General features: G+C 42.9%; 1 protein-coding gene across 1 annotated transcript; it reads left to right on the top strand.

Moving 5' to 3' along the window:
* Positions 1-79,466: 79,466 nt before the first annotated feature.
* Positions 79,467-272,056, top strand: SAMD12 (sterile alpha motif domain containing 12). The gene is given in 7 exon segments (XM_075705077.1): positions 79,467-79,479; positions 97,780-97,958; positions 125,976-126,105; positions 167,534-167,674; positions 178,832-178,903; positions 228,142-228,147; positions 271,929-272,056. Coding segments are annotated over 7 exon segments (669 nt in total).
* Positions 272,057-288,358: the final 16,302 nt, after the last annotated feature.

The raw sequence follows: 288,358 nt of genomic DNA, 5'->3' as shown, positions 1-288,358 counted from the left end.
AAAAGCCCCATTTTTTAAATTTGTTTCAGCAGACTTTTTTTTAATTGCTATTAGCTCCTCCAAAGCAGGGACAAAACCTCCAGTCAAGGGTTTTGTTCAAATTTGAATAGACCGAGGAAAAGCAATGTACCCCAAAAGGTGCTGGAGAGGACCCTAGCAGACCAGAAGTGGTTAGTGTGCCACAAGGCAGATATCCATGCTGGGACTAGGATTTGCTGCAGGCAGAGGTAAGCAAATAAGAGGAGATTTAGCACGCCTATGGTATTTTCCATCAGGCCAGATCAGTATCCTCACTTCACACATCAGCCACTTGAGGCACAGAAAGAGTCAGGCTGATAAAAAAAGGCTGCTGAACAGACAAAAATAAAGCTAAGTTAACTTGCCTTCTGCGTTTTTCTTAAAAGTACCGATCCTTTGGGTTCTGATGGAATTAGTGTATATACAATGTAGTTAGTTATATATGTGTAGTGCAGTTAGTTATACGCAGGCATATATAGTATAGTCAGTTATTCTCCAAAATTAGCCAATTTAAGCTCAAATGCTGTAGGACCATCGCAGCCATGTGATCATGTGATCACAGATCTCGCCAGAGATCAGGTGCCATCTCTTCAAACAAATGGAAGGAAACCCAGAGCAGAAAAGACTTTTTCAGTGAACCTTTTCAGGGAAGTGAAGGGAGACAACGTAACTTCAAGAATAGCGTGGCTTTTCCAATCAAGTTCCTTATTCTGAGGTAAGAGGAAGTCACTTCCAGCATCTCTGTGCCCTTTCTTGGCAATTCAGGCTGATGGTGTTGGTCATTATCCATTCCACTTGGAAGGTCAAAAGAGATGGTCTCCTCCCTTGCCTTGGAAACGCGCTGCCTCCCACATATGCCAGAACACATTTGCAGGCAAGGCTTCTGACTTTCTCATTTCCTTTCCTGTTTTGTTGTGCAGGGATTTTAAGCTCTTGGCTTCCAAGCTCTCTTTTTGCCTCTGTTTGTTGTCATTTAGTTTTTAGTTGTTTTTGTTAAGTTACCCACTATCCTTCAGGCGTGGATGCCCATAAATAAAAATGCATTATTATTATAATAAAGTTGTGTCACTGCTGAAAGCCAGACTGGCCAACATAGACCTCTAAATAGAAGGCTAAGTGAGAAGTTGGATGGCACTGACCTCTACAACAAGCAACACAGCAGAAAGTATCTAATCTGGGAGGTGGAAAATACAGAGACATGTACAAAGGGGCGTTCATATAAGCTTCTGGTGGCCTGAAAAGTTCATCTTTGAAAACTGGGATGACCATGAAAATCCTTAAAACTTTCATAGGGAACTGAGATGAATTATATGCTTATAAGACTGTGGTTGTTCTAAACTATTGGGATTAAATGCTAAAACAGGCAGCGTGCTTTGACTCCCATCTCAAATGAGCCAACCAGCTTGAGAGAGCAGTGACTGTGCACTACCACAATTACAGGGAGAGTTTGCTTATTGCAGCAGCCACCTATGAAATGAAGAGTTCAATGATCAAATAAAACCGGATGCTCTTTTTTTTCAAGGTTTTCTTTGAATATTCAAATGAAAAGTTTTCACTTCAGGGCTTTGACTACAGAAAAAAATACCCCAGGTGTTACTGCTTGTCATTTCTCTGCTGTGACCAACCCAACTCACAGACAAACATTCAAAGACTTAGCAGTTCTCTTTGTAAGTGTGAAAACACTAGGTAGGATCCATCCTGCACAACCAGGAAACCTTGAAATTGTGCTACAATTTTAGCACCTAAAAAAGCTATTCCTTAAGTACCTAAGCTGTCCATGAATTAAAGGAGATGCCTCGGAAGGTTTTCAGAAGAAAATTCTTCTGTCTAATGTAGATATATAATGTTAAGCAAGGAAGATCTCCATCCAAGGGGCCTCCAAAAACTTGCTTCTCTGCATTTACTGTACAGGGAATGTTGTCACCAAAAAGGTATTAGATTCCAAAATTTAGCCACAGGTTAGTTGCCTAAGTTAGGTGAGCTGGATCCAATTCATGAATGTTTCTCTTTCTATGTACAATTTTACTCTCAAGTGCCCCCCCATATGAAGACGGTAAAGCTGGTTTTATATATAAAGATGCACCACACTCCTGTGAAGAAAGAAAGTGTTATTTCCATTTCCCCATAAGAAAATCAACCCACAGAAAAGGGGCGAAATGACTTAGGTTAGGTATGAAATGCATACTTACAAACTCAATTTGTACCTTGTCTTTCATTTCCAGGACTGCAAAGGAATAAAATCCACACCCGTGGTCAAATGCCATCTGCAAAAGGCTGAAAACACAACTGCTAAAATACATTCTCCAAGCTCACATCAAACTCTATTTTAGTGAAAAAAATACCTCCTAGAACCTAAGTTCTACTGCCCACAATCTCTCATTTTAATGTGTCTTTTTAATTTATAGTTTATTAGTCTTATTCATGTTCCTCTACTTTATGTAAAAATTCATGAACTACCAGTAATTTCTGCCTCCTGGTTGCCTTTATGTCTGAAATGTTTTCTTACTATTTCTTTGCTGGTTTGATTTCTTAGCCTTTTCCAGTTGAAAAATTATGGGTCCTGGTTTTTGTTTGGTTTTGTTTTGTTTGTAAAATGTCTGATGATCTAAGAAACAGAAAACCTTACAAGAAAAATCTTCCCTTGGAAAGAAGTTCTAAAAGTCATGTCTGATTTGTCATAGGTTTTCCCCTGGATATGAATAACATTTATTTCAGCCAGTAGGAATTAATACAGCAGATATTAGAGGGCTGATCTAAAACTATATGATAATGACTTTCAAAGTCCTGCTGTCACTACTTTAATGAAAAGTCCTACTTTCAGTGTTGCTAACCAGGAAACAGGGAGAACTAGACCTTTCTTTAAAAGCCATAGCTGCAAAATTTCTACATGAGGAAGTCCTCCTTCTATTTTTATTTGTGAAAAGGTACACTGTCCTTTACACATACCTGGACGCCTTGCATTGCCATGAGAAAGGATGACAGTAAACATCTGCTTTTGCTGAGATGGAAAAAGTTGGAGCACCAGCACTCCGTCACTTCAGATTTTAAATATAAAAGCAACTGTGTGGTATTATTAAAACAGCTACTGAAACTGACTGAAAAATAGCAGTAGCTTCTTCAACAGAAATGAGAATCGTGGCTGATTTTACTCTTGCACATTCTGTTATGTGCAGCTCTCAGGAGTTTGCCTTTAGGTTTCTGTCAGAATCTGGCCATAGGTCAAAATCAAAAGGTCTGTCCTTCTGGTTTCTATTACCTTTGATGCAAGTCTGGTCAGCTTGCTATCTCCCTCCCTCCCTCATTGCAAAGGGGTCTAAAATGTGCAGCAGATTTTGCAGTTTACTAACTCCTCCCCTCTGGACCACTGCTTCTGGGTGGGTCCTACTGAAGTGTAGCTAGAAGCTGGAAAAATCGGAGGTCTATGGTCCTGGCTCTGATCTGGTTAAACTCACATAAAGTTCATCAGGGTTAAACTTTTTATAAATATTTTTGGGTAAGATAATTTGAGCCACATTAACTGAATCAGCTGCCATGATATTTTTCCCTTCTACTGAAGTACAATTCACTTATTCATGTGTGTTAATTAATAATCCTTCAAGAGCCAAAGCATTAGTACATCATTTATTCCTTGCTGCCAGGAAAATTATACAAGGGACTTTGTATTCATTGCTCTGATGCCAGAAGAACTATACTCAAGAAACAGAAAATCAGGGAAAGACAGACTGCCCATTCTGTAAAAGCATTGAAGGCTTACATCAGACTTTGCTTATCGTCTCCTTGAACAAAAACACACAGCTTTGATGGTCAAATGGGAGACTTCAACAAACAAATCTCATAGAATCTGCCAACTCATTTGGAAAAAAAGAAGTCCTTCCCAGGGCACTTTTCTTCCTTATCAGAGCTTTGTAACTGCTCTGTTCCTTTAACCACAAGAGTCCTTAATGAGGGCTAGTCAGCTATGGCTACATCACAGCCTTGAGATAATGTCCCCAGCTGTGATTTAACGGGGTAAAATACATCCCTCCTGCAAAGATAAACAACACGAAACTTTCCCAGCAGTATCTCTTCCAGTCTGGTGGAGAGGACACAGGTCAGTGTCGATGACACCACTTTTCTGCTGCAACCACCTCTCGGATGCAGCAGCTGAGCTGAGCACGCAGTGTCCAGGGTGGTCAGAAAGCTTGCCTTCATACACAGACCATACAGCTAACACTTAGGTCAGTTCATTTAATTGTTCTCATCTAACCATTCTTGAATAGGCGTTGGCTGTATTCTTATATTACTCTAAATGGCCTGTTTGTTTTATGCACACCTCTTCCATTTGTCACTGCAAAATTAATCAAATGGAAAACTTGCCTAAACATTTATTAAAATGTTCATTCTTATTCAGCAAAGCTATCTATTTATCAAAGTAATCTATTTTCTCATACAGAATGATCTTATCCGTCCACATGAGGAGCCCTAAGAGATAGTGAAACATAATTAATGTAGGGGTTTATGAATTCTTTATATAAAATTCTTGCCTGTCAATGGAGAAGAATAGCTCATCCCCATCCCAGGACGTGTATTTTTGTCTCCCTTGTCTTCAGATAAGGCACAAAGATAGTATCTGGTTTGAGAAGGTTTCACTTCTATGTCCAAGTGACGACTTGAATATATAAATATACGGGTCGTTCCTCAAGAAAACAGTTTCTCCTACAAGATTGTGTAGTATTTGGAAAGCACCCAAGTAAGATCTTCATAAAACTGTCTGGTTTTCTGGTGGTTTTGTCCTCAAACAAAACAGATGTGCTCAGGTTTTGCTGCCCTCTGCCAGTGCAGGCACAAGTACTGTGGTAAAGAAAAAAAAATCTGGTAACCAAGCCTTTGATATAGGAAAACCACACAGAGTTGAGTCATAAACTGTGGACACGAGACAACTAATTATGGGTTATGTTAGGCATGGGGAACAGGTTAACTGCTACATAATTACAATTGAGATGGCTGTAGACACAGTCAAGGAAACCCAGTTAATAGAAAGAAGTAAATGAAAATGTATTGGTATCTATGAAGGAAAACAAGTTCTGTCTGTTTTCTTTAGCTTCTTCAGTGATTTCAGATGTTCTCGATGCTTTACCACTGCTTAAGCATTATACTTATGAAGCCTAAACAGGGGTTTATATTTCATGTTCTGCTATTTTTCGTGAGAACAGTAGGAAAGGAGTTAGTAAAGGTTTCTTTAGTAAGTGCCCTGCACGGGCTCCACTGCCAGTTGAGTGAAACTCCAGATAGAAGCAACACAATACAAACTGGAAATCTGTGAAATGGCCAGTCCTGTGAAATGGGTCATTGAGCAGTGGGAAGGAGATGGCTGTCGTACCAAAAGGGTTGGCAGTCAAAGGGCTATGGGGACAGGAGGGGCACTGGAAGCGGGGCTCGTTGGAGGACGCTGTGGGCAGCAGAGCCCTGTGGCTGCCCTGGGCTCCCTGCTGGCAGAGGTGGCCCTGCCAGGGCTCAAGCAGAGCTCTCTGCTCCAGGGCCACCTCTTGTGGAGAAGAATCTTCTTCTGAGAGCAACAAAGGAGTGAGAAAAGTGAGGTGAGCGTCCAGATGGGCCGCATCCCCAAGGCTTCCCTGAAGGCCTGACTCAGACCAGTTTGCAGGCTTCCCCATTTCCTCCTAGCTTGGTGGAAACTTTTATCCTGGCTCCTTGAGCTTGCCCTTCAAAAGTACACACCATTTCTGAGTACACACCTATATATAGCCTCCTTCTGCAACGCCACCTCACTGTCAGAGGCTGTTTCCCGTTGACACCAGCTAAATGTGGTATTGAAGTCTGAGGTTGAGGTGATGGGTCTCTACCTAAGTGAGTGGGCAGGCAGCCAAATGGATGTCCAGTTCGCTTGACCCTACTGTGGCGTCACAACTTGCACAGTGAAGTTGCAGGCAAACACTGTGGCTCTTTGGGTTTCTCCGTTTGCCACGATGATTCCACTTTTGGTGCCATTGCGGGGATGCCGTGGGTAAGCCCGGGCGGTGCGGTGCATGCTGGCAGCCACGGGTGCAGGGTATCCCTCTGCCCCACCAGGCATTTCCTTCCAGCTCTGCAGCTGGGGACGTACTCTTCTGCAAGAGACCCAGGTGTGCTCTTGGTATTTCAGGCACACAGGCATATTCATCTTGGTTTTTGATCTGTAGCTGTAAAGGCACAGGTCTGCTCTTCAGATCATCAAGGAGGATGTCACAAAGTCCTTGAGCTTTTCCATAAAAATTTCTAGCAGTTTTTGGGTCCTCTATGTACTGCAGAAGGTGTTTCTGTTTAAAGCGCATTGACATCAATATATTTACACAAGTTAATCATGTGGCAAAAGTCCAGTGTGTATAAATCCTTCTAGCATCTCACAAGCCTCCATAGTTTTTATTACTGAAAACAACTTAGTCATCAGCAGACTTTAATTAGCTGGCTGCCTGCTTCCTCCTGCAGATCCTCAGTGCCTGAGATACCCCTGGTCCCAGAAACGATCCCTGGCTTTACACTGCGATTCATTTCTTTTCTGTGCTAAGGAACAGACTTCCCCCTTAGAAGTATAACCACTTCTAAACCTTTGCCAAGACTTTGCTTCTTGCCCTATGGTTACTTATGCCCCAACCATTTGTACTGTGGATATCTGGAGTGTCTATTAAAAAATTATGAAGAGCTTTTTTGAACACTAATGCAAATTGCATTTTCCAGATCACCTTTTCTGCAACTCACCTTCAGGCTGTACTATTCCAGTCACTGACAAATTGCTGCTCCCCGCTCACCAAACCTATGATTTAGAAAGACAGAAGCACTTGTGATTCCCCTCCACACAAAGAAACATCCTGTCTCAAGACTTCAACCCTGAGTTATGAGCATGTAGAGTTTTGCAGCCACTGCATATTAGAAATAACAACTAATTACAAAACTGCAGAAAGTGAAACATAATTACTAAGGAAGAGTATTTAAATGTCACCATAGTTTATTTTGAAAAATGAACCTGTCTTGAAAATAAAGGATTTCCCACAGGAGAAATAAAGATTCTCAAGTTGCTTTTTGATCTAAAGGCAATTTCTATACTTTTCTTTTTATCACGTCCTTTGAAGGGAATCATGACTCAGAGAGGTACAGGGTTAAGGGTGGAATGAACATTAAAGGCTCCTGCCACTGCAGTGAGAATCTGAAAAAGATTTTCAGAGACTCCAAACCTATGATTTTTTTTTTTGCTGTTTCTTCTGGCAGTGGTGTGATAGGATTTAAAGCAAATTTGGGCCCTGATGGATGACAATTGCTGTTCCGAGGGAAAAAACAGAAGAGGTGATTTCAGAAAGCCTTATATATCACCAAACAAGGACCATATACATCAAGGTTCAGGGATCCATTTCCAAGTAATCTGACTAGGAAAAAAAAAAAAAAAAGAAAGCAAGAAAGCCAGCACTGTGGGGCACCTGGGAGATGTTAGATTATCCAGGCTACGTACTGTACAAGAAGAGGAAAGCACCAGTGTAGATTTGGTGATTGCTATAGTCATTTCTATAGCTAAAGTACCTGCTTTTGTATGTATCTGTCTGATATTGGCTGGGTAAGTTATTCAGGTTTTTGTGATAGGCAGGTGGTTGCTCCCAGCTGTGTGCTGTGCCCCTAACTTCACTGCTCTTCTCTTAGAAAAAGATCTTGAAATTACACTCAGCTGTAAACTTCTGATTCCATTGATTTGGGGACCTGAGGCAGTTTATAGACCATTCCATTTCTTGGTTGAACTAGTACATGTTAACGCACTGGAGTCAACTGACTTAGACATCCATCCTTAAACATCCACCAAAATTGAACTATGTGTCACTCCTAGATTTATGCCACTGACCAGCTCTTCCCTGACAGTTCACAGAAGTTAAATTAGAAGTTTCATATCCACTTCAGAAATCCTCTTACATTTGCTGCTCAAGTTTAGTGAGAATACCTCTGGCACTGTCTAATCCACAAGCATTGTCCTTTTTTTTTCCTTTTTTTTTAACTTCCAAGTTTCTCTCCTTTTACAGTCTTATTTTGGTTGCAGGCACCCATTTCCTTCATGTCCAATTTAGGTATGGGCCACTTTCCCAGAACTAAAATGAAGGCGTGAGTAAGGAAAATGGTATGCTGAGTATGAGCACTGGTGAGGAATAGATGCCCTCCATTACCACCAGTGAAGCCTTATTATCAACATGATGAACCAGTTTGGAGCTGCCATTAAGGCAGCTTTATTTTGGCACAGGAGGAAATAATCACTTTTTAAACTGAGTTTCAACTTTATAGACTCACACCAAGGAGTAAAAAATTACCTCTTTATTTATTTGGTCCAGACACATGGAAGGACCATTCATCTGTGTAACACAGATCTCTCACAAAGCATCGTTTAACCACAAGGCTTCCTCCAAAACCTCTGGAAATCAGCAGGATTGACTTCAGTGGGGTTTTTGGCCTCAGCGTAAGTGTGCCCATGTGACTGGCAATGCCACAGCAATAGTTCTAACGCGTTTTACTTGCATGGAGCAACATCACATTATATTAATCTGTGCTGGTTTTGGCTGGGATAGAGTTAATTTACTTCATAGTAGCTAGTATGGGGCTGTGTTTTGGATTTGTGCTGAAAACAGTGTTGGTAATACAGAGATGTTTTTGTTACTGCTGAGCAGTGCTTGCACAGAGTCAAGGCCTTTTCTGCTTCTCACCCCACCCCACCAGCGAGTAGGCTGGGGGTGCACAAGAAGCTGGGAGGGGACTCAGCTGGGACAGCTGACCCCAACTGACCAAAGGGATATTCCATACCATATATCGTCATGCTCAGCATATAAATCTGTGAGAAGAAGAAAGAAGGAGGGGACATTTGGAGTGATGGCATTTGTCTTCCCAAGTAACTGTTACATGTGATGGAGCCCTGCTTTCCTGGAGATGGCTGAACACCTGCCTGCCGATGGGAAGTAGTGAATGAATTCCTTGTTTTGCTTTGCTTGTGTGCATGGCTTTTGCTTTACCTATTAAACTGTCTTTATCTCAACCCACGAGTTTTCTCACTTTTACTCTTCCGATTCTCCCTCCCATCCCACTGTGGGGGAGTGAGTGAGCAGCTGTGTGGGGCTTAGCTGCCAGCTGGGGTTAAACCACGACATCATCCCTGTTACCCAGATGAGCAAGTTTATCACCTGCACCCCAAAGCCACAGTGGCACAGAAGCAGCCACCCATATTTCACACCCCTGGATGGAGAATAGAGAACCTGGCATGTATAAAAAGTACTGCCGGTTCTGCATCCTGCTAACATCTTCGTGTGGTGTTTTGTTCTCTCTGTGGAATATTCATCAGGTCTCACATATGCCTGATGGCCATTTCTATAACATAAAATAGTGGCAAATGTTGAAATTATATCAGTGAAACTAAACTATGCAATTTCTAAGGAAGCTGAAACCTGGGTGCGTACAAGTGCTTATGGGCTGAACTGCTTTTTCTTCCCATCTTGCAGTAATATGTATCATGTTAAAATTTGAAAGCAAGGAGTGAGCATGCATTAAAAAAAAAGTCCTAATTCTTTTTCCAAACGTATTTTCTTATTTACTAAAACAAATGGGTAAAACTATCATCAGGAAAACATTGTTACATGACCATCGCCCGAAGTGTATTCTTACCACTGGATCATAATTCCCTTTCTTTCCATTCCTTAAAAGTTCATTCAGTTCTAACTTCTACAGTAATGTTTATCTAGAGTACCTAATTATATAGTGCAACCTGCATCTGGAGTGCTGGTTCAAGGTTATTATAGTTCTCCACAGACATAACAAAAATATTGTTTTAAACTTATCCATTGAGGAAAAATGGCTGCATTTCACCACTGGTAGAAGCATATGGACGTAAAATAAAATTATTAGAATTTTAGAAACATAAGAGTGTTGTCTATTCAGATGAATATCCTCCATGAAACTTGCTGTCACAGAAGTATCTCCTTTTTGTTTCTGGTGCAGACATAAAATCTGACAAATTTAAACTATATATATTAGATGTTTAAAATGACAGATTGTAGGATAGGCAAATAGAAAGGTGAATTTTATGAATGCTTGTCAGTACATGTTCCTTGTTGGGAAGATTTGATAAGATTAATGAAATATGAATAATGGAGTAGGAACAATAATTTAATAGTTTTTCAGTACTCAGTATCTGAAAAAGAAGCTTCTACTTAATCTATATCACAGTGATTATATGCAGAGCACCATTACTTTTACTACAAAGAAGAAAACTTTTTCTTTGGCAGCAGTAAAAGGAAAGTGGGTAGATAAAACAAACTCTTTAATTCATATGTCCTTACTCATAGGTTTCCCGTCAAGCATGGTTTCTTCTTTATTTAGAATCAATGCTAAGTAAGGAAAGGATAAATATATAAATCGCAAAACTCTTTCTGTGGGTGTATTGGTAGCCAAAGTAAATTGTCTGAGGTTTGGAGAGACCATGCGCTTGTTCTGTATTTGCTCTAAAATTCAGAAGTGATGAAGAAATATTTTGTTTCAATCCCTAGAATGAGGGCTGTGAGCCCTGCCGGGAGCGCTGGCCGTGTTTACGACATGCAGCATTCCTGATAGATCCCTCGCTGCTCACTTCCGCAGCGTTCCCGGTCTCTGTGGAGAGGGTGAGGTCTCATGCACAGCCAAAAATGGGAAGCCAGGAGCCTTTGGCCGGGGCCCATCTATTGTTTCTGCCGTGCCAAGCAAGTGCAAGGCAAGAATGGTATAGGACCCTCTCCTAAGGGATTTATACTGTGGAAGCCTGACCCAGGCAGCTGCTCAAGTGCAAAGTTAAAAGTAGTCCCTTTAAAGTCAGCAATGACTTTAAGATAAAGAATGTGATTAATTATTTTACCAACAGTGGAATAAATTAACTGTACTTTTACCGCCCCCCCCCCCCAAACAAATTTCACTGTTACTGGGCAAGTCACTTCCACTTTCTCTGTGTCAGTGCCCTTTTGTGAAACGGATGCAGTAAAATGCCTGGGTAATGATATGATTGATAGTGTTGTGGATGTTCACATTTGTGGCACATCCTAAGGTGAGTCAGAAGTGCAGAAACTTTGATTTTTTTTAATAATGCTTCTGGTTAGTTGCTCAGGTAAGGCAGTCCTCAGATAATGAAGTCAGCTGGGAGAAATCACAAGTTTATTATTAAAGGTATGATTTAAAATTACTTGAAAGCTCTGAGGTTTTAAATGTGTGCCAATATATTTTATTCTTCTTAATGATCAGAAAGAGCCTTCACTTTTATCTGGGTAAAAAATAGTATCAATATTAAAATAAGTTTGGGAACATGGGAATTGCTCCTCCTAGGTATTTGAAGTAAAGTAAGTTTAAAAAATAGGAAGGTATGAAATACATGTGTATAATGTAGGTACTTCTACACAGCTGGCTTCATCAAAGCTGTGAGGTTCTTAAATCCACGACCACTTAAGCCCTACCTTTAAAATCAGGCATGTTCACTCTCAACACCACCTAGGCAATAAGATAAGCCTGGTCAAGTCACTGTATAAAATTCCTTCGCCCTTCATAAAAGTTTTCAACCTTCAACATCACCTCAAAACATCTGAATGAAGCCAGCTAGCAGGGTCTGATTCTTGCTTAGTAAAAATTGCCAGAAGTGGATCACAATATCCTTGAAGAATTATTGCATGCATTATGTTACTGTACAGTTAGATCAAACCCCCTTCCCTCCTTCCTTCCTTCCTTCCTTCCTTCCTTCCTTCCTTCCTTCCTTCCTTCCTTCCTTCCTTTCCTTCCTTCCTTCCTTCCTTCCTTCCTTCCTTCCTTCCGTCTATTCTAGAAATGGCAAGAAAATGATCTGAGCACTCAAGATGAGTATGAAAAACAGAGGGAAAGGCTTTATTGGCTCAGCTCCAAAGGAAATGAAATTACTTTGAGGGATTTTCAAATTTTGCATAAAATTAGCTGGATGCCAACCCACATGTTTAGATGTGGAAGGTCAAATGATGAGACAACCCACTCCTTGTGCTTATGTCCAAAAATGACAAAAATCTGGAAGGAAGTGCTAACATAAAGGAGGCTATCTGGGATTACAGGCTGACAGCACTAGTGGAGTGGTTTTGTTCCCTGTTCATTCAGAATTAAGACATAGCAAAAGAATGTTGTAAGATTGATCCTTATGCATGCACAAAAGGTTCAAATAAATGTAGTTCTGGAGTCACTAGGTTTTAGGGGGACTAACACCGAGTTTGCAGGAGAACCATTTCTTTAGGAGAAAGACTGTTGGTATAGGAATGGAGATGACATGAAAGCAGTGTTGGGGCAGCTGGGACAGTGGTGTGGGTGGCACAGCTCTTAGGTGACACCTCAGACTGTGAGGTGTTGGAAGAAGGCTGCAGAAAATCTCTGCCCAGATTTCTTATGGAATAAACACAAGAAACCATTCATCATTCCAGAGTGGAAAGTCTGGGAGAGGATGACAACCTTTCCAACCTTGTTTTCATTCTTTACTTCAACCTTTAGAAATACTAGGAAAGGTATTTGCTCTCCACACTACAGCTCACAGTACCCAGAACAGGGCAAATAAAGGGTATGATGATGGTTTAGGTGTAACACAATACTAATGATGGTTTCTTGTTTGACATCTAAGACCCCAGCTGAATAGTACACGACTTAAAAGCCCCACAGGTCATAAGGGCAAAAAGGAAAGAGGAAAGCAGGAAGAGCTCCAGCAGCAAGATTGGCAGCCAAAAGGAAGTTGGGGCCATTGGTCTTTTCAAGCCTGGGAGACAGTAAGTGGATTTTTTGGACCTGGGGACGAGCCTGGTTAGAAATGCCAGGAAAGAAAGAAAATTTTACAGCCTGGACATGGACTATGGCTTGCGGACACAGGCCAGGCTGGAGCAGGCAGGATGCAGGAGCTAGGGATGAATTTGTCAGTGCACGAAAGAAAACATTTCAGACTGACTGTTAGTCCAAAGAAGGTGGGAGAATTTCACCCCCGCCAAATAAATCATAGGAGACCTTGGGGTGAGATCATTATTTACCTAGAGGGTGGGGTAGGACCTTGACCAAGCACGGTGCTCTCAGCCTGGGGCTCCATCCACAGAAAGATCACCACAAACCCAAGTGGGGAAAGCAAACAGCAGCAGAACGGAGGCCAGACAGGTCCAAATCTGATACAAGTACTTAAATCCAGAGATAACCTCACATTTTTCCAGACTTCCATCAATGCTATTATGGAAAGGATTGTGAGAACTGGTAAATTGCTGCTACAAGATGATGGTCCTGCCAAGCCCAAGTTAAAAGAAAACTGCAATTAAAAATTTTGGAAGATCCTTTGTTCCACTCACAGTACAGAATTAAGGGAAAGCTGAAGCAATTGATCCAATGCAGTACAATATCGAGAGCTCCTCTTAGTCTGAGTGAAACCTCTACAATTCATACACTGAATTAGGTATATATATTAGGTATATATATATATATGCTTTTCATCATAAGAGAAATGATTTTTTGAATGAGATTTTCGTATGAGATCATAGGATCATCGAGTAATTTAGGTTGGAAAAGACATTTAAGATCATCGAGTCCAACCATTAACCTAACATTGCCAAGTCCACCACTAAACGGTGACCCTAAGCACCACATCTACACGTCTTTTAAATACCTCCAGGGATGGGGACTAAACCACTTCCCTGGGCAGCCTGTTCCAATGCTTGACAGCCCTTTCAGTGAAGAAATTTTTCCTAATATTGAATCTAAACCTCCCCTGGTGCAACTTGAGGCCATCTCCTCTTGTCCTATTGCTTGTTTCCTTGGAGAAGAGACCAACACCCACCTCACTACAGCCTCCTTTCAGGTAGTTGTAGAGAGCGATAAGCTCTCCCCTCAGCCTCCTCTTCTCTAGGCTAAACAACCCCAGTTCCCTCAGCCGCTCCTCATAAGGCCTGTGCTCCAGACCCTTCACCAGCTTTGTTGCCCTTCTCTGAAAACGCTCCAGCACCTCAATGTCTTTCTTGTATTGAGGGGCCCAAAACTGGACACAGTATTCAAGGTGTGGCCTCACCAGCGCCGAGTACAGGGGAACAATCACCTCCCTGCTCCTGCTGGCCACACCATTCCTGATACAAGCCGGGATGCTGCTGGCCTTCTTGGCCACCTGGGCACACTGCTGGCTCATGTTCAGCCGGCTGTCTACCAACACCCCCAGGTCCTTTTCCACCGCGGAGCTTTCCAGGCATCTTCCTCAAGCCTGTAGCGTGGCATGGGGTTGTTGTGACCCAGGTGCAGGACCCAGCACTTGGCCTTGTTGAACCTCATACAGTTGGCCTTGGCCCATCGGTCCAGCCTGTCCAGGTCCCTCTGTAGAGCCTTCCTACCCTCAAGCAGATCGACATTCCCGCCCAGCTTGGTGTCATCTGCAAACTTACTGAGCATGCACTCGATCCCCTCGTCCAGATCATTGATAAAGATATTAAACAGAACTGGCCCCAGTACTGAGCCCTGGGGAACACCCCTTGTGACTGGCTGCCAACTGGATTTAACTCCATTCGCCACAACTCTTTGGGCTTGGCCACCTAGCCAGTTTTTTACCCAGCAAAGAGTACCCCCCTCCAAGCCACAAGCAGACTGTTTCTCCAGGAGAATGCTGTGGGAAATGGTGTCAAAGGCTTTACTGAAGTCTAGGTAGACAACATCCACAGCCTTTCCCTCATCCACTAAGCGGGTCACCTTGTTATAGAAGGAGATCAGGTTAGTCAAGCAGGACTGGCTTTTCATAAACCCATGCTGACTGAGCCTGATCACCTGGTTGTCCTGTATGTGCCACGTGGTGGCACTCAAGATGATCTGCTCCATGACTTGCACTGGCACCAAGGTCAGGCTGACAGGCCTGTAGTTCCCCGGGTCCTCCTTCCGGCCCTTCTTGTAGATGGGCATCACATGTGCTAACCTCCAGTCAACTGGGACCTCCCCTGTTAACCAGGATTGCTGATAAATGATGGGAAGTGGCTTGGTGAGAACTTCTGCCAGCTCCCTCAGTACCCTTGGGTGGATCCTGTCCAGACTTGTGTGTGTCTAAGTGGTGTAGCAGATCGCTAACCATTTCCCCTTGGATTATGGGGGCTTCATTCTGCTCCCTGTCCCTGTCTTCCAGCTCAGGGGGCTGGGTACCCACAGAATAACTGGTCTTGATATTAAAGACTGACACAAAGAAGGCATTAAGTACCTTGGCCTTTTCCTCATCGTTTGTCGTTATGTTTCCCCCCACATTCAATAAAGGCTGGAGATTCTCCTTAGCCCTCCTTTTGTTGCTAATGTATTTACAGAAACTTTTTTTATTGTCCTTTACGGCAGTAGCCAGGTTAAGTTCTATTTAGGCTTTGGCCCTTCTAATTTTCTCCCTGCATAACCTCACGACATCTTGTAGTCCTCCTGAGTTGCCTGCCCCTTCTTCCAAAGGTCACAAACTCTCTTCTTTTTCCTGAGTTCCAGCCAAAGCTCTCTGTTCAGCCAGGCTGGTCTTCTTCCCCGCTGGCTTGTCTTTCAGCACATGGGGATGGTCTGCTCCTGCGCCTTTAAGATTTCCTTCTTGTAGAATATCCAGCCTTCCTGGACTCCTTTGCCCTTCAGGACTGCCTCTCAAGGCACTCTCTCAACCAGTCTCCTAAAAAAGCCAAAGTCTGCCCTGCAGAACTCCAAGGCAGCAGTTCTGCTGACCCCTCTCCTTACTTCTCCAAGAATTGAAAACTTTATCATTTCATGATCGTTATGCCCAAGATGGCCTCCAACCATCACATCACCCACAAATAGTGAGATGAATGCTCACACGACAGCAAAACACTCCCAAGTACACTGGGAAGGATAAACAGAATAGCTTACAGTCTCACACCCCGGAGCTCTTCCAGGCCTCCCTGCCAAGCCAGCAGAGTGCAATGGATGTGATGCTCCTTTGGGAGTTGCACTTCTGTTGTGTATCAGGCTGGTTTTAGTGTGCATTCTCTACTGTCCTCTTCACACCTGTGCTCAAAAGCTCCTGAGAACCGTTGCTGAATTCCTCTGAGCACAAGGCTGAAAAAAAAAAAGGAAAGGGATGAAACACCTGCCTTTTGTTTTTCCATGTTTTTCTATTTCTAGTATTATCAAAGTATGTGAGAACCGGTGGTCCCAAAGAAGCAGCAAGGTACATGATAAATTTTGTTCTACTTCAAGCTAGGAGACAATAGGCTTACTGTGGAAAATTTACCCCAGTCCTTTGTTTTTTCTTGGGTTGCACTACCAAAAAAGAAAAAATAAAAATTGGAATTTGTTTTTTCAATTTCAAATGCTTGAAAAGTTTTCACTCGGAAAGCACAACACAAACCGTAAAGCATGTGGGTGCATTGGCAACCCATTTGGGTTTTAATGAGCATCATGTATGTTTTTACTGGGGAGAAGGAAGTTCCTGTGTTATTTTTCCAATATACTATTGCGTTAGTGGGAGTCAAAAGTGAAGTGAAACCATTGTGTTAACCAAGAGGATACCAAGATGATAGTGTTCTTAGGTTGTTCCCAGCACTAATACCCACTTGAAAGCAGGAAGGAGACCTTATTTCCTTTTGGGGGGTTTATTTTAGCATTTGAAATATGGCAGATAGCATAATTGGATTTTAAATATCTGATCCAAATTTATTTCAGGGGATTGAGTCAAAACAAATACAAATTCAAGTTTGCCTAGTGCATTTAAAAACTGGCAGCACACGCGTTTCAGGACCTCATCAATTACAGCACTTCACTTATTTCTGAAACAGTTGGCTGCATATTATTTCTATCTAAAACCGTGTCCCACACTTTCAGGCTTAGTTGCGGGTTCTTAAGTGTTTATTCTATTATTCAATCATATTATAAAATGAACCACATTTTCCAATAGCTACTTCATGTTCCCTATTTCATTTTTAATTGCGGCGTTTCTTCAAACATCAGTTGTCCCACAGGATTTCATTTTTGGACCACTTTTGCAAGCCACTAAAAATGATGAATTCTTGAAGCTTGCAATCTGAGCTCCGTTTAAGCCCACATACCAAAATCTTATCCAAAACCATGTCAAAGAAGCCAAAAGCAACCCCATACCACTTCCTAGGTCTAAGTTGCATAACGAATAGGTCTGTACCCTCCCATAGAAAAATAAAAGCCCCTGGCCTGCTGTATTTTTCATGGACAGAGTTACCTCAATATTCATGAGGCATCAATATTGTCTTGCACCATGTAAACATGAGTGTTGTGTCATTTGTTTCTGCTTTTAACTCTTGCATTTTAAATCCTCTGGTTTCCTGTGGTCTGATGACATTGTTTGTCACTCACAGGGAAAAAAGTTTGCGATTACTGACAGGCTAGTTTTCATCAGCTAAACCACCTTTTAATCTTTATTTTAATTTTTGAATGTCTAAATCAGTCAAGACACTGCTCGTTCTTGTTGTCCCACACCCATTTGTCCCCTTAAGGACCCTTCTCTGTCCTGTGTTGCAACCACTAGGACATCCCACGCTCTCTCAGGTAAGTATATGGGTTTTTCAATGTGGCCCTAAAGAATTTACAGAAAAATCTCAGGCCAGTAATCCAGCTTTCCAAGGAAAAAGACAGATCATTATTACAAAGTCCACATGTGAAGAAAACAATCAATCACCGTCTTTTGGTGGACTGACAAAAAAATGCTGGTGAAGATGAGGTTGCTGCCATATGACTTAACGGTGGCTGTGAGCCAAACAGTCATCACATCTCAAGCAGGTCAAAAATGACAGGCACCTTCAGCTACATCTCCTGTCACTGTTCTTGTCATAACTTCTTGTTACACCACCAAAATTATAAAATTTTAATTTTTCATTTATTATATGTTTCAAAGCACTTTGAGTGGAATTACTTCTTTTACCTAAACTCTCCTGAAAGGTTTTTGCTCTGGGACCACAGAAATGAGTTTGTCGCTGGGGTGCATTCGAAAATAGACTATAAGCTAAGATGCACAGGCAGTCTCATTTGCTGCTGGAAATGCAGCAGCCAGGGACATGAGGTAAGGAGCTGCAGCCTCTTCCAGGTTTCACCAACTACTGCTGATCTCTGGTCCTGTAAGCTGTCGAGCAGCATGTGGGGGCATGTAGGGAGCAGTGAGGTGGTGGCAGTGCTGCCCAGCAGCTACCAGCTATGCCACCTCCAGTGTCTTTGTGCCCACTAGGCAGCACATTTCTGGCTGTAGGTTGCTGCCGTTATCCCTCCTGTGACATGGAGTCCATGTATTGGATCCCCTGCATCCACGTTGTGGAGCTCTTGTTAACACTGGACGAAGAGAAACTGGGGAGGTTTGCTGAAGCTCTGGTAGCCATCTAACCTAGTCCCCATATGGCAAAGCAAAAGCAGGCCCAGTCTTTGCTGAGCAAGCTGAGTTTGCAGTTCATGTTTCCATACAGCAATGGAAACCTTTAGCCCATGTCTCCACCACTTTTCCACATCAATGTTATAGGCTTCTTAAATTTCCTTTCTATTGCACAGTTGCTCACAAAGCTTATCTCCCTACTACACAGATCATTCCTGCTTCTTTTAGGACAAGAATCCTCAGATCTTTCAGGAAGGCAAATCAGAGCAAGATGAGGCTGTGTGTGTTGCTTCCACATCTGGTGAGAAACCAGAAATATTTCCTCTTACACTGTAATGAAGAACATGATATTATTGCTAGAAGCAAGACCTGGGCTAGATCTTCTTTTCTCCCATTCTGAAATGCCTTTTTTGGGAACTGTAGTACATAAACAGCAGGTGAATAAGGGTGTCTGTAAGGCATGAAAGAAATATTTCAGAATATAAAAAAAGGTCTATGTCCATGAATCTAAGAAGCAAGCACATCCACGTGCATGTCCTGGTCCCTCACCAAGGAATCTCTAGAGTCCCTCAGCTTAGAAGAGTCATGGGAAAAGTCTGTAAATGGAAGATGTAGAAAGAAAAAGCAAGAAAAATGCGGAGTATAGAGAAACACAGTTAAGGCTGGACCTACACTCCAGTTCAGCACTTAGTTCATAAGCCTTTAATATATAGCTCCTTTCAACAGGCCTCAGCATTCTTCATAACCTTCAGCTTATTTATGATTCCACATCAGACGAGTGTTACAGCAACCTCATTTTGGGTGGCCAAAATGTTGATGATTGTGACAGGTTTGCATCTGGCAGAAAAGCTGATAGTTGCCTTGACACGAGCATAAAAATTGCTCTTGGCCTGGGCTGCTCCTGGAGAGTCCAGGTAGACAACTGGAAAGTGCTGAATGCTGTGTTACCCCATCCTACAAGTGTCAGTCATGCTTTCTCAAGGATGAGTGCTGGTATAAACTCTGCCAGCTCTTTTGGCTTCCTTCCCTACCCAATTCACCCTGCCTGGCATGAGTGGTGAGATCTCAGCCAGGGCTTAAGCTCCTCAAAGTGGTCCATCACTGATCATCCATATCAGAAATGACAGCGGTGTAGAAGCTGAAAGTCATCAGTGAATTGGATGCACCAAAGTCAATGTTCCTCCCTAATCTTTCCAGTGTCTTCATGCAAAAGCTAAGCCAGAATCAAGGGGATATAAATTAATAGAGGAATACAAATTGATTCTAGACTATAGATCCCTGATAATCTCCTCTCCCAAAAGAAACACTGGAACTGCAAACTGTTGTCACAGGTACTTTCCTAAGATTTCCTCACTTACAGATAGACACAGTACTTCTATATGAACTTCTAAATACAGGTACAACGCCACACACTACTGTGTTCTACAATGGACAGTACAAACTAGTGCTCAGTAAAACTATTCTACCATGCTTATTCACTTTTTATAGTCCAAAGTTCCTTATGAGCTGTATGTATACATCTGTACCTGGTTGAGTGTTGGAAATGAAAGTAAGAAAGTGAATTCCAAATAGAGCCATTCTGCATGCAGCTACGCAGAAGGACATTAAATTAAGATTAGAGACAGTATCTGTAATTTTGATGCTTCTTAATGTCTGAGAGCCTGTCTTGCAGCTAGCTTCCTTTATAGGAACGGGGTTTTGTTTGCAATTTTTAAGATTCTTTGAAAAGCCAACAAAATCCTTCCAGCAATTCCTCTATGTGGAATCATATTGACAACATGGAGGGGTCATTGACAGGGCTGGAATTTCTACCCAGAGAAAGTAGGACCAGACTATCACCTTCTGGGTGGACCAGCTTTCTCAGGGAGTATGAGGCACAGTCTGAAAGTAAAATTCACAGATATGTTTTTAGATGCAGACAAACAGCAAGTCTCAGCAACTGGATATAATTTAAAGTCTCGATGGTCACAGATCATGTGTGCTGATTCCCAAGTCCTTCTTTTCTTATTTTTCTTTTCTGCCTTGACACATTTATGACCTTTTTTGCTTTATTCCCTCTAGTCCTTTCTTATCTCAAAGCTTCTCTTTCCTGTCTGTCTGCATAGGAAGTCCCATACTCAAATGTTATTCAACATAACACTAAACTTTCTGTTCCTGTCCCCAGTCTCCCCTGTTTCTGCTTTTTGTCCCCAATTTCCTTGTTCTTCTTTTCTTCCATGTACGCAATCCTGGCTCCACGCCCCCACACCCAGCCTCTCCAAATCGGTTCTGTATCTAGTGAGCCTGCTTCCCATCATCTTTACCACTTGGGGTCTTCGTTTCAATCTTTCCCTTCTTCAAATCAGTTCTCACTAACTCCCATTCCTAACTCTGTCCTTAGGCTGCTCAGTCTTCTCTCCCTCCTCAGTCTCTCTTCAGCCAGACTGGCTTCTCATCCCATCTGCTCTCTTTTGTGACTACCCCCTCATCCCAACAGTGTCTAAAGGTGACCTATGTCCTTGCACTCATCCTTCCTTGTGGTTTTTCATCTAGCCAGCATGAGTTTCTTCATCCTTGCCTTTGTTCTGTTCTGATCTTGCCAGTCTTACAGTTTTTCATATTGCTCCTGTTCTTCCTTACTGATTTTAGATCGTGGTCTCCTTGTCCAACCAGTTTCTCCTTTTATTTTGTTTTTGACAAAACCCAACAGCTCCCATGCTTTTCCAGCTCAGCCTCTTGGTCGTCTCTAGCCACATATCTGAGATCTTGGTCTTTTCTTGCCTGGACTTAAGTTAGATGGTTTCTTGCTCTCTGTGGATCTGGCAGTGTGTGGGCATAGGAGGCACAAGTCATGTGCCAGCTTGCTGCTACTTTTAAAAGCAAGGAAATCCTGGGTTGGTAAGGATGCAGAAGGCTCAAGTCATTCTGTGGAGATAATGCAGTTGGCATGCAAAAGAGGTAGCACATGCTCAGGACAGACAGGAATCAATCTGCCAAATTCTACCATATTACTAATGAATAGGGTTTAAAACCCAGCCAAATATGGGCAAATGCTTGTGTCTGGCACCAGGATGCCTCCAGCCTGCCAACCTTCAAGTCAAAGCATGGAGAAGCTAGCATTTCCAAAAAAGAATTCTTACAACCAATTCATTAACATTGGCAAAACAATGTCTTTTTTCCTAATCTTTTTTCTGGGAAATAGCATAACCATTTTTTCTGAAACTTTCCAAAAAAAATCTAAGCAGAGGCAGACACCCAGCATAAAAATCCACAAAGTTATAAATAACCAGAATAGGGACTTATAATTAGAAGGATCAGGCAAATTTATGGTATTGGGTAGCATAGTATCGATAACAATCATTTTTATCACTGTAGCCCCAAAAATGCCACTCGGGGACCACAACTCCAGTGTGTTAAATGTGTACAAACACAGAACAGGGATACGTCTACAATACTGTTGTCCCAAAGAGCTTATAATTCAAATTTTAGACAACAGAAAATAGATGGATCAAGACACATGGGGAGTGCAAGGAAACAGTAAGAAAATACTAGTCAGTGTGTCTAGCAAATCATCTCCAGGTACCATCAGTCTATGTATTGTCAAGCTTTTCATAGGTTTTTGGAAATTAGAATTGATCAGAGAATGATGAGGTCGTTTTGCAGATGCTTACACAGGCATGGGGTCAGGATGGAGGAATTTAAGTGAAACGACTCTGCCATGCTGCAGACCTCTGGGCAGATGACATGCAGTGAGAAAGGGCTGATAAGTAGAGAGAGACTGGGCTGGAAAGCAAGCCAGAATCAAGGAGGGCGCCCAAGGTGTTACCCTAATTATTGGGATTGCCACATGTGTCCTTCTCTGGGCAAAGAGGGGACTGTGCAACTTCAGGATGGTTATTCCCCTTTTCTTTCACCTTCTTGCCCCCACAGAGAGGAAACACAGATCACCTGCTTCACTGTTGTGCGCGTGGGAAGGATGATTATTTTCTGAAGATCCTATTTCTTTGTCCCTCAAGAGAGATTGGTTAGAGGTAAAATAAAACTCAGAGACAGCTGTAATTAAAGGGGGGGGGGGGGGGGGGGTAGGTGTGGGATAGAAGTGACCTTATCAGCTTGATTTCAAAGCCTGAAACTCTCCGTCATCCTTAATGATGCCCTTCAGCCTCCTCCCCTGCACCACAGGAGGCGGCTGCAGCCCTGGGGCTGTTCTGTGCACAGGGGTGGGTGTTCAAGGCCGTGAAGCTTTGTTCCCCTTTCCCAGAAAGAGGGTTGCGAAACAGCAGGGAGAAATTTATGGTTTCACCCCGGATGGAGGGGACCTCCCTTGAGGCAACCGACCTCAAGCCTGCCCAGCCACGTCGGCCATACCTGCGGCCCAGGAGCTCCGGCCGGGAGCGCAGCTGCAGCGTAGCTGTGGGAGAGCTGCGGGGCCCTGCGAGCAGAGGCCGGCGCTTCGGCAGCCGGGGCGAGAGCCGGGGCGCTGAAGGCGGACGCCTCGCGGCGCAGCCCATCACCTGTGTACAGCCGCAAGCAGCCCTGGCTCTCAGGGGGAAGCTCCGTGGGCAGGGCCCGGGCGGGGCGGCGGGGCCGTGCGCGCCGCGAGCGCGCGCTCGGAGCGCCATCTGCTGGGCCCGGCCGCCGCGCGGAGCAGCCCCGCGCCGCCATCGCCCGCCATCGCCCGCCATCGCCCGCCATCGCCCGCCATCGCCCGCCATCGCCCGCCATCGCCCGCGACGTGTGCCCGCAATCGCCTGTGACGTGTGCCCGCCATCGCCCGCCATCGCCCGCCATCGCCCGCGACGTGTGCCCGCAATCGCCTGTGACGTGTGCCCGCCATCGCCCGCGACGTGTGCCCGTCATCGCCCGCGACGTGTGCCTGCCATCGCCTGTGACGTGTGCCCGCCATCGCCCGCGACGTGTGCCTGCCATCGCCTGTGACATGTGCCCGCCATCGCCCGCGACGTGTGCCCGCCATCGCCCAACCGCCATCGCCCGCCATCGCCCGCGACGTGTGCCCGCCATCGCCCGCGACGTGTGCCCGCCATCGCCTGTGACGTGTGCCTGCCATCACCCGACCGCCATCGCCCGCCATCGCCCGTGACGTGTGCCCACCATCGCCCGTGACGTGTGCCCGCCATCGCCTGTGACGTGTGCCCGCCATCGCCCGACCGCCATCGCCCGCCATCGCCCGCGATGTGTGCCCGCCATCGCCTGCCATCACCCACAATGTGTGCCCACCATCACCCGCCCGCCATCACCCACCATCACCCGCAACGTGTGCCCGCCATCGCCTGTGACGTGTGCCCGCCATCGCCCGACCGCCATCACCCACCATCACCCGTGACGTGTGCCCACCATCACCCATGATGTGTGCCCGCCATTGCCCGACTGCCATCGCCCGCCATCGCCCGTGACATGTGCCCGCCATCACCCGACTGCCATCGCCCGACCGCCATCGCCCGCCATCGCCCGCGACGTGTGCCCGCCATCACCTGACCGCCATCGCCCACCATCACCTGTGACGTGTGCCCACCATCGCCCACGATGTGTGCCCGCCATCACCCGCCCGCCATCACCCATCATCACCCGCGATGTGTGCCCGCCATCACCCGTGACGTGTGCCCACCATCGCCCACCTGCCATCGCCCACCATCACCCACCATCACCCGTGACGTGTGCCCGCCATCACCCGCCCGCCATCGCCCACCATCACCCGTGACGTGTGCCCGCCATCGCCCGCCATTGCCCATAATGTGTGCCTACCATCGCCCGCCCGCCATTGCCCACCATCACCCGCAACATGTGCCCGCCATCGCCTGCCATCGCCCACGATGTGTGCCCGCCATCGCCCGCCATCACCTGCCATGGCCCACCATGGCCCATGAAGTGTGCCCGCCATCGCCCGCCATCATCCCGCGCATCCCATGGCGTGGGTGGGTGGCGGATCTCCCCTCACTCGCCGGCAAGGCTGGCTGCCTGCAACTGGCACGGGCTACGGAGAACAGGGTGGCAGGCCCCTCCCTGTGCGCAAAGCACAGGGACAGCACGTTATCCAGAGGGGCAGCGGAGATGTTGCCCCCAGCATGATGCCAGTGCAGCCATCTCCGCCATCCCAGCTCCAGTCCCTGCGAGGTGCTGTGACAAGGGGTGCTGAGCCTTCCTTGCCGTGAGTCCTCTATCGTGTGAGCCACGCTGATCCCGCTGCCAGTGCCCTCAGGCTGAGCTTAGAGCCCTCTTCCCACCCAGCGGCATGCCCATGGCTTATGCTGCTCAGCTCTTGTTAGCTCTTGCAGGTGGCTTCAAGGTGATTTCAGAGCTTTGCCTGCAAACCTGCAGCGTCTTAAGCACCAGTAATTTAGATCTGAGCGAGACATCCGTAGTGGACACCGCAGTTTGCCTCTCCCTGCAGAAAGCATCCTTTGCTCTCTGTTGAGCTTATCATCTTTGGCAGGAAGATGAGTTTTTCCAGAGTTTTTTAAGCTTCGTCTCCAGAGGCAGTGAGGGGGCTCATCTTCTCAAACAGTCATTCATCAGTACCTGGACCTTGGTTGAGAGCATGCAGTCTCCCGCTAGCCTCACAAAGCTGTCTCTGTGGCGCATAAATATTCCCTCCTACAGCAACCAGCATCTGGGACCCAGGTGGCTGGCCGAGGTGAGAGTGGATCTTTGGAGGGGATGGAGCAGCATGAGATAATCTCAGCTGTTTGTTCGTGTTGGAAAACTGCTGGAGAAATGATACCACCATTCCAGTGCCAGTGGACTGGTGTGACCTGCTTTGCTGCAAATGCTTGTATTTGGCTCACACTTTCAGTTTCTTTCCATCACACATTCATAAAGTTTCAGTGAAAAAAAGATTCAGATTATTTTCTGATGGATTTCACCATTATCTTCATACTGAGTTCACTGAGAAAAGGAAGCCCTTCAAGAAGGATCAAGAGGTGAAGAATCCATAACTTCCCTTGGCAATTTATTCCAAGGACTAATTACCCTCTCAGTTAAATTTTTATTACTGATTTCTAATTTGCATTTGTCTGGCTTTATCTACAGTTCTGTCTTTTTTTCCTCTTTTTTACTAGTTGGTAGAAACTCAATCACATATTTCCTCAGTTTTCTTTCTGATTAGCTAAACTGGCTGAGCCTATTACAGTTGTCACTGTAAGGAATATCTCTAGGGCTTTGCCAATTCTTATACCTTCCAATATATTCTCCAATTATTCAACATCCATTCTGAAATCTGTACAAGTATATTCCAGTTTCAGTCTGATCTGGAAGGCTATGAACAGAGGAAAACCCCGAGACCCATGGCTCCTGTATTGACATATTTAGACATATCTGTGACCATATTGGCCTTTTTCTTGAAGATTCACACCAAAAGCTTACACTTCTCTCTTTTCCTGCTTTCCAACACTCTTGCTGTTTTTTCTGCAACCATTGCCTACATTTCTTCTTCTTGACATACTACTTTCACTTGATTTTAATAGAAGCAATAGATTTGAAAAGGCAGAGCTTAAGAAATTATCTTTTTTTGCCCTATAAACACAACTTTTTACCACAAGAAACACCCCATTTGATGGTAAATCCCCAGTACAGCTACTTTATGAGATTTGTGGTGGTAATATGTGAAGTCATTATGTGTACGTTTCAGGTAGACGTGAGCATATTTTCTATCCTCTTTGCCAGAGGCTGAGGGCTGAGGTGCAGCAGTGGTCTAACAATTTACAGCATGATGAGCTTTGATGACTAGCTGTGTGCATGTCCTTAGCCCATAGCAAACATGAGATAAAGCATTTCAACTTAAACGTCAGTAGAAGACATGCACATAATTTTCCATGTGTACTTTTAAACCACTGGGAATTCATTCAATAGTTCCTTAACCCATGAGAAGTCACTTGTTTGAGTCCTGAGTTAGGGATGTGGTCTCAGAAGCTCTTCCCTTAGCACATCTCCAGGACTCTATTTTCTCTGGAACCACCAATGTGAAATAACCAAATAGCACAAGAGTTATTGAAAACAGAGAGAAAATGTATTTGGAAAGAGGTAAAAAAGAAGATTTGAGTAACATTCACATTTCAAGAGAAGTGAATTGTTTACATCTGTCTCTTTGGCCATTTTTTTTGCCAGGTCTGCCAGCAACTCCTGTTATCGAGGCAGAGACAATCCCTGTGTTGTGGACAGAGATCCTCCTTTCAAATCTGTGCTATCCACAGGCGCTGCTTCTGCTTTTCAAGCCAGTTTTTCTCTAGTTATTTACACACTAAATATCTGTGACAAAGTTTAACTGTTTCCAAGAGGGGTACATAAAACTGCCCTATGCCAGCAGAGGTGATTCACTTTATTGGAATAATGGTGCACACTCCTGGGAATTGCATTCCTTTAACTAGGTTGATTTCAGATTAAATTAATTAAAGCTGCACAAAAAAAATATGTAGATGAGTGCTAAAATATCCCACTGAGATTTTAAAGGCTCTTAACAATGATTAACTGGTATCTTAAAACCACTTAACTACTCACTTCTGAGACCTTACCCTACAGATCCTTCTCTGTACGGAAGACAAGTACCCAAACCTCCACTTTCAATCCCCTCTTCTTATTAATGTTCCCTCCAAGCACCTTTTGGAAAATATATGAATGGTGGTTTCAGACCATCTGTAATGATCTTGCTCTTCATCAGCATCCCTGTATGCATCCTTCCACCATACTTCAAGATAAAAGTGTGTTGCAAATCACTTGTAAATAAAATAAGGCAGCAGAGGTGAAACTGAGAGCTTGGGGCAAAAGATACACTCTGGTGCTCAGCTTGGTAGGACATTCCTTCCCAGTAATGGAAATTAAAGCTGGCATGTAAAAGCTTTCTCCTTGGAGAGAACTAGATCAATTATTTCGTGTTATGAATAGAGTTTCTTGTTACATTAGTCCAGCTGCTTGGCAGTTTTGTCAAATTTGCTACAGTCAGCCCAAGGCTATGGGCATAGGTGAGGGTAGGGGCAGCAATACGTTGCTTGCTTCTGTTGAGTGCACCCTGACTTCATTGCTAGGTACAAGAAGACTCTCTACAGCTACCTGTAAGACCCGTTTTGAGGAGAAAACACAACTCTACTTAGGAAAGTAACAAAACTGCCACTGACCTCTGGCAAACTGAGTCTTCTTGTTTCTCAACAACGGTGCCATCAACTAATTCAAATTCTTCATTACTGAGGACCTTTTAATATTGTCCTATGGGGAGAAGGATATTTTTGCTTTACATCCCACTTGCACTTTTCCTCAAGAAATCATTTCTCTGTCTCTTCCCTTTCTTGCCTTTTGTGTATGTGTTGGGGTAGTCTACCAAGTTTATTGTGCATGGCTATAAATAGTAGTGTTTGAACCTTTCTAATTGTCTTAATCCTGATTCCCAGGAGTCCTGGTATGCACATAGCATATACATTGACCCAAAGAGTTTAATCTAAATTGGATGTATTGCATCTTTCAATACATTTTGGTAAAGCTGACCACAAGCTGTTGTGGACCATGCCTGGAGCTGCCAAAGGTGGGGCAGCTTTGGGTGGTAACTCCTACCAGGACGAGGGGGTGATCCGGGACAAAGGAGCCATCCTGATGCTGAACGCTCTGCATTTTTGACTACTTGGAAGCATTAAGCAACCTGGCAGCTTGTCCATAATTAAAAGGTTTACTAAGATAGCTCTGTGATAGAGTGACTGCAATGCTGAGACGCAGCAGCACTTTTTTTTTGCTGCTATCATTTATATTAACTCCCAGAGGAAAATCAGTTGAGCTAATTAGGACTTGTGAGTCTAAATGTCAATATGTAACTGCAGAGCATAGAGGAAAAAGCTCTTCAGGAATAATGTCTTCGCTGTACAGAAGAACACACAGCAAAACATTTATGCAAAAGGTTATTCTGAAGCCAGTGGAAGGGCAGGAACCAACCATTTTAGAAATACCTTTGTTAACATTTGGCTGTTGTAGAATGAATTTTGGACATTGTCTTCTCTTGAACAAACACTCATTATTTGTTCTTAATTTCAAAATGTCCTGCAGTAAATCTGAGTCTGTGTTCTTATCAATAGAGAAGAGAAAATGAAAAAGAGGTAAAAGTCATCTTAACTAATTCAAATCTTAAAGGTTAGACATTCAAGAACACGGATATTTGCCTTTTCTTCTCCCTGAACTCTTTACCTTTCCATGCAATTGAGATATAAAATAAATTACTTAAGAATAATAAGATAAAAATAACTTCTGGTAAACTACACTTTCATGAAGTGGTTGGTTAGAATAATATTGATGTTTAAACAACTGTAGAAAGAAAATCAATAATGAATGGAGCAGTTTGGAGGAAATTCTTTAAAAATAGAATTCCTTTTAATGTCCATAGTGAAGGAAAAAAAAACTGGTGACATTATTACCTATCCAAAATAGCCAACCTCTAGCTAATTTCTTCTGTTTGATTAAATATGATCTTGAACAAGTTATTTGTCCTTTATTTGATATGACGCAGCTTTAAATCAATATGTATGGAGTATGACACATCAGCCAAGCATGGGGGGCACTGATAAAAACCAGCAGCAACTAAGGCCCAGGAAACATGGTGAACTACAATGTGCACAGAGCCCCCCCAAAGCTGTGCAGCACTATATTCACCAACAGACCTGAAAAATTACTGTGACCTGCAGATTATTTGCAACATTTTACTGGAAAGACTCATGCAACTAGATCAAAAGCTCCTTTAGTGTTATGAGATTTGGGAAATAGATTTCTTGAAACATGCCTTACATCCATGAGTCTGCTCCTCATGCACACCCTTCACTACTCACTGAATCTGGGCTCTCACCTGTGCTGGCCTCAGCCATTAATTTTCTCCAGTCAAGCATACAAAACCTGCTACCCCACTTTGGATATGCTTTAATTCAAGATGGATTTATCACAATGAAGACCCTGGTAATATAGTAATAGAGACTCTCAGCTCACTGGGAAAATCCTAGTGTGTCTCAACAGATAACGCACCTAGACACTCAAGGAATGCAAAGCCAGCCAGGTTATAGTAATATATGTTGTACTTTGTTGTCCATCCTAATCTAGGTTAACCTAGATATTCAAAACTAGGTATCTGTCATACAAGCGAGAGCTGAGTTATGACTCACTCTTATCTTCCACCTGAAAATTGTCAAGCACTGTAGGAAAGGACTGTGTTAGAGGATTTGATTCTCAAGAAAAATACTGAGTTGAAATCTGTATTTATTTGTAACTGTGACCTAACAAATCTATAACCTGGCAGATAGAAGTTTGTTATAACAACCTGGACCGAAGCAGGGTGGGAACTTCCAGTTGGAATGATCTAGTAATAAATATTTTCTTGGCAAAATAGAAGCATTTAATGGCAAAAATACCAACTTCCTTAAAAAATAGAATTGTTTTTCTGCTGAGCAAAACTGAAAATGAAATATTGGGTTTCAGGTTGGCTTGGACAAAATTGTTTTGTTAACCAACAGCGTGTTCCAGCATCCATGCCCAGCACCCACAGCTGCCGACGTGCAGGCAGCAGTTCTGGCCGCGGATGCCAGCACTCTGTCCCCGGGGCAAAAGGGAGGTGTTTAGTTCCACAGAGGAAGTGTGGTGTCGGACATGGTGTTCTCGCTGTTGTTCCTGTTGGCTAGCTTGTGGTCTCTCCACCTCCTTCCTCCTCTGTCCAATGCTGTCAATCCTATTCTGGGCTCCTGGGCTCTTCCCAGCCCAAGTGTCCAGTGCCCAAGCAACTCCTTTGGCTTTCTGAATTCCTCCCTCTGAATGGGGCTTTCCTTGCCAATCTGCATCCAAATCTCCCGATCTTTCCACCCTGTTTACTTACGCCAGGTTTTAACCTATAATTTTTGCTCTTGCTCAATTTCCTGCTTGTACTTCTGCTCTTCCCTTGGCTGGTAGTCTCCTCAGTGCCTTCTGGGCATAGTTATTTCCTTATTTGTATTGACAGTCCTGCAGCCATCTTTGTACTGTCAGAAAGCTTTATTCCCTGTATGCACATGCCTTCTTCCAGGTCATCAGTACGCAACGGAGATGGTCTAGCTAGCAAAACTAATCCCTGGATAACCAAAGCTGGGATTCAGCCTGTCAGAACTTAAAGGACAGAAGACTTTGCAGGAGAGAGCTGACAACAGCAGAAAGGGAAAAACTGGAGAACTGAAACATCTCTTGAAAATACAGGGGAGAAAAAAATGCAGAAACAAGAGTGAGAGAATCAGTGGTTTCAAACTGACTTTGATACCATGGCATGAAAATCTAAAATAAAAAAATAATACAGGCTTAACCTTCCAGATTCCCTGATGCAGAGGATCAAAATGGTGAGACATTTCCTACTGTGGTGACACTTCATCTTTTGGATATACGCCTCTTTAATCAGCTTGAGACTCCCCAGCTTAGGAAGACATTGGAGGTTTCTGAAGATCTTTCTGGGCTCAGACAAAGTCACTGTTGCCAAAATAATATCTCATAACCACAACTAATGTCAGCACACGGACTATCAGCCTGCAGCAAATGTGTAAAAATTAAGCTGGTTTCACCCTCTGCATTGAGGCTAACCTAATTCCAATTGTTTTGCACTTGTGATGGGTTAAAATGCACACGCAGCTGCTGTGATGAGGATGACATGGAGTGCGTTACCCATGGTATACCATTTCCAGGGGTGCACTTGCTGTCTTTCTGTGGGTCTACAGGCACCTGGTCCAGGCTTTCTAGACCTGGTGGGAATTTTTTCCTTGATGTGAATGGTCTTTGGGATCAGTCTCGTAATGACAAAAGAGGCCACCTTCTGGCTAATTATCCCCTTGCCAAAATACTTATTATCTTCCTACTCCAAATACAAAACCACTCGGATGGGAAACTGCTTCAGATGCTAACATGATTAATAATATCACTAAATGACTTCTGCACACTTCTGCTCTGCAAGCACTGTGCTGCTGATACTGGTCAATAACAGACTATCACAAAATAAATAAATGATATTTGCATGTGGTAAGCTCCCGGTCCAGTCTAAGTAGAACAAGTAATTACAGAGGAAAACAATTTCTCCTTCAGATCGTTTTTAGGAGCCTGAGGGATAAGCCAACTCTGACAGGGCTGATTTAGCAGGAATCCAGTGGACCTCAGTAGAGGAGGAATATTATCCCTCCCGCCTTTGGGCTGGTGGTAGAATTTTAACAAGGGGTTCCTAAGAGACCCCTCAAAGCACATCACTGCATGTAATTCATTAGCTCAGCTGCACCTGAGGTCTTGGATTTTCTGGACAGGGTGTGCTTCTGCAAAGTGACTATAAAAAATAGAGACCATGCTCAAGCTCAAATCTCCAGAGGAAGTCCAGATGGCTATTCTAAAAATGCAATCAAAAAAAGGCCTCTGGCCTTGATGGTTTGTAGACTGATTTTAATAAGAATTACCAGAGCATTTTCTCTCCCAAATTGGGAGAGGATTTTTCAGTACTGAAATAACAATCTGTCACTCAATTAAAATTTGTTTATGCCACAAACCACGTGGAACTCAGATGGTAAAAGACAGCAAGTGCCACTGACAACCCAATTTGTCAATGTTCCTGTTGGGTTTTGGTTTAACCTCATATCTTTGTTCTAACCCCTTTTTAAAAATCCAAATTAATGTTACAATAGTTGTGGGAAGGTTAGAGGAAGAATAATTTTAACTAAATTTGCAGAAGTCAGGGTCTGAGAAATTAACACTTCAGTCAAGGCTGTCTGAAGACATAATTTCAAAAATCTTAACAGATGCAGAGCAGTGGTACATGGGGAGGTGGTGCGTTGTCTCTGCTGCAACACAACAGTGTCTGAACACTTTCTAATGAACACAGGTGAAATTTGGAGGATAGCAAGTAACAGGTGTTGGCATAAATTTTGAGAAGTGGTTGCTCAGGAGATTATTTTCTAATGTTCATGCACACTCAGGCCAGGAACACCCTTAACCAAAAGAAAGAGTAAAAATGAATGTCTTGTCTTTCACAATGTATAATTAAGCTGTGAAATTAATTTTTACAAAATATTGAGGTCAAGAGTTTAGCGGCATTAAAAGAAAAATTACATATTATAGGGATAAAAAAAGGATTCTCGCCCAAGAGTTGGCGGGACTCATTGAGAGGGCTTTAAACTAGGTTTGAAGGGGGAAGGGGATATAAACAGGCCCGCTAGTAAGGAGCCCAGGGGCGGCATGGCAACATTGGGGGCAAAATCGACAGCCCAGCTTAAGTGCATGTACAGCAATGCACGTAGCATGGGCAACAAACAGGAGGAGCTGGAGGCCCTTGTGCAGCAGGATGGCTATGACATAGTCGCCATCACGGAAACGTGGTGGGACGACTCTCATGACTGGAGTGCTGCACTGGAGGGCTATAAGCTCTTCAGAAGGGATAGGCAGGGTAGGAAAGGCGGTGGGGTGGCTCTGTATGTTAGGGAGTGTTTCGACTGCATAGAGCTTGACAGTGGTGATGACAAGGTGGAATGCTTATGGGTAAGGATGAGGGGGAAGGCTGGAAAGGCGGATGTCCTGTTGGGAGTCTGCTATAGACCACCCAACCAGGAGGTAGAGGTAGATGAGGCATTCTATAAGAGGCTGGCAGAAGTGTCGCAATCGCTAGCCCTTGTTCTCGTGGGGGACTTCAACTTGCCAGACATCTGCTGGAAATACCACACAGCAGAGAGGCAGCAGTCTTGGAAGTTCCTAGAGCATGTGGGGGATAACTTTCTAATGCAGCTGGTAAGCGAGCCTACCAGGGGAGGTGCCCCGCTTGACCTGCTGTTTACCAACAGAGAAGGGCTTGTGGGAAATGTCGAGGTCGGAGGCCGTCTCGGGCTTAGCGACCACGACATGATAAAGTTCTCAATTTTGGGTGATGCTAAGTGGAGGGGCACCAAAACTATTACCATGGACTTCCGGAGGGCAGACTTTGCCCTCTTCAGGACCCTGGTTGGGAAAGTCCCTTGGGAGGCGGTCCTGAAGGGCAAAGGGGTCCAGGAAGGCTGGGCCCTCTTCAAGAAGGAAGTCTTAAGGGCGCAGGAGCGGGCTGTCCCCGTGTGTCGTAAGACCAACCGGAGGGGAAATCGACCGGCCTGGCTGAATAGGGAGCTTTTGCGGGGACTCAGGGAAAAAAGGAGAGTCTACCGCCTTTGGCAGAAGGGGCGGGCAGCTCAGGAGGAGTACAGGGATCTTGTTAGGTCCTGCAGGGAGGAAATTAGAAAGGCAAAAGCCCAGCTAGAACTCAATCTGGCCAGTGCTGTAAAAGACAATAAAAAATGCTTTTATAAGTACATCAGCAATAAAAGGAGAGCCAAGGAGGATCTCCATTCTTTGCTGGATGTGGGGGGGAACATTGTCACCGAGGACAAGGAAAAGGCTGAAGTACTTAACGCCTTCTTTGCCTCTGTGTTCAACAGCCAGACCGGTCATCCCCAGGGTACTCAGGCCCTTGAGCAAGAGGATAGGGATAGGGACCAGAATGGAGCCCTCATAGTCCAGGAGGAAGCAGTTAATGACCTGCTATGCCACCTGGACGCTCACAAGTCTATGGGGCCGGATGGGATCCACCCGAGAGTACTGAGGGAGCTGGCAGAGGAGCTTGCCAAGCCACTTTCCATCATCTATCAACAGTCTTGGTTAACAGGGGAGGTCCCTGATGACTGGAGGCTTGCCAATGTGACGCCCATCTATAAGAAGGGCCGGAAGGAGGACCCGGGGAACTACAGGCCTGTCAGCCTGACCTCGGTGCCGGGGAAGATTATGGAGAGGTTCATCTTGAGCGAACTCCACAGGCAAGTACAGGTCAACCAGGGGATCAGGCCCAGCCAGCATGGGTTCACAAAAGGCAGGTCCTGCTTGACCAACCTGATCTCCTTCTATGACCTGGTGACCCGCCTGGTAGATGATGGAAAGGCTGTGGATGTCATCTACCTGGACTTTAGCAAAGCTTTTGACACCGTCTCGCATAATATCCTCCTCGGGAAGCTGGCAGCTCACGGCTTAGACAGGCATACTCTTCGCTGGGTAAAGAACTGGTTGGGTGGCCGAGCCCAGAGAGTAGTGATAAATGGTGTTAAGTCCAGTTGGCGGCCGGTCACGAGCGGTGTTCCCCAGGGCTCTGTTTTAGGGCCAGTCTTGTTCAATATCTTTATCAATGATCTGGATGAGGGGATCGAGTGCACCCTCAGTAAGTTTGCAGACGACACCAAATTGGGTGGGAGTGTCGATCTGCTCGAGGGTAGGATGGCCCTGCAGAGGGACCTGGACAGACTGGATCGATGGGCCGTGGCCAACTGTATGAGGTTCAACAAGGCCAAGTGCCGGGTCCTGCACTTCGGTCACAACAACCCCATGCAACGCTACAGGCTTGGGGAGGAGTGGCTGGAAAGCTGCCTGGCCGAAAAGGATCTGGGGGTGTTAGTAGATAGCCGGCTGAACTTGAGCCAGCAGTGTGCCCAGGTGGCCAAGAAGGCCAACAGCATCCTGGCTTGTATCAGGAATGCTGTGGCCAGCAGGAGCAGGGAGGTGATTGTCCCCCTGTACTCGGCGCTGGTGAGGCCGCACCTGGAATACTGTGTCCAGTTTTGGGCCCCTCACTACAAGAAAGACATTGAGGTGCTGGAGCGTGTTCAGAGGCGGGCAACGAAGCTGGTGAAGGGTCTGGAGAACAAGTCTTATGAGGAGCGGCTGAGGGAACTGGGGTTGTTTAGCCTGGAAAAGAGGAGGCTGAGGGGAGACCTTATCGCTCTCTACAACTACCTGAAAGGAGGTTGTAGTGAGGTGGGTGTTGGTCTCTTCTCCCAAGTAGCTAGCGATAGGACAAGAGGAAATGGGCTTAAGCTGCGCCAGGGGAGGTTTAGACTGGAAATTAGGAAAAATTTCTTTACGGAAAGGGTGGTCAGGCATTGGAACAGGCTGCCCAGAGAGGTGGTGGAGTCACCATCCCTGGAGGCGTTTAAAAAACGGGTAGATGTGGCACTTCGGGATATGGTTTAGTCTGGTCTACCCTTGATTAGTCTAGAGTGGGCTTGGTAGTGTAGGTTAATGGTTGGACTGGATGATCTTAAAGGTCTTTTCCAACCTAGATGATTCTATGATTCTATGATTCTATGATAATACTAAATCAAACGGGATGGAAAAAAATTGCAGGTAATACACAACCTCCCTGCTGCACGCATAGACAATTCCTAATTAATAATAAGATGATTTTTCCCCTTGGCAGGTGTCGTGGTTTAACCCCAGCCAGCAGCTAAGCACCATGCAGCCACTCCCTCCCTCCCTCTGCCCCAGTGGGGTGGGGGAGAGAATCGGAGGAGTAAGAGTGAGAAACACTCCTGGGTTGAGATAAGAACAGTTTAATAATTGAAATAAAGTAAAATAGTAATGATAATATTAACAATATAATAATAATAGTACTAATAATATACAAAGCAAGTGATGCACAATGCAATTGCTCACCACCCAACGACCGATACCCAGACAGTTCCCGAGCAGCGATCGCTGCCCCCCAGCCAACCCCCCCCAGTTTCTATACTGAGCATGATGTCATATGGTATGGAATAGCCCTTTGGGCAGTTTGGATCAACTATTCTGGCTGTGCCCCCTCCCAGCTTCTTGTGCACCTGGCAGAGCATGGGAAGCTGAAAAGTCCTTGACTAGCATAAGTACTACTTATCAACAACTAAAACATCAGTGTGTTATCAGCATTATTCTCATCCTAAATCCAAACCACAGCACTATGCCAGCTACTAGGAAGAAAAGTAACTCTATCCCAGCCAAAACCAGGACAGCAGGTTATGCTGTAAGTGTTCACCACTGTATTTCCTGATGCTCCCTCCCTCTGCCAGGAACAAACTCCCCGAGGTGACAACCTCACCAGCAAGCCACCAGCATGCTCCCAGTTTGCCGCGTACTTCTTGAAAGGATATCACCCAAAGAAATGCCCGTCAAAATTACAGTGACTTTAAGTGTAAAAGACTGTCTCGAGCATGACCTGGAAATTACCTCCCATTCTTGTATGGCCTGCTTTGTCTGAAAGATTGACTTTTTTTTCCTGAAAAGGACCAAGCTAGGCAGGTGACCACTGGTATGGGATGGAACAAACAGTGTGGGGGATCTTGCCTCTATAAGGTGACTAGCACAGATAGAGAGGGTGTTCAGGTCTCTGAAGCGGTAACTGACACACACGGGGAGAAAACTTTTTCTTTAGCTTCTTCCACTATCGCCTGTAAGAAATTCGAGGTCATCAGAAAAGACAATTTTATGCATCCAGATTGTCATAAAATATGATTCCTTTCTATGGGAATAACAATTAAAACAATTATCTGAGGAAATTTACATACAGAAGGAACAGTGCGGAGGTGGACTCTAACAAAAAGTGGCATAGGGAGGAGATGAAAACAGTCTAAATAAATAAAATCTTGTTTTTGTTAAAAGCATCTTCTTCTGAAAAACAAAATAATTGACTAAAGCGTAGTATCATCAGGCATGAGAAATTAAACCAATTTTAAAATGGAAAATTCCAGTGAATTATTTCCATTAGCTCTCTGTACAATTATGCTCCCACATAGAGGGGGTAGTAATGAAGATTGCAAACAGAAGAACATGCTGAATGGGAGGCACTGCGTCAGTCTGTGAGACCTGGTCTCGTTTGTAACTGTTGATCTGTTGACTTCACACATGGACACAGCTCCTCGCCAATGCCCAGGATCCTATCATGCTTCTAATTAACTTGGACTGTGGTTTCATATTTCCCCTATGATCACAGAATTATAATAAATCCCAGGGATTACGTTTTTAGCACGAGGCTCACCGTGGAGCTGCCTGGAAGATGAAATTGTGATAAGTAGCGCAGGAAGCTTGAGTGAAAGATGAGACACTCTACCTGAGAATAAAAGCAAGGCCAGCAGTTACGGCTCCAAGGAGGAAATTCAATGGGCCACAAAACATTATACTTGAGGGTGTTAAATTGATTGCTAAGTGGGTTAAGAGAGAAATTCCCCTCTCCCATTCAGCAGAGCGGAGGTGGAAGATTGAAGCGGCTGCCTAACAAAGGCTGTGCTTTTCTCTGAAGCCTCTGGCACTGCCTGTGATAAAGGCAGGGGAGGCTCGCTGCAGTGCCCAGTGCCATTTCTGATCCACCAGCCCCATGCAGATGTCTCAGATGCTCCACCGAACACCCCTGGATCCTGATGTTCCAGCACCCGGACTGAGCCCCAGAGCTCCATTTGCCAAAATGGGAGCTCAGACACCTAAATTTAGATGCAGATGTCATTGTGTAGAGCTGAACCTGGACCCTGTAATGTGTTATCAGTGGCTGAGTGTTAACTGCTCTGTAATTAAAGGATATATGCTGGTAACATAGTAAGCCCTTGCAAACCAGAGTGCAGGATCTCAAATGTCCTCAAATTTTTATGAAGAGGAACAGTAAATATTTGGTCTGTAAATGAGGTTCTGGAAAAAGAAATGACAGTGTGGCTAAATATATCCCTTGAATCTTATCCTGTGAATCTCAGAAGACCTGAGTCGGCAGTCTTTTCTCAGAATTCCCATTCCTGTACATGCGATGGTGGACTGGGGCTGTAAGTACTGTTGTGGGCAGAGTGGGAAGGAGGAGAGGTGAGCTCTTCCCATAGGCATGGAGCAAACCCAGCAAGCAAAACACTCCATCTATGCAATGAGCTGGGCCTCCATGCTCCCTTCGGTCAAGGGGAATCTGCTCTTGCCTCCCTGTGCTGCAGACCTGGCTCTTTTCTGCCTCCTCTTCGCCATTTACTGGAGCACAAGGAATTGGATTACGTTAACCTCTGTGCTCATGCAAGGGAGGAGGAAAGACTCATTTCTCTTCTTCCCTGCTGCACAGGTCCAATGACATCCTCAGCCCGGGGTGCTGGCCTGGATTCATTAAATTCTGAATAAGCACAGCCAGATTTGACTCCAAGCTTTTACTAGTGAAAACAATTTTCTGGAAAGGGTTAAAAAGCAGTTTGAAAATCCTGTATCGAAGACATATGGCTATACGCCTGGAATAATGCAGAATGTTTTATTTTCAGATGGGTTTGCTCCATTCTATTTAAATTCTGTGATCTTCAGGGAATCAAGTTAGTTCTAGTTTTAGTTTATAGATTTTGTGTTTGGTATTCAAGGTTAACTTCTTGCTTGATTAGACACAGGCAAATGCTAGCAGCTGCAGTACCACAGTGGAGATGAAATCCTGTGCTGTATTTGGTCAGAAATGTCAAGAACCTGGTAGTTAACTACAAAGAACTCATTTTGTCTTCCATTAGTAGCATTAAGGTAAGTTAGATGCTCTTTTGTTTTCATGTTGCAAAACATAAAAATGTCATAATATGGGACATATGCGATGATTTGGAGATGACTGTCCTTATTTACAAAGGGTATGCTACTCTGTTGTTAATCACTATCATCACAGAAACAGCAGATGAAAGTTCAAGCAATTTGGAAAAATATTTGCCTGCTAAAGGAGCTATGCACACTGTTGTGGTAACACTGTAAACGCATGCTAAAAATTCAACAGGATTGGACAAAGTAAAATTCATATTATGTGGCACACAAGGACAAAAGAAAGTAAAGCAAATATACAGAACCAAGACTTGTGCTTGTGCCAGTCTCTGCACCCTCTCATTTTCATACCCCTGAGTCTTTCCAGCTTGTAGGGACATGATGCATATCCTTTGACCACCTAATAGCCACCATGGATTGTGAGACACCTTTTGTAGATGGTGGGTCAGAAACACGGAACAAGTCTGCACCTCCTAAGAAACTGAGGTGCTCTAGCTAGGACCTGCTGGACCTGAAGCTGGCTGCTCTCAGGGGCTGCCAAAGCTGATGGCATTCTCAGATCCAGCTTAAAAAATACTACATTCAAGACTGATTTCAGGATGCTTCAGATCTCATTTGCCGTGGCAACAGGCTGTGTTGGGCCTCTCTTCTAGGAAGGGGCCATTGATGGGTCTGCTCATGGACATGAAGTCAGGCCAGAAGAGAGAGGTGAAGGCGTCAGGCCAGGCACTGAGTGCCACCCATGGGCAGACAGGGCAGCCCTTGAAGAGGCTCTAGTATTGCCCTGGGAGGTATCACACTAGCTTGCCTCAGACACATTTCCCAAGGCCTCACCTCTGAACTTGGCCTTCATCATAGTCATGGTCAGCATCTCCAGGGAAATACCACTGTTATGCAGCTGTTTCATGCTCCCAGCTCCAACACGAGCATCAGCTTCAAGTCAGACTTTTGCCTTACGGTGTTTGGTTTACAAATAGTACTGACTTTAGCTCTGAGTGAAGAGAGACGAATTTAGTTTGCAGTCAAAGTAAACACGTTTGAAATTACCTTGGCTAGTACACAGCTGTTATGCATCAGTTTGGAATGAGCTTGACAAGAGAATACACATTGGCTGCTTCTTTTGATGCACAGTTCAAGTGCAGACTTGAGAGCTTGTTGACTGGGAACATTCAGATATGGATCAGGAAGATACATACAGCTTCCTCCTCCACCTTTTCTTTTCTTCCTTTAATATAATTTCCAGATATTTCCGCAAGGCATTGGCAATATTAGCTGCTATGTGGTGAAGAATCTCTCTTTAGAGTCTTTACAAGTCATTCTATATGCACATTCAAAAGATTTTTTGATGCTAAAGGAACACAAGTATTTTTTTCACTTACTAAGTCAGGGTTCAATCAGCATTTCTTTTTACAAGTTGCCAGTGCAAACCGGAATGAAGAAATATGAATTAATGCCCTAAATACACACCTTTGTATTTGAAGAGATCTGATCTTTCAGCAGTGCTACTAAGGTACACAGTGCTCTGAACTTTCAGCAAGATACATAGAGTAAGGAGTATTCTTTGTAGAGAAGGTCCTAAAAGCTGTCATCAGAATTACAGCAGCTCTCAGAGGCCTCCTCCATGTGGCAACGCAAAGGATCTTCAGACCTACTTCTTTTCTAGAGGAATAAGAGGAAGGAAAGGGTTAGCTAGGACTCCTCTGTGGCGTGGCTGTTCAGAAAAAGAGTTGTAACTCCAAATTGTCTGTGTGTATCAGGGAGCCCAAAGGGCTAGTGTGGTTTTGGTACCAGAGCTGAGCTGTCCTGTGACCACCAGAGGTGGTCATCAGTGTGACTGGGTAGGCTGTAGGCTCCGAGGTGTGAAGCACATGGCTCTCCTAAGACTTGTTCTACCGCTGTCTGTGGACACAGCCTGGTGTAATGGTTCCCTTTGTATTACTTTGTCCACCAACGCCCTTCCCATCTCTAAAGACATGAGTATCTCTCCACCGTGGTGACTGGGGGGTTTCTCCCCATTCTGGGGAATGAAGGTCTGCCAGCTCAGACCCACCTTTGCAGGAGCCCGAGGAGCAGAGACTGCTCCAGAGCAGGTTGTTGTACAAATGTATCCTGGTTGTGTTGTGCCCTGGAAAGGGTTAAGCATAGGCTATGGGAGAGATGTGACTTAGTTTTGCTTCTAGGCTACTCTAACCAGCATTAGCCTCCTCACAACCCCCAGGAAAGATGCAACCTGCTTGTATATTACTGTGCCGTTCTTGGTGGTGGGGTCAGTTGTTTGTGCTCTGTTGAAAGCAGCACTGTCATCCTAAGCTCAGCCAACATCTCTTACACAATCCTTCACTTCCTAGTGAAAAGCAGTTAAAGCCTCCTTATGCCCAGCTGTGGCTGAGCAGTTGCTAAAGGTAATGTGGACACCCCAGCTCAGCTGGCAGCATGAACGGGGCTCTGACTGGGAGGGAGTGCTTGGCCAAACTCCTGTGGGGTCGGCGGGACCTCATGGCACTATGTTTGCTGTGCAAAATATATAGTCCTGCTGCAGGACTACAGCGGGAACTAGTCGTCTAGAGCACCATGAAGATCCAGAGAAAAAAATCCTCCAAAAGACTGCGTGGTCTGGAGGCTTCTCCCACTGGACCATATCCATCATTCACCATGGAGGGACCATCTCCCCATCACGGAGGGTTGGCTGCCCATGACTCCTGTCTTAAAGCAGCAGCATACATGGTAGTTTGAAAACAAATAAGCCACATAATTCTTTCATTCTAATTTGTAACAATTGTGTTGAACGTGACAATATTGCAGGAAGAGCAGAACAGCAGCTTCCTTTCTTAGAGCTGTCTTAAATGATGGACAGGTTTTTTGACCAGCATCAATCCACACAAGCTTGTGCCACCATTCAAAACCGACGTCCACTCAGAATACAAACAATGTGTGTGTTGGTAGTTTGGCAGGGGAATTGCCTGAAGTAAAGTGAGGAGTAGGAGAAAAAAAGCACAAAGTGACACAGCACAGGTGAGGAAGCCTAGGCACAGAGTCAGGGCTAAACACTTGGTTTTGTGAAAAGCCTAAAGAAGGAGCAAGATTGGGGCTAAAAGCTGGCAAAAAGGAGCAGAAGAAAAGAAGCTATGCCATGTCATTTTACTGTTCCGTGAAAAGAAGCAGGGATCTATTACCAACAGATGAAATTTCCCAATGAAGATGTTTCATGGGACCTAGTGTTGCCTAACCCACGCACCAAAACTTTTTGGAGTATTGGCTTGCAGTTGGTGTCTTATTGCGTGCATTTCGTGGATGGCCCAATCTACTGGCTTTGTGCCTGGGAGTTCAACTGCATCTTGTTTAAAATGTGGCATGCAGCTTTTAGATCCATGTGATTACTGGCTGATTTATATAAATGTTAATATGAATACAGAGGTGACGGCTTTCCTTTTCCCCGCAGAAGACTGCAAAATAAATCATAGATGCTAATGTTGATGTCTTGGAAATAAAAGCTAAAGTAAACTGTCAATGAGACTTACGTAAATGACTCTAATAATTTTGTTTTGAAGAGAACTCAAACTCTTAGCATCAGCCAGCTGGCATGTTCAAAGTCTGTCTGTAAATATTAAAAGCTTTTCTTTGGCAAGAATACCAAAATATTACTGGTATCTCTGGCATGTAATTCAAATAAAAATGAAGTCAACTGTAAATGTTATCACAAACCTTAAATAGTCCTGATATCTACTAAATGGAGAGCTTCATTATGCCAGGCTGACATAACCTCAAGTAGTGCTTGAACAACAAGGACTGGGTTGGGTGATTCCCTGTTATGTACACGAAGTGTTTTAATAAGAGGCATGTTTTCTTATACAACTCAGTACCCTTTCTTTGATGTTGCTCACTCTGCAGTGATAACCCCCTCCCCTCTGGCTCTTTCTGCAGCAAGCCCCAGGCTGAACTGCTGCCTAACCTAGTTAGGTTTTCCTCAGTCTAGTCCCTGATGTTTGAGACCTCCTGAGCCTTTTGCATATGACCAAACAGCACATAAGCCAAATATCCTGTGCCCTTTGGAGAAGGTTGACCCGGCAGCACATGTGCTGAAGGCTGATGCTGTGGATGCACTGAGGATTTCTGGATGCACAGTGGTCCTTGACGGACATGTCCAGCCTGTTGTGTGAGCACTTCGCGCAACTGCCCAATGCACAGGTAGAGGCCCAGACACTCAGGAGAGGACTACCATACAATTGGAAATCCTATAGAAATAAAGTAGTTGCCCAAAGTACACTTTGAGAAAATTTGAGGAAGATGATACTGGGAGAAGCTGGTTATCCAGTAGCCTTATCTGCTTCCGATTCCTGGAAAATGTGTCTCTTGCATCAGTAAGGGTGTCCTGCCTGTTACCCTTGCTTGTATTGATTAAGCCTGGTATGTTTGCAAAGACAGCAGTTTGCCCACTTAATGCACAGGCATTTGTCTAATCTGAGGTTAAGAACAAGCTGCAAAACACTGTTTGGCAGCTGCTTCCCAAAGCTTCCATGCAGTGGGGAGGAAAACCAGAAAAGCTGCTGGCTGTTGGCAGGCTGGGCTGTGATTTGTGTGCCCTCATCAGCACCAAACATGTCTGAGCTGCATGAACGAGAGCTTGGGTCCATGCTAAAGCGCCATGTGTGCCTGGGTTCCTCCTCCTTCTCCTCCCCTCAGCCCTCCCAGATTAGCCTATGTCCTTGCCTTAAGCACAAGCATGCTTGTACACAAATTACATGGTGAGTCTGGAACTGAGAACCATCAAATCAATAAAAGTGTGGAGATACCCACTCTGTTAGTTAGTCCAGTGACTGTGGCAACGTAGCTAACTGCATACACTCTAGCACTGGGAGTCCCACGCGAGCAGCTGCATCTGCGCAGCAGCCCAGCAAACCCCAGCAGAACCCTCCATGGCACAATGCTTAGCCTGGGTAGACCAAGACCTGCAGGATTTGTAATTGAATTTTTACAGCTGTGTGATATGGAATGATGAATCTAGCAAAAATTACAATTTTGTATTGTTGAAATATCAAAAAAATAGTGCCTGTGATGCAGAAAGAATACATTGCCAGGCACAATTATTTTTTGATAAAAAGCAATAGGAGTTGTTGTAAGATGTAGACTTTAATTTTCCCTGTCTTTTCAAGCATCATCTTGGCAAAGGGTTAGGTATATGTAATGCAATATTCCATGGTTATGCAGAAGGACAACTTGTGCAATATGGCATCATATTTTTCAAGGCTATCTAATGAAAGAGGGCAAAAGTGTGTCTAGATTTTTTTTCTGCAAATCAGTAATGTGGAAGATAATAAAATATTTATGTTACATAACAGGAACCCTCTGGTTATGCTTTATTTTTGGAAATGTTAAAAAGAATGCAAGGGCTTCTCTGAAATGAGCATTTATTAACTTAATGGGAAATGTGACATGGATTTAGCAGAAACCATGAACAAAAGCAGCAGACTGAGGTAGCAAGTGGAGTGCTCCGGAGTTCTGTTGCATTGTGCTTGCTGCAAGCCACCATCACGTGGAGGATTATGTGCTTACTGCATTTGCCAGGGGGGCAGTTTTTCTCTTTTTCCCCACACAAATGTGTGTCTCGTGTATGCTTTTAAGGCTTTTAACTGAGATGGAGTGTGTTTCCACACTGAATTACCAGTGAGCAGTCAATACTCTGCCAGGGAGCGATACAAGAGAGGGAAACAGAGCTCAGCCTAAGCTTATTGGTGATGCCCACACCTTCCAAACACAGTTGGAGGCTGGTCTTGCTTGAACTATCACAAATGCAGAGGTGCACGATCACCTGCTGCTGGTGATGTTGGAGTTAAGTGCTCGTCTCTCCCAGCGTTAACTCTCTGAGTGCAAAATAGGTGTGGAAATGTTCTCTGATAACATCACAAGCATACTTGGCCTTTCCCAAAATGATGCAAAAATACCACAGAAAGATAAATACAATGTTCCTGACACGCTGCCCAGACATTTCATCATAGCATTGCTACATAACAATGTTATACTACACCATGCCATTACCTACCTTCTGAGAGGGTATTATCCTAGGTAAGGGTTCAGGTATCCTGCAGATAAATTTGATAAGTGAACAGATGCAGAAAAAAAAGCAGGAACACTTAGTAGAGAAAAGGTTGGCAGAGAGCCTGAACCTCAAAATTGCAACTCTGTTGGTGATCAGGTCAGGGAGGACGGACTCACGCACACAGCCCTGTGCCGTGTTACTGGTCTTATTTATTCAATTAACAGCCCTGCAATCAAAACAGCCTAATAATTTGTTACAGATGTGCTTGTATGAAAAGCAAGACTATGCAAGACTAAGTGGTTTTTAGCGCTGGCAAGGAGGGGTTTGCCCCTGCTGTAGCAGCTGTTTGTCTAAGGGCTGCTTGCACCAGACTGTGACTGGCCAAACGGGCAGTGGTCAATGGGAAACTCGGGTTTTGCATCTTCTCCGGCCAAGGCTGTCATGCTGGCTACTGATAGCCAGGCTGTGCAGAGCTGCTTTTAAGGATCAAATTGGATAATGGTGAAGAGTCAGGGATTGTTAGTGACTGCCCAAGATTTTATATTAAGTTTTTTGCTTGCTTCATTTGTGGAAGTATGTTCCCTGAAGCTGCTGGGGCCAATGTGGTTCCTTCCACAACTCCTGTGCTAGGATTCAAAATATGGGGAAGGTGAGCGATTGGGACAGGAGGTTTTTGCCGGGCCTGGTGTAGTTCATGCTTACAAGCACCTGGAGAAGATGCTGTTGATTTTCTGCTTATTCTTCGAGACTCCGGAGAAGGAAAAATACCCGCTGTATCCCAGTGTTACACAAGCAACACAATACAAAGCAAACATCGGCTCAGATCAGGACAGTGTTAGATTTTATGAGTCCATGAGGAGCAGTTAGTCCTTGGTTGTTAGTATCTGCCAAATATTATAAGAGATGAAAATCAGAAAATTTGCCAAAAGCAGAGTTGTCAATCGCTGCCCCTGGCTGTTGGCAGAGGGAGGGTGTGTGGCAGAGACAGGACAAGGACAGGCTATTGACTGCTTCGCTGCTGGAAGCCGGCACCCCACACACCCTCACTTCTGTACAGTCACTCAAACCTGCCGCTGGCCGTGGCCCATGCAGACGTTTCAAAGGCTGGTGACACAAAACACGCAGCTGTATTTGCTCAGCACAGAGGTACAGGGCTGAAGGGGAAATTCTTATTAACATATAAAGATGGCACAAATCATGCAACTATTGAAAAGTTGGGGGGCATGCTGGAAAAGTGATTCATAGCATATAGAATCATAGAATGCTTTGGGTTGGAAGGGACCTTGAGAGATCATCGAGCCAAACCCCCCTGCAGTAAGCAGGGATTGAACCTGTGAACTTGGCATTATTAGCACCATGCTTTAACCAACTGAGCTAACATGTGAAGTAGGAAGATAATCAGCTGTCATACTCAGCTTCCTATACAATATAAAGGCTGCTAGGCATCTACATGGCTGTGGATATGATGTTTTCTGATGAGGATATCAGTGTTCGAAAAAAGATTAAGGAAACATGTGACTGCAAGACCCTACTTTGCACGTGCTACTACAGTGCTAGGCAGTAAAGGGAGAAGAGAGCGCCCCACTCTCCACGTACAGAGCGCACTGCGTGGAGGAAACATATACTTAATTGATACGCAAGACACAGCTTGAAAAATGCCCAAGCAGCTGAATTTGCTTCTAAAATTTCCAAAAGATGCAAAATGAGAAAAAGCCCAGGCATGCTCTGCCCTTTCCCCAGCTTTCTGCCTGCAACCAGTACTTCCCATTTAAGACCATTCACCTCCCTTGTCAGCCAGGGCTGTCTGCATTCCTGCTATCAGCAGTATACCAGTGTGTGGCTTCAGCCTTACACAATTAAAAGTTTAAGAGGCTTGTGATGCAGAAGGCAAGTTCCTAAATCAAATAAAAATTTTCTCCATTTGCTTCAGACTCTACAATAATTTGTTCCAAATTTCATGCTCTCCATTGGTCCAATTTACACAAACTCACACTAATTAGCTGCAGAGCTTCTTTTAAATTTACAAAAGCAATCATTCTCTGTGATAGCTCTATGCTATGCCCAACTCCCTCTGAATAGACTTTAATGACACAGTAACCATGGTTACAGTATATAAAATATGCAGCCACGAAATGTGGAAATGTAACAGTGTAACATAATTTTCTCTGGAAAATAAAGGTTTTTGGCATATTTGCATTAATTAGGACACCGCATTAAGTATTTCATATCTGCATTCTTTATGAAAATAAAAGTCATAACAGACAAAATGATTCTTGAATTCTATTCAGTGGCAAACAGTGCCGTTGGGAAAGCATTTTCCCTGATAAAACGGGACATTTTAACTGGACATCTGTAAGTGCCATTCTGGTAAATTGGAGTTACAGTGCGTTGGAAACAAGCCGAGATCCACTGAGATCGGAGCAGCCATATGTCACAGAGCTCAGGCAGGAGCTGCAACTGGGAGGAAGGAGAAAAACCTCTCATCCACAGAACTGAGCGGATAATCGGGGAAATCCATGGACCAGCATAGCAAACCAGGACTCACTGCATCATGTTTCCAGGCTTTTTGCTTTTCTGTTGTTATTTGTTATTGCATCTGGTTAACTGGTATAAAACAACCTATTGCATGTAAATAAAGCCTGCTGCTAAATGATACTCTGAATATTTTGTGAATGCTGCAGCCCACTCCATCAAAGTTTCATAGATCACACAGCTCTTTTGGACGAGGGCTGAGGATCCTCAGATCTCTCTTCTCTTGACGATCTGCCTCTCTGCAGCAGATCTGATTGTACTGGCAGGCTGGGACATGATCTAGACCATTTTATCCCTCCAGCTTACACCTTTACCATATCCACTTTGGCAGTTTGTGGGGAAAAGGGAGAAGGGTCGCTATCCTAGGGAAAGGGAGAGGCAAAATGCAGCCCTGCTCTAACTTTTGCTCTAGCTGTATTGTGTGCTACCATATACATGTAAAATACAACAGGATGGGTGCATCGTCTATCACGAGTTTGGAGTTGCAAAGAAAACTTGAACCAACTTGGCTGTAGTGACTGAAACTCAAAAGCTTACTTCCAAAGTAGATGCTACTGGCTGCTCTGCCCCTTCAGGGGACAACTTCAGAGTGGTCCTGACAAGCCCTGACAATAAGCTTATTCTTATTTGCAGCAGTGATGCCATAACGAGTGGCAAACAGCCTGGAAGTGACAGTTTTCAAGCAATACAAAGGTGGTTACTTTATTTTCTCTTGAAGCATTCATCAAATGACATTAGATGAGGAATGTATTTATAAAAACTAGTCTCTTCATGACAAACTGATGCACAAGAGAAAAGATTAAATTAATTGAAAAACTTTTATTATGAATAGGTCATTTAGCTCTAGCCTCAAGCAAACCACCTCCTTATCAACTGGACATGGAAAGATGCTCTGAGTTCAGCTGTACCTCTTGTTCTCTCAGCTGCAGCCTAGTGAGAGCAACACAAAGGAAGGAAGATTAACCTTAGAAAATACAAAAGCATGAAAGGTTGATGAAAATCCTTCAGTTCCATTTAGGTCAGGCTGGCGTTCAGCAACAACTCTGTCCAATTAGACAACTGGAGCGGATTTGCTCTTTGTCCCCGTGTCCTGTGCACCCTTGTTGCAGAAACGGAAGTGAAGGATAACATTTTTATTCCAGTTCCAAAATACAGATATAACAATATTCCATTTAGTGAAAAGGTACTGGATTTCTTTTTTGTTAGAATCTTATCCTTTTTTTGTTTGTTTTTGATATTTTTTTCACCATGTAGACAAGATCAAATTTGGAACCTCAATTTTGCCTAGCTAGATCTTGTTTTCTTTAATACAATCCTCTGATTAGGACTTTCAAATCCGGTCAAAGATAACACAGAAAATGCAATTAAGATGGACATGTATATGTTCTTTAAAACCTTGGACTCAATTTCTGAGATATATTGTGTCTGTGCAGAAGGGACAAAAAGAACAGGACTCCTTTCTGAATCTTGTGCATTTTGAAACTACTTCTCCTCACAGCACAGAGCATCTCTCTCAGATATTTACAAAGCACCTGTCACCATGGGAACAAAATTAAACATCAGAAAAGCAAAGGAAAATAAGTATTTTCTACTCTTCTGTATGCTTCTGAAGAAAAAGAAGGACCAAGTAGAGCACCAGTTCCAAACTTCAGTCTAGGTTTGAGTTCATTTCCAGCAAAAAGTACCAATGACAACACCATCTTCCCTCCCCTCTTTCTTTGAAGAGCATAACACCACAAAAGAAATCAAAGAACATATTTGAGAAGATAATGAATACGACCTAGTCTACATAGTGTCATTCTGTTAAAAAGCATGGTAAAATCCTAGTCCTCATTGAGTCAATGCAAAAATTAGCATGGATTTAAATTTTTTCCTTTTTTTAAGTGAAACGCAGGTTCAACATGCTCTCCATCACTTGGACATGAAGTTCCTACTTCATGACTGCCAGCCATCCAGTCAGAGGACCAGACTCAAGATGGTCGAGATTTTGTGGCCCCTCTAAAGTCTCAATGACACACTGATGTTTGTTGCTGCTCTGCGATATGGCTGTGCCCACCTGTCCTGGTCCAGCTCTGCACCCCACAGAGAGCAGTGACAAAGGTACCTTCCACCCCACTCTTACCCAAACACCCAGTGCTGACATGCCTGCTCACTGAACAACGTGTCCTCAAACCATTCTGATGTTCTGAATAATTCAAACCTACTAAAAATATATGTCCTTTTAAAGAATAATTACAGACTACTATTATCCTATCCTTTGAAACTGAGTAAGTATATTCAAATTGTGATGAAAAAGGACAAAGATTTAGAACTACAAGCCCCTTCTTATTCTTTACTGCTATGTTTTTGAGCCATACATTTCCAGATGCATGGGGTTTTGCACCCAGTAGCAATTTGTGTTATCATATAATGTGGTTTCTTCTCCAGTCCCACTTCCATGCAGAAATGGCAGCTAAGCACATCTTAGAAGCTGGCTGTCTAAAGGCTAATACACATTATTTGACATTATTAACATATGATACTTGTGCTTTATGGTCAAAACCTGTGCTGACCTCATCAGGAGTGTTTCCTGAGTAAGGGCTGCCACCCACAATTTGACCCACAGAATTACTAAAGAGACCCTGAGAAGTTCAGTCAAAGCAGTAAACATCACATCCAAACCTGCAGTTGTGTTTAAATTCTCCCTCCTCCCCAGTCCATGTTGAACTGTATTTATCCTTTTCTTAAGACTAACTCTGCTGGCAGATCTTTTTCAGTTGCTTGGTGTGGTGGGTTGACCCTGGCTGGATGCCAGGTGCCCACCAAAGCTGCTCTAACACTCCCCTTCTCAAATGGACAGTGGAGAGAAAATATAACGAAAAAGCTTGTGGGTCAAGATAAGGACAGGGACATCACTCAGCACTTATCGTCATGGGCAAAACAGACTTGACTTGGGGAAAATCAGTTTCATTTGTTGCCAATCAAAATCAGGGTACAATAATGAGAAATAAACCCAAATCTTAAAACACCTTCCCCCCACCCCTCCCTTCTTCCCAGGCTCAACCTCCCTCCTGATTTTCTCTACCTCCTCCCCCTGAGCGGCGCGGGGGGACGGGGAATGGGGGTTGCGGTCAGTTCGTCACACATTGTCTCTCCTGCTCCTTCCTCCCCAGGGGAGGGCTCCTCACACTCTTCTCCTGCTCCAGCATGGGGTCCCACCCACAGGAGACAGTCCTCCACCAACTTCTCCAGCATGGGTCCTTCCCACGGGCTACAGTTCTTCATGAACTGCTCCAGCGTGGGTCCCTTCCACGGGGTGCAGCCCTTCAGGAGCAGACTGCTCCAGCGTGGGTCCCCCATGGGGTCACAACTCCTGCCAGCAAACCTGCTCCAGCATGGGCTCCTCTCTCCACAGGTCCTGCCAGGAGCCTGCTCCAGCATGGGCTTCCCACAGGGTCACAGCCTCCTTCGGGCACATCCCCCTGCTCCGGCGTGGGGTCCTCCCCGGGCTGCAGGTGGATATCTGCTCCACTGTGGGCCTCCATGGGCTGCAGGGGCACAGCTGCCTCACCATGGTCTGCACCACGGGCTGCAGGGGAATCTCTGCTCCGGTGCCTGGAGCACCTCCTACCCCTCCTGCTTCACTCACCTTGGTGTCTGCAGTCGTTCCTCTCGCATATTCTCACTCCTCACTCCAGCTGCAGTTTGTGTCCTGCTGTTTTTTGTTGGGTCTTTTTTTTCCCCCTCTTCTTAAATACGTTATCACAGAGGCGCTACCACCATCGCTGATGGGCTTGGCCTTGGCCAGAGGTGGGTCTGTCTTGGAGCTGGCTGGCATTGGCTCTATCAGACATAGGGGAAGCTTCTAGCAGCTTCCCACACAAGCCACCCCTGCAGCCCCCCTGCTACCAAAGCCTTGCCATGCAAACCCAATACACTTGGAAAGAAGAAACTCTTTGCTTAAAATTGCTGCATTGCAACATTGCTACTCCCACCTATTCAACATCCCATGGCATTGCATGAAATGCCATGTCCACACAGGCCTACTTTAGCAGGTGTTCCAGCCAAGCACAACGTGAGTCATCTTCTGAACTTCAGCTGGCTGACTTGCAAGGAATTTGCAGGTGTGTGTGTTTGTTTGGATTACAAGCAGACTATTTCAAGTGGAGACAGAATGTTTCATTCCTGCTCCTCACTCTCATATGCACATTATATTTGTCACTCCTGTCAACAAACATTTGTAAACTAAAAATAATGTGTTAAATATACGTACTATATTACAGTGCTTTGGAAGACATCGAGCCATCTCTGCTTACAACTTGAATGTTGTCTCTTGGCTGTCTCCCTCCTTTGGTAGACAGCACTCTTGCTGTGCCAGTTGGAAAGACCCATCTCTCTCCCTTCACCCCTTCTCAGTTTACCCACCATTACCTTCCTAGTTAATATTCAGAGAAGAGCAACATCTTCTGAATGTCCAAATATTTTGTAGACAGCCTTGGGAAACCTGGGTTGAATCATCTTTCAGGGCAAACTTGTGAGACCTCATTTTCCACCAGTGGAAGTTAACATGCAAGCAAACGACAGCCTAACTGGGAGCCCCTTGGGTTAAACAAACTTGGTCTTCATTTCCAGCACGGTCTTTCTGTTTGCTCTGTGTCAATTTTGCTGAATAGCTCAGACTCTCCTGGAATAATTGTCTCATTAGGTATACAGGATACAGGTTGTAAACTGCATTCTGTCATCTCAAGAATAAATTATACCCAAGCAGCTACTGAACAGTGAGTGAGAACACAGCCTGGCACATGTATTTTGCATGACTCTTAGAACAAGCAGTATCTGTATGTACTCATTACCATTCAGGTAGCAAGGTCAAGGTCAAATCCTTTGCACTGCTTGATCTCTTCCAAAGGCCATGGAAAAAGGAGCATGATCATTATCCAGCATCATCTAACATTGCATCCAAATATTTTTATGAAAATTAAATCTGATTATTCACAAGGTTTCCCCGGTGGTCTTTCACACGTGAAAGATGCATGTGAGATAGGCAAAAAGAGAGGTGGAGCAGGCAAAGAAGGAAAAGAGTCTATAGAAAACAAGGGAAAAGGAAGGAGAAAAAAACAGATAGTTATATGAATATTAACCTAGAATTAAAAATAGGATAAATAACCAAAAAATCAAGCCAAAAAAGAAGTGAACAAGAACAGAATGCAGAGATTGTAAATTAAATCATATCAGATGATCATTATAATAGACATCTGTCTTCTCTTCAGTACAGGCACCAAGAATCTTCACTCCTGAAATTGTCTGACCTCAATTTAATTGTACTTTAAGCATCCAACAGAATGTCACAAGTGGAAATAGAATACACAATTATTTTCATTTTTCTTAATTAAAGCAAAATGACATTCCATTTATATTCTGTTTTCTTTTCTATTAACACTTAAAGAAGAAGATAGCCAAAATGATTGGACCTTTTTGTCCTTGATTGCATCTTCCCCTCTCAAAGAAGATAATTTGCCCTTAGGTGGTTTTAGTGTTTGATTAACTAGGGACTGTAGATGTAGAAACATACAGGATCCTCATTAGCAGAACAGAATGAGAATTAAGGAATTTAGTGATGATTTGCCTGAAACGGACAGTGCTAGCGAGTGCCTCATGGGCTGTAACAGGAATACTGCATCTTTAATAAATGAGTAGCGTTGGCAATTTCAGGAGTCATCCAGTGATGCATCATTTTGCTCTGAGGCACTGGTTCCACCTATCCAATTTTCTTAATGGTTCTGATAAGCCATTAGGACCTTCTTCCCCATTCCTGGTTGTCAAAAACTGTCACCAAGCTCTGATAGAATTAGATCATGCACTAAGACATCGCATGGGAAGATGCATGGGCATACTCCGCTCTTCTGTCATTGTGCCTAGGACAACTGTACTCTTGTTCTGCGACTTGTCACCAGCTCAGTGCATACGTCACACTGGCTCAATAGTAATGGCAACACATGCCCATTAAAATAGACTAGAGATATTGTCACTTGCTTATTCTCTCAAGGGAAAGTAATATTTTTTTGTTTCCTTTTGACTTTACTTGCTTTCTTAACACTTTTTCAGTAGGACATGTCAGTTTGGGATAGCATTAATAGGTTCTTGATTCTAGCTATGCCACCGCTATTGAAGATAGTGCCCCAATTTTTTTTTTAAGGTGTATAAAATTAAGGCTAATTTTTAAGGCTTCCTAAAATCATACTTAGATGCTAATATAGTTTCCTGATCCTGTAACCGGCTATACACTGGCAAACCAAAAGGCTAGGATGAAGCCTCCCCCTACTTTGAAGGGGGTGCACATTGCAGAGCCATGGTCAGAGTGGTCTGGCTCTTACAAGCGCTACCAATGAGAGCAATGTGCAGCTGCAGGGATGCTTATGTGATGCTCTTCATGAGGGGGTAATTGAACGAGAGCCTCTGCCCCAAAAGCCAAGCTCCTCTTGTTGAATCTCTTGGCCATGGAGCTATTATGGATAATGATAAGAGGGATTTTCCCTTTGGCTAATATCCTTCCACCTTCCTGAGATATTTGTGATTGAGGATGACATGTGGGAGGAGTCGCAGCAGAAAGCTCAGGAAATCTTTTTGAACAAACCAGCCACTAGAAAAACACTTGGAGAAGATCACTGCTTGCAGCAGAAGATGCATAATTTAGAAATAATGATTTGCAATGCAATTCAATTTCACATAGTTATGCAGAAAGAAAGAAAATTTTAGAAATAAAAGGAACGAAACTCTACTAATGCAGGATTAATGGAAAACACCGAGGAGACATTAAGTCTGCCTGCAAGAGGTAGCAGACACTTAGCATGCTGAAAAGTATTCTGATATTATTTTAAAGGAGCAGCAAAAATATTGAAAAAATAAGCAAAGGGAATTGAAGATTAGCTTTGACATATAATATTCATAGCCAGAGAAAATAGCTATTATTATTTATGTAGGAAAGATAGAGAGTACAGGATTCTTGTGGACATCCAGCAATGTTGTTTAATAATGAGAAGTAATTTCAATCTTGCTCCAATCATAGACAAATTGATCTCAAGCGTTTCTAACACTCAGCTGAAAAATACTGAACAAACAACAGATCTAACCCCCACACATACATGAACACACACAAGCACTCATTCCTGCATCCTAATCTCCAAGGACTGAAAAGGTTTTGGTTTGTGACCCAACACTCAGGCTGTATTTGGAGTTGTCCCTGGAGACAGGCTGAGCACCTTGGGGCCACCCTGGGCCACCCTGGGCTGAGTACTCCAGCCTGCCAGTCTCCTCGTAGGCACTACGGGGCTCAGCGGGAAGGAGACCAGTGCTGGAGAGTCAAGGTTCAGCCAAGGAGCCTGGTTCACAGGGAAGCATCAGAAAGAAGACATCTAGAATGTAGGTCCTTGGGTCGCTGTGTTTTCATACCCTTTTTTTTTCTTAAGGAATTTGAAGTTGAAAATTTATTCTTGACCAAAACCATTTATGTTATTCCTTTCTATTTTACTTTCTGTAAAGTCAGTATTTTCATTCAGAGATAAATCTTCTTCTGGTGAGCTCTAATTAAATGAAATAGTTGCTTTAGTTGGATGAAGAATCAATATTGACACAGTTGTAGGAATTTGGGAATGTTGCGATGTCCACACCATGAGGCATCTTCAGGAATACCAGCTGCTCCGGATGATGTAGTTTTAGGCTAGAGCTAATCTTGTGATCAGCAGTTCCAGCCTTTGGGCAATTCTCGTGCTTCCAGAGGTCGATATTTTCCTTCCCTGTTTCCATGAGGGAGAAAAGCCAGGTATGTGGTCGAGAGGCCAGGAGGTGCAGGGTGTTTTGCAGCTGGGCGAGAGGACGTGATGCACAGTTCAGCAGTCAGGTAAGCAGAGATGGCAAAGGGGAAAAAAACAGGGGCTGGATGAATTGCTGTGGGAAAAGTGAGTAGTACCTGAAATGTTTCCCACTATTACGTGGAAACATTCAATGACAAGCACATTTAGGACAGCAGAGAAATGTGGAGAGATCAGAGAACTATCAATAGCTAAATATGTATCTTCTGTATGTCATGTATGTCAAATCCACTGTTGCTGCTCTCAGGGAGGGGCTGAATCATCATTTCTATCTTTGGGGTTTTACTAAATGCATTCTTTAATGCAGTTTAAACCAACAATGCAAATTATTGAACGCCTGAAATGAGGATTTGAGAAGGCACAGCTCATGGGTAAAGACTCTCCCTGCTACACCCATGCTGGCCCTTCGGTGAGCTGCCAAGAGTGAAGCCCTTCTGAAAATCAAGTCACTTTGGGTGCTTGAAATAAAGTTTTCATTAGAAATCTTCATTACGCACCTAAGTTCATGCTAGCCGAGAATTCGGCTAAGTGTCCTTCCCACATAAGGACTCACTGCCAACATACAGGAAACATGAGAAGGATTCAGGCCATTTTTTACTAGGTTAGTATCTATATCACAAAAGTGACGATCAAAGTTGATCCTTTGATTTGCTCAGTGCTACATGAGTATGAATTAAAATGACTACTCCATCTGAAACCATTTGTTACTAGAGAAAGTTACAGACCCCAAAATAGAAAAAAATAACAGTGTGAGAATGAATAATGAATAGAGTTTATAAAACCTCTAAGGAAATTCTAATAGAAAATACATGTTATTTTATCATAAAAATCCTAGATGATGGCATTTAATGCCAAACAAAAACAACATTTATGTTAAAGCCTGAGAAAACAAGGACTTAGTAAGCAATCAGTGCCTAATTGCCTTTTGTCATATGTGCTACAAAATATTATTGAAATATTTTAAATTAGAGACTGACGATGTACAACAGTCTAAAACAGGCTTGTAGCAGCAGCAGGGCTAGGAAAGTTCTGTAAAATTAGTGAAATTTTGACTGTAAAAAAATAAAAGTGCAATGCTATGGTTAAACCAGAATGTCTTTGGGAAAATCACTATGGTAAAGGAAGCACTGCAAGTATAGTATAAGGGACTCCTTATGAAAATGCAGCTTTTGACAGAAATGTGGATTATACTCTTTACAAAACAACAGGTGAAATAACAGAGGAAATTGTATATGATCAAAATAACTAGTAGCGCAAATTGTATATGATCACATAATTCTTGAGTTTCCCAACATCACTTGATTAGAAACTGCTAGCAGTAAGGGTCTGAACAGAGTGGAATAGTGATTTATTTACCAAATGGTAACAGGAAGCAGTGGTGATTTGGACTCTGTTTCAGTGGGTATGAAGTTCTTGCAGAAAAAATGGCTATTAAAATAACTATGGATAGGCTGAGTTCTTCATATTAAATTGCAATATGAACAAATGTAAATCCATAATTAAATTAGAGCATTAGGGGCTTCCAATTTCTGTGATGGAAACCAAACTTAGACCATTTAATGTAATAAAATCCAGCATGTAGGAAATTCCTATCCCAGACCATTAAAAAAAGAACTGGAATGTTAAATGGCAAGTCCAGGAGGAGGGACTTAGTGAAACTGTAAATGTTGTCTGGAAGGTTATAAATGCAGTGCCTAACTTCAGAGAAGGAGGAAAACATGATTCTGAGCAACACTAGGCCTTTCAATGTGACTTCGACTCTGCAAAATTTTAGAACAGCTTTTGGAGGAATGCATAAGTAAGAGCAGAGAAGCAATAGGAAGTAGACTAAATTGCAGCATGGTTTTATCAAAGATAGCTCATGACGGACTAATCTAATATCTTTTTTTTATAAAATCAGCGATTTCTGACACAAAGGTAATGCAAGATAGATTTAAGTTAAGCATTTCTTACAACACTTTATAGGAAATTATTATTTAAGTTGAAGACATTAGGGATTAATGTGAAGTGGATAGAGAGCTGTTTAAGGAAAAATTTGCCCTAAGTCATATTTAAAGAAGAGTTATGAGAATGGCAGAGGTTACTGCCTCAATGATCAGTTTTGGGACATATGCTGCTTAATGTATTAGGGGCAAAGGAGGCAGAATCAATTTATTTGCTAAAGAAATTTGCAGATGACACAAAGTTGAGACATATTATCAACACCAAGAAAGTACAGGGTCACAAGAAAAACTTTTTGCACAACACACTGAAATACTTTGTTTGGAATATTGTGTTTGTTCTACTCACCTACGTTCGAGACAAACAAACATAAACTGGAATAAGAACATAGGCGGCTTTGGAAAATGGCGTATCCATTTTATGAGGAAAAATGAAAAGATCATGGTTTATTTTGCTTTGGCAAATGAAGGTTCAGAGGGGACTGACAGTTCCTCATATTCAGGGGAAATTGTTAAAAAGGGAGAAGAACCATTTAGGTGAAATGATAATACTGGCCTAAGACCAAATGCTAGAAATCAATAATGAGTACTTATTAGCGTAGAAATTTAGAAGAAGACTTTTAAACATCTCAGGAGTTAAATTCAGCAAGAGTTTTCCAAAAAAAGTGATGAGATGCAGAGTCTAAACTGATTTTAAGATGGAACCTGGTAAGTTCAGGAAACTGCTGTCTGGCACCTAAAATGCCTCAAGATGGAAAATGAAGCCTGAGATATTAGTCTTTGGTACTTGGTATTTTGGTATCTTTAAGAAACTGTGAAGTATGTGTCGCTGTTTGTTTGCATCATACTTATATTGTGTATTTGTAAATGACATACATGACATTGCATATATCATATTTAGATTTATTTATGAGGATCATTCTTAGGAGAAAGGAAAATGTTGTTATCCTTGCTAAATATAATTCAACTTCTGAGGTGCAATGAGTGAGAAAGAATAATATTTCATATTTTTATGGAATTCTAGATGTTGCCCAAGCCAAGAGAATGTAAATGGAAGACGGTGGCGCTTCTAGTGTCATTAAATTCTTATGTGATTGATTGGTATATCCTCTTCCCATCCTCAACTGTAAAACTACCACCAGATTTGGGGTCACACTGGTGACCTTGGGAAGTTGGGGCATTGCTCTTTCTTCTGTCCCCTCTGTAACACAAGGTAGTAGACCACTTCCTAGCATAACTTAATTATATTTTATATGTATTTTTTAAAATATTTTCCTTCCAGGGACATCGATGAGGTCCTCGAATTCTTCTGTTTTTCCTATGGCCCGTTATAATGGAACTTTTAATTCATCTAATACAGACTTGAAGTTTGTTTTAAGATACTGGGATGCATTCTCATACTTTAGGGTATAGCCTGGTGTATATTTGAAACTTTACAAATTAACAGCTGTTGCATGGTTTCCCCAACTAGACGAAACAGAACTGAGTGACCCATGTGGGTCTTTATTATTCTTTGTTTCTTTGTACCTTGCTTCTGCAATTGTACAGATGCTCAGTCAGTAGCAAGGGGAATGGGTGGGTGGATTGGCTGCCATCCCAGAAACTGCTTGAGTTGTGTTTCTGTAATACCTTTTCTTTTCACATAACAATGTTCAAGAGCCATTCAACAATTACAGCTTCTAAAGACATTGTACGAAAGACATTTGATACATGCCCTAAGCTCAGAACATGACTGATCTCATAAACCAAGGCAGCCTTTAGGGAGGGTCCATCTTCTTGAAGATTCCCCAAACAAGTGCCACAGGCAGCATGGAAGAACTGTGTATTGACAGAAGAAGCCTCTTTCCTTAAAAAGAGCACAATCCCCATCTGCTTCTATAGACACCACACATAAATATATAGATATCATTGGCACCTGTTTTTTGGGGATAAGTGACACTAGCAATGACAAGACTTTTTTTTTTAGGAGAAGTATTCTCTGTGTGGAAGTGCTGGGCTGTAGAAATGCCATTAAGTTTAGATTTTCCAAGCCTCATGTTCTCTCCTCTGGACTTTGAGAATCCATAGGGTAAAGAATACATCCTAAAGCTTTAGTAGCTCTCAATTCTCAGAAAAATCAGATGTGAAAAAATAAGAAGCACAGATACTGCATTCGAACTCCTATCTTACTGGAACTTGGAGAAAGAACAGGCTGGTCAGCCTCCTAAAATTACGCAGATGGCTTGTGTATCCTTGGGAAGCTATCAATATTTTAATGAAAAGGTTTTTCTTGGTGGATGGATGTCAGCCTTTGCTATGCTAAAAGGACATATAAAGAATAGCCAAAGAAGATTATAGTACTTCATAAGGGGATCTAGTAGAAGCAGCGCTTGCCATACTAGGTACCTTCCATTCTGTATTTTTGGATACAGTCCAGTCGTTCTTTGTACCCAGACCTGCAATTATCAATGCTCTTAGCATGAACCCCACAGTCATATGCCAGATGGGTGCTGTGAGATGGGTACCAGTTAGGCTAGTTCCATGCCAAGCAGCTTCACAGCTTTAATTGCTACTATAGGCTATATCCATGCAGATACTTGCTGGTATGATTAGCGAGAGAAACAATATTAGAAAGGTTAACAAAACTGGTCACAATGCTCATGGCATTATTATTGAGGTGGACAATTGAGAGGACAGATGTCCCAGTCCTACTTATCTTTGAAATTGCTAATATGTGTTGGCAGTATTTCAGGACCAACCAGCTGGACAAAATTCAGTATCTTTGCCCTCCTATAATATTTTATACTCATAAATATTTATTCCAGTAAAAGAATGCTTGGGTTTTACAAACACCTATTCTATAGAATAGGTCGTCTTCTACCCACAGTAGAAGGAGGTGAACTACTGTTTCCTTAGGAGTCCATGCAGATTTTTGCTGGAGAATTCAGGAGCATAGAGTTTCTCTGAATCTTACATTCCTTTTATCAGCAGGAGGTCATATGCTCTGCCAATCCCATATTCATGTAAATCCATAAGCCTAAAGGGGGAGATTTACAGGGAAGTCTGTGAAAGCAACTTTGCAATACTTGCCTGGTTCTGTATCTTATTAGCTTCTGCAGGCAATGGGCCAATCCAGCTCATAGTTACTGCAGTATTAAACTAAATAACGGTCTTAATAACATAGCAAAATATATTCAGAGCCCTATGGTGCAAAATAGATTAGATTATTTCAAAGACAGGACAATCTGAGTCTCTGGAGAAAAGCAAATGTAATTAAAATTATTTCTACTCCAAAAATTCACTTCTCATTACAAATGTTGCCACGGAGTATTCCCAATGCAATTTTTATTCAGAGTCAAAGAAAGAGATATTAGCCTTCCTGAAAACTGTGTTATCTTGAATAAGATAGTGTATGCATTGCCCTGAGTGAAAAAGGAATGGAAATTAGATCCTAGATTGTGTCAGATGACTTTTAGTCTTCAAATTTATATGGTCTAGGTAGGAAATCGTAGTATTTGCTGAGGCAGAGATGGAAGACTTAATCACATGTGACTTCAGAGTGCAATTATATGGTATTAAATGCAGTTATTAAACATTTGTGGAAAACACTGTGTAAGATACAAAGAAATATAGACATAAGAAGTGACGAACACTAAATAAAATCCTCAGGTTACTTACCTAACTGAGAATACTTTATTATGTGGAATCAGGGCCATCAGCAGCAGGTCATCTTATCTGACTTATCTTTAATTAATTTACATTTTATTTTCTTAATTTAAATGTTCAGAGAAAATGAGAATGAATTAAATAGATTCACAGGGACTGTGAATACAAAACATATGCTTTTCACTGACATAACAAAGGAGAGAGTTTGCTGAGGAAGAAATGTGCTTATACCTTTTACTTGGGCAGGATATTTAGACAGCAGTAGGTAGAAGCACTACTTGAAAATACAGTTTTACAAACACTTAGTTTTGCTCCTCAGCAAATAATACATGGAGAGTTCTTCCTCTGGATGACAGAAACAAGAACATGATTTCTCTAAAAAGAGACTAGAAAAGGGGATGTTGATACAGCAGGGAAAAGCTACAAGGCAATAATTATAGAACAGTTGATACAACTATAATTGAAATAGTTAAAAATACTTTGCCTGGGGGAACTCTGAATAGGTTTGAGATAGACAGATGGCTGTCTTTAAAAAACAAAACAAAAAAGCCAACTCTGTCATTTCTAGATAAGGCCAACAGGCTTAGATTTTTGATGCATAGCTGAAAAAGTGAACTATATCCAAACATACTAAAAATACTCTATATTGATGCAGAGTGATGTCATACAGCTCCTCGATGGCAACTCACTGAGGGACTGGAGACAATCCAGCAGTAAGTGTAAATATAGACATCAGCAAAAAGAATTTCAGAGGTCAAACAGGGGATTTATATGTTCCTGTCCCCCAGCCTATCTTGTCCAGTCAACCGCACGTACTCCCAAATTCTACAGTCCTACCTCTGCATTGCTTGACCTTTGTCATCTCTCTGCTAAGCAATGAGTAAGCAACGTCTGCACCCTCTCATATAATTATTCAGGGAGACTCATAGAAACGCTTCCCCCTTTTCCACTTCTCCCTCATTCTCCAAGCAGCAAGATGAAAAGATGCTCCATCACCCCTGTTGGCAAAAGCCTCCCACAGATACTGCAGCCCAGTAAGTGCTTTGCGGTTCTACACTCCCAGCATTTCCATCCTCTCCTCCTTTCTGGAGGAAGAGTGTGAATGTGAAAGAACAGCAAATGAGAGCCGTTCAGTGTGATTAGGAAAAGCTGTCTTCACTAGTGAGCAGTGTCCTTCAGATAAAAGGATGGAAGGAAATGTCATCTACGCTCAACCAGCTTCTTGCAGAGAGCCACGTCTCCTCTTGCAGAAGGACCAAAGCCTACGTTACTTCATGTTTTACTGTAGCTTTCTAACAGCTGCTATCAGACATATAAATCAGATAACCTACAAGGAGAAGGTAGCCCAGCAGTTCCTATTTTATGTAGTGGAAGATACTCACCTAGTATCCCTTGAAAAGGTGCAGTTGGTGTTGCCCTGCTGTGGAGGGCACTGATCAGGCACTCCTGGGCAGGGAGGGAAGTACAGACCCTTCTCTCCTGGCTGCCTTCTCTCTGTGCGTTTGGTGTCAGACTCCTGATGTGCAATTGCTGTAGCCATGTTACGCCACTACTTTTATGCATCTGGAATAAGCACTGCAAAACCTGGATTTACCTTCTGTCAAGACGTCCAATGATTTAGCAAAAAGAACATCAGTGCGAATCTTAAATCCATCTGCACCATTTCTCCAAAGTCTGAGAAAACCTTGAATTCCTGAACATTTGAAAAATAGACACTTACAATAGATAACATTAATCTTTCAACAGAGAAAAAGACCCATTCTGCTTATGCACTAAGCTGGAATGCTGGAATGCAGGAAAGAGGCTCCAAGCCCTTTTGCTCATGAAAAATGTGATACTGCATTGCTGCTGTTAGAGAACCTGCTGCCTTGTGCATTGTCGCTTCATGGCAAGTGGTGGTCACAGGTGAGTTTGCAAACATGGCAGGTGAAATGCTGAGACATCTGTGTGTAGAAGAACATCTAAACCTTGCTGCAGAGAGCTCATACTCTTAAACAAGATGTGACGTTAAAGAAAGGTAGAGTCATTGCCAGTCAGACCGAGCTGGCGACAGCAGAAGTGAGCGAGCAGGTGATGCACAGCTCATGCTGTTCAAGCTGTAGGAGCAGTACAAACATGCCTTAAAGTATGGCCAAGAGAAAATTACAGTACTGCAGACACAACCCCCAAGCTCTGGGAAAGGCAGAGGCACAGCAGGAACCAGGGTGCTGCTGGCATCCCACAAAATCCTCTTTATATGACTTCACATATTTGTGAGGAAAGTGGGATGAGAACACTGCAAAAAAACAGTGGTGAGATGTTTGGGTGACACATGTCATTGTGCACGACGCAAGCGATTGTTCCCTGAAGTGCTGGCGGTTACTGTTTGGCATTTGGACAGAAGCAACCCCAAATACAATGAAGACACAACACCATTGACACCCAGTGTTTCTGTTGTGTCATCAGGGAGACAAGAAGTCCATTTAATTAACATTGGATGCAAATTTTTTACTTTCCTTAACATAAGACTGTTTACTTGCAATGTTAGAAGACTTGGCCAGCTTATGTGTAGTTTGTTACCTGAAGATGAAATTCCTGAGAGTGGTTGTTTGCATGTAGATGTGACTATGGGTATGATTTGTGTACCTGCTGAATTCTCTACCAGAAAAGCACACAGGTCCACTGAATATGCAAATATGTAATGGGAACCAGGCTTCATTACCATCAGATGTTAATGCAGTGCCGAGTCCATCAATTCATTATGAGAGTCACTGATGAAGGAAATTCTGCTGAAGGATTTGTTCACGCAGTTAAAATTCAGCTTAGTCTGATCCCACATAACTTCTGAAGTAACAGAAGTTACTTCAACTACCATTTACAGCAAGAGATGATCAATCACAGAAACTTGTGTAATGTTTTAGGAGAAACTGAATCTTGCAAATGACAAAATATGACCTGCAATGACAACAAAGTCATAGAGCACCAGATGAGGCCTTTGTGACCAACAGGGTTCAAGTCTGTAGAGCTAGCTGGGCTGGGAGGGGCATTTGTGACACTGCATGATACAAAAATATACTCCAGATTGAATGAGTAACACTGAGATATATTGCCTGGGCATAACAGACCCCTCCCAGTGGGTAAACTTTTGAATTTTAAATATGTCTATATGAATTTACATCAGTACAGACTCACAGAAGTATGTGGCATGGAAGGGACCTCAGGGGTTTCTACTCCAACCTCCTGCTCAAAGCAGGGTCAACACTGAATTCAGACAGGGTTGTTCAGGGCCTTGTTGGGTCTTGAAAACCTCCAAGGATGGAGCTTTGCAACTCTATAGGGCAGTAATACAGCATTGTTATTCAGGAGAAAGGCTTGTCAGACTGGCTGTCAGAGCTTGCCTTGCCCTGCCTGGAGCTTTGTTAGCACCACGGCAATTGTTCTTCTGCCCAGGTGGCTATGCCTTATTTGTTTTACTTTTGCTTATCTCTGTGTGGTACAGCAATAGCTTTATACAGACAGTCGTAACAAGTAGTTATTCTGTGTAGAACAAGGTAGTTATGTTTCTAACATAAAGATGTAGTACAAAGAAATACAGGCCTGGTATGACAGCAGAGGACTTGAGAAGTGGCGATAGAGGATGCTGTGAAGTGGATACGGGTAGGGGATGATAAGGGATGGGGCAGAGGCTGGAACTGGAGACTCAGGGGCTATAACAGCTCACCCCCCATCACTTAAAGAAACGCAGACCAGCATCTGTATAAAACTAGTTTTGGGGGTAGCAATGACAAAAAAGAACAGGTCTCTAACATATGCAAAACACACCACAAATAGTAAATTTGAATGTAACATGGACTTGCAGACCAATGAAGAAAGAGCAAGATATAAAAATGTGCTAGAAAACATATAACGATGATGCCCTAGGAGGTCCTACAGTGAAGAAGAAAAATCCATCAGCATCATACTCCTGGCAAAGGACTCACATGCTGATGCTTCACCATAACACCCCCACAAGCACCAGACTGAATCCAGGGATCTGAGGACCCAGTGACAGTGGAAGGGTAAGCAGAACACCAGGAAAAGGGGTAGGAACTGGGAAATGTGTATATAAAATTTTCAACTGTATTATTATTATTATTATTGACACTTCCTTTCCGTATAAAATACCATTTTTTTATTATTCTTTCTTTTTCTGCAATACTTAAATCTGGGACAATAGTGATTCTTGGATGACTCTATTAAGATTTCAGCTGTAAAAACAATAAATTCTTGACTTTACATATAAGGTGTGTTTCCTCTTTGTCCATAGACAAGATTTTGAATTAATCTAATTGCACAGCCTTTTTGGACAATTGTTTGAATGCTTCTCAGAAATGGTGTCCATGTTTTTCAATAACTAGTCCAAAATCCAATATTGCTTGGATGATTTTTATTTTACTTTATTTTATTACTTTATTTGAAAAGAATACAGAAGCACAAGCAGTAGAGGCACAGATCATCTTTTAGCGCATCAACTCAGCAGGACAAAAGCTGAACTTTGCCAGATGACACTTCAGATCGAGAAAGTAATCTTTTCTTAGGAATATAATTTTTCCAGCAGGACCAGAATCTAATTACAAAGAAATAGCTTGCAGGTATCAAAGTTTAGAACTGCCAGGAAAATGACAGGCATACTGTTTATTTCATAGGCTTATTTCTTGCATGTTGTTAAAGAAACTTTATCCTTATCTCTCCTTGAGGTGTAGATCAGCACCACTTCAGAGAATCTCAAGCCCACAGACCTTGCAGAAACCTGCAGAAACAGTGAAATCCTGGATCATAAGTTGCACAACTTCTACCTTATTTCATCTTGTGCTATGGCAGCTCTGATACCTGATGCCTCAGACTATGAAGTCAGAGCTCTGCTTACTTAAGCCCTTTGGGATAATAGTAAGGCCACTATATTTGAGGCAAGAACACTTAATAAAACCAAGAGAGAGTATATTGCTGTTGAAAGACTCTTGTACATAAAAATAGAGAAACTACCCTTCAAGCCATAGATGCAAACAGCATACAAATTATTTTGTTCTGTGAACAACAGAAGGATTCAAATGAACAGAGATATAAAACGCCTAATGGTCAGTGAGATAACTTGAATTTACAGGCATAAATTCAGATCTTCGCTGACATAAAAAGCAGATCAGGAACTGAACACAGGACAGATGTTTCACCAGTCTTTACCTTCACCAGGTGTCTGCACAATGACAAGTAATTGTAGGGAGTACTGGAATGGTTAGTGCAATTATTTGAAAGAGATTCCTCATCACATCTGACTCAACGAAAGTTAAGTGGCTTTCTCGCAACAAGATGGCCTAACAATCCTAAGCAGCTTAATTTGAGATTGCAGATGAATTTTACCCAAATGCAGTTGAGCAGTGTAAGTTACTCACTATCTTGTTATCCCATTAAAATGATAGGCAAAATATGTACAATTGGCTCATGCTAAACTTCAGCTCATTTTCAGAAGAAAAACCTGACAGTGGACTGTGTATTGGATGCTCTAGTTCAAATTAATATGAAATATTTAATTGCTTACAGAAGATAACAATGACCAATATGCTGCCCTTCCAGCCTGACTTACGTGGTTCAGCGCAGCATGGTTGACATGACAGGCCCATAAGCTGATGCACCATTTAACTGCTGCTCTGCTCTCCTCCTGGTAGGAAATGCCCAGAAATAGCAGTAACACCACAAGTTGCACCTGCTACTATAGCTCACTTTTCTCTCTACTGTTTTCAGCCAGGAAGAAAATCTCAGAGAATCAGTATCTGCCCAAGGATCACAGTTCACCATCTTAGGATTTGAACAACTTCTTAAGGGAGAAAAGCATGATGCAGGGGCATCACTGGAAGCTTACCTTCAGGCAAACCAGAGAACCTGAAAACATCAGCAGAATTTTGAAAGAAACTATTAACTGAAGCAGGAAAATCTTCACTGGAGACTTTCTATAAACCCTTTTATGCCATAACAGTAAGAGCATGTTAAGATGTAGCTTGCCAAACATTTTTGAAAGACCTATTCAGCCCTCAGTCAGTGAAAGATTCCTTGCTTCTGACATGGGGTGAACTCACCACGGGGCAGAAGGCCACCACAAAGCAGTATTGATAGCTCGTTTGGAGGCCTTATTAAAGGCATGTCCTTGCGCAGGCTCTCAGCGAAAGGGTAGATTTCATTTTGTGGAAGACATTGCGTCTTTCCATGTTTGTGAGATTTGCAGTACTTTTCTCACACTGTATTGCCGTGTACTGCTTTACCTTTCTGACACGGTGTCATCAGATAAGAAAACACACTGTTGTAAAACGCACACCAGCAAACATCATTCATGTTGTGGTAGGAAGCTTGTGTCTACATTCTGCAGCTAGTAAGTATTTAGCTCTAAAGGCTTTTTAGTGTAGTTCAGGAATAGGCAGAGGTGAAATACAGAATAAAGGACTTAAAACTTAAGCTAAGAAGACTTAAGAATTCACTCGGAGTACAAACAGCAGCAGCAACGGAGGAGCAGTTCAGAGCACAAAGGAAAAATGAAGCAGTCTTATGAGAGAAACTGAAGGAGGCAGATGGCAATTAGGTGTCGGTAAGTTCTCATTAAAAGTGGATGGTTTCCAGACTCAATTAAAAGAAAACTCTTTGACAAGATCTTTTGGAGAAGTAGAGAGGAAAAAGGAGAAGCATTAAAATCCTTACAAGGCTGTTGTATATTACAAAATCTTTTCTTTTGTTGTTGTTTGGGAAAAGGGTGAAAAAGTCATATTTGGAATCTGTAGTTCTGTCACATAACAACTCAGATTTCTGATGCTATAAGCTTGTAAAACAGATGTGTTCCGACTAGAAGAAAAAAGGGAATAAAGTGGAAAAATAAAAACATAACTAAAATATTGTGCCTTGGTTTTCTTCCTGTGTGTTAAAATAATGAACTCATTACAACTTACATTCTTGAAAATAACCTACGGTAGGAATCTTAGGAGAAAGCACAGATTTCTTACTTGTAAGACACACAGTAAAAGAACACTTTTGCCTGTTACCTTGGAGAAATAATGCTATGAAAGCCATTAGGCTCAGAGCTTGGTCGCTTACTGCCCTCAGTAGTCACACCAGTCACACCAGCTCAGGCTACGGTTCCTTGACTCGCGTGGGCTGAACCAACAGCATCCCCATGGCTGACCGCAGTTCATTCCTGGTTTGCACACCTGTGCTCAGAACACATTCATCGGGGCTGAGTGTGGCTCAGAACTGCGCCCATGCGCACCGTGACCTCCAGCAGGTTTTGCCAGTGAATGACCACACCGAAGGCATTGATTGCACTGCCCCGGCGCTGGGGATGAGCGTGGCCTCCAGCTACTCTGCGATGCACACGGGGTGGAGTGCTGGCTGACAGGGCTGAAGGCTACCAGCACCTTCCACGTGGGGCTGAGGAGGAGAGGGCTGAGCCATTCCCCGGTCTCTGTTATTCCTGGCAGGCATTTCCATGCAGCTGGGACAACAAACGGTAAGTACACACTGCTGGGTGTAGTCTCCGTCCCAGAGCCCAAGAGGACAGTCACACCAGCTCCTGCTGGTCGGTAGGAAGCCAGACTATGATGGAAAAGTTCACCACAAGGACTGTCAGATATGTCACTGAAAGAATCTCAAAGGTCACCAGACACTTGTGTTTAGACAGCTGAATTGGTGCTGGAACATCTATGCACCAGTCACAAACACCACTTGCATTTCTGCGCTTATTGCACGTTTCAGAGCTTCTCCTTTGCAATGCGTCAGAGCAGGGCACTTGGGGACACCTTCACCCAGTTTGGTACAGCACCACAATGTCTGCAAGGGCACTTAAGTAACATACTGAGCCTGCAATGCTGTCTGGCACTGCTGTCTTCCAAAATTTCCTTCTTTTTGCCTCTTCTTTTCCCCAAGGCTTCTCAGCAGCTCAGGCAAAGCCACTTGCAAAGATGAGAACAAAATAACTTACAACTTATTTTGTGCTTATCTTTGGGGTGGCAAAATCCAGCTTTGCAATGGGGTGGGGTTTTGGGGTTACCGTCAAATGCTGGGTTAAGGAAGCAAAATGTCATCACATCCCCATTCCTGCCCGTGCAGCGGTAGTGCCTAAGCTGGGCATGTAGCTATGTCCTGTTCCCCAAAACGGTCTTCTGCTAGGACAGTCAAATAAGTATCACAGGGCATTGTTTGCATTATTTAACTACCCTCAGCAGTCTGTTACCTACCCTTGGTCTTGACAGCAAGACCCATGCGTAGCCACCTCAGCCAGTGTGAACAGAGATTTCTGTTTTCCTGAGCTGTGGGTCAACTGAACCATGCTAGATATTGCAGTCAGATCTTCTCCTTGCTTCTATCCCAACCTAATCTAAAATAATGCTGTTCACTTTCCTGGAATGATGCTTGTGGGTGTGAGAAAGTAGGAATTGAGGACTTTGCACTCCCAAGCTTGTCTTCATTTGCAATCACTAGTTTAAGTTAATACACCTGAATGACTTCATTTGTGCTTAGCTTAGTTTTAGGGAGTGGGGGGCATTCAGGGAAACACCACTCCAGCTACTGGAGTGGTTTGATTAGCAGTGCTGAGTGATTAGATTTAGCAGAGTGGCTGGACAGAGCTGTTAAATACCTGTTGTCATTCCAGCTGATGTATCCCCACTGCACCAGCAGCTCGAGCTATGCATTTGCATAGATAAAGCCTGTGCATGCTTATACCCTGTTGTTTATTTGTAATTTACAATCTTGCCTCCTGTCAGTGCTTCTAGTCCCTTAGCTTAGATGGTAGAGGTCTATACTAGGCTGTATGCTCTGTTGCTAGCCTGTACTGGAGATCATTGTGCAGTACTGAAACTGTCAGTGAGAGAAACCATTGGTTCTTTGTCATAACTCCAGCAGAGAAGTACGTCACATTCTCTTGGTAATGCTCTTTCTGGAGTGCTGTTTCTTGGCATACGACAGTGCCTCATTACAGAAATACTATAGTTTTGTGATACTGTTGCAAATAGAAGTAGTTTTCACTGTCTCTTAAGCTCTGTTGAGTTCCACATTGTGGCAAAAAAAGCTTCCTAGGAAATAACCCTAGTTTTAAGGCTGAAGCTCCAGAGAGGTGAGTGCCCACTTGCTGTTTGTGAGCATTTCTGCTCAAGGACAAATGAAAATAAAGCAAGTAGGTAGTGAGAGTAGGATTTCTCTTTGTAAACTAGTCCTCTGAATTACATGTTTAAGCTCACTGGTCATCTGTGCTACTGCTGCTGTCAGGAGAGAGGATGACAAGCACCTTCGATAAATGCTGCTTTTCCTCCCCTTGGTGACTTCTAGGAAATGGAGTCTTATTGAGTGCTTGATGCTTTGATAGATGAAAGTTCAGTGAGATGAATCCTACCCTTCCTGCTCCCTGCCAAGAGGAAGCAGACCTATGCTGCTGCTCCTCTGCCAAGAAATAGCAGACGTTATGTTTGCCCATATGGAAGCAGCGCTCTGAATTCTTGTGCTTGGAATACATGTGGAATTCCCTTTCTATTAAAAAACAAAACAAAACAACCTGCTCAGAAATAAGTGGAAGGCTTTTAGGAATGTGGAATAGGTGTTCTTTCCTGGATGCCAGGGACAATTTAATGTTCTGTTGGGTCACTATGAATTCCCTTGTCTTTCTGGGTAGCAAAAGCATGCAAAGTACAAAGGGAAAACATAAAGTAATGGTGTATGAATGATCTCAAAATATAACACTGATGAGGAAAAGAAACATAAGAAAGGGGATAGGGCTGTGATGCTTTGCATTGCTGATAACAGTTGATGTTTGCACAGTAACAGCGTTAAATCCTTCAATGCTGGACCCACACCTCCTCTGCACTGGGAATTTTCACTATATGAGGTGTAAGGCAATGAAAAATCAGGGTCATAATATCCCACTGAGTTTCTGAGTCATCTTATTGCAGTAAAATAAAAGCACTTTAGAAAATACAAGCCATCTGTGATGTTAAATGCAATTATCTGATTTGCCTTAATAAATGCTCACAAATCACTTGAATTTTTCAACACTGTTCTGAGTCATTCATGAGCAGGTAAAGGTCATCATGCTAAGACATTATCAACTCTGATCATTATTAAGTTATTATTAGCTGCAATAACACAACTGCTTCCATCCAAATCCAGCACATCGAAGATTTTTAAAGAAAGAGACAGGTTATTTTTTTAGCTCTGACCTTCAGAGGATCACACTAGGTATGTTATTACACTGAAGTATATGCAGTATTGATTATTACTTATAGCTTCATCCTACTGGCACTGAGGTAAGTGACAAACATTACTGCTCTTAAAGGTCAAATCCCAAGCTCTGTGCTCCAGATTCCCCATGGCTGGAGCTTCTGTACATCAGGAATTCCCCAGGTATGTCTGTTTTTCTATTTGCCCAGTAATTTTGCCCAAGTGTGACAGGGCCACTGTGATTGTTCAAATTAAATATTCTGGTTGTAAGTGCACAGTGCTCAGGATGTAGCAGCCCTACTGCTCATATACAGATCATGTTCTATAAGGGCTCTGTACAGATGCATCTGTCCCACACTGCACAGGTTCATGCATTTCCCTCTGGGGAGACCCAGAAGAGCTATGATAATGCTATCTAAGACTTTGTTTCTCAGATGTTATTTACACCTGTAACAAAAGCTACCAATACAAATTTAAAATCTATTTTGCGTAAGTGCAAATCTTTCTGGCTGCCCATAAGGAAGAGCTGCATGCGTGTGTGTTACCCCAATCTGAGCACACTGAGGCTCACAATACAAACATCAGTGCACACACCAATCAATGTCTAATGTGTGAGTGTAGCAGGAGTGGTCTGAAAGCTTAGCCAGTAAAAATCAGCACAGAATTGCCAAAGTAAGGACTTTACAGAAGCAGAATTGACTTAGCTCCATAGCAAACCAGGATCCAGAGGTCCAGGGTCCTCAAAACAGTGGAGAAGAAAATTATTATAACCAGGAGGAATACAGAGATGCTGTCCAAGCACACAGAGATGGTGTTAGGAAAGCCAAAGCCTACCTGGAGGTGTATCTGGTGAAGGACATGAAGGGCAACAAGAGCTTCTACAGTTATGTCGGCAGCAAATGGAAGACTAGGGAAAATGTGGGCCCGCTACTGAATGGGGCAGGGGCCCTAGTGACAAAGGAAATGGAAAAAGCCAAGGTACTCAATGCCTTCTTCACTTCATCTTTACTGGTAAGACCAGCCTTCAGGAATCTCAGGCCCCTGTGAGCAGTGGAAAGGTCTGGAGCAAGGAAGACATACCCTTGGTGGATGAGAATCAGGTTAAGGAACATTCAAACAAACTGGACATATATAAACCCACAGGACCTGATGGGTTGCACCCAGCAAGTGCTGAGGGAGTTGGCCAACATCATTGCAAGACAACTCTCAATTACCTTTGAAAGCTCACGGTAATTTGGGAAGATTCTTGATGACTGGAACAGAGCAAATATCACTCCCACCTTCAAGAAGGGCAAGGAGGAACTGGAGAACTACAGACCAGTCAGCCTCGCCTCGACCCTTGTGAAGGTGATGGAGCAACTAATCCTGGAAACCATTTCCCATATTTAGGATGGGAATGCCGTTAGGATGGAATCCGTGGTCAAAATGGATTTACACAAGGGAAATCGTGCCTGACTAGCCTGAGAGGCTGGGCTCAGAGGGTTGTGATCAACAGTACAATGTCCATTTGGAAGCCAGTCACTAGAGGTATACTCCAGGGGTCAATACTGGGGCCAATACTGTTCTACCATCTTCATTAATGACCTACCGGGATGATGGGACAGTGTGCACCCTGAGCACGTGTGCTGGTAATACAAAACTGGGAGGAGTGGCTGATACACTGGATGGTTGTGCTGCCATTCAGAGGAACCTGGACAGGCTAGAGAACATGGAGATACTGGAGTATGTCCATCAAAGGGCCATGAAGATGATTAAGAGATCAGAGTCTCTCTCATACAAGGAGAGGCTGAGAGAGCTGGGCCTGTTCAGCTTGTAGAAGAAAAGGCTTGGGGGGGATCTCATCAATGTGTATAAATACCTGATGAGGGGGAGTAAAGAAGATGGAGCCAGAATCTTCTCAGCAGTGCCCAGTGAAAAAAAATGAGGCAATGGCCACAAACTGAAATACAGGAAACTCCATTTAGATGAAAGAAGAAACTGTCAGGAATGATCACACACTGGAGCAGGTTGCCCAGAGGGGCTGTGGAGTCTCCACCCCTGGCAATATTCAAACCTGGCTGGACATGACCCTGAGCAACCTGCTCTAGTTGCCCCTGCTCTGAGCAGGGGGTTGGGCTAGAGGTGCCTTCCAGCCCAGATGACTCCGTGATTCTGTGATTGCAGGTTACTGAGAGCATTGAATTGTTGCAGCCCACATCAAGTTGCAGTTCAGCAAATAAAAGCAGAAGTCAGGATTGTTTAAACAAGTTACCCAACTGTTTGCCAACTGGTCACATGAGCCTGCTATGGTAGACTGTTTCTGGACCTCCTATGGTAGACTGTTTCTCTAGCTCTGTTTACATATACAGCCTCTGTTAGGTATGGTTCTTTCATTTTCTGTGAGTGTTGTGGTTTAATCTGGTAGGCAGGTAAACACCACACAGCCGTTTGCTCACTCCCCCTCCCCCGCAGTGGGATGGGGGAGAGAAATGGGAAAAAAAAAGTAAAATTCATGGGTTGAGATAAAGACAGTTTAATAGGACAGAAAAGGAAGGGTAAATAACAATAATAATAACAACAATAATAAAAGAATATACAAAATAAGTGATGCATAATGCAATTGCTCACCACCCGCCGACTGATGGCCAGCCAGTTCCCAAGCAGCGATTGCTGGCCCCCCGCCAACCCCCCCCAGTTTATATACTGAGCATGACGTCATATGGTATGGAATAGCCCTTTGGGCAGTTTGGATCAACTATTCTGGCTGTGGCCCCTCCCAGCTTCTTGTGCGCCTGGTAGAGCCTGGGAAGCTGAAAAGTCCTTGACTAGTGTAAGCACTACTTATCAACAACTAAACCATCAGTGTGTTATCAGCATTATTCTCATCCTAAATCCAAAACACAGCACTATGCCAGCTACTAGGAAGAAAATTAACTCTGAAACCAGGACAACGAGGAATCTTTATATGGTAAGGCTCAGTGATTCTCACTCAAGAGCAAGGAGGACACTCAATGTTTTACTTTTCTCTGAGGAAAGGGGACCTAAGCATTTTTCAGGAAACCATAAATCTCATTCACTGCTCTCAAATCTCCAGTACAAACTCATCTGAGGCTATCACTGAAACAGCCAAGTTCTGCATTGGTGACACCACCCTCACTTGCACGTTCCCACCTCATACTGCCCAATTCCTTGTGCTACCACGTGCGTCTGAGCAGTCACCAGTGAATGAGAACAGGTAACTGATGGGGGTAACACTCAACAGGCTTTGTGCCAGGTTAATTTTCAGTACAAAGGAAGGCTCTCTGAGGCTAATGGTAGCAGTAGAGACCAGGAAGGTAAACCACTGCTTTGTAGAGCAGTGCTAGCCCAGGATAGATAGAAGTGTTCATAAGAGCACAGGATGATTCAGAGTGGGAGGGACCTCAGGGGGTCTCTAGCCCAACCTCTTGCTCCAAGCAGGGTCAGGTGTGAGATCAGAGCAGGTTGCTGAGGGCTTCATCCAGTTGGGGCTTGGAAATCTCCAAGGATGGTGACTGCAAAACCTCTCTGAGCAACCAACCTGCTCCAATCCATGACTGTCTACCTGGTGAAAAAGGTTTTCCTTATACCCAGCCTGAACCTCTATTTTTTTTTCAGTTTATGCCTGATTTCTCCCTACCTCCCACCATGCACCACTGTGAAAAGCCTGAATCAAAAAGCTGTCATCCAAGGCAGCCACAGCTGTGGTCTATGCATACAGCCCCACTGCTGATTTTGGATTGTCCTGCTGGGCAAGTTGTCACAAACTTCCTTTGGGAGGAAAATGTGTGGCATGTTTCCACATTTGCATAAAATTTCTCTTTAGTTTACCACTAAGCAATGAATGAAATAAACAACTCATCAGATCATTTGATGATGGCAAAAGTCAGTACCACTCTCTGTGCATGATTTAAGACATAGCTGTTACTGGAGAGTAGAATTAACCTCACACTTGTAACAGGATAGACATTTGTATATACTGCTGTCCACCTCAGACACGTACAGATCATATTAACCCATCTGCTTCCCTTCCCCAGTTTTCTATCATATGAAATAAAACATAATAAATTCCACGGATCTTCTGAGTATTTAAATGCTCAAATTCCATTTTTTTCCTTGCAACTAAGGGCAGAAGACATTGGCTGTTTAAAATACAATTTTTTATTTAAAAAAAAAAATTGATTACTGAACAGACAGAATAAGAGAAAACACCAGAAATTGCAACAGTAATGATAAAATACACCTTGAAGACATCCTATGATCGTTTCTGAGTTTCCTACAGACCCCCAAATGCACTTTCTGTAGTGTTACGGATTATTATACAAGATATTTTTGACAATAAGGGAATACAGGCATGTAAGATAAACAACACTCAAAGTACACTTTACCAATAATATAGACAAAGATTATTAATTATACAATTACTTGACTACACTAGTAAAATATGCTTTTCAGTGCCTTAGTGGCATACTGTTGAAATCACATTACATATATTTCAAACACATCTATTATATTTTTGGGCAGACTACAGCCTCCCTGCCTAACAGCTCTCCTGAAGTCATTCTCAAGCCCCAGAAAACTGCTTCTGAATATTATTAGTATTTGCACTTTAACACATAGCATACCTTGGTTCATTCTGTGATGGTAGGATTGGATCCACACAAGCATAAGAATCTGTTCCCATGGATCAGAGCATGGGACTTAAGTCTAAACTTGGTTTCTCCCCTGTTGTCAGTATATGCTGAGTTCTAGAGCACCTTTTTCTCTTAAAATCAAAACCCTGCAGAACATTAATAACATAAAGTTGGATACTGAAAAAAAATTAGCAATGCACCCAGCATTTCCTCCCTGTGCCTTTCAGGTATTTGCATGAGACTCAGCAGGTCATCTTCTCAGGAAATGCCACCTCCTACAGCAAAAAAGAGAATGCACAGAAACTCCCCACCCGCCTCCTCTCACTCCAGATCTGGCACCCAGTATCCCTGAGGCTGTTTTTCCAGCCATGTGGCTGGCTCTGACAAAGGGAGGGAAGTTGGACGGGAATTCTCTACTTACCTCTTTCACACCTGAATTTCCAGCTACCTCCTACACTGTAGCGTCCATAAAAATTCTGCTGAAACTTCCTTGTTTTTCATTACTAAACCAGTGCAGCTCGTGGCCTAGGGCATGTGCCCAGTGTGCCTGAACCACCGCACAGCCCTTCCCTCTTCCTCTTCCAGCCCTCAGTACTGGCAGAGGTACCCAAGTGGAAAACCCCATTTCTTCTTTCCCATCAATATCAAATCTGTATAGTCCTATGCATGTTCCTCCCACACCTTCCCCCAATCTAAATGCACTAATCATCAGTTACCTTTGGAAAAACCCAACCATTTCCACGTACTGATTCCCAGCAATACGCAAGGCAATGCAAGAGTCCAGACACTGAGTTGTTAGGCAGGTGGGATGGTCCTGCGACAGGGCTACTTCTGTCACACTTGAGCTTGATGACAAACTTTGAATGGTTTTAGTCTCACCATCGCAGCCTAGGCCCATTCAGCTAAGCGAATCACAGTCAAAAATATTCAGTCATGGCTGTGATGCTGTTCACCGCCGGAGACACTTGGTGCCTGACTTGAGGTCAATGATTTTCAGATTTTTCTTCCACTGTCCCTGAAAGATGGCTCTGTGCGTGTGTTCGGGCACCCAAAATAATTAATCATGATTGAAAATCCTGGGTCACAACGATACAGCAGAAGTACCTTGCTAACAAGGTCACCAGATATAGATGAGTGAGAATTTCACTATATTTTACAGAAAGGACTTAAGAGCACAAAGGGATGCTTAAAGCTTAATGACTGTCGGATTTCTGTGAAGTGAAAGGGGAATAAAAAGGGAAAAATGATGATGGATGATAGCGTAGTGAAGTATACAAGCCTAACATCTTGTTTAGGCTTCAGAAGTCTTCTAGTAGAGCTATGCTGTTGATGGATGTACTTTCATCTAATGTTAGCTGGCAGAAGTCCTACCTAGAAATAATTCAAATGGCTAAGGAGCCTCTGGTCAGTATTGCTTATTTCATCTGGTGACCTAGGGCAAAGTACACAGCAAATTGACTTTGGTTGCAGCAAACTGAGTCTGTTTAAAGGGAGTTTTCTACACTTTTAAGAGAAAGTTAGAAGAAACCTGTCTGGAGAGAGGCAAGGTAAAAAGAGAAGCAAGAAAGCCAGGCAGCATGATGAGACAGCTCTTTCTGAGCAGAGAAAGCTGTTCTTTTTCTACTCTGTAATTCAGCAGGGTGTTTTTAGAAAGTTAGCTCGCTCTCACTGATGTTTTTGAAAGCTCTGCTCAAAACAGATTGTACTTTACCATAGATTAATTGAGTCAATTTACAGCCTCTTCTCTCTAATGAGTGACATACGTTAAATTACAATTCGCCTAGCCTTGACCAGAATTTGAGAAGTTTCTGATGTTTTTAGATACTGTTAAATACTAGGTTTCACTAGCTATCATGTAACATTAGGTATCAAACACAACACCTTTTAACATCTGTCATGCCCTATTTGCTATCTAGTCACAGCCATAATTTTGCTGTTCTTCAGCAGGCACAAAGTCATAATTAAAAACTACAGGGTTGGTTAAAGGGCTTAGTAAAATTGTACTCACTGGGGATATCCTCAGGGCCCACAGATGAAATGTAGTTACCAGTCAGAAATTCCGCGTACTAATGGGGATAGGACTCCAGCTCTCCACATCCATCCCTCTCTCTACATCCACAGCCACTCAAACTCTGAGCCTTGATTTATTCACTCTATGGCTTCTAACTCATTCTAACCAAGAAAGCACTGCTTCACATGTGCATTAGCTAGGTAATTACTCTAACATACCTCCAAATATTGTCATGATGAAACAAATTATTAGTGATTAATTGAATACATCAGCTTAATACAAAATGTCATCAAAATCACAAAAGTTTATGTAGTGACGTTGAGAAGAAACTGCTGAAGATTGTATTTGTGTATTACATACATTTGAAAACTGTGACATCTAGGAACACCCTATTTTCTTGACAGAAAGTAGGTGAATATCAGCCCATTGCACCCAGCGTACGGAATCAGGTGTGTGATTGTACTGTGCTTGGGAATACCAGCATATCCTCTCAATTGTTATTACTTATAATGCACTGTGAGTATGCCTGCCACTTTGCAAACACTGAAAGACAAGGCTGCTGCTCCAGGGAGCTTGTATCTTGACTCATATACAACACAAAGGCTAATAGTTCAAATGCATATGAGAGCAAAGAACAAGTGAGGTCTTCAGGGCAAAGCTGGTAATAGAAGACTTCAGGAAAGGTTTGGGCTTTAAGGCCATTCTGTACAGGCTCTGGTTTTCCTTCATAAAACAAATAATGAAGACTCCATTTTATTTTAATTACTTTAGATATTTCAGGAATGTCAAAATTCTTGGGGTTTATGAAGACCTTATTCCTTTGCACATTGTACGTTCTTGCACTCTAATTTGAACTCATGGAAGTTTGTTTTGCAAAAACAACCTGTCATGAATAACACTCATTAGCTGCAATAACCACTGCTAACAAACAAAAAGCACATGTGAATGCGAAAACATTTTCATGCTAAATCTGTATTTGCTCTTGTATACTCAGTCCCTCTGCTGTTCCTCTTGATTTCAGTAATGACATAACTTTGGCGAGTGAAGGAAGTCATAGACTCTTTCTGGGTAGGTTAATATTTGTTGATACATCTGAAACAAAAAATAGGTGTTTTTGAAGGAGAAAAATCTTCAAAACTTTTTTGGTATCTCAAAACGAAACTGAAAAGGGTACAAACCCACACCTGTTTTTTGGACAGCAAACAGTTTAGGACAGATCTTGAGGGTGCCAGGTTGTTTGACGTAAGATTTGTGAGGAGTTGAAGTAAGGGCTCAGCTACCATGTCCCTTAGTGCCTTCATTTTTTGGCCAATCTGTTGGAGCTGGACAGGATAAAGATGGTGAATGGAGAAAGACTGAGGCCTCACGCCAGGGTGAGGTGCTGACGGGAAGTTCCCGATGCTCTTTGTGCGCCTTTCTCCTTCCCTGTGGAAAACCTCCGGCCGCGCCAGGGAGAGCGGCGGGACGGGCTGACCCCCGAGCGCCCGGGAGCCGTCAGGCTGGAAGTCGCAGGGACTGAAGTACCACGGCTGAGCTACCCCGTGCACCTGTGAAATGGCGGCTTCTGTGGGCAGGGCACCTGCTCAGCCCCTTCTTCCCACACCTCGTGGTGGCCACCACCCCTCCAGCCTCCCACTGCCCAGCCGACGCCCCTGCCTGCCCCCCGCGCCGCTCTCCCCGCTCGGCAGGTGCAGGCGGAGGCTCCCGACGCCGCCGAGCCCCGCCAGCGGCCCGCAGGGCCTCTCCGGCCGCGGGGGAGCCGCGCCTCGGCCGCCGCGGGGCGGGCGGGCGGGCCCGGGGCCGGCGGGCGGGACTACATTTCCCAGGGTGCCGCGGGGCGGGCGCGCGGCCCCGCCCGCCTGTCAGCGGGAGCGCTGCAGGTTGATCGCCGCGGCTGCAGATGAGCCCAGCCCGCGCGCGGGCGGGGGGGCGGCCGGGGCAGCGCCGCCGGGGCTGGGTCGGCGGCCGGCGCACTATGCGAGGCCGGGAGGATGGCGGTGGAAGGTAAGGGCTCCGCGTCCCCTGCCCGCCGCCCCCGGGGTCCCTCCCCTGTCTCCTCCCCCGGGCACTCACCTGCGCCGCGGCGGGGCCGGCCCGGCTCGGCGGCGGGGAGGGGGAGGGGGGGGGCCGTGCCCGCCGGCGGGGCCTGAGGCGGCGGCGGGGCCGCTCTGCCGCCCGCTGCACCGGCCTCGCCCGCGGGGCGCCCGGCCGCCTCCCGCCCCTCGGCCAGGCCGCCCCCAGCGCCGCGCCGCTCCCCGGGCCAGGTGGCGTGGGGTCGGGCCGGGGGAGGCGGCGGGGGCGGCAGCGGGCGCTGCCTGCGGCAGCCGGAGGCTTCAGTCCGGCAACTTCCCGGCGGGCCCGGAGGAGCCGCCTCTCCCGGCAGGGGCGGCGGACCTGCGCCGCCTCCCTCCCGAGCGGCCCCGGCGGCCCCGCTCGGCTCGGCGGGCGCCTTCCCCGCCCCGCCGCCGGCGGTCTCCCGCAGGAGCCGAGGATCCCCGAAGTGGCCTGCGGCCGTGACACCCACGGAGCTGAAGCAGCCGCCGGCCGTGGGCGCAGAGCTGCCGGCGCCGGGGCGCGCTCGGCCCCTCCTTCCCCCCGCAGGAGCTGCAGGAGCCCCAGGGCCGAGGTAGCCCGCGCCTGGGGAGCCGGGCGCTGTGAGGCGTTGGTGAGGCGGCCGGCTCCCGGGGAGGTAACTGAGGTGGTGCCTACCAAGAGCTGGAAAGGTGGACGCTTTGCAGAGGTCTTCCAATAGATGCTGGGCTCCTGCGGCAGCCTGGCGTTGGCTGCGTGTTCCCTTTCCATGGGGCTTTCAAGAAGTTGGAGGATAGATGTGACTAGGTGTACAGGAAAAGGCAAATCCACTTTCCCGCTGTCCGCTTCCAAAATTCTCTTGGTTTTCTAGCGCTTTACAGTGAGGCATTGCAAATCACGGGGTTTGTGTCCCATCCTGCTTTCTTCTGTGTCCTTGGTAAAGTTTCAGAAGTTCACGGTGTGAAAACCAGCCAGCCGACCCCTCTCCTATGCTTAACTTGGAGTGCTCCTCTTGAGACTGCCTTGAGCTCTGTTTCTCAGATATGCTAAGATCTACAGTTCTGTCAGAGACCACTTGCTTTATTGCTGGAAATCATGCTGAAGTTGTCGTTTGCTGAGTACCCAAGTGAGCAGCGCAAATGATAGTCCAGCAAAAACTTGGGCTTACTAAAGGCAGTGGGCAGCTTAACATCCCTGAAAACTAGCCTCCTAGGCAACTCAAAGAAAGGTAAACAAAACCACTCTGACTCAAAAGGTGTCTGTGTACATCCAAAGTTGTCCATCCTAAGCCGTAAGCCTCTCCATGAGTCAAACAGATTTCTTATGCACAGGCTGCTTTAGTCAGTGGCAGTTTTGAAGACTCTAATGATATAAAGAAGGAAGGTAGTGGTCCTAAATAAAAGCATTGCTTCTTCGGTGACAGAAACTTAGCAACATGAACTGGGCATGTGTGGCCAGTAGTGAGTAAGTACGTAAATTAAATGGACTGCCATACACCAGATGGTTCATATGCCAGCAGCAGCCCCTGTTTCAGTGTGCTCTCTAATATCCTCCTGTATTCACTTGAAGTCCTTCTCAGTCTGTTTGCTAGATCTTTTCAGGTCTGTAATAATTCCTGTCATATCTGCAGTGTCTTCCATCTGAGAATCTCTGAAAGCTTTGTTAATATTAATGAAGGAAAGCTCTGCTAAAGCTTTGGGAAGCAATGCCTTTCCCTTCTGATACGGGATTTTTTTTCTTTAACTCCTTCTTCCCATTTCCTTCCCCCAGGATGCATCCCTGCTGTGGTCTCTCAGAACAGGCTTTCTTGTCTGTATGTTCTGCTTTCCTCCCGTTTTGGGTTTTTCTCCTTCAACTTTCTTGCCTTTGCATAATTCTATTACCCTCACACTAGCACAGCAAGATGACTACTACTTCAGCACAAGTAGCCGTGCAGCTAAGACTACTTTGCGTGAATGTAGTCCGTGCACATTTAAGGCCTTTTCTTATCCATCATTTTCTGTTGGAACTATGTTTCTTTGTGTCACTGTGCCTAAAAGCATGCTTTAATCTTAATGCATCTTCTGCCATATTGGAGGCCTGTGTGTGAGCCGGGTTGTTTTCATGAACTGGGACTTCTGGCAGGTAACGTGGCATTACAGCTTCTGTTTTGGAAGCTGACAAGTTACTTGTCCCTCATGGCTCTGATCACCACAATGTGCAGATCCTACTCCAGTCAAAAGTAAAGTTGCCATCAAATCTTCTAAATTGATAGTTTTGTAGAAGAATGCCAATTTGCTGAACTCAAAATGGCTTGGACTCGGGAAAGAGACTTCTTTTTCCTAGTTGTTTGATTTGTTTGTTTTCATTGGAAAAAATGGTTTGCTGCCTGGGATCTCAAGAGCATAACCTGCTGTGCATCAGCTCTGGAAGCTTGGAAATAAGGAAAGCCCTGAAAACCTGGTTTAAGCTGAGGTTGTCTGGCCTTCCAGTCTCTGTGGTAGTCGGCTGGGATCTTGGCTAGGATGAGCTTCCCGGGTCTTCAGACCTTTTTATAGAGTGTCGTAAGGCTTCTGGATGGCTGGGCCAACTGGCTTCTTGTGTGAACTCGCAAGTGGCTGGCTCTAGGATGCAACTAGCAGGGAGTGGAGAGTCCCTGGGGCACAAGGGAACCATGGATCCTGGAGCATGGGAGTTCCTGGCTGGAGCCAACATCCGCTGCCCCACCAGCTCCGCCACAGCTATTGTTCTGTGGAAACCGCCCGTTCGTCAGCCTCGGCCATGAACCCAGAGACTCTTTGTTTCTACTTTCAGAAATGCTCTGTGTGGCCAAAGTGAAAATATTTTGTAACTTCTAGTTTCTGGAAAATTTGAAAAATTCTGATGTAATTTTATCTAACAAACTGTTGAAATCTTCCTCAAATTTGATTATTTTAATGCTGTCTTAGCATGGGGTGCTGGAGTTTAGTTACAGCAACAAATGTCCAGCCGTTTACTTAAGGAAAATATCCCAAATTCTTTACTGGGATAGCTGACAGCAATGGATTTGCAAATATGAAATAGGAATTCGGAGGATACTACAGTTCCTTGCCACCTTTATATAATACATACCCGAGTGTCCCAAAAGAGATTATGTGCACTGGGAGGTCCTTTGGGCTGTGTAGTACCAGTGCTTCCTGATGGAGGAAAGGATTGGTGTGTGTATGGGGAAAGTGAATTTGCACTCCTTAATATGAGCCCATCTAGATGGGAGCACTGCCAAGGTAAGTCTATTTTTAGACCGAACAGTTTTGACAATGTTCCTTTAAGTGGGTTTTTTTTCCCTCTAGTAAGAATGAAAGAACTAGGTCAGAGCCAGTAGAAAAAGGCTTTTGATCTCTGCAACAGTGTTCTCAAAATTTTTTTTCTTTTTGCTCTTGTGCAGCTGAGGTAAAGGGGAAGATAGAAATGGTGATTTCTTCCCCCCCAGTGTTTATTGCACAGGAAAGTAAAAGACTGACAGCACCCACCAGGAAATGTGTGCATGCAGGTAATCCCACACAGTTCTGTCAGATTCCATGCAGCTCTGACCTGTGGTGTCTTTGAGATTCCTGAGCAAAAAAGTGCTAATTATGTCCTGGAGTTCTTTCATAATAAGTGTTTAATGGAGTTTGGTCTAACGCCTTTCCTGCTGCATATAGGCTTTGGAAAGCACACACATAAGTTTGTCGCTGGTCTCCTCCTGAAAGTTTAAGTAAACTTCTACTGTCCTATGGCTCTTCTGTAGTGGGCTCATGCTATTGAGACCCTGGATCTACCTACAGGAGAATATTTTTTACTGAGAAGTGGAGTCTCGCTGACACAAAATGACACTGACTCTGGCCTTACCCCTTAGTAATCCTCAAGGGGACTAGAGACTCGAAGGAGGCTAGGGCATTCTGGGGTACGGCATCAAGGTTAACTGCTGCAAGACTGAAGTTATTTGCAACCTGTAACCAACTTCTGTCAAAGTGATCCTCTGAACTTCAGCAATGTGATATACCTGGGTGGAAAGCCTTCAGTGCTTAGCTAACTCCAACGGATATTGAATGTTGCCATGTGTTTCCTCAGAGACGTGAGATACGGTGAGCTCATAAACTTGCTATGCCAACTCTGCCAGGAATGTTAAAGCGAGTTCAGGACCATCCGAAAGACAGCTTTGAAGCAGGTTTCAGTGTAGGTACCGATCATACTATTTCAGGGTGTGCCCAAAAGTACAGCTCTTTTGACAAGCATTCAGTTATTCAACTTTGCCTGATTCCTACACCCACTCCAGGCTCAGACTAGATGTCTTCACATCTAAGTTTCCAGGGAATCTGATCTAATAGATGGGTTTTCAGCACACTTAATTGCCTGTGGAGCAAAGAAGTAACAAACCCTGTCAGTGAAAAATAGCCTGTGTTTCCATCAGTGCTCTTGTTTTCTTCAATAGTTCCCAACCACTCCTTAGCTTGAGGGACTCGGACATGTGGCTCGGAAAGAGCTGCCAGTTGGAAGCAGGGCTGAGATACATTTCTACCTCTCCAATTGAAACTGTCACATCACATCATAGGAGAGGAGATGGATAAGACTAGCAGTGGAGGTGCACATAGAACAGGGAAGAGGAAAACCTGAACTCCAGCCTTTGGCCTTGGTACCAGTTCTGTAGGTTATTTAGTGACCATTTATTGCAAAAGTGTGTCAGCAGTTATGGGATTCCAGACTGGAACACAGGTCTTCTCTTATTCACATTCATGTGGCAGCCTTCTTGGTTGTAACATCTATACCCTTCTTTCTTGCTCCGCAACAGTGCAACTTCAGAAGATGGGGCTTCCCTTCTTGACACACTGCCACCACCCTCCCACCCCCCAGTGTGCATACAGCTTGGTGGCAGTGTGTGCTCCTCTGCTTTGAACCACTGCTTAGAGCTTTCTGCTCTAGGTTGCTGCATTTGAAAAAGTCACAATTCTTTGCATCTGTCTTCAGCAAGACAGATAGTCAATGATCCCTCTCCAAAGGAATAATGTAGCTATCTAAGGCCAGGAGTCTGTTTTGGACTGCAGGTTTTCATTTTGAATAGGTACACCATGCTCCTCAGGCATCGTATAGGGAGACGGTGACCTGAAGCGCAGAAGGTGCATTCCATTGCGGGAATTGGAGGCCCCAAAAGGAAGCTGTGGCAACAAAGAATGTCACTGCACTGAAGTATCTTTGGGTGTATTTAGACTGAGTGGGGAGTGGATATGATTACAGGTTATGTGGTCGTTTTTCCCTCCCTGCTTTTAGAAATGAACCCATATTAGGCAGGAATCAAGATATGGCATAGACTTGGTGTGTCACTGCACTTCCCTTTGATGAAATTTGGTTGTAGGATAAGAGTATACCTGGAAACTCAGAAGTGCTTTCGGGTCAACCAATTCAGATACAATTCCATGAGTGTTTGGCCTTAATGTTTAAAATACTTGGAAGACCCAGAAGCTCCAGGAGGTCATTGATTAATATAAGTTGGCTGTTTCAATGCAATTGAATCCTATCATAAGGATAAAACTTGTCAGGTGGTGGTGATGTATGGGCAAAGGGAAGGAATGGTGCTTTGAAAGCTCATGTGCTTTCTCCACCAAGAAGAGAAGGCAAGTGAGCAATTGACAAGAGTTAAACATTAGTTGCATTTCCTAACAGACTACTGGAAAAGTACTGACAAAGCCTGTGGTGATGTTGTAAGATACCGTGTTTACTGCTTAAATGGAAATTATAAAATAGAATTCTTCTTGAGAGGTGGGTTTTTGGGTTTTTTTTTCATGAGATGGCCAGGCATGGCAGTTAACATCCAAGGAGGTTGTGTAGCTTTATTCCTCTTGTTTACAACTCAGTGTATGAGGCCAGGGCAAGCTGTTCGGAGCCAGTCTCTTCTGCTTCCCAGTATTGCTGTGTCACAAGGGTTATGGCAGGAGAGCAGCAGTGAGAAGCTCAGAGTAAGGCACTATAACCAGGTGGTGTCAGAGTTGCAGATTGGTGCTGGTTGTTCAGCTGATAACCACGGAGAGGTTTCTGTCCAAAAGATCATCTGTGGAGGCTTGCTAGTGACTGCAGACCTAGGTGCCTGGATAGCACTGTAAGTTTTTGTTTTGCACATTGGACTCTGAAAGTGCCACAGCTAGTTTGCAGAGGTAGTAGAGCTGTTGGAGGGCTACTGCTCAGTGCACTAAGTATTGAGTTTCTGGGTTTGCTAGGGATACTGTGTTGTCCTGGCTGAGACAGCTTTACCCTCTTGTGCTCTGTCCTATCTCTCTGGTATCTCTCTTTTTGTCCAAACTATATGATGTCTGAGGCAAGGACTTCCTTTTCTGTTCACATGACATACTCGGAGGTTAGGACTGAGCAATCCTGTTACGGGTTATTTCTCATGAAAGCTGTTGCCTTTGAATGGATACAGGTATCTACCCTTGCAGATAAGCAGTTGAACAACTTGGCCCTCAATTATTTGTTCAAAGCATGCAGAGAATGTGGAGGGAGTAGTTCTGGATGGTGCCAAAGGCAAAGATGGAGAAAATGTCCAGAAAATGGAGTAATTTTGAAGTCTTCTGAAACTGTCTGGTTGTTTGTGGTCAAAATAGCAAATAGGATTTCAGGAACTATGAGGAAGAGCTCACAACAAGGCAAGAAACATCTTTCTGCATCATTGCATATTGCTCTTGTATTTTAAATGCTCCCTGTAGTTTTGCTTGCCACACCGCAAAAAAAGGCATGGGGCTAGAAAGAATACAGGAAAGGGTGGTCAGCTGGTCAGAGATGTGGCATGCTCTCTGAGGGCAGGTTAGAAAGATTCGGATTCTTTAGCTTGGAAAAGAGATGACCATGGAGAGAATCCTTAGACATTGATGAATGGTTTGGAGAAGGTGTGAAAGGAACTAGTTCACAAGGCAGAACAATGAAGTTGTAGGGTTTTGTGCTTAAAATAAAAAAAGGAAATGTTTTTTTGTATAACACATGGTTCCCCAGGTGCAGCTTTCAACCTTGGGTAATTCCTAGCCTGCCAAGAGAGGATCAATGCGTGTATGCCCTGCTTTCACACTGTTTCCTTAAGCAGTGGCATAAAGGGCTAGACTTTTAGCCTGACCCAGCCTGTTCACTTCTATGACAAAGTCTAGCTCATCTTGTGTGCAGCCAGAACAGTTCCACTCATCACAACAGGTTGATTTGCATCAAGTAACTGAGAGGAGAATTTGGCCAGGGCAACCTAGGAACATTGAGAGAAGTTGGGGAATTGTGCACTGAGCTATAAAAACGTTAACAGACAGGGTCATGATGTATAAGATATGTAGCGCTCTTTTTCCAAATATATAAGAACTGATACTGTTCTGTAAGAGGAACTGTCTGGTATGTCAGATCAAGGGGCCCTGCATTAGGCTGCAGCTGTAGAAATGCCATCCTGGAAAATACCAGTTCCCCACAGCAGGTAGTGTTGGAAACTGCTATGCTGCCCTGATTAAATTACGTGAAACATGGTCTGAGAGAGACCTTCAGGAGAACCTGGAGCAGATCAGATTTACAGACCTTGCCCTTAGTGGCTTCTGCCTTGGATAGGTTGTATGTTCCCTCATCTTTGCGTACAGTCCTCTTTCTCTCTCCAGAAGTGTCCTGTGGCAGAAGGACTACAAAGAGAATGATGAGGGAGTTGCTGTCAGTAGCTGCATGTTCTCTGTGCAGCATGAGCTAAACTTGGCATTAGAGAGCAGGTTCATTACTTGGAACAGCAAGAATTCACCCTAGTATGTGCTGCTCCTGGGTGAAGCAAGCAGGTGGACAGGGGGACTGAAATAAACTCTGCATTCACAGGATCTAATATGCTTGCAGGGAGTATGTGACTGAACAGGAAAAGGGCGTGAGGAAGAGATTTGGGGTGGATTGTAGCCTGTCTTTAGTGCAGTGCTGTCTGTCTCCATATAACATGGAACCTTGCTAGCTCATGCTCTTTAGCTGAACATTCAGATCATTACTTCTCTCATTCCCCAACTCATTTGCTCTCCTCTGCCCTGTTTTTGTGGCTTCCCCCCCGAAGGGTATTTTAGTTGAGTTGATTTGCTTCTCTGCAAATAACCTAGTAAAAGCAAGAAAGAGACTTTTAATAATGCTGTTTTAGAAACATAAAAAAAGAAGAATTGTAATATGTGTAAACAGAAGCTTTCTCTTGGATTTTCCTCTAGCAAAATAATTGCATGCTCTCAGCTAATGGTTTGTCGCTACACAGATCAGCTAGGGTACTAGAGTGAGTAGGATACAGTGGTATGAGTAAGCAGTAGGAGGTGAAGAATTTTACTGGGGGAAGGAAAGGAGGCATTTCCAGGCTCTTCAGTTAAATGTGCAAGGGAAGGGAGAGCCTTGAACAATGATAAAGGAGGTAACTTTTAGGCAGTTGAGAGAAAGCCAGGACTGAAAACAGAAGTCAACCGCCAGATTGCAAACTAGTTATGCTAGTGAGAATGAATAAATATATTTTCCTTTGCATTTTGATGACTTTGTGCATCACTCATGGGATGAGGAATAAAGCCTGGATCCACAGCTGAATTGCAGCCATTTCTGTGCCACATGTTCAGCAGACACCAGCTTTCATGAGTAGGGGAAAGGCATAGATCCGTGATGCATGTCTGGGACAGTGCACCTCTGATGCCATAATAAAGACTTAACCTGTGTGTGTCTGAGATGTTCTTTGTGTGCTGGGTAGGCTCACTGGTGTTTAGAAAAGGTGTCTGATGTAATGCTGGCTCATTATAGAATTGAATAGTAGTGCTATTAGGACTTGAGGCATTCTTAGAAATATAATTTGCAGTGGAGCATGACTAGCTAATCTCCTAAGCAGCGATTGCAAGACAAGTTTCTTCTAGGAATAGTGGAACTAATGAAGACTTGTCTCTTACCCAGGTGTGTTCTTTCTTTTTTTATCTACTTCCTCCCCATATTCACTGTGAAATCCTCAGAGGGCAACAGTGGTACCTAGTCTGGAGTTTGCCTAAGTCAGTTGGTGACTGACAATTCCAGTGTATCATGGATACTTTTCCTTCAGAGAGAGCATTATTTCAGGTCTGTTCCTCTCTATCTACCCGTTGATTTCTTTGTTTTTCATACTTATCTCCTGCAGCACCCTGCTTGATTCCAAGTCTGTGCATCTCACAAACTTGAAATCCAGAGGAGTTGTTTTGCTTCTCAGGAGAAGCTTTGTAGATGCTCACACAAGCCTTCTTATTAACAGAGGATGAAATTAGTTTGCAGAACAAATTACGATTTTGTACTGTAACCATTGCTCAAATTATGTTCCCGTATACATATGGTGCATGTTACTGACCTTTATTACTTTGTTCACGAAGTTCCATTTTGCTCTGAGCTAATCTCATAGCTCACTAGTCCCCTTCTTTGCTACTATTGTCCTCTTCCTCAATACCTGTGCAGCATTTGTGGTAGACTTGCCTTACTTGTTCACTGAATTGGTCCATTTTTCAATAAGCCTCTCTGTTGCCACTGTGAGTTCAAGAGCTGCTTGTACTAACTGTACATTTATTAAAAGGGGATGAGAAAATGCTTCAGAAATAATTTGGCTGTCCAGTCATTGTGCCTGCTTTTTATCTTGAAATTCTGTTGCTGTTACAAAGGCAGAACTTGCATTGCTGAGGCTCCAAGGTCCATCTAGCATAGTGATAATGTGCAGTCTGTCTCCTGAAGAACAGGTGTGACAGAAACTTTTACAGCATTTGCTAAAGTCTGTGAGATAAGGGAGGGCAAGTGGATATTGCCATACATAAAGCAAGTAGCTTCCAGTAGGAAAATTGTCAAAAATTCACAAGTAAATTTCTGAGTAAACTTAAGCGCATACATATCCTGGTGAGATGAGGGTCTTAAAAGGCAAACTTAACTCATACAAGAAGAGGATTTCTTGTTCTGGGCTTAGTGTTTCTGTTCTGTAGACAACTAGGGAGTCTTTCTTCTCTCTATAAACTCAAGATTTGCATGGCCTTCAACCATATTATGAGTTTAGTTTGATTCCGGATGAAACTCCTAAGTTACTCATTCTGGTTTCTTGATACATTTCTGATGCTATACAAGACTCACTACCATCAGCTGCCTCTTGCAGCTGAGGTGTGTGTAAGAGATGTATGTGGAGTGTGGTAGATTGTCTCACATTTTTTCTCTTTCTGTGTTTGGCTTTGGCTTTAGTTTTGGGCACTTTTTCACTGTTTCTGGAGTGAGTGAATGGCTTGTAGTAGTAATTGGCTTGGTACCGTGGGATGACTAACCAGTTGCCCACCTAGAGATGTTCAGAGATAGCTACATCAGGAGTGCAGTTACTTTAAATTTTGTCTTGCTGATAATAATTCTAAAGGGCTAAAAAAGGCAAAAGCCCAAGAATTTACAGTCACAAGCTAAAATGAACACCGCTTCTCTGAATGCTTTATCCCCTTCTGCCTCTGTCCTCTTCCTACACCTGTCTCCCGTTTGCTCTGCCCTCCCTGCCCATCTTGACCTGGTTCAATGTCCACTTCCTTGCTGCAGAGCTGTCTCTTCTCTTGCCCTTCAAGATACCTCCCAGCTGGAGGGCATGTCCTACTGCTTGGACAAACTCCTGATTGTAAAATTCATATGTTGTAAGAAGTTTATTGTTTGTTAAATTGATTAATCCAGTAGATGATTAATAGTCATGATAAAGAGAGGCTAGAAAGACAAGCAACTCTCTGGATGGACCTGATGGTACAGCAGTGTGCTGCTCTGTCTGCCAAGCCTTGCCGTCTATGTCTGTCTGAGCTTTGAACTCAAACCTATGGGTACAGCTCATCAGTAGCAGCAGTTTACAAAGCACCCCACAGCTCAGCGCTGGCCTGGCTTTTGGGACAGCCTGTTTGTGATAGCTTAGTGCTGATTTTTGATGCTGACCAACAGAAGCAGACAGCTGGACACCAATATTACTTCAGCTCAGTACTTTGAAACTTCAGCCTTAGAGGAGGTTTCTGATAAATTCATGTTATCTGTACTGAAGTAGAAAAGGTCCTGACTGGTTTGGTGGACTTCTTTGCTCTGTGTGAATGCTGCTGATTTGGTGGCCATTAGATAGGCAGATTTGAGAAACAGAGCAGGCAAAATCTTCAAGCTACTTCCAGCAGTATTTACTAGGTGGCAACATGAGCAGCAGGTTGTATTCATGTGACACTCTGCAATTTTAGCTGGTCCAAAGTGATGGGTTGGGGGAACTGTGCCGATTTACATTAGCTGGAGATAGGACTGTATGGAGAAGTAATTCCTATAGGCAAAAGCCAGACAGTTTCTCAAAACTAGAAATTGATTGATGAGGCAGATGGGACCATCCATAGGAGTTATAGAAACTGGTAACTGTGGAAAAACTTTCTGCCAAATAAAGTAGTCAAAATAATCCTAAATTTTATGGTTGTCTTTATTAGCTATTCAGGTCATCTTTATTAGCTGTTTTTAATCTTGTTTTTTAGTATTTAGAAGTGGTACTAACTGCTCAGGTCAGACATAATCTTTGAAATAATCCCATGTTTTCTATGGATGTTCAGAGTTACTAATGAAGTACAAGCTTCTGGAAGTATGGGAAGGGCTTTGCAGTGCTGTTTCTTCTTGCTCATTTGGTCAGTGTGAGCAGCCTTCTCAATCTGAAATGAAATCTCAGTGTTCTCAATGTGAACGTCTCTTCTCTGATCAACCCAGTTAAAGTGGGTTGTGAATGATGGCAGGCAAAAAGCCCTAGGGATGTTTGACTACTCTGTATTGAAATGCAGCATCTGGGGGTATATAGAAGTCTGACTGAAAGTGCTGACTGCAGAATTTGATGTAGTTGGAGATTTGATTTTCTTTTGACAAAGAACTGGGCAGGAACAGGTCCAGTGAGAGCTGCTGTGCAAAGGTCTTGCAGGAGCTCCTTTCCTGGAAATACCTGTTAAATCTTCATGACCTTCATGAAGACCTGAGATGACTGAAAAGATATTTGGATCCTTTTTATAAGGTCCCTGCCATGTCCAACCTGAGTTTGTTACTGTTCCAGCTGTATGGACTAACTTCTGTCTGTCTTTTTCAACAATGTGGCATTTTATGCTGGGAGTAGCAGGTGGATTGTATGGATTTATATCTTAGTGTGCAGCTAAGTCTGTGGCATGAATACATAAAATGGAACTTGCATGTTTGCCAGTATTTGACACATGAAAGTTTTCTAAGGATTGTTAGAGGTTGGATGGGTATCTCCTGTGCCTGCTTTTTGTCTCTGAATAGCAAAAGCTAGCATATGACTGTGATGCACACAGAACAGGGCAGATGAGTAAGAAGATGCTATTTTTACTTGATTGCTTTTCAGAATAGAGCAATTGTTATTGCATGTAACTCAAGTACTTGCCAAATATGCTTTAATGTAGCCTTAATTGATCTGCTTGAAATTTTAAGCAGCCAGCAGTATTCCCACTGAAACAAGTAGTTATGAAACGTTTGACACTGTAGGCAGTAGAGAGCACAGAGGTAGTGACTGATCATGGATTTGATCTGCTAAGCCTTGAGCCTACAGATGGAGGGACAAAGACTTTCCATCTGCCCATGCAAAACTTTGGCTGTATCAAGGCTGTGTTTCGAAGAGTGCCTTCAGGCTTTTCTCAAGACAGGATTCACAGAGTACCCCCTAGTAAAATGCAAGGCTTGCCCCCAGATGTCAGTCACTTACTATGGCTCTTGGTGACTCTTGTGTACCATCAAGCGTGCTCAGGCAAGCTGTCTCTTGGCTGCTTGCCATCCGGGAGGCAGGCGTGTATGGGAGGGAGGTAGTGAGGGGAGCCGAGCGTTCACGTTGCCTTGAGAGCTCTCCTTTCGAACTGCATACGTGTGCCGTAAGGGATCTGCGTGGGCACAGAGCTCTGCTCACACATTTAGGCTTCTGCAGGGCAACAAATTCTCTTGCTCTGTATACATGGAAAGGACTTGGGTTTGTGTTCTAGCATGTGGAAAAAATACACTGTGTATTGCATTAATTCTGTTCCTTCTCTAGTTTTTTAGGACATACGTGGTCATTTTTTCCATTTTGGGTGCTCCACTTACTATTTTCTCACAGAGTTTTTGACTCTCATAACTTGGCATATCTCAGCAGTCTTTTAAAGTTCTGGAACAGTGAATATTTTCCTGTAGATTCAGCTCTACCATTAAGCTAGGCGTACAAGAGCACTTAAGTACCTTTGTTTTAAATAATAGTTTGTTTCATAAATGTAATCTGTGGATCTGTGTTATTGTGTCTGCCAGCACCATTCGTCATGTACTTGTTGCTGCAGTTGGAGCTATAGAGAACATCCACTCTCCCTCCCCAAAAGAAAATAAGTTCCCACCACAGAAAGCATTCAAGCCAAGTTAAGTGACAATTCCAAGCATGAAGAGAGACACAGCATTAATCAACTGTTAGGTGGGGTTTTCAGCAGGGAAAGGAGAATTTAAGTGCTCTGAAACTGGATGAAGAGTTGTATTATCAAGACATATTGATGATATATGAGTAATGAGATTGTACAGAAGAATACTGGAAGAGGTTCTGTTTCAAAATATAATGATACTGCTGATACTGTCAGCTGATTTGGAGGTGGGGTTTGGTGTTGTGATGGACTTTTGAAATCTGGGAATGATGAGGTGGATTTAATTTGGTAGAGTGAAGAGGTGCTGAGACAGTAGGGATATCGTCAAAGCAGCAGTGTGGGAAAATGGTCTGAATGCAGAGGGGTGGGGTGAGCTAGTGTTAGCTAATACCAGGGTAATAAGAAGTAAGAGCTTGTAGGTGGAATCTTTTCCAGATGAGTACCATTAAGTCCCGAAAGATATTTGAGTCAGTTAAGAGGGTCAGAGCATTTGGGTATGATAAAGTTGGTCCTTTGTGATCCTTTTGTAAGAGCTGCTTAGACTCAGTTCTATAGGACGTTAACGCTGGGTGCTGTCAGCCCCCCAGCCCCTTTAGTTTTGCATAGTCAATCCTGGGTTTAGAGCTGGTCTTATCTAGCTGAAACTATATAAGGTGCTGATTAAAGAAGAGAATGTTATTATTAACCAAACCCTGACCTGCTTTTAACAAATCTTGAAAGGGAGCAATTATGGTTTGTATTGACATTTTAAAGGAGGCAAGAGCTCCACCTCTGTCTGCGACAGAGATGGAAATACATATTTCTGTGTGGTAACAGGAAATAACAGACCCATGCAAGCAAATACTCTTTGTGTAGCTCAGACTTGGAGGCAGCACTAGGGGCAAATGATAGAGCTGGCTACCTGAAGATGGCTTATAACAAAGAGATTAGTTTTGCTGAGTGACTGAGATACTTATTGTCGCCTCTGCTTTTTTTCCTCCTGCCCTTCAGTCTGCCTTCTCCCCATGCTGAGGCTCTTGTTCTACATGGGTCTTCCTTAAGGAACAAATTCAGTCCAGGTGTATGGTAAGCCAAGACTGTGATGGGGGCGAAGGAGAGAGATGAACTCTTTCCTTCTCCCTTTATCCCTAGGAAGTAAAAAAAGTTGTGTGTGTGTGATTGTCCCCGTCCCCCCTCCTCCCCAATATCAGCAACTTTGGAAGTCTTTCCTGAGGCAGCCTGTGTTTCTTTTAACCAGTCACCTCTTTTCAATAAAAAGGTAATGGGCATATATGTAATTGCTAGCAGCCTCCCCAATTTTTTCTCTTTTGTATCCTGAAGGAGCCCGATATAAAGCATTGCTGAAACAGCACTAACATTCATTGCTCTTGAAAGAATGATGGGCTAAGAGTCAAGCAGTATCTTGCCTTGCCATTTATTTCTTTTTTAAGCTGTCCAGGTGATGCTTATGCTACTGTGTTATCAGAAATCTGGATTGTTTGCTCCCTGTAACACATGGTAAATCAATGCTGTAACCCAGAAGGCTTTCCCTGTGCATCCCCTACCACCCTCCTCCCTAATCTGTATTGTTTGGGGGCACTGGGAAGGGAGGAGTTGCAAGCCACAGGAAGCTTGCTGCTGGGAATTTTCTTCCAGGCAGTGTTAAGTCTCCCTGTGCTTTGTGATTTCTCGCTAGTGAGCACTGGAAGGGGACTGGCAGCCAAAAACTGCCTGTTTCTGGATGGTGCTGAGGTGTGTTAGCGTTTCAAAGGTGTGCAGGAGTCTTCCTATTCAGCTAGGTAAGATCCTTGCAGAAGACAGTTGGAGGGATTTTTATTGACCGCATTCTGTACCAAGTGTCTTTCACTGCTAATTTCCAGCCCTTGCTGGAGCAAGGCATGCTGGGAGTACTTTTACAGGTTGGTTAGGATATCTCCCATTTTTTGTGAAGGAGGGAATTAGTTTGGCTACTAACAGAACAGTTTCCATCCTCACTTGGCTGCAAAGAAGTCTGTCTTGGTGGATCACATCCATCTTTTCTGTGGTCTGGAGGATAAGCAAAGTAATCATTAGTAATTACTTGTTTTTTTCAAGTAGGTAAACATAGAATCATAGAATTGTTTAGGTTGGAAAAGACCTTTAAGATCATCCAGTCCAACATGATCTAGAGGAGATAGATAATGGTAGGTGGATATGATCTAGGGGAGAGAGAATTTTTTGGTGTCTTAAGACACACTGATGTAAATATAAACCACAAAATAATATTTCTTTGAAACCTCCCATGGGAGCTTAAAGGCCCCAAAGACTCCCTTCATCATAACAGCTTGGCAGGTTGTGGATACCTCCCTGTAACGGCCACACAGCCAGAGCAGGTAAAGCCTGTTAGCTTCACTGCAGAAGTAAAAAGGATTTTGCATTTGTCCTTGACACAGAAAGAGGTCTTGCAAAAAAAAAAAAAATCAAGCAGCAGCTTGTGTTCAAGTTCAGATCGATTGTAGTCATGTAGCCATGACAAAATCAAAATCCAGGAAGGGGGCAAGGTATGGATTATACCTAGAAATAAAGGACTCAAAAGTTAGGAACTGCCTCTGCTAACACTATTAAGGTTTATGTATTTATGTTTTGGATTGACTCAGTGATGTGGCTGGGAAAACCAGTATGAGGAAAGGAGTGACTTGAAGACAGTCATCTATTTTTTTCCCTCCTCACCAGTGAGAGGCAATGCTAGAACATGGGATTTGGTTTTGCATTGCCTTCAGCCAACCTACAGAATTGGTTTGAACCAGGGAAGAAGGAGACTTGAAAGTAGAAGAGCTGTAGCAAGACTTAGGGAAGAGCTCCTTAGAGTTGGTTTGGGAAACAAGGCTCTGTAACAGTGCTCTAGGTATTGGGAAGAAATTGCAGATGCCTGCTCTACTAAAATGAGACAGAAAGATGACGGGTAAGAACAACAGCCACACAGACTGCTGCAGACCCCTTTTCCTTATGTGCTTTTTGCCCTATAAAATAAAACATGTTCCTGTTTTTGAGAAATTGATGCCTGAAGGGGAAACCCAGGAATTCCCCAAAAAACTTGTTGGAGGGTTTTCAGTACTTCTAAAGCAAAACTGCAACTCACTTTGCAAGGCCTAAGCAGATGGAAGATCCCTTTTAAGAAAGATGGGATTTTTAGCTGGAAATCCTTCTCCTGTGGTGGTCCCTGGGGTAGCCAGTAGAAACCCTGCCTCACCTCCAGAAGCTCTACATTGTTCACATCTTCTGTTTCCTTCCCCAGAAGGAGGTCTCTGCAGAGCTCAGCTCTGGACATGGTATAGTCTAGTGATTCTTCCTCCTTCTCTTGTGCTGTCTGCTAAAGAATTGATGATTTGGAGAGGGATCCCTGTCTCTTTTACGTACTCGTAAAGAAGTCCAGGACTAATCCCCTACAGCTACTCACAGTGAGACTGAACTTTAGTTCTCTTCCCATTTTTAGTTTCATTTATTAGTTTTCTGTGGGCCAGTGACATATTTTTCTATTCTTCTATACAAAATCGCTGCAATCTGTAATAAAACATGTTCCAGTTCTTTACAGCTTTCCATCACTCAGTGTTGTTAATGAATTACCCTTCATAATGTTCCTTTGACTTGAAGATAGGAGATGTTTTCATCCCTAACTTGCAGATGCAGGTATTGTAGTACTTGGACAGATCACTTTTACAAATATTTGGATGCTTTTAAAAATCACAAGGAGAAAAGGCCAACTTTTTGGCCTTTGCTTAAATTCTGCATTCTTTGCTTAAATTGCTGTAATTTAGGCTCAAAGTTTTCAATTAAGACACTGGGATTTCAGGTGAATGGATTTGCAAAAGGTGCTGTAGCTGCTTGAGCCTGTTTCACATGAGAGGCTTTCAGGGGCTGATCCGTAGCTGGTAGAAACTGGCAGTTCTCATTCCTTCCCCTGCTCCCCACCTTTTGCTTCTAAGCCAAGCAAGAGTAAAAGCACAGGTTTTATTTTGGCTTTACATTGTGTTTTGGGTTTCTGTTCAGGTCTGTCAAGCATTGCACCACAGTATCTGAGCAAAGTTCTTTTGCGTACAGGGGAAGTTGGGACCATTAATTATGAGCAGTGCTAAAAGTAGCACAGTTACCCAGAAACGTGAATGCAAAAATCAGATACTCTCATGAAGGGGAAGTTGCCTCAGGATCCACACATTTTAAAATCACTACATGGGCGAAAAAGGTTGCTAAGGCTGCTTTCTACGTGAGTGCTGGAACCGTGAAATTTCGAACAGAAAGCGATTAAACTACTGCCATAGTTCTAAATGTGCATTTCTGTGGTATGGTTTGCATTTGTTTTGTTTTTTCCACTGGCTGCTTTCCTTATTCTGCTGTCATTAGTCCACACCTCATTATATGCTCCTAGAGAGTACATCCCTCTTGCTTGTTAGGATGGTGTAGGTGGTAATTTGCAGTGGTACAAAGTGCTGAAGGAGAGATAATCAGCTGGGTAAGTCATTACTGTGCAGAGACCCACTTGCTGTGCGCAGCTTACTTGTCCCACATTGTTTAGGACCTAGAATGTTGTAGTAATTGAAAATGTAATAGAAAAACTTTAACTTGCTTGCCGAAAAGAGGAAAAAAAGGTATGTATTCATCATGGGATATATTGTCCTACCCTAGTGAAAGAGGTAAGTTGAGGGTCTTGGATGTGGTAGTGAATCCAGTAGAGCACAATTCAACACAGTAGCCTGCACTAAATAGCCTTATACAGTGCTGCATTGCCTCTGATTTTCTTTCTCAAATATCTCACCCTGAATCTATGTCAAACTACAGAGAGTTCTTTTGCAATGATCTGACATAGCTCTGGTTACCACATGGCACTTAGTACTTTGTGATAAATATTTGTAACGTTGGGTTCCTTCCTAAGCAGTGTTTTCTCTGTCTCATAATTTTTTCCCAGCTATCCATTGCAATCTGAATCCAAATGGGATTGATCACCCTGTCCCAACAGAAGGTATTAATCTGCAAATTGAAGGCGAAGGAGTTGAATCACCCTCTGTTAAGAACACTAGTACTCCAAAAGGGCCTGAGTCAAAAGAGACACCCAAGAGGCAACAAGTGGAGCCAGAAATATCTAAGGTAGGTAGGACTGTGTTCTTATTTATTTTGGTGAGTCTTAATGACTCCAGGCTTCTTGAAGTCCTGGCTACTGCTTAAAAAGCATTTATCATCCTGTTAAAGACATACAAAGGTGCAAAAGTAACAGTCTGAGGAACTGGGTGTTCCAGAAGTGAGTTAGTGCCATGGAGTTTTAGCCCACACACATCTTGGACATTGCACTATTTTATTTTTCTCTAGATGAAGATAATTAAAATAATGGAATATCTCTTTTTCAGGCACTGTGGAGACTTTTTCCCAAGTGACCTGGGTAACAACCAGAATGAGAATAGATATGCTCTTCTTGAGTGCTTTTTATTTGCTTGTTTATTTTTTCCCAGGGCAGGTAAAGGAAGAGAAAGGTTCTATGGATATATGAATATATGGATTTTTATATGGGTTACTGAGTTTAATAAACTGTTAACTAATTTTAGGTAAAATACCAGGTCAATTCTTCCGTGTCTGGTATGTCCGTGAATAAACATACGTCAGAGGTGAATTCCTAAAGGCCAATAAAGTGTCTGTTCTCATTCATAAGCTGCTGCTTCTTGTTGCGTGCTGCAGACATGACTACCAAGTGCAGGTGAATGTGTGTGCTCCAGACGCTTTGAGTATATGCAGTAATTTGTCATATTAGATATGTTTTTAACTAGAATGAAAAATAAGAGAATGTTTAAAAAAAAAAATTGGGAGAGATTCTTTAAAAGCCTTATGAGTCTTTTTGGTCTTTAAGGGCTGAAAACCAGAGTTTTCAGGGTGATTTCTGCAGAGTGGAAAATTGAGTTTTTTGTGAATCTGACACTTTGGCACTTTGGGAGTTAATAGAGCAAATAAAATGAGTGTCCTTTTTTTTTTTAAAAAAAAAAAAGTCCAAAAAAGGCAATAACAATTCAATCACTGAACAAATAAGACTATTTCCTACTGTCATCAGTACAATAAAGCCAACAAATAATACACATGCAGTTGTGAAGTATTTCACTTTTAGAATAAAATAGCATTAAATGTTTTGAGCAGTAGCCTTGACAATAAAGGCTTCGTATGAATTCTCCATTCTGATTTTTAGATAAAGTATCTAGTTTTAAATGAGTACAATTTAAACTCATTTCATTCTGTCTTAAGCCATTGAACTAGATCCAGTACAGGTTGGCATTGATAAAAATCACTGCTACTTGCAGTCTGTTTTGTGGCCAATTATCAAGCACATTGCTGACTTCTCTTGAACCCTTGGAGAGCAGGTTGGTGCTTTAGTGATAGACCAAGGGGTAACAGTTTTAAACTGAAAGAGGGTGGATTTAGATTCGCTATTAGGAGAAATTCTTTACTGTGAGGGTGGCAAGACACTAGAACAGGTTGCCCAGAGAAGTTGTGGATGCCACCTCTCTGGAAGTGTTCAGGGCCAGGCTGGATGGTGTTTTGAGCAACCTGGTCTAGTGAAAGATGTCCCCATCCATGGCAGGGTGGTTGGACTAGATGATCTTTGAGGGTCCTTTCCAACCCAAACCGTTCTGTGGTTCTATGATTATTGCTTTGAATCATCCATTTGGTAATGAGACCACCAAATTTTGGATGGGGTTTGAGACAAAGCTCAGCTAATAATGCATTTACCCAGCTTTTTGCAGACAAAGGCAAGCTAACCCTGCCCCTGTTTCAACATCACCAGATGAAAATCTGCCGTGTATTGAAGGCTAAGGAGGTATGTTAAGCTCAGAGGAGATCTTACAAGCTTGGACGTGAAGAAGCTAAATGATGCAATGGGGCTTCCAATTGAGAATGGGCTTGTGTAGTTGACATGGAACACAGTCAGATCAAGCTTGTCTTTGCTTGCAAAAGACTGATCCTAGTGGAAAATCAGGATGAAACATATTGGTGATTTAATGTAATGGACCTGTTTCCACTGTCTGAGCTGTACTTGTTGGATTGATGAATAGAAAACTTTCCAAGGCTGTCCCTACTGGAGATAGCTGGGGAAGAGGGGAAGCATAGTGCTGTCAAAGTAGTGAAATCAACTGTTGGTTTCCTACATCTGATTGCAGTAGCTTTATTTAGAAAGTTGGGCATGCTTCAGACTTAAACAAACCACCAAAAAAAACTAAACATTTCACTTGACGGAATAAGCTTGGCATAATAGTATTGAGCTAATGAAGTGGACTGCTTTTCTGAATGTATTGCTACCTTGTTAGTAATTTTGTTTTTTATGTGTGGTATTAACTTATATGAATCCAGATGAAAAACATCACTGTTGCGGCCTGAGGTGGCTTGTCTTTTCTGGCTTGCTCTGCCTTAAATTTAAAAATCGTGTTTCTTTATCCTCTAAAATGTGAATATAGAGTTGGGTTTGTAACTTGTGTGGCTTTAGGAGTTGAATTGTCATTATGAACTTTATCCATGCAATCATATCTGTACAATGGAGAGATGAGTGGGAATAGAGGAAAGTATTGTAAACAAAACATTGTGGGTACATCCAATTGTTTTATATTTCCTCATTGCTCAGTTGTTTTTAAAGAGGTTTATTTGCAGTCCTGTGTATTCAAATAATATTAACACATACCTCATATCCACAGTAGTGAGTCTTATGTTGCACAAAGTAATGCAATGTATTGAAATGCAATTTAAGAAGCCTTATAGACCATCTTCTCTGCTTTCAGCTTTCTAATTTGTCTTCACTGGGACCAATTCCAGCACTTTAAACCCCTGACTACTTTCAGGTTTTGCTGTCCCAAGAAACAAACAAAATCTGTTTTCTACTGAAGTGTGTCCTTCTTTTTCTGTCCTCAGCTATGGACTTGCAGAACAGTAGTAACTCATGGGCTACAGATGGATTTAAAGTTCCTGTTTATGCAGCTACTGTAATGTAAATGGGGGAGTACAAGTGCGTGTTTCTATATTTGGGATGCATACAGCAGAAAGTGTAGTGTGAGTGAAGGCTCACTCATTTAGAAGCTCCTGATGAATATGGAATCTACCTTTTATAGGCTGACTGAGGTAGGATTTTAATGGAAAATGGAACAATGATCTTAGTCTCCCTGAGCTGGTTCCCTGAGGAACCACCTTGTCACAAATGTGTGCAAGTCCAGAAGAGGCCAAGATTATTCAGATCTAAACTGATGTGCATAATCCAGTGAGACTCTGATAATGTACAGGATATAATACAAATTAAGGAAATTATATGAAGTGTAAAAATACTTAGCTTTTTTGTTTTATATATTTAAGTGTGTATTTATGTATATAAATATACACACTTTCTTGGTCAGTAACTGATTTTTCAGTGTTCATGGTATATAAAAAAAAAAATCAGGCAATTGAGTGGACACTTCTACAGAGCAAAAAACTTCACTGGAGAAAGCCATTAGTTATCTCTAGATAAACATGAGTCAGGACATCTGGAGTTACAGGCTAGAGTTCTGTTAAAAAAGTTAAGAGTTTTACTATACTTTTGAAGTACTGTACTTCTCTGAGTATAGGCTTTAACAGAAGGCACCTTTCCTAACAAGATTCAGAAAATCATCTCTTACAGAAGTATTAACTTTTATCAAGGCTTCTCACATGTTGCACTCATAAACCCCTGTTCATTGTGAGCATGAGACCCAAATCTGGTCTGTCACTGATTAGATGATTATTCAGGGAGTTTTGATTCCTCAGTAAGGTGTGCATATCTGGTGACACACTTTGTCTCATTATGTGGTAGCAGCAGTAGCAAATAATAAAGGCTTTTTAATGGTAGCCACTACAGTTAGACTTTTTATCTTGTGTTAGCAATGGCAGTTTTTTTTAATCTGACTTTGAGACAAATTAACATTGCTTTAAAACATTCATGAAAACTATGAAAAGAAACTGGTAAATGAAGTGAGATGGTTTTTTTTTATCTTGCCTTCTGTTGACAAGTACTATGTAGACACCAGGAGACTATACTTTTTGTTGTAGTGTTGATCATTAATTCTTTTGGTTGCTTTTGCTTTCTTAAAAATACTTCTTTCAAAATGATATCAAACAACACTGAAGGGGTGACTGAACTCAGAAGAGGACAAGAGGAGGATGAGAATTCATCTGGGTGTACTGGGCCCAGTTCAGGACTGATTGGGGTGGAAGCAGCTCCTCTGGCTTCCTGGGGAGTTCTGCTCTGATCAGGAAGTATTTGGTGTGTGTGTCAAGTGTGTGATGAAATGTCCAAGAATAAAAGACTGAGGCTTCTGAGTAATAAGGGTGTTACAAAATTCTTCTTAGAAATATAAAAGTGTTTTGTGATTTTTAAAAAAAAAAAAAAAAAAAAGTAGTGTCCTGGTACTGTTCTCTAATGAGAGAACAGAAGTAATTTTCTAGAAGAATTCTCCAGATTTTTTTAATCGGTGGCTTCTGCTTCACAATGTTTATCCTTTTTGCTCAAGCTTATAAAATGAGTTGGATAAGAAAGACAGTATTTGCTAAGCAGTGGTCCTGGAGATGAGTACGATGGAACATACACATTCATCAGCATAGCTGCTTGGTATGGTAAGACCATTTTACTCACCACCCCCCACCCCCCACCCCCATTTTTTTTTTCTTCTTTTTTTCCAACTGGTTGAGAAACACCAGTGGCCACTGGATTTGGACAATGAGGTTTTACCATTTTCCTTTGTCTTCCAACTATTCCCCTCTTGTGAAACTTCTGGTGGCCGCAGGATATGTGAACAAGAACCCAGATTGGACTGGCTGAAGTTAAACATTTTGCCTGTTGAAGTGAAGGTTCAGCATAACCCCAGCTGAGCTGTTCTCCTCCTCCATGTTTTTCTTTAAAATTGTGCAGCAGGGTGAGAGGGTGTTTGAATTGCAGACCTCTACATGTATCCCAATGGAGGTGCAGACCCTGGATGGTGAAATGTTACTTTACTGACAGAAAGTTTGCATTTCTTAGTTGATTTCTGTGGAGAAGTAGTTAACAGATTACCAATGTCCACATCAGATCACCACAATGAAAGCAGATAGATACAGTGTGACTTTTTTTTGTTGTTTTTTAAATTATTCTTTTATTCTCTCCCCACTCTTTGACTGCAATAGTGACAAAACACCACTTACTGCATTGGGTCTTTTTTATGACTAGCAAAAATAGTGTACAGTATGTCTGAAGTGGATTTAAAAATATTTGGTAAATATTAATAGCAGCTGAAATAATTACACTTCAGGGCAACGTGCCTTTCTAATGTCTCATTCTGTGGCTATTAGTAATACACAGTAATTAGTGTGCTCGCTTCTATCTTCATTTTCAATAGACTTTTTCTTTCATGTGCTGCATAGTTAGAAGTATGCATGTTGTCTTGCTTTCAGGTGTCTAAATTGGGGGCTGAAATGTTTGATGTGTATTTATCTTTTCCTCTCTCAGCCTGGCATTCGTGATTGTGACCTCTGGCTGAAGTCTGCAGTTTCAGAACCATGCAGTGAACGAACCTTCTATCCCCAGTGGTGACAACAGGAGTGCTGGGTGACCCTATACATTTCAAGCAGCTGAGGCTGATGTTTTGTTTATGACTGTGGGGTTTTACTGGTGTGAATGAAGTGCTGGAGTAACCCTACCTGTAGTGCAGAATATAGGTGCTTCGTTCAGAATTTACATTGTCACGATCCAGGAAAACAAGAAAAATCTCTCTCTGTTTGGGTCCTGTAAGCCAGCTTATCGTAGGAGGACAAATGCCTGATCCTGAATCCAAGTGTATTCTTGCCGCAACATGTTTTTCCCTATTGCTATATGATCCATTCTTCTTAGAAATAGTGTAATATGAAGGCCCACATTTTTGCAGTGAGGTTTCTACATTCAGCATAAAAGATTTACCTTCTCCTGTTTATGCTGTTGACCCTGATGGCGTGCCTAGGAATTCTGAGACATCGCCTGCCCTGAGAGCAGCCGCGTGTAAGTGGGAGACCTTGCCTGAGTTAGTTTGTTGTGCTCTGCCCAGGACAGTGAGAGGAAAAGAAGGGCATCTGTGAAGGACCATTATTCATTTCCTTCTCCATTCACTCTCCATCACAAGGTGGGATTATTTTCCTATTGTTTCTCTTCTTTCTCCCCATAGGAAGTCAAAATAATTAGCTCAGCCTTATACTTAGCTCTTTAGATGGGTATAAGTAGAACAGATGAAGTTTACTCACAAAGACCACTGTTGATTGACCTTCCAAACTGTTTAAAGGGATCCTTTATGAAATTCATCTGTAAAAGCATGCTCTATCTATGACTTTAGTCCATCAGGTGATAACAGGAAGACAAATATCTGTTTGTCAGGCTTTTTACAATTGGGCTTTCACCAAAAAATCAACAATGAAAACATTTTCAGTGGTTGCATGCACACAGTGGATGCATGTGAAGGACAGCAAGGTGTTGGCCCGTGGGAGACAGCGTAGTCTGTGACCCTGCGGTGTGCTAAGGGCTGCACAAATGCACAGCAAAGCGGCGCTTTCTGCTGCAGGGCGTGAATGCATTCCTCGTACGGGGCAGGCGAGAGCAGATGGTTACAAGAGGCAGCTGAGGGAGCATAAGGAGGGAAGTGTAGTCTGATCTGGCTCCTGTTGTCCTGTGAAAGCTATCAATGTGAAATTTGTGTTCTTTCCCATTACACTAGTGTGAAAAGGAGCAGCAATTGCAGTACGTATTAGCAAACATAAGCAGTAAAAAAGCTGTGGTAGTGCTCTAGAAATAAGTGGGATGTCTAATACTATAGACACATGTAGACACAGACACATTATTTAAAAGAACTTCTTCTCTTCAGCGAAAAAGAAATATAGATAAAAAGATGGAGTGGCTTTTAGAGGAAAAAGCAATTCCATACAGCATGTGGATGCATAATGTACTTACAGTGCCAGTTCTGCTTCTTGCCTCGTTGTGAAGCTGCTCCACAAAGCCATCCAAACCCTCTGCTTTCACTTTGAAGCTACTTTAAGGGCTTCGTAGAGATTGCTTCAAAAATAAAGCAATATTTTAATGACACAGCTGCCTTGATGGGGAAAGAAAAGTATAGAATCGCCCAGTGAAGAAAATAATAGCATTGTGATGAGAGGGATTACAAAATGTATTATAGAACCAATTTAGCATTTAAAATAGGAAAGCAGTTTAATGCTCCACTGCTGGCATTGCAGGTTTTGCAAATAGTGCATCTCATCTGAGTTATAACAATAATTTCAGTAATCTGCCACGTGTTTGCTGGACACTTCTGCCAAAACTGATGAGCAGTTGCTGTAGTCCGTCTTTCTCTCTACAAGTGCGAACTTCTTTTTCTTTTCCATTTTGAAAAATGACATAATTGCTGAGCACCGGGAGTGAAATGTGTTGCACTCACAAAAGGGGTGTGGGACTGTAATAGCCTTGATAATGTCTGAAGGGCGTTTCTTGTGTTACCAACATGTCAAACTTGCTCAGTGCAGAGGTGTGCTAAGGAGGGGAGGGATTTTGTTAGGAGAGTCTGGAAAAGAGTGGCCTGGGGCAGAGTGGAGTCTGTCTTCCCCTCAGTTACCGTGGGTGGAATTGAGCTTGCTGATGAGGAAAACTTAAACTAAGCGTCCATGTGTAAGCTAGGTGTCTAAACTCCTATTACATTTGGTGGAGATCTAGTCAGCATGCTCAGAGGAGCGTAGAGAGGGATCAGACTCCATCTGAAGTGAGCACTGCTCAGCTGACTGTCGACACTTTGGGGACGGCATTGACACTTGAGTTTAGGTATCTGGATCTCAAACTCAGTTCTGTCCTCTGCCTTACTAGCTAACCAGCCTCTGCGTTTGATGTTGAAATGGATATTTATGTCTGATGGAGGTGAAACCTGGTGGTAGGAGACTGTATTTCAGAAGCTGCATTTACCTCAAAAATCACACTTTGAACGGGATAGACTAGTTCTGTGTATATGGCTATGCTCAAGATGATCTGCTGGCAAGCAAATACTGCTTAATCTGAAAAAAAAGTCTGTCTTTTGGATTAAAAAGAAGTGATTGGAGTGTGTGTGTGTTTCATTTTTCCCCTTTTAATTGGTCTTGGACTTCAGAAGCATGTGGCTCTTCACTAGAAGTGAAGTTCTTGCTCTGTGGCTCAGTTTTTCCAACTGTAGAAGAATGATGATAATGATGACAATTAGGACCAGTTAAAACTGTTATTTCAGTAGAACACGGAATAAAATTGCTACGAAAATTTTGTCTTTTGCATGTGTATGTCTGTAAAATTGATTGTCCAAAAGCTCTGCATTGTGTCCCTGAAAACTGGAAAACATTGGCTTGGTCAGGCTGCCCGAGGATAACAAATGCAGCAGCATGTTTGCTGCCTGTTCCTGTTCCTCTCCATGGGACAGGTTCTCCAGCTGTTTTCTGTGGTGGGTAGTGGTGAAGGCCTCCACTGGTGCTTTGTCTGTGTCATGCCTCTGATTCTGATTGGAAGTAGTTGGTGAATGGGGACTAGAGTGTGCATGGTGTTTGGCTCTGAGGCGTGTCTTGTCTCATTTGGGGCCTCCAGGCACTGCAAAAATGCCAACAATAATGACCTCTGAAATCGAGGAGGCTTTTCGGTATGCTTTCATTTCACACTTTGCAAATACTAATTCTTTTTAGCTATCTCTGAATGTGGACTTCAGTCAGAAGTGTTTCTGTTTTATCTTATTCCGCGGTCAGCTGCAGATTGCTGTGTAGCTCATGTGCCACCGCAGGGAGCAGGGAAACAACTCCCAAATGTTACAGCAGACATTTTCTGTGATGCTGTGTATTATCAGTGGGCAAGCAGAAGGTAAGGAGAATGTTGTGTTTAATGAGAGACAGTTCTTCCCTTTCTCTCTTTAATTTTTTTGACCAACTGATTTGTAAGTAGCATGGGGTTTCCTTGGCTGTGATGCCATTAAGTGAAACTTTGATATAGTGATTCAGCCTGGGGATGGCTTTAAGTGCCTGCGTCCTACTTCTAGTACTTCTGTGCTTCTAGTTACGTTGATGGGGTGCTTTTATATTGTCGTTAACCAGTATGGGCATTTGCAGGGTTAGTTCAAAACTGAGAATGATATCCACGTATGACAGACTCTTAAACTAAAAGAAGTGTTTTAAGTTTTGCAATGGGAGAGCAGAGGGAGGGAGGAAGCAGTACAACAGTAAGTTTCTTTGAATTTTGGGGGTATCAATGTGCAGCTGAGGCCTTCAGCAACTTGGAAAAGACAAAGGCTGTTGGTGGTAGTGGCATCAAACATCACAAGTAATTTCCCTTTAAGAGATTAGGGAACGTTAATCCAATTCCTTCAACAAATCCACAGTTTAAGAAGAGAAAAGAGATTACCTTCTGTTTTTTAGGCTATTTACTTATTTTAGCTTTTTAATTGTCTCTTGTTCTGTTCATGGAAACTTGTGACATTTTCCTATTCTCTAAGTATACCAGCTGTCACTTTCAGTCTGCCAGGCCTGTGAGACCCTACAGACCGACACAGCCATCTTCTGCCCACCAGTTCAGTCTTCACTTCACCTGCCAAACTGATCTTGTTACCCCTAGAGCCTGTATCTTTTCTCTTTATCTACCCCCCTGTGGAGAGCAAACTGTTCATTAGAGTCAAAGAGTTAGCTACGACCAGTTAAGACTGATGTAGTATTCAATCTTGCTTCGCAAACTGTTGCCTGAAATGGGAGATGCTGATCCTGGTCCGTGTGGTGCAGTGCTACTAAAGCCCGCCTATGCCTGATTTGGATTGAATAACCAGCAGAATCTGCTTAGGGCTTCCCACCAGTCTGACTGCAAGCATGCAGCGGGAGAAGCTCAACACAGGTTTCAGGAGGCAGCCGTGCCCATCTTACGTCCCACAGCAGCTCACAGATGTGACCCTTCGCCTAGCAACCTCAAGAGCTGCAACAGTAGAAGCAGCTAGAGTGTGCAGCCTGGGCTGCTGGGGAGAGGGAGCAAGGCCACTATTTTGTGTTATAAGAAGCTGTTAACTTGGCCATTTCTTACAACAGAAACATTGCATTTCCCGCCTACCTTGAGGTCACTACACAGCTGCTTGCAGCCATTAACATGGTCTGGAGCATCAATTCTTCCATCTCCCTTACCTCCTAGTTCCTCCCCCACAGATTGTAGTTATTACTGGTAGAGGCTGTTCTCAGAAGATGTACTTGTTAGAATGAATATTTCTAATTTTACCAATGTCTAGGAATAAATATTGCGATGACACATCAAGCTGCACTTCTAGGGTTAAATGTGTCCTTGACATGTATATCTAAAAATAGAAAACCTTAAGCTCTGAACAAGGTAGAGTTACTGCATATCTTGAGGCCTTTTTTCTATCCTGAACATAGAGAATCTCATAAATGGGTATTATGTTCTGCCTATTTTCCTTTTTTTCCTCTTAATGTCTGTAAGCGCATCCATCAGCTACTGATGACTTTGCTGACCTAGACACCCTCTATTTTTTTTTCCTTTTTTTCCTTTCTTTAAACAAAAGCATGACAAAAGAGTCTGTATCTAGTGGTTTTAGAACTGCTATTAATTCATCTTTCATTCAAGGCTGATTGCTCTCAGTCTTAGCAATACACTTTAGATTGCGAAGGAGTTTGTGCATGTGTTTTCATTATGAAAAGGTAGATGTGACTGAACTTCAGCATACCTATGCTGCTAATGCAGTCTTTTATCTAAATAAAGCTTGTGTATAGGTTTGAAGATGTATTTTTAAATAATCAATATCTTTGCTGATTAAATAGACAAACTTTTTCTGGAGATAAAGACTATCACAATTGTATGTTCTCCCTGATATATAAGACTGTCTCAAACTTGCTTCTCTTTTGGTGACTCAGAATTTTTGCTTTTTTTCAGGTTTGTCCTAAAGAACAAATAGCTTAATTGTTAACATTTCAGCATTAGATGGTGATTTGTGAAGTTGATGAAGAAAACTGAGTGTTATTCCATGTACTAAGCTTTCCTGAAACCTTTATTGTTGACTGTAGAAGAAGAATCTGAAGTGCTTGTTAAGGTTCATGCTTATTAAACTGTCACTACTGTTTTCTTTTTTTGTAGGGAGGGCTACTTTATGACTTGCAAACTATAGTTAATAGTAACTGGTGGCAGATTATTTGGGAAAAGTTTTTTTGCCTGAATAATTATCAGCTTTGTTTTCCATAGCTGTTGTTTCATGCTCCCTTGCTCTCTGAAATAATAAGTTAGTACTGGAAGGATTTAATTTTTAAACAGTATTTTTGAAGAGGAGAAAAAAATAAACAACAGTGCCAAATGAAATGCTCAGATCAGGTAGGTGTTTAGCATGTTGATTAAACTCTCAAAGTCAGATGAAATTCAATTAGTTGTATGTGTCCATTAGTACATGTTGTCCCTTGTGCCTTTTGCTGAGAGGAAAACAGTGTAAGATGTTACCCTTTGTTTTTATTTTTCCCCTGTTGACTTTTTCTCCCCTGCCCTGGTTTCCAGGTTCCAAAGGACACAAAAATGCTGATAAAAGCAAAAAAGAATAATAATTGGAAAGGAAGTTGTCTTAGCTTTTGATTCCAGAAAGAGTACTGTAGAATGTAGTCAGGTTATGTAAACAGGCCTGACATTTGGGGGGGATGACATGACACACCCCACCAGAGTGCAGAGGTCATTGTTGATGAAATTCTTATTTAACTTTTTTCTGCATCTTCTTCATCTTCTTCGTCCCATACCCCCCCCCCCCCTTTTTTTTTTTTTTTTTTTAACAAACCTGATTCCCTTCAGGATCTTACAAGACTTCTACCAGGTTGAGAGGGGGCAGGATGGAGTGGAAGTGCAAGCGTGTGTCCTAGCTGAACTGAGCTGAAAATGGAGAACCCCATTTAGTGGTGTATTTCCTGCAGCACGTTTCAGTCCCCAACCCCTACTTTCCCTCATTTCATTGAGTTGACTGCTCGGTTCTTTGACTTCAGTGAGTTGATGATCAATTTATCATCCACCTGAATTATCTCACTCTGGCTTTTATTAGTGATAAGAGTACTCTGTACTAGTTGGTCAAGAGCAACCAGTGAGAACTGTCCCCTTTGGCAGTGTTTCATTGTTAATTTGGCTTATTTTAATCACTTTGCTATGCTGGCAGTAGTTAGGGAGAGTATTGCTTTGCTGCTTTTGCTGCTGAGAGAAAAGTCTGTGGAAGTGCAGTCTAAATAGAGCTAGGGGGAGACTGAATCAGATTAGGAGGAGGAACAGGAGATATCAATCTAAGAGAGTAGTAACCTTAATAACCAAATGGGTTTTGATTTTACACCACTTAACCAGCTTTACCAAATACTTCAGTTTGTCCTAATGTGTAAGAGATGAGAACTGGGTGATCTTACTGTGAAACAGGCGATTGCAAATATTTTTTTTTTTTTCAGAGAAATGTAGCAGCCCTCTGCGTCCAGTGCTATAATTACATGAACAATAGAACGGGGAGCAGTGAAATTATCCATGTTGTAGTCTGGGATATATGACTGAGCTCAAAGAATCAAAAGAAAAAGCCGAGGAAGGCATAGGCTGCAGGGATAGTAGGTGGATGATGGAGATCAGGCAAAGTAGTAGAATATGTGCAGCAAAATGGAATTTGACTGCAGAAGATGAAATGCAGTTCAAAGGAAGAATAATTTCTAGTATGAGTCTGAATATCCCACTGTACGTATAAATCTTAGAATTGAGAAAGAAGTAAAACCAGGAAATTGTTGCTGCTGGATGCAAATACACTAGAAGAATAAAACTGTGCTGACACAAGCAAGTAGGGCTATAAAACAAGGTAGAACTTGAAACTTTCCTACCTATTAGAAAGTTCCTCTCATAATTTTATTAATGGGTATTAATCTGCCACATATATAAACTTATTGACTACAACCTCTCCCTTAGCAAAGCTCATATCAGTTGTTTCTCTTTTAATCCTGTTCTAAATAGACTGACAAGGATTATTGTATAAAACCAGTAAATTGAGTTTCATTGACCTTTGGAATCTGCATGAAATATAAAAATGTAAGTGATGAGCTTTAGATGTGTTATTGATGTTTTAATCAGTGAAGCAACACAATGCAAAAACTGTATGTGAATATTTCTTTTCTACTTTCAAGATTAATTACCACAAGTGGTTCCTATGTTTGTTAGTGAAGGCCTTTAGGACCAGGGAATTTTGACCAATTTGTTAGAAAAGTTATTCTAACTAACTGTTTTTATTCTCTCCAAACATATATATATATATAAAAAAAAAAAATCTAGCTTTTACTGTGTTGCAACACAAATCTTACACAGTAAGTTATTGTGATAGTGCTAGCAAGTACTTTCTGTGTACCATGATAGTTTGGTGCATTTCTACTGTGTATTGTGCCTGGGTTTAGAAGTGATCAAGATGTTAAATAGCATTCCTAAAGGTTATTTCTGATTATACTAGCCAAGGGAATAGCATCGGAACCATTTGTGGATATTGATAATATATTCTTGTCTGTCAGGAAACAGCCTTTTCTTATGTGCATCTGCTAATAATTTTGTGTAGTAAACCAATAAAAGGTTATGGTAGTGTGTTCAAAGAAATAAAACAGCAGTAGGATAAAAGTGAGGAAGAAACCTCTACCTCCATGTAATCTTGTCCGTGAGAATACAGAAAGATACTTCATCTCATGAAGTAAACCTTGAAGCTTTCAGTAATCACGACGTGATTGAATCTCATCTTGGGACAATTCAAAAGTGTTTGACTTCAGTGGAAAACCCTTGTTGACTAAGGCGGTTTTGGAAACGTCCTCATAAACAGCTGGTAATCAAATGTTAATTTATAATTTTAAAATGGTGGTATAATGGCTATGTACAAGGGGCGAGCAGCTCCATGTGGGAAGCTTCAATGACAAAGTGAAATGGGAAGATGGGGGACCTGACTGCTAGAACTGTGCCACTGTGTCTTGGAGCGAGTGGGCTGACTCGTGAGCCGCGAACAGAACAGCTTAAGTGGTGTAGAAGAGACAGCACAGGTGAGAAAGAAAATGTGAAAAGTACTACACATCTGTGAGAGAAAGCTGAATTCCTTAAAAGCTAGGGTACCTGGAAGCCCCATTGAGTGCCTTGCAAAACTGTTTGGGTCTGTCAAAATGCTGCCTGTCAGTAGATGGTGCTCTTTATATCAGCTATTTACTCATGCTGCCTGTGTTTGGCTGTGTTTTCATGTAAAAGGTCTGGTAACATTCTGTAACAGTTCATTTCTCTGAATTCTGATGTCTGGGAGATTAGAAAACGGAGGCTTTTGAGGGACTGCCAAAAAAAAAAAAAAAGAAAAAAGTGTTGACTAAGTTCCTTTGAAATATCTTCCATCTTTGAATTTTTTCAACAACTTCTTTTGCTTGTGAACATGTGTTGTTTTGAACCTGGACAAAGTCAGAATCTTCCAGCATAAAAACCTTGAACAAACATTGTGGATTGGAGAATATATAGCAGACTGATTCAGTTTGGCAGCTGACCTGTAGGACACTGCAATGACGTGGTCTAAAATAAACCTGCAAAGCAGATTTGGCAAGTCGTTTGTGGTTCTGAAGTTTTCTTTTGCATATTAACTTTGCAATTTTACCTGCTGTTTCTGGATAGATAGGAATGAGGTTTTTTTTAAATGTAATGCTTCTTAGAAAGGACTTAAATGAATCAATGCAATTGTGAATTTTACCTGGAGTCATTTATTCATCGGTAGTTGGATGGATATAAAAAGCTGCATAAAAATGAAGATTTCCTTACTAATGTGATTGAAGTATTATTGGACCTGCCTGCATTTTTTATTATTCAGAAAATATGCCAGCTCTTGGCGAAAGAAGTTAAATGTGTTAATTGTGTAAAAATATCACATGCCAAAGGCTGCTGTTGAGACGAAAGCTCTGATCTGGGCAGCAGAACAGCATGGCAGACCTAATGGGAAATTGAGATGCTTGAAGTTACGTGTGTCTTTAAGCCGTGGTCTGTGTGTAGAACATCAGCTACTTAACCAAGAGTTAAATTTTGGCTTGTGAGATGAATTTGTGCCTGGAGTGAATCTTGAGAACTGCCTGCTGTTCACTGCCTGACACTACTGGTCTTTCTGCAAACAGAAACTGAAGGATTAGCGTGCATTTTTCATGTAATCTTAAACTGCAAGCAAATGATCCAAGAAAGAGAAGGGAACCAAGTTCCTTTCAGAAGTGTAATTAAAATATTTCTAGTTGTTATTCAGGGCCAGTTTGTCTTCCCAGCACATTGATTTAGATATCCCTGAGCAGATCTCCCTCCAGAAAGGATATATATTGTATATATCATTATAGCAGATGAATATTCTTTCTCACAATGCTTAATTTGCCTTCTCTCAGCCCTTCTTTCACATTCATCTCCTTATGACCCAAGTTCCTTATATTGAGGTCAGCTGGGAAGAATATTTTTGTTGAAAGTGTTGAAAATCTCAGCTCCACATTTCTAGGGACATCTCACAGCTGCCTTCCCCAGGAAGATATTGCTGGGACACTTTGGACTGGATTTACAATGGTACCTGGAACCAAAGATGCAAATCTTCACTTGACTGGCATTTCTCCCCTGCTTAGCCTGCCTGTGGTGCCTGCTGGGATGTTCCTGGGAAAGTCCCAATGGTTTCCTATGAATGGCCTGATTGTTAGAGCATGGCAACAATATTAATCTCTGCCTCCCTCCCCCCTAATCTGGTCTGCCAAGTCCCATCTATGTGGGCTTTATAGCTCCAAATCTTCAGGTTTTTGAGCAGAGATGGTGCTGCTGACACATCCTTCTGTTTCCTTTTAAAATAAGGACGAGCTTCTAACCTTTCTTTTGCTTTTGAGTTTATTTGCTGCACTACAAGAAGAGATGCTTCCTGTGAGTGAGAAGAGATGTCTCCCTTCGGCCTGGGCTGGCCTTGATGTGAATACAGGACTTGCACTCTGTGGCTTTTTCTGTATCTTCTAGTTGGCTAACTTAGGCTACTTCCTCGCCAGAAGGGGCTGGCCTTCATGAATCTCAGTTTGAGGCTTTTTGCTTTCTCTAATAAAGGGGGTAAAAGAGCATTGTAGTGCTTAAGCTCTTTTTATGAATATAGGACTTCATAGGGATGATAAGAGAATACAGGAATTCCCTTATTAGGGAGAGAGGACTGGTTTCTCAAAAGTAATTAGCAAGAGATTACATTGATGTCAGAAGTGCCCTGCTTGTTTTGAAAAATAACTAGTGTATCTGCCTTATTTGAGTTGAGAAATCCATTATGACCTTCTATGCAGGCATTGCAACGCTATTGCATGAATTGGATGGCTGGGCTAATTTGCCTCTTCTGTCAACATTTGCCTTTTTTTCTCCTGCCTTTGCTGGAAGTGGAAGCACTGTCTTATTGGGAAGTAAGAGGTTGACCTGTCAGCTGAGGCTCAGAGACCTTTTCTTACTCATACTCATGTACATGTCTGGCCTATAAAGTTCTCCTCAAAATGTATTTGGCTCAAGAGCACATAGTTAAGAGTCAACTGGCAAAGATATCTAGAAAACTTTGATTGCCGTTGGGGTATAAAATACCTTGGCTGCTGCACTTGCCTTCTGCATATGAATGAGCCTATCCTTAAAGACTGAAAGTTGGCATGGAAAGGTTATACTACTTCGTACAGTACAAGCCTCTTAATTGGCACATCTGCTGGAAACAAAGGTGCCAGAAATGTGAGTCACTCAGAAGGAGTAAACCTTGTAAGAAAGCAACCTGTAATTATTTAATAGGGATTAAGATCCTTTCAGGATGTTAGATGTCCTCCTTGTACAAATGTACTGTTGTTGAGCTAATGGCGGAATTAACCTCACTACTTGCTAATGCTGAAGTAACAGTTTCTTTTATAGCTCTTCTCATATAGAAATGGTTCACTGTCTGTCTCTTTAACATCAAAAAATGGATTGTACCCTTCACCTCTGACATACAGCAGCTATTAAAAAAAATACACAGCTACTTCTCAAACCCTAGGTTGTGACAGGTCGAGTATCTTCTCAGCAGAGTACTGTAACTAGAAGTGGAAGGATTGAGATGTGGTCTGTGCTGGACAGATTTACTGGTGGAGTTACCCTGACAGAATAAGTCCCAAGAATAAAAAAATTCTGCCAGTATCATTAATGACAACTCCCCCAGAGAAGGGTATGCTGCCTTGGCAAAAGCAATATTATGCCATAGATGTGTTTTTTCTTTAAAAAGCATGTCACCAAAAAGCACATAACCCACACTGACACTGTTAGGTACATGTTTCTGAGATTAGGCTTAGCCTGGATTTGAATAACTTTTTTGTTAGAATATCCTGAACATTTAGAAACATAAGGAAGATGGTTTTTGGTTTTTTTGGGGTTTTTTTAATTTAATTTGTAAGGAGAAGGACTTGGGATTTTAGATATACATTTATGTTTTGTTACTAGTGTTACCTGAAATCTCTGGGAAGAACAGAGTACTGCTCTGTACGACCTCTTTCTTTTTTTTTCTCCCGTTAAATAAAGACCTATTTGTATTATAGTAGTATTCCTAGTAAAGAAAATTATTTTTTATAAGCCTTAGAAAATTCTGCCATGAAGCTACATGTCATAATTTTTAATTGCCACATTTCAGTTCATATCCATGTTAGTATGGATAACGTGAATACGAAACAGGTACATTTAAAACAGTCATGGTCCTGTCTAGTTCTCATTTCAAGGCAGCCTGTTTTGTGATTCTTATTGCTAACTATTGATAACTGAGCTGTTTTTGAAAGAATCCAGTTAAGTGATTGAAGAATTGCATATAAGGCATCACCAAATATATGTGCTTATGAGTCAGAAGCATTCTCATGAGCCACAAAACAAATACAGGCTGACCAACTTCCTTTAACTCTTATTATTGAATTTGAAAGTATAAAAACAAAACTTTGTGCTGTCCTTCAGATCTTTACATTTTTAGCTCTCATATTTTGCTGTTTATTGTTCTGTAATTAAAGAGCATTAAGATTTCAGTTTGATTTTGATATTGATTGATATTATTGATATTTTTGTGCAAATTAAACATTTTTTTCCAGCCTGGTTTAGCCGGTGGATTTTATTGCTGCTACAGGCTGTATTTTAGCTAAATTCTTCTATAGGACCATCTTTAAGTATGTGAGAAATTCCAAGAAAATCAGTGGACCTACTTATACGCCTGGTTTGTATTTATTTTAAAGGAATTCATGATAAGCAGTCTCGGTTTATTTCAGCTGTAGACGTAACTGCCTAAGATGCAACTTGCAGAGGTGCCAGGACTGGTTTAAAAAGAAGTGGGAATGGAGACTCCTTTGTAACTGTTAGTTTTGTAGTATAGGTAGGTTTTGGGTGGTGTTATTTTTTTATTTTTATTTTAATCTAGACCTGGAGAAAATATTTTTGAAAAATACTGAACTTCCTCAAAAGTGGAATTTCAGTAGCTCTGACAGTATTTCTGAGTTCCAGACAAACTGTTGGAAAAAGGGGGGGCTAAATTTCATCACTGTCCTAGTTATTAGATATTCCTGTTTGCTTTCCTACATGTACCTGAATGGATCTGAACTTACAGCTTTCACCAAGATGGGGCACTCTCCTATGCCTACTGCCAGTCTGAACAGAGTATTCTGTGATGAAGACTCATGCCATAAATCTTTGCAGTGGGTGTAGTACTTAGTTGCTAAGACAGACTAAAAGATGAGCTAACCTGCAAGTTATGTGCACCATGTTGAGGGTGGATGTCTCGAATTTTTATTCTTGCTGTAGTGGATGAAGTGCAATAAAGAACATGTGTGTGTAATAAAGTTTAGTTAATTACTTGTTGTAAGTTGCTGTTAATATAGGGCTGTTAATTGAAATGAATTCTGTTTCTTCTTTCACTCAATAGTGGTAATAAGCAAGCTAGAGAAGTTCAAGGAGGAACCTTTTATCTTCATAGCTGCACAAGGCATGCTAGTAGGGCACTTGCTGTGTGAACAGAGATTGTCTGTTCTCCAGGTCTACGCAGGATACAGAGTAGGTTTCTGTTTGTAAAAGCAGGAGGATTTGTCTTTACTTGTGAAGACTGTAGTCTGTGATATAAGGTAGTGATGGTTAGAGCCCAGACTTGAACAGGTTTGAATTATCTCAGGTGGAGAAGGGGAATCAAAGCCACATCAGTGAAGATGTATCAAACAGTTGGTGTATCTTGTGAAGTAGGAGCCCTCCCCCTGACAGAGCAACTCTCCCTCTCTGCGTTTTCTCTGCAAATATCCAAAAGCAAATATTTAATTTTTGGACTGGAAGGAATCTTCTGCACTGAGTGAAATGGATCTTTAGTTTGGCAAGATTAAAAATGCACTGTTTTTAGTTGAAGTGAATTTTAAAACATTACACTCTTTGATTTGGATTTGGCTGTCAAAACCTAAAATTGGTTGTGCTTCTGGTCCAACTTGTGATTTTAATTTAAGCATTGTTGGCCTGTCTGTCCTGGTTGTGGCTTTCAGGATTTTTGATAGCAATTAGAATGATGTCAGGCAAGCTTCTTGACAATGCTGAGGAGTGCTCTGTCTTTTCCTTTCTCATCCTGACACTTCAGTTCTTCACAGTTTGCTGATAGTGCCACTGCCATTTATCTCAACACTGGCATCTGCCAGTCATGATTTGTATTTTCAGAGTGCGATATCTCATGGAAAAAAGAGTACTTTCAGACAAAATGTGTCACTTGATTTATCCTTGCTTGTTGTTTCGATACTGTCTTTATCCCGATCAGGATAATGCTCAGTGGTATTTTTCTGGACAACTTTATCCTTTCCTGTTGATGGTTATACGTGTGACAGCCATAAGAGGGAGTTAACTCCCTCTAACAACTTCTTACTTTCCAGATCAATCTCATTATTTTTCATAATCTGTTGTCCCCCCCCCCCCCCCCCCCCCCCCCCCCCGCAGTCTGTTTGTAGTACACCTAAGCTTGTGGCACCGGTACAGAAGGTACCGGATTTGGTCAGTCCCAGTGTTGCTTGAAAAGCCAGGTAAAACCTCCCTCTTCATTCATTGGTGTTTGAACAAGTGATGGTGCTACACTGATTTGGGACCCTGGCGTAGAAGTTTCTGCTTGTGCAGAGCTGTCTTGAAGCACTGCTGGAGCAGTCCCTTGGTAGGGAGAGCAATGTACAGCAGTCCACTGGAGGCAACAAAAAGAAGCCAGGGGCTGACTTGGCCCTTGGGGTTATGAAAAGGTAAAGAGATTCTGTAACTGAGAGAGATGGGAGGCTGTGGACACCTGCTGCTAATACAGGAGAGGAGGCCCTTGTAAAAGTGGCATTTGTTGCTCTCCTTTTCCTCCAGAAAGTGGGAGGATAGGAATAGCAAGTCTACTTTATAGGACCGTCTCCACTTCTCCCGCAGTTTCCATGGCTTCCCTGCCAGTCTCCAGTCTTTCCCCTACCTGGTCCTTCCTGGAGAGGGCTGACCCAGCCCTGTTCACCTTGTGCTCAGAGCCCTGGTGAACACCTGGTGCTGCTCAGGTGTCCTCATCTCCCTCTATCTCTGTTCTGTCCTCTCTGCAATGATGCCAGAGGACCGTCCACATCTGTTCAGTGGCTGGATTGGAGGGGGGCAGTGATCTCTCTGTGGATCCGGTTTGTGTGTCTCCTTGGACTTCAGGTATGTTTGAACTAGGTTGGAGTCGGTGAGGATGTGGTTTTCCTGGGGCCTTGGGTACCTTGTCTGGACTCCATTTGTGTTCCTGTGGGACACAGCGAGCTGGCTGCACTGAGTTGCTTTTCTTAAAAACCCAATATATTCTGAGAATGTGGATTTAGGTGAACCAGAAGGTATTATAGCTCTACTCCAATCCTTCTGCTGACCAGTGGTGGGAAATAACTCCCTCTTGTGTGTACTTGGAACTGATCTTGTCCTTTGTGGGATCCCATATGTGGACCCTGATGTCAGGCAGCATGGTGGGGCCATGCGCCAGCGGACCGGACCACTGAAGGAGGGAGTGCATGTAGGACAGCGTGCATGGGAGTGATTGGGGAAGGGCTGAGATGTGGGCTGGGTGCTGCTTTTGGTGGCATGCTTTGAGCATCAGGCTGTGTTAATTGATGTGAGGGCCCTGGGAGCCGCACAGCGCCCAAGCCTTGCTCATGGCATCATTATATGACTCTGCCACAGTCAGGGGGTCATAGATCAGGCCAACGAGTTGCATTTTGCCATGTGGAACAAGTAAGTTTGGGACTACAAATGTGAGACACAAGCTTGCAGCTTGGGGAATGCAAGGCACTAGCTGACCACACTTCCAGCACAGTTTCGGAGTCTCGGTAGGTCTCCTGTGTCTCTACAGTTCTACAGACCCTCAGGGGTCCGTACTGGGACCAGTGCTGTTTAATGTCTTCATCAATGACACAGACAGTGGGATCGAGTGCACCCTCAGCAAGTTTGCAGATGACACCAAGCTGAGTGGTGCAACTGACATGCCAGAAGAACAAGATGTCATCCAGAGGGACCTGGACAAGCTGGAGAGGTGGGCCTGTGTGAACCTCATGAGGTTCAACAAGGCCAAGTGCAAGGTCCTGCACCTGGGATGGGGCACTCCCCGGTATCAGTACAGGTTGGGGGATGAAGGGATTGAGAGCAGCCCTGCGGAGAAGGACTTGGGGGTACTGGTGGACGAAAAGCCTGGACATGAGCCGGCAATGTGCACTTGCAGCCCAGAAAGCCAACCGTATCCTGGGCTGCATCAAAAGAAGCGTGGCCAGCAGGTTGAGGGAGGTGATTCTGCCCCTCTGCTCTGGTGAGACCTCACCTGGAGCACTGTGTCCAGCTCTGGGGCCCTCAGCACAAGAAGGACATGGAGCTGCTGGAGCGGGTCCAGAGGAGGGCCACCAAAATGATCCGAGGGCTGGAACACCTCTCCTGCGAGGACAGGATGAGAGAATTGGGGTTGTTCAGCCTGGAGAGCAGAAGGCTGCAGAGAGACCTTATTGTGGCTTTCCAGTACTTAAACAGGGCCTATAGGAAGGATGGGACCAATCTTTTTAGCAAGGCCTGTTGTAACAGGACAAGGAATAATGGTTTTAAACTAAAGAAGAATAGATTTAGACTGGATATAAGGAAGACATTTTTTACAATGAGGGTGGTGAAGCACTGGAACAGGTTGCCCAGAGAGGTGGTAGAGGTCCCATCCCTGGCAACATTCAAGGTCAGGTTGGACGGGGCTCTGAGCAACCTGATCTGGTTAAAGCTGTCCCTGCTCACTGCAGGGGGGTTGGGCTAGATGACCTCTAAAGGTCCCTTCCAACCCAAAGCATTCTGTGTTTCTACAGTTTTCATTCAAAGGGGACATTGTGTGTTGATCAGTCGTAGGTGTAGGACTTGCACGATAGCTGCTGTAGTGTCTCTGTTTTAATCCTTCCTGGGTGGCATTAGGGTCTATGTCCTGGCTAACCCAAAGTTGGCCTTTAAATTGTGCTTTAAACTAAATTGCAATTTTTTTTAAAATATATTTTATTTGCTATGCTCCATACTGATTTTTTGGTTTTCACAGTGATTTAAGTAATAAATTAGAATGTCACTGAATTTCTGATCCAATTAAAGTTTTACACCTTCCCTTTTATGTTGATAAAAGATTGAATGTTTATTACAATATATTCTGTGTTTGGCTTTTTTTTGAAATAAACATATTTCATTTTGTTTGTTGTTTTCATCTCTTCTTAGTATTAAAATTCTCAATAGCACAGATGGGAGCCCACCACAACGGAAGTTTCATTGGTTTTGGGGGTATCTGCTTATTACTGTAATTTTCTTTATTCTTTGCTGGAAAAATCTGTGATTGGCTGGCTATCTGAGAAAGTGTATTTCTAAACCAAAATGTGTCCCTTCCAGATTCTTCAATATTTTAAGATATCATATGTAAACACATTCACAAGCCTGGCTTGTTTCTTCTGTTCTTTCGAGAATGGAAACCAACTTTTATGTTAGTCATTGATTCTGAATTCTCTATAGGCAGTTTAATGTTGGAGCAGTAATGTGGAATATATGAAAATTATTCTTATTTTCTCAGTTTTAGAAATATAACCCAAGCATGTTTAAAAAAAAAAAAAATCATGCTTTTGAAATTCTTACTGGGCATTGCTGCTCTTGCTGCTTCTGGTCATAAACGATGAAGATGATGCTGTTAGTCTTGCTTCCAGAGCAGCCTGAAAGATTTGACAATAACTTAGATAGCTTTTGGAGCTGTGTAGTTTAAGTTCTCCACTACATGTATCTATATCAGGTACACATAAAATTTTATTTTTCTAATCTTTAAATATATATATTATAGTTTGCTTGCAGAAGACTTTATGTTTTGATTTAACAAATATTCCCTTCTCAACTTCATGCATGAAGTGATCCTGTTCCTTTCCTCCCAGTCTCTCTCTCTGATCACAGACATATCAATAGTTTTCTGACACATTTTAATGTTTCCTGCCCCAGCTGACTCTGCATTATTCTAGGGTTGAGAGCCACCCATCTCACTCTCTCTGGCCCTACTAGGTGGCAGTGATGTTATTACTTCTTTCCTTTGCTCTTCCCATACCTCCCTTCACAGCTATTAGCCCCCTTTTCTCTTGAACTGCCTAACTATGTTAACATAATGGCTCAACATTGAGCAGTTGTACTCCATGTCTACTCCATGTCAAGATTTGTGTCTGAAACACAGCTGGCAGAGCTCCACACTGCTGGTCTAATAAATGATGGTGCTTCTCCTTGCAGCCTTGCCTTGCTTATGTCCTTTGACAAACACAGCTGTAACAAAATTGGTCCTGCTTTGTCTTTTTCTAGTTAAATTGTAAACTCTAGAGCAGTCTCTCATGATGTGTGTTGGAGCAGAATCTGCCTTAATGCTTTGAGCAGCACCTCTTTTATCCATCTCTCTTTCATACAAGCATTTTTTAGGCAGGAACTGTAGGGTCTGACTTTGGATAAATTTGAATGTAAATATGCATTGACTTTGCTTATATGTCAGGATCAGTATGTTGGCAAATTGGGTGTTACAAACAGTATCAAGCAGCCTTCTTCCAATAGACCTGCAGCCCTGTTTGACTGAGGACCCTGATCTCCACAATCCCTGGATTTTGTAATCTGAGCATATTTGTTACTGCACAAAATGTTTGGGTTGAAGAAGCTCTTTTAAATAACTTGCCTCATAGTATGTAAAGTAGTTTTAATAATGAGATTGAATCCTCCATCACTCAAAAATACAGAAGCCTTTCTTCTCTGGAGTAAAATACAATAAAGAAATTCTGGTGAATAAATTGACCTTCAAATGTGGCAGGCTTGGTAAACTGCACCTGGAAGGCTGAAGAGATAACTTGTATGTCATTGCTTAGGAAGAGTAGGGCTTGGTTGCTAATGGTATTCTGAATACTGAAATACACTCCCTAGTAGTGTGCAGGCTGTAAGTTTGATTCGGTTTTTATTTATTCTTGAGTTGGTGATTTTAAGTACTGTCTTCTCTGCACCATGGAACAAAGACACCATGAAATTGTGTCATGTATTAAATATGCTATTTTTTTTTCTTCTTGGGAGTAATTTTTACAGTTTGAGATACACATAGCAAAAACTGGGGTTAGGCAATTTAGAAGAAAGGGTTTGATACAAGATCCTGAAGGAACAGGTTTTCCTTCAAATGTACAAGAAAAGATCAGAATACTGAAGACTTTCATTCTCATTAGATCTATATCTGGCACATGAGTTGGCATAGCATTTGGCAGGATTAAAACTATTAAAGTGTTGCCAGCAAAGGGTGATCTTAGGATGAGTTTATGTCAGGAAAATGAAAGGGAAGACTGGACCAAAGATTTTTTTTTTATATATATTATTTTATTTTAATCAGTATGGGCTATTATTTGACTGTGCTGATAAACAGAAAAAAAAGTAAAACATAATAGGTTTTCCACCTGTCTAGATAGTTTATATATAGTTAGTGGCAGGGGACTCATTTGATAGGTATGTTTATGGCAAGGGTAATTTTCCTTAGTTTACTGGGGATATTTTTAGTATAAGATCTAGCTTTAGAGCAGGGAAGAAACTAATAAATGAATTTTGTGGGAGGGAAGCATATTTTTTTAATAGTCTTTCATTTAGAGCATCTGGTTGGAAAATATTTTGGGTATGATATTCCAAAAATGAGAGCAGCAACAATATATTTTTTTATAACCATTGCTTTAAAAACTCTGTATTCCTCTAGCTCATCAAGTTCTTATGAATTAGAAAATTAAACATAATGCTTGATAGTGTCTATGTAAAAATTCCTCTTTGGACTGTTGTTTTAAGTTCATGTCAGACATGTTTCAACCATAATTCTGAGCACTGGACAGTAAAAAATCAGCATGTATGTTTGCTGTGCAGTGATCTGTATATTGCACAGCATAATAGCTACATTTGAAACTGTCTTTCAATTCTACAGGCACAGGGGGAAATGTTAAATTTGTACTGTAATTGCAGATAAACTTGTTCTTCAGATATTTAACATGATGGTGCTTAAACCTTTTAAGAGGAGAATAGTTGCTGAACTGTGAAAAGAGCAACCTCTTAGTTAAAACAAACATTGGCACTACTTGTGTACTTTTAGCTAGGAATAAATAGCTTGTAAATGTATAGCTAGCTATATATATTTGTATACAAATATTTGTAATTTAAGTATTTTTATGATGTACAAGAAAAGCCATTAACAACTTATTTTTCAAGGGCTGACAGACTTTCCTCTAGTCTTCAAAAATTCCAATGCTCAAGAAATATCTTTAAATTTAAGCAATAACTCATATAAAGATACACATTGAAGTCTTGACCCTGTTGTTCGAGATTTCTATGGAATCAGAGAGACTGCTTCTGTTATATTGCTATTTTTACTTGGTTTTTTTCTTCGATGTATTTGTGAAGGACATGCGCTTATATATGCGTGTAATAAAAATCAGCTAACTGATACCATAATATTGGGCTCTTCATCGAAATGCAGTTTCTTCTTTGACTCAAATAGCAGTAATGAGTAGGCTAAAGAAGTTCAAAGAGGAGCCTTTGATCTTCCTAGTTGCATGAGGAACAGGTACTGGGCACTTGCTCTCCATACAGACGTTGCCCCTTCTCCAGACCTATGGGGTGTCCAGAGCAGGTTTCTGTATGTGCAGAAGACCAATGTGCTTCTCACAAAGGATGGTGGTAGAGCAAGCGCTGTCCTGGTTATAGTGCACCGTCAGCACCTCTGGAAGTTTAATTTTTTGTGGACATCACGTCCGTCAGTCAGGCTTCTGTCTGCTGCAGGTTGGTGGGTGGCAACAAAAGATGCAAATAAATTATTTGGGGTGGTTTTGTGCTTTATTGTGATACCTTTAAAAGTGAATGGTGCCTGTTCGTGTGTTTGAGACAGGATTTGTGTTTCTGGCGAGAGTGTTTCTGTTCAAAACAAAAAAGGCTGAGCTAAGGGATGTGCATTGTATTATATATTCAACTATAATTTTCCTGCTGTTTATTTAACTTCTACCCAGGCAATGAAAAAGAGAGAGGGAAAATTGGCTATGGGAAATCCAAGAACTGTTTGCCTGTTGGAATTTTAGCTCTGCCATATTCCCTGGCCCTAACTTAGTATCTTTGCATGATATACTTTATCGACTTAATAGGACATGCAAAGCCCTAGCTTAAAACTGCTTTGGTCCTTTGGGCTTCTAGTAAAGGAACATTTCAGAGCAACTTTGAAAAGGTCTGTCTGACAAAATACATCTGTGTAAATACTGGGATAAACCCTGGCTGGCAATATCGAGGGAATCCACCATGAGTCCTAATGGAGAAGAATGATTGAGATGACATTCCCCTTCACCTCAAATTTGTGCAGAAGAACTTCTCTTGAACCTTCTGCACCACCGAGGAGCTGGAGGACAGGTATTCTGCATGCATGGCATGGGAACAAAGATACTTTGATTTTATCCGTAGACTCAGTTCTTTGACGAACTGATGAAGTAAATGGATACATTGGTGTTCACACCCACTTACATCAACAGTGTCCAATGTTAAACATTTATTGTTGGTAATAACCGCCCATCTATTTCAGATTTTCTTAGTCTCCTGGGCAGACTTTGTTGCAAAAAAAAAAAAAAAAAAAAAGAAATCACTTTGAATATATTTTCTTTTTTTTGTTGTTGTTTTGCCTACTTTGACAAGAGGCTTTAAATCCCTGCACTTCAGGTTGTCTAGAACTCAGCATTTTTATATGGTTAAAAACAAGTGTACATACAAAGGTGAATTGTTTGATTAAATGAAATGTGACTTTATACATATGATAATACAATTGACTTAATTTATGATTGTTTTATGTATAAACCGTTGATCTATTTGTTCAGATTGAATTTTCAGGAAAGTATTGAACAGTGGTCTTATTTATTTATAAAGAAGCGACTGTTTTGAGCAGGAGTCCTACTTATTTCACCTAACGGTGATTGTAGGAGTGTTAAAGGTAAAAAGGAAGCAGAAAAACTAAAACTGCTTGTACATGTCACTCAAACTAGGAACGATGTAAGCTGAAATGCTCAGTGCGAGCCAATATCACCAGCTCTACCTCCACTGGTGTGTAGTCTCCTTTTCCCAGACAGAACCAGTCTTCAAGCTTGTTTGTACTAAAGGGCTTTGTTGCAAGATCTTTTCTAGTTGTAGTTGAGGAACATGCCTGGCCTGAGGATACTCCTGGTCTTCCATGGTTATATCCAAACTGGGACACAAACATACATCCCTCTTGTGAATTCGAAGGCTTCAAAGGCTGCAACTCTTGCCCTTTGGGTGCAGTCAGAGTTGGTCATTCTTCAAACTGTTATTCAAGTAAAACATGGTGCAATATGTTTCTGTGATGCAAGGAACATGTATGCAATACAAAATAATGTTAAAGAACCTTTCACTGTGTGTGATTCCTGCGTGATGTATTTGAATAGCTGCGCCTTGTGTAACATGCTGCTGATTACTGGATATCTGCCAGTCAGAGCAGCTCTTATCTTGCATTTATTATTTTAATATCATATATGGATGTCACAGATTAGTATTTCTGAAACTCATGTGTGGACTAAACATCATTTCTGTTCTTCGTTCTGTGTTTCTAGTCTGGGACTGTGAAGCTGACCAAGCCTGTGGCGTTATGGACCCAGCAGGATGTGTGCAAATGGCTGAAGAAACATTGCCCTAATCAGTATCAAATCTACAGTGAGTCATTCAAACAGCATGACATAACTGGTAAAGTATGCACTATCAGAAATATTTTACTTACTTGAAATCTGGCAAATTGTTTTACTTTGTTGTTAATAGATTTTGACTGTGCACTGAGGGGTTTTTGTTGATTGTATGACTAGAGAGTTGCAAGGTTTAGAGCAGGGGGGAATATATCAGTTTTCATAGGATGTGGTGAGTGATTCCCCCATCTCTCTAAAAGATAAATTTCAGATTATTCACGGTTAATGTAATGAGGAAAGAAGTCAGTCCGTATGTGTGTAAGGGCCACGCCCTGTTCATTCCAAATAAATAAAAAAAACCCCTAAACATTTCTTAATGTCCTGTGGGGAAAAACGTAAATGAGTTTTTTTCATCGAGGTGTTTCACCTTGAGTTCATATTCTTTTTTGCCTTTTTTTTAAAAATTAAACTTAGAGTCTGTAACATGTAGGATGGGAAGCAAGCCCAACTGAGACCCTCCCTAGGTCTGAGGCAGGATAAATACAGCAAGTTCATTTCTGACAGATGTTTGTCTAACTTTGTTCTGGAAAATTTGCAATGGAGGAGATTTTTACGTCTCTCTATTCCAGTATTTTATGGTCCTTAAAGTTGGTATTTTCCTAGTGCCAATCTAAACTACTGTTTCCAGCCAATGAAACTGATTTCTGTCCCAAGTGTAGCTTGAGTGCAAACGATCGTTCTTTCTTGCAGCCTTTCCTTTATTGCATAAGGGGCTTCCTACTTGCACATACTTTCCTTGTCTAGTCTAAAAAATACTTGTTTGTTCTATCATGGTTTGTCCCCCAAATACCCACAGGACCTCCAAACCTTCAACACTTGGTGTCTTGTCTTAGAAGAATGTACTAAAAAGCATCATTGTATTTTATTTTCCTATTTACTTTAGAAGTTGATATTGATTTTGTTGATCTGCTTGACTTGTTAACTCCTACTCAGTTTGCTGTAGTGCTATTTTAGCTGACCATTTTGAACTGACATCAGTTTAGCAGAGTAACTGGGTTAATATAAATATAGATGTAACTTGGTAGTCGAATAGCATTTTTGCTCATATCCCAGGCAGTAACTAATCTGTAAAAAGTTTAATGTGGAACACTAATTTTTTTCTCTGAAGTGGTGGTGTACAAAAGTGGGAACTGGCATTCAGCCATTTAATATCAAGCAGAGGTTTGAGTTTCACATACAAATCTCAGTCTTAATAATAATGTATTGTTAACTAATGCATGTTTCAATCGGTGTCTGTTCGTATACGTGTACTTGTAGCGTTTCAAATTTTTCCATTGACTCCTGTTGCTATTCTTTCCTTTGTGATAATATATGAATGATTGCAAACGTGGCAAACTAAACTACCGATATTTGTTTACTATGTAGCCATGACTACGCATACACACTTACATGTGAGAGGTGGTTTGTATTGGTTTGGTTAAGTGTTGAGTTTTAGTACATAACCATTGTGCTCATTTCCTCTAAGTCATCATCTGTTGAATGTAGTCAATAGGAATGTAGTCTCTGTCTCCACCCATGTGTACAGAGCTGACTGCATCCAGAGCGCTACCAGAAAAAATTGAAGCCATTTTAAAATTTTTTTCTAGTAGTGTTTTACTATCATATTGTCTCTTTTTAGAATTAAGGCACTGTGAGATGAAGTTGAAAGGAAGAAAAAGTTGTTTTCATTTCAACATAAACATAGATGGAAAACCTTGTACTTTCATTGCAGATGTGCAAAACTTCCAAGTTTATAGATCTCTATGAAAAAGAAGAATCAAGATCAATCTTTCTTACTTTACAGAAAAGACGTATAAGGAAAGTATTAAAGAGTGTTAGAAAGTAAGTCTGCAGGAAAGAAAATAACTTCAATTCAGTAACTACCAAAGAAAAAAAGAAATGCGATCAGTGTTTGTACGGATTTTATAAAAGTATACTGTGATAATATTATGATTGAAATCAATAACTCAGGAGGATATTTCCAGTGCTGTTGGTCCCTGTGACTCTGATTATTTGAAATCTAATAAGGGGATAGAACAGTGGATTTGTGTCTCAAAAAAAGTAGAGCATGAAAGGAGCTCGGAAACTAATGTGAAGATTAAGCCAAGGTAGTGTAACTGTTTCCAGATATGGCTGTGGAAAAGTGATGATTGTTCAAAATTTCTCAGGAATTAAAATGACTTTACAGGCTGCTTTGATACGGAAAAATATGATGGAAAAGAGCTTGAAGAAAGTGACATGAAAAGGATATTTAAACTTTATTTGAAGATAAAATCTAAGGCGTGGTCATGAGCCAGGAAAATAGTCTTGGGCAAACGTATCTAAGAGTTGTTAACCATAGGTGTTGAAAAGTGTGGCATTTTACTTGGGACTATTAGTTGCTGATTACAGTTTATTGAGTTGGGGGCAAAAATGCCACTCAAAATGTCCTTTTCTTTGTGGAGATTTTATACCTTTTTACTATTCCTGACAAAGAGCAGCTGCAGATGTATAAGCAAAAAATGCTTAATCTGGTGATTTATCTAGTAAGAAAAAAGATCTTCATATTAGCAGTGATCTTGAGGATGCCATGGGACAGAGTGTACTCTCATCAGATTTGCAATGACACTAAATTGGCAGTAACAGTCAATAGACTCAAGAGTAGGGCTGCCATTTGTAGGGACCTAAGCATAGGGACCAGACATAGGCTGGAAGAATGCATCAACAGGAGCCTTATGAAGTTCAACAAGGACAAATGCAAAGTTCTGCAGCTGGGAGGGCTGAGCTCCATTCAGCCTGGGGCTCGCTGGCTGGGGAGCAGCTTTGGTGAAGAGGACCTGTGGTCTTGATAGTCAGGAAGATGAAATGAACCAGTATTGTGCCTGCAGCAAAGAATGCTAACAGAATCATGGGCAGTATTAACAGGAGCATAGCGAGCTGATCAAGGATAGTCATTATTCCCCTTTACTGTGCACTTTTTAAGACTCCAGTTCTTCCATGCTGGAGCGCTTGCCCTGTGAGCAGGGGATTGAGGGAGCTGGGCTTGTTCAGCCTGGGGAAGAGGCAACTTGCCAGGCTGGGATGGGGGGACTAGCAGCAGCCCCCAGTCTGTAGGAGGATGTTATCAAAAAGATCTAGCCAGACCCTTCACAGCGATGCATAAGAGATACCAGATTTGAGTTGAAACAAGAGGCTGAGGCTGAGCCTAAGGAGAAACTTTTTCCCCTTGAGGACAATTGGCCATTGGAACAAGCTGCTCAGAGAGGTTGCTCAGTCTCTGTCCTGGGAAGGTTTCAAGCCCCAGCTAGATAAAACCTTGAGAAACCTGATCTGATCTCACAGCTGACCCTGCTCTGAGCAGGAGGTTGGGCTAGAAATCTGCTGGGGTCCCTTCCAAACTGAATTCTTCTGTGGCCCTATGCTTTGCTGAGTACTTAATGAGTACCTCAGAACCAGTGAAATGCATTTTGCAGCCAGTTAGGGAGAATTAAATACGGAAAGGTCTAATAGGAAAGTGGGGGAGTTTTTTATACACAAAATCCTTGAGTTCAGAGAGTGGAGTATTTGGTTAAGTTGACTTATTCAGCAACAGGTCAGAGGTCATTTTCATGGTGTTGGACCCACAGCCAGACCCAAAAGAATTTGGAGGACTAATACTGAGCAAGATCTAAGGGCACCTGATAGGAATTAGCAGTGGTAGGAAAAATAAGACAATAGAAAGGGAAGAACAAAGATGACAGTGGCCTGTACAAAAAAGAAAGCGGTGTAATGGTAGGGCCGTATCACTGGAGGCTCTACAACTGGTGTTGGCGTTTACAGCAGTATGAGGAGACAGAAGTTGCTCTGACTGGCCAGCTTTTTACACTCATTTTATAACAATCCAGGGGACAAACCTTAGAAATGGACCTTGCTTTCAGTGTGCATTTGTGACTGTGAATTTGCCAGACAGTGGTACTTTTAAATGACTAGGGAGTTCTTGAGAGATCAGTTGTTTTTTGATGGTCTTATCCTGTACCATTGAAACAAATAAAGATTTTTGCAATGTCTCAGCATTAACAGGGGCAAGACTGGGCATAGAATGACTGAGGAATAACCATTTTGGGGAAAATGGTCCATTGACAAAGTAGTAAAGAAGATGTCTAAGTAACTGCTTATTGATGTGTGATTTGTTGAAAGAAAGGAAAGAGAGAAGCCCTGTTTTACCTCTTGTTTTTACGCTGTGTTCCCCAGTGTGCTAATGCATGTCTTCAGAGCATGAGGTTTTAATGCTATGATCATTAAACAAACCTCATTCTGTCAAAGTAATACCCAAGAGGTACCTTCGTCCAAGTGAAGGAATTTAATAGGAGGAATTTGAAAGGACTCAAGCCTTTTTAAATTAAACTTTTAAGGAGGAAAGGAACAGGACTCAAGAAAAACCTCTTTTTAGTTTTAGAAGGGACCAGAACTTATGAATATTCATAAAATACCAAACAGCACCTTGGAACATGAAATACGAATTGCCACTGAAAACCTGCTACAAACAGCCTTAAAACCCACCTAATTCTGTAACCTCTAAAGATGCTTGCATTAAATCAGCTATATTGACATACATTTTTATGAAATTCATATAAAATCTTGCTTTTAAAATCTGAATTGATGTATTTTTTTCACTTCAATAATATCTTTGCAAATATTAGGGGTTTATCACATCAGCTGAAATGCTCAAGTTATTTAGCACGTTGGTGAATGGATGGTCTTGTGGTTTAAGATACTACACTGGAATCTGGAGAAATCTTGTCTCTGTTTCAGGTTACTCTGGTATTCTTAGGAAGCACACTGGATCCTCAGACTCTCTACATACAGAGAAAGGGCTTCTTTTTCTTCTCAAAGTGTTGTCAGATACCTTTCAGATTTCCAGAACATATATAGTTTAATTATTCCCTTTCACAGAACTCAGCTGAGTTTTGTGCCGCAACCAGTGCGGTGACTTGGGGATGGAAGGTATGCAGTAGAGTGCAGGAGGCCTGGGTTTCATTCCTGCCTCTGGGGCAGGAAGGGTGACCAAAACCAGGTGGCTTTAGTTACCATGTTGTGACCTCCGACCATGTTCATCCTCACCAGATATGTTTTGGCATCTGTGCAACATAGATAAAGATACCAGTGTTGTTAAATGTGGTGTTTGAGCCAGCTGAGTCTTCCTGTTAATGGGTCCTTTTCATTTGGAACAGCTTCTGCTCACTTCCTGATCCTTCCCTTGGCAAGTGAGTCCAACTTTGTTATCCTTCATCCTTGCATTATTGATGAGTATCACATTGACCCAAACTATCTCTAGTGCCAGTGACACAGCACACCTAATGCGAGGCCTGATGCATGAAGCAAAATGAGGTCATCTGTAAGGTGACCTCAATACATGTTCACCCCAATGCTTCCCCGTCTGTGTTACCTGACATGTAGCCCTCCAGAGTCTTCTCTCAAATCCTACTATAGTTACAGAGCAGAAGACTACACAAACCAGCACCTTTTCTTAGCGTATTCTATTGGACATAGTTTTATTGTCCCTTATAAACTGGTCACAACCTACCCTCTAGGTTGTAATTGGTAGAGGACTGCTTTTACGATCAGGTGTAGGACTGGTACCCAGTGAAGAAGGTCCTGGGCCAGGGCAAGGTATTGTGGGAAGTACTTTAGCCTCCTTTAAAGCATTATTAAAGTTTTGCTTACCACATTTTTCTCTGTTTGGTCCCAAACCTGTAGCAAGTTTTGAGTGTTCTGCAGCACTGTCATATATCTCAGAAAGCATCTAGTTTATTCACAGAAGAAGAAAAGAGTTTTTTAATAGAAACAAAAAGAACCTTCATTGTGTCCAAATGGAGGGTATTTCTGATAAAATATTAGTTATCTTCCTTGTTTTGCATGTGACAGTGCTCTTCAGCACAACAGATCTCTCCTCCCAAGCAGTGTTGATCTGATAGTGGTGTCGCAGAAGCAACTTCCATCTCCAGTCACCTCTGTGAAGCCCTTCCCTTCTCTGTGGTGCAAAGCTTAAACCAGCCTTGCCCACAGTCCTTATTTATGCCACTTTTCCCTTCTCTTTCTGTGAGGTCTTAACAGAAATGTTGGTTGGTGGGCTGTCAGATCAATCCTGACTACATCCATCTGCAGTTTAAAAAAATAAAATCACTGCTTCACCCTGGAGAGAGCTTTTACTCTGCTGCCTGGATAAGGTCAGACTTATTTGCAGCATTCTTTGTGGAGCTGTGATGCTCGTGTTGGAAAATGTGAGGGACTTAAGTGTTTTCCCTGTTTCGTACTTGGCTGCTTTCAAATTTTTAACATGTGGAACACATCAAAGAGTGATGGGTGTTGGGATAAGGCTCCTGTTTGCATAATATGTGGCAACTGTTCTTTGTGCATGGAAAATAATATCAGAAATATATTAATGTGACCCTGTGTTTATATACCATAGGATTGAAAGAATTTGCATGAGCCACGTAGTTGGAAAGTGGAAATCTTTTTTTTGTTATTCAGTCTCTTACCGATAGAGAAAATTTTGCATGAAAGTAATCTCTCATGTCTCAGCAATGGTTCCTGAGTCTGGCTTTTCAGTCAGATTATAGCTCCTGCAATATATAGCAAACTCCCATAACAGGAGACAAAATTGTAATGGCTCATGAGAGATCTGGTATGACCAGGAAGGCTCATCTGCTGTTGAGAAGGGGACAATGAGGCACTTGAACACTTCATGGAAGTTGTAACTTAAGTATTAACGTATTAACATACTTGATTATTTTCTGATAAATTGGCTTTTCTGTGGAAAATAATCTTTGGAGTATTACGGCAGAAAGTCATCTTTTTATTAGTTTTATTTTTTAATCTGAAACAGGAGAAGGTTTTCTAGCTAGCCGCCATGACAAAGTCTTCATTGCTAAACCAACTTGCTGCTTGTGCATAGAACTAGGCCCTATATGCATAAGAAGAAATCAAGTCAATTAGTCATGAAGTGGAGCTATCTTCTCTTCCATGCGCAAACCAGTGGGGAGTGTCTAATGCTATTATTTGTCACATAAAATCCTGTGTGGAAGAAGTGATATTATCATCTGTTCTGTTTGCTGAAGGGCGATTGAGGCATTTTTGGCCTTGCTTGCTAACGACATATTAATGTTATTGCTTCTATATCTACTAAATTCAGAATGAGCAGTTTCCACGCTCCTGCTCAGTTATCAGCTGTGAGATCTGCTGTGCAAGTAGCTGATGAATGTTTTACACCGTTTCCTGTCTTACTGGGTATTTCTTGGGTCCGGCTGCTTTTCCTTGGTATGCTTTCTCCACTTGTAACTACCTGGGAAGATCTCTCATGGTTTGATAAACGATTGCTCTGCAGCATACTCAGAACTGAATTGCACTCTAGCTGCCTCTTTTTCTTTGCTCTGTCGCTATATAAGAATTCAGTAAGAGCCACGTTAGCCGGTTTTGCTGTAGCTTTTACTCCTACCTGATATATAACACAGAATCCACATCATCTTTGAACTGAAAAGTATAATTCATAGAATCATAGAATCATAGAATGCTTTGGGTTGGAAGGGACCTTTAGAGGTCATCTAGCCCAACCCCCCTGCAGTGAGCAGGGACAGCTTTAACCAGATCAGGTTGCTCAGAGCCCCATCCAACCTGACCTTGAATGTTGCCAGGGATGGGGCCTCCACCACCTCTCTGGGCAACTTGTTCCAGTGCTTGACCACTCTCATTGTAAAAAACTTCTTTCTAACGTCTAGTCTAAATCTATCCTCCTTCAGTTTAAATCCATTATTCCTTGTCCTGTCACAACAGGCCTTATTAAAAAGATTCTCCCCATCTTTCCTGTAGGCCCCCTTTAAGTATTGAAAGGTCGCAATAAGGTCTCCTCGCAGCCTTCTCTTCTCTAGGCTGAAATAATTCTTGTCCTTTAGCTTCAGATTTGAAATTCCCTGTCACATTAGCTTACGTAAGTTCTGTACACTTAGAGTGTGAGTATTTAGGTGACAGGAGAAAAAGGTATATTGCTCTTCATTTGAAGCAGTGTTTACTTGCTCCTCAGTACTTACTCCTCAAGTGCTGTCAGATGTTGGGGAATTAACGTTTCATAATTACATGCAATGATAATTGGATTATTCCTTCCCTCTAACACAAGGCTTTTTTTGCATTTGTAATTTAATCTTGTTCTATTTATTTTAGTCAACTTTTACTAACTTGAGATGGTATCATCTTTCACCCTTCTCCTTGAAAAGATCTTTGTTGTACAGTCTTTGTAAGCCTGATCCACTGTAGTCTCTACAAAACACTGATTCACGTCAGTATCGTGTAAAACTTACCCCCAGAACCTCTCACTGTGGCAGCCAGTTTCAAAATCAATTTCTGTTTCTTACTCAGAGGGAAGCTAAAAATGTGAATTAGGGTAAGATATGGAAAACTGTATCAAATGTCTTAGCAAAGCCTATTTCAGGAATTTTCAAACCATATTGTGAAGCTTTGTGGTATTTCCTAGTTTGCTGATAAGGCTGCGCAGTGTGTCTGCAAGAAGAACGGAACACTGATCATGATCCACTGACAGAGCCAAAAAGCTTAGGAGCTACTGATTTACCCTTTGAGTGCATACCCTATCTATCTTGGGTGACTCAGGCATCCAACTTAAGTGGGATTCATAAGACCAAGGGTAAGAGAGTAAATTGCTGAAGTAATCAGTGGAGGGGTGAGGGATATCTCCAAACAGATGAATTTTGTGAATGTAATATAGCTAAGAGAAGATGTTATGAAAACACCCCTTTTATGTTCGCCCTGTTTCCTTTGTCCACCTTCTTTTGTTTTGTGACCTTTCACATTGTTCTTGATGAAGCATGCTTTTTATCAACTATTTTTTCTTCAGCTGCTTTACAGGGGTGTTTATTAATAGTTCTAACACTGTCAAATATTGAAGCTCTATGCTCTCATTTTATTTCTTAGGAAGTTCTTTTTCTACAGGTTTTTGGAACCATCACTAGCTGTTAGCGATTACATGATCACTTTACCATGTCCTTGATTGATCACTAGGCTGTGTGATCCCATTGTGTAGCAGCTAGGCAGGGTGAAGCATTGTTGTTACTTGGAGACCTCCAAGGAACAGCTTGAAGCCATAGGATGTAGAATTGTTAACCCTGATGGCACTTCTTTATTTCCTTTTTTTTTATTTTCCCACTTGATTAATACTGATGAACTACTTCAATATGGTGCATAACAGCCTGGAATCTTTCCACTCAAAGGATGGGGTCCTTAGCTTAGAACTGGCCATAGAGTATTTAGGCCTTCCTATGAATTGTGCTGATTCTAAGTATTGTGCCCTCACCAAAGTCTCATTAAGCTGTAATTCTGTGTTGCTTTTTTAAAACTTCTGCTGTATCTGTTCAGTCTGGAACTTATTTTTTCAGCTTGGTTAAACTGCTGGTTAGTACTGCTGGACTCTCATTTCCCACCAGGTCAGGATTTCCTGCAGTGTTTCAGAAGTTCTGGTTCCCATTCTAGTGGGAACCAGGACAAAAATGGGAGGTACTGGAGGGTCTGCTTTCAGAATACTTGTGCTGTTGTCTGGGAAGGAGTATTTGTCATCTTTGCTGTGCAGACACAAAGTCAATTTTATGGCTCAGTTGTAGGTAAGGAAAACTTAGATGGGGAAAACTTCAGTGATTAAGTGAAGGAGTTGTTAGAGGACCTTACCATTCTTCACTTTGAAGAAGTGAATTAATTTGCTGCTTAGTGGGTGTGTGTTTGTGATATCGGTGAGCAGCTAGAGCCGATTCTTTTTATTTCAGCTTGTTGCTTGCCAGCATGTGCTATGCGTGATATGGGGATTTAGTCTTGGTGTAATCTTATAATTATTTGGCAGTGTTCCCCAGTCTAACAACACAGCTAACCTAATGATGAAACGCAGAAGGAAGCTCTCCTGAAATCTGAACCTGAAGGAAGCTATGGCCAAGAGTTTGACTTCTGTTTTGTAACACAAATGAGGGAGCGCATATTTAATCTCTCTCATCCGATCAGTCTGCAATTCATAGAATCATAGAATGCTTTGGGTTGGAAGGGACCTTTAGATATCATCTAGCCCAACCCCCCTGCACTGAGCAGGGACAGCTTTAACTAGACCAGGTTGCTCAGAGCCCCGTCCAACCTGACCTTGAATGTTGCCAGGGATGGGGCCTCTACCACCTCTCTGGGCAACCTGTTCCAGTGCTTGACCACCCTCATTGTAAAAAATTTCTTCCTTATACCTAGTCTGAATCTATCCTCCTTCAGTTTAAAATCATTACTCCTTGTCCTGTCACAACAGGCCTTGCTAAAAAGATTCTCCCCATCCTTCCTATAGGCCCTGTTTAAGTATTGAAAGGCCGCAGTAAGGTCTCCTCGCAGCCTTCTCTTCTCCAGGCTGAACAACCCCAACTCTCTCAGCCTGGCCTCATAGGAGAGGTGCTCCAGCCCTCGGATCATTTTTGTGGCTCTCCTCTGGACACGCTCCTACAGGACCATTCCTGTGCTGAGGGCCCCAGAGCTGGACGCAGTGCTCCAGGTGAGGTCTCACCAGAGCAGAGCAGAGGGGCAGAACCACCTCCCTCGACCTGCTGGCCACGCTTCTTTTGATGCAGCCCAGGATACGGTTGGCTTTCTGGGCTGCAAGCGCACATTGCTGGCTCATGTCCAGCTTTTCATCCACCAGTACCCCCAAGTCCTTCTCCACAGGGCTGCTCTCAATCCCTTCATCCCCCAGCCTGTATTGATATCGGGGGTTGCCCCATCCCAGGTGCAGGACCTTGCACTTGGCCTTGTTGAACCTCATGAGGTTCACACAGGCCCACCTCTCCAGCTTGTCCAGGTCCCTCTGGATGACATCTTGTTCTTCTGGCACGTCAACTGCACCACTCAGCTTGGTGTCATCTGCAAACTTGCTGAGGGTGCACTCGATCCCACTGTCTGTGTCACTGATGAAGATATTAAACAGCACCAGTCCCAGTACGGACCCCTGGGGGACTCCACTTGTCACCGGTCTCCATGTGGGCATCGAGCTGTTGACCATGACCCTCCGGATGCAACCATCCAACCAATTCCTTATCCATCGAACAGTCCACCGAAATCCGTATCTCCACAATTTAGAGAGAAGGATGTTGTGGGGGACTGTGTCGAATGCTTGATGGAAGTCCAAGTAGATGACATCCATTGCCTTTCCCTTGTCCACTGATGCAGTCACTCCTTCATAGAAAGCCACTAGGTTGGTCAGGCAGGACTTGCCCTTGGTGAAGCCGTGCTGGCTGTCTCGAATCACCTCCCTGTCCTCCATGTGCTTGAGCATAGCTTCTAGGAGGATCTGTTCCATGATCTTCCCAGGCACAGAGGTGAGGCTGACAGGTGGGTAGTTCCCAGGGTCCTCCTTTCTTCCCTTTTTTAAACATGGGCACAGCATTCCCCTTCTTCCAGTCAGCAGGGACTTCACCTGACTGCCATGACTTTCCAAGTATCATGGAGAGTGGCTTGGCAACTGCATCAGCCAATTCCCTCAGGACTCGGGGGTGCATCTCATCAGGTCCCATAGACTTGTGTACATTGAGGTTCTTCAGGTGGTCTTGAACCTGATCTTCCCTTACAGTGGGAGGGGCTTTACCCCCCTGGTCCCCATCTTTCAGTCCATCAACTTGGGAGGGGCGAGGAGAGAGGTTGCCGGTGACGACTAAGGCAAAGAAGGTGTTGAGTACCTCTGCTTTCTCCTCGTCTGTTGATACTAGGTCACCATTCTTGTTTATCAGGGGGGTATGCTTTCTTTAACCTTCCTTTTCTGGTTGATATACCTGTAGAAGCCCTTCTTGTTACTCATAGAATTGTTTAGGTTGGAAAAGACCTTTAAAATCATCCAGTCCGTTCTTTACATCCCTTGCCAAATTCAGCTCTAGCTGCGCCTTGGCGTTCCTGACGCCCTCCCTACACAACCGGGCAACTTCCCTGATTCAATGCGTTCCTTCTCACCTCCAACTCTCACCGTTGCCTAATCCCCTGCAGCTCTTCTCAAGCCAGATGCCCTCTGCAGATTATGCTGTGATTCCAGCTTCTCCACCGTCTCTGTAGTTTTATATATACATATGCAGCCAACAAATCCATTCTTGCACCAAATCGCTGACAAACGGATTGACTCGTATCCTAAATTCTGCCCTCTGTCATGGTCCGCGTTCTCAGCTGCTTTCCGCTTTCTCTCCCCCGGAGCCTTTGTCGGGGCTGGGGCATTGCCCACCGGGGCTGGGCTCGCCCTGCGCGGCTGCCCGCGCCCCGCCGCTGCCGCTGCCGCTGCCGCTGAGCGAGGCGGAGCCGCCGCCTGCAGCCCTCTCTGCTTCCCGGGCAAAGAATCGGAACCGCGCTTGGGAGAGCGGTGCCTTTTCCACCTTCGCTTTCGCCGGGCCCGGGCTGCAGCACCGCTCGGCTCCTCGGGGCGGAGCTGGCGCACAGGCTGACGCCCGGCGCCGGGCCCTGGCCGCCCGCTGCCCGCTGCCCGCTGCCCGCTGCCCGCTGCCCGCGGCTGGGCGAGCGGGGGCGGCCCCGCTGGGCCCCCGCAGGGGGGTCCCCGCACAGCGTCCGCCTTTGCCCGATCTTCTGTAATCCGCCACGGCTGCGCTCAGGAGGGTGTCAGACGAGCCAGTCCTTACCCCTAGCTTTCAGTCTCTTCTAATTAGCTAGTCGTTCCTAATTTTTTTATGGCCCTCTTTGAAAATGATTCTGGTTTTGGAAATATCAGCCCAGCCGGCTGAGCCTTTTACAGAGAGCAGAGAGACTGGAGGAAAAAGCACTCCTCTCTTCCCTACCTCCCCCATATTATAATAAAAATAAAATCCAAAGCTTTTTTTTTTTTTTTTTTTTTTTTGAACCACTCAAGTGCTAAACCAGCTGGCCTCTGAAAGTCAAGATTTGCCGAGGGAATAGCCTTCACTAAAAAAGAAGTGCCTCCCAGGGCTCCAGTGAAAATTATTGTTTGATTTGATATAGTTAATTGAACAGGTTGAAAGTCTGACAGGGTCCGGTACAGTGCACTTGACACTGAACTTTATCCTTGTTATCACAGAATGCACAGTGGAGGGAGGTCACAAATACCTGGCTCTTTTAGCAAAGATATAAGGACCTAGCTCCAGCATTTTCCTCTGAATTCAGTGGAAGGAGCTCTTGGAACGACAACAACAAAAAAAGGCTGGATTGTGTCCAAGCCCTTGCTGCATTCGGGGATTGATTTTCAGCCCTTCACCCAACAAGGATCTGCATACCCTGTGAAGTGTTTATGTGATTCCTCAGATCCGAGTGGTGATCAACACTTAACTGATGCAGGAGAAGCCTTTCAGTCCTTCTGTGTGCAGCCAGAAGAATTGCTTGCTACTCAAAAAGAGGAATCCACTGTGAGGAACTTGCGTCTTTTAATTGATTTTGTTATCTGTGAACAGAAGCCCTACACTTACAAATGTGAGCCTAGACACACAAAAAAGTAGGATTTTAATAAGCCATTTTGGTCTGAAACATGGACATGTAGATTAATTCATGAACCTTCTTAACAAGGTGCACTAAAGGCATGACTCCTTAAAAAAATGCAACAAAATACAGTCTTCCCTCCCCTGAGGTTTCATTAACCTTACTCAGCCCCAAAGTACTTATCAGAGGCAAACTCTGTTATACAGCAATCAACATGAAGTGGTTAACCTCAGATAAAACTTGGGGACTCCTGTTCTAATGGCTTATTATCAACTACAGCTACTGTAACATAATCCAATATAGGAATGCATGCATTTGAGGGCTGTGTTGCTGCTGAAAATCAGGTGCTCTGCTCTTACTGAACTTCAGGGGCTGCTATTACAGTCTGCTGTGGATTTTAGTCTTTCAGGACTACATTGCTGCATATTTACAGCAGAAGCAGGGTTAAAGGATGAAAAAAGCCTCAAACAAACCCAAATAAAAAACCCCAGAGAAACCCAAAACCCATGTCAGAACATGAGCTATCCCACAGAAGTCTTCAGAACCTCAAAGGCCTGCAACCCACCAGGCTGTGCAGACCTCACCCCGTTCCCCAATAGCTCTGCTTGAAGTGCAGTGGAATTCCTGCCCACCATGTTGGTAAGAGAAGCCTTCAAGTTCCACAGACAAAAATGTTGCTTCTTAATCACTGACTAAAAAACCCAAATGCTCCCCCCAAGGGGAATTTTGAGGTTTTGTTCCTTTTTGTGAAATGCCGAACAATAATACCCATGAGGAAATGTGTATCTTTTGTCAGCGTGCCGTGTATTTGAGACAAGCTGTCAACGTAATCCCAGTCCTGTCAACTGTACTGACAGGGCATCTGCATTGCACAGGGCCTGGTGACACTGTGCTGTGATTAGAGGGAGGTCTTTTACAGAAATGTTTCATCCCCCCAACAAGTTTATGTGTATAAATCCCAGTCACTTTCTCGGCAGGTTCTGTTGGGTGCAATGAATTGCAGAATGAGATTACTTACCTGTTTGCAGGTCAAAATCACCAAATCCCAGATTTTTTGGGGGTTGGAAGGGTCCTTTTGATATCATCTAGTCCAACCCCCCTGCACAAGCAGAGTCAGCTAGAACAGATTGTCCAGGACCGTGTCCACTTGGGTTTTGAATGTCGGCACAGATGTTCTATTTAGTCAAGGTTTTCCTTGACTGTCATTTTGAATGTACACTTTTTAATATTTGTTTTGCATAGGTTACCAAGATTTTATCTTGCAGTACTTATTCTTGATCTAAATATAACAGCTCAGAACCTGAAGATGGATTAATAAGGCTGTTCAAAAAACAGTGCCAAATGTAGAATAATCACAAATGGCCTATAAGGAAATGTTTGCTACGTGTTCTAATTTTTTGTTGCTGTTGTTAAGTATAAACACTATCTGGAGAAATGCCAGGAATGTGACAGTCTGTTAGGAGCATATCAAATCTATGAAGTACTGCAATCCAATCTGCTGTCAAGCACTAGTTAAATTGCAATGCTAAAATGCTTGTGTCCATTGGTTTATGGATGTTACACGCATGTAGATAAAGCTTGTCATATATTGGCTTATCAAAACCAAACAAAAGACAGCTTGATTGTGATGAATGTCACCTGTAACCATTATCCTAAGCTAATCTACTTCTGAATTTGCCATTCACAGATGTGTACAGTCCTTTTTTATGTCACATTAAGCCATATTTAGACCCATATCATACTGACTCATTCCAAGTCCATGTCATGGAGAAAGCTTCTTTCTGTTAAAAAATTATGGTCTGGGATTTTTTTTCTTTTTGTTACACTCAACACAAGGAGCTACAGACCTGTTAGCCTCTTGCCAATTCTGCCAAAATAATGGAACAGTTAATTTGGGTTTCTGTCAACAAAGAATTGCATTGTATAGTTAATACCAGTCATCTTGATTCCCAGCCTGTCAAACTAACCCGGTACTTTTTTCTTTCTTTTTTCTTTTCCATTGGCAAGGGTACACGTTTAGTAGTTAACAGCTACCATGCGGAATGCAGTATCTTTTTTTGCCCCCCAAAGCATACAGCTTAGGATCACATGACATCTTAATTACACATGTGCCTTTTAATTCCGTATGCTGCATGCTGGAGTCAGGCTGGTTCACTGACAGACGCTCGTACGCAGTAGGGAGACGCTAATGAAAAGGGCCTTTATTGGTGTCCCCTGGTTTAGCTGGTTGTGCAGCATGGTTCAGACTTTCTGTGCTGGTTGCCTAAGTGTTGCCGTTGATGTGGTAGCAAACAATTAGCAGGACAGGTTAATGGTACAAGTTTGGTATAAATAATCTACCTAAATGGTTCTGACAAAATTTGTTTTATTGTAGCCAAATGTAGTGCAATATACGAGAAATCCCTTCAACCCACAGATATGGCCTCTTCTCCCTTGGAAAGTAGGCTGTCAAAGAAGAAAATGAATTGGGAGTTATTGTAGGCGGCCACATTATATGTACTCTAAATGCAAAGCTAATGGGGCTAATGTAATCTCTTGCTATAAAAGTTGTATTGAGTAGCAGGGACTGTTGTAACATACACAGGTCTGGTCACTTAAGTTGCCTACTAGGATACTGTGTCCAGCTGTGATGTTTTAATTCTAAGAATAGCGTAGAAGTAGATGGGAGGCAGAGCCCAGCCTTTTCCCAAGCTTGGAAGATGAGCCTTGTGTTATCATGTTACAGGAGATGAAGCTGCTGAAAGGAAGGTTGATAGGTGACTTGATAACTGAGTATAGGGACTTAGCAGGACAACAGTGTGCGTTCAAAAGCTGAAGTTGGAAGCTTGAGTGATTCAGTAATCAGAAAATGAATCCTGGCTTTGCAGGTCATTCAGCAGTGGAAGTGCTTACTAGGAAAAAGGGTAGACGCTGACAGAATCGAGTTTGTAAAAGGTGAGAAAGGTGGGTGGGAAAAATACATGGCAAGCATGTGTACATGTGGTACCCAGGCTGTATGGTCACAGTGGTCCTTTAGCAGAAATATTTGCAATCTCTAGATTCCGGTGTACTCTACAACCTTGTTGTGTGAATTTGGGTAGGGGGTGATTTGTATTCGTGGTTTTGTTTTTCTTCTTCTTGAGATACTACGCTTTCAGAAGCAAAGGCCCCTGGGAAGCTCAAATGAGCCTTGAACTAGGCACCCCACATAGCGGGAGAAACTAATTAGCAAAACTACAGATAAAATAATCTGCCAGTTACCCAGCTGTTCTTCCTGTGCTCTACACGTGTTTTTTTCAACTTGTTCAATCAGTATGTCAGACTAGGTCTAGGGTAAAACTTTTGACATAAGGGCAACTAATCTTTGTATCCCACTTCAAGCTGGCTGTGAGCAGTCTTGCATGCTACTAGATGTACCCCTGTTGTAAACATCACATTTGGGGTAAGTACTTGTATTTAGGAACCTACATGGTAAAACCAGTTAGTAATTTCTATGTGTAATGTCTGTTTTCCTGACAGCTCTTCTAGGGTTTGAATCTATTATATTTTCCTGTGTTTGACCAGAGAGCGTGTTAGGCTAGATTCATGTAATATAGAAAGTCTAACTCTGAGATTTAAAGTCCTTCTCTTTTCAATTCCCCTGTGACTTGAATTTTGCAAATGTACCGAATGTGACATATGCAAAGATGATGTCTATAAACAATATTATTACACATTTCTCATGAGTCCAGTGGGATGCTGATACATGCTCACATACCTGCCGTTCCTTTAATTTTCTTCTTAGGCATCATTTCTGTACAAGAGTCCCCACATAGCCTATTAATACCATCTGTTTTCCGTGTCTATTTACACATTCCTTCTAGATCAGATAAACATTTGGTGCTGAAGCTGCATGTGATGCTCTCTTGCTGGGACAGGTACCAGAACTTAACAGCCTGGTAGGAGACTGACTTCTAGAGCTGTTGCCTGGGAATTGCTGTAAAAAGCACTGCAGGGCAGATATCTAATTCTTGTGTCATGCTATGCATTTCCTTACATTTGTAACATCAGAAGTGGCTCTTGCACTGTCATAAAAATGATAATGAAAATAACTATTTGAAGACCATTTATTCAGAAGGCATAACACTTCAAGTATTTTTTCGAATTCAGAAATGTGTGGCCATGAACTGATTTAGCCTGGATCATATCAATAGAAGGATTTTAACCATGGAGCTATCTTTGGCCTCCATACACTACATGAAGTAGTGCCTGATCTAATGCTGGGTTGCTGGGATGGGACTTCAAGCTGCAAAGTGCGGACATCAGATCAATCTAAAGGAAAACACGGTTCACGCTGGCTGTGTTTGTCCCATTTTTAGTCAAGGGTATATTCTACTTGTGCAAATGCCATTGCTTCTTTTTTTCTGTGCCTATGGCTTCTTTGGGTTTAAATAGATTACCTAATCTCAGGGTTTGAGATTTTGCAAAAGCTCTTGAGGGATTCAGATTGTGAACTTCAGGTGTTCTCTGTCCATACAGAAAAGTAGTTCAAGGACTGTAGGCTTCCAGGAGATTTTGTCTTGGTGCATGAATTTTCTTTAGAAAAAGCAGAAAGTGTGACCCGCTCAGATCCAAAGAATACATTGGCCATAGAACTGTACGAGACTTTTTTTTTGACAAGGCTAAATCTTAAACTGCTGTGTGAATGGTTCAAGGAGAAACACCAACACTGGATTGTCTGAGTCTAATGTCCTGTATCTTTAATATTGCTTTCATAATTTGTAGATCTGCACTGTTGCAGCATGACACAGCTTTGCCTGAGCACAGCTCTCAGGCTAGATAAACGATTGTGTGGAGTATTCATGAGCAGTCTTCTTTCTGGGCCATGAGCACGGTGGAGCCTTATGAGGGAATGGTCTGTGGTACTGCAGTGGAGGAATATGTATTTCAATGCATATGCACCCACAAACTGCAACTTTAATTCACGGTGTTGAACTGCATTGATTCCCACATTGCTCATCACCAGAGCAGAATTCAGTGGAACTGTCCCTGACTGCTTATGATGATTACAGATGTATGTGATGGTTTCTAATCTTCTACAGGGACCAGTCACTGGAGGACAATGAGGGCTTCATTTTGCCAGTAAATTTCACAGCAACAGTAGAGGAAGTCTAGAGAGTCTTCTGTTTCAGATACTGATGAATATGCATTCAAAAGACTGCAAATTCAGGCTCTGTTTTGGTCATATCTAACTGGGACCTTCTATCATTTTCTTGTCCTAGTCTTAGTCTTTTTAAAATTTTTTTCTTCTGTTTTCAGATTTTTGGTTCTTCTGTTGAACAGTCATCTTTTCCAGTAGTGGAAACCTTTAGAAGTACAGGAGGGACAGTTTTCTTCTCTTATTGTATCTGGCTCCATGAAGGCATTGCCAGGCTTGGATGACTCTGTCCCTTAGCCTGGGGTTGGAGCATGCACAGTCTCCTGAAATGACTTTTTGAGTGGGTCTGTTGAGTGGTTGCAGACTAAAATGCTTTAAAGGTTCTAACATGAACAAATTTAGGTTGATCTTTGTGAAGACAGCAGTGTTGGTACAAAGGCTGACTCTCAAGTTGTGCTTTCCGCCTAGAAACTGAGGGGGTTTTTTTCTTCCTCCCAACAGTTATTTAATTCTTTTAACTGAATTCCTTGACCTTATATTGAAAACCATTGAAATTTTGGCAACAACAATTAAGCCTACCAAAACTGTCTGATGCAAAGTAACTGACATGGAAATTTTCAGCCTCAGTGGTTGTGGTTCAGCAACACTTGATGATTATGAAAGGTGTCAAGCGGTTATAATCATAGTCATCAACACCTGTGCTGTATGTGTGTACAGAAACATGTGTTCGGTCTCCTTTTTTAGGAATATATGCAATGCTTAATTGTTATGAGTCGCTCTATTGGCTGCACTACACATTTCTCTGTGTAAAGGGAATGTCTGTTTAGAGGGGCTGCTGCTATTCTGTGAGTCAAGAGTACACTTTTATGGAAGATTTAATTTTCTTCTCTTATTGCTTTATTTAAAAATGAATTTATCAAACTAGAAGTACACTGTCATTTCTTATATAGAAAATAACTATCAGTAAGCTTTGTTTCTTACAAACAATATGTTGAATATGCAGTTTCCATGTGTTGTAATAATTTTCCTGGATTCTCTCTCAAACCTCAGTACACGTGGTTTTCAAATTTATTCTATATGCATCTTTAAAGCAGTGAAGTAGCTGTGGTGTGCTACATCAGGCCGAAGATGCATCTAGCCTAGAATCCTCCCTTTGTCCAAAAGTAGTGCTTGGGGAGAAGTGTGAATGCAAGACAAGCATATTTGCTCCTAATACTCTCCTGCCTTCCAACAGTTTGCTGTTTGCAGTCTTCCACAAGGTAGGATAACTGATGTATTTGAGCAGCCACTATATGAACACATAGCCGAAGTCTCTGTGGTAATATATATGAGTAAAGGACAGAGATGAGAGCGCTCATGCAGCCTGAAAGCTGACATTTCCTGGTTTCTGAGATCTGAGCAATGCAGCTTTAGTATTGACTTTCCATGTGCTTAGCGATGGTGTTGTGTTTTGTACTAGAAGAGATGAACATTTTAAGATGTGAGGGAGTAATAAGCGTATTTAAAGAAACCCACAAAACACACACAAAATACACCAGGCTGATGAAGCAGAAAACTGTGTGCCTCTTGAGCTTGTAGTTTTTACTGATACTTAGTTAATATTTTAGTTAAAAAATGAATTCTCTGGGTGATTTGGTGGCACAAATACTTTTACATCCAGAAAATACAACCTAAATGAGCACAATATATGCCCATGTGAGTCTGTTTCAGTTTCCATACGTGATCCAGACTTGTAGTGTTTGAATCATAGAATGGTTTGGGTTGGAGGGGACATTTAAAGGTCATCTGGTCCAACCCGGCTGCAACAAGCAGGGCATCTTCAAGTAGATCAGGTTGCTCAGAGCCCCATCCAGCCTGACCTTGAATGTTTCAGGGATGGGGCATCTACCGCCTCTCTGGGCAACCTCTTCCAGTGTTTCACCACCCTCATCGTAAAAAATTATATTGAGTCTGAATCTACCCTCTTTTAGTTTAAAACCATTACCTCTTGTCCTACTGCAACAGGCCCTGCTAAAAAGTTTGACCCCGTCTTTCTTATAGGCCCCCTTTAAGTACTGAAAAGCTGCAATAAGTTCTCCCCTGAGCCTTCTCTTCTCCAGGCTGAACAACCCCAGTCTGAGAAGTCTGCTTTGAAAAACTTGCAGTATTTACTTACAAATCCCTACTGTTGCAATACAGTTCTGACCTTCAGAGACATCACTTCTGAAGAACTCACAGAGCCTTTTTATTTTGCTGAATTTGATGATTGATGCCTGGCTTTCATTTCCCTGACAGACTGTTTATTTTCACCAGGTGTGCTTCAGGACTGACTCTTTGTTTGTTTGTTTTTCCCCTTTATTAGAGAGCTAGTTAGTTGTCAGTAAAATAACAATTACAGTATCTGAGCATTTACTTGTTGTGGAATGCCAGATGTCAGAATACAACCTACAGGAAAAGGTGAAAACTTCATCTCTTCTTAGCCATAGCAGTCTTGAAGATTTAAGGCAAAGTACAATATCTTTTTTTACATCCCATCTGAGTGAATCCTTCAGTAGTAAGCAAGTATTTGCATACTCTTTATGTAAGCAAGCTCTAGCTAAACAGCATCCACTAAATCTTGTACAGTCTATTGCTGACTTGCAAAAATTGCTGGGAACTGTTACACCAATATGATCATCCATCTGGCAGAAAAAAACGCTGTAAACTGCAGTGCCGTTAACACTTTTGTATGGCAAAAGCTCTGATGTGCTGGATCCATTCTGTACCTCGATGAATTACCCACAGTAAAAGAATAGTATAAACAATCACAGTCTGAAACACTCACTTGTACAAACCTGCAATTATAATTGGTAGCGAGAGACTGTGGGAAGCAGTATCTTTTGATAGTATCTCTCAAAGATATATCAAAATGATTAAACAGCTTTCCCAAAGAATTTGAGGACTTGCTAATTCTAGACTGATACATGAGTTTTTAAAAAAAATACGCAGCTTGCTGTTTTTCAAGAATTAATGGCTTTCTCTGAGTGCAGAAAAGTGAAGTTGCTTAATTTGACCTTGGACCAGAATCATAGCTGGAATATTGAACATTTTTGTTTCATGTAAACCACAGTGACCAGTCATGTAATTGTCCTCTGCAGGAGGTTATTGAAAAGCACTGAAACTGATTGCAACTGCAGTGGCCCAACATGGACAACAAATTAGTTTGACTCAACTTCAAATCGTTTTGCACTAACATGCCTTCTGTCCATAAACTTTGTATGTCATCTGGTTGTCAAACCACATTGGAAGTGGGTTAACTTAGAAGTGGGTTTGCCCTCAACAAAGTAGGCGTGGATGCCTTTGTGTCCTCTTGCAATTCTTGCAAGCATACCAAGTTTTCTAAGTAGTTCCTTATAACTCATACAGCCAATAAAGCAGTATCTCTTTGCAGACTGATGTGTTCTCTCCTGCTCCAGGGGCATCCAGGCAGGATTTCATCTCTGTTTTAAATATTGGTGTGCGGCTGTTACCATCCTGTGCAATTTTAGTTTGTGGGGAGATCACATATCTTTGTCCCGATTACTCCCCAGTCATGCCTCAGGCAACTGTATTGTGGTCATGTACTGGAAATGCTCAGTGTAATTGACCTCTGGAGAGGGGAGCTTTATCTTTGCCAGCTGTCAGGCAGTAGCTCAACAAAGGTATCAAAGCAGGAGTCAGGGCAGGATCCAAGTAAGGGGACAACAAGGGCGCTCTCCAGTGCCTTTGTAAAATGGAATAGCTGTGGTCCAACTATACCGTATTGTCTGTTGCCTCTCAACTATATGATGAGAGGTGTGATCCTGTAACTTAAAAATCATCTGCGTATCTTGTTAGATGTGCTGCATTGCTTTCAAAGCTTGTGGTGGTATGAATAATACAACTTGTATCCAACGCAGGTGCTGCTAACCCACTGAACCAGGCAGAGTCATAGAAACCTTCAATGAGTCCAAGTTAGAACAAGAGCAGAGGTCTGGACCATAGATCTCCACCTCAACCGATCATGTTTCCAATTCCTGTAGGTATTTAAGACTACGTAGAAATAGAACTTAATGGAAAGAGATATAATGTACTAATCGCCTTCCTGCCACACCACCGCTGGACTGAATGTAGCAGTTAGAGATGATGCAAATTCTTTATTCCTCTTTTAGGGTGATAAGAAAGCTCAGGAAAAATTATACTTATTTGTCTTTCCACTTGTGTGGGTTTTTACCACAATCCAAAAATCATAATAGAGAATAAAAAATAACAGTATCACCTGACCAAAAGAGTTTTCAGAAAGGCACTGGAAATAACTTGTGTGCTTTATTTTCATTGTAGTATCAGTGTGAGAAGATAGAGAGAAACTTAGCTGGTAGAGAAGCAATTTAGCGTCCTTAAACAAATGCTGTTCTAGCTTTGCACAGCCTTATGATTCTACAATAAAAATGCTTTAATGTGAACAACTTTCATCTTGGTATACTACTGAGTTTTTATTATTAAAAATAATAAATAATATCCTGAAATTTCATTACATTTGTCATTTGATGTCTTTCTACTCCTCACTTTCTGTTTTGAAGCACTACTGCCATAACATCCAGGCAGGCCTTATAACAAATTCAGGACAAGGACTATGTGAGAATAACTTTGTAATAAACAGGTTATTAAAATTGAAAATATAAAATATGAATGAGAGCGTGAATGCCTCAGTTATGAGTAACACTTTGCATGAGTTCACACTCAAGTAGGTAAGTGGCACAATATTTTACTTTATCACAGAAGTAAAATTTCTTATCTAAGAACATGATTTCCCACAAACTGCTCCTGGATTTGAAGTGAGAGTCTCTCTCTCTCTTAAATCATTTCATAAAGGCTGTTTCATGTAACTGAGATTATCTGATACTCCATATTGAAGTGCAGGTCTCTCTTGCTATCAGAAAACCCTTGATTGCATTGTGGAAGTCAGTCATAGCAAGAAACGTTTCCATGTTAAGAGCCTGGTTAGCTGGGTGCTGATCTATCCTTCAGCTCTCTAAAAGCCATTTCCCCCAATCATTCTGGGACTTCTTAAGGCAGACTTGAATTGATTCTCTTTTCTAGGCAAGTGTTTAGTGAAAGGTTTTGCAAGCTTGGGGAGTGCATTGAATAGCTGGCAATTCCAAAATGCTACAAGTCAGGACTCATCTCAGGAGATGCTCCTCTGTCTGCAGATGCAAATGTTTCTGTTGTCAGCATGTGTGTGGGTGTAAGTCAGGACCTTTCTAAAATCCTGGCATTGTGGTTCTTTCTAACCTCTTCCATCACGTCTCCAGGTAAACCTTTTACAGTGGTCAGTATGGTGCTTTAAAGCTCGATGAGAATATCTATGGTGAATCTCAAAACTTAGAGTGGGAAGTGCCAATAAGAATGTTGCTTATTAACAGCTTTGTACCATTCAGGAACCCTAACAATACACACCATTAGTAACTGTCTTCGTATTGACCACCTTTGTGACAGCAGAATAGTTTTCTTGATATCTGTGCATGCTTCTGTTACAGCAGTCCCGTAGCAGCTCTGGTACTACCCAGCCAACTCTGCAACAGCAGGAGGGTCTTGGCTAGCAGCAAGCAGGTGCTTTCCCATACTGGGGAAGTTACTTCGCAGAAGGTGTTCAGTCTGCAGAGCTGTAGAAAGGTGATTTACTTCTGTCACGTGGTGTTTATCCCAAGTGTGGAATGATATCTTATCCCATTAATTATTGTGCTTCGGTAGAGACCCAAACCTGGTATCTATCTTTAGAGGTACCAGATTTTTGTCAGTATTCCTTTCTTTCTCAGATGCTCTTATTGCCCTTGCTTTAAAGCTGTTCCTGTGGAGTCTGGGCCAGCAGTCTAATTGTACTTGCAGGTGGGAGGAGACCAATATTTGTTAGTGTTTTTTCTGTGTGACCTGCCACTTTCGGAAGCAGTACTGGCTTAGAGGTCAGAATTGCAGAACACATTAAGGGTGTGCCCAAGAAATGCAAGTGAACTGACACAGACATACCCTACAACTATAATTAATGGTCCCTGTGAATCAGGCAGAATATATGTGTAAAAATCCTTGACAGCTCTTCTGACTTGTGCAATATGATATGCAACATGTTGCCCTTCAGATGTAATCCAAAATTGGATTGAGATTACTGCTTTTTGGGCTCTTTTTTACATGTTGTCTCTTACAGGACTTCACAGAAACAGCATTCCTTGAAGAAATGTGTTGTTGCTTTCCTCAAACACAGTATCCCAGTTATTTACACCTCTTCTCTTTCTCCTCCTCATTTCCAGTGTTTGGAAATGTTGGAACACCTTTCTCATGTGGCATAAGTAAGAGCTGAGGCAGGTCTGAAAACAGCAGAATTCTTCAAATGCCTGTAAGTTAAAATTAAATCTAAATAAAATTGCCATAGTCATTAAAAACTTAACCAAACATCTCTTTCCCATTGCTTTTTCTCATTTCCACTGTTGAGAGAACTAAGGTATTTAATAGTTTAGAACAGGTAAGAAACAGCAGAGGGAATCCTTTCCAACTGTTCTGACTTGTGCCAATGGACACATAGAATTCACAAGGGAGGAAATAATTTTGTCTCACCTCTGAATCTCTGATTTCTGAGAAACCAGCTTATGCTTTTACTTTTCAGGAAGAGATTAATTAATCCTGGAAGTCCTCTTGTTTTTTAAGATTGAACAGAACCTTACGTAGCAGATGTACTATGTTAGTAGAGCTGGTTGGGTTTTGCCAACAGAACTTGTGGCTCTGTAATGTTGCCATCTTGATGTCAGTGATGTTTCCTCAAACTTCTTTTGTCACTGAGGCTAATTAGTAAGGAATGGCCTGTGCCCATGGTGCTAAGGGCTTTTACTCTTTAGGACAGGATGGCTGTCTTCACACCAACTATGGGCAACAGCCCCCAGTCTCTGCTTGTTCCTGAACCATACCTGGGAGTTTCTGGGGAACTGTTAAGTGGCCCAGGCTAGAATCATCCCAGGAACCATTGCGAGTGATTTGATAGTAGAAACAACTGAGTTCCAGTGCCTGGACAACGGTGGCACTGGTTAACTTACTGGAATGAACAGTGGTGGAGAATGCACATTCTTGGAACCAGCCGCAGCCCTGTTTTCAGAGCGTGTGACATCAGCTGAGCTTCAAAGGGCTGAAAAACCCCATGTTTTACATGCATAGTAGTCCCCATCCTTCTGCCTTTGTAACCTTGCTAGTTATAGCATTTCCTTTAGAGAAATCCAATGTCTGGATGCTCCTAGTGAGGGATACTGCAGATGGTGTACACTAGTATACGAACAATTTTAAAGGGCGGTACCAAGTACCTAGGCATTTTTTCACCTGTCTCCTTGGTTTGCACATTTCAATTGAATATATTGATATACAAATTATGTAAGATTCTTGTATTCAGTAGCTGCTAATTGTGACCTTGCTAACTCTATTGAAGTTCAGGCAGACAGATTTGCTGCTCTGTACCTTCATGGAATATAATCAGAGTCATTGAGGGTGGAAGGCAGCTCTGGAAGTCATCTTGTCCAACCCTGTGCTCAAAGCAGGGTCAGCTGGAGCAGGTTGTCAAGGGCTGTCCCCCATCAGTTTTGAGTATCTCCAAGAACGGAAACTCATAATAAAAAAAGGTTCTCCAAGTTTACATGGAACGTCTTGTGCTTTGGTTTGTGGCCATTGTCTCTTTACTCCTCCCATCAGGTATTTACACACATTGAAAAGCTTCCCCCTGAGCCTTCTCTTCTCCTGGCTGAGCAGTCTCAGATCTCTCAGCCTTTTCTTGTCTGACAGATGCTTCAATCCATTAATCGTCTTCATGACCCTTTGCTGGACTTGCTCCAGTATGACCATGTCTCTCTTGTACTGAGGATCCCACAGCTGGATACAGTACTCCAGATGTGGCCTCACCAGGGTCAAGTAGAGGGGAAGGATCACCTCCCTCGACCTGCTGGAAACGCTCTACCCTAATGCAGCCCTTCTTTGCTGCAAGGGCACATTGCTGGCTTACGTTCAACTTGGTATCCACCAGGACCCCAGGTCCTTTTCTTGCTAGTTGAATAACAAAAATGTTTCCTACGCCACTATGAATGGACCTTATGTGATCTCCTCCTTATCGTTTAAGTAGCATCTGGTTGCTGAGAGCAGATACAAGGTCTTGAGGACATGACTGGGAGTGTCCATGGCTCGCTGTATGTTGCAGAAAGAATCTTGGCCTGCCCAGCTTCAAAGGTCATCAGAAAATTGCTTGGGAACAGGCTAGAAATAACTTGATTTAGATCAGCTTCTTATGCAACTGTGCCAAAGGATTTGTAGTTGATACTTCAATCTATAGACAGCTGTGATGCTACTTACCATCCAGCTGATTTACTTCTGGGGTATTGACAGGATTTCACACTGACAGTGCTCACGTGGTGCACAACATACTCCTTAACGAGGGAAGCTTTGCAGTCTGAGAAAACTGCAGAAAATAACTTGTTCCAGTGGGAAGAAAACAGAAAAACACTGGTGAGGAAAACCAAGCAAATGTGTATCGCAAAGAGGACTCAAAGGAGAACATTACAGAAGAAATATAGTGAATTGAGCAAACGGTATTTACAGATCAGGGTATTTGTTTTAGAGTTTTAATTATACACTGGAAGATGAAGTAAATAATTTCTTAGTATCTGTTGTCACTTTTTGGGTTTGTATTGCTGCTATTCGGATCTTGCTATGTGAATATTGTTACTTGCTGGAGTTTCACAAGACATGCGTCTACAACCCAGGGAAGTGTTACGCCTAAATGTTTATTTATTATGTAGAAACAAACAAGAAAGTGTATTTGGTGCATGACCAAAAGTAGGTTTGAAACTAACCCTAAAATGATTTGGCTTTTGTATTGAAGACAGTGCAAGCTAATGAATGGAGATGAAAATAAACAATTTAGTACTTGACTAAAGATTAAAATTGTGGCTCAGTGCTAGTACTCAGAAAACATTCTCTACACTCTTGTGGTTTAGGAAAATTTTGCCAGGCTGAAATGGTATGTTTCTTTTCTTTGTTCTGTGTGTGTGTAAACCAGTGGAAAGATGATTTTGTGTATTTGTGTGTGAGCTCTGATATGAGTGGATGCATCTTTATTGAACCTAACAGAATAGTCACTCTTTGCACCAGGGAAGTATCTGGTCCTAGACTTAACCAGTGTGTCACTGATACCTAATGCATATTCTGTAAGTAAAACCACTGTGCTTAAACAGCGTGTCATCTGCTCTTTTGGTCTGTTTGGAGAGCTAGTCTTCAGTATTACCATAGGAAATTTCTGTGATGATAGTTTCCAGTCTTCTTCCTCTGTATAAATTATTATATGCAAATTGTCAATAAGGATTATAATACATTCACTAGCCACGGCTGTTGCTTTTTCTCTAATGTGATTTTATTGGTTGATTAGTGTTTGTTCAGCTTGGTGCCTCTTTAACAAAAAGACTTAAAAGGTGGATCATGTCATGTGTTCAAATGTGTCCTCTCCATATGCTCTTTCTTAAAAATAAGGTGTAACTGAAGATTCATACATAATACAGTGCTTTAACATTTGCTGTTCTGAAGTGATGCAAACTCTCTGAAAGAGAAAAAAAATTAATTTATAGTAGAAAGAAAACCCACTGAAGCTATCAGAAAAACAATATAATATAAACTAAACCCCCTATTTCCTGGGGTTTGGGAGTTTACTAGTACTTGTTTGGTTTATATACATTTCTTTTTCTTCCTCTTCCTCTTTCCTAAACTTTTTTCCAGGGCCTTTTGGAATGCTGGATCTCATGCAGAGGTAAACAGGCCCCCAGTACTGCTGCTTCCCTCTTGTGCAGACCCCAATAACCTGAGCTCCTCTGAACTGTCTCTTCCAAAAACTTCATTTGAAGACCACAAGGACCTGAGAATCACCCATTTCACTGCTAGATGTCTGATTGTGAATTAGCATCATTATTGATCTAATTTCTCATTTTAATTAGTTTAGGTTTACCTTGCAGCACTTGTTTCTTGTTTTGCCCTTTCCTGCTAGATCAATGAGAATGGGAGAATTGTTCTGTCATTTTAAGATGTTGGTGAGGTTCCTCTCACAAGCAGCTTGAAGTATAGCTATAGTCACTGGAAGCCATCCACTGACCTTAGGCTCAGCTGTAGCTCAAATTAGCCAACTCTGTTTTTGTTAATTAGTCCCTAAACTGCAAGCTTTTGGAGACTGAGAGAGTATTTTGGGAAAGCGTTGTTATAGTCTTGCTTTGCTCCCAAGCTTCTTCCTAGGCATGTGCTGCTGAGCAGCCAGAGAGTGACCGACACACAGAGATCCCGTTGTGCCTAACGCAGGACCTAGGTGTGATGCTCTGGATTGCAAACTGAACTCCTGAATTATCATCCAGAACAGTCCCTTGTGTGGTTGCTGAAAAAGCCTGGAGGTGCCCGAACATCCTATTTCCCTTTTTATTTTAACCGTGAATTTACCTTGGTGCCTCGAGTTGCTTCTTTATGCGTGCCCAAAATTGTCCCAATCTGAGCAGAAGAGCAGAAGGGAAAATAAGTCTGGCTTCCCCCTCAGCTTGAGGGCTTTCAAATCCTGCCTCCAAGCTAACCACCTGGCTGGCCAGTTGGTGCTTTCCCTGGCGTGCAGGGACGCGAGGGCTGCGTAACGCTGCCGGGACGCTCCCCTAAGGGCTGGAGTGGGTTCTCTGTGCCTGGTCTTGGAAACAGGCTGGCAGTTGGCAGGGGTTTGTGCACTTGCATCTCACACACAGGTTCCCGAGTGCATTGCAGCAAGCTCAGTGCAGACTTTCCTTGGGAATCTTGGGGCCTCTGGCCTGGAGGAGGAGCTGGGTTTCGGCACATTCCCCTGGGATTTCGGATATGAGGCGTCTCCCTCTTTTTGGGAGAGCTCCCTTGCTCCTAGCTATAGTAGGGTTTTTTATAAAAAAGTCACACAACAACTTCCTGTCTTCCTGCACCTTGTAGGGGAAAACGAGCTTTTATTTCTCCTTGGGAGACTGAGACCTAAAGCCAGAGCGGGGTCTGGGCTGCATGTTCCATTTGCACCACAGTGCCAGGCTGCAGCCTCTGGTAAGGCTCCTGTACGTTAGGGTTGTATTATTATTATTGGTCCTGCTTCTATATGCATGGTGGAAAGTCTTGCTGACTGAAATGCCTGGGGGTACAGGAGACAGAATTTGAAAAAATAAGGTATGGATTCTGTTACAGGGATCAGTTGCTTACAAATTAGGTATAATAAGTCATTGCTTAGGATGAAGGGATTGAGAGCAGCTCTGCGGAAAAGGACTTGGGGGTACTGGTGGATGAAAAGCTGGACATGAGCCAACAGTGTGCGCTTGCAGCCCAGAAGGCCAACCGTATCCTGGGCTGCATCAAAAGAAGCGTGGCCAGCAGGTCGAGGGAGGTGATTCTGCCCCTCTGCTCTGCTCTGGTGAGACCTCACCTGGAGCACTGCGTCCAGCTCTGGAGCCCTCAGCACAAGAAGGACATGGAGCTGCTGGAGCGGGTCCAGAGGAGGGCCACAAAAATGATCCGAGGGCTGGAGCACCTCTCCTATGAGGACCGGCTGAGAGAGTTGGGGTTGTTCAGCCTGGAGAACAGAAGGCTGCGAGGAGACCTTACAGCAGCCTTTCAGTACTTAAAGGGGGCCTATAAGAAAGATGGGGGCAATCTTTTTCACAGAGCCTGTAATGATAGGACAAGGGGTGATGGTTTTAAACTAAAAGAGGGTAGATTCAGACTAGATAGAAGGAAGACATTTTTTACAATGAAGGTGGTGAAACACTGGAACAGGTTGCCCAGAGAGGTGGTAGATCCCTCATCCCTGGCAACATTCAAGGTCAGGTTGGACGGGGCTCTGAGCAACCTGATCTGGTTAAAGCTGTCCCTGCTCACTGCAGGGGGGTTGGGCTGGATGACCTCTAAAGGTCCCTTCCAACCCAAAGCCTTCCAACCCCTCCAACCCAAAGCATTCCATGATTCTATGATTCTATGATTCTATCTGCTTTATTTCTGATCCAAAATGACTGTGGTCTCACAGTCTTCTACAAGTCGAGTCTAAGTTTTAAATAGGAGTAAGCCAGCAGAATAAAATCCTTTTGCCCTGATTGTCCTCACAGCTACAGTGATAAAGGCTGGAAGAAATGCAAAGGAGAGCTGCAAAGTTTGTTGTACTACTGAACGAGCAATGTAGCAACAGATTAGTGTCTGTATCTGTAAGACTGTGCATATAATTGAGTAGAGGCGACTCTTACAATAGGCAAATTATCTTCCCCTAGGTGATAAAATGGGCAGCATAAACTGTAAGTTAAGGGCCCATCAGAGGTGGTGTGTGCAGCTTGACAGGTGCCAGGCTTCTTGTTAAAGTCCCCAAAGAGAAATGGTAGAGCAAAAAGTGCATCAGGAGAGATGTGGCGGATTCTTCCTTCAGGTTAGGAGAGTTGAAGCAGTCTACGGTGCCTAACCTATAAGCATGCTGCTTTTAATTTTACATTTTTATTAACATTAATTATTAACATCATGAATATTAACACAAAACCTTTCACAGTTTCATTTTTTATTAAAAATGAAGGGTAAAGCTGGTACAGGCATGGAAGAAAGCACCACTGAAAGCTGCTTGGAGATAACAATGTGGAGTAGGAGCGAGCTAGGGGTACAGATTGGGAAATGTAATACTGTATGTGCCTCAGCACTGGGATATGAAAGCTTATTTTAATATTTAATAAAATTTTAATTTTGCTTTTTTTTTTTTTAAGCAAAGCAGTGATTGGAAAATCTTATTAGAAAATGTAAGTTCTCAAATTCTGGTCCACTGGAACCTGTGATGGCCCGCAGAGCTTTCGTAATGCAGTACAGTAAGCTGTCTGGTCACATTATGAGGTCCTCCTTGCTTTCCTCAAGTTTGGCATTAAAAGAAACTAAGAAAATGAATTAAACCTGTTCCAAATACTACTTCTTTGTGTAGGTTTTTGCCTGAATGCTGTATGGCGGTTAGAGTAATTGGGTGGAAGAAGGGACGGTTTTCCCCAGCATTGCAGAATGAGTGAGATGGCCCCCAAGGTCGCCTTCCGAGGCATTACAGAATGATGAAAGATATTGCATATAAATACATTGTCTTTCCTCATCCTTCCATATATTGCATAGTGAAGAATTGTGTCCTTGGTGTGTATTTTGTGGCATAGCACCTTTGGGTTATTGATTGGATTGATTAGTAGCAAATTAGAGCAAGCAGCATTATTTACTGACAATTTCTGTCCCTTGGATGAGGGAGGCAGGCTCCCAGAGCCTGGTCTTCAGCCACATGAGTGTTTCATGCTAGTGCAGTTCAAAGAGCTCAGTGGGTACATTTGTCTGGGATGGGTGCAGGTGTTCTTCCTCACTTAATTAAATGGTAGCTTTTTTTGAATTCACATGTGCACTTCATGGGGCTTGCCCCCTCTGCCGGATGCACACACCAGTCCTATTTCGAGGCAGAACTGCAGAATCCCTTTTGCTTTAGAAATGTCAGAACATAAGTATTCTGTGTGATTTCAAGGATTTCCCATTTCCATTTGGGCTGGGCACTTCAGGAATGAGTGTTGGTTTTTTGTGTGCATGTGTGTGTGTGGTTATTTTTCTTGTCATAATAAATGATCCTTTTTTTCTGGGAGAAAACTGTTTTTTGTGAAGTCCACCATTAAGAGTTACAGGAAAGGCTCTTGTTTGAGTTTGCTGTGAAGAGTTCAGTCGATTCTAATGCTTTCCAAATTGGCTTTCCCTTTCCTAATCTGTTCTGTGTAGAAGCTGTGCATTATAATATATGAATGTGTGTTTACTCCTGAATAAATTAACAGGAGTTTTGCCAGCAGGCATGATCTAATGTGATTTTTTAAAATGAATAAAGAAATAGGATATGTAATGTGTAATGGGTTGCACACTGAGCAACATTATATTAACTAGGAATTGAAGAACTGTGTGTCCTGCTGATGGTGGACAAAATCAAAGGTGTTGACAGATTCACTCACTCCATCACAAACAAAAAAGACCTTGAGGTTGTTTATTTGGATAGGGGAACCATAAATCTAGCACACAGATACCAGCAAACGATAGTCCTGGATTTTGTTTCTTAAAAAATATGATGTGCAATATAATAGAAGTCCATGATTATATGTCTTTATATCTTTATGTATAGCTGTAGATAATATATAATTTTGTATGGCCAGGAAGTAGGTTGGCAAATGTATATACAACAAGCAATGTGGATTTGTAGACTGCCTACTAAAGGTTTACATTTATCCTTAACTTACTTTCTGGGTCCTATCAGGTCCTTCCTCAGAGCACTAAAAATGGTTGTCTCACATTTTACAGTACATTTGAAAAGTGGTGTAATATGATTTGTGCCTGAATTTATATTTCAGAGGGGAATATTTCCTCCTATTAAAATCATCAGGTCCTGAATATGTTCAGCTGAAAAACAGGACTGTCTAACAGTCTTTTACTCAAGACTTGTAAGGAATCAATATAGTTCCCATCAGTACAGTAAATTACTTACTGAACCACTTCCAGTAATCGCGATGCACAATTTCTCATTAACCCCTTCCCTTCTCTGTTTAGAACCAATATTGTCTTAGACTAAAGTTATTTTGGAATATATCTGTAAATCATTAGACACTGGACTAATTAATTCAAAATTTGATAACTAAGGCTGTTACATGTCTGTAACAGTTCTGTTTAATATATTTATCAATGATCTGGATGAGGGGATTGAGTGCACCCTCATTAGGTTTGCAGATGACACCAAGTTGGGCGGGAGTGTCGATCTGCTGGAGGGTAGGATGGCCCTGCAGAGGGACCTGGACAGGCTGGACCAATGGGCCAAGGCCAACTGTATGAGGTTTAACAAGGCCAAGTGCCGGGTCCTGCACTTGGGTCACAACCCCATGCAATGCTACAGGCTTGGTGAAGGGTCTGGAGCACAGGCCTTATGAGGAGCGGCTGAGCATTGTTTAGCCTGGAGAAGAGGAGGCTGAGGGCAGACCTTATTGCTCTCTACAACTACCTGAAAGGAGGTTGTAGTGAGGTGGGTGTTGGTCTCTTCTCCCAAGTAACAAGTGATAGGACAAGAGGAAACGGCCTCAAGTTGCACCGAGGGAGGTTTAGGTTCAATATTATGAAAAATTTCTTTACGGAAAGGGTAGTCAAGCATTGGAACAGGCTGCCCAGGGAAGTGGTTGAGTCCCCATCTCTGGCGGTATTTAGAAGATTTGTAGATGTGGTGCTTAGGGCCATGGTTTAGTGGTGGACTTGGCAATGTTAGGTTAATGGTTGGACTTTATGATCTTCAACGTCCTTTCCAACCTAAATGATTCTATGATATAAGGATGTGTGGCATTCCCACACAGTTAAAGCATACAATTAAATACTTTCTTGAAAATGTGTGGATGAATCAAGGAGCTGGAATTGCTTGCTTTATTTATGGAAGGAGTTGGGAGTCAGGAGGCTCTCGCTTCTGGAGAGGGATTTTTGTCTTCAGCATGATTTTTCAAGGTACCTGGACGGTTTTGAGCTGCTTGGCTGGAAGAAAGTATCTACCAGGGAGAGAGTAAGGGTCTCTAAAATGAATATTCAAGATCCATGCTCTGTTACCTTACTGTCTTTTATTGGTTTTACATGACTTCACCATTACTACAGGTTTGTTGTTTTCTTTCAATAGCATAAATCCAACATCGTTGTGACTGAGCAGATGGACATGCTTGAGTCTGCGTAGCAGGGTGTAGGAACCCCAAAGGTAGTGGTGGCTGGGGAGAAGCAGCTGGGGGTAGCTAGCTGGGAGAGGTCCTTGGGAAGAGCCAGGGAAAAACTGAGTGCCAGGAAGACACGTCCTAACTTGATGCATTTTTGGAGACTGTTGTTGAGCAGGAGATATATAGTTCAAAGGACTGTGTCAGAATTAAGAGAATAGAAAATGACAGCGTTATTTGATGGAATATGGAGGGAAGTGGGAAGGGCAGTGCTAAGGTGACAGGAAGTTATGCCAAACTAAGTAATCTGAGTTAAATAGCTTCACAGATGTATTACCGACCACTTAATAAGTTTGTCAGAAACAGACAAATTTAGAAATAGGCATGTCTTGGTTGTTGCTAATTTTGTATTTGAAAATGCAGTTAAGTTAAAGATTGTGTTGAGTTACTTTTCTTTCATATCATCTTATTCTTCTTTGATGGTGTTAACAAATAAAGGTGTGTTCAAAGCTGATTTGATACATCAGCAAATGCCTTCCTGTGCTTTCCTGTGCTTCCACTGGAGCCATACTGGAATCATGGGCCTCTCCCATTCCTGTGACTTACCAGAACGTAATTCCTACAGCTCCATGGAGGTTTGCTGCATTCGTTAACAGGATGAGAAAGCACAAGAATGCTGGCTCTGATGTTGGAGAACTTCCTCAGTTGGAGATCTCTGATATTCATCAAGGTTAAATAGTCTTTTTTGTTCCTCTGGTCCCTATCATTAGAAACTGTTGTTCCCTCTGCTTTATTTGTGTACTAGTATCCCTTGTGTCTCCCATCTGTCTAAGTTGGTCCCCAGTTGAGAGTTGTTCATCGTGTCAGAAGTACCAGGCAGCTACCAATAGCAATTTTGGGAGCTAATTCTCCTTTGCCTAGGCTGGCAGCCACCTCTATGGTAGTAGGTAGATGAATAAAGTGTTTGCTGCTATGGTGAGTCTGATGAAAAATGAATCCGTTTTTCCTTTTGAAGCAAGTGAGTCTTCCCTGATTAGTGAGATACTAGATAGCTGACGTGGGGCAAAGAGGGTGGTAATGCAAGCTGCAGTTTACCAAGAGTCTGCACCAGTCTTAGGGCTAAAATGATCAGTAAGATGAGACAGATCTAACTGCTTTTGCAAGAAAAGCTACAGATTTGCCACAAGGCATTGATAACAGTGTGGCTGATGTGTCTGGTTGACTAGTGATGAGACTAGCATGAGAAGGAGAGATGTGCTCTTAAATTCTCATGTGGAAAGCAGAAGATCTAGGACTGTAGAAGATCTGATGGGTTATCAAGAACAGCATCATGAAGTCACAGAATCATAGAATCATAGAACCGTTTAGGTTGGAAAAGGCCTTTGAGATCATCCAGTCCAACCATTAACCTAACATTACCAAGTCCACCACTAAAACGATTAAGGGTAGAGTAGTAATTTCATGTTTCCTGGCTTGGTGGCTGGATTAGTTTTTAATGAAAGTAAAAACTAGGAATCATTAACGTTGGAAAGACCATCAGTCCAACCATCAACCCAACACGACCATGCCCACTAAACCATGTCCCAAAGTGCCACATCTACCCATTTTTTGAACACCTCCAGGGATGGTGACTTCACCACCCCCCTGGGCAGCCTGTTCCGATGCTCGACTACTCTCCCTGTGAAGCAATTTTTCCTAATATCCAACCTAAACCTCCCCTGACACAGCTTGAGGCCATTTCCTCTAATCCTATCGCTAACTACCTGGGAGAAGAGCCCAACACCCACCTCACTACAACCTCCTTTCAGGTAGTTGTAGAGAGTGATAAGGTCTCCTCTCAGCCTCCTCTTCTCTAGGCTAAACAATCCCAGTCATATCAAGTTTGCTCTGAAAATTTGATTAATTTCTGATTTATGCTTCTTTTACAAGTTGATTCTGAACTCAGCATCCTTAATTGTATTCATATCTATTTGTTCTCTTTTCAACTTAGTTCCTTAGTTTAATAGTTATTCTCTTTGCCTGATGTTCATCTCCCTCCACAGCCATTGTGAGGCCATTTTCATTCTGTAGGTAACTATTCTTTTTCTTGCCTCCTCATAATTTCACCATTCCTCACTATGAAGTCATAGGCTCTCTCTCTCTGCCTGTTCTTGTTTGAATTCTTCTTTCCTGAGTATATGAGAATTTTATACTTGTGTGTCACCAGCACCTGAACAATGATATTAATGTCTGTGTCTGTGTCATGGAAATTTCTTACTTGGTAAGTCCTAGGAGGCTTGTTTTTAAGCACTGAAGTGAGGAGAAGCCAATAATCAGCCTATATAAGCAAGAGGAAAGCTGTGATCAGACTATTTCAAGTAGAAAACCCCAGTGAACTAGATTTATGAATATGTTTGTGGAACTAAAGAGGTAAATATAAAAGCAATATGTTTGGAATTGTTCTGCCCCAAAACTAGAGAAGCTCATTGTTATGAATTAAGTAAGAAAATCCTGTTCTGTCAACAATTTTAAATGGTGTTTGCAGCATTTAAGTATAAACGTGAAAAATTTTTAATCTTGCATAATTTAGGGGCTTAGTGAATCCCATGTTCCTGTTTTTCTAGGTTTGTCAGCTGGCTCCATCCAGAAATATGATCAAAAGGCATATGACTGAAGTTTACAATCATGGAAGCAACAGATAAGCTGAATGTTGAACTGTTAACCAAATACTGCAATGCAAGAACTAGAGAACACTTGAAGCAATTAGTAAGAAATCAGTATAAAACAGACAAAAATGGGCAGTGAGCTTCTGGAATTTGCTACCCTGGGAGGCTGCAGAGGCAGACAGTATCAGGAAGATCAAAAAGACAAATTTATGGACATCAGGACAATAAGTAGGTGCTAAAAATGCCGGACTCTCTAATAACCCTAGTACAACAGCTCTGGATGCAGGCACGGTACAAAGGGAATGGCTTCAGAAAGTAGCCCTCCCAATAGCTCTCCCAAAATATATCTGCTACTGCCACTCTGAATACAGGGCTGGGTGAGCTGTTGGTCTGGCATTAGGGCATTTTTTAATGTCTTGTGTTCTCCGCCCTGTTCTTTCTTGCCTAGATTCTGTGCCCCATGGTAATAAACTGAATATCTTGTCTTGATACTCAGGTATACCTATCATATTGTACTCACCTTTCTTGGCCGTATTTCGCACACATCATTTGTTCCCACTAGTGGTTTATCATTTTCATCAACTTTAAATTAGTCATAGTTTTCTTCAGGGTTTTGCGTGAGACCAGCCTCTTACTAGCTATCTGCTTTCATTTCCCTGTATTTCTTCAGTTCTTTCTACATGTTTAATAAGTCCTTTCTTACCTATTCACTCACCTTCATTACAAGTGTACTTTCAAGGCTTCTTGCGTGGTGTCCCTCTAGATGTCTGTGAACTGGCAGTTGGCGCAGCTTCACAGGCTGGGGGAGAAGAGCAGTAGGCTATACTAGTGCAGGGAGTTACGGGCATTTCTGATTCAGTACAGCAGACTGTGCCACATTCCTTGCTCTAGGGCCAATGCCAACCTCATCGGACCAATGCTTATACTCATATTAATGTTCTGTGGCATGCAATGTTTCTCCCTCCGTTCAAATTTTCATCTGATCCCAGCTTGATCAAATGAGATATGCAGCAGCTAAGTCATATTAGAAAAAATTAGGCCATCAATCCATTATTAAGCTGGAAAGTATTTTATATTCTGTGTCTGCCCTCGGGGTGTCTCAGAACATTCCATGGCTGATCTGTCCTGAGTGTGAGAGGGCTGGGGTTTAGGTGCTAAAAGATGTGTACAGATACTGAGGGAGTTGGGGTTTTTTTAAAGCATTTGGTTTCCAGCCTTGCAATTAGCTAGAGCCAAGGCCTACATACTTGTGACTGTGATCTTTATGGTTCTGTTGGTCAAGGTGCTTTTAAAAAAAATCTCCTGGTCTCTTTTATGCATGTAGCTGCTACATCTAAGAGGTACCGCCAGTTCTGTAGTGTTGGGAAATTTTTCTGAGATGTAGGTGAAGTTCCTTTACTTGTGTCGTAGCAAAGATCAGCGTACACTCTTAGAAAAGGTTACGTTTGTTACATGTTCTGCTCTTGATAATATTCTCTCCAGCACTCTGAAAATTAAAAATCTATCCCCAATTTTTACTGTATAGCTGTGTCTCTGTTTTGACTGTGATGCTTGCCAAAATGACCATCTTTTGTGTATGCTTATTAATGTCCTTCGTTAATCTTTTCTTTTTCAAAGAAAATAGATCTTTATCTTGAGATTCTTCATGCAGGTTGTTTCACAGAATCACAGAACTGCTGATTTTGAAAGGCACCTCTGGCGATCATCTAGTCCAACTCAAAGCAGGGGCAGCTACAGCAGGTTGCCTAGGACCTTGTTAGTCAGGTTTTGAATGTTTCCAAAGACAGAAACTCCACAACCTCTCTGGAAAACTGGTTTCAATGTTCAATAACCCTTGCAGAGTTCTTAGCACCAAATGATAACTCTTTCAGATATGTACAGTACAGGAAGCAAGACAATGAAGCATCTGAAATCATTAGCTGGTTGTCAGGACCTTGGCCTTAGTAACTAATTGGCTTTGGTGACTGATCCAGGCATTAGCGATATCTTTTCAAAGGTGTAATTTAGTACCAGAATAAAAAATCATTCCAGTTGTGACTTGGATGTTGTTGTTCTGAGTGTTGAGGGGGAATAAACTATGGGGAGGATTGAATTTTCTTAGTTCAGGTCACATACTGCATTCTTGGAATGCCGTGTGTGGATGTTTGCCTTCTTGCCTCATCACTGCCTCAACATGTCACATTGGATTTGGTGCAAGAAAGAGTTAATTTAAGGCAATTTGTGCAAGCTGCTGCAGATAGTATGAGTCAAAGACAATTTCCAATGGCACTGTGCTTTGAGCCTAAGCCACAGAGGAACTGGCATGCCAGGAGTTGAAAAGAGACGTCTCTGTTTTGTGCACACTCAACTTCCAAAGGCAGTGACTGGGGTAGAAAACCAATTTGAATATGAAATAAAGAGTTGCCCAGAGGAAGTAAGGAGTAGTGACTATATCCATGGCCAAAAAGAGGTGGAGGGCAATGGATGAGACGCGTGGCCTCGGTTTGTCCTTTCATATTACTGTTGCTGACTCCCTGCCCTAAGATGACATGTGTGTTGGCACTCTTTAAACTGATGACTTGTTTATTTTTTGTTTGCTTTCAGTTGCTAGATTGACATTACAGACCATGCTCTTGGACTGCTGTACATCCTTTATAAATTGCTTTAAGATGTTTTAGCATGATAAGATGATATAAAAATTGAAGTCATTATTACTGTCTGTATCACCAGGGGAATTGGACAGCTGGCATTGATCTGTAAGAGACTAATTTCCATATTTTGTTATTACATTAACCCATAGAATTCTTGTTTATGATTTCAAAGAAAGTTTTCCTAATCAAAAGGTCATCCTTGTAGCATGTAGTGCTTGAGAGACATGGAAGGGCAGAAAATATATGAATGCTGTCATTTTTTATCTGATCAATAACATCTTGCTTTGTTAATAGTAATATCCCAGTATTTTATATTGCATCATATCAAGATCCCACTAACCACTTCACAGAAGCGCCTGTGAATGAGATCTAGCAGTTAGTGAAGGGTATACTACTAACTGCTTGGTTTGGGGCAAATACTGTGTGCCCCTTTAAATTCTTGGCATTAATCTTATATTTTTGAATTAAAATAATCATAAAAATTCTGTACCCATTGCTGTTCTGTAAGGAAAGAGATTGAATAAAGGCCTTATCTTGCTGTGTTGAGTAACACTTTCTGATGAGCTAAATTGTACCGTTCACCCAAAAGCCACAGTAATGGTAGCACAGAGGCTGCTGTGTTGCAGAGGGAGTAACTTGGCTCTTTGCTATCTTCTTCTGGTTTCAGAATAAAGCCTGAGAAATCAAAGAAGGGATTTTTAATAATTAAAAAGTGCTTACAGTCAGAACTAGAGGGGATAAAAAGTTGAGTCTGTTTAAAAAAGTGAACCAAACATCATGCCATTTTCCAAGGTAGTATCAGTGTAGCTCCAGTATGATTTGCTGGTATTGGCCAGGGCACCTTTGGATAGCAAATGTATAGACCAGGAATCAAGGGTCAGTAGAGGACTGCAGGGCACTCCTCCCTGTACTAGCTCACAGCAGTGAAGACCAAAGAAGGTAAATTTTGGTTTTCTTCCTAAGGTAAAGCTTTGCTTGATGCCTTGGTTCTCTGCTTGGTCCAAATACTTCCTTAGTGTTGGCCCAGCCAGTGTGCTGCCTTCCTCCTGTTTACTTATAGCATAGTGGTGCCCAAAAGATGGAGTCAGAGTTCCACTAGCAGAATCTAGGGAGTGTGGATTGTTTGAAGTTTTTAACATCTACAATCTGCGTGGGACCATGGTTCAACATTACCCTAATGGTAAAGATAAATCACGAACTGGGAGTGATTGCCTGCAAAGACCATAGGCTCCTTATAGTTGGGCAAACATCTTTTTCAGGAATGATTTAGCTATAACTGATAGTGTGAAGGGAAATCTCTGGCTCTTTTTTCTGTTTTGTTGCTGTGATAGGTTACTGTTGAGAGGGATTTGGAAGGGTGGACCACGAAGTACAGGGCCTTCCTGAGAAAATGGTGCTATTACACTATAGACATATCTACATTGCAACAATATTCATCCTCAGTATATCTTAAATTGATGAAATTGGTAAAATTCACTTTCACTGGTGGTTTCTTGACAGTAATGTAGATGCTTGAAAATAGGTGAGGGTCTGTTTAGGCACCTGGACCAATTGCAGACTTATAGGGGATATCCTACCTGTGGGAGACCAGCTGGCACTTAAGAATGGCAATTGATTGTCTAAAACAGCACAAGGTACCTATTTTATATCATAAATGTCTCACAAAGCACCAAAACAATACAGAAAATCAAAAGAAAAGGGAGGAGTGGAACATAGATCTCTGACAGTAGGGAAGTACCTAACTGATGAAACAATAACCTCTGAGACTGAAGTATTTCAGGGCTGAGAATTTTTTCTGTAGCAAATTATCCTGTCAGAGTGAGAATATTGCATTAATGGAAATTCTTGGGTGATTTTTCTTTTTGCCTTTTGCATCCAGGCCGTGCTTTGCTGAGACTTACTGACAAAAAGCTTGAACGAATGGGCATTGCCCAGGAAAGCCTGCGACAGCACATTCTGCAGCAAGTCCTTCAGCTGAAGGTGAGAGAAGAAGTCCGAAACCTCCAGCTGCTTACACAAGGTATGAAAAAAATTTTGATATGGACAGTTATTGAGATCAGGTAGGAGAAGTTTGCCTGAGGGCATAAAAGGTGACTTGACATTCTCCCGCAAGAAATGGTGCTTGAAAATGTCTCATAGATTCCACATGCTTTCCAAGTTGGGAACAAAAGGTAAAATAATGCATAAATAAATAGAGATGTTCAGCTTCCTGTTCTGCATGATGAAATAAGCTCCATCTACAGCTTGATGGTAGTCTTACTTAACTGTCTGCTTACTAAGATGAAAATAATTAAATATAAAGGGCACAAGTAGTGAACATGCTGTCTTTACAGACATTGTACATTTTGCATTAATTGTTTACTTTCAGTGTTAGATAAAAGAGTAATCTTTGTAACCTGTTTTATGGTAAGAGCTGTCTGTGGAAAATTACCTGTTAGACTCTGTTTTTTGCAGATGGCTGATTCCTTTTTCATGTTGGAGTGATTTTATTGAATTGAATAGAGTTGCTTCTAATTTGTGCTGCTAAGAAAATGCAAAACTGGGCTCAATATGGAGATCTTGATTAGAAGACAGGGAAGAAGGAGTAACAAAAAAGCTCGTACATATTTTCTAAATGAGGTTAACATGTTTTATAATGACTTGTGTTATAAGCTCTCTATTAAGGCTTTTTAACAGCTGTGGTAACACGGAAGAAAAGCAGTCATTGTGGTAACAGTGTAAAGGAACATTTAGACATCCCCTACTATATATCTGCAATGCTTTCTCAATGCTAAATGTTTGGTAGTCCAGTGAGATAGCATAAACTGTGTACTTCTGTGGTGTTTTGGTTCAGTGCCCATTCTATGTCACATCATATGAAAAAAAATAGAGTTCTTTAGTACATGCAGTGTATTTTTAACAAAATGTCCTTCACACATGACATTATGTTCCTGATTAAGCCTTGCTCACTGTGTGTGGGGAAAAACTCTCTGATTAGTTGAGTAAGCTGCATTTTATCTGAAAGAGCTGATGTCTCAACTGAATTGTTCCTTCAGGCTTAGCGTTGCGTGGATTGTGATGAGGACTGTTAGGGTTCCTTCATTTTGCAATGACGTGAATATGACCTCACCTCATCTTGTGTCATGTCAAAAGCAGTACACATGCTGATGCATCAGTGCCTTCCCCAGGTGTTTAGAGCTCTTTCTTTTCCTTTCATCCATTCATCCTTTCATCCATTATTCCTACGTCCTTTTCTCCAGTGTTGGCCAGGTTCTCTCTTCCCATACAGATGGGGTATTACTTGAGAGTTTGCCAGACTGTGAAGTTCTGGTCACCAACCATCACTGGTTTAGGTCTGCTTATGGAAGTTGGGATTTTATTGATATGGGACAAGGAAGACCCGCTAGCTATAAATTTGGGTCAGTTGATCACCGCAGTCCAGATAGATTTCTCCATAAACCTGAATTTGGCATTGAGGACTGTGCTTCCAGGCTTCTCCTTTATTGTTTCTCTCTGGTTCCTCTCTGGACACATCAACTGGTGTATGAGTCATGATTAGTCAGACAGTAGCGACTGCCATTTCAAGGAATTCAGGGCGGCATCCTTTGAGATTTATTCCTTGCCCATGCAGCTGAGGATACAATTTTGGACTTTGGTAAGAGCATGAATAAACACATGATGGAGTATGAAGGACAGTTTAGTGGTAGCTGTACTGATGTGTGTTTAACATAGTCTCTCTCTGCCATGTAGAGAGAACATTGTTACTTAGTCTGATCATATAAAGGCATGCCATCATATGCTTTATGAAAGCTAGCACAAACTTACAAAAAAACTGGTGGTCTGCAGCTCCTGCTGTCTTTCCCCATAATGGTGCTGGCCATTGCGCTGCGCTTCAGCTCCACTCCAGCCTTCTTAAATAGAGCTGAAGTTATTCAGTAATATTGCCTTGTGCAGCAGAGCTGTGTTAATTGTATGATCCCAGATTGGGGGGACAGTGAGTGATAGGATGACAGCAGTATTCCTATCCCTTATCACCTCATTTACACCAAGTTGGAGTGTGAGTCTGTTGAAAGTGCTTGTTTGCAAGTACTATGGTTAAGATACAATTTCTCAACTACAGTGCAATCTGTAAAGTTGTGTATGTCAGTTGTTCTCTGAAACTGGTTCTGTCCCCTTGCCCAGTTTCTTCAAACTGTGTCCACATGTAGACTTATTATGGTTTATAGGTTCCTAATCCAGGTTGTTACTGAAATAGCTTTCTGTAAGTGCTTTTCCATTTTGGAGAACATTTGAAGAACTTTTTTTCTCTGAAAAGTAACACATTTGCATGCCAGTGGTTTCTGCCTTTTGGAAATTCCACTTGCAAAATGCAGGTCACAGTGTAGCTATTGCTACACTGTCCTTTGCTGTCCTCCAAAATATCCTCCAAAAAGAGGGGGAGAAAAAGCCCTCTGTCTCTCAGTGCACAGCTCAGGAGATCGTTAGGTGAAGGAAGCTGTTAAACCCCCGTTCTGATTTCATTTAGCACACAAGCTGGGTTGCAAGCAATGAGTTCCTAATACAGAGCTCACTGACGTCAGCGAAAAGATTTCCACTGACTTTAATTCATACTCCAATTGAAGCTGGAGCAAACGGGGAAAGTTTTTAAAAAGCATTATGTAGTACTTATCAGATATTTTAAATGTTTTTGTGTTCTGTTGTCTGCAGAGAAAGTTAACCTCATTTTAAAAACTCAATACAGAACTAGCATTCTTTTCTACTCCTGTTTCAGAAAATGACTTAAAACTGTTTCATTCTTCTTCATTCAGGACACACCATCCAGTCTGTTCTGGGGATCTTAAAGCCAGAATAGTATGTGATTGTGTAATTGAAGGCTTGTCTTGAGTTTTAGGAAGACTTTTCTTTGGAGTAAGAACTGCCTGATTGAAGCTATTATCAGCAGAAATGCTATTCCAGCCTCCAGTAGGATAGAAGGGCACAGGCCCAACTACTGATCTGTGCTTTTTTTCCAGACTTAGTGATGTTGAGGAACTAATTTGACAAAATATCTTCCAATGTCTCTTGGGGGGAGCTGCACACTGTTGGAAACACCATTATTGTACTGTTACCACTGTAAGCCTGAGTTGAAAGATCATTTTTTAAAAAAAGCCTTACATAACCACACAGAGAAGATGTTATTTTGAGATTTTTCAATGCGAGTCCTTGCTTTTGGCTAGCATAGAAGAGACTGTCCTCAAAGTGGTAGAACAGTGCTATGTGTGATTCTGAGGAAAGTATCCCTAGACAGCAATCTGCTAATAGGGCTGAGCTTAAGAAGCATTTTTGGATTTGGATTAAATGATACCTGCATTTAAGATGATGTTGGGCCCCCTCCTAAGCTCCTCTGTGAGTTTCATACAGGGCAAAGTGCTACTTGAATAGACTGCCAGGCCACAGAATGTGCCAAATTTTCTTCAAAAAAAATTTTCTTCTGATAGCAAGATGTGTTAGAATAAGGCTTTGTGCTTCATTGAAAATCATCGCAGCTGTTGATACCTGTTGAACTTCTTTCTTCAGTAAGTTTTCTGCTCATCCTGCACTGGTGCTCAGCTACTGAAAAACATATGTGACCAATGATAGCCACAATAAGACTGATTTTTTTCCTTCCTTCAATTTCCAAAATAGTCCCATTCAAAAGCTGTTATAGTACCCTACCACTGTATTCTTCTGGGAAAGGAAACAGAGGGCCTTCAAAGATTCATCTCATCTTCTGAGGAAAGATGAAGTAAGAGCCATGTATTCTAGTGACGGATTATTCAGTAGGTTTTAGAGGAACCTTGTAACAGAAACATTGCCTTCAGGGTCCATGTGGTGAGTAAACCAGGATCATGAAACCACCCCAGCTGAAAGGTGTTACAAGGCTTTTTACAGCATTATCAGCCTCTTAATACTACAGTAAAGGCAGGCTTGATCAAAATTTGAGCTGTTTGGCACTGAACCCTCCCAGGCTGTCAGAAACATGATGCTAGTTCATGTTCACCTTATCTGCTTCTTCCTTGTGAATGTTGAAGGTGGGAGGAACCTGAGCACTGCCATTCCAGCTTGCATCACCATGTCTGAGATTTGTTGTCATTTTCCATAATCAGAGCCTCGAAGTACTAGACTCACTCCCACCTTCTGAATTCCCACATATGAAGACTTTCCCTGTTGTGGTGGCTCCAGTACACAGCAGGAATGATTGGGAGTTACACACCTGCCTAAAAAGGGATGTGAGTGGTCAGAAAATTTGAGAACATAGGGTCTTGCCAAGCGCAGAACTGGAGGGTCTTTTGGAGTTAAGAGAAGACGACTGCAGTTGCTCTCCCGCTGCTGTGTAGGCTTTATGGATACAGTAGTATCTGAACTGCTGTTGCCTTCATGTCCCTTGAAGAAGCGTTACTACAGATCAGCACATTTCTTTGTCATCCCTATAAAGAAGTCAGAACAACTGAGGTTTGTGATAGAGGCTCATCCTGTTACACTTCCAGGACGTACTATTTTCTTTCCTGGGTACATTCTGGACTCAAAGTTTTGGCACCCGAGGAATCATGAGTTCCTTCCTCCAGAAATACTCTTTTTCTTCTCTGTTAAAAACAGCAGATGTTGCCTCTGTGAGCGCTCCAGGTAGGCAGCGTGTTCGCCTTCCCAGGCAGCTGGCGGGGGAAGTGTGTAACACTTGAGGAATCTCAGTTTTATGTCCCTGTGGTGGTGTTCAGAGGCATGCGGCATTTTAAATGTTGACTGTCCTCTTACCAGGCACCCGTTTCTTTTGTTTTCATTTTCTTGACCTCACCTTTTTCTTTTCCCTAACCCTGAAGCTTCCAGCTAGTCAGGAAGGGCCTTTCTTCTTATAGCACAAATTACTATGCAAATGTTTCTTGCATATGCTGCGTACATGGCATCTATCCAAGGCACAGAAAAAAACACTTGGTATTTCAGAAGAGCTCCAGCAAACTTAATTCCTAGCTGATTTCCTTTGCTCTGTGTTCCTATTATGCTCCAAAATCTCTGAGAGACCTTGTGAGTTGAAGACAAAGTATAGCATGGAGACGTTGTCAGAAATTACCCCAAAGTAATAGTTTATCCCTTATCATAGCATCAAAACTGTGTTCCAGGATTCAACATGCTAAATTTCCTGATTATAGGTAAAGAAATCTTAACCTTCTTCTCAATATAGGTTTATTTTCACTATACATCCATATCCCTCGAGAAGCTCGAGCAGTGGGCCCACGTGAAGCTCATGAGGTTCAACAAGGCCAAGTGCAAGGTCCTGCACCTGGGACGGGGCAACCCCTGGTATCAACACAGGCTGGGGGATGAATGTATTGAGAGCAGCCCTGTGGAGAAGGACTTGGGGGTACTGGTGGATGAAAAGCTGGACATGAGCCAACAATGTGCGCTCACAGCCCAGAAGGCCAACCGTATCCTGGGCTGCATCAAAAGCAGCGTGGCCAGCAGGTCGAGGGAGGTGATTCTGCCCCTCTGCTCTGCTCTGGTGAGACCTCACCTGGAGCACTGCGTCCAGCTCTGGGGCCCTCAGCACAAGAAGGACATGGAGCTGCTGGAGCGGGTCCAGAGGAGGGCCACCAAAATGATCCGAGGGCTGGAACACCTCTCCTGTGAAGAAAGGCTGAGAGAGTTGGGATTGTTCAGCCTGGAGAAGAGAAGGCTGCAGGGAGACCTTATAGCAACCTTTCAGTACTTAAAGGGGGCCTATAAGAAAGATGGGGACAATCTTTTTAGCAAGGCCTGTTGTGACAGGACAAGGGGTAATGTTTTTAAACTAAAAGAGGGTAGATTCAGACTAGATATAAGGAAGAAATTTTTTATGATGAGGGTGGTGAAACACTGGAAGAGGTTGCCCAGAGAAGTGGCAGATGCCCCATCCCTAGAAACATTCAAGGCTCTGAGCAACCTGATCTAGTTGAAGATGTCCCTGCTCATTGCAGGGGGGTTGGACTAGATGACCTTAAAGGTGTCTTCCAACCCAAACTATTCTATGATCCTATGATTCTGTGATCCCTTTTACTCCTTTCCATGGTATGTCCTTTTTTCCTGTACCACTGTAGGAATCATAGCACTTATACTTAACATTGCTCTTCCAAGACTGTAAAACGACTTTGTTACCATCCGTTAGCATACAAAAGAGCAGTCTTTGTTGTATTTTTCCCACTTCCAGTCAAGGACATTTGCAGCTCTTATAGAGGACATAGGCTCTGGAGTCAAAAGCCATGGTTGTTCCTGAGAGGTTTTTCAGACTTTAGGCACTGTTAAGACTTCTGAAAATCAATTTTTTCAGGTTACAAGTATGCACTGAGGGTTCTCTATAGTTTTCATTTGTTTTAGCTGAAGCAGAGTATCTATGTGGAGTGTGTATCCGAGTGCAGATAAAATGTTTAAAATACATGCATCAGTGACGATAAATATCAAAATCCATCTATGGCATCAGTTATTTGAATTTCATGTGGCTGGTTTCTAACCTGAAGAATATACTTTGCAGTGCAATCAATGGTCCCTGGTAGACCATTGAATTACTATGGTTCTGTTAGTTAGCTTTTGCTGTGGTGCTAATACATATTCATATCAAATAACCGAGTGATTCAGCTGACAGGTGAAATAAGTTCCAATACACTGGACAATACATTGTAATGCACTCTGGATAGGTATAGCACAGAATTGTCCTTCAATATGCGTAATATATTAGTTTGGAGTATGAATAAGGAAACATGTATGCAACTATGAAATTTGTATTGATGAACTTCTACAGCAAGATTTTAGCTGTATAATATTATGATGTGCTTGTGTTTTTATGCGTTTCTATAAATAATATAGTCTACTGGGAATGTAGTATGAGCTGTTTTGTATGATTGCAAGGACATGATTGCAGTTGTCCGGTTTTCTTACTATTTTATTAATGTTGATTTTTTTTCATTCCTGCTTTTCAAATTTCTCAGAAGTCAGTCTACTGGAAAATTTGCTCTGGAAAGCTTAGTCCTTTTGAGCTAATGCATACCCAAAACTGTCTTACATGTTTGATGAATAGATATTACACATATATATATACACACACACAGAGACACATATATATGTATGTATTTCCCCACTCCTGTGTAAATTGGAAAGAGAAAAAACAATTTTGCTCAAGGTTTAAGAAAAAAAACCTAAAATATTGCTGGTTTTGCTGCAGCCAGTCATGAAAGACTTTCAACTAAATAGGAAAGTTTTGAGCAGTCAGAGGCTGTGATTTAACAACAGCTGTTTGTGATCAGTGCCAGTAGAAATCACTTGTTTTCACCCAGCTGAAAAGAACAGGCTGGAAAAAGGGATTCCAGGAATAGGTACAGTCTTTCACACAGAGTTTAAATAAATCAAGTCTACATATTGTAAGATGGTGCCATTTACAATGTAACATATTTGTCATTTCTAATGAGATTTTTCCAGAAATCAGACACAGAATAAAATTAGGGTTGATAGTTGTTTTATAAAAGAAATGAGGAAATCAGAGCCCTAACTATTCTTCCAAACCCTTAGAAAGTACATAGAAATTTTCACTGCTGGGCTTCTGGTTCAAAACCTGACTGTCTTCATCAGCTAACACCTTTATGGTCAAACTGAGTGGATAGTGTTGGAAATAAGAAGATAAGAAATGCCATTCTCGGTCAGATCCAGTATCCATCTGTCCCAGTACTCTGCCTCTGACAGTGGCAGATGCTGTTTAGGTAGAGCCCAGAACCCTGGCCCCTCTCTGTGGTTGCATCCCATTGGGCTCCCCAGCATCCAGAATTGCTGCATTAGGAAGAGTACGTCCCCACCTAATTCTTTTAGTATCCATTGAGTGTTGGTCTTGTTTTGTCATGAAACAAGTTTTTCACGTCAATTTTTTTTGCAAACTAGAATATAGTCACTGGCAGCCTCAGTGGTGCCGAAAGCACCAAAGCCTAACTTGGCATGCCTTTGGTTGGGTATGTATCTTCTGCCTTCCACACAGACTCTAAGCAATCCTACAATCATGTGCACGCCGTAGTTGCTGCACATCCTCTGTATTTCAGATACACCAGTCACACCTCAGATACATCAGATGAATTGTGCCTGTTGCTCTCCATTGATTATTACAGAAGCTGAGGATAACTGCCAGATGTATTTGTCTACATGATAGACAACTGAACTTAGGGGAGATCAATTCCCACTCGCTATGTCTAGATGTAAACTCCTGTGCTGAAAAAAGCTGGTCTGAAACCTAGATGAATTGCCCTCTTCATTCAGATGAGTTTTGGTAACACCACCTTTCTGATTTTATGAAACTGGTGCTGCCGACGCCTGCATGAATGCATTCTGTTTGCAAAGTGTTTCACCATATTGGCACTTTTAACAAACACGAAAGTCATTCAAAGCCTTTTTGAAAATATAAAATAAAGTTTTGCTGTTTTGAATCCCTGAAGGTGAGCGTTGCCAAATAGTTCAAAAGCATTTTTCTTCCTGTTGTTACTAGCATTTATGGCCTGTGCATAAAGATTTATAATTACTGGAAAGATTCAAGGAAGGTGGGAGAAAAACCCTCTCCTTTTTATGCCTTTGTAAAGTTGCTTTTCTAAGTTGTGTAAAAAGAACCTGTTTTATTTAAAAGCTTCTCTTTTTTCATTCACATTCTTTAAAAGCCTTTCTGTAATGTAATTTTAAAAATGAATGTGGTTCTATTCAAATAAAAGTTTACTCTTAATGGCTTTTATGCTTCATATGATAGAGCACCTTCATTTACTTAGTTATACATAGGCAGTCAGCAGTGTTATGAACTGTTTCTTTATTACTAAGCAGTATGCAGATCTCTGGCATCTTCCACAAAGGAAAGGGCGGGGTTTTTAAGCTCTTTATTTGACATGATCATAAAGCATGGGTACTAACCCAGAGTTTTATGACATGATCAAGTATGATTAATAATTTAACTATGCTGGTTCCCTCTTAAGATCAATATTATAGAATTTTTCCAGTCACTGTTTGAATGGATTTTAATTGAAATTGATTCCCTATAAAATAATAAATTGAAGTGTATTAACAATGATCTTGTGGTCCTTGACGTTAAGGAGTTCTGAATTCTACCAAAATTTTGAACAGTTTTCAAAAAATACCTGTTTTTCCTCTATGCAGCCTAAGTACTCATAAAGCACCTGTAGTTATTTAAGTGCTAATTCCAATAGATGACAGCATAAATATAGCAGCCTTGACTTGCAACATGAATGTGAATGGAAATGTGGCAGGGAATTGTTGTTTTTTAAATAAAATCTATTTTTCTGTTTGCAGTTCAGCTACAGCTGTATTGTGTGATCCTAACATTTTACTGTTATGCATAGTGTTACCTTGAAATTTTTTATCAGTAAAAATATCTCCCACTTTTTTTAATGTCACCTGACATTAAAAGTTACCTGTACAAAGAAAGGATGCCTGAGAAAATCTGCAGTGAGTAGCTCCGTAAGAACCTTAGTGTTTTGCCAAAGGTGTCACCCCTAAGGGCACTGAGTCAGTCTTTGACTGTTTTTCTCAGTTAAGAGTGACGGGTTGAGTTTTAGGCAGTATGTACATGGCGATACCACACAGTTGAAGCTCCTCAACCACACCAAGGTTTCATCGACAACGTAGAGCTTATTCTCAGTTAAGCTTATCCACATAGTTGGAAAAGTAGTTGGTTTACATACATTTGGCTTGTACAATGACTTCCACCTGAAGACAACCTGATTAGAAAATAGCCAGACTATTAGAAAATAGCGCACATCATTTTATATCTAGACAGCCTGCTATAAAATGTCAGGACTCTGATCTGGCATACTCATTCAACTGTACAAGAGGGCCGGAACTCATCCTCAGGAACCATAGGGATAAGCAAGTTGGAGACTTGCATGTGAACAAAGAGGCATGTCAGGGTTCTCCTTCAAGCCTGAGAGCAGTCTGAAGGCATATACATTGACATGGTCCTAGAATTTTGAGTCCTTTCCACTAGAAATCGGATTCAGGTCTTCCCAGTCAGTTCATCTGGGACACCTGGCTGCCATCAGCTGGCATTTAATCGTATGAGATGGAGTTGAAGCAATTCCAACACCTGAGCCTTGAAACAAGCCATTTTGCTGTGTTCTTTCATTCTTTGATGAGACCAGTTGGGAGGCTTATTGTCAATAACATCAGCGAGCAGACTCTGAAGTTAAGTTCTTGTTTGTTGTGTTAAAGGAGCACTGTTGTGTAGGACTTTCAGGAGCTGGGTTTTGAGAGAAAGACCTGAAAGAAAAAAAAGGTCTTGCACAGCAAAAAGAGGGAATTCTTACTAACTGATTATGCCTTTGTTACTTTGATTACTTTGAGCAGTAATGCAAAGCTTCTGTTTTTAAAACTTACTCTCCAAAGTTCTGTAAGCTGTATGGTTTTTGTTTTCTTTTCTCTTCAGCGTATGTTGGAGGTAGATATGGAAAGGGAATGGTAATCACATTTCCTTCTTTCTTTAAAATGTAAGGTCACTCCAGTCTTCTCGAGAAATAAAGAGAAGACCCTATTTCGTTTTGTCTTTCATTCCTTTAAGAACTCCTGAGTAACTGAAGGTTGTTGTTAAAGTTGGGCCAAGAGATTAATATCTCCTGCTCTAGTTTTCTTTCGTTGATTCTCCTTTAGCCTGAGTATTTAAAGGGCTGATTAGACTACAGTTGTCTGGTGAGGAATTTCTTTAGCTTGTTGCAGAGAGTGAAACACTTTTCAGCCATTCCTTGTGATTTTTCTGTCATAAAGTGCCAAGATGGTCCAGCCATATTTAAAGAATCTTGGATGCTGGAAGGAGCAATCAGCATCGTCTTAGACAATGGACAGGCTTTTAAATGTCAGGCAATTAAGGATGCAGATAGACCTTTGAAAATTCCCTACGCTTATCACTCCCACAGTGTCACAGGCGCTGTAATTTTCAGTCCAAACTTTAAAGACTTTGAAGCAAACAAACTATATTTCAGATGAAAGCGACAGGAAAGAGGAAGGGAGGGATAGTCCTACCTCTGAAGCTCCACTGACAAACCAGTTGTCACCTGTGTAGTTTCTGAATGCATCTTTCTCTAGACTCAAGAATCGCTTTAATGTGTCCAGCAGTGCAGCTGCCATCCATTCTGTTACAGCTGTTGACTGTGACACTAACCACTGATATTGTTGACTTTTGTAGATATCTACTTAAACCTGGAGCATGGTTTTTTGAGGGTCATAGAAAAGCAGCCAGTCCTTACTGCCCATCAAGGTAATGAATGTCTTTTTGCTGGGATGTATCTTCATAAAATGAGACATCTATGAGCTTTTTCTGTCTTTTTCTAGAAATGTTTCCTTTAGGTGTAGAGGTTTTTTGAGCTATTGTCGTGAAAATAGTGTTTTATTTTCTTCTAATCCTAATAAGCTCTTTCTGAGTGAATTTTATTATTGTTTACTGATATTTGCTTGCTAGAATTGTTTGTGGATAAATTTTCTTTCTCCCTGCTTAAATATCAGCTGCTGTGATAAGTGCTAAAATGTGTGACCATTGCTTTACCAGCAACTCATGTTTTCCTTTATTATACTGTTACTGCTATTCTTGAGATCTTTTTGGTTCCCTCTAGTAATGGGAATGTCACTGTGGAAATTTTACTGTACTTCTACATGGCTTAGCTGATCACATGATAACTCTGGTATAAGAATATATGTTTTACTGATTTCTTCAGTGTTTTCTCTTGATCCAGATGATCAGAACCCAGGGTATTTAGGTGAGGAATGTAAACAGATGCTGGAACCAGAAGAGAGGAATCCTTTTATCAAGGTTGTCTCTAGGAATTAGGAGCACCTAAAGCTAATTAATTTGGCTAGAGTCTTTGGGAAGTCTTTAGCTAACTTAAGACTTGATCCATACTCTTTATGCACACATTCTATATCCATTCTAGCACAGTGAGCAAATAGCAAGAGTAGCTACTCTACTAAGGAGAATGTAAATTTATGTCTACCACCAGCTACATATTGGTTTTATCCCAATTATCTCCCTTTGAAAATCTGAGACCTCAGCTTTGCTCTTGGTTCTGTGAGGGCAAATGAAGGAGTAATGCTCCATTGATTTCAGTGAAATGTGAAACTAGTTAAAATGAGAACAGGATCAACCCCATTTTTCCTCTACAGCACGAGACTATAAAGCCCATTCAAATCAATGAAGGGTACCAATGACTTTGCTGACCTTTGGATCAAATCCATAAACCTTTTTAGTAACTTAATTAAAACCACAAATACAGAAACATAAGTGTTCTGTTCTCTAACCTAACATAGGTCTTTCTAAAATTGAAAAATATGATCCCTTGCCAATTTTATTGTATCAAAAATACAAGTTTGGTATTTTATTCTCTTTAGAACTTTTTTTTTAGCTATATAAAGCCTATTTTTCACTTGGTATCAAAATCTCTTTTGATGATGTGCACTGCCTATGTTATTTGCAATCCTAATTTCATAATCACTGTTGAAAATGAAACCCACAAAACTTGCTTTTATCTTACTCTTTTTATTCATGTTTTTTACTAAAATGGCATAATCAAAGATAAAAATGAGTACACTGTCTTTTAGCTTGAGCAGTTTGAAGTGTCTTTGTTGCATCTTACATTAGCCAGCTAAAAGTTAGGTGTCTGGTTGAACTCATTGCTCAGCATTCCTCAAATAATCCATGAAGAACGACAGCCACCTTCAGACATAATCTGTACCCTTCTCAAACAGATGCCCAGGATAGGTGCAATGCATTGCCCTCTGGAGGTTCCTGCCTCTGTCAGCTGGACGACTTGCTATCTGATTTGGGATAGCTAAAATTAAATAGAGGAAAAGTAGGCAATAGCTTTTCCCATTTTTTGCTTCTCAGCATGAAGCACATAACAAGTGACATTACCCACTTTTAATTTGCCACCAATCTTCCACTGCCTTAGTATATTAATTTTATTGTCTTTATCTGTACCTGTTAGAAAAATTTGGTTATGCTATGCCCTTAAAATGCCTTTTTTTTGCTATGATTGATAACATCGTCTTTCATATTCTGTTACTTTCTATGAACCTTTTTAACTGAGCTAACTGCTGCTCACCAGTAGTAGAATTAAAGCACCAACCAAAAAGGCTAAAATTAATGAGTTACAAGTTCTGGGTTAAGAGGTTTTGGGGTTGTTTTCTTACTTGTAATTTAAATGGTCCTTTAGTCTGAAGCAGACAAGGTCTCATTTTATATATTGTCTTGGGATAGGGTTATAACTTACCTGTGCTTTGGCAATTTTTCTCAGACACGAGGGCTTTAATAAGTGCAGTTAGACAGATCCTAGTTGTCTGAGTTCTTCCTTTCATCTGGATGTGGTTGAGCCTGATACAAATATTAAACCATTATTATTATTGTTATTGTTATTTGACTGTGGCTTTTGTTGCCTCTGTGGAGCTGGGTCCAGTCTTACACAGGACGGCCAGGACCAGGCTGAGAGCCCCAGATGAAATGCTCATTGGGAATTAAACCTTTGGTTTATAATTCAGAAAACTTACTGAAAACATCTTCCCTTTCATATAATTAATTAGTACAGGCAATGAGGGTGTGAGTCTCTTGAAAACCATGAACTGCATAGTTTCAATTAAATAGGAAATCTGGTAAAACCTATCAAAAAATGACTGGAAATAATAACACAGAAGAGTGACTGAAAAGCCAAGCTTCTTCATATGTCTTTTGTTTGGTTTCTGTGTCTCCCTTAAAGCTCTCTTGCATTCTCATGCAGCTCGTTCATTTTATTGAATGCTAAAGCCTTTCACCATCTGCCAAAAGGTTTTATTTTGGGGTTTCCTCTTATGTGGGAGGGTGGTTTCCTCCTTCCCTTCGTGCTAGTTTCATTGCTATCTTTAGGACTCAGAGCCTACTGGAGACCTTCCTGTCTCCCTTCTATTGCACAGTCTCCTCTTTCCTTGCTGCAAGCTCCTGCTCCCGGGAGCACAGAAGAAAACAAGAACTGAAGCTGCCTTTTTGATCTGCCTGGCTGATGCAGATGGCTTTTCTCTTAAACACAGGAGTCCAGTTCCTGGAGTGCAGGGCTGCGTGTACTCAGCAGAAACATTCTCCAGAGTGGGTGTTTTTAGGAACAGTTCCTGTGTGAAGGGGCACATAACTGCCCAGTGCTTGGCTACACAGTGCAATGGGCTTCTGAAAAAGGGTGCTGTAACCTGTAGCGTTTACTGTAAATGCAGTTTACTCCTCTCTATTTGTTAGTCTTTTACCCCAGCACATTAATCCAACCTGTTCTGCTACTGTTAAGACAACTGTAGCTATAGCCCTTTAGTTTCTTCCTTTTATGGGAACTTTTAGATGTTTATTTTTTCTATAAACATATTGATTTCCTATCTTTACCTGTCTTAGGCCATAGAGAAAAAGAAGTGAAATTAGAGGTGTTATATTTGCAGAGGGATAGAATTGCATCTTTTTTTCCCTTCCTGAGAGCAAAATAAAGTAGATGCCAGTCTGGGCTTTTCAGCATAGCTCTCAAGGATGCAAGGCATACAGCTGCAGTGGGATGTGAGTATCCAGGTGCCGAGCCATGAACACGGCAGGAGGAGGCTGCGATTCCTGATCAGACACCTCCATTTAAATCTTTGCTGTGGAGCTCTTCAGGTACCTGCCATCATCTCTTCTCAAAGTAGGTGCTATGTGGGGGAAACAGTGTCCTGCCTTTTCCCTTCAGCCTCTGCCTGCTGGGAGTGAGAGCAGTCCCTCTCTGAGGAGCGTGCAGTCCTGTTACTGCCTGTCCTAATTTGCTGCACAGCTGAGCCTGTGACCGGAGGCAGTGTGAATGTGGAGGGCGCAGGCACAGGGAGTTGTGCTGGGCGTCACATCACCTCCTGAGAGCTCTGCCAGGATCCATATCAGCCAATTATGCCTCTGCTGAGTGCATTTCTGGCTTTCCTTTTTTGATTTTTGTTTTAATCACTGGCATTACACCAACCAGCATGTTAGGTAGTAATAGGAATGTAGTATTATTTTATTTGTGATTAGCTCATCTCTTGGACTCTGAGATGTTCTGATCTCTATCCTTCCATCATCACCCAGCCCTCTTTGAAGCTCTATACTTCTTTGGTTTATTTACTCTCCCTCTGTAATTGAGAACTTTATTGTTGATTGCCACGAAAAATTGTCAGTGCTTAAAAATAAATGATCCATCTTCCATCCCATCTAGTTTTTATGACAATAGGAATCTAATGAAAGGTTGAAATGAGGATGAGGAGAATGAGGGTGTCCCAGGGTGTTACCTAAATGTCTGATCTACACATGAAAAGCGATGCTGGGATTTCTGTTCAGGAAAGTGCCAGTAAAACTACCCATTTCTTAGCACTGAATATTTTAATGACATTCCATTCCAAACTCCAAGTGCAGCATTGCAGAGAGAGGTCAGTGGTGCCCATTTCTAACAACAGAATGGTGCAACATAACACAGCAGCCTGAGATGGCATTCTCCTGAAAAATAAGAGGGCTGTGTGAGAAAATTTCAAGCAGGAGACACATGTAGCTCCTCATTTAGAAAGCAAGGCACTGTACTTCTGAATAAACAGTTTTCCATGTTCTCTTGGTCACACAGATGCACACACATGAACATACTCTAATTGGATAAAAATGTAAACAGTAAATTAAGGATGTGATTAAAAATTAAACAGCCACTGCAGAAACCATCAATAGTAAGTGCTTATTAACTTACATATAACGGCATGCTGGTGTGATAGCTTCAAATTGGCTACTGAAACTGATTTGCAGCAAATAAGGCCAGCTTTCCAAAAGGATATTTCTGGGTTTCAGTAATCAGAGCCTCAGCTCTGATCGCTTGTTTTGTTCCTTCACAATTTTTGCCAGCCTTTTTAAGTAACTGATAATATGCATGACTTTCTTGAACTATAGTGGGTGATATGCTTAATCCTTCACCTCTGGTGCTTAGCAAGCATCAGACAGTATGGATCTCACCCAGCTTTGTCCTACCTCATGCATTGTGAGACTACGATTTGCCCCTCATCTCCATCCCCTTTTTCTGCAGGGCTTCACAGAGCCCATATACATTCTGTGACCCAACCTTGCTGTCTCTTTACATATGTGCTGCATGATAAGCTGAAGGGCAAAGCTGATTTATACATATTCACCTGCCAATCTGAGTGCCGCATCCACACATGCACACCTATGATCTGCAGACCAGCTCCATCTGGCACTGCATGGCAGAGGCTGCAGCTTCTGGAAGGGGCACCCCGCAGCTCCATGGTCCCTTTCCATCCCCTCTCGTAACATTTATGCCCTACTCTTTTGTGTGACCTGCATGTGGAGGCCTGCATGTCAGAGGACAGGATGTTTGGCCGTCTTGCTTCGGAGTTAGAGTCAGCGTGGTTTTGAGCTAGAGCAAGTCATTCTCAGTAGAATTGTTACAGCCTGGATTCAATGACGGCAGCTCAATGTTAGCTTTAAACGTTTAGGGGGAAGTTGAAACAAGGTTAAAGACCTCTCAAAATTGGGGCTAATCTGGCAAGGCTGAGCAAAGCATGATCTTTTCCAGTGAGCTCTGTCTTCTTGAATGTTTGCTTTTCAGGTGGTTGGATAATACAGATATGTGACTAGTGTATGGTACAAAAGAGGTTTTGCATACTTGTTTCCTGCCTTCATGTGGCCAAAACTGAGTGCTGCTCACTCCAGAAAGCAGCTGAGCTTTGTGCTTGTTATCTGCGTCTCCTGTGTTCGCTTAGGCTGAGGTCCTCCTTCCCTCTTTTCTCCTGCCAGTCAAAAGCAAGAAATGAGTGGGTGTTACTTGAGTTAAAGATCTATAGCCAGCCCAATATCAGTGGGTTGTATATATCCTGTAAAAAACCCTTTAATTCTACCTTCCTGTGAGAAAGTAGCACGTCCCCTGAACAGCTGCCAAACTACTTGAATGTGGCTGCAGGTGGCTCAAATGTGTTTTTTGTTAAAACACAGCTGGAAGATGATTTCTGTCATGAACACCTCAGCCCTGTCAACTGTTTCTGTGGTTATTCTGCTCCAGTTGGTGTGGTCTATATGTGGAGCCATAGAGTGGTTGGCTCTTTGGTAGTTGCTAGCATTGTAGTTCAGCGTTCGCTGCAGCTGCACTTAGGGGAGCTGGACAAATGAGTGGCAAATACCGGAGCAGCTGTTGTCTGTTCAGGGTTCCCTTTGGTTGCTTAGACCACTGACTTGTGTTGTGACAGGTATGAAGGCTGTCCTGATAGGGATATTTACGGTGGGAGTTTCTGGATGTAGCAGAGGAATAGTATGAGAAGGGATACTGTAGCGCTAAGAAAGTAGTGGAGGACACAACGGGTGTCCACCTGGTTTGAGATGCAGAGCAGGGAGCCTGTGGCTGCTGAGAGCCACTGCTGGAGCCAGGATTCTGGGTTAGGTGGACTCAGTATGGGCTTCACTCTTGCTTTCTGTGCTTTGTTTCCTGACTTTGCCAAAGCCTTTCCAATATAGTTTCATCCCTGTCCCAGCCACCAATTCTCAGACCATGGAGAGAAGGGAGGAAGCCGAGGGTTCACAATGTGCCCAGGTGGAACACAGAAAACAAGGTTGGAAACCCACTGGCTTAGGCTGGTAGAGCTGAATTGCTGTCAGCAGCAGAGGGAAACCTCTCCAAAATGGTCTCAAGTGTACAGAATACCACAGGGAACAATTCCTTTTCTTCTCGATGTCCTGAAGAACAGATGGATCTGACATGTTCATTGCCTTAAGCTGTCTTGTTTTATCAGCACATCAGATCTAGGTGCTTGACAGATGTGCCAAACAGAAAATAAAATTCATCCATACCCAGTTGCATGGGTTTTAGCATCTCTAGTTCCTATTTAGAACTATTCTCTTTATTGTCCAACTTAGCCTGTGTATAAATGAGGAGGTATTTTCATTTAAAATTAAGGGAAGACAGAGACAAATATACTGTTGGAAGTGCAAACCAATCTTGTGACCTTTAAAGGCATTGTTTGGCATCTTCAGCTTTTTGGTTCACAGCTGTGTCTGAGATAGGAAAAATGTCAAACTCAATGCAAAGAGGGCAGGTCGAACCATACTGGCAGTAGTGAAGCAAGATTTTGTACATGTTACAGCTTGAATAGCTTGAAATTTTAAAACCTGTGTTACAATTGCAAAAGCATGAAATAAAAGCTTTTTGAAGCCAGTAACACATTTGCTCAAAAGTTATTGCAACACAGTCCTGAATATCAAAAGCTGATTTTATTCATATCTACCCCATTCCTGTTTCTTTCCCCCCAGCACACTTGGATTCTATGGGAGATGAGGCAGCAAGTGCTTCTGTGTCTTTTTTCACAGCAAGGTCTCTGTCATGGATTTTTTTTTCATCTTCCTCTTTAAAAAAATCAAAGAACTAAAAATTGTGTGAACATACTGCAGCATTTCCAACAGTTGCAAACTGTGCAGTGCAAAGTGGGTATGAAATATTTAATGTGGTTTTAAATTAAAACTGTGCTACATATTTACTTTTTAAAAGAAAAGTACATTGGATTTATTTGAACTTCAGACAGCATAGTAAAGTTAGATCTTGCAGGTTCTTGTAATTATGTAAATTAATATTTTTCAATGTATAGCAGTGAGTATTTGCTGCTGAAATGCAAAGGAAGTCAGACAACAGAATTGGTGAAAGTCACTGGTTAAACACCTGTTGTTGAAGAGCTAACCTCTTTTTTGACTTCTGCAGGTGCAGAGATAATATCTTTTTCATGTTTGTTCAGCTATTTCAATTCAGTGACTAGTTCATTCAAAAGTAAGAAACCACTTGGGAGAAAAAAAGCTGAAAAGCTTGTTTCCCTCTTTTAATCTAGAAACAAAATCTGTGCAGTAGAGAATAAGATCTACCAGTTCTGACATCTTGAGAAGTTTGGTAACCAGAACTAAGACATTCAGTTCATCAAGTGAAGGTAATGCTTCCTTGCTTGATGAGACTGATTACTTAAAAAGGATAATGATAAGCTTATTTTTGCCTTGATTATGTAGCTTATTTGGAAAATACTGTTCTTCAACATTTTTATTGCATTTCACTTTTACACACTAAGATCTATTTTACAACCAGAATTTAACATGAATCCCAAAGAAAAAAACCCTAGTCAAAAAAACCCTATCATTACTCATGCCCAAGCATAATGAGAATATAAGGAATGAAAATCCCTCACAGCATCTTCTGGACAAGTTGTCCAACTGTGGGATGAGCAGGTTCATGGTGTGCTGGGTGAAGAACGGGCTGAAGAGCAGGGCTCAAAGGGTTGCAGTGAATGAGGCTACATCTGGCTGGTGACTGGTCACCAGCGGTGTTCCTCAGGGTTCTATTCTAGGGCCAGTTCTGTTTAATATATTTATCAATGATCTGGATGCAGGAGTTGAATGCACCATTAGCAAGTTTGCTGATGATACCAAACTTGGAGGTGCTGTTGACTTTCTTGAGGGACAAAGAGGCCTTGCAGAGGGATCTAGGTAGATTGGAGCATTGGGCTAGGGTTAATGGTATGAAATTTAACAAGTGGAAATGCTGGATTCTGCACCTAGGACAGAGTAATGCTGGGCACAAGTATGAATTGGGAGAGGAGTGGATGGTGAGCTGCCCTGCAGAAAGGGATCTGGGGGTGCTGGTCAACAGCAGGCTCAACAGGAGTCAGCAGTGTGCCCTGGCAGCCAAGAGGGCAAACCACATCCTGGGGTGCATCAAACACAGCATAACCAGCCAGTCAAAAGAGGTGGTTCTCCCGCTGTATTCAGTGTTGGTGCAGCCTCACCTCGAATACTGTGTGCAGTTCTGGGCCCCACAATTTAAGAAGGATGTTCAGGTCCTTGAATGCATCCAGAGGAGAGCAACAAAGCTGGTGAAAGGGCTGGAAAGAATATCCTATGAGGAGTCAAACACTGGAACAGGCTTCCTGGAGAGGTGGTCAATGCCCCAAGCCTGTCAGTGTTTAAGAGGCATTTGGACAATGCCCTTAATAACATGCTTTGACTTGGTCAGCCCTGAATTGGTCAGGCAGTTGGACTAGATGATCGTTGTAGGTCCCTTCCAAATGAAATAGTCTATTCTAGTCTATTCTGTTCTAAAATCAATCGAGTTGTGTCTAAGAATGATAATCATGGAAATAAATATGTGTAGGTTGTGCTAACTGAAAAGAAGAAATGCCATATTTATGGACTGTATGGAGCTCTGCCTGGGGATGGATGAGAAGATGACCAAGAGCTTATGGGTCAGGATTAAAGGGAGGGCAGGGACAGGTGACATTATAGTGGAGGTCTGCTACAGGCCACCCAACCAGGAAGACCGAGTGGATGAGGCCCTCTGTAGACAGATGGGAGCAGCCTCACATTCACAAGCCCTGGTCCTCATGGGAGACTTCAACCACCCCAATATCTGTTGGAGGGACAACACAGCAGGACATAAGCAATCCAGGAGGTTCCTTGAACACGTTGATGATAACTTCCTTCTCCAAGTGATAGAGAACCAACAAGGAGAGGTGCTATGCTGGACCTTGTTCTCACCAACAAAGAGGGGCTGGTGGGGAATATGAAGCTCAAGGGCAGCCTTGGCTGCAGTGACCATGAAATGGTGGAGTTCAAGATCCTTAGGGCAGCAAGGAGGGTGTACAGCAAGCTCACTACCCTGGACTTCAGGAGAGCAGACTCTGGCCTCTTAGGGATCTTCTTGGTAGAGTACCATGGGATAAAGCCCTGGAGGGAAGAGGGGGCCAAGAAAGTTGGTTAATATTCAAGGATCACCTCCTCCAAGCTCAGGAGTGATCCGTCCCAACAAAGAGGAAGTCAGGGAAAAATGCCAGGAGGCCTGCATGGATGAACAAGTTGCTCCTGGACAAACTCAAACACAAAAAGAAAGCCTAGAGAGGGTGGAAGCAAGGACAGGTAGCCTGGGAGGTATACAGAGAAATTGTCCAAGCAGCCAGGAATCAGGTTAGGAAAGCTAAAGCCCTGATAGAATTAAATCTGGCTAGGGATGTCAAGAGCAACAAGAGAAGATTCTGTAGGTACATCAGTGATAAAAGGAAGACTAGGGAAAATGTAGACCTTTTCTGGAAGGAGACAGGAGACCTGGTTACCCAGGTTATGGAGAAGGCTGAGGCTCAATGACTTTTTTGCCTCAGCCTTCACTGGCAAGTGCTCAAGCCACACTGCCCAAGTTGCAGAAGGCAAAGGCAGGGACTGGGAGAATGAAGAACCACCCACTGTAGGAGAAGAACAGGTTCGAGACCTTCTAAGGAACCTGAAGGTGCACAGGTCCATGCGACCTGATGAGATCATAGAATCATAGAATCATAGAATGCTTTGGGTTGGAAGGGACCTTTAGAGGTCATCCAGCCCAACCCCCCTGCAGTGAGCAGGGACAGCTTTAACCAGATCAGGTTGCTCAGAGCCCCATCCAACCTGACCTTGAATGTTGCCAGGGATGGGGCCTCCACTACTTCTCTGGGCAACCTCTGCCAGTGCTTGACCACCCTCATTGTAAAAATCTTCTTTCTAATGTCTAGTCTAAATCTATGCTTCTTTAGTTTAAATCCATTATTCCTTGTCCTTTCACAACAGGCCTTATTAAAAAGATTCTCCCCATCTTTCCTGTAGGCCCCCTTTACAGATGCGTCTGTAAGTCCTGAGGGAACTGGTGAATGAAGTTGCTAAAACACTATCCATGATATTTGAGAAGTCCTCACAGTCCAGTGAAGTTTCCACTGACTGGAAAAGGGGAAACATAACCCCTATTTTTAAAAAGGGAAAAAAGGAAGACCTGGGGAACTACAGGCCAGTCAGTCTCACCTCTGTGCCCAGCAAGATCATGGAGCAGATCATCCTGGAAAATATGCTAAGGCACGTGGAAAATAAGGAGGTGATTGGTGACAGCCAGCATAGCTTCACTGAAGGCAAATCGTACCTGACAAATTTGATGGCCTTCTACAACAGGGTTACAGCATTGCTGGAGGAAAGAGCAACTGACGTCATCTATCTGGACTTATGCAAAGCATTTGACACTGTCCCACACGACATCCTTGTCTCTAAATTGGAGAGACATGGATTTGACGTATGGACCACTCAGCGGATAAGGAATTGGCTGTCCATGTGGAGACCAGTGATGAGTGGTGTTCCTTAGGGGTTGGTATTGGGACCAGCACTGTTTAACATCTTTGCTGGTGACATGGACAGTGAGATTGAGTGCACCGTCAGCAAGTTTGCTGACAACACCAAGCTGTGTGGTGTGGTCGACATGCTGGAGGGAAGGGATGCCATCCAGAGGGACCTTGACAGACCTCAAAGTGGGCCTGTGCGAACCCCATTAAGTTCAGCAGTGCCAAGTGCAAGGTCCTGCACATGGGTCGGGGCAATCCCAAGCACAAATACAGGCTGGGCAGAGAATGGATTGAGAGCAGCCCTGAGGTGAAGGACTTGGGACTGTTGGTTAATGAGAAGCTCAACGTGAGCCAGCAATTTGTGCTTGCAGCCCAGAAAGCCAACTGTACCCTGGGCTGCGTCAAAAGAAGCATGGGAAGCAGCTTGAGGGAAGTGATTCTCCCCCTCTGCTCTGTTCTTGTGAGACCCCACCTGGAGTACTGTGTTCAGCTCTGGAGCCCCCAACGTAAGAAGGACATGGACCTGTTGGACTGAGTCCAGAGAAGGGCCACAGAGATGATCAGAAGGCTGGAGCACATCTCCTGTGAAGACAGGCTGAGAAAGTTGGGGTTGTTCAGGCTGGAGAAGAGGAGGCTGTGAGGAGACCTTATAGCAGCCTTCCAGTACCTGAAGGGGGCTTACAAGAAAGCTGGAGAGGGACTTGGTGACTTTTTACAAGAGCATGTAGTGGTAGGACAAGGGGTAACAGCTTTAAACTGAAAGAGGGTAGATTTAGATTAGATATAAGGAAGAAATTCTTCACTATGGTGAGGCACTGGAACAGGTTGCCCAGAGAAGTTGTGGATGCCTCATCCCTGGAATTGTTCAAGACCAGGTTGGATGGGGCTTTGAGCAATCTGGTCTAGTGGAAGGTGTCCCTGCCCATGGCAGAGGGGTTGGAACTAGATGATCTTTAATATCCTTCCAACCCAAACTGTTCTATGATTCTATGATTGATACATGTTGTATTTAGATTTAGGTCCACACGCTGTCAAGTTCAGTATTACATCTGGAGTCTACTGCCCACAAGCTTAGGACAAGTAGTATCAAGAAATATTAACAGAAGGCAGTTGTATGGTGGACATAGAAGAGCAAGTAATCTTTTATGGTTTAGATGTCCAGGCACATGAAGGACAAGGAGGTAGCTGGGAGGAGCCAACCTGGATTTACTAAGGGCAAAACAGTTGGATTGCCTTGAGATAATGGGCTGTGTGGACAAGGGAGGAGCAATGCATGGTTTATACCTTGACTTTACAAAGGCCTTTGACATGGTCTTTCACAGTGTCCTTGTAGCCAAATTACTGACTTATGGACTGTATAAGTAGACAAGAAGTCAATGGATGTCCTGGTTTCGGCTGGGATAGTTAATTTTCTTCCTAGTAGCGGGCATAGTGCTGTGTTTTGGATTTAGTAGGAGAAGAATGCTGGTAACACACTCATGTTTTTAGTTGTTGCTAAGTACTGCTTATGCTAGTCAAGGACTTTTCAGCTTCCCATGCTCTGCCCGGTACACAGGAACCTGGGAGGGGGCATAGCCAGAAGAGTTGATCCAAACTGACCAAAGGGCTATTCCATACCGTATGACGTCATGCTCAGTATAGAAACTGGGGGGAGTTGGCGAGGGAGCAGCGATCGCTGCTCGGGAACTGTCTGGGTATCGGCTGGCAGGTGGTGAGCAATTGCATTGTGCATCACTTGCTTTGTATATTATTATTATTATCATCATTATTGTGTTGTTATTATTATCATTACTATTTTACTTCATTTCAATTATTAAACTGTTCTTATCTCAACCCAGGAGTGTTTCTCACTCCTACTCCTCCAATTCTCTCCCCCATCCCATCGGGGTAGGGGAAGTGAGTGAGCGGCTGCGTGGTGCTTAGTTGCTGGCTGGGGCTAAACCACGACAATGGAGAATCTAGTGGCATCCCTAATGGATTGATACAGGGGCCAAAACTGTCCAAACACCTTTGTTAGTGACCATAATGATGAGACAGTGCACCTTCAGCAAGTTTGTGGGATGCTGCCAAACTGGGGAGAGTGCTTGATGTGCTGGAGGGCAGTGGTATCACTCAGAGGGATCTGGACAGACTGGAGAATTGGGCTGACAGAGACCTTAGGAAGTTCAGCAAACACAGAGTCCTGCATCTGGGGTGGAATAACCCCTTGCACCAGTACAAGGCAGGGGGCACTTCGCTGAAAAATACCTTGGGATCTTGGTAAACAACAGTTTGGATATGAACAAGCAGTGTGCCCTTGCTGTGAAGGAGGACAACAACATACTAGGCTGTAGAAGCAGCAGTGCAGCCAGCAGGTCAAGGGAACTGATTGTTCCCTTCCATTTGGCACTGGTGAGATGACATCTTGAGCAGTCTGTGCAGTTTTGCACTCAGTACAAGAAAGACATTGGCAGACTGGAGTGATGGTCAGGGGCTGGAGCACATCATATAGGAAAAGAGGATGAGGGCTGGGTTTGTTCAGCCTGAAGACAAGGTTCAGGGGTCTTACTGCTGTCTGCAACTGCCTGTTGGGAGGGCGCAGTAAAAACAGAACCAGATTATTCTCAGGTTTGCATGGGATCAGAACGAGAGGCAACAGGCACAAGTTGTAATACAGAAAATTCTAACTAAATATAAAGGGGGGAAAAAGGGTGGTCAAACAGTAGAACGGGCCCAGAGAAAGTGTAGATCTCCATCCTTGTAGATATTCCAAACTCTACAGGACATGGTCCAGGGCAACCTGCTCTAACACTAATCCTGCTCTGAGCAGAAGGTTGGACTGGAGACCACCAGAGGTGCCTTCCATCATGCACAGTTCTGTGATTGATAGATGCCAGTGTGTGAGCTAATTGCCAGAGCTTCCCTTTGTGAGTCGCTCTAGGAAAAATAGGAGCCATTAGAGATGCTTTATGTGATTTGCTTTAGGCATCTACTGTGGTGTAAGTTGAATCTCACTCTGGGAGATCCTGATCTCTTCTCTGGAGTGACAAGCTGAATAGATGTCTACCCTTGGTCAAGTGAATCTTGTCTAGGCTGTCTAATAAGAGTTAAAATCTACAGAGGGTTACTTTTGTTTCTGAGGGCAAAGGAAATTATTGAAGGAATTTACTTTATGCTTTATTCTGAGTCATCAGAAGGAAGTGGTTGAGAATTTGAAGACAGAAGACAATGTGAGTGAAAATGATCACAAAAGAGTTTCTGATGTGAAGGAGAGGAAGGAATGAGTAAAAGCAGCTGAATAATGTCAAATGTCTTTAAAAGAGCTGGTTTCTTTGAACTTTGGAATAGATAGGTAAGGGCTGGGAAGGGAAGGAAAAGAAAGTTCAAGGGAACTGACAGTTTTTTGGAAGACAATATACTACAGACATGGCAGTAGACTGTCCCATTGAAGGAGGAAGACACAAAATATCACAATTACTTCAGGTCTTCTGCAATTCCTTGAAAATAATGAATACTACTACTAATGGAAACAGGAGAATGCATTGCTAAGGGAAAAACTTAAGAAGTAGCACAAACACCTACGTTAATGAGCTGCAACTACAAGGGGTATTAAAATTCAGGTTTTTTGAGACAATAGAAATAAAGGAAAGATGAAGGAAATTAGACTTCTGTTACTTTGTGGACAAGGAGGGGAAAGCTGGTCACAAAGAGGAGGATGAACACCAGCCTTTCTTGGACTCAGTTTTCCCAAACAGGTTAATCGTGACAGGGTGCTTGGAACAGTTAACTTAAATAGAGGGAAAAGAACACAAACTAGAGTGGGGGACAGAGGTGAAATGCATGGAGGGAAGCTGGACACAGTCAAGTCATCAGAGTCTCTTGAAATTGATCCCTGAGTACCTGGGAGTCAGAAGAGACCATCCCTGAACTTTAGCTTTTATCTTTAAGAACTTGTGAAGGATGAGGAAGGGCAAACTTAAACACTGAAATGAGGAAGCCTGTCAGCTTAACTTTGATACATAGTGAAATGCTCCAGAAAATTATTAATCAATTTGTAAATGCCTAGCAGATAATAAGCTGATAGAAAAACAGCCTGTGTGGATTTGTTAAGAAAAAAAAATGAGTCAAACTTCTCTTCCTTTCTGAATGGAATGAGAGGTGTACCAGATAGAAGTAGTAGGTATGTGTTTAGTAAGGCTTTTGGAAGTGTTGTGGAAAGCCATGTAGCCTTCTTACAAGTACACAGGGAAGAAACCATCTAGGTGAAATTACTGTGAGGCAGGTGAAGGACTGGTTGAAGTACTGTGTTCAAGGAACAGTTATTGATTGCTTGGTAGATGGGGAGAGAGCCTGAAGTGCAGCGCTGTTAGATTCCACCTCGGGCTGCAGGTGGTTTTCATTAATGTCTTGGACGATGGACTGGACTGGAGAGTGCAGTGTGCAAGGGACTAGTAAGCTCCAGTAGGCTTTGGATATTGTGGAGGGCAGGTTTAGAGTCCGAAGTGATCTTGATAAAATGCAGAAATGGTTAAAATGAGTAAGATGGGAATTCATCAAATGTAAGTAAGAAGGCCTGCAGTGAGGAAGGGAAAACCAGTGTACGTATGCAGATGAGGTTTATCTGAGTAACAGCACTGTGAGAGAGCATATGGCGTTGGGATATCACAAGCTGAATGTGAGTCAGCACGGTGATACGGCTGGGGGAGAAAATGGGGAAGAGACCAGACTTTAGTATAAGTGGGAGTCTTGCATGTAAGCCACAGGATATCCTCAACATTTTTCTGTTGGCTCTCTGTCGCTCTGCTGGGATAGTGTCCAAAGCTGGCTTCATACAATGAAACAATATAGACAAACTGGGGAAAGCTAGGAAGAGAGCTGTAGGAGTGAGCAGAGTTTTAGAAAAGACCAGTGAGGAAATATTGAAAGAGTTAGGTCCAGGATGCAAGGACAAAGTTGGAAAGAGACACAATCTTTCACATATATTAAAGGATTTGTAATATAAAATCATAGTGGTGTTTACCCATGCCCTCTCTACTTACCCAAAGGTAAGAGGGAAAGTAATTATTTCAGTTGGCACCTAAGGAGGTGTAGTTAGGGTATTAGAAACTTAGCATAAGCATATTAGAGTGGAGTATTTGGTGGAATGAGAGTAGAGGAGGATTGTAGCTGTGAGGAATAGGTAAGAGTCACCTGTGAGGATATTTGTCTTTGCCTCAAGTGGAGGGGTAGACTAGATGATGGTGTTGAAGTCCACTTCAGTTCTATCTATGGTTCTGTCCACCAAAGGGAAACACAAATTAAAAATGCAAAACAAGAATAAAACTGATTTAAACCAAGGGTTCCTTTTTGTTAATTTGAACTGTGTTTATATTCAGCGTTTGAAGTAACCCTGGTTTAAATTAATCCCTTATGTTGCAGTGTTAGCATCTTCTATTTATGGAGGTCTTTTACAATGCCTTTTTATTTGTTAAAAAAAAAAATGCTCCTTGGTGTGATAATCTCCTTGAGTATGAATTAGACAAGTAATGATGAAGAAACTAAGATGTTCTTAAAACTGTTCTGAGGTATTTGCTTTAATGCCTTAGTTTTTCAGTAAATTGTCTGAATCCATACTGTAAAAACTAGGCATCTCTTGAGACAATATTGTCCTAATAAATACCAATTTCTTAAATAGGTAACACTTGCATAAAGAAATTTCTCCCCTCTAAAAATGAACTACTCTCCAAACGCACAGCTCATCCAGACAGTAGCCTTGTAAATCTTACTTTATCCAGTGGTGTACTGGTGACATTAATTCGATGGGGAGACCAGAATGGGACCCTGCTAGTTATTTTTCATGTTTGATTTTCTTCTCTATGAATTTAATGTAAAGATGGTTACGTTAAGCTAATTATACCTTGGCTTTTTATTTTCTGCTGCTGAGTGAAATCATGTAGAAGGATTGTATTTTTCCCTTTTCCCTGAAGAATGGAACATCTGACCACAATTACGATTTTTTACATTAGATAGAGCACCTTGCTGTCTATTACCACAAGTGATTTATTAGTATATAGGGCACACTGAGAAACAGTGTCTGCTAGCCAATGGGACATAGTAATCACACAATGCAATGCCTGCAGAATCAAATTATGTTTGGCGTTTAATATAAACCCAACCTGCAAAGACTTCAAACAAACAAACAAAAATCTTCAAAAAAGGAAAGCCCAAAAGAAAACAGAAACCAGTAATTGCTGTGATAAATTTTCTTCCTACAGGAAATCTGTGCTGAGCAGTGTGTCCAAGGCAGGGGAAGAGCTGCTTTCTGCCCTTTTGCATTCTGCTGTCCCCGGCTGCCCTGCTTCCTCTGTCTGTCTCTCTGCACATATGTGCCACCCACCAAAGGAAACAAATAGAAACGACCGGTCCCGGTGTGGCACTTCAGTCCTTCAAGTTGATTCTGATCAGGAAGACTTCTTGTGTATAATAACAGGTTATACACACACTCAAGACTTGTGCTTCTGTCAGTGTGGAAGGCAGATGTTCGCTCCCTGGCACAGAAGCACTATCATCCACTGAGCTCCATTTAGCCAGATGCTGAGCACCTTTCATCTGAGAAAAAAGAATCCTTAACAGCCACTGCTAAAGATGTTTCTGACTGGTATAATGTATTAACAGCAGGGATGAAAGAGTTAATTCATTTTCCATCCATAATTTTTTTCTTTGTAGAACTGATTTGACACAGTCTAGCAGGGTGCTGTTATTGAAAAATTGAAGCACCAGGTGTGATTAAATAAGATCACACGTTTCATTCCCTCTTTAATTTCACATCACCCTTCAGCAGCTGTATCCCTTTGCTTTCCTATAGTTGGAGAACGCATTGCATTTACAGCAGGCAGCTTGCCGCATTGGTAGCATGCACCATTGGGCTGTTGTGAATCAAATCTGTTTGTGCACACAAATTATTTATTGTTTGATGGACCAAACGTATTAATCTGTTTATTTCTCAAGAGTAGAAAATACAGAGTGCATTTGGGTAATGGAGACAAACCTAGCCTGGTTCCTCAGCATTTCCAGAGGTTCATGCATGCAGCAGAACAGGTTTCATTCCACTGCAAAGAGAGTAAAAAGGTAAAGACAGTGGCGGACTTTGGATCCTTTTTCTGTTCTTACCAAGCATAGATCTATGGGATCTGACAAAGTCACCTGCTTTCCTGAGATTTCATGGCCTGCCCTGACATGAGAAGACCAAACCACTGCCCTCCTGGCCACTGCAGAGCAGCAGTACTGGCACTGTTCACAGACCTTGTCCCTTTGCTGCTGGGTCAGAAAGGTGGCACTGGGGCCACAATTGCTATTTGCAGTTAGAATGTGATGCCAGAAAAAGAAAACAATCAGGTTTTTAACTTTCCATTGCTTTAGAATACTGTTCCTATGAAAAACTGAATTGGATTCTTAGAATATTGCTGGTAGTTATTCCAGGCAACGCTTCCACTTCCAGACTCTGGCTGGCCTCACTTCTCACTCAAAACCAACTCAAACCAAAGAGATTTATCTTTTTATTTTTTCAGTCCTTGGAGGAAGAGGGGTTTGTTTGCCGTACTCTGTGTCGTGGTTTAGCCCCAGCCAGCAACTAAGCACCATGCAGCTGCTCACTCACTTCCCCTACCCCGATGGGATGGGGGAGAGAATTGGAGGAGTAGGAGTGAGAAACACTCCTGGGTTGAGATAAGAACAGTTTAATAATTGAAATGAAGTAAAATAGTAATGATAATAATAACAATACAGTAATTATAATAATAATAATAATACATGAAGCAAGTGATGCACAATGCAATTGCTCACCACCTGCTGACCGATACCCAGACAGTTCCCGAGCAGCGATCGCTGCTCCCTCGCCAACTCCCCCCAGTTTCTATACTGAGCATGACGTCATACGGTGTGGAATAGCCCTTTGGGCAGTTTGGATCAACTCTTCTGGCTGTGCCCCCTCCCAGGTTCTTGTGTACCGGGCAGAGCATGGGAAGCTGAAAAGTCCTTGACTAGCATAAGCAGTACTTAGCAACAACTAAAAACATGAGTGTGTTATCAGCATTCTTCTCCTACTAAATCCAAAACACAGCACTATGCCCGCTACTAGGAAGAAAATTAACTCTATCCCAGCCGAAACCAGGACACTCTGACACTGTTACCTGTGGTAAAAAGTTTGTGCAGATGTGATGGTGCCTGGCTTGGCATGTTCCTGTGCAGCTCTGCCATAATTAACCCACAGAACAAAAGTCTGTGCTCTATTGTGCATCAGTATATGATCTGATGGATTATCATCCTGTGGTGTCAGCACCAAGGCATACAGTTCCTGGGAACACGGATTTGGGTGTTTCTGAAGAGGCCTACTGCTGTAGCTTTGGCTTTGTTTTATCCTCCTGCACCTCTGGTGCTGCACTCCACTGATGTCCTGCTGCACTCAGTGGTGATATCACACATTTATACAGCTATGATGTTTCATGATACAGTCTGGTAATGGTTCTCAGCGATTTTGAGCACCATTTGCCTGTTGCCTATTTATAAATGCGGGTATACAGCAGTCTTGCCTGTCCTCCAGCACCCCTAGCCCCCTGTGTAAACAGCCAGTTTTCCTTACTGATAACTTGTCAAAAATGCATCCATCAACATTAAACAGATGAACTAAACAAGTAAAATTGTACCAGAATACCATAGCTCTTTCATTCCCAAGTGAACAGGGTTTTGTTTGCTGTAGCGTTATTCCCACATAAAAGAAAAAAGATGCCAGGGGAGGGTGACAGAAGAAGTTTGGAGGTTCTAGGGATGCATCTGGATCTGCATTTGAGTATAAATCATGCCTATGAACACCTGTCCCTTCTTAAATTTGATCTTGGAAGCAGCATTGGGACCATCTCATTTGATGTCTCCTTTTTAAAATCAGGCTCTGCAGATAAAACTGGCAGCCTGTAGTGCAAGGCTGTCCTTAAAAGTGAGCTGACATTTCTGCAAACATGACTTAGTTCATGCAGGAAAAGATACTCTTTGATCTGTGACAGAACAAAAAAATAAAACTCCATAAAACTCAAAAGGAAACCATTTTTCTTTTCTTCACGTTAGTAGACTAGTCTTCGTGGAGATGGAGGAAGCTGCTTTGACCTTTCTTTCCCTGTGTGATACAGCCTGAGCATGACTGTTTCATCATAAGTGAGGCCAGTATCAAATCAATGGTTGGAACTAACTATGCCAGTTTCGGCGTAATTATTGCCATATGCAATGGGCTGTGTTTTCTGCAAATACTTCTGTAGTGACTCTGAGCTGTCTAAGATTTACTGTTGTTAACGCAAACAGGATTATTTCTTAACTGCGTATTCACACATACACAAAGGAAGTGTTTCAAAAGGTGAAATTATGTTTAAGTAATTGTTTCTTATTATGCTGGGGATTTTTTTCAATTATCTTTTGAGTTTGCAATGAAGGGCTTAGGAAATCTTTCAGGTCATGAAAGTTACCCAGTAATGTCAACCTAAAGTGTTAAAAAATCCAGTGTTGACCCCCTTCAGAAATAATGAGGTTTAAGAGGAACCCACATTTTGCTCTAGATGTTTTGGGAATTTGAGTCTTTAGGCTATTCTTGGTTTCAGGCTGAAGCATTAAACCTTTTTGAAAAAACAAAGGAGACATTTTCATGCCCTTCCCTGGTTTGTGGAGCTGTTGCTTTAAGGGAAACGCTAGATTAATATTGGGAAAGTTGGCAGTAGCCCTTACTCCTCCTGCCAATGCAAAGCAGCGTGTTATTTTCCCTGCTGCTTTCCCCGTACCCCTTCTTTTCTTTAGGTGGATGAACTTCTCTTTCTTGCTCAAAAACCAAATATGTTTGCCATTGGTGCTGCTTTTCCAGCAAGGTCCTTTAATGCTGCTCTTTTCCTCTCCGCATGCAAAGCAGCCTTTGCTCACACCTGCTGTGTGATAGGATCCTTCTCCCTGAGGAGAGCACAACATCTGTTTTGTTTCCTCAATGGAGAAAGAGAGAGACATTCTCAAGAAATTTTCCCCCTTTCCTGCTTGCTAACAACAAAAGAGATTTTAAAGCATTTGCTGTTTCTGGAGAGAGGAAAAAACAGTAGAGCCCTAGACAGGAAAAAACCAGCCATGGAAAAATAAATTGAACATAATTTGGGCTATAATTAAAGGTCTTAAAAAGAAGCCAAACTGCCAAGTTGGAAAGGAAATGTGTATCTTGAAATAAAGTACCTTTATGGAAGGATGTGCTTGGGGTTACAGTGTAGGACTGCGATTCAGGACATCTTGGCTCTATTTCTGCTCTGGGCTTCCTGGGTGATACCAGACCAGAAACTTAACCCTTATTTGCCTTGATGGTCCATATATAGCTTCATAGAGAAGGACCTTGTGGTCTGCCTGCTGATGCCGTCCGTGCACGTTGCACGTGACTTTGAAAGCAGCAGATTTTGTTACATACAATCTGCTTGCTAGTTGGAAGCCAAACTGAAACTGAAGGCTCTGAGTTGAGCTGTCTGTGATCTGGATGGGGGGAAGATTCACATCTGTGAGGTTGCTTCTGCTGTGACATGTAATAGGAAGCTCACAGGCTGCACGACGTGATCAGTGGGAGAGTAGGGCGCTCCTGCTGCTGCCTGGAAAATCCACATGTGCAGCTTTAAGCTACTAAATAAGCATTGCAACCTACCGACACTCCCATTTGTGATATGGTTAGAGCTGGTGTCTTACAGATGGCTAGTTCCATCATTCATAAATTTTTAAACCCATATGAATAAATTCAAAGATTTTTATCTTTTAAAGGTGACCCACAACTCTTTAAACTCTGCTTTATGATTACAGTGGAATACCTCAGCCACCTTACCAGTTTGCACTCAGCAAATCTGGATTTTGTGAGACAAATGAGAAGTCTATAATGCGCTGTGACTTCCTTCTGCAGTACAAATCAAAATAAATCAAAGTTATTCTCTCCTGTTCTCACTACTGGTATCAAAACTGTCTCCAAATCAGCATGGAGATGTGCTAAGAGGTAAAGAAAGACGTGGATTTTGGTGGCATCTTGGTTTAATCTTTTTATAGCTATATTAGCAAAAATGCACATTCCTTGGTAGTTATTGTGTGTTTGAAGGACCAGTACAAACTACATTTTCAGAAGTGTCAAAGTAGGAGATAGTTGTTAATAGTATTTCAGGACTCTTAATTCATCAAGCATATTCTTTGTATATGTTTCTGCAGATCAGTTTGAATGATCTTCTGTATTTAAAAATTCACCTAACAATTTTGCAACCTGATAGCAATCTCGCAACATGGTATCTATACTAATCTAGTGAATCTGGGACACATGCTGTGGTTTAAAATAGAATAGTCAGGCTTTTGGCTCCATTGGCTGTAACATTTCCATGGTAGTCTGAACTTTGGGCCATTGGTGACAGTTCTGTCCCCTCTCCAATGCTCACTGTGATACCCATATACATTTCCCAAACCTACTGTTCACTTCCGTTGTTCTGCTCATTACTAGAGGAAACCACGGGATTTCCACCATTGCCATCCACATGTCTGTCGCTGAGGACAGTATAGCTTGTGGATAAGCAGCAAAGAACTATGGAACAGAAACACTTTTTAAAAAAGTAACAACCAAAGAAACCTTGAGTACTGGAAACAGAAATTTCAGAGCTTAACATTGGTTGAGTTGCAGCAGAAGTAATGAAGTGTGAAATGTGCTATTCCCAACCAGTATGCCATTCTGCTTTAATTTACAGAATATATAATTATATAACATTAACATTCTGGTACATCAGTCTTTGACAAAAATTGAAATGAAAACAGACAAATGCATGAATCTATTTATGAGACAATTATTGTAATAGTGGTGGATAAGAATACAAACTTAAATAATTTTAATTATTTTAAGATTATGCCTTTAAGAGCCTTTGATTTTGTGCCCTGGTAAATACTCACATGCTGTTGCAAACTGACTTAGTTTAGTAAATCTTTACTAAACACTTGTGGAAGTCCTTCCAGCATACTTCTAACTTTATCTGAGTCTTATGAGCATAAGACCAGGGATCTTCTTTTTGAACTTCAGGGATAAACTACGTGTGAGATTGGTTTTCCCAGTCAGACCATGGTCCATTTAGACCAGCATTCAGACTTTGGCAGTGGCCTGAGTGAGCTGGTTAACAAGATGTACAATGCTACAGCAATTACAATGAAAAGCACCGCATCCCATCACGACAGGCATCTGTGTTAACCAGAGTTGTTAGAATAGGAGATGCCCTTTTATTTCATTTGCAAAGAGATGACAAATGTTTACTATTAATGGTTCCCAGTGTATGATTACTGAGGCAGAGGAGAGAATCCTTTCCTAATCTTCTGCAGGCAAATTTCTCCTCTGAGACACTGTTAGGTCCCAAACTGACCTACTGTGCTTGTGGTGCGGGCCAAGTATCTTTTATTTAAACTATTTTGAGAAAATCCACTGAGTCTGGATTGCTCAGGAGACACTTAGTGGTCCCTGTTGTCATTTGCTTCCATGTAGCTGAGGCCAGAAGTAAACAGATGATTAAAATCAGATTGGATGCACACTAATGGACAAGTCTCCCCATCACAAACCTACCACCAGGGCATCCGCCCTCCTCGAAAGGCCAAGTAACTCACTTTCCAAGGTTAGGCAACCTCTCCTCCTCCTTGGATATGATGCTTCCTCTTAGGGTCAGTTTAGGAGGCTGGGAATTGCATTGTTTGGGTTTCTCTCTTGCTCATACCTTACAGGTTTTTTCAGCTGAAATAAGTAAGTCCCCAGGCTTTGTTTTGTTGTAGTGTTTTGGTTTTGGTTTTGGTTTTGTTTTTTTTTACCCAGAAGATGTGTATTAAAAATCAGATTAGCTTTTGTCTTTCTGCTACTTGATAAATGATTTATACTGAGCCCATAGACAACCTAGGGGATACGGAGTGCATATGCACAGTCTGGTTGGGTCAAGAGATGACCTTTCAGAGTTCCTGTCTCCAGAGGAAGCAGAATTGTTTAGTCTCTGGGATGCTAACAGGGCGGTGCTGAGAGACAAACTAATTTTGGTAGTTTCATGCAGAAAAAAACCCCTCTGAAACCTAATGACCTTCTGTAGGGGAAAAAGGCTTTAGGCATGAAGATACAAGCTGAAATCAAGAAGACTGTCATCTGGGGAGTGGAGAGAATACAGAAAAAGAAACAAATGGAATACACCGTATGTTTGAGTTAACGAAAAGGTATTATTTTGACATAGAAGCACAGTTGACAGAGCAGGTAAGGTATGATTTTTAACATACTGCATCACTGTATTTAAACGCAGCTCTTGATCCTTCACAAGGCATGAACCAGGATTTTTATTAAGGAATACCTAATGGTTAGATATGTTGCACATCATCAAAGGCATTGAATCAACGCGGCATTAAATTCGGAGAATGATCAAATGGTATATTATAAGCAGGAGGAAACTGGGGAGCATAGTAGGAGGTTACACTTTGGGGAAGAGGGGTACCTTTCTGACAGGAATAACAAGGCACTTATGTTATTGAGATTACTCTGAGGAAGATCGTCAGACTTGTATGGTTTTGTGGGTATAGTATTTGAAGAGGTGGATCTGGTTTAAAAAACAAAATAAAACAACTGTTTAGAATATTTTTATGACTGAGTAGATTTCTTAAATATACAGATTATGCCAGCGTTCATACAAGTGTGAATGATGGCATGGCATGGGGATGTTTGGGAACAGAATTGTTCTCTCTCACTGTGGACCACAAAGTTTCTTAGGGAAAAAAGTCTAGGTTGAATACTAGTAAAAAACAGATATATGAGGTTTCACAGATCACGTAGTCCATCCCTTTGCACTGAAACAAAATCCGTGCATAGAATTTATAGTCATATCTGGAAGACAGAGTTATTTTTAGTTGGCAATATTAATAGTTTGATAGCATATCAGAAATGTCAATTATACAATGACCTATTATAATACTAATTGGACACATCATGTAGCAACCATACAGTTGCAGAAGGACATGATAATGGGATGGTAACTTATGCAAATTAATTTGTGTGTCACCAGCCCCTGGCCCATGCACTTTGGTAGTGACCAAGAGAACTAAGCTTGTTCTTACAGAGATGGTAAGGCTGCAGATCTGCAAGAATACAAGCCTGTGTACTGATCCTGAGTATGTGATTCATCTCTGGGAAGAGGAGATGACATTGTTCCTGTACCACTTCGGGGGCTCTGAGATTGTAAGCTATCTTAATGCAGAGATAGGGACATTGTGCCAAAGCAGCTACTGGGAGAATGAGTTGCTGTGGGACTTCTCTAGCTGGTATTCCGTGTTAGACAGGCACTGCTGGGTCTCGCTGAAACTCCTGCTGTGCAAAAGGCTGACAGATGCTTTGGACTGACACAACAATAATACCAACTTTTTATGATATATGTGCCAGAGGAATTAAACATATCCCTGAGCTAGCTCAAGTCTTTCTGTGTTCCATTTAAGAAATATTGACAAAGTGGGCCACATTATCACTCAAGTCATTAATATATAACCTATAAAAGGGCCTGGGCAAAAAAAATAAATAAAGGAAAAACTCTAAACCAAACCTATTTTCTGCTCCTATGCTCCTTCTGCTGGTTATGCAGAAGCAGTAAACAAGCCCTATTCCCAGAGCTGTGCTGACAGCACTGATGATGGTGGTGCACAAATTAGGAGGTAAACAAAAAGCCGTGTTAATTTCAAGCTCCATTAGAAACACAGGCGGTAAAAAAAAATCAATGTCTCCCAAACAGAAAAGGTCAAAATTGGTAGGGAAATAAAGTTGGGTTTCCAGTAGGTATAAGACTTTTTAATTATTAATATTATTATTTCTTTTAAATTGGGTGTAAGCAAGAAGAAGCTACTGGACAGTGTCACGTTAATGACTAATACACTGAAAATAAACAACTACCAAAAATTGTTTTTAAAGAAAAATATACTCAGCTTTGGTTCAGGTTGAAATTCTTGTATTTAAAGGCTGATTTCTATTTTAAATTTTGCCTGTAGGTTCTGTGGATAATCTTGGCATGACACATTTGAGGGATCATTCTTCTGAAAAGTGTAATCATCAGATTTCACTGTTTTCTCTTGGCATAGTCTATTCTTGGATCCAAATCCTTGGGGCCTGTTAGTTTAAATTTTAGGCTTTGTTGTGCATCCAGATTAAGTCTGGAAATACATGTGTGTCATTTTGTTATCAAGTCGTCTAGCAGACGATGACAGGAAGAACAAATACTGCTTTATATGTTTTCGTTTTATGGTAGTGTGTCGCCTTCAACTCCACTAACATTAAATGTTTATCACTTCATGTGATCTTTGCTTTGCATGTTAAACTAAATTTCACATGGCCATGTTAAATTATGTATGGTGATGGAGTTCTGCGGTATGGTGTTAGGAACCAGTTCTTCAAACATGAATGCATATGCAAAAACCTTGGCATATAAAAACCACAAACTAAGTATGACCTTGCAAGAGCAAAGCTACTCATTGTCTAAGTGTTTGAGGAACTGGTGGTCTTAGCATGGCCACAGATGTTCTGAAAATTATTTTTCTTACACTTCCTCATTATAACTCTGCTATAGTTATACGTATTTAGTGTAACCTCTGATCAAGCAGTGTTTGGAACAAGGCTGTTAATGCTGCTTCGTTCTCCAGCACCAGCTAGTCACAGCATTTTACTAATAGTGATTAATGTTTATGCCTGTTTATTGGGCAGTATTCCCCTCCACAGAATAGGGCCAAGACACAGTGAGTTCAAAGACCATGTTTCATATATAAAAATGTATTAATGTGATATTTAGATTGGTTTGAAACCATCTTCCACAAAAGTACAGTCAATATTTTTGTAGCAGAGTCAGGATCTCTGTGGTAGAGAGCACAGATGAGAGATACAAAGTGGTCCCAGCTCAACACATTTCCTTCCAAACAGCTGCATCTCCTCATTGTCTCTTCATCTCATCCCTAAGACACAGCTTGCACTTCTAATTGTCATTCCGTTCAGCAGACATTAGCATGCTTGTTAAATTGGCCATTTGTGTCCCAGAAATCCCCTGCCTGTCCAGTGACTCACTCAGACCTGCATTTTGCATGCCCTCGGGGAGCATGGAACAAGTTATCTCTGTACTTTCAGCTTCTGGTCCTAAAACTGTTGGGCATCAAATTCATAGAATCACAAACTCATAGAACAGTTTGGGTTGGAAGAGACCTTTAAAGTCATCTAGCCCAACCCCCCTGCAGTGAGCAGGGACATCTTTAACTAGGTCAGGTTGCTCAGAGACCCATCCAACCTGACCTTGAATGTTGCCAGGGATGAGGCCTCCACTACCTCTCTGGGCAACCTGTTCCAGTGTTTCACCACCCTTACTGTAAAAAATTTCTTCCTTATATCTCATCTGAATCTACTGTCTTTTAGTTTAACAGCATTACCCCTTGTCCTATTGCAACAAGCCCTGCTAAAAGTTTGTCCCCATCTTTCTTACAAGTCCCCTTTAAGTACTGAAGGGTTGCTATAAGGTCTCCCCACAGCCTTCTCTTCTCCAGGCTGAACAACCCCAACTCTCAGCCTTTCTTCATAGGAGAGGTGCTCCAGTCCTCTGATCATTTTTGTGGCCCTCCTCTGGACCTGCTCCAACAGTTCCATGTCTTTCCTGTGCTGAGGGCTCCAGAGCTGGATGCAGTACTCCAGTCCTTCCTTATTGCTTTATTAACCAATTAAAACTGCAGTTATTGTGAGAAAAAAGTGACTTTTAAAGAGGAATAAGTCTAAAAGTATGTGTTCTCTCCTATGGATTTCAACATCATCTTTGTTTTCTTTTGTTTTTACAAGTTACCAGGTGCCTTTTTGCTCTCTGGCTGTGCTGTCCTGCCAACCTTACCTGCCTGCCTCCTGTTTCTTCATGCAAACACCACCAAAAGAGACTTACTCTACCTGACAATGTTGTAATTAAGGCATGAAGGTAGCATATAGAAGTCAGTTCACCCATCCATGGTTGCACTGCTGACAGCAGTCCAATCTTGTTTGGCCAGGAAAGTAAGCAGTAGTGATTTGAGGATGTGTAGAAAGCTGATATGTTGAGTGCCAGTTTTCAAAAGTTCCCCTGATCTCTTTCCTTGCGTGTTCAAGTTTCAGCTCTCTGGGTTAATGATCGCCTGTTTTGAGAACATGAGATTTGTATTTATTTCAGAAAATTATACCTTTTATCTCTCTACAGTAGACAATGTTGTGTTCTGTCAAAACTTCAGTTATAAACAGCCTCTCTTCTGCCAGTACGAGGCCAAATACTGCCCCTTGGAATCAGGAAAAGCTAACTTCACTGAGTCTTGGGGTTTGACTGGCTGGTTTTTGTGTCTGTCTGATAATAAATTATGAACATCATGTTGAAAAAGACATTGTGAAACTAGCCTTCATGACATCTAAGTAGTAATGACTTCAGTGAAGCTTGAGGGCATACAAAGTGCTCACCGTTTACTACAACAGTGAATTCTTTCACAAGGCTTTCCTCCTTTGCAGCACAATTAATTTTACGTTTCATTTACTGACACTGGCATGCACTTAGCTTTATAATATTAGTTAAAATCGGTTTATGATGTCAGTCTTATTTTTAGCACACTGAAAGCAGGGGAATAATTGAAGTGTACTGTTGTACAATTTAGGGCTTGTGGTGGACTTGGAGAGATGAGGATGTGCCATTCCTGCTTCAGTTGGCCTAGAGGGAATAGCTCTTTTCTTTAACATTTCATTGTAATCTTTCTGATGATACCTCAAAATGTCAGCTTGTGCCTCATAGCTTAAGTTAAGTTCTTCCCAAAATAACTTCTGATGTACCTCAGAAGTTTAAAAATTAAATCTCAGCAATATACACCAATAACATTCAAATCTGAATGGTTGTTGAAGTTCAGTATATCATTTATTTTGGCTTAGTTCTTTTTTCAGTTCTAAATTGTCTCCTGTATATTAATACCAATGAGTTGACTTTATAGGCTGCCACAGGGTACTCTGCTAGTCATGCTGAAAAGCTTTACCAGGTTGTGGTGAAGACTTAGTAACTTTACAGGATGAAAATGAATTAAGAAGCATTTTGTCTGGAGTTTTCTTGCTTGCTTTATATGCTAGTGCTTTGGTTCTAAAATGCCTGTTTTTTCTAATGAAAGTAATTTTTAGCTTTTCTACAAAGAAATTAATGCATTGGGAGGTCAATCAAGCATTGATTAAAATCTGGTTTGGGGCTCTCACTGATTTGCACAATCTTCCTTAAATCTTGTGATGACTTGGAGAAAGGGACATTCATACATGTTTCCTATCAGGAGTGATGTCTCATCAGAATTTTGAAGGAGGAAGAACACTCTGAGACATCTACACGTGAATGGCATCCTGCCTGACTTGCCTTCAGGGAAAATAATGTGTGCAGATCATAAGGTTGGCTCCGTCTTTAGAGTTTATGGAACATTTGCCTCTGTGTTTGCTTTTCCCTATGAGATAAAGCAACCACTGGGAAGCACTGAAACTCAGTGTATTAGGATGCACAACACACAGAGCTCAAAGAGCAGTAAGACCACGTGCTGACCTGACCTTACACTTCTTCTGTTAGAAGAGTAGGTTATTTACCAGAGTCATTCTGAACTCTCACTATGAAACACAGTTTTTCTGCTGTGCTCATATCTAAAAGCTATCTATTTTTATTGCTGTCCCCATCTGAGATATTTCAGGCTAATGAAACAATATGATTTGTTTGTATCTCCAAAGTATTTCATTTCTACTGAAGAATATCATACAGAAGAATGCAAATCTAAATCTGAGCAGTTATCTCTGCTAAGCTGCTTTTAAAAAATGAATTAGCTCAGTAAAGAACTGGCAAATACATGCCGAACATTTTGTGAGGATCGCTGATTGTGAAGTTTTGTTAAACTGCGCTTTCTCCAAGCATGTACAAAAATAGCAACTTTGGAAATCATGAAGCTGTGTCTTTTTCTCAACTGAAGCTATTACGAGACTGCAGGCAGCATTCTCATTCCCTCTCTTCCTCTTTGAAAGCTGAACATCATCTCAGACGTGAGGAAGGAGTAAGTGTGGTGCTTAATGTGACTGGCTGCTCAAGAAATAAGTACTATTTGCCATTTCAAGCATTAGAGAGCAATTAGGGTTTGCAGCATTAACTCTCATTCTGTTTTCATTAATGAGGTCATTAACAAAGATATGATACAGTCTTTTCCTCCTGTGTGTACACATGCAACTCAAGTAAGTGAAGACTTCGAATATTTCCAGGCCAGTATTGCTGTCTTTATGACATCTCTGTGATGCCTGTAAGCACAAGCAAAGTGAACTTCTGCAGTCCTCGGGAAACTGCCCCCCACAAAGTGACTGGGAATCCTTTTCAGGCCTGACTCTTGTGCACATCTGAAACCTAAGCTGCTTCTCTTTTGTTGCCACCCTTCTTAGGCTTCCTCCCTCCCTGGCAGCTTTTATGGACTGGCGAGGTCATTCTCCATGGCTGCAATTCCACTTTCCATCACCCATGTCTAAATGATGGTATCACCTATGTTATTCCTTGGGAAGAGCTCCCTGAGAGCTGCTGCAAAGTCACCCCACAGTCTCCTTCAGATCCCACCTGATGACTGTATCTTGCTGGCTGAAAGTTTGCCAGCATTTGAGCTACTGAAGCGTGCTGACTGCTTGCTGTCTTGCAGACCAATGTCTCAGTGTTTCCTTGTGTCTCTGCGTCTGTTGTGTTTGTCTTGTCTTCGGGTGTGTCTGCACTGCCTTCTGCAGCATGATGTGGAGAACATAATCCAGCCAGGGAGCTCAGAGGAGTCTACCTGTAGGAGGAAAAGCTTTGTGCTCTGTGACTGTAGCTCCTTTTCTTTAGCCAGCTCATTTAAACTTGGATCACGGTATCGTACATTACGCTCTAGCGCACAGACCTTCTTTTTGTTTTGTGCTGGGAATGCACTTGGCATGAGGAGTAGGGGAATGTTTTCATTACTAATAGGTAAATATGTTTTCACATGAATTAGACAAGCAATGTATTTGTATACATTACAGAGCTGCCCTATAATGACAGGAAAAATCATTAGCACTCACCTTTTCTTCACCGGTGTGCTGCTTGTGCCCTGTCTGGTTTGTCTTGCCAGGCTTCAGGACGCATGCAGCGTAGTTGTAAGTGTAGGCTCCCTCCCTCTTGCAGGTCTTAAAATAATACAGTTATTAAGAGTATAATGTAAAAATTTTAATTTCTTCACCACTAGAGGATAGTCTCTTAATAAAACTGCCAGTTTGGTGTTTCCCTGTCTCCTGAGTGTTTTGATAAATGTATTATTTTACAGAAAATGGCTATTTTTCTCTCCTTGATGCTGTTCAGATTGGACCTAAGAAATGCCTAAATGCTCTGTGACATTGGTTTTTCTTATGAGCTTTCTAGAAAAGTGAAGGGGAGGGACAGAATACAAAAACATGACATTTGAAGATGTCTTCCAGCTCTTTTAGCTGTTGTTTTGTATTGCTGTTGTACCTGCCAGCCCCTGGTGAGAATGGCTGCATATGCATAGCAGAAGGCAGTGGCTGTCCTAAAGAGCTCACCCACTAACCCGGACAAATGGTGGGAAACATCATCTGAGGGTTGCTCCTTGCAGGATGAGGCGCAGGGGCACCGAACCGCACGCTTTAGGTTGCATGGGAAATTTCTGCTGGGACCAGAACTGAGCACCAGCTCCAAGCCCCTCCAGCCTCTAGTCCTGAGGAAAACTCCTCCTCTTAATGGTTTGCAAAGTCCCATCAGGTAAAGCAGTTCTCTAAGAATCCGTGTGGGCAAAAGCAAAAGCACTGCCAAGCTCTGTGGCTCCCTTCCTGCCTTTGCACCTCTTTCGCGAGCACTAATGAGACCTACCAGCCTTTTTTGTCCAACCTATCCACCGAAGACTGGAGGAAGGTGTGATTTATTAGCTAGGACCGGGATGGACAGCATCATAAATCTTCTATAGACGGCAACAATTAAAGTTGCCAGGGCTCTCTGCTTTGCCACACAGAGTCCATGCGACTCTGACCAGATTTGACCGGCTTATTCTGCTAAATGAGGGTGTTGAAATGACCGTCTGCAGTTTATTAATAAGTGTATAAATCTGAACTATAAGGCGAAAAAAGATGAACTGGTGCTAGTATATCTGTTACATATACTTAATAATAAAACTTAAACTCTTATACAGCCTGATACAAATTACTTGCTCTACTGCACCAGTTCTGCCACAGCTACACATTTCATTTTTGTGATATGCTCTGCGACTGCTCGGCTAATAAGTGCTGAGAAGGGAGAGTAATAGATAGATGGATGCATCTGGTATTTATAGAGGGCTGTTTTAATGGTGCTAAAAAACTGATGTGCTCAGCGTTCCTTGCAGCTGCAGTTGCGTTCGTGTCAGTAATCCTATCAGGAGGGTTGCTGGTTTCCAGAGTAATTAGAACCCTGAAGCAAATAAACACCAAATGAATTCTCTTCTTTTGAAGTTATCTTTTTTTCCCCCTTTTTTAAATAGCCCTTCTCTGGTATAATTATGTACCAGTCATTATAACATTAAAAATCATTTTATGTGAATGAATGCTATTTTTGTTGTTGTTGTTCCTTGCTAATTATTATGAACTAATTGTAATTTAGGATAGTCTTCTAAAAATCTCATTTCATTGCAGAATGGCTACTGACTTAAACTGCTTCCAGCCTTGATCCCAGGGGGAGGCAGCAGCTCCAAGTTGGGTTCATCTAAGCCGGTCGGGTGGCTTGTAGCACATGTGGGTGCAGTACAAGTTGTTGCTCAAAGCCATTCTGATAAACTCCTGCCCTTCTAGCGTTTAAGCCATAGGTGAAATATAAATTCACAATACTGTATGCTTGCCACCAGGGAAGTGATGACAGAGATACTATATGATAATATAGGGAGGTAATAGTCTTCCCATCTGGCTTTTTGCGACTGTGTCTAGGATAATGCATTGAGCCCCAAGCAGCTCGTTCCTGAAAAGATACTGGCAGGAGTTCAGAGGACAGTAACAACCCATGCAGTCGTCTGGGGAGGGTTTGACTCTAAACTGTGGTATCTTCACTGTTTATCTTGGTTATTAGTTTTGCAACATTTGTGGCTTCAGTCAGATGTTTTGGATTTGTGCTCATGTATGCTGAGTTACGGTGTATAGGCACTGGGTCATCGTTGTATAAATTCTGTCGTCTGGTTTGCATTTTTTGGCTCTTGTATTCGAACCAGTTTCAAGATTAAAAAATAGAATAATAAGGATCAGTTACAGCTACATAAGCAAGTATATATTAATTGACATTTACTGGTAATGAGGTATGAGAATGAAAAACCCACCCCACCTCTCAGATCCCAGCTTGAATTTTTAAGATTGGCTGTTAGAAGAAAAATGTCTTTGTACTCACAAATTGAGCACATTCAGCCCAAAGTTACTAGCACATAATAAACATGGAAACATCTAGTGACACTTTCTTTAATGGACTCATTCTTTAGACTAGAACCACAGCTTTATAACTCAGATTCTTAAAATGCCTTTTATAATGTCGTTTCTTAAACAGCCTTAGTTTCTGTTGTCCTGTAATGGCAATTCTGTCCTACCAAGAGGACCAAGACGGCACAGTGCTCTGGCTGTAACCTGGCACGTTTGCAGAAATACCTAAGAGAGATGATGTGGAGATACTAAAGCTTCAGGTGGTTCAAGTATTTCTAAAATGCCGTTCAAAATGGAGTTCAGCAGATACTTCTGTAGCACTGGCTGTGTTCAGGACTTCCCTCCTTTCCTCACCCCTCCTGCAGTTATTTTTGGGTGAGAGAGATTTACAGCAATAGAGCAAATTGCCATGTTAAATCTGAGCTCAACTTTCGAAGCAGTCGTCCCCGAGCAGGGCCATATATACACAAATACATAGGGGAAAGATAAGCCAAATCTGCTAATGCTTTAAGTCAATGCATCTGTGATAGAGCACATAAAATCCTCTAAGGAGAATTACGATGTTGTGAGTTATGACTACTTTATGCTTGAATGAAGGCATCCACTAGTAGGTTTAAGGGACACAACCTCCTACACAGTGACTTCATTCTTTAGGGTGATTTACCTTGATTTTCTTCAGTGTTTCCATGTTTTGGACTGGAGCTCATGTATGCTGAATTATAGTGTATAGACCTTGGGTCATCTTTTTCTGAACCCTATATTTTATCCTGCCTTTTTTACCTCTTGGCTTTGAAAGGCATCTCCTGAGGAAAGAATGTGGTTTTGTGCTTGTGATACATCTCAGAGGCTATTTAGATAATGGTTCCTTGACAAGGAGGCCCTTACGGTTTTTTGCTAAGTCTTTTATTCCAATTGTGATAAATTTGTGCTGCATAACAGTGAAAATAAAACCCCCGTAGTTTCTTTTGAAATGAGCTTAGGAGTGTACCATCCAAATACCTCATGCTGTCAGAAAAACCCTTAACACCTACAGTTGCACACACTTCTGCTGATCCAGGAGTTTTTCAGCAAGGAAGCAAGATACGCTTCATAGATGTGTATCAGGCCCAAAAGGAAGAGGGAATCCATTTAGAGGAGAAAATTCTGTTTCCAGGAAAAAATGAAATTACTGCAGAAGGTCTTAAAATCATGCAGTGGTCTGCCAGGCGGCAAATCCCGGAAAGATATCTGATCACAAATAGCACTGGTATGTCTGGTACAGGCTTCTGACTGATATTTCAGTCAGCTAGATAGAAGTGAAGATTGAAGTGAAGCAGAGGTAAAGAGTCTAATCATCCAAAACACACACACACACACACACATTTCTTGGATATCTCATCCGAGAAAAAATGAACATAGCAGTTCACCTAGAGTCACAGCAGGCATGAAAAACTAGTTTCCTAGTCCAGAGAAAAGTTAACAATATAGAAAAAGATGCTCTTAATTAATTTTTGCTCTCAACACATTAAAGTTTGAACAATTTAGATGCAATTAATGGGACAAGAAAATAATAATAATTAAAAAAAAAAGCCAGACTGATACAGTGCTCCTTGTGATTATTTCTTAATGCTAAGTAAACACACTGGTGAGAAAATTGTAATTTGTAATTATTGCACAGTGCTAGAAAGAGCAGTGTGATAGCCAGTGCCAGGTATGGCCTCGATGAATAAAACAGTTATTTATAGCATTATGCAATGCTGCATTCTGCCAGCGTATAAAAGGAGCAAAGTCAGTGCTGACGTAGAATTGGTAAAAGACCATTGTGCCAACCTGTTCCGGATTGGGTTTGGGGAGATGGAGAAAGGACAGGGGAGGGATACCAGTGTCTATCACAGAGAAAAAAGGCAATGAAATACGACTCTCTTTTAATTAAAGGCTCCCACAAAGTAATTTCCCCCTTTAGCTTGTGATAATATGCTTTTGGCAGGAAGAGTAATGCGAACAAAACACTCTTCCATATAAGCAAAATCAAGGAGGGCAGGCAAATTGTATTCAGTAGCAATTTGTCGGAGAATTTGTCATTTGTTTTTGAAGAGCGCTTTGAGTTGGACAGCAGGAGCAGGGTGTTTTGCTTGTGCCTTGTGAATGGCAGCAGCAGTGGGGTTTGAAAACCTTTTAAAGGAGTCTGGGGATAGTCTCCCATGGGAAATTATGGAAAATACCTGTCAGTCTTAATGGAAACTCATCATTCCAAAAAGAGACTAATATGCTCTTTGGAAGTATATTTTATCAGCTTTAAGTCCTCTTTGTGGTAACATAAGATAGGGTAAATACAATCGTGGCAGTGAAATCTTGTAAACGTCTCCCCGGCCTGGGGAATTTAAAAAAAGGTTCCCTCTGGATATTTAAACAGGGTGTACATTGTCTTTTTTTCCCTATTTCGATAATTTCTGATACATTTATTCCTTACTATCTGCCCAGTTGCGGACTGTGCAGGACCTGATTGAGCCAATATGCATTTTTTCAATTTCTCAGGCTAACAGCGCTTTCATTGTGAAAGGACCTTTTAAGGACATATGGCCAGAAGAGGTGGGGCGTTTTTTTTCCCCCCACTGGTTAGATATCATTTTCGTCTGTATTCTTAGAGGTTTTAGAGAAGTGCACCGCTCTTCTACATGGGATGGGAGAAAACATATAGCTGATGTAACTTAATTAGTATATTGTGCCTCTCATTGTAGGGTCTTCTGCAAAATATGCCCCAGGAAGGATTTTGTATAAAGGTGAAATGCAGCATCCTGTTGAGCAGAGAGGCTGAATGACCCTGAAGTGGGTCTGCAATTAGCGAGCAATAGCCAGGAGAAATCGTGCTGCATCTGACACACAATGCAGTGCTTTCCAGCCAGAAGAGACACATGCACAGTGTAGGGAACAGCTGATGGCAAGCCTTTCTGGAAGAACAAGCTGTAACACAGCAAAACTTAATCAGTGCTGTCCTCCCTCTTTCCTGTTCTGTATGTCTTTATTTCTGCCTTGTGCATCTGCTGCTTCTATTGAAGAAATTATTTTAGATGTTAATGTCTAAAACAGGGATCCTACGGAGGAGCCTTGCAGTGTGATGGGTTTAGGTAAAGGCACTAAGCTTTAGGAAATGGCCAGAGGTTAGAGATACAACAATTGTTGGTACTGGCAAATCTGTTAAAACCAGAGGGAAATGGAAATTCAAAGACATGAAGAAAGTCTAAGTGCCATGCCAGTACCAAATTTTCCTGTCATACTGATAAGAGTAGGGTTAGATTCAATGTTATAGACTGCCTTGGAATAATTGGCAACAGTCTTTTCCTTTGATCCGCTGATCCATTTTGGTCCCTTTACTTGAATAACCTCCCCATAAAAAAAAAAAAAAAAAAAAATTAAAAAAAACACCTGTAGGCTCTGAGTCCAGTGATCCCAGAAGCAGGTGAGTCGCTGCCGTTGGGCTTGTCCTCCAGCCAGGTCAGAGAAGCAGCATGCACTCACACATGGAAAGCAGAGGGGAGGAGGCTGGTTCCGACAGCAACTGTAATAAACTACCTAATCTTTCTGAGCTGCAGCTCTAACAATAATTAAGCAGTGGATGTGTCCCGCAGTAATACCAGCTGGGGTTTTCTCTATGGCTCTGGACATACTTTCACTGCAGAATTAGCTCAAGATGCTCTTCTCTAACTAGCATAGCTCAAGGGAGAGTGGCCACCATGCAAATGAAACCTGAGGTGTTTGTGTCCATATTATAACTTCTGGGGTCACATGGAAGCATCCTTGGTGCTACTGTAAGTATTCAGGCATCCCTGATGGAAGGGGTACAACGCTGTCTAGTTGTTTGCCTGTATCAAAGGTGACAGCAGGGATCGCTTCACATTTTTAGGGACTGCTACAGTTCGGGTAGGCTCCAGCAGCTGCTCTTTCTGATTCCAGAGCATACCCAGTCACACTGCTGGACTGAACTGTGAAACAGCTGTTATGGCAGAGGCTGACCTCCTTTTCAGAGATTCCCCGTTTCCCTTGCCCTCCAAGGCGTGCGCAGTCTGGCAGCGAGGTGGCTGCGTGTTTGGTGGAGTGCAAACCAACCCTGAAGTATCTCTTCAAGCGACCATTGCTGCTGCTTTCACTGTTGCCCTCAGCCTGGTGATCCCTTTGTGAGTATTTCATACTGGACCACAGTATTTTGGGTTTTTTTCTGTTGGATCAAGACATGTTCTGTCCCGCCTTTGCTCTCGAGGGAAGAGAGGACAGGCAGAGACCATCCCATCCATATCCTTAGTAGAACCTTCTTCCCACTTCTTGCCGATAGCTCTTTCACCCTGCTACTGCAGCTGGATTTCTGGCCTGGTACTAGTCATCTGCCCATCTGAAGCTGTTACCTTATTCTAAGTACTACCATGTCCGTCAGCTGGCATCTCTCTCCATTTCCCCACTTCTAAGGACGTTGGGCTTGCGCCTGATTTTGTGAAAGATGTTTCTGTTCTGCCTCCTATTTGTATTTCAAGTGTTCCCAAGGGTGCTTCCCGCTGGGACCTCTGAGAGGGGCTGAGGCATTTCTGGCCATCTACCAGAAATACCAGAGGAGCAAGGTACAGGTTATCTCCTCCACCTGAAAGTCATCTTGCAAATTCTAGAAGTCCTTTTAATAGCAGATCTTCCTTTTTTTTTTAATGATCCTCATTACACGTAATTTGTTCAGCTTTTTGTGAGCTACCATATGGCATCAATGGAAACCTGGTGAAAATGTATTTATCATCTCACAAAACATGTATAAAGATGTCAAACACACATAATTAAAAGTGTTCTCTTTAAGATATATTCTTACCAATTAGTCACTTGGCGCTTCTAGACCAAGTCTTATCAGCTGGCTGGCAGGGGATATCTTGACGATATGTGTCATGAGTCAGAATGAAATATAAAGCAAGTGTACCAGTAGTGCTATTTCAGGTATCACAAACTACTTCTGAGTTCTTGAAGATCTTGAGTGAAATGTTTCATTCTTATCTCTTAGGAAAATCTCTCTTGCCACAGAGGAGAAAATGAGGCACGATGGAGGGATGCGTCTTTCCTTGGTGCTGGAAGTGTGCAGCCATGACGTAGTACAGCCTGGGTTTTTCCCACCAAACTTGCATTACACACCTGGAGTTGAGTTAGAGAAACCTCTTTCAAGCCACCAATTCAGACAGGCTTCCAGAGGGCAGTTCAAATTTGAGGCAGTATTCTTCCTCCTCTCAATATAATCAGGTTCTTAAGCTTATAAAGGCATTTATTTAAATGCTTTCATTTTGGTGGGGTGGAGCCAGCCTATAAGGTCTGGCTCTGGCAGAGTTTGCTTGGACAAGAATGTGGTTTCCAGGGAGTGAGGAGTTATGTGGAGAAGCCAGGCAGACCTCTCTTCAGAAGTCCTTGCTCCACAGCTCTCACTTTATGAAAATGTTTGATACTGCTGCTCCTTTGCTCAAGACTTAAGTCAGTCATTTCTCTGGTTAAACACTCTTCTTAACAATGAAGTACGTCTTTCATTCTCCATGCATTAAATAAGGAAACTCGTAGATTTATTTTTTGTTCCCTTTGCTGTGAATGTTATGTAAATTCATCTGCGAGGCCAGGCTTGGAGCAGGTCTAGTCAGCAACTGCTTTTAAGTGCTCTGCACCCAGCGCTGTAGGTGTGTCTGTGGAGGCAGTGAGATCCCCGTCACAACTTTCCACCTAACGTTTAGTAGATCTCAGTTTTGAGATGTTTCTGTAGCAGTTTAAGGCCATCTGGGTGGAGGCTGCTGCAGCTTCTCCTCCCCAGCCTCTTGCAAGTTCCTAACTCCTCTCTTGGGATGCGTACAGCAGCGTGGAGGACTGATATACTGAGTCAGTCTAGCCAGAAGCCAGTCACTTTAATGACTAATGACTACCAAAGCACTAGGATTTTTGTGCACTGAGACATTTGTCGTTCACATTAGCACACTTTGCATCATGCAAATAGATTCGCACCTTCTCCATGCACACAAGCACACATGCTCATTCACCTTCCATTTTGGAGGACGGAACTGTAGCACGTTACTAAGATGTGACTTTCTGGTTCCTGTTTCCACCTTCCTCTGAGCAACATTACTGCAGACAGCAGAAGGGCCTGTGCTTTCTGAAAGGTAACATCTTTTGTATCTGGGCTTTCAGGAATTGGTGCAAAAATTCCAGCTCTGTTTCCAGACCTACCTGCTGGAAGTGCAGGGTACCAGTGCAGGAACAGTGCATGCTGGATTGGGCCTCCCTGAAAATCTGTGCCAAAATATTTGCTGTGAGACTGACCTCATTTTGGGTCTGGTGGACCCAAACTCCAGTGGTGGAGTTGCTTACCCCTATACACGGGGAGCACTGTCAATTCGGTTTGCTCCCCGAGCGTGCTCTGTATCCCCAGTTGTTCCTCAGGCAGCCAGGGTAGATCAACTGCAGGTCCTGTCCGTGGAGAGACAGGTCTAGGTCTCTTCCCAGAGGAAGGCCAGGGCAGTTCAGTGGTTGCCTCCGTCCACGGAGGGCTCCGTCAGGTGGTGTGGATGAGAGACAAGCAGGTGGAAGACCGAGTGCTCGCTGGGGCAGGTCACCAGACAGTATGGACCTAGCCTCCGCACGGGTCTCCTGTTGCAGGGTTAGCGGACAAATAGGCAAAAAGGTCTTTGCTTGTATATTTAGCAGTTGTTTGCTGGTGATACAAGGACATTTTAGGGAGGGGGCTGCTTTCCTGTACCCATCCCCCTTGTACCAAAGCTCTACCCATGACTTTAGTAATAACTATTCACTGTTAAAGAGTGGCTTTCCTCTTTGGAGTTGTTATTTAGCACAGGCTTCAATTAAACAAGCAAGCCGGAGAAAATAGGGGGTGGTTGCCTAGTAACCAATTGCCTTGAGATCTGGAAAGATATGGCAGAGTTAAGGGTTAATTTTTGCAGGTGAAAGTAGAAGTGTCCGGGGATGTGGGTGGTGGAGGTTTTAAGCTAGAAAGATCTAGGACATGGTTCAGAGAAGAAGTAGAGATCCCACTGGGTTCTCTCTCCAAATAACAACACAAGAGGAACGGTGTTTGTTTAGTAAAAATCCACGCTGATGGAAATTTAGAGAGAACACAAACAAGATCACTGTTTGAGGGTGCTTCCTTGTATGTGATATTTACATAATTTGCCACAGCATTGCAACATTTTCTATCAGTGCATCTCATTCAGAGTTCAAAGCTTGCCTTAAATAAGCAGCTGCACATGGCCGCATAGCCTACAAGAAACAGTGACTGCTTTTGTACACGTGTTCCCTGGGATAGCCTGATTTTTACAAGGTACCCACAGGTGTCAAATGATCTGTATGAAATACTTAAAGGTTTATTTTGTGAGAACCAGGGCCTGCGTAGAGCTGCTGGGGGCTTCACACCTCTGAAAATCAAGGAGCAGTCATGCTTCTTCAAAACTTTCTATTCTGCCTTATTGAGTGCATATTTTCCCTTCTTGAAAGCATTTTAACTAGTTTTAGAATTGGATAGACAGGGAGGAGAGACGGTTTGTGTGCTAGTGCATGGTACTTCAAGAAAATGTCCTTGGCATATGCTGCTAAACAATCTTGAACCAGAGAGCATGAATCCAGATGTGGAGCTGAGTGGCCTTTTGGGAGACCTGCACGCCCTCCCCCAGTACAGAGAACAGTGGTGAAGGAGCAGAGAACGAGGCAAGTCAAGCGTGAAGGTACCTAAGTGTGCTTGAGCCTGGACCCTCATTTACAGTGTCATCATGAAGAGCAAAACTAATCTGCGGATACGCAGATTGATTCCCTGTGAAGGTAATCATGAGGCATCCTGTGAAATCTCTTCCTTGCACATTAACTGGTACGTGTAGTCTGTCGGCAATATGCGCTAGTTATTTTCTGTCTGGATATTACAGTCCTCTTTTTCTTACTGGTGAAAAGCAGAGGGTAAAATTAATCCTTTCCACATGCTATTGTTACTTCTTTGTGCTTATTTGTATTATGACAATACTTCAGAAGCCCTCCTTGTGGGCCAACACCTCACTGCACTCGGTGCTTTATGGAAATGGACTGCAAAGACCACAAAAGATTGCATGCTAAATATGTCCGAAAGCAGCAGGTAAATGCAACAAATAAATATGGGAGAAAAATAAGATGGTAGCTCTCTTAAAATAAGCCACAATCCCAACAAATCTGTCACATTACTGTAGGCATCTTGGTAGAGGAAAATCTTTCTAAATTTCTTCTAGCATTTTTCAACAAGATAGTAAGGTGTGGCCTCGCAGATGTTTTGAACAAACTCTGCCCAGAAGTGGGAGCCTCTTGGGAGAAAATCTAATTGTCTTCGGAGATTTTTTTTGACTGGGTAGCAGAGGCTGGTGTCCCTGGCAGAGTTAGGATCAATAGCTCAGTAACAAATAAGAAATGATGGGTAAAGATAGGCTCTGCTCAGAGGGACCTTGAAAGTCTTCAGGCATTTCTGAGTCTGCTGTTGCAAATATGAATCCATTATCATCAAAGCGAGGAAACAGAAAATAGTCTTTGTGGCAGCATTTTGAATGGAGGGGAAGCAGAGCCAGGAGAGCCTGTGAAGTGTTACAGCCCACAGCTGATGGACCCTGGCTCTCAAGATAGTCACAAGCTTGGACAAATTTTCATTTGGAAATGAAAAATCTTACAAGGGTAAGAGGGAAATACTGCCAAGACTTAAATATGTTTTTAATCTGTGCAAGATTGCCCGGGTCCTTGGCAGGGCGCTATTTGTGCTGTCGCATTTTCAAATAATGACTGGATTGTTGTGCATCAATTTTGACATGCTTTGGGCTAGGTACGAGTACCTAAAGATATCCTGAAGCTACCAGTTTTGTGTTAGGTGCATCCTGGCAGAAGAGGAATGTGTGTGTTTGGGATTTTTTCAGTGTTTTGTAGTAAAATCCTTCGTTGTGTAACTTAAAATACTGTATCCCCTCACTCCTTCTGTTCGCACTCAGAGAACAATGTGTGCTGGGCTTGCTGTCCAGAATCCCACTTAAACCATGACAGCCCCTTGTACAGGAGCGCTTTCCTATGGGATGACTGTATTTTGTGTTGGGATTCACTAATCACAAAGCATTTCCCTGTTTCCCCATTTCCAGTAATAGAGGTTTTTATGTAATCTGCTTGTCCCTGAGCAAGGAAGCAACTTTGTTGATGATCATACGATCTCCAAGCACAAGGTGTGCCCAACACTGTTTATGTAGGACCTACAGGCAATAAGTTTTTTTAATTAAATTGCTTTGACCTAGAATGAGGTTTAATTAAATACTGTATTAAACAGACTTAAACAAAAAGGCATTTAGTAAACCACTATGCAAATTTCAAGGTAATTAAAATTTGAGCTCTGTCTACTTCACACTATCTCTATAATTGATGCTAAATGTGAACAGATCAAATAAGTACACTTTTTATTGTGTTTCTTTTTTTTTTCTTGTGCAAGCTAAGATTGCTAATGATTCCTTTGAATTATTTCTCTATCTGATCTGTTGGATTCATCATTAGAGTGGGTGTCTTTGGGGTTGGTAGTTACTGGTTGGTTTGGATACGCCAAAGAAGTCTTGCATAATACAGAGGTGACAGGGCACTCATTAAAGAAAATAAGATAAAGTATTAACTGAAGACAATAAAGAAGATAGCACTCCTAACCAGAAACGTTGACTACTGGCTTTTCTAGTTAGGCTGAAAAGAGAGGCTCAAAGGGAAAAGTACATAGAACCAATACAATAAAAAAATGTCCTCCAAGAGTTTCTAGAATTGGAACTGGACCAACTCCAGTAGAGCAGGACTGTATTCATTCCACCAAGACAGCTGACTAACTTAATCTTTGAGACTAAGGTCAAGAAAGCACTGAGCAATATTCATAATTTTCTAGCCAAGAACGACCGACCCTTGCTCTGAGTATAAATAATCAGTATGCATACATTGAGAGCCTTTAATAAATGCCTCCAGTTAGGCAATATGGCCCCAAATGCTGATGAAACCGGTTCTGCTGTTTGAAGCAGTAGATAAAATGGGTGGTCAGGGGAGTCTCTCTCCACCCAAGGCTCACACAGAGTCAAAAATGAGCATGATGTGTGGGACCAGCCTGTGTCTGCCTCCACAAAACCTGAGGCCAACATATAACAAAGCCAACGTATTTCTGTATTGGTAGCATCTGTTACTACTGCTCCTGCTCTGCAGCAGCTGATGTGACCCAGCTGTGCATCAACATTTATGAAGGAGCTGAGGATTATGTGCTCAATATCTTTCCAATACATCCTGCCGTGAATTCTGCCGATTTCGAGGGAAGCCTCCAGAGAGCAATCTGAACGCTCCGAAAGCTGCCAGCTCTCCCTCTTGTTGTCCTCTGCGTTGTCCTGCCTCTCCTGCTTCTCTGCCTGTCGCCCCTTACCTTGGGAATTCATCCATCCCCAACCACCTCAAGAAATGACTGTGGTTTTTGCTTTCAGACTTGCAGTCTGTGTCACAGAAAATTATAAAATACCCACAGCCAGTTGAACAGGCGGGATTTAAGATGACCTGCAGAAATCTGGAGACGGCAGAATATAACCATAGATAAAAATTACAATTAAAGTTCTACTTTCTGAAAAAGAAGAAACATCAAAACCAACGGGCTCTCCTATTTACCCTCCAGATTACAAAGGAACAGAAATCAGTTCTCATTGTATTGAGTCCTTAAAAAAGATCTGACTTTCTCAGCATTTTTATAAATTAGTCTGACTTTGAAATTGTGGTATGTGGATGGTTTCAGAGGTGAAAAGATGAGCATTATTTGCATAATAAAATCACAAAGGGAGTGAGTATGCAAAATTTAATTTATTTAAAATTCACCCATCCAACATGCTGGGCACAGGTGCAGGAGATTAATAATAAAAATAGTCACCTACAGCATATAAATTAATGGCAATGTCCAGAACTAAGAGCTTCCTTCCCCACACTCAGAAAAACCTTTGGAGAAGGGATACACGCAGCATGACCTGTCCGTGATCGATTCTGTTGGAGCAGGGAGGGTTAGGACAGGCAGCCCTGTGCTCCCCTGTGCCGGCAGCAGACTCGCTGCAGCACCCCGTGGGGCTCCGCGTACGAGCTGCTGTGGGGCAGGATGGCTGAACAGGCAGGTCTGCGTGGCAGCGGTACCTGTGTCAGATGAAGGACGTTTTAAGTGTCTTAAAAGATCTGCTCTTGTGTTCCAGAGGCATAAGTTTGTCACTTTTTCCTCAATCACGTCTCTGCAATCTGTTGACGCAAAATGGATGACAGGAGGGTATTTGGTAGTTCCAGGATCTTGTTAAAAGTAACTTTTTTTTTCTATTACAAGCATCAGTGACTGTAATGTTTGCAACAATGGCACTACATTTGTGACAAAAACTTGCTGAAGAGATTGTGTTTTATTATCGTTTTTGTGTTACATGGTTAGCGATGTGGTACACTTCAAAAGCCCAGACTGAGATACCCTAAATTCTTCCTGCACTGTGTTTCCTAGTAGATGGTTTGAAACTCCTACCCAACAGGGAATATTTGGCCCAGGGAGAGGGAAGGATGTTTGAGCTTGGATCTGATGAAGAGGAAGTTTGGACTCTTCTCTCCTAACTGTAGACCTAATGATGTGACCTACATCTTGCCTAATTTCAGTGTCTAGCACCAGATGAGGTGAGATGAGCTGCACACCAGAAATGTCTATTGCTCTCCATTGTGGAAGAAAGGAGGGTAGGCATCGACCTATTGGCTGTTCTGCTCTGTAGATATCTGCTGTTGGCTAGACGAAACCTATCCTAAGGGGATTGAATGATGGCCTGAAAACATTTAGTAAATAACTACGCTTATGGTATTGAAATTAAATCTGTAAGGGGATGTCCTAGGAGGCTTTATAACAGAGATTAAAGCATCTGAATATCAAAGTGTATGGGAAGAACAAAGACTACTGTTAGATTTTAAATGGTTTTATGGTTTGAATATATGATTTGCAAATGTTAGAGGGTTTATTTTGGCTGATTTTTTTATCAAGTCCATCCCAAAAAGCACATCTAAAAAATCCACAAGCAGCTTGGAATAAACAGGGGTTGTCTGTTAATTACTGTTTTGCTTACTTTACTGCTATGTGATTCATTGATATGAACCTCTCTGTCCACAAATACTGTTGGTTGTGTCCATACTGCGTCCATCCTGTGAGATCCAGTACTGCTTCCCAGCACCTGCATCTGGCTACTTCCCAGTTCCACAGTGGTGCAAGACCCACATGTTCCTTCCTCTCAGTAGACCCTAACACCTCCCTTTACAAACAGAGAAAGCCCAAGTAGCAGAGCATCACAGGATGCTTCAGTGGGACCCTTACATAGGCCATCAGAAGGGAATAATCATAGAATCATAGAATCACTTAGGTTGGAAAAGACCCTTAAAATCATCAAATCTAACTGTTAACCTAACACTGCTAAGTCCACCACTAAACCATGGCCCTAAGCACCATGTCTACACGTCTTTTAAATACCTCCAGGGATGGGGACTCAACCACTTCCCTGGGCAGCCTGTTCCAATGCTTGACAACCCTTTCAGTGAAGAAATTTTTCATAATATCCAATCTAAACCTCCCCTGGCGCAACTTGAGGCCATTTCCTCTTGTCCTATCGTTTGTTACTAGGGAGAAAGAGACCTACACCCACCTCGCTACAACCTCCTGCCAGGTGGTTGTAGACAGCGATAAGGTCTCCCCTGAGCCTGCTTTTCCCCAGGCTAAACAACCCCAGTTCTCTCAGCTGCTCCTCATAAGACTTGTCCTCCAGATCCTTCACCCAGCTTCATTGCCCTTCTCTGGACACACTCCAGCACCTCAATGTCTTTCATGTAGCAAGGGACCCGAAACTGAACACAGGATAATTGTGGATCAGGTATATTTTATAGCATGTTCCTGCCCTACATTATAAACTGAGCCATGCTGATATAGTTCACCTCAGGCATAGATCAACACAGAGGGTATTACAAGTTTAATGCTTGGCTTTGCTCCCAAAGTCCATTGTTCAAAGGTTTATAGAACAAATCAGCAAAAATTTTGTTATCATATAGGACAATGATAGATTTTTTTGCTGCTTTACTTTCTTCACTTTCCCATTTGTTGTCTCTCTTCTGAACTGGTCCATATTGCGTCTTTCTCCTCTGCCTCCAGTTGTCCCCACAGTGCACAAGTGTCGCATACCTGTCAGCTGTCCTTTCCCTTCCTCAGTAGGGTTAGCTGCCACACGGGTGTTTGCAGCACCAGACCAGGGGCTCCCAGCTGCAGCGACTGACAAATCAGTAGTAAATGGCAGCTGAAGAGAGTCTGCAGCCTGAAAGGAATCAGGTGAATGAGGGCTGGGGAAAGGAGAGTGGTGCCCTGGGCGTGGAGTTGCTACATGTAGGGACCTACTCAGAAGCAGCAGCTAGAGAAACCACAGTTACCATCTGCCTAGCTGTTATCAAACAGTAGTGATCAGTAGATGTTATGGCTAATGCTTAAAAAAGACCTGAAGTTGGGTAATTGTAGGAGCTCTCTCCATTCAGACCGTGAGTCTCTTGCTGGGGAACAGAGGAGCCAGGATAAAGGGAGTGTGTCTAAGTTGAAAGATCTCTTCTAGGCAAATTTCACAGGTCAGAATGGCATCTCCACAGGAGAAAGTCAGAGGTGGGATGAGATGCCCACAGTACAAGGGCAGAGCTGACAGAGGCATGTGAAGGTGATGGCCCCCGCATTTTGAGTGCAGTAGGGAATTGCTGTACAGCAAGAGTGGAAGAGGAGCAGGTGGCAGGCGGAACGTGTGTGATGTGGTCAGAGACTGGAGGATAAATTTCAAAGTGTTGACAGCATATGGATTCATAGATCAGCAGGATCTAGTAACCTAGATGCAAATCTATAGATCTGTACTGATCGAACTGAGACCAAATACTGTCACTAAGAGGGCTGCACAGCTGAACAGCAATTTAAGAAGTGGTGTAGCAGTGGAAAGGGCTGAGAGAGCAGCAACACACAGGTAAAATGAGGCTGGGAGAGATCATTCAGCTTAGTTCCTCTGCCTTTGCTACATTCCCTCTACACCCAGAAAGAAAGGAAGGGATGAGGCCAGAGCAAGAACAATGACCCTAATTTAGCATAAATCCTCTCCTCTTGGCCCAACTTTCTCTTCCCCATGCCAGTGGCATAACAGGAGTTCATCTCCCGAGAGCATTCCCTCTACCAGCTTTTCAGAAGGTGAAGAACAGCTATGTTCACTGTGGAGGAGTATGAAATGTGGCTGATACCATTTGTGGAGGAAAATCATTGAGGGAAGAGTTGTGCTTTAGTAGTGTTAAAAATACGTAGCATGGGATGCTGTCCAGATGTGGAGAATGCCCTTTTATTTATTCTTCATCTGGAAAAAGTATGAATGATAGTAAATATTGTCTGCTTCTGAAGAGATTTATGGCACAAGCTTAATGTGGGCTTCTCAAGAAGGTATGAGAGGAGAATATAAAATGAAACATGGGTGTTTATAATTGAAGAACATTCTCCCCAGGGGATCATATCGCTATTTTTTTAATGAAAATTCAGTCAACTACATATTTAGTTAGCCCAAGGAAATGTTTTCAGTTATCAATTCAAGGGAGTACGTGTGTTCTGGTGCTTGAAGATGCCATATCTTAAAATGAATCAGGATGCTGGATAATTATCACTTTACTCTTTATTAAATTGCTGCTTTTCCTCCAGCAGTGGCTGTAGCAGCTGTTCAGCCACGTTCATTAACTTGTAGAGTAGAAGTTTTTATTTTAACCACAAATACTAGGACTAAGGTTACTTTTTTTAAAGTTAGTTTTTCAGCTGATATTTGAATACTGGAATCAGTAGGAATTTAATACATTTGCTGTTTAAATACGACTTCTCATAAAGACAAATTTCTAAATATGAGTTAAGTTTGGCATGGACTTAATTAGAAAGCGCCTTTCAGTGCTGTGGCAAAGGTCTGCGTTTTTGAGAGTTTACATTAAAAATATAAAATGGCTTACTGATTAAAGAAAATTAATTAGAAAAAAGCATTTATAAATGAAGAATGCTTTTTCCTGAATATTAATAGGGCAGGGCTCAAAAAACTAGTTAATTTGATGAACATTCACTCAGAATTTAAGCCAAAGCACAGTTCTACTGTAGATGAGAAGATGTTTAAATGCACTGGTCAAGGTGGGATTTCATTGATTTTTGCAGCTGCAGGCTGTTTCAAAACTTGGTGGTCCTGGCGCACAAAGGAATAATGCTGCAGAAGCTTGAGGACCCACATTCACACACACAAAAAAAAAGTATTTAACTCTAATATTTGCCAGTATCTCTGTGTGATAAGGGCGAAGACAAATTTGTAAACATAGCTTTTGCAGGGGCTGGGGCTAGGCTGTAGTTCTGGTCACTGTAGTCTGTATTTGCATGCTGACTCTTGTCTGTCTTTTCTCTCAGACCATCAGATCTCATCCTAAGGCTCCTATGGGTCTCACAGGGTCCATAAGCTCTGTTTCTGAGAACACTGCTGAACAGTTTCAAATCTGTAGATTGAGGACAAGATGCTGAATTGGATGCCTACACGCCCTAGATGATGAAGTTGAAGGATGATCTGTAAGGAATAAGGATTTGAGGAAACTCTCCAGTCATAAGCATGCAATAGGGTACATTATGAGTTGAGTTAGCATTAAATGCATTTCTGCTTTATTCCTGAAGTATTACACTGTTTTACTTAGAAACTTAGAGGCTTTCGAGTAAAGTGCAGCTACAAATCTTAACTTAATTGCCATTGCTGGAACAAGCAATCACAGAAGAGAATAGCTGAGGTGGGAAGGGACCTCCTGAGATTGTCTCGTCCAAGCCCTCTGCTTGAAGCAGGGTCCTCTAGAGCAGGGTGCTCAGGGCCGTGCCCGGTCAGGTTTTGAGTATTTCCAAGCATACAGACTCCATAACCACTTCAGGCCAACTGTTCCAGTCTTTGACCACCATCACAGTAAAAAACTCCCTTCTTATGTTTAAATGGAATTACCTGTAGGTCAAATTCATGCCCATTGCTTATTGACCTGTCACTGGGTACTGCTTAAAAGAGCCTGGCTCCATCTTCTCTACTTCTCCCCATCAGGTATTGACACACATGCATGAGATCCCCCTGAGCCTTCTCTTCTCCAGAGCTGAACAGCCCCAGCTCTCAGCCTCTCCTTGTATGACAGAAGCTCCAGTCCCTTAATCATCATCATGGCTTAGCGACCATGATATGATAGACTGTTTGATTCTTGGTGACGTAAGGAGGAGGGGCAGTAAAAACTGTTACCATGGACTTCCAGAGGGCAGACTTTGGCCTGTGCAGGAGGCTGGTTGGGAGGCGGTCCTGAAGGGGAAAGGGGTCCAGGAAGGCTGGGCCTTCTTCAAGAAGGAAGTCTTAAGGGCGCAGGAGCGGGCTGTCCCCATGTGCCATAAGACGAACCGGTGGGGAAGACAACTGGCCCGGCTGAACAGGGAGCTTTTGCTGGGACTCACGATAAAAAGGAGAGTCTACCGCCATTGGAAGAAGGGGCGGGCAACTCAGGAAGAGTACAAGGATCTTGTTAGGTCATGCAGAGAGGAAGTTAGAAAAGCAAAAGCCCAGCTAGAACTCAATCTGGCCACTGTTGTAAGAGATAATAGGAAATGTTTTTACAAGTACATTAACAACAAAAAGAGAGCCAAGGAGAATGTCCATCCTTTGCTGGATGTGGGGGGAAACATTGTCACCAAGGATGAGGAAAAGGCTGAGGTACTTAATGCCTTCTTTGCCTCTGTCTTTAATAGCCAGATCAGTCACCCCCAGGGTACTCAGCCCCCTGAGCTGCAAGATAGGGACTGGGACCAGAATGGAGCCCCCATAATCCAGGAGGAAGCAGTTAATGACCTGCTACGCTACCTGGCCACTCACAATTCTATGGAGCCGCATGGGATCCATCCGAGAGTATTGAGGGAGCTGGCGGAGGAGCTCACCAAGCCACTTTGCATCATCTATCAGCAGTCCTGGTTAACAGGGGAGGTCCCTGATGACTGGAGGCTTGCCAATGTGACGCCCATCTACAAGAAGGGCCGGAAGGAGGACCCGGGGAACTACAGGCCTATCAGCCTGACCTTGGTGCCAGGAAAGATTATGGAGCAGTTCATATTGAGTGTCCTCAACAGGCATGTGCAGGTCAACCAGGTGATCAGGCCCAGCCATCATGGGTTCATGAAAGGCAGGTCCTGCTTGACCAACATGATCTCCTTCTATGACCTGGTGATCCACCTGGTGGATGAAGGAAAGGCCGCGGATGTGATCTACCCGGACTTCAGCAAAGCCTTTGACACCGTCTCCCATAGAATTCTCCGTAGGAAGCTGGCAGTTCATGGCTTAGATGGGTGTACTCTTCGCTGGGTAAAAAACTGGCTGGGTGGCCGAGCCCAGAGAGTAGTGGTGAATGGAGTTAAGTGCAGTTGGCGACCGGTCACGAGCGGTATTCCCCAGGGCTCTGTTTTGGGGCCAGCCTTGTTTAACATCTTTATCAACAATCTGGATGAGGGGATTGAGTGCCACCCTCAGTAAGTTTGCTGATGACACCAAGTTGGGTGGGAGTGTCGATCTGCTGGAGGGTAGGATGGCCCTGCAGAGGGACCTGGACAGGCTGGACCAATGGGCCAAGGCCAACTGTATGAGGTTTAACAAGGCCAAGTGCCGGGTCCTGCACTTCGGGCACAACAACCCCATGCAAGGCTGCAGGCTTGGGGAAGAGTGACTGGAAAGCTGCCTGGCCGAAAAGGACCTGGGGGTGTTACTTGACAGCCAGCTGAACATGAGCCAGCAGTGTGCCCAGGTGGCCAAGAAGGCCAACAGCATCCTGGCTTGTATCAGGAATAGTGTGGCCAGCAGGAGCAGGGAGGTGATCATCCCCCTGTACTTGGCACTGGTGAGGCCACACGTGGAATACTGTGTCCAGTTTTGGGCCCCTCACTACAAGAAAGACATTGAGGTGCTGGAGCATGTCCAGAGAAGGGCAACGAAGCTGGTGAAGGGTCTGGAGCACAGGCCTTATGAGGAGCGGCTGAGGGAACTGGGGTTGTTTAGCCTGGAGAAAAGGAGGCTGAGGGGAGACCTTGTCGCTCTCTACAACTACCTGAAAGGAGGTTGTAGTGAGGTGGGTGTTGGTCTCTTCTCCCAAGTAGCTAGCAATAGGACAAGAGGAAATGGGCTCAAGCTGCACCAGGGGAGATTTAGATTGGATATTAGGAAAAATTTCTTTACGGAAAGGGTAGTCAAGCATTGGAACAGGCTGCCCAGAGAGATGGTGGAGTCACCATCCGTGGAAGTGTTCAAAAAACGGGTAGATGTGGCACTCTGGGACATCGTTTAGTGGACATGGTGGTGTTCGGTTGATGGTTGGACTGATGATCTTAGAGCTCCTTTCCAACCTTACTGATTCCTAGTTTTTACTTTCATTAAAACTAATCCAGCCACCAAGCCAGGAAACACGAAATTGCTACTCTACCCTTAATTGATTTAGTGGTGGACTTGGTAATGTTAGGTTAATGGTTGGACTGGATGATCTTAAAGGTCTTTTCCAACCTAAACGATTCTGTGGTTCTATGATTCTATGGCCCTTTGCTAGACTTGCTCCAGTAAGTCCATGTCTCTCTTGTACTGGGGACCCCAGCCCTGGATGCAGCACCCTTGATGTGCCTCATGAGTGCTGAGCAGAAGGGAAGGATCAACTCCATTGACCTGCTGGCAACGCTCTGCCTAATGCAGCCCAGGAAGCTGTTGGCCGCCTTTGCTGCAAGGGCTCATTGCTAGCTCATGGTCAGCTTGGTGTCCACCAGGACCCCCAGGGCCTTTTTTGCAAAGCTGCTTTCCAGACATTTGGCCAAGGCATGTACTGGTGCCTGGGGTTATTCCTCCCTGGGGACAGGACTTTGTGCTTCCCTTTGCTGAAGTTCATGAGAACAACATTGAAACAACAGATTGTGAGACTCACTGGACCTCAAGCTTGTTTCCTAAGGAGAAGTGGACAGAGTATGTCAAATGTTAAGTAAAATGAAAGGATCCACTTGTTTCATGTGGTATGGTTAAACCTTGTCATTCTCTAGACTGGCAGACCAGGAACTAGTTTGCTGAACTGCTAACGTTAGGCTTCCAACATCAGATGAGAGTTTCTGATTAAGAAGCTGAAGCCTTGAAGTACTGAAGTCTGTGGGTCCCATTCCATGAGGTGGAATTTGGGGGTCACTCATCCTTGTTAATGTTGGGTCATTTCTAGATGCAAAAGTAATGTGGTTGGCGTCCTAATTTTAGCCTCCTTCTGCAAGCTTTTTCTTTCAAAAAGCTTAAAGAGCAGTTTCTGGCTGATACACGTTCATACCCAGTTAGGCCCAAATGTCGTGCAGCTTTCCCAAAAACTGCAATCTGAACGATCCAGTTTTCCTGGCATTCACAGCCAGTGCTCAAAGGCAGTCTGACATGTTCAGTCCAAGCAAAGGTGTTGTGCATACAATGAAAGACCTCTCATTGTTTTTAACCTTAGGTGCGAAATAGTATCGAGCAAGTGCGGGCAAGTTTTCCTTTGTGTGTTTTCAGCTTAACTGAAGTTTGAAAATGGATGAACTGAATTGCAATGTAGAGGAGAAGACAAAAAAAAAAAGAAAAGGAGTCAAAAGGGTTATGAATAAGCATCTGCTCAAGATTTAAGATCATTAATGTTAAAGATACTAAGATAGAAATTGTATGCTATTAAAGAATTTAGTACTGATGTTAAATGATAGTAGGGCCAAACATTTTTCTGAGAATATCTGCTCTCCAAGAAAACTATTCGGCAGGGCTGAAAGAGGTCCCTTTTGCAGACTGTCCAAATGCACTCAGTAGTTTGTCATCTGAAAGTATAATGAAGGAATGCCTGTTACTTAAGGAAGCTCTCATGACAAAATGACTCAAAACCGCTCACAGTCCGAGTATGCCTTCATCTTAGTTCAAAGTTAGCCTAGGATGAGGGAGGAACATGATGTATCAAAGCATTTAGTTTTGCCTGTCCCAAGTAATTTCAGTTAAAATCAGATTTCTTTCGTAGGTCACCTTCTGTTTAGAAACCCCCCATAATTACACACCAAGTCCATTGCAGTGTTGACAAGCTAGTTGTGTTTTCTGTTGGGTATCCTTTAAACAAAATCCATCATAAATCTTTCTGTATTGAGACTACTGTAAATGAAAAAATACATGCACTGTTGACTGTCCTAGGACCACTATTTCAGTATATTGTTTTGAAGTGTAACACAAAGCCCAAAGAATCAAGATTTCTTGGCATGATAATGTGTATTAAAAACAAATGTTGGCTGGAGTCAGAACTTGTTTTTAACTGTTTGGAAGGAGTTCGGGGAAGGAGACAGGGAGCATACGGGGGATGGCTGTCTTTCCCAGATAGTTGACTGACGCTGTGAAAAACCAAGTTCACGCACAGGAGGCACGACTTCACAGCTCTGCTTTTCACATGTTGCTGTCAGCAAATCTTTCAGAAAGAATCAGCACAGAAATAGGCAGGGTTGATGCTCACCAGCGATCCCACCCTAACACCATCTGGTGAAAACAAGAAACCCTGGGAGCAGTTTGTGCAAGTGGGTTCGGCAAACGGGTTATAATCTCACCTGCAGTGCCTGTAAAATGCTGCCCGGTGTCATTTTGTCAAAGGATAATAAGGAAAAGGAAAATACCTTGACACTATAAAAAGTATATTCTTGTGCAAATGAGCAGCCTCATATTTAGATCAAGCTCTTCTTATCCTGCAAGTTTTTGATTAAATGAGTTATACAATCCCTAGGCAAAAGCAACTGTGTATTTTCTTTAAGTTTTGAAATTGTATGGTTTTTAGCATACATTTTGTTTAATTTCATTTCTGTTCGCTGAAAAGCAGGGGATAATTTAGATTTACCTTAGGTTGAGATCAGTATGGTTCAGACATCTTCTGGACCTTTTTGGCCAGACCTGGCACAGGCTGCAGAGTACTGAATGGGTCTGAACGTCTGTATTGAGTGCTTTTCCGTCTTTTATTTTCCTTGAAATTGCAGTTTGTAGAACAGGTGACTGAATGCATTTTTTTGTGCGTAAAATAATGAAAAGCAGGTGGTGCATTGCAGGGAACAGAGAGCCTTTGTGTCATCATAAAATAGGTTTTAGCAGAGAATTTTTAATAATTAGATTTCTCACATTTTCTAAAATGTCATCATTTTCTTTTCTTAATTCAGTTTGCTTGCCAGAACAAACACTAGGAATACATATTGAAATCCTTTTGGGTTTTCTCTGACATGGGAAGTTCGTCTTTGGACAGCAGTTCTGGCTTTATTTTTCTGCTTGCAGACTCACTGCTAGCAATTTAATACAAGCTTAGCTGTAAATGAACATATGACTCATTCTCTAGATGAGAGTTTGAAAGGGGAGTCTTTACATGTCTCGCTTGTTATTGTTTTACTTCCTTTTTAATATTTCAGGATTTGCCTTCTCTATTAAAATAGTCTGTAAGAGAAACATGGTACTTTTCCACAACTGGCCAGTCGTCAGTATTGACTATAAAAGTCACTTCTGTTAAGAGAAGTGTCTGCTGATTTTTGAAAAGTATTGACATTTTTAGTAAAGTTGGGGTTGCATAATTGTGGGAATGGCTTTTTCTATTCTCATATTGCCAATCTTTTGTACAAGCTGTCAGTTTATGAGAGGAAATTTGAAAAAGTTCAAGAAAAGCACTAGGCTGGAAAACAGTAGAAAAAGCTGTACAGGGCAAACAGAATTATAGGAAGGTTTGGATTTTTTTAGATCTAAATACCCAGTATTGCTGTGATACTTCTCTGAATCAGTCATATTCATTTAATACAGTGGAAGAAAAATTAAGCTAAGAGCTTTTGAATGTAACCCCACTACTCTCCACATATTTAAGCTCTCTAATCAGAACAGCAGTTTAAATATTGTTAAGTTTACTGACTTAATCATAAAATGTTGCAATACAGTAGCAAATGCAATCAAGAACCAGGAACTACATCTGATTCTATGGAAGAGCACGGAATATCAGATGCATCACTTCATCCAAGAGAAATCTTCTGCCTGGAAATATTTCTACATGTACTGGGTTAAAGGAAGTGAATTTAAAAATAAAATGTGATTGCTGAAATCCCTGCAGAAAAGTTTACAAAATACCCACACTGTATTGGAGTTCTTTATAGAATATTCTGTCTTTTCTCTCAAAAAGATTATTTTCCAGATTTTATTACAACTCATACCTTGCTTAAAAGTCTGTCTGCATGACTTGCTGGCAAAGGTAGCATTTCAACCCTCAAAATGTTAAAACTGTGTGGCCAATCATATGGTTTATCATGACTGTGACAATATCTGGTATTTCTCTACAAGCTACTGCTTCTGAAGTCATGTGAAATTATGAGTTTTCAGCTTTCATTAAGCAATAAAAAAGAAGTTTCTGGCCCTTCATGGTCTGGAGAGAACAGCTTGGAAATGTGACTCTAACAACTGAAAAATCAGAAAGCAGATCAATCTCTCATATTGATTTTTCACCCAGCTTTATGGTTTTGTGGAGGGGAGTCTGACTCTCGTATTCTGCCAAGACTGACAATATTGTCAATATTCTGTGATCTCTGGCAGTATATTTTATCGTCAAGGGTCTCAAATTTTATACGAAAATAAAACTATTGATAGACAAAATGAGGGTAGAAATACCGAAAAAGGAGAATACTTTGAAAAGTAATTGTGTGTGTATGCAAGAGCATCTATTTTTAAATGGACCCTGAAAGTTCCTTTTCTGCAGGATTATTTATCTGTATATATGTAATTGTGTGTCTACATATAAGTGCATATATGTGTGTGAGTTTGTACACACCTATAAGTGGTCTTGCAGAAGAAGAGACAAATCTGCATGATCCTGCATAAGGCTGTATCAGGTTTATCTCAAGAGCTTTGATAGCTCAGACACGGTTGGGATTCCTGTCCTTTTGATATTCAGTGCTCGGTTTCACATGATACATCCAAACTCGTCTCCTCCAGCTAGGAGAGAAAAGTACAGGGCAAAGTTTTGCTGTAATTACAGATGTAATAAACCACTTTTATATTTCTTCAGAAGCAGTTAACTGAGAATACCCATAAGCTTAGATCCAGCAATCTACTATTTTAAGATTGCCCAGAGCAAGTTAATTTTAGGTTTAGTGCTTTGTAATTTAACTAGAGAACTGCACCTAAAATTTTAAGATTGGGTTTTGCAGACCTTAAGAAGATTTGCTTCTTAGAGTTTATTATTATGTATAGTTGAAGTGTGTTATGATTTGCTGTGTTATGTGCACAGAACTACCACTACAATCCCGGTTTGGCTAATGGTAGTTGATGGCATTTTTGTTTTTTCTCCTGGGCTGTTTTAGAGACGCTGTACTGTGATCTTACCCTGATCTTAATGAGATCCAGCCGGGAGTTAAAACAGCAATACCCCCTCCCTGCACACACACGTGATTCAGAAATGTCGATGTGGTCGTTTTATTGTTCAAAGCGGGGATTTGGAAAGTGGCTGCAGCCTCCGGGAGCTGGGGGTTGTTGCGAGGGGCTGGTAGGAGGTAACTCAGACAAGACCGACTGTGGTCAGCAGGCTTCCAGGCATCATACAGGACCCACACCTCCAGAAGATGGATGTTCTTAGAGGGCTACAAACCGACACAGGCTGAAAAACTGCTCGTGTTCTGGAGTTTCCAGCTAAATCTGGAGGGAAACATCAGTCCACGTCCCAAGGCTAATCTGATAGTGTGGTCCAAACGCTCCCACTAGCAACAGCCCTGCCTTCAGCCCTGTTTTGAGAAGACTTGGTCTCTGTGCAGGTCCTCCTGGCTCCTACAGCAGGAGTCCCATCTGGGGAAGCAAACAGCTCCGAGACATCCACAGCTGTCTCACCCTGTCCAAAAGAGGTGTAAGTTATCTAAAAAGCAGTCACTGAGTTGCATTCACTTGTGCATCTGAAGAGAGTGGAGGAAGAGGCAGGGGAAGGATTAGCCCTTGGTTTTTCTGCTGTAAACAGCACAGAAATGCGACTCGCGTCTAAGCAGCACGTTCATGAGGCTGCTCTCGGTTTGACATGGAAATCCGACTGGTTTGTACCACGGGCTTTCCCACAGCCATCCTCTGGCTGTGGGGATGCTGTGCCGTTAAATTTAACTCTCCTGCTTGGAAACCTGTTTATCTGAAAGTGTCTTTCCGGACAAAAAGTTCGTGCTGGACAAGCTGTAACACTTGCAGGGCATGGTACAGATTTGCTTCGTCTGCCTGCGGGTGCCCTTCAGACAGGCTGCATCCAAGAGGAAACTCTCTGGTTAAGTTTCCATAGAGTAGGGAGGCAGAAGAAAATGGGAGGAAAAAATGAGCAGGATGAAGGCCTGAGTGTCTTTGCCTGCATCTTACCATATTAAGTAGAGAAAGGTTTATGCTGTTAAGAAAAAAAACAAAAGAACAAGGAAAAAGTCGAAGGAAACACGTTTAAACAGCTAAAGGTGAGTCAGCATACAGGAAGCTAACGCATATGACTGGTGAGATTATCAGTTGATCTTTTTTCCCACTTTTCCTCTCCCCCTCTTCCCCTAAATTATAGTTTAATGACTCTGCTTTTTAAAAAAACACCCTGTGAATTACGTATAAAGCCTGTTGCTTTCCTGAAGCCTGAAATTTCCCTCTGTCCTGCGGAGAGGTCAGCTCTCTCCCCCTGCAGCTGCCGAGGCAAAGCCACATGCCCGTGGGCTCAGGGGGATTTTAAAGCCCCGAATATGTTTTAAAACTCACTTGCAAATTGTTAGGTTCAGGAGAGAATAACTTTGATTTCACAATAAGCATTTTCAAGGCCATTTTTTTAGCTGTGCACAGAAAGGATATTCAATACCTTCAGTCATGAATATTTAAGTGGAAAGGTAATACTGTAGGGCCTGGATTCATAGCATCTGCTGAGGCACTGAATACCAAGGATAACCACACTTCTAATTGAGAAGCACCATCATTAATTTAGGGATCTAAAGTAATTAAGGGTAATTAATAATCATCATTAATTAAGGTATAAATTAGGTGGGGTGAATGTAGTTGTAAGGTCAGACTCCGGTTGATCCAATTTCTGTATGCAACGGAGGAAGGAGGTCTTAAGAAGTCCTCCAGCCCCCGTCCAAAGATCTGTAATGTTCCTCATTTAGCTACTGATGCCAAAACCCCTCGCATCTGTAATTCAGGCTGTCAGTCCAGCATCTTTCACAAGAGCTAATCTCTTACTGGGGAGGTGGGGAGCTGGGTTTGGCGTTTTTTTTCCTTCTTCAGAGTTGCAATATACTTGATAGAACGGATGGAAGCACATGCACTGGCAAGCCCGCTGCACTAATCCTCATGGGATGCCCAACTGTCTTGTTTCCTGAGTACATGGTGTTCATCAGCGTAGGTTGACTGTGATGCAACTCCAGCCAACACCCTGAGTGTTTCATAGTCTTGACATAACTTGATTCCAGGAATGACTAGAGCCAAATCTGGTTTAACTTTTCTCCTTCCTCATTTGCACTTATTCACCTCAATTTTGTGCCTGCGATCCAAGTTGGTAGAGTCAAACCACAGCTCAGGAGAGGAAGGTGTGGCTTCCTCCTTTGTTCCTCCAGATAGACTTGAAATAGGAACAGACAGAAGGCAAAATTTCTCTTCCTTTAAAGCAGATGGATCTATTCAAAGCAGTGGATGCTCAATAATATGTCAGCCTGTTCAAGTAAAGCTCCTACTGACTTTGAGTTCAGGTTCAGAACCTTGTTCATGGGCACTGATGGAGTTTTCCAGGGGGGAATCCTAATACCCATATTTTTAAGCCCTTAATCGGCACTTAGATAAGCGGCCCCACTTTCAAGGTAACACTCAGCTCCTTCCAGTCAAGTTTGAATACAGGTGTTTGAAATGGTTGGGAGCTGCTGCAGATTCAGCATTGTTTAAAAAGAAACCCAAAACCTAAGAACCACCAACAGAGCCCTTTTCTGAAACCTTGTTTTGCATTGGCAAAGCACAAAATGCTGATTTCTACTCACCTCCAAGCAAAGGGTAATAGCGGATGTTATGTTACTCTAATCTCACTGATGACTATTTTTACAAAACAGACTATAGTACATTTACTAGTACATGATGAAGGGGCATAAATAATTTAAACAACAGTTGTCAAAATAAATGAGCAAAGTGCATTTTGTGATAAATTACACTTGCTTTTTTAATGCGTTTCTCACTTAGTTGCAAAATTCAGTAATTTGCAGTGGATCTCCCAATCATTAAAGTGAATCAGCAAGCCTCCACTCTCTTAGCCATAATTTTAATCTTAACTAGAAAGGAATTATTTAGTATTATTTTGGCAAGGGTTCCTCCTTAATATTCTTTTATAGCCACAGTCTTACAGTGTAATGTAAGTTATGTACGCATCCTGGTGACTTGGATTTTAGAGCTGAAAGCTGATTATGAACAGTAAAGAATTTCAGCTAGCATAAAGATATAATTGTTTTAAATAGAGTTTAACAACAATTCATATCACTGGCTGCTTCAGTCCTTCCATTGGCAGGCAGGTGCCAACCAAATTTATAGTTGCTTAAGGAGTGCATAATGGGAAGTTATTTTTTAGAGGTCTAGTACCAACATTAATGTGTACACAAAGCATACATCTGCTTAATTTGTCTGCTTGCTTGTGTTTAGGTTATAAATTACGTGATGGAACTTCGTTGTCGTTAGTGGGGTTTTTTTAATATATATACATCTATGCTTGTTCTCCTTTATAGTTACCCAGGATTTGTTTTTTCACTTCCTTTCTCCTGAAGCTATAGGAGGCTGCCACAGTTGAGCATCTCTGCAAATCAGAAGTGAAGTCATTTTTCCCTACCACTCTGTGGGTGCCTCTGATGGTTATTTGTTTTGTTTTGAGCTGGGATTATTTAAAGAGAAAAAACATGACAGAAAACCACAAAAATTTGCAGCAGGCTTCAGGTGCACCAGTAATAACCAAAGTATTTTTTTTTAAAGCATTTGGCTTGCATGGACTAGTTATGGAGATGACACTATATTTTTAAATAAATCACCCCTGGTTAAGTATCACTGTGCATCCATTGTGGTCTTGCCTTGAAAATCAAAGAGCAACTTTCCCATAAGTGTTACTCAGAATAAGGTAAGACAAAACAGGAACACTTAACTGCAGACTTTTAGGGGTAAGTCTGGCATACATCGTGACACACAAAGGATTAACTGAATAGTGAAAAATATTTTTGTTTGGAGCTGCTGACAATGTGGGTGTGTGCAGTAATCAGTGCCAACACAGAGAAACAAGACAAAAATCTGATATCCAGATAGATAGATAGATAGATGTTGATAAGGGGTGTTTTCCTGATTCATTCCCACAGGGCAGATTTGACTATCTATACGAGTGGCAATGTTCATTCCATAGGTCCAGATGACATCTTCAGATGGGCTGAGATATTTTTGTCCTGGTTCTGGCCCTTTTGTCTTGGCCATCAGTGACTCAAATTGGGGCAGTTCATCAACATTAAAAAGGCCTTTGTTTTGGGGAATAAACCTCAAAAACAAGCCTTTCATTTAACGGTACAAATGGGATCTTCCTGAATCTAAATATCCTACCTTGAAATTGAACTTAATATTTCTACTGGATCGAGAGACTGGTTGTTTATATAATTTGATTTCACATTTGATATGAAAAGGCTGGAAGTTTGCATACTGTTCCAAAAATGTAACATGAGGAAAGGGTGTCTCATGACACTAGAAACTAGCTACTGGCTAACCCCTGATGCAGCAGCGTTACAGGTGATGCTTTTAGGTCCCCAAGGGGTGCTGGAGAAGAAGTTGCTAATTCCTCATTCATAGTGTATGTAATGCACACATGCATTTCTGTGCATAAGTTTTGGCCCTTTCTCACACTAAACAACTGCTATGGGGTGCAGAGGCGATACCATAAAGTCCCAAAGACTAAAAGGATTGGGAGCTACTGTCCATTTAGGATGGATGTTGCTTCTGGGTGATGAGAGGTCCATTAGTGCCAGTAAGAATAGACTGGGGTAATTTGCTGTGCAGTAACAGAAGGACATTTAAAAGTGGCAGATAGCTGGTATCAGACCTTCACAGATTTTTATTTAGAGGAGGAAGTCCAAGAATCAAGGCACCTATGATATGGAATTAACAGGAAAACTGGTTAACAGGGGACAACTTCCATTCCAGTCCTCCAAATCCTTTGCCTGGTCCTTCGAATTTCAAATAAAGATTTTAATGCAATTTATAGCCAGCACTAGAATTAACAGTGATTTTTCGTAACTTGGTATTAAGCAAGGAGTCTTGGCTGTTTGCAGCAAAGTCAGTAATTCTGCTGCCATGCAGAGAAGTGAGCACCAGCCAAGCTACTATCAGAAACCTCCATAGAAGTGACCCAGGGAGACTGTTTTTCACCTTGCTAGTGGTTGCCATGGTCTTCAAAAGGCAAAGTTTCCAAACTAATTCTGTCTCTCACAATCAAATCCTATAAAACATTTTTAGAGTGTGTTATTACTCATCAGTATGTAAAAATGGCACCGCCTTACTCAAAAAATCTGTTCCCTGTATGTATTCAGATGCATGTGTGCAGCCTTGGTTAACTAAAATAGTTTTGTTGCTTTTTTTTCCCCTTAGCTCTGTAGATGCAGCACAGCTCATAGCTCATTTTCTCACTTGTTAACTGAGGTTAGTTAACAGTTGGACATGCCAGGCATTTGGACTAGATGATCATTGTAGGTCCCTTCTACAAATGAAAACCTTGCTCTCCTGCATGACTAAATCAAATGAGGTCCTGTCTACCCACAGGTACCTCCCAGGTTTCTCTGTGTTCCCACTGTAGCCAGAAGTAAGGATCTCCCAAGAGCTATCAGGTTTGGGGCTGGGGACAGGAGGCAGGTGACTGTCTCTGCACTGGCTGTGTAGACAGTCTGCAGAAGTAATATAGGTAACAGCAGTAGGTGTCTAAAAATAGTTGGATGAATCTGGGCCACATTTTCATTTGCAAGACCTTTGCTGGTACAGCAGCCCAAAAATAACAAGCATGGTAGGTAGACTTTGGGTTGAATGCCTTATAGAACGTAAGTAGCTAATGCTATGTGGTGGGGAACAGATATTTTAAACAATTAGCTGCTCTCACCTTCAGTAGTACTTTTGTCCTGGTCTTTGGTAGACAACTCAGTGTGGTTTCAGAACGGATCCAGATCCTTACCACAGATTTTAAAGACCATTTAGAGAAATCCAATTAAGTTGTGGCTGTCAGGAGCGCAGAAGGCCGTGTCTTAGCCTTGGCTTTAATGGAAAAGGTTATCAAGCTTTCCAAAAACCTATTAGAGGCTGCTACAAAAGTTTTGGAAGCAGAATCTCACACACAGGGCAAAAACATGGTCTCAGAACTGTTTTTCATGTTAGATCAGGTGAACTGGAGTTGTGTAAAGATACTAGCTGCTCAATCATGAGCTCATATCCTAGACGCTTGTCCTGTAGGCAGTCTGCTCTCTTGGAATAGGGGTCATTTTCTTTAAAGGTCATTGCAAATGATATCTCAGCATGGTGGTATGGATGAGTTGCCGGATCTGCAGAATGTAGGTATTTAGTCATAATTACTTGTGATTATTTTATATATAGTCATGATAGATTTTGTGATATATATATATATATGTTTCTCATGACATTTTAGGTAGAGTTCTCATAGACACGTATCCTGTCTAGATTCTAGACACAGATCCTGTCTATATTTTGCATTTATTGTGCAAAAAGTGTTTTAAAAGTGTTGTGCATGCTTACAAGCACCTCATGTCACACCAGGGATGATGGCTGTCTAGTGATAGACACAGTGAACTCCTTTGCTCATGGGAAATGAGTATGCATGCGATTGTGCAGTTGGTTTGTAAAGCACACTTGGGTGAACAGCACTTGATAAAAGCAAGATAATAACTATTCATTAAAATTTGTTTTAAAAGATCATGTACATATATAGACTTTGGTTTCTGTATCTTCTACTTTAACTCCAAATCAGTATCATTAATGAAACTGAGTAATTTGCTGTTAGCTGACAATGTGTTTATTGAATATCTAAATTTAAATATCAGGACTGTAACTGCAGTGCATATTTTTCCCATGTGGTTTCTTTACAAATGGCATATGCCCCATTTGTCTAATCCCTACTTCTGTGATCACAAAATAGCCAGGTTACATAAAAATAACTAAATTATATATTTGCATACAATACTGCTGCAGCTCTGCAGAAGCCATTTTGGGCTGTTCAATGCCTATAGTTTCTTTCATTGAAATGGTTTGTTATTTCACCAGCAGTACTGCAGAGTTGTTCCAGTCTTTTGCTTGGAAACATTTTTTTCATTATTCTACTCCGATTGCCACAAATGAAGTAAGTAGTATTTAGTAAAATAAGTAATAAAAGACAATAAAAGAAAGTACTGCTAATGTAGTTCTTTCTGCCATTTAAACCTATGGGATTTTTGTAAGTTGGATTTCAAAGTCTTTGGGCAGAAACCAGCCTTTAGTTAAGTATTTGAATAGCACAGTGGGACCCTGATTCATGGCTGGGCACTGACAAAGTAAGGCTACTAAAAATAGTTTGCAGAGTTGGGCCCTCCAGTAGAAAAAGAAAAGTTGGAGAATGCATAATTTGAAGAAATGCTCTGGCTGTTGCCAGTGGGTCTGCCGTCCCTATTGTTATTTAAAACCAGAATTAGCCGTGCCTGTTATCTACAGCACAGTCTATCCATTCGCAAGCTGCTGGCTTCATTCTTTAGTACCTTTCTAAATCAAGTTAAACATCAATGTTCTTTGGGAGGCCATAGGCAGCATTTGGGGAGACACAAGATACGACTCCGCGTTATGAATACTTCAGTTGCGGAGCTGGCTGAAGAGCCTCCTGCCGCTGCCTGTGGCCATTCCTCCCCACCCCCTGCCAGGGCCGCTCTAGCTGTGGTGGAGCTCTAAAGCAGATCTGGGAAATGAATTGGTTTAAAGCTTTGGTGCAGCTTTTCTCATGGGCTTATTTCACAGGCCCATTGTACTGTGCAGCAGGGTTGGCCCAGCAGCAGGGCAGTGGAGGAAGGGAAGGGAAGAGTGGAGGACCACCGCTGCCTCCACCGTTGTGTGATTCATCACACGATATCGTGCCCTCAGGATTGTGTGCATGCGGGAAGCTGAGCCATGGTCTTCAGCTCACGGGCAGAAGGGGTATCTCTTATTGCACAAAGGTGCAAAGAGAAAGCTGGCTTGGCAGTGAACAGAAAGACTCCTGTTAGGTGTCCCGAAGGGACACAGAATACACACACTGCAAAAGCAGGTAGCTATTTCCAAAATGCCATGTGGAGTTTGCATAGATAAGGATATTCCCAATCTTAGAGTTGCATAAACCATATACTTTTGTGTAAGAAGCTAGAACAGAAAGAAAAACTTGCTTTCTAGGAGAGAAGTGCAGAACTATGGGATCATTTTTTTTATATACCAGCTTCAGAAGTCTTAGCTTTTTACTAGAGATATCACAGGTTATTTACTGGTTAAATTCTTGAGACTTTGAATCAGAAGTGAAAAGGGGTTTTTTTAAAAAGCTTTTTCTTTTTTTAAATTCGATTTCTACCTAAAGCCAGTAGTACCTGCAAGATGAAAATCCGGAATGGAGGGGTTTCCTTAACTTCTGACTGATGATCAGGATGGATTTGTAGGAGTGGATTTAGAAGTGCTCACTGGAGTGGCCTGGTCTGTGTAATAGCTATGAGCAATATCCATGTGCAATGAAGAAACACCTTTCAGCTACATCAGAAGATGTGATTTCCTGAGACATTAGAATGAATTTCTGATCTGGAATCTGGGCCAAGAGGTTGAAGAAAAAAGTTCTTGTTGGCGGGCTGTGCTCTGGTGATAACAGAGACGTCTCCAGGATGCTCCATTAGGACCGCAGATACAGTAACCTCATGGGAGCCTCTAGCCAGAGAAAGTTGGAAAAAATGGGGAGGCCTGAGCTGTAGCAGCATGTTGTAGTTACGCCCTAGTGAGGTGAGATCATTTCTCTTTGTAATCTCAGAACTGAAAGTAGAAGCTGAATGACAGTGTCATGAAGAAGCTGATATTTAACGTGTTTACAGCTCTCTCAGTTCCCACAACCTTTGGGACCAAACTCCAGAATCCTGAAGTCTGGGACTCTTCCAGAGAAAAATCCTTCATTATTGGGGCAAACTAAGTGGCAGTTCCTGAGCGTCTGACACAGCTTTTCTGACAAGGATGCTGTTTAGTTTTGCAGTCTCTGAAACATCACAGCTTTGTTTTTTTCTATTAGGCATTTTATCAGTACAGCGTTTAAATACAACCTCTTCAGGAAGCTAGAGGTTCATCTTGATAAAATACCAGGGCACGAATCCTCCTAGCTGACCAGTGCCAGCATCCATTTCTTCATGATGCGCCCAGCCTGGTGCAGCCTGAATGGGGATGAGCACCGAATACAAAATCCTTGAACGGTGGGCTGGAAGTGGCAGTGAACAGGCTAAAAAATGGCTTAGCAAAAGACATTCTGCCTGTGTTTATTCTTGGGCAGCCTGTGATAGTGGCTGGGCTTGTAAAACAAATCTGACAGCGTGGCTACCTGAGCAAGTTACAGTGAGGCAACTGGAAGATCGAGCGTGAATGGTGTGCATGTGTTGCATGCTCTTCAATGCCCGTGCACCGAGCTGCCTTGCGTGTACCACGGGCTAAGGGCATACACATGGACAGTTACAGTAGAGCATCTGCTCTGCAGTAAATCCAGATGCCGGATACCTTGCAGTAATGTGTTCACAGAGGCATACCCTTCATTATCCTAAATAGACAAATGCATGATGCAGACTGAAGATTTCAGACATATGGACATGCCAGAAGTTTCGAATCTCTTTTGGGTGAGGCTTTAGAAATGTCTTGAGGGGTTACCAGAACTTGTTGCAGCCCTGGATCTGCTTTTGAATGATATGTCAGCACTTGTTTAGGATAAATATTAAAAGACTTGTAGGAATCATCAGAGAAAATTTTCACAAGTAACTTGGAAATCAATGTCTTGTTGACTTCTAATGAGACTTTGGTGTGCAAATCACTTGGGTTTTTTTGAAAATCTTGTCCATCTTCTTTCTAGCCAAAATCTGTTTCATGCTCCAGTGGCAGAAATTCTTCCTTCCTTACTTCCTTCCTCGAAGCAAAAATGTAATTGGGATCCGTACTTTTCTGGCACTGGAAGAGAAATACCACATCCCATTAGATATTTCCCCCTGATTTTTGAAGCAGAGAAGTTTGCCTGCGCATGAATTGTGACAAACTATTTGGCCTGAGATAAAATGGTAGAACTTCTCCAGTTGCAAATTCCTACCAACATAATTGCCTACCATAACTAAAATATGAAAGGTGTTTAATAATAAACAAAACATTATTTTTGTTTACTCTAATTTTACTTACCTATGTGAATTCCTTGACTGTGATGTTGATTTGTTCATATATTGCAAGCAGAAATGAAAAGCAAATCAGTGGCAAATCGAAACAATTTGGCAGCATGGACACAGTAAATTATCCAGCTGCAAAATTATATCAATAGTGCTGAGTAAATAATTCCTCTAAAAAACTTTAGTACTTTGTGGATTGTTTGCAGGAAGCATCTCATTATCTCAGTTGTGTGTATGAATTTCTAAGAAGATTATTTAGTGTGTAATTTCCTTGTCAAATTCCAATATCCAAGGCCTCAAAGGAATTTAGGGCTCTTATCCCTCACTGGAATCTATATAATTCTTGATTTCAGTAGAAATGTAAGCATTAAACATGCTAATCCTGAACATTGTGGTACCTAAATTTCACATGCTAATTGGAATTTGTAACAATCAAATTAAGCATTAAGTTGCAATTCCTGTCACCTCTTGTTTGCCGTTTAATTGCTGGATGCCTACTCTGAACTCATCGTTCAGCTTTCTTGATAATCAGTGAAGAGAGGAACTGCCCAAGAATCGTTTATCCAATACGACAAGTAAGTACGGTTGGTCTTCCAAGGGCCATGTCTTTCTCCGTTGCTTGTCGAAGAAGCCTAGATAACCAGCATAGACTGGTTGCCTGTCTAGGATGGGTGAAATGAGTTTGTCTGTGCAATCACCATGCAAACTCCAGAACCAAGTGAGCTGGTGCTCTGCAGAGGCAGTTACTTTTCACAGCTCAGCACACGGAGGGATGCATTCTCCTATCCTATCTGTGATTTGTATTTATCTGGGGTTGCACTCCGCAATTATACATGGAAATACTCAGCTAGCTTTAGTCAAGCTACCTGTAGAAGTTATTAGCACCATGTTCTAACCAACTGAGCTAACCCAGCTGGTCAACTGAAGTTCAACTGAAACATCTCAGAAGTCCATGCAAGCTTATTTATTTACATCTCTAACCTTAAAGACAAGCTTTCAGGTGGGAAGGAGATAGGCTATATATCTTTTTTGATGCTGTTCCACTTTGTGCAGAACAATTATGTATTTATTTAGCTACACAGCAAAGGGAAGTCTAGTGATCAATGATATGGCAGATAAGGCCTTCACCTTAATGACTGAGTTGCTGCTCTGCTGCATATTTTGCTATCTTGCATCTGTCAGTCCATACTGGTATGTTCTGCAAGAAAAGAATCCAAATGATGAATGAAAGTCTTTTTCCCGATATGACATTTAGCCCCAAACCCCTCTGTTTAAAGTGTGGTGATGCCCTGCTGTCTGACTTTTAAAAGTCAATTTCTACCTGGTATTGAACTATTTTCTGCCACTAAGTACATTGGTCCTGTCCTTGATTTACACTGAGTATGCCTCCACTGCAGCACCTGAGACCATGTCCCAGCTCTGAGCACTGGATGCCCAGGCCGGCCGGTGATGACTGTGTGTGAGGGTGAGGACGGGGAGTGTGCCGTCTTCCCAGGCATGGGCTTCCTTTGGAAGGAAAGCTGCGTTTGCAGGCAGCCAGGGTGATGTCAAGCACTCCAGCAGGTCCTGTAATCTGCCCCACAGGGCCCACCTGCAACACATTGCAGACATGGTTCATATCGCTTAGTTTGGGTAAAGGGGGACATTACACAGCATTTTGCTTGGGATGGCAGCAACCAAATATAGCATAATCTCCAAAGCATACTGAACAGCCACTGTGGTCTGAAACCATTTATATATATTTCTGTGCAATTGTATTTCCAGGAACGTGTGCGTGATGCAAAAGGAGACAAAAATATGCAGGTGCTTTGGATAGCCTCCAAACTAAAATAATAGGGAAGGGGCAAATCAGAGTAAAGCAGATTTTGCAACTGATTAGATTGTTCTTGTGCAGACCTAATTATTACTCCCTAAAAACTTGAATGGCTGAACATCTCATGCCTTCTGAACACGGGCTAGATATTCTTCATTTCATACCTGTTGTGTTTTCATGAACGATTTCTTTGCTTGGCTCTGTGGTCAACACAGCCCACATAATTTCAGGCCTTGGACTTCATGCCTGACTTAAGAACCTCTTTGATGCAATCAGCCCATCCTTCATTTATCAAGCCCTTTTGCAGAGGCAGCATTACTGGTATCTAGGGTCTCTGGTACATCAAGATATAGTCTTAATAATCACCTAGGGAACTCTTCAAACGTGGTAACTCATTTTGATCTCTGTAGTTAATTTTCCAGCTGCCCAGACAGAGACATGAAGCTCAACTGGCAGAGTGGCGAGCACTCTCAGCTGCCTGCTCTGTCACAGTATCAGTCCTAGGGTGGAAGGGAACCTCTGCCTCGGGCAGGACCTTCCCTCTCCCTGAGCTTGGTCCTGCAGCTGGGAGAATTAGACCAGGGGCCTTTGATTTGATCTGATTTTTAAAACAGTTGTGGGGTATGCACCATGCTAATTTTTCTGTAGACCTTTTAGAGGATGCCTAAGGAGAGTTCCTCAAGCTGGTCACAACCAGATTGATGAGGATAAAATGGTGACTGCTTTTTTCCTAGACAACCCAGTGGCTGTAGAGGGCTATGCTGGATTGTAACACTGACGGTCCAGTGATTTACCCTTCAGGTGGCAATCAGTAAGCAGACTTTGGGACAGATTAGGATAAGGCATCATCTAAAAGCACATTGAGAAGTCTGCATAGATGGTCAAACCCCGACTTTGCCATCTTTAGGGTCCTACTTGTACCCCTCCTTGAAGTTGCAGCTTCCAGACCCAGCCTTCATATTCCATAGAATCATAGAATCATAGAATGCTTTGGGTTGGAAGGGACCTTGAGAGATCATCGAGCCCAACCCCCCTGCAGTAAGCAGGGATTGAACCTGTGAACTTGGCGTTATTAGCACCGTGTATTCGTGGAGCCCCCTCAAACCACCTCTCCTCTGTAGGGTTTTCACATAATTCAGGAGCTCTGCAGAGCTCTGACGCCCTGAAGCTCTTGGTGCTGGAGCCAGGAGCTGGACAGACAGCACCAGTGCAGCCTTGTAACTTTCTTTGTGCTTAACTAGGAACTGTAAAATAAGCTGATATCTTTGCACTGATATATTTTGAAATTGAGACATTTTGTTTGTGAAATGGTTGGATGCTGCGTCCATGTCTTTTCCAGTTCTGGGCTGGATGTTGTTCATTAAATGGGTGGTGGGCCACATGCTGAACTGCAAGGATAAAGCAAAGTACCAAATGGTACTGAAATGCACTTTCTCTGCATAGTTTGGTGCTTACAGGGATCCTGGGAAAAACATAATGGTAACATGATGTGATAACACAGGTAAAGGGTATATCATAATTCATGCTTCTAAAGGGCTAAATCAAATTGCTTGTTCAACTCATTAAGGAGGGAGGAGGGGGCTGATTTTGTAGGTTTCATGATGTATTTTTGCTTTGTTTCATGGAAAGTTTGTGTGTGCACGTGAGGTCTTTTAGGTGGTTTTGGTAAGTATAATTTCCTTTTTCGCTTGGTTAATCACTTCACAGAATGGAAACCTTCATTTCAGGGAACCTCAGAGTGAATATGTCCCTAAAGGTGGATAGTTTGTTCCACCTATTAATCCTGCATAAGCTCTGCATAAGCAGCGAGGGAGTTGTAGCTCCAGAGAGTTTCCAAACCCTTTTGCTGTAATACTTTGATTTTTCTAGTGAAGTCTTTGGTTTCGTCTGATTATGTTTCTTAACTTAATGCATATTTCGCTGAAGATCCCAAAGCAAGTAATAGGATGATATAATGTACAGAATTAATTCCCAAATGCTGCTGCACACTTCTGAACGGCATAAGCTTGAAATTGTCCTGCAGAAGCTGGAGAAGAAATGCAAGGACAAGTTCCAGGTGATGATCAGAGCAGCCACCAAAACACTGCAGGCTGCCGGGAACTGTGTGGTTAAGCTCCTTATGTGCATGCTGAAGATACCACGTAAGGCCATGTCTTTTTTAAGTTCACTCAGTTTTCACAGTCCCTGGTGCTTCATATTAAAACCCAGTCTCTCGAGACGAAAGCAGTAGATATGCAAAGGCTCACGATGTAGTGCAAATGGCTATTTAGAGCCACAGAGTGTGGAAGACTATTCATCTGTGACAACCTTTTTCACTTCCTGCAGAGCACCCCACAAGGACTTGTGAGATCAAGAACTGATTACAGGCAGGCAGTGAGAGATATGCATGATAAGGCATAAAGTCAGCAATCTCATACGCATTTTCAGTTTCAGAGAGCACCAGCTGAGACTATCAGACTCCTTAGCATCACATTCCTTTCCATCTTTCTGTTTGCTATAATTTGAGTCTCTAGACAAGGATGCTGGTGGACAGCCAGTTCACTGTTCACAGTGATGGGTAAGTGTGCAGCAGATCAAGACAATTCTTTGAAAGAAGCTATAAACACTAAGGAAGTGGTTGCATGCACTTTTTCAAAATATTTTAACTGCTTGTTAGTTCAAGGAAATCATTGTGATCTGTTGAATGCAAAAGCACGTTTCTTTTTTCTTGGTATATTTGCAGCAGCCTGTAGGCGGTGGGATGTATGAAGCATCTTGAGTAGGGATGAATGAACCACTTTGAAAGAAGAGTCTCTCCCAGGATTTTGCCTTGGTTTTGAACCAAACTTTTAAGCTCAGGAAATTTTCACATGCTAGTTAGGCTCAGGCATAAAAAGGACATAATTTTTTGGGATGGATTTTTGTTCTGAGGCTTCCAGATTAACACTAAAATCAAGTTCAGAAGATGCTAAAAGGCTTTTAAGGTGTTTTTCAGAACAAGGCTGGAGTGTGAGCTCAAGCCCTTTTGAGACCTGTCCATCATGAACTGTAATTTTTGAAGGAAGGGGCAAGGAACCGAAATTCCTGCATACATCATCTGTACACAGAATCGACATGTGTCTTCATTTTGTTTAACCTAGTAAAGTTGCTGAGAGATTTGCTTTGGTAGGGAAGCTGGAGTTGTGCGTGACTCATGAAGAGACTCTTGGCTAATCTGACTATTTGAGGGCACTGAATAGCTTAGTGAAACACATTTTGGACAACTACATTTTCAACCCATTCTGTGTGAACCAACTGTGTTTCACAGAGCAGCTGTGATAACCTCTGACTAATTGGCTTTTCAGAAGGTTACCTGCTGAGAGCATCTGCCATGATATCCATTCTCCCAGAAATGTTTCATCTCGGAATTGCCTGATGCAGGCTATAGAGCTCAGCATCACAGGCAAGAAGTGAGTTTTCTCTTGAGTCAGAATATAGGGGAAAGGATTTGCCCGACCTTGTTGAATGTTCATCATCTGTCTCGAAGCACAGATCATCCTGTCTAAACTGCCTTTTGAAGGCCACCCTGAAGCCTTCCTTGAGGTGAGATTTGCCGTTGATCCAGGCAGAGAATCTGCGAGTGAGCCAGGATCCCGCGTACCCACGTACTCGTGATGGCTTATTAGGGCTTTCACACTGCGTCAGGCAGCGTCACGCACAGTGCCGTGCCCGAGCAGGCTGTGCGCAAGCTGTATGCCAGCTGCCGCCTCAAAGCTCTTGTGTGGACCTGGGGCCACTCGGAGTGAGCAGTGTAGCAATACATAAATAACGCCAAAGAGTTTATTGCATGTAAAGTAATTTTCTTCCATAGATCTCATATGGGGATATTTATTCAGTAGCGTATTTATGGTGATGGCATCAACAGATTTTAAAACTATATCCAGGAGGATTAAGAGTACCTGGTTATGGGAGCAAGCTGTCCAGAAGAAGCGGTGTCTTCAAAAAAAGAAACCCTGAATTCATCCTTGTACAAAGAGCAATTCACGTGTTGGCTGCTGTTTGTTTTAAAGACTCTGCTCCTGGAGTCTTGTGATGATACATCAATGTCCCTGATCATTTGAACAAACAACGTCTTGTTACATGGTTGGGTTTCATAGTTCATGACACATATGTCCTAACTGTATCCTAAAAAAAGTAGGGGTGAAGGGAAAGCAACATTTTTTTCCAATTTCATGTATTTTCAACTTTTATAATTATTTTGCATGGCGTCATTAACGAATATTGAACACTTGGGATTAGAATGACTGTGTTTGATGCTCTAGATGTTGTGCTCATAGATGCACCTTTTCTGTCAAGCTACTCCAAAACTAAAATCTTGTTTTCCTGCTTGGCAGGCAAATTCAGAAATCAAAAGCAAGAAGAGACTTCCTTCCTTTCCCCTTCAGTATTTTTCTACTGTATTGACACTGCATTTGACAAACAACATTAAATAACCTTCAAGACTGTATCAGCTACCAGTCTTAATAATGAGTGGAAAATCAGGCAAGCCAGACCAAGGCATGACTGGTTGGGAATCAAAACAAAATTGGCAGTCTTATCAAAAACCATCCACATCTCTCTTTTCTCTCTCGGCTGCTGGGTGTTGCATTCAGTCTATTGATTAATGTGTCACTGCTTAACACAGGCTGCTAGGCTGTGACACTTGCAGTGAGGCAGCTTGCTGTCTTTGTGCAGCCCTGAGGCTTGACTTGCTGTCTGTACGAGCCGGGGCTGCTCCAACGAGAGGAGGCGGCTGGGAGGTGGACGGAGCAGGCTGGCGAGCGTTGCTTTGCCACCTCCTCCGTGCTGACTCCAGCTAGCTACAAGCGTGCAAACATTTGAGGTAACCTTGGATCTCTGGCACTGTTGATTCTGCTTATCAGCGACCTGTTAGGTAATAAGGATGTGCAGCAATAGCTGCATTTACCTAGAGGTTAAAAGAACTGGTGCTGTTCTCCACCCAGAAGAGTAATGGGATGGTTTTGTGATAGAGTAAAACCAAACTCTGGTAGAACTTCGGTCTCATCTGACCTGGGGCAAATGATCCCTGTCCCTGCCAGGGCTGCCCTGCAGCAGCATTTCACAGCCCCTGCTAATCCTCCTTCCTCCTTCCACGATGGTGACTGACCAGGATCAGCAGCTCAGCAAGTAGATACTTTGTTTTTACATTAAATTCCATGAGCCTCACAGAGACACCTCATGCTGTCATGCCTCAGTGGTAATAATTCAATGCACAATTAAGAAAAGGGTAAATCTACGAATGGGCTGCCAGCCATTTCCTTTTGTCAGTGTACAGAATTCTTCAAAGGTAGTAATACCTCTAATTACTAAGTAGCAAGATACAACAAGTCTGCAATAATGTACAGCATATTATAATGTCTCAAGTGACATGAGAAGCATGAAGTGAGATACCTGTGGCCTTTCTAACACAGGAAGAATACTAGTAAATGTAGCTGAATGCAGTTTTTCACCAGACTCCAAGGAATAGTTGGTAGATGGATGTTGGAAATAGGCATTTTTCATAACAATCCCATGTTTGAAATGTCCTGACCTTAGAAATATAGTATAAAATTAGTTCCAGGAGAAGAAACCTAGCAAAGATAACAGATGCTTGTTTCCTTTATCAGAATCCTTCAATTATGCAAACGTGACAAACAGATAATACCGCTAGGTTGAGCTGAATTAACATATGTTTAAAATGAATGAAAAATATGTCCCTTTCCCAGTTAGAAAACAATCACACAGTACACGTACTCAAAAAATGAAATACATCTCTGGCTTTGAAATGATTGTTGTCTTTCTACAGCAGCTTCTTGAAAATGTCATGTGAGATTAGATCTGTACGCCGTTGTGTTGGTAAGCATATGAACCCCCTGCAAAGGGCGGTCTCTGTTCCAAGAGCTTACAGTCTCAGGCAAGGTTTTCAAAGACAACTGCACATTTGTGATGCCTTTTAAAAACTTCTTACTTTCAGAAAATGCTGGGTACATACTGTTAGAAAACAAGGGTCCTTAGATGAGTCTCCAGCTGGGCACCAAAAATTATACAGGTAACGAGGGAGAATAAGTGCTTCTAAAACCCCATCCTCAAAAGACATAGTGAGAAGAGAAGAAACGGGCTAGATCACCACTAAATCCTCGGTTTGCTTGCTCTAAACGCAGAGCTTAAGAGAATTAAGACTTTTCCCTTGGTCAGTGTCACCGGTTGTGTCCATACTGGCTCTGCTAGGTGTTCTGAATGGCTCGGAACGGTTGCGCTCCCTCTGTGGTGTGGATGGAGCTCAGGCTGGGACCAGTCCCCTTTTCTCCTTGTTCCTGGGTTTCTGTCTGAAGGGCTGGCTGGCTCATTTCACCTCAGCACGAGTACAAGCCAACAGCTTAGACAATGTGGATGATTGGGGAATTTCGGCATGAGTGCAGTTCTGAGGCCTGACCTGATACAATTAGCCAGTTTACCCATTTTATTTTAGTCCTGCAACTCTGTGGCTAGGCAAGGTATTTTCCATTGCTTGGGAGAGCTTTTCAGATTTTCCCTTCTTTGCAGCAGACAAGCTATTTAACCTCAGAAAAAGTCCTGTCTCTCCTTTGTGAGACAGGCCTGTCTTTGTTGGTGCTACACAGATGGGAGATATCCTCCAGTTCACATGGAATCAAATACTTTTAAGGTGAGGTACCAGTTTACACTTTCCAAGTGTAAAACCTCCCCCAAATTTCCCCTTTATCTTCACACCTGCTTAATGTCACCATTGCTTTCTTTTCTGTCCTGGGGGATGTGGTCAGTTATCTCTCTAGACCAGCTGAAGGCTCAAAACCTTCACATCTGTTCTTCTATGGAATAAAACAGTTGCTGGGTTCCAAATGTGTGTCTTTCTCAGGCCAATACTGATGTGCGTATCTCATGTAGAGGATGACGGTGGTGGTGGGATCATGGCACTAGAGAACCTTGAGAATAAAAGCAAGGCAGCTGTAAAAACAGAAATCAAAAGTAGCACTGTAATCAGGCAAATATGTCCACATAAGGAAGGAGATAGCTAAGGAGACTGGGTTTTATTGTTCCTCTATTTCATAGGCCATATTTAGACTGAGGGATAAAGTGCTCATGGCAGGGTGTGTGGGGGGGGGTTAAATTTTATTCAGCAGTCTTCCAGCACCTGCTGGTTTAACATCCCATCCTTTCCCTGCTTGATCACACCTTCATGTCCATTTCTGCAAGGGCTTGGGGTGGGAGAGGCAAATATAGGCAAACTGGCAGCTTGGCAGAACCAGTCAGCCGGCACCCCGCAGAGAAGAGCCCACCGGGCATGATTTTGAAGGAGCGAGAGGCAGAAATCCACTGCCAGCCTGAGTTTCAGCTGACGTGAATGCTGCTTTGGCAGCATCGGTATCCCATTAGCTTCACAATTTGGAATCTGGCCCAAAAAACCCAACGATCCAGCTCTTCCCAAACGTACAGACATGTACATTCAGGTAAGAAGCAGGACGTCAGCTGGAAAGGGTGCAAAGCCCACCCCAGTGAGTCCCATCCTAGCACCGCCCTGGTCAGAGATCTGGTTGGTAAAACTGGTGATGTGGATGAGGACTCTGTGAGAAACAAAGCTGTGTCCAAACACGTTGAAATAACACGGTGAACTTGCCTCTGCATGGCTTCTTGGCTCCAGAGGCTAGTGAAAGCCTGTGATGGGTTTACATGCATTTTCATGGCTACATACTGAATAAAAGACTGAATGCATGTCGGTGTCAGCAGTCCTGCATGGGCACTCATCTCCTGTTCACAAAGGCAGAACAGGGAACACAAATCCCCATCAGAAAATGTATAATCATAATGTAATTCAGGTTGGGAGGGACCTCTGGAGATCATTCCACTCAAACATGCTCAAAGCAGGGCCAACTTAGGTTGTTCAGGCCTTGTCTGGTTGAGTTGCAGATATCTCTGTAGGTGGACATCACACAACCTGGTCAGGTAACTTGTTCCAAAATTTGACCGCCCTCACTAGGAAGATTTTTTCCTTGTATCTAACTGGAATCTCTTTTGTTGCATTTTGTGTCCATTGCCTTTTGTCCTTTTGCTGTGCATCTCAAAGAAGAGTTAGGGTGGAGGGGAGGAGAAATTACAAGAAACCTCCGCATATTCCTCCTTAATGGTGTGATCACCTTACAGCTTTGCAAGGGCTTTCAGGCAAGGAATAGCAGCCACCAAAATTGAGTGTGCTTTACTGCTTTTAGCAGGGAAAAAGAAACTCTCTGCAACCCCCTAATTATCTTATGGGGTCTGAAGTGGGGAAAGAAGTGGGTGAGCTGTTTTCACATCTCCTATGCAGCAATGGCCAACTCTTGCCATCTTGGACAGCAGAAATGGTGAGGGAACATCAGCCCCTACTTCGGCATTTGGCAGAGCCTTTCCAGCATTTGGCTATCAAGCCTTCAGTAGCTAATGCAAGCCCAACCAAACCAAAGAGCCTGCTCTCTGCGACTCAGACTAGAGGAAGAGTAAGCAGTGCTTTCACATGAGGCAATAAAATTCAAGTATGGTTTGTTAAATCGTACAAACGATTGCTGGTCTGCGCTTTATATTTATCTAAGGAATTGCTTAAGCACTGAGTTTTTTGGTTGATGAGTAAAGCTGATTTTAAAAGTACCAGGATCACAATATATGTTCTAGGAGTAGTTTGTCTTTACAGCAGAAGTACATTTACTCAGCTCAAACCTGACTTACTTTATTTTAGTTGAAATGCATGGTAATTCCTTTGCTCTGTTCTGTACTCACTGTCTGGTTTTGGTTTTCTGTTTTGCTTCTTACAGCCCCAGCAGAGAGCTCTCCATAAACATCTCCAGCCTCTAAAGCTGCTGTCCTGCCACTTGACATGGAAGTGAACTTTCCTTCGTGAAAAAAAAGCATAATAAATGGCACTGCCAAAAAGTGACCGTGGAGGATTGAAGACAAACTTGAAGTAAAATCAGCCCACTGAAGATGATGCATTCTGGGAAGACCTGGTTTGCTGTGGAGTAAAAATGTGGTGCATAATACCCAGTGCTAATTTGTTGAAAATGGTCATCGACAGACCTTTAGCTGGAAAATTTCTTCCAGTTTTCATCACTGTGCATAACTTTTGAGTTCCCTTTAGGGGACTGTCTATGCCCTTCACTAGAAGTCCTGTTTTAGCATGGCAACTACTGGATTCTTTTATTATGTATGCAGATGGCATGATGTTTTAGGAAAAACTTACAGCAATTCTCCAATCTCAGTGGATATGTTCACAATATTACACCCCGATAGGAATGTAAATGTCTTGTATATGTTAGTTTTGCAGTCTACTGGTATTCTGTTAAATAGTATCAGCACTTCATACGTGCTTTCTGCACAGAACTAGCACAGTCCATATATATATAATGGTCTTTTTTTAAAATACTGAGGATAGGTTTCAGTATTTGTGCTGAGACTGCATCCAAACTGAAGTCCACTACTAGCATACTTTCACCGATTCACAGTAGATTGTGTAGATAGATTTGCACGTGGCAGAGGTGTGACTTCTTTTATCGAGACTTAGAGAATAGCTGTCACAGAGGTAGCTGACAACCGGGTAGGTTGAATGAGCTGTAGGACACTGTGTCTGCTCTCCCTCTCATCCGCCAGATATCAAAGGTTCTCGTTTCTAGTGTGCCAATGTGTTTTCTTACTTGTGGAGGGAGAAGCAAGGGAGAGAGCCTTTCTCAGAGATTTGTGTGACCCTGGGTTTGGTCTACGATAAAACCAGAATAAACTGGAAGAATTCAGGTTCTTTATGCTGGCCACAATTTATGTTTTGGGCAGGGCTGGGGAATCGTAGTCCAAACCAAACTTTCTGAACAAGGTAAAGTGTAAGGCTACACTGTTAAGGAGCAAGACACTCCCTTTGGAGAGGGCAGACTTCTTCATTAATTTTTTCCACTTTCTATCCAAAACAGTATTTTGGTAGGAACTGGGAATAAGCAAATGGTTCCAATAAGCCTTTCAATATACTGTAGCAGGCTCAAGACTGTTGCATTCAATCTGAGCGTTGTTTTTTGTTCAGTCTCTGAATGGCTGGCCTCATCTCTGGCTGTATCACAGCTGGCTGTGGTACTGTTTCTTCCACGGGGACTCAGTGGAATTGGTGTTGTGTCCCTCACATCAGGACCTTCTTGACACACTCTTTATAATGAACTGATGCCATCAACATGCTGAGGGGACTTAGCTATTTGTTCCTTCTTTCTTTAATATCAAAGGTAGCTTTTTGTGTATTTAAAGACTATCACTCTCTCCAGTCTGATAGACAGGTACTATAGAGTCTCTGTTAGCATATATGCCAAACTGTGGGTGAGATGCCATGCTGGTGTGAAGATGCAGCGATGGAGAGAAGGTGCAGTTACATCAAGTCAAAGGGACCTTTTTAGAGGAAGCTCCTGTTACTGTACAGTTCATTGCTAGAGAATGGAAGGTCAACCACTGAGGATGCCTGTACAACCAACAGATAAATATTGCTAGGGCTTAATTTTTTTCAGATGGGTATGGGCTGAGGCTTCAGTTCTCCACCCATCTCAGATTCAGCGTGTTGGCTACTTCTATAGTATTCAGTCCGAAAGCAAATTATTTTTCTTGATGACGAAGATTTTCAGAAGTCGCTAGTGTTTTCTAATGGTTTGGGTCTTTCCATGGGTTTTCAACTGGAGCTCCCAAGAATTACAAAGCACTAAGCTTCTACATTCTCTTTCTGAAAATCCTGGTCCCTAATTTGAAATTAATTGGTGTAAAAATTCTCCTTAAGACATAAGAATTTTTGCCAATGGCAACATTTGCACTTTTTAGAGCTTTTCATAGGGTTGCAGGTTGGAAACTGATACCAAGAGACCCGGCTGTGCACGTGGCACAGGTCCACTGTAAGCTTCAACAAATTTTACAGCTCTTTCTGCTACAGCTTTTAAAATGCACTCTGACAACTGACATCAACTTCATGTTGGTACAGCAATTAAAAAAAAACCCCACTTTGATATATTTTAAAAAGGAGGAGGACACTATTCTTCTGCAGTAGGAATTCTCTTATTTTACTACCCAGTGAAAAAATCCAGAATAATTTGAATGATGAAAGAAGACTTTATCAGAGAGTGTTGTCTTAAAAGGGCGTCCGAGAAGTTGAGTTAGGCAGAGAGCCACTAGAAGCATTTTTTGTATCAATGTTAGTTTTGAACATCTTCCAGTATATGGGCATGAATTTAGATGTGTGCACTTCTCCTGTTAAAACAGTTTGTTTTAAAAGCTTCCCTGGATTTTAGCTATGGTGACCTAGAAAAGCAGTGTTATAGGCCCTGAGAAATGTGAAAATCAAGTCCGGACCCTTGTGTAGCCAGACTCGGTGAGAAGTCTGCTGTAGGTGCCTATCGGACAAATCTCCTTTGAAGCTGGTGTAGGTCTCCATCCTACAGCCAGCCTGTGCATGTGGATAACTCCAAGCATAGTTCCCCTGAGCCCCGTGACACTTCTCACGTGTGTAACTGTCTGCAGGAGCCATAAGGAAATAACTGTACTTTTTGGCTTGTATTTAACTATTCATTGTGTTTGGATTTTTTAATCACTGTTATTCTCCCAAAGTAGGCCATGCTTCCTCAGGGATATTTATGAAATTGTTCTACATCTACTGAACAACTATCTGGATCCCAGCATATTCTTCTGAAAACTTTTTAATATAAATAAACATGTGGGAGAGATTTTCGTTATTATGAATGGGGGCAGGTACTGTGTTCTCGGAAAGGCTATTGAGTGCAGACAATCAAGTCTATTGCATTTTTTATGCTGAACACCTTATTAATAGCAGACACATCCGCTTTTGCCTGGGTCGCAGGAACAGTTCAGGGGAAAGAATGCTTTATCTCTAGTCAATAAATCATTTATGTCGAGAGTGCCAAAGACCAAGTCAACATGAAAGGGAGTGAATAAGTTATTCCGGCAAAGGAAGTGAATTTAAATACGCTCAGAGCCATTAGTTCGGTGCAAAAGAGTAGGAGACTAACGCTATTTTCATAAAACAGCAATTATCAGGCCTGTGGAGGTAGATAAATTCACAAAGGCCAGTGCTGCCGTTACATTGATCACTAGTTATAATCTCTGAAACAAACCAGTACTGCGATCAGGACACTGTTCTCCCTGTGCAGACCTGCAGCCTTCCTCCCATGCCCGGTGCCTCTCCCTGCCACTGCACTCTCCTGCTTTCTTTGTGTCAAGAAAGGTTGCAGCATCAGACTCAGCTAAGAAGTGCTGACACTCAGCCATCCCAGGTGCTTCAAACCATGAGAAGACCTGCACTAGAAACCTGAAGGAATTGCTCACCCCAGAAAACACACTGCAGCTGAAGGCATCCTTTGTGCTGTTTTGTTCCTTGTTCTTTTTCATCTGCGTGGCTTTCTGTGCCTGAACACCCACCATTTATTCTGTTAAGGGAAATGCAGCCTTCCAGGAGGGGAGTTTGAAACGCTCCGCAAGCTCTTTGGTTTTGCCCACCCAGCTGCATGGCGATGCTCTGCCGGTGGGTTCATCCCTCCCTGGCTGTTCCTTAGGGTAAGTGTTGTCACTCAACAGCAGCTGCAGCGTTGTTGAGGAAGTCAAACGATTACAAATAATAAAATTATGGTTTTGTTTTGCCCTGAATTTTCGGAAGACCCCAGGCCAGACCCCCAGCAGACTTATATCGGCGCTACTCCATCAAAGTCTCCGGAGATGTGTTGATTGATGCCAGCCATGGAACCAGGCCTGGGGTGTTTTTTTTGTCATCACAAAAACTAACCTCCCTCCGCAAAGCCACAAGATCTCAGTTATTCAAAATTGTCTCAGGCAAGCAAAGTAAAATCCTGCATCTTTCACATTGGTCCCCTTTTAACAATTAACATCTCTGCCATCTGAGTCTCCTTGAACAGCCCCGCTGCAGGACTGTGCTGCACCTGACCCTGGTACCTATAGACCGTGGTCAATAAGATTTTAATTTAAAATGAAAAGGTCCTCTGGTATAATTAAAATTGATGGGTGAGGGGGAAAGTACTACCAGCATTACCTGCAACCTCCTATAGTAAAATTCAGGAGAGTTATCTGGAGTGAAAAAAACCCCACCAAGATTAACATGTGGGTGATTAGGCAGGCTCATGAGGATAAATCAGCAAGTAAGAAAAGCAGATGTTTGATGAGGGAAGCCAAAAAACGTATGGGAAGTCAGTGGCCAATAGGTAGGGCTGGTTAGACCAAAGGCGTTACATATATCCTAATACCATCGAGGCAAGCTAAGTCTGATGTTACACAGGCACAGCACAGTGATTAGGCAGAGTACATGCAAAACCCAACAAATATTTGTGTTTTGTATTTGAAAGCAGTAGAAGGAGGGAGTCAGATAGCACGTTAAAATGTAATTCCTCCTACTCTGTCAGTAATTATGGGTAATACTAAGCAGCAACTATCCAAACATATTTTTAAATTTTTAGAACCATTAACTGAATCCAAAATTGAAGGAAAACTTGCCTAGGACTCCTCAGAACCGGCAAGCATAAAAGAAGCCTCAAATGACACCAAAACCCCAATAATTCAAAAGAAGGAGTGATTTGACCCAGAAAACTATAGGCTCATTAGCTTCCTATGAGTCTTAGGCAAAATCACGGAAAGGTTTATATGGCACAATTGTTAAAACAATTAAAAATTGATAAAACCCCCCAAATTATTTTTATGGAAATGTATCATGCCAAATAAACTGGCTGTCATCTTTTGCAATACCAAAGGCTTGTTGATAAAAGAAACTCTGCCGGCATGCTATACTTAGCCTCATATAGATCATTTGATTCTGATAAAGAAAAAAATAGCACAACGTAAAATCAATATCACCCATTAAGTGGATTAAAACTGATTACAGGCTAGATCACAAAAAATAGCTGTAAATATGAAATTATCATCAGTGAGACTATTTCTAATAAGCTCCTCCCAAAGTATGCTATATTTTCAATATTCCTCCCAAGGAAAGAGAAAATTACTGTTGGCAACAGCCAGAGATGACAAAAACAGGGGCATGGTGAATAATGATATGGAGCAGGTCAGTGGCAGAGAGTAACCTGGAGGACGGCAAAGTCAGAAATCCAGGAGAGATGGCAGCAAGTCTGACTTAGAGGCATGGGGAGAAATATAGTGGCTATGAAGGTGTGATAAATAATCCATTCAACGTCAGCCCCAGAGATGCTTTTGCCAGCTGGGATGTAGGACCTGGCAACAGCGATGCTGTTCCAGTTTGTTCGGTTACTGCCCGTCTTTCAAAAAGGGTATCGACTACTTGGAAAGATTATTTTCAATAGCTCCCAGTGTCATTCAAGGGCAGGAAAACAGGTCGTCTTACAGTGTCAGACTAATGAAGCTCAAGCTATTAATTTATCAGAGGCAATTTGAAGAGGTGACTTGATCTCCATCTGCAATCGCAATCTTCTTCCTGGGCAGGGAAGTGCTGTCTGAAGGCAGGTAGCTCTTTTATTTAGAAGAAAAGGGAATGATGTGCTCTACTGGTTGGAAACTGATTTCAGGCTAGAAATTAAGTGCAAATGCTCAACAGGGAGGATAATTACCCATGGAGACAACTTACTTAGTTACCTGGCACGTTCTCCATCACATAGAGTCTTTAAATGTATGCAGAGTATTTTTCTAAGTCAATAAGCTCTACCTCAAACTGAAATCCAGGCTCGGTGCGGCAATTACTGGATGAGGTTATTAGGCATGTGTTATGCAAGGATTAGACTAGATCATCAGATGTAAACTTCTAAATTAAAAATATCTTGAAGTTTCCAATATTACAGGAAGGCAGGGCAACCTATATCCATTTTTCCACACCAAATGGTCTTAATGTAAACAGCTTATGTGAACAGAGCTGTGCTTGCCAGCATTTGGTGTGACCATCGGTAGGTCTGCTTGCAGTTGCAAGGTGCTTCCGCATGCAATTAAAGGAAGAAAACCAGAGAAGAAAGGGCAGCACAAACCATTAGACATATAGAGAAAGTCTGTTGTCTTTCATTAATAACAGCCTGAAACAAAACGAAGCACTCAAACGATGGGGCCAAGCGCAAGTGTAGTCTGAGCGAGGAATAACAACTGTGGGTTTGCCTCTTAATTAAGGAGGTAGACATCTTGCTGGCAAGAAACAGATTTTCCTGCCTTCAACAACCGGCAGAGAAGCTGCAGTGGTGATTGAGAATTATATTGTATCGCTGTGCAGCTGAACACAGTACATGAGTTCCTTGCTTCAAAGACAGCAAACTGTTCCTGCCATCATGACGAGCCCCATCAGAGCCGGTTAATAAAAGCCCTAGAAGTGAAATGACTTCAGTGGGACTACCCAGAGTAATGAGAGCTGCTCCCAGCGGTGGGTTTTTGCAAGACTGGGCCCTATTACCGTCGGCTGGTTTGAATGTTGTACGTTAGAAATAAGCAAAGGAGCACTCGGTGTCTGATGCAAGTTTCACAAAACCGCTGTCGATAGGTGCAAGGCAAGAACCAGCCGTCAGAGCCACCTTTTACTGGGCTTCGTCGGGCGGTGGGGAACAGCACAGACTAGGATGTACATTTTAAAGAGTAAACAGTTCACGCAGACAAGAGAAACTATAAAAGCAATACTTACTGCAAATTGGTATTGAATCAACAGCAGAAAGCTGAAACAAGAAGGGAGCTAGCTGCGGCCATAACTAAGAAGATAAAGATCTTTGGGGATTCTTGCTCTAATCCAGTGTGAAATCCTAAGAAAATGAGTTTGGTCTAGATTTATTGTTTAAAGAACATTGGTACATGCTGGCCGCCTGTCAGATAAATTCTGTGGAGTCACTGGCTTCGGTGCGTGATGGCTTACGAGTGTCCTTGCGCTGCTGAGAGCCTTGCAGCGCTGGGGGAGAGCGGTCCTTAACGGGCACGCCTGGGGTCAGGCTGGACGGAGAAGCAGTGAACTTGCAGATGACTCTATAATGTCTGCTTCTGCCGTCAAAGTGGGATTGCCAGCATTATGATAACACAGCCAGGCTTAGTCTGAGAATGAGACGAAAAGCTCCTTTCTGATTTTAATTCCAAATATATCTAAATACTTTTTCAGGAAAAAAAAAAAAAAAGAAATCCTCTGTAGCTGTTGTTACATCTCTAATCACGTTACTCCTATTAAGGACTTGCCTTGAATTCATCTATTTAATATCATAAGTCACCAAATTAAATAGCGATACACAGGGTGTTTTTTTAAAGCAGGGAGACCAACATTGCAGCAAAACTGCAAGTAAGCAATACGAACCTGTGCGGAGGGGAAAAAAAAAAAGGCAAAGCACAATCTGCCCCCTCAGATGCTTAGGGGACATGGTTGGTTGGTTGGTTTTGTTTACTGAGAGCCACGTTTTACATCTAGACAGAGGTTCTCCCTACTGAGCCACGCTTCGGTCTCAAGACTAGTCCAGATAAAGAAACGTTTGGAGTCCTCTTACCACTTCATCGGCATCCCTTTTATGCAAGAGGCTCCTTCTCTGCTTTTCTTCTGAGAAAAGCAGAGAGGGACATGAGCCGCCAGCCTGTGCAAAGCACCTCGGCGTGAGGCGCAGATCTCAGCCCTCTCCCCCCGAGTCCAGCGCCACTGGCCGAGGAGAGGAACGGGGCCGTGCTGGGCTGACCGCAAGCGAAGCCCGGTGTCCTGTGCCGTGCTGAGCGCTCTCTCGAAGCCTCTCTCTTGCAGGAGACACGCTGCCTTGCAGAATTGGAGCCCATGTTTCAGAGCACCAGCTGGGGTTGCTGCTGGCTGCTGGGCTTCCCCTAAAATAGAGGTGCACAGGGCAATGCTCTGGCAATGGGAATGGCCAGCGTTTCCCCAAAGAGGCTGCATGCTCTGAGGAGAAGACTCCTTTGCTTTTCACTAAGCTGCTGGGATACTTGGCGAGCATGAGCCGTATTTTTAACTTTCTCACAGTTATTGCAGAATCTGAAAGTGGCAGGGACGTACTTTGGGACATGCTGGGCTTTCAGTTTCTTGTAGGGACCGTAGCTGTATGGACCCGCCCACAAAATCATTTCTTTTTACAAGTGGGGGTAAGATGGGAGTAATGCCTGCCTGACTGTGCAGTGTAAACCAGCAAAGGGGGCTCTAAATTTGGGCTCCTCTATTTTGAGGAGCTAAATTTAAGGTCGATTGAACCAGACTTTGGGAAGAGCAGAGAACTGACAGCTGGAATGACAGCCGCACCTGAGTTGTCTCCAAAGGCTGCCCCCAGATCAGTGGCCCGTGTACAGAATCAGATGCCAGGCTGTGCTTGCGTGTCGGTGCCGGCAGCTGATGATGGACACGAGCTGCAGGGAGCGAGAGGGAGGCGGGGATCAAGGTCCCGGGAATCTGGTGGCCTGATGCAGGAGGGCTGGGTGCAGAAAGGCTGAGTGCAAGCTCATGGCCGCGCTGTGTGGTCAAAACAGTCTCTTGTAGCTGGCAAGTTGTGTCTGGTCCAGCTGCCTTTGGAGTCAGTTCTGGTTTACGTTCCCTAAGGAAATACTCGAAGTCGTAGGTGATCTCCTTTTAATGTTAACTTGGTTGAAAATCTCGGAAAATGCCAGCACTCTAATGGTTAAAAAAGCGACGCACTGTTATTCCTGTGGCTGAACTTTTTAAAGACGGAGCCAAATAAGGTGGCATAAGACAAAGTGTGCCTTTTTGTTTGATGTACACTGCATTTCCCCAGGCATCCAAGGTGTTCATCTGTACAGCAGTGCTTTTTTTCCCAAAACAGAAGTTATCATGCAATCTAATTTTTAGTATACGAAGTGGCCATCACTGTTAATTCCACCCTACAGTTTTTATATTTACTCTTTAATTCCTTCTGTTTTCAAAAATCAACAAAAAATAAAACCCGGGTGGGAGGAAGAAATTCTTTTAAACAATGAAATTAAAATCAATATCAAATTTTTGCTATCTTTGGGCATGATCTCTGGAAGCTTTGGATATCTGCTTTATCATTTTGTATATTTGACAATTTTGTACTCTGCATTGTTTGACTTCATTTGTGCATGGCGATGTATTAAAACATGGAATTTTTATTATACAGTAAAAGTATTTTGCTTGATTTAAACAAGGTCAGGGCTTGATCCATTGCATGAACGGGAGCAAAAAAAATAATAGAGGTTTTTGCCAGCAGCCACTCTCACCTGACACTCTGACCGGTCTCATTCGGGGGGCTCCCAGCTCCTGAAGGTGGGCAAAGCTTTTCACCCGCCCGCACGTCTCCTTCGCCAGCTGCAGTACTTCGGGTCTGTGCAGCGGTTTGCTGTACGGCAAATGATGTAACAGAAGATGTTAACTGAGCAAAGGGCTCTGTTCCGCTTGGCAGGGTTTGGGTGTAAACCCAGACCAACTCTGCTGACTTGGCTCCATTTACCCCACACTTAGTGTGGTGTGGCTGCAAGCAGACACTGCACACTACGAGGAAGTGTTCTGCTTTCGTTGCCTTTATTTCTCAAGACTTGGGGGATGCCCTTGTAAGCAGTGAGGCATCCTCTAAGGGGACCAAACCACAAAAGGAGCAGGTACTAGACTGTTTACGCTGTATGGCGTTTCACTCCCATCCCACCCCCCATTTATTCTCAGCATTTATGGGATGAGAGTAGTTTAAAAGTCAGGAGATAAGGTAGTTTTCAGAAAAACTAATGCTGAAAATACAGCATGATATCAAGCTCTCCCATATATGTGTTTTTTTTCTTTTCAGCCATCATTCTGAACGTTCTTGCATTTGTAAGGTAGAGACTGATGACATGTTTTGGTCAAACACAAAATACTGGGCTTAATACAAAATAATAGAATGAAATTATATAGCAGGCAGTATAACTGACAAAGTCAAGATAAATTGTCATCTAAAAAAATCATAAATCATGTTTTTTATTGTAACATCTTGTGATTGGTCTGCAATTTACTAAATTCTGTTTATATCTTTAAAAAGCTTTCTACTCCATAAACTTTGTCAGTGAGAAGAATATGTTAGCAGAGGAAGCTCCGGTTTAGTACAAATCTGTGCACATTACATCTCAGGCTGAAGGAAATTGGAGCGATCATACAAGTAAAGAAATCAGTTTCTATGTCACGTGTCCTTTTCACCATCGGGGTCTCCACAGGGGTTACAGTGGCACCATATTATTACTACTCTGGGTGCTGCACAGTAAGATTATTTCCATTATAAACAATATGCCACCTAAATCAGATCTGCTTTGTAATGAAACAGCAGCTACCATGATAACAAAATACTCCTCCCTGGAGACAGAGAAAATAGCTACTGATGCTGTGGAAGAAGGAGTTTCCGTGTGTGTGTATGGGTTTTGTGATATAAATCTCACTGATGGGGTTGCTGTTTGTTACTCAGAAATCGTCAATGGAGCAACCAGTTGTGCAATCTGGTTTTTTGGTTGTTTTCCATCCGGTGACGATTAGTCCTTGATACAACTTGCATGATCTTATGTTACATCCATGTAAGTCCCATGGGTCCATCGGAGCTTGCCTTACCCTGAGCAGCTATCACACGTTACAGGCCCAGGTCACGCCGCTTGAACCCTTGGGCTCCAGTGCCATATCCAAAAATTGGATTCCTGATCTGGGACCTTATTAGCTGAGAAGATCTGTGCTCATTTGAGCAAAGCCTGTTGATGTGAGCAAATGTCCTTAGTCCATAATCAGCATGATAGAATCATAGAATCATTTAGGTTGGAAAAGATCTTTAAGATCATCCGGTCCAACCATTAACCTAACACTACCAAGTCCACCACTAAACCAGTTAAGGGTAGAGTAGCAATTTCGTGTTTCCTGGCTTGGTGGCTGGATTATTTTTAATGAAAGTAAAAACTAGGAATCATTAAGATTGGAAAGGACCTCTAAGATCATCAGTCCAACCATCAACCCAACACCACCATGTCCACTAAACCATGTCCCAAAGTGCCACGTCTACCCGTTTTTTGAAGTCCAGTGAATGAAGTACAACCCTAGAAAACCCATGTGATGGTCCCAATCCCACCGTTGACCTGCTATATGTGAAACAACAAGTTCCCTCATGTCATCTCTTCATGTCCGACCTCCTTATCTGTAAAACGGAAACTACATTTACCTGCCACTGTTAAACCTCGAAACTCAACAGAGAAACTGCAAGCCTTCCAAGATTGTGTTGCGCGTGGGATTGATTTGAACAGAGCAGGCATCTTGGTACAAAGGAAACACACTTTATTTGGGAGACAAGAATTTGCCGTCTGCAGCTCGTGCTTATCTGACGTTCCGCTCTCACTGCACCCAGGCGCTGATCTGTCAGAGTCTCAGCACGTGGCACAACACTTTCACCAGTGAGATGTCCTATCAGCCCAGACTTGGTGTGAGGTTTAGTCCTCTTTTGTGCACTCCTCCGTCTCATTCATGTCACTGCCCTGTCATTGCCTTCCCCTTGCTTTTCTGCACCTGATGTGATTTCTTGCCTTCCGCTGTTACTAACATCCAGTGGGAAATACACTGAATTACTGCACATGAAAAACGCACTTTCAAGTGAAGCAGCTTTGCTTTAACTAACTGGCACCAAGGCACTGGCCTTAGGAGATAAAGTGGAGGACAAATTGCTACAAGTTTGTTCTAGGGCAACACGGGGATTAACCTCTTCTTCATGTCTGTGTTGGAGCAACAGGCTGAAATGGCAGCAAGGAGGATGAACACTGGACACTAGGAAAAACTTTCTAGGAACAGGGGTGCTGAAGCAGTAGCGACTGCTTAAAGAGATGGAGAACAGCTTCGACAAGCATCTGTCAGCAATCCTGACCCTGCGGCAGGGCAGGAGGATGGACCAAGTTGTCTACCAAAATCTCTTTCAGTCCAATTTTTTCTGCAGGTGAGACTTGAACAGGAAGCAAAGAGTTAACTTTGTTAATTATCATTATTTTACATTTCAACTGGAACTGAATTTAGCTCTTCTTTTTCTACCTCTTCAAGGTAAAAACCTACTACTATGTAGCTGTGGGTAATTCCAGACTCATTTTAGTCCATACGTCAGGTTGTCAGCTGAGGAACTGGGACACGTCCACTGCTGTGGCTGGTCCAAGGGTGACAGCAGGGAACAGTTCCACCTTCTCACCCAAAATCACCATGCTGGGATGAGGGGGTTAAAAAAAAAAAAAAAAGAAAACAAAAGAAAAAAAAAAATTTTCAGCCCACTTATAAGCTGAAGTGAGGCAACGTTTTATAGCCAGACAACCAAAGCCTTGAGAGCTTCAGCCATCCATTGCAGAGGGCAGGCTGAGAGGGTGTGCGTGGGCATCTCCAGCCTCCACCAAAAGCTGCAGGCTGATTAGGAAAAATGCTTTCCCTTCACTGGGGAGTTTTACTGCAGAGAAATGAAGCACTCCAGGGCACATCGTAAGTCTCAGCTTGAACACTCTTGCTCCGGCACTTTCCAGGGCGAGACGGGAGAGTGTGGTCGGTGCTGAGTGCCGGATGCTCAGCCCAAGGGGTGCTTCTCCTCCATGCTGTGAAATGGGATGGAGATGCAGACTATGTGGGAGGCAAATTGTTTTATGGAAAATATTGGGAACCATTGTACTAAGCTGATTAACTCATTTTAACAATTTTATTTAGCTGCAAAAGTTGCCCCCGCGTGAAAAGTGCAGCTGCCAGCGTTTGCACAACAAAAACGCTCCCACATGCAGAATGGTCAGATAAACCCCTGCCTGTCATCGTTACAGCAAGAAATTTTAGTACGTTGGAGAAAATGCATTGTTATTTCTGCCTTTGTTTAAGCTTTAACTCAGAGCATGAAGGATACTGTTCTGCTAACTGTTTTTATACACACCCCTCATGTCCCAGACTCAGCCTGGTTTTGGCAATTCTTGGGAGGTAAAACTTTGTCAGAAATGTGAGGAATTGCGGGAGCCTGGGGCTCCCAGTGAGTAATTCCACCTAGAGACAACAGCTGCTCATTTTACCCCAGGGAAGGAGCTCTTTTTCCCCCCCTCTGCTTCCCTGAGTTGTAATAATATCAGGTAGTGAAAATCAGGCTTTCTTCATGCTTCCCCTTTCTCTGTGTTATTAGTCCCATATTAGGGACTAATCCCAGAATACGGACCTTTTGGACAGTGCTCTGCTAATCCCATGAGGGACGTGGCAATCAACAGGAAAACCAAGATTGTCTTGAATATTATCCAAACGCATTGGACCAAGGACCACCCTCAGCCTTCAGCGTTCCTCTTGGGCCACCAGTCGCACACCCCTCCCCGTTAAACTTAAATTAAAACCACTCTGAAAGCAGTGTGGTTTCAAGCACTAGCAGCAGGGCATTTTTATGGGATTTTTCAAGCTGATACTTCTCCACGGGCCAGTTTGGGACCCCCTGAGTGTAGGATATTGTCTCAAAATATTCCCTGAAAGCCATCAAGACGCATTGGTATCCAAGCACAAAAATAACAGCCCTACCATCCCTGAAAGTGTTAGCTTTAAACCAGTTTTACCCTCTCTGGTTGTTTCAGAGCTCATGGCTGATACTTGTGCTCCAATTTCCTTTGCTTCCCATTATAGACTTGGAGAAGCAGCAGACCTGCATCAGAAACAGGAGTTGGGGTGACTGCACGTTCACGTGCTCCCAGCCAAGGCACAGAGCTGCCAGGGTTACAACTTGGTGAAACGCAAAATGTGGGCATGCACCTCCATGGAAATAGGTACTTGGGAAGCATCTGAGCGATTCTGGGGGTTATGTTCTGCCATTCATTTCGTTTTGAATGGTAAAGCTGCAAAAAATCAATATGGCACATTTTAAATGGATTATGAGGCAGTTAAATGGCAGGTCTCCGAAGAGAAGTTGCAGATGAAGAGTGATCCCGTGGGAGTTTTTATAGAGGGAATATTCAGGAAGCTGTTCTTGGCTGTTTACTTTAGAGGTCATGATGGATAAACAATTGAATACAAGTTCCCCATGTGATGCTCTTGCTAAAGGGGCTAATATGACCCTAGGATGTATAAATGGGAATATTGAGTGGTAGGGGAAACATATTAGCTCTATACCTGACATTAATGAGACAAAAAGAGTCCAGTTCAGCTGTCAACACTTAAAAATCGTGTTGAAAAACTGAGAAAGGTTGGGATAAGAGCTATAAGACTGATGGAAAGCGTATCTTACAATGACCCAAAGGAGCACAGTCCATTTATATTATCAAAGAGGAGTAAAAGAGATGAATTGATGAAGATCTATAAGTATCTGTACATGGAGGAGGAATGCAATATCAGACGATAACTTAATCTAGCAGACAAAGGCATATAAGCCGGGAAGACTGGAGCTAAAAAAAACCCCTCAAGTTCAAAACAAGGTGCATTTTTCTCCTTAATGGCCTTGTAATTAACCACTGGAGGAGCTGACATGGGATATGGTAGGTTCTCCATCACCCAAAAAGATCTTTAAATTAAGCATGTCTTTCTACATGATGTAGCTCATGTATCGGTGTGGGAATTGCTGGGCAAAGCTCCACAGTCTGCATTATGCAGGAGGGCAGAGGAAACCACCATGGTGGTGCCTTCTGGCTGTGAAATCTATGAAACTATCAAAGCGATGACATCTGTATATCACATCCCAGCAGCATCTAGCCTGTTTATGCAACACATGTTATGAAAAGACTCTTTTAGGACTATTTAGAGGGCTTTAAATATTTTATTAGAGTTTTTTTGATAGACTCTGCCTGTAAAACCAGGTAGATGAAATAAACCTGGGAAAAAAAAAAAAAAAAAGATCTCCTGAAATAGATTTCTTATACCCCCAAATCCCAGTATTAAAGGCCAATATCTCAGGATACTCAGGGCTTTCAATGTGATGCTCCAAGGACTCAGCCCTTCATCATGGTTTAAAGCTCCTATTTCACAAATTTATAGATGCTAAACTCAGAAGGGACGACTGTGATTATCTAATCTGACCTCGTGCATAACAGAGGCCACAGGGCATCCCTCAATTACTTCCAGGCTACGCTGAAGCCTTCCAGACTCTTCCTTCATACCATAGCCGAGATACAGCCTTTCCCCTCCATCCACTCAGCCAAACTTCACATCGTCTCATGTCTCACCACAACATCCTTCCTTGCGCCCCTGACAAATGAGATCTTTCCTGGCACATGTCCATTCAACTTGCTACTTGCAAAGATCATTTGCCATTCCTGCGTCTCCTTGCCTGCCTCGCTGGCTCTCCCTTCTGCCCTTCCATCAACAGCTCTCCTGCCCCTCACAGCCTGGTCCCTACCTCTGCCTCTTTGTCGCATTTGGAACCAGCTCACTCCTGCCCCCCATGACCCACGTTGCTCACTTTTTTTTTTAATCCCCTTCTTTTTTTCTGAACAAGCCTCATGTGGTGTAGCACCAGTCCATGGGGAGGGCCCTTAAGGCACATCCGTGCTGGTAAATGAAAAGGTGCCGGGAGCACCTGCACCCATCAGCCTAGGTTCAGCCACACGTGCTTCTAAGCTGTGACCATTTTGTGACACTGGCTCTATGGTTTAAGGTTTACAGAAGGAAAAATGTGGCCAGAAAAATCTACCTTTTGGGACGAGAGAGAGGAATTCAGAGGGAAGATTGTGGCACATCATATCTTCCTGGCAGCTTGGTTTGGTCTTCAAGACTGTCGCAGGATTTATGAGTACAAAGGTAAATCCTAGGGAGATGGAGCATTAAAAAGTGATAGAACCATGTGAGATATTTATTCGTGCTTCCCCAATTTAATGCAGGGACATCATCTCCAGCATGGTACAGTTTGCATCTAGACAAAGCCTGTATTTTAGCGCTCTTCATCTTTCTAAAAGAACCCAGCCTAATAAGCTTGAGTGCAGGAGACTGGTACCACAGGACTCTCGTTGTAAATAAGGATAAACTGAGGCAAGGAACAGGAGGTCCCGCCACGGGGGAGTGGGCTGCACAGGAGGAAAAGTCAGACCATGGAAAAGCCCATCCCAGACTTTGCTTTCCAGAGAAGAGCTCCTTGCCTTCTGTGTGCCAGCAGTGCTGCCTGGGGTGACAGGGAACTCAGGAGAAAGGATGCACAGAAGCAATCTACTGCCTTCACTGCTTCTGCTCTACGAAAAATGACAAATACCCTCTTTTACAAAGCCTCAGCGCTCAGAATTTTTTAACCTAATACTGCTATACACAACTGCACAACGGGTCTCCATCTGAATTCATAACGGTTACCTTACTTTGTGTTACGAGCAGAGTTTAATCCTTCTGGAGCCAAACTGCATAAAATTGCCAAAAGCTGACACACGTCTCTGCTCAGCGTTGCCTATTGACAAGCAGGCACCCCTGGCCAAACGGAGAGGAAAACATCTGTCAGTAGGTGTTAATGAGACCATAGCATGTAGCAGGCAAGACCCAACCAGCTCAGAAAGATCAGACAAAATTCATGTTCTCATCGGGTGATCACAGCTATCTATGGTTGCACTCAGCTGTCAGGGGATCACTCGTGCACATCCTTCCTTACACAGATATTCTATGAATTTTAGAGTTAGCAGGATGCAAATCTGCCCTTTCAAGCTTGTCTGTCAAAGCAGAGCTTTGGCCGGTACCTTGCAGGGGCTTGCGCAGGAAAACAAAGTGGTATTAAAGAATGTCGCAAGTGTCCTTCTCTCTGAGCCAGCACTGTTGAAGCATGGGGCAGGAAGTATTTTTTTTTTTTAGCAGGGATGTAAAATTAAATGCCCCATTGCTTCTAACTAGTCCTGGTACTGTGTTGTTTTTGCAGGAAGTCATGGGCAGCTTCAACCTTCATACCTGCCAACAGTCCTGAATGAAATGGTGCTGCTGGAATAGGTGTGCGGTATGATTTCAGGTCGTCAGGCGACAGGATCATGCCGTTGAATAGTGGTGAGTTAAAGCAGAAGGAAGGGAGGGGAAAGGGAGAGAGGGGAGGCAGTAATCACAGAGAAAATTTTCATTTAATTAACTGATTATTTACATCTCACTGTACAAATCAGAGCTAAGTATATCCATCCAAGCCAATGTATATGATTCACAGTTTGTCAAATAGATATTCTGGAAGTGAGAAGTTACAGAAATAAAAGTCATGAATCATCAGTTGTTCTTTTATGCTTGTGGACAGCATCTTTTATTACACATAAATCCAATTTATAACCATCACAAACAGAAAAAATAGCTAAAGTCAACTCTGCATGGATAGAAAAGTGACATGGCTTTGAGAACAAGAAATTGTGAGTCTAAGGATGGATTCTGCCTGGTTGTTTTAGTGGGATCCACCTGACCATCAGTAAACATCTGCAATGGCTGTTTATGGGGTCTACTTGGGGATTCTCCACCCCAGTCTAAAATAGGCAGCTACAATGATGAAGCGCACCCTAAAAGCTGCTGTTTCCCTCCATTGACCATCAGGGGAAGCTCAGATAAAGACTGTGGTTTACTAAAGTTAGGTGAGATGAAACCTACTTGCTAATGCTTCTTCAAGCCAAAGTCATAAAGTCCCTAATAATTTCAAGAATTTCAGGTAAGATACCTGGTTTGATGCATGAGCCGTTCTTTGCAGTATGCTGAGCTCCTGTGGTGCTACCTACAGAGATAAAAGCTGCTAATACCTCTCCACACACGTTTAAAAGTCATATTGCAGAATCTGAGCTGAACAGCCAAAAAGAAATGGCTCTTTTTTAATGTGAGGTCTTTCCTGCACCTATTTCACAGGACAGGCACCCGCTACCATGTAAGGTTCACTGTGGGTATAACTCAGCCCTGTCCTCCTCAAGATTCATCACATGCTTTTGCCATGGCTTGCTGGAAGGACACACGTGCTTTGGTCTGCAGAGGTAGTAAGCACATTTCTTGATGTTTCTTTGACATTTCAAGAAAAGTCAAGGGTTTGCACAGTGGGAAGGGCCCCATCCCAAAACATGTCAGGTAGGGTGCCCCCGCTGAGGCAGCTCCTGTCCCGTGTCTCTCTGTTCTAAAGACGCACCAAACAGGAGGACTACACTGTGTATTTTTGTTTCTCTGGAGCACATCTATAGAGGCAACAAACAGGTGGATATAAAGTTAGCTGTTTAACTGACTCAACTGTTTAGAAATTCAACAAACAAATGTAAATACCACTAGGTATCTGGAAACTAGTGTTTTCTTTTCTGTCTCAGACAGAAAAATGAACGGAGAGCAATATCCAAGCACTGAAAGCTAGCAGACTAGGGACAAAAATATACCAGTTGCTAGGAGATGGCATTTAATCTAGAATTTTAGGCAATAAATAAAAACGAAGTTATAAGAAGAAATATTGTTTAGTGCAGGAATCAACACGAAGCAAGCAGTTGTTTATGAGAGGGAGCAAAGCTGCCATGGCCGCAGAAGAGCAAGGATACTGCCCGACATCACGCCGCAGGGACGGAGGTGAACGGGAAGGTTATCGGCTTGACTGTGGAAACAAAACCCCTGCCAGTGAAAGACACCGCGGACAAAACTCTTTCCTACTTAAAGTTGCTGGGAGATGTGCCATTAACGTAAATACGGGCTGTACTTCAACCTGCAAATATCACCTTTGTCTGTGATGGAAACCCAACCAGAACCTAAAGTGTTGTGAAACTCAGCTTGCTCCCTCCAGTCATGAAAATTACAGAAAAACACAGCAAAAGTGAATTGCTTGTGAAGTCAAATCCACCAGAATCTGCTCGCTTCTTTCCCCACTGAAAGTGCTAATTTCTTAATAGAATTAAAATTGATAAGTGCTGCTTTTTAAGACTAGAATGTCTTGTGAAACTGAACAGGCTTCAATGACAAGGCTAGCAGGGAGTGGGCTTGGCTGCTCCTTACAGCAGCCCAGTCCTTGGTGGGATTTGCCCAAGTGTGATTTGAGTCCTGTGGAAATCAAGGGCAAAGTTGCAATGTATCTCAAAAGGTCATTTTCTCCCACACATACACAGGTAAAGGTTTGTGTGTAATCTAGTCCAGCACATGGCAATCACCTACATCTTTTGAGGACACAACCCTCTTCTGGTTCATATATGAAGTAACTATATGCAGGTCTTAGAAACAGTGTTTGCTTCAACGCCCCTGGGTAATTTCCATCTCAGACATCCCCTTAACCGAGGCTGCTAAGCACTTCTACAGTATTTGGTCATGGTGATTACATTAATTAGTAAGACTGAACCGTAGGGGTCCCAAGGACAAGATCGAAATTCAGACCTTTCATAACTTTGATATTACCTGAAATCCTAAACGCTAGAGCACTACTTGTATAGACTTGCTTAGTATAGAGCTTGTCGGTGTGATTAATAATTTTCTCTGGGAAGCAGCCAAAGATCAGAGTCCATGCTGGTGCCTGCAATCTGCCAGAAGGCTTTGATATTGTCAACAGGGGTATGGTCAAGCCTAAATAACCACTGGTTGAGGGGATATGTACTCCTCGCTCAGAAGATCCGGAGGACTGTCCTGTCTGCTGGCCCAGCTTGTCTTCCAAGGGATAACTGCTGATTGCAGGCATTACTGGCTGCTGCAATGGCCGCTGCAGACCTACAGGTGCTGGGAGGAAGGCAATAACTTACGTGCTGTTAAATTAATGCTGCTGGTGGCGCTGGCATCTCCTCCTCATGCAATCTAGACAGCACAGATGGTACCATCACATCTGGATCTGCACACTTGCCAGTGTCCTCCATTGTCAGGAAGGGCTGGACAAGGACTGGTTGGCTGTCGTTCGATCCCTCTGATCGATCCCGCTGGCTGGGTGAGAGAGTACCAGCCAGAGAGGGTTGGCTGGATTTTTGTCATTATGTGTGGTTAAGAGCCTAAGCACCACAGGCGCTGACTGCATCTCTCTTATTTTATCATCAAGGTGACCCTGCTTGAGCAGGAGGGTTGGACCAGATGCCCTCCAGAGCTCCCTTCCGACCTCAACCATTCTCCGATGTGATTCTCCGATTTTTATGCTGGCAATGATTCCTGAATTTACGGAGCTGAATGTAAAGTCCAGTCAATGAGAGACCTCACCTTCAGGAACCTGCTCCTTCTACCCCTGTGAGAGGCCCAGCCTGTGCTGTAAGGCTTTCCAGTTGCACAGGTGTCCTCCAGGAGGGACCTGGAGGGTGCTCTGAGGGAGGACGATAACTGTGACGTACACCTAGTGCAGGAATGCGTGGGTCCTTGCAGCAGCGTGGTGATGCACTTAGGTCACAACAGCTCCATGCGACGCTACAGGCTTGGGGAAGAGTGGCTGGAAAGCTGCCTGGCCAAAAAGGACCTGGGGGTGTTGGTTGACAGCCGGCTGAACATGAGCCAGCAGTGTGCCCAGGTGGCCAAGAAGGCCAACAGCATCCTGGCTTGTATGAGGAATAGTGTGGCCAGCAGGAGCAGGGAGGTGATTGTCCCCCTGTACTCGGCGCTGGTGAGGCTGCACCTGGAATACTGTGTCCAGTTTTGGGCCCCTCAATACAAGAAAGACATTGAGGTGCTGGAGCGTGTCCAGAGAAGGGCAACAAAGCTGGTGAAGGGTCTGGAGAACAAGTCTGATGAGGAGCGGCTGAGGGAACTGGAGAAGAGGAAGCTGAGGGGAGACCTTATCGCTCTCTACAGCTACCTGAAAGGAGGTTGTAGTGAGGTGGGTGTTGGTCTCTTCTCCCAAGTAACAAGCGATACGATGAGAGGAAATGGGCTCAAGTTGCACCAGAGGAGGTTTAGATTGGGTATTAGAAAAAATTCTTCACCGAAAGGGTTATCGAGCACTGGGACAGGCTGCCCAGGGAAGTGGCTGAGTCCCCATCCCTGGAGGTGTTTAAAAGAGGTGTAGATGTGGTGCTTAGGGACATGGTTTAGTGGTGGAGTTGGCAGTGTTAGGTTTATGGTTGGACTTGATGATTTTAAGGGTCTTTTCCAACCTAAATGATTCTGGGATTCTGTGACGGCATGGCCACTCTGGGCTGCAGTGGGCTTTTCTCCCAGAATGACTGGAACTGCCTGTGTTTCTGCCGGCAGCGAGCACAGATTTATCGACACGCAGTGGAGGCAGTAACCTCCATCCCTGCCATGTCAGGTGGGAAGGGCCGGCTGCCCACACTGTCCATCTGTCCACACCGTGGCTGAGCCTGGGGCTCCCTTCAGCCCAACGTGGTTTTTGAATGAAGATCAGAAAGAAAGAGAAATGTGAAAGAGGCTTGTGGGAACTGTATGATTTTTTCAGTTTATTTTTAAAAGAGTGCGTTCCTGGGCTTCCAAGGGCCAGCGAGAGGGCTTTGTCCATACGAAGATGATCATAAATCAGGAGAGAGGACCCCAGAGTATCCTTACTGTTCAGTTTGTAATAATTTGCAACGACTACAAGCTGGCAAAGTGTGCCAAAGCCAATCTATCCTGGGCTGCATAAGAAGTGTGGCCCGCAGGTGATGCAGGAGGTGATGCTCCCACTCTGCTCTCATACAACCCCACCTGAAGTACTGCGTCCAGCTCTGTGGCCTCCAGCACAGGAAAGACATGGACCTGGTGAAGCGTGTCCAGAGGAGGGTCAGGAGAATGATCAGAGGGTTGGACCACCTCTGCCACAAGGACAGGCTGAGAGAGTTGGGGTGGTTCAGCCTGGAGAAGAGAAGGCTGTGGGGAGACCTTATAGCAGCCTTTCAGTACTTAAAGGGGGCTTATAAGACAGACAGACTTTCTAGTAGGGCCTGTAGCAAGAGGACAAGGGGTAAGGGGTTTAAACTAAAAGAGGGTAGATTTAGACTAGATATAAGGAAGAATTTTTTTACGATGAGGGTGGTGAGACACTGGAACAGGTTGCCCAGAGAAGTTGTGGATGCCCCATCCCTGGAAGTGTTCAAGGTCAGGTTCACGGGGCTTTGAGCTTTTGAGCAACCTGGTCTAGTGCAAGATGTCCCTGTCCATGGCAACAGGTTGGGCTAGATGATCTTTGAAGGTCCCTTCCAACCCAAACCATTCTGTGGTTCTGTGATTTGACTTTTAAGCCCCTATGTTCTGACTTGGGGACACTTTGTGAACCTTTAAGTCAGCAACGCAACTCCTAAGAGGTCTGGGACGAAACTTCTGCTTCTTTTCTGGTATCTAGGGCTGAAAACAAAGAACTGCTTGGTGAGATAAGTACCCTCCAAATCCAGAGACCAGTACATAGACCAGTCAGCAAAACAAGCAGCCACAGGGCATCTCTGACAGGGCTCATCACTGAGCAGCAGCTTTCAAACATTAACAGCGATGTTTATCTGCCTTCAGAGAAGCTCGCTTCCCGCATACATGGACCGTGTGCAAGCCAGGCCTTCTTATCTCTTCATGCAATCAATATGCAAGGTCTGCTACAGTTTGGTGCCTTATGAAAGCTTAATAAAGCCAGAGTAAGTGCTGCTATTTCAGTATCAGCTGAAGAAGGAAGTAAAATCACAGGGCACTGCCGGGGGTCCGATGGCAGCACTGTGTGAATTGTAAGAAATTTGAAAGGGGGATAGAGTCTGTTAACATTTTTCCTCAAGTTTCCTATTTCTCTTCTTTTAAGACTCAAGGTAGATGAGATAGGTCCCGCTGTAACCTCAACTGTAACTCAACATGAAGGTCTGGGGGAGTGAGGGGAGAGGGGGAGAGGCTGGTCTGCTTTTCATGTATGGAAAAGGAGGCAGGGAAGCCAGGGCAAAAGACTTCTGAGGATCACTCATGGCTTGGTGGAGATCCCAAACACCACCTTTCTCACTGGTTTAAAGCCACAGAAGCTAGAGCTAGACATGCACACCCTGAAGGGACCGAGGTCATGCCAACGAATAGGAGCGACTGCTAAAGACTCCCTCTCTGCAGTAGCATGGCTCACAAAATCTGGGGGGAGTGGAGAGCCAAGCCAAGCCCAGCCCGGCCCAGCCCAGGGATTCTCCACTTCCATGGCTGATCTTAAGGATTCTTCTTATTTCCTCAGCAGCTGCTTTGGGTTTACACTCACCACCTACCTATGGAAATGGGAATGGGGACTCATACCCTCTTACTCTGTGCAGCAGAGCAGGCTGCGTGGAGAAGATGGATTACTTTCATCTTTGTGATTGCATTTTACCTTTTGATGCCCTGGATGTTTATTCCTTTATCATGTATTAATTATTGGCATTCTCGAGGCTTCCTTCTGTCTTAATCTGATTTAAAACAGACATTTGCATTTGAAAAGTAGCTAGCATGTATACCAAATCCTTTCCCTTGGTTTGCTATTAATGCAGCCAGCTTTGATGTATTATATTAATGCTGTTTGCCAGGGGTAAAATTAGCACACCACCTATGGAAAGGCACTTCCTTGGTGAACCTACTGCTTCTACCCACAGGCAAAGCATCCACCTCCCCTGGTGCAAAACGTGGATCCTGACTGCAGCAGCATGGTCACACAACAGCTCCTCTCCCCACTGCCTTTGCACCGTTTTGGGGAGGTCCAGAGGCTCCGCATCGTGCCCATGGCACGGGGGGCTGCATGCAAACCCCAACCTGCTGACCTGCCACTGGGGAAGGGTGAATTTACAGGAGAAGGAATGGAGGAAGCGAGAGCTAAACACACTACAATTCACCCAACCAGCAGCTGAGGGTTGTGCAGGGAACAAGGCAGGTGAATGCAGGGGAACGCGTGGTCAGAAGAGGATTGGGATTTGCCTAATGGTCTTCAGGAGGGTGTAAGCACTGAGGCTGAAACGCATGTGTGCTTCAAAATTATCGAACATTTCTGTTGCAATATCTTGGCCAGTTGGGGAATAGAATAAATCAATCCTCCGGTGAGTTCAGTACCAGTATTTCCTTTTTTTCCTTTTTTTTTTATTTTTGATTGCACTGTATTGCTTACATAATTTAGGTCTTTTGGGAAATTGCCCCGAGCCTGATTGATCTGTTTAAATTGGTGCAAAGGGCGTATGGAGCCACTGGTGTAGCTCACTCAGGTTGGTTTAACCGCAATGATGAGCAGGGGGCACGGGACCGGCTGACCAAAGGTGCCGTGTCAGGCTTGCTGGTGTGACGGTAGCTGAGCTGGCTCAAGTCACCAGCCTCAACCCACCGCGGCTGCTCGTGCAGGCCTTCCCTCTGCTCTGCTGAGGTCTGGCAGTCAAACTGCATCGCGCGACCTCTCCTCGCCCCGCTCCGGCACAATATTCCGGATGAGCTGTGGCTCCTTAAACAGAGGGTTCGCTCACCTGGCTCCTGCTGTTGGGACTGCAGCAGATTTCTGTGCGGCAGAGCTGGGGAGGGGATGGCCTTTGGCAAGAAGTAGTGCCGAGCGGCAGGGGCTGGAAACCAGTCTCTCCCAGAACAGCATGTCTGATCACGGCGTGAGTTGATTAGGAACAGCTCAAAGTGAACTTGTTCCTTCCTAAATGCCCACGCAGAGTTTTACACCAGGTTGAGTTGGCTTTAAAAGCATTTAAGTGAAATTATTACAACTTCTGCCCATGGACGAGACTTAAAGCAGCTTCCAGAGCTCATTTACAAAAGGGGTTGGAAAAGTTATTTCAAGTTAACAGCCTACATTACAGTAGCAGTTATTTGAACAGGTGGGGACCGGGGGAAGTAGGGACATTAGCCAAATCGTGAATCATAAGCTAATCAGATTGCCACCCATGTTTGCACCAAAAGAAAAAAAAAAGCCATGCACAAAAATACCACACATCACCAGCTACAGAACTGACTCAGCAAGGACCCAAACTCTTGTTCGGGTTTGCCAGGGTGAGTGGCTACACTTCCATTTGGTACGGGCAGGGGCTCCCTCTGGAAGCCACCGGAGAGGCTGGCTCTCCTCTGACTCCACCACCTCTGAAGGCCTGGCGCTTCCTTGTACTCTTTGCTCCCCACCACATTTCTGCTCCTTCCAAGCAGGGATGAGTTTGGGGCCTTGCACTCGTTACATTTACCCTTCACTGGGTCTGTTCTGCCAAAGGGATCAGCCCTCGGATTTGAGGCTCTTCCCACAGCTGAGCTGGCAAAGCAAAGAGCCCAACTTCGGACGTCCCAGGCGGGCACCCCAGGACACCCGCAGCCTCTGCCTCCTCCAGGGATGCTGCAAGCTCCTCTCTCTGGTGCAGGAGGATGCATTTGGCTGTCCGGGAAGAAGCTGGTCACAGGGCTGTTCCTTCACCCTTCCAAAACCCCGCGAAGGGCTGTGCAGAAGCACGCTGTGGCCCAGCTGTCCTGGGCAGCAAGGGCAGCAGCGGGTCTGCACTGCCCGTGCACTGTGCTGGGGGTTCTCCTCCTCCTGCAGCGCAGTCACTGAGGAGTCCCTGGGGTAAAAAAAAATATGGACATTTATCCGGGTTAAAAATAAAATAAAATAAAAACTACATTGTTGAAACTGTGTTCATGTTAGTGGAACTCCTTGTGTCTTACACCAGCGAGCAGAAAATCAGATCTAAAGTGCTGAGGCTGCTGGCAGATGCTTGCCTGTTTGTGTGTGCAGTGGAGAAAAGTGCTTGTTTGGTGCTGATTGCAGACTACGGAATAAGAGCAATTTCTCATCCCACCTCCACAGAAGCTATTTAAATAGTCCTACACCCACTTTGAAAGATGCTCAGTTAGAAAGGGAGTAAATCTGGAAGTTATTACTCCTCGAAGGAAGAAGCACCAATGAATAGGCTCTGCTAAGACCGCCGGCACTCTCGGGGATAGCACCTGCCTAAGAGCTACGGCTGCCTCCGCCAGCCTGCTTTTGCCGTGAAACAGTTTTATTAGGCAGCCCGCAGAGAAAGCACACGCTGCGGGGAAGAGCCCTGCGGCTCGCGTCTGAGGAGCCCTTGGCGCTGACGCTGCGTCCCAGCGACGCTAGGGGCCAAAGCCCAGCCGGCTACGGGCAGATGCCTCGCAGACTGCACAAGCCACCACGTGCTCCCCATCCAGCCCAGGAGGGGAGGGAACGGCCAGCAAAACCCAAGGACACGCAAGGCGAAGCAATGGGCAGAGCGCTAATTAAAAAAGCCGTTATGAAATACCGGGCATAGGGTCATGCCACGTGCGGTCATTAAATGCCTCCCTTTCCCCTCCTTGGGGATTCCTGGCCATGAACTCGCTTGCAAAGTGAGCCGCATTTGCCAGCTCTTTCCCAAAAGCGGCGGTGGAGAACTAACCGACGGCACTGCACCCCTGCAGGGCTTGTGGCGGGGTGCTGCGGGGTGCTGCCCGCCGCCTGGCCGCTCTCTCGGCCCCCCGCGCCCCGCGTCACGCTCCCCCTTCGCTCACCCTCCCGCCCAGCGGGCTGCTGCAAACCAGCGGAGGCCCTTCCCCAGAGCAGCCGCTGGCCGAGTCTCTTCCTGGGTGGGAAGTATCGAGGGAAAAGTTAAAGCCAGGTGAGGAATTGGGCTACCGGCTCTGCGCACGGGGAGCCAGGGACCTTGCCGCTGATCGCTCCCAAGCCATCTGCAATGCTGGTCGTGCCTGACAGCAGACGTTCAGGCAGCCAGGGTGTTTTTCTGATCACACCACATTAGATGTTTGTGGATTTTAGGTGTTTCCGAATTAGGCTGAACCCAAAGAGAGACTTTTACGAATTTATGCACTAAAAATAGCCGCAGAGTGCCTAAGTCCTCTAATGAATCTCATACAATGCCACTGTCAGAGCCAGCTGCTCGTATTTATACCCTCTCGGCACAGTCATTCTGCTCCGTAACGCAGCACGCCGGGGCCCCGACCCTACAGCGAGTTTCAGGCAAAGCCTTATTTGTCTCTGGCTTTCCCCCAGCACAGCTCTACTGTGAGATTAAGATCTTAATATTTATAAGCCTCTGGTTTTGCTATCTGTTTAATGTCACAGTAAATCAGGTGCCTACATTGCTATCCCTCCATCCCACCTGAAACCCCCACCTTCTTAGCAAAGGACAGTTATGGTTTTTTTCTTAAAAATAAACTAATTATAAAACCACAGTGATTTTCTCACATTTAAACAGCCTCTGTAACAACCAATTATTTCTGAGGACAGGAGAAACAGCTGTTGCAATGCTGAAGCTCAAACAGTTACACCTCTGCTATTTGAACGGATAAGAGTTGATATTTCTATTCCCATGTGATATTACCAAGACGTGATAAACAACCATAGCATTAGTATTAATTTGTGGAGCAAAGATCACTTTAATTTTCTCCAAGCTAAGCAATAATTTTAACAGAGTATTACCATTCCACAAAAAAATATTTCAAAGTCTGTTCTGTCTTTCCCTCCTTTTTTCCCTCTTCCTTTTGTTTTTGACAAAGCAACACAACCCCGGGCAAGGGCTATTTGAAGGCAGAGACAGTCTGTAAGCCAGCCTTAAATCTTTCCAGATTGGGGAGTGGACTTCAAAAAAGGCTTCCCAAAGTTTAACCCAGCACTGTCAACTACTGAATAAAAGGTGAGCACTGACTTTGCCTCCCAGGGGTCTTCCCGGCTCCCACCAGAAGGCGGGCAAACATCACACAAGGAGTCAGTTCCTGTCCTGCAGCCTTCAGGTGAGGACTTCTGCTAAAAGCTTCACCCTTCAATCTGCGAATAATCACCCAAATCAAAGTGGGATCTGCAGGTACTCGGCATCTGTGGAAACGCAGCTGCCTTCGTTTAGGCTTCTGAATATAGGACCAAGTCCGGACCTCCAGGCTGCTGGCTCGGCAAGGTTTTGCTTAATTCTTTGGAAAACCTTGCTGTATGTAGCCATGGAAAAGCACGTCCATGGCACAAAGAACGGTGGTTTGAGCAGTTAATTAAGCAACGGGGTAACATTTTTAACTGCACATGTGCCTGCCACCGAGCCCTTCCAAGCATCTTAGCTGCACTGCGTTTTTATGCTGCTTTTCTCCCTAGGATCATGACACACTTGACAATGATGATAAATCAGCTCTTGTGCTGTCCTATCAGCCAGGAAAGCATTATCAACCCCACTTAGCTGGAAATCTGAGGCCCACAGGTAATCTAATAGAGTGATTGCCCCAGGTAGTTACCTATAACAAGCCAGTCTCAGGAGGGGAGTCCCACTCCACCCACCCTGGGAGGATGCTCTCCCGGAAGGCAAAAGGGTGACTCCAGGTCTCCTACTTGGGCAAGCACTTTAAGCACAGAGTTACCGGATTAAAAAAAAGGGGGGGTTAGGGACAGGTGAGCACGCGACAGCATTTTCTCTTGTGTCTGGTGTGGATTTCAACCCAAGAAACGTGTTTTGAGGTTCAGGATTGAACTCTGTAGGCAAAGTTGGTGAAGGAACATCTAATGCCCAGTGGGTCAGGCAAGGACATTACTCAACAGCATCAAAACAAAGGTGCATCCAAGCGTGCAAAGCAATAAGTAATTTTTCACATAGAAAAGGTGGAAGGTACCATGGACTTCATGTTCCTCCAGAGTTAGGTGGCAGCTGAGCAGGGAGCTCTGAGGAATTAAGTTTTGGAGGCACCTAAACCTGCAGCTGGACACCAAGAGAAAGATCCAAAAAGAGGAGTCCACACTAATCCACCTCTTTAAGAATCTGGCCCCAAGTGACTCGCCACAGATTGGACAGGTGTTAAGTTGCAAAGCCAGAAATAGAAAACCGATTCCCTCTCCTGGCCTTTCGTTTGAGGACTTGGACAGATTCCCAGACAACTGCCAGCCATACGAAGATATAAATTATTTGGAAGAGTGCAAAGGGTAATGGACCAGGGTCAAAAGCCACCTGCAAGCTTGCAGACCCTTAGCAGGAACCAGTGGCCAGAGCAAACCTGGAGGTTGTGACTCGTGTATCTGCTGCATGGATACATTGAAATACCCTTTCACCGCTGATTCTTCCTTTTCTCCAGGCAGGATTTCTATTATATGCTGGTTTGTGCTCCACCGTCCACCTGCCTGGTAGCAGATGCAGGCAGATTTATTACCACAGAGAAAGGAAGGCTTCCATTTCTGGAACGCTCTGCCTCCAGCGCCCGCCCGGGCTGCGGATAACTCTCCGGTGGCAGCTGAAGGCAGGCTGCATGATTCCTGTCGGCTGCCGTGTTGCCCACGGGGCCCGAGCAGCAGCGATGAAACGGGCTGGCGACAGGCTGATTTCATTCTGTTAGGTAGGAAAATTACAAACAGGGGGTGACAGCTGGTTTAGAAAGGCTGTCCTCAAAAAGGCAACCGATCACCACAGCCCCTCTCCCCGCAGTTAGGGGCACGCACACGTCTGCCTAAGTAAGTCTTGCTTGGCACAGCGGGATCCAGACCTGTCCAGAGCAATCGTACTGCAGCTGAGGAATCCTATGGATGAAGCCTGGTAGCAGTGATCTGCAGAGGTTTATTGCTCTGTGCTCTAAAATGACACCCTAACTGCCTTTGTCCAGATCCAAATATTTTAAAGCTTAAGTATTCACTGCTGCTGTGAAGTGGGCGACAGCGTGGGTACCTCAAGTGCAGGACCGTTCAGCTGGAAACCCAACAGCTTTCACTTCCCTCCTGCACTTCTCCATTGCGGTGAGCAGCACTGTTGTGCCGCGGGCTCACCGGCACCCCATCCTCAAAAATCTACTCGAACAGCTACCCTCCTTGGCGCAGGCAGCAAAGCTCACAGCTTCCTTTTCTGTTTGAAACTGGTCCCCAGAGGCTTAATTTGCAGACGGTAATGGGATTCCACCTTCCTGCGCCTGACAGAAGGTGCCTCTGCGAGCAGCCTTGGTTCACCTTTCAAGAAGCTGACCTCTTTTTCTTGAACAGCATCCCAGTTTTGGTATGTGGGCTGTGACAAATGTTTCAGGGAAGGATTACAGGGTTAATTAACACATTAATATTTAATCCCGCTTCCCCGCTATCAGGTTGTTGGCCAAAATTTCTGCCCCCTGGACCCAAATCTACGCCAGCCATAAGTATGACTTTATTCTCAGAATCTGACTTTTTATTATTATCATTCCCAACTCCTTTCTTCTGCCTCAAGCCCTGGCCTCCTTTCTCTAACAGTCCTCCCTACAATCAAATTATTTTTGGAAGGGAATTGTCTTCTCTTGGCTCCAGCTACAAGATTGAACCTCATTTGCTGTCAGTAAGGCACCCTTCCATGGTAGGCTCTCACCGCTTTTGTTCAGGAGGCACGCTGTCTTCACACAGGTTATCCTTACATTTCTGCTTCTTGACTCTGCAGAAGCAGAGGGAGAAGAGGAGAGGATGTGACAGAGGCTGCAGCTCACCTGTGGGATGGGCATGGAAGAGCACGGGGATGGGGAAGCTTTTGGCCAAGATGGGGTTTCTGTCCCTCAGCTGGTGTAAGGCACCTCTGGACCTGGCAACAACAGGAGGGCGGGAGGTGGGACTGCAGCCTGGGGAAGGTGAATCTGTTAGATCTTTGATGCTGGATACGAGTGGCAGGGAAAGCGCGTTGGCACAGGCTTTAGCACGGGATAGTTTCTTGACATCCAGGGTCTTGTGCAAACAGCTTGAAGCCTGTCCCGTCCAATTTCCCCGCTATTATTTGCCGAGCCAGCAGGACTGAAACACGTACACCCACCGGCGGTGCCATCGCCCCTTCCAGCGCCACGTGTGCCCGGGGCAAGCCAGGGCTCCCAGCCACGCGCCTGCCACCGCCGCCAGCCGGGCCCTGCCCTGGGCTCGCCGTACAGACCAGCCCGTGCGGGGGACCAGGGCTCTCCCCAGCAACCCAGGCTGCCGGTGATGGAATTAAACGCCGAGGAGCAGATGAGATTAAGCACAAACGTGTAGCTGCAGGGATGGTTAGGTGCTTAGGCAGCTCCCTACAGACTACTCATTTGATCAGCATTTTTCAGGTGTCTGCCAGCCCTGAGCATCCACCTCGGCGGCACGCGGGGCCTGCTCCCGAGGGATGCCAGCCACATCGCACCCCAGTCACGGTGGGGAGCGCGGGGTGCCCCCGGATTTAACAGCGGCCCCAGCGCAGGCAGCACAGCCACGTCCTTTCCCCTCTTCTGCCTTCCCCGCCGGCGAGACAGGGGGGCAGCCGCGGCCCTGCCCGCACCGTGCCGGGCGATTGTGCCCAGGCGCCTGGTAACGGGGCTTTTTGGGTCCCCTAAAAACGGGGGTTTTGGTGACCCCTGTTTTCGGGCAATGGGTTTGCTCCCCCCCGTGCGCTCCCAGCCCAGCCGTGCCCCGGGGCGGCTCCGGCGGCGGCGCCGCGCTCGGCAGGGGGCGGCGGCAGCGGCGGCCTGGGCCGGGCCGGGGCGAACCGGGCTGCCCAGGGCCGGGGGCTGCACCGGGGGCGGGGGGCGGCGGGGCGGAGCGGGCCGGGGGCGGCGAAGGAGCGCGGGCGCTGGGCCGGGCCTCGCTGCACCTGGGCCCAGCGGTGCCGCGGGGCGGGACCCGCCGGTGCGGTGCTGTGCGGTGCGGTGCCGGCCCCCGCCTCACCGCCCCGCTCCCCGCCCGCCCCGGCGGCGGCGGCCCCGGCGCCCCCCGCGCGTCAGGTAATGAATGGGTGCAGCGGAAGCCCCGCCCCCCCGGACGTGACGCCCCGCCAATGGGGGCGCGGGGCTGCGTGGCTGGATGAGGTCAGCGCGGCGGTGCCGGGGCGGGGGCGGCGCGCGGGGGGCCGGGTGAGGCGGGGGTCGCGGCCCGCGGGCGGGCGGGGCGGGGCGGGCCGGGGCTCTGCGGCGCGGCGGCCGCTGCTGCCGCGGCCCGGGGGAGGCGGGGAAGAGGGGAGGGGCGAGGGGGAGGAGGAGGGGAGGGAGCAGCGGGAGGAGGGTCCTGGCCGCCGCCGCCGCCGCCGCTCCTGCTCCGTCCCGGGGGCCATTCAGCGGGAGCGCGGCGAGGGGCGAGCGGCGCCGGGGCGGGGTGCGGGGCGCGCCGCCGGGCGATGCAGGGCTTCGTCAGGCTGCGGCGCGGCGGCCGCGGGCTGTGAGCGGCGGGGCCGGGCCGGGCTGGGCCGG

The sequence above is a fragment of the Pelecanus crispus genome, chromosome 2 (assembly GCF_030463565.1).
Source record: "Pelecanus crispus isolate bPelCri1 chromosome 2, bPelCri1.pri, whole genome shotgun sequence".
Lineage (NCBI taxonomy): Eukaryota > Metazoa > Chordata > Aves > Pelecaniformes > Pelecanidae > Pelecanus > Pelecanus crispus.
Note: the sequence above shows the minus strand (reverse complement) of the source record. Positions and strands in the feature narration are given on the sequence as shown.